At 40.1% G+C, this 234,089-nt stretch overlaps 21 protein-coding genes and 1 long non-coding RNA gene across 33 annotated transcripts; 5 read left to right on the plus strand and 17 right to left on the minus strand.

Annotated features, from left to right (window-relative positions):
* Positions 1–5,857: 5,857 nt before the first annotated feature.
* eefsec (eukaryotic elongation factor, selenocysteine-tRNA specific) lies at positions 5,858–25,387 on the minus strand. The gene is made up of 7 exons (XM_089010947.1): positions 24,564–25,387; positions 23,315–23,522; positions 23,119–23,215; positions 22,065–22,229; positions 17,727–18,341; positions 13,526–13,682; positions 5,858–7,990 (listed from the first exon to the last, which is right to left on the minus strand). Exons 1-7 carry the CDS (start codon positions 24,859–24,861, stop codon positions 7,803–7,805), a joined length of 1,728 nt encoding a protein of 575 aa, XP_088867073.1. The 5' UTR covers positions 24,862–25,387; the 3' UTR covers positions 5,858–7,802.
* Positions 25,388–25,547: 160 nt separating this feature from the next.
* On the plus strand, positions 25,548–32,447 carry ruvbl1 (RuvB-like AAA ATPase 1). Its single transcript, XM_089010941.1, has 11 exons — positions 25,548–25,819; positions 26,293–26,379; positions 26,452–26,584; positions 27,614–27,765; positions 27,896–27,985; positions 29,334–29,483; positions 30,149–30,212; positions 30,294–30,492; positions 31,776–31,878; positions 31,967–32,058; positions 32,133–32,447. The coding sequence occupies exons 1-11, from the start codon at positions 25,679–25,681 to the stop codon at positions 32,290–32,292; spliced, it is 1,371 nt and encodes a 456-aa protein (XP_088867067.1). The 5' UTR covers positions 25,548–25,678; the 3' UTR covers positions 32,293–32,447.
* Positions 31,763–35,001, minus strand: mustn1a (musculoskeletal, embryonic nuclear protein 1a). 3 transcript variants are annotated; one of them, XM_089010945.1, is made up of 4 exons: positions 34,851–34,993; positions 34,666–34,786; positions 33,305–33,432; positions 31,763–31,898 (listed from the first exon to the last, which is right to left on the minus strand). In XM_089010945.1, the coding sequence occupies exons 1-3, from the start codon at positions 34,857–34,859 to the stop codon at positions 33,335–33,337; spliced, it is 228 nt and encodes a 75-aa protein (XP_088867071.1). In that variant the 5' UTR covers positions 34,860–34,993; the 3' UTR covers positions 31,763–31,898; positions 33,305–33,334. The 3 variants fall into 3 exon arrangements, with proteins under 3 accessions (XP_088867071.1, XP_088867070.1, XP_088867072.1); XM_089010944.1 differs by lacking the exon at positions 31,763–31,898 and having other exon boundaries at positions 33,095–33,432; XM_089010946.1 differs by lacking the exon at positions 31,763–31,898 and having other exon boundaries at positions 33,100–33,432; positions 34,666–34,783; positions 34,851–35,001.
* A 280-nt stretch (positions 35,002–35,281) lies between these two features.
* On the minus strand, positions 35,282–41,957 carry rft1 (RFT1 homolog). The gene is made up of 10 exons (XM_089010940.1): positions 41,756–41,957; positions 41,600–41,685; positions 41,152–41,274; positions 40,785–41,076; positions 40,574–40,708; positions 40,150–40,410; positions 39,931–40,075; positions 38,882–38,987; positions 37,330–37,579; positions 35,282–37,250 (listed from the first exon to the last, which is right to left on the minus strand). The coding sequence occupies exons 1-10, from the start codon at positions 41,870–41,872 to the stop codon at positions 37,086–37,088; spliced, it is 1,680 nt and encodes a 559-aa protein (XP_088867066.1). The 5' UTR covers positions 41,873–41,957; the 3' UTR covers positions 35,282–37,085.
* Positions 41,958–42,252: 295 nt separating this feature from the next.
* On the minus strand, positions 42,253–59,743 carry prkcda (protein kinase C, delta a). The gene is made up of 18 exons (XM_089009386.1): positions 59,585–59,743; positions 54,305–54,435; positions 54,001–54,200; positions 53,859–53,925; positions 51,990–52,146; positions 51,731–51,762; positions 51,126–51,211; positions 50,862–50,991; positions 50,680–50,780; positions 49,696–49,795; positions 49,168–49,298; positions 48,890–49,063; positions 48,725–48,816; positions 45,450–45,512; positions 44,294–44,432; positions 43,682–43,870; positions 43,178–43,306; positions 42,253–43,075 (listed from the first exon to the last, which is right to left on the minus strand). The coding sequence occupies exons 2-18, from the start codon at positions 54,411–54,413 to the stop codon at positions 42,917–42,919; spliced, it is 2,058 nt and encodes a 685-aa protein (XP_088865512.1). The 5' UTR covers positions 54,414–54,435; positions 59,585–59,743; the 3' UTR covers positions 42,253–42,916.
* A 5,890-nt stretch (positions 59,744–65,633) lies between these two features.
* On the minus strand, positions 65,634–84,894 carry fgd5b (FYVE, RhoGEF and PH domain containing 5b). Of its 3 annotated transcripts, none has more exons than XM_089010982.1 (21): positions 84,764–84,894; positions 81,928–84,112; positions 78,990–79,143; positions 78,405–78,463; positions 78,310–78,340; positions 77,772–77,923; positions 77,533–77,689; positions 74,912–74,999; positions 74,781–74,831; positions 73,888–73,946; positions 72,653–72,724; positions 72,407–72,475; positions 71,185–71,268; positions 70,647–70,726; positions 70,447–70,543; positions 70,224–70,361; positions 70,018–70,120; positions 69,407–69,543; positions 69,189–69,314; positions 68,925–69,082; positions 65,634–68,193 (listed from the first exon to the last, which is right to left on the minus strand). In XM_089010982.1, the coding sequence occupies exons 1-21, from the start codon at positions 84,771–84,773 to the stop codon at positions 68,157–68,159; spliced, it is 4,047 nt and encodes a 1,348-aa protein (XP_088867108.1). In that variant the 5' UTR covers positions 84,774–84,894; the 3' UTR covers positions 65,634–68,156. The 3 variants fall into 3 exon arrangements, with proteins under 3 accessions (XP_088867108.1, XP_088867109.1, XP_088867107.1); XM_089010983.1 differs by having other exon boundaries at positions 69,216–69,314; positions 74,912–75,002; XM_089010981.1 differs by having other exon boundaries at positions 74,912–75,002.
* A 6,768-nt stretch (positions 84,895–91,662) lies between these two features.
* Positions 91,663–97,619, minus strand: ccdc174 (coiled-coil domain containing 174). Its single transcript, XM_089011058.1, has 11 exons — positions 97,483–97,619; positions 97,204–97,311; positions 97,024–97,124; positions 96,899–96,957; positions 96,641–96,800; positions 96,480–96,575; positions 96,278–96,408; positions 96,096–96,190; positions 94,334–94,478; positions 94,103–94,243; positions 91,663–93,399 (listed from the first exon to the last, which is right to left on the minus strand). The coding sequence occupies exons 1-11, from the start codon at positions 97,522–97,524 to the stop codon at positions 92,783–92,785; spliced, it is 1,695 nt and encodes a 564-aa protein (XP_088867184.1). The 5' UTR covers positions 97,525–97,619; the 3' UTR covers positions 91,663–92,782.
* An 805-nt stretch (positions 97,620–98,424) lies between these two features.
* Positions 98,425–105,959, minus strand: tatdn2 (TatD DNase domain containing 2). Its single transcript, XM_089010515.1, has 7 exons — positions 105,655–105,959; positions 104,735–104,996; positions 104,205–104,561; positions 102,022–102,780; positions 101,817–101,944; positions 100,108–100,291; positions 98,425–99,086 (listed from the first exon to the last, which is right to left on the minus strand). The coding sequence occupies exons 2-7, from the start codon at positions 104,984–104,986 to the stop codon at positions 98,946–98,948; spliced, it is 1,821 nt and encodes a 606-aa protein (XP_088866641.1). The 5' UTR covers positions 104,987–104,996; positions 105,655–105,959; the 3' UTR covers positions 98,425–98,945.
* Positions 105,960–107,547: 1,588 nt separating this feature from the next.
* vhl (von Hippel-Lindau tumor suppressor) lies at positions 107,548–110,738 on the minus strand. The gene is made up of 3 exons (XM_089009799.1): positions 110,347–110,738; positions 110,047–110,169; positions 107,548–109,812 (listed from the first exon to the last, which is right to left on the minus strand). Exons 1-3 carry the CDS (start codon positions 110,531–110,533, stop codon positions 109,619–109,621), a joined length of 504 nt encoding a protein of 167 aa, XP_088865925.1. The 5' UTR covers positions 110,534–110,738; the 3' UTR covers positions 107,548–109,618.
* Positions 110,739–110,867: 129 nt separating this feature from the next.
* avpr2b.1 (arginine vasopressin receptor 2b, tandem duplicate, 1) lies at positions 110,868–115,313 on the plus strand. Its single transcript, XM_089009798.1, has 2 exons — positions 110,868–113,596; positions 115,036–115,313. The coding sequence occupies exons 1-2, from the start codon at positions 112,768–112,770 to the stop codon at positions 115,242–115,244; spliced, it is 1,038 nt and encodes a 345-aa protein (XP_088865924.1). The 5' UTR covers positions 110,868–112,767; the 3' UTR covers positions 115,245–115,313.
* A 722-nt stretch (positions 115,314–116,035) lies between these two features.
* crbn (cereblon) lies at positions 116,036–134,011 on the minus strand. Its single transcript, XM_089009797.1, has 11 exons — positions 133,930–134,011; positions 133,600–133,727; positions 133,323–133,525; positions 131,890–132,039; positions 129,667–129,823; positions 128,299–128,361; positions 128,128–128,212; positions 127,865–127,980; positions 125,982–126,046; positions 122,915–123,046; positions 116,036–118,798 (listed from the first exon to the last, which is right to left on the minus strand). Exons 1-11 carry the CDS (start codon positions 134,000–134,002, stop codon positions 118,615–118,617), a joined length of 1,356 nt encoding a protein of 451 aa, XP_088865923.1. The 5' UTR covers positions 134,003–134,011; the 3' UTR covers positions 116,036–118,614.
* A 1,296-nt stretch (positions 134,012–135,307) lies between these two features.
* On the minus strand, positions 135,308–137,004 carry LOC148890221 (uncharacterized). Its single transcript, XR_016116637.1, has 4 exons — positions 136,949–137,004; positions 136,821–136,847; positions 136,385–136,407; positions 135,308–135,595 (listed from the first exon to the last, which is right to left on the minus strand). It is a non-coding gene; the product is annotated as an uncharacterized LOC148890221 (long non-coding RNA).
* Positions 137,005–137,711: 707 nt separating this feature from the next.
* LOC148890222 (proliferation-associated protein 2G4-like) lies at positions 137,712–148,087 on the minus strand. Its single transcript, XM_089010926.1, has 13 exons — positions 147,873–148,087; positions 146,707–146,835; positions 146,512–146,617; positions 145,575–145,644; positions 145,417–145,509; positions 144,031–144,094; positions 143,852–143,930; positions 143,464–143,542; positions 142,950–143,083; positions 141,605–141,699; positions 141,385–141,512; positions 139,661–139,714; positions 137,712–138,951 (listed from the first exon to the last, which is right to left on the minus strand). Exons 1-13 carry the CDS (start codon positions 147,952–147,954, stop codon positions 138,889–138,891), a joined length of 1,176 nt encoding a protein of 391 aa, XP_088867052.1. The 5' UTR covers positions 147,955–148,087; the 3' UTR covers positions 137,712–138,888.
* A 460-nt stretch (positions 148,088–148,547) lies between these two features.
* On the minus strand, positions 148,548–151,366 carry apof (apolipoprotein F). Its single transcript, XM_089010284.1, has 2 exons — positions 151,225–151,366; positions 148,548–150,547 (listed from the first exon to the last, which is right to left on the minus strand). Exon 2 carries the CDS (start codon positions 150,541–150,543, stop codon positions 149,320–149,322), a length of 1,224 nt encoding a protein of 407 aa, XP_088866410.1. The 5' UTR covers positions 150,544–150,547; positions 151,225–151,366; the 3' UTR covers positions 148,548–149,319.
* Positions 151,367–153,653: 2,287 nt separating this feature from the next.
* c1galt1lb (core 1 synthase, glycoprotein-N-acetylgalactosamine 3-beta-galactosyltransferase 1, like b) lies at positions 153,654–161,465 on the minus strand. The gene is made up of 4 exons (XM_089010861.1): positions 161,077–161,465; positions 160,685–160,960; positions 156,832–157,496; positions 153,654–156,010 (listed from the first exon to the last, which is right to left on the minus strand). Exons 2-4 carry the CDS (start codon positions 160,914–160,916, stop codon positions 155,705–155,707), a joined length of 1,203 nt encoding a protein of 400 aa, XP_088866987.1. The 5' UTR covers positions 160,917–160,960; positions 161,077–161,465; the 3' UTR covers positions 153,654–155,704.
* A 1,895-nt stretch (positions 161,466–163,360) lies between these two features.
* Positions 163,361–174,048, minus strand: os9 (OS9 endoplasmic reticulum lectin). Of its 5 annotated transcripts, none has more exons than XM_089009390.1 (15): positions 173,869–174,048; positions 173,387–173,569; positions 171,805–171,868; positions 171,659–171,735; positions 171,464–171,562; positions 170,380–170,581; positions 170,091–170,246; positions 169,276–169,391; positions 168,849–168,909; positions 168,635–168,714; positions 168,378–168,542; positions 167,430–167,631; positions 165,506–165,673; positions 165,000–165,109; positions 163,361–164,821 (listed from the first exon to the last, which is right to left on the minus strand). In XM_089009390.1, exons 1-15 carry the CDS (start codon positions 174,016–174,018, stop codon positions 164,684–164,686), a joined length of 1,971 nt encoding a protein of 656 aa, XP_088865516.1. In that variant the 5' UTR covers positions 174,019–174,048; the 3' UTR covers positions 163,361–164,683. The 5 variants fall into 5 exon arrangements, with proteins under 5 accessions (XP_088865516.1, XP_088865515.1, XP_088865514.1 ...); XM_089009389.1 differs by having other exon boundaries at positions 168,635–168,717; XM_089009388.1 differs by having other exon boundaries at positions 168,849–168,912.
* Positions 174,049–174,740: 692 nt separating this feature from the next.
* On the plus strand, positions 174,741–188,047 carry b4galnt1b (beta-1,4-N-acetyl-galactosaminyltransferase 1b). Of its 2 annotated transcripts, XM_089010828.1 has the most exons (11): positions 174,745–175,053; positions 177,677–177,899; positions 177,988–178,158; positions 180,471–180,577; positions 180,650–180,687; positions 180,767–180,947; positions 181,902–181,994; positions 182,163–182,350; positions 183,477–183,617; positions 184,256–184,493; positions 185,534–188,047. In XM_089010828.1, the coding sequence occupies exons 2-11, from the start codon at positions 177,685–177,687 to the stop codon at positions 185,752–185,754; spliced, it is 1,593 nt and encodes a 530-aa protein (XP_088866954.1). In that variant the 5' UTR covers positions 174,745–175,053; positions 177,677–177,684; the 3' UTR covers positions 185,755–188,047. The 2 variants fall into 2 exon arrangements, with proteins under 2 accessions (XP_088866953.1, XP_088866954.1); XM_089010827.1 differs by having other exon boundaries at positions 174,741–175,053; positions 180,471–180,687.
* A 1,642-nt stretch (positions 188,048–189,689) lies between these two features.
* arhgef25b (Rho guanine nucleotide exchange factor 25b) lies at positions 189,690–199,889 on the minus strand. The gene is made up of 14 exons (XM_089010825.1): positions 199,145–199,889; positions 195,870–196,162; positions 195,683–195,790; positions 194,389–194,519; positions 193,765–193,831; positions 193,168–193,271; positions 193,012–193,081; positions 191,982–192,071; positions 191,803–191,895; positions 191,669–191,719; positions 191,517–191,594; positions 191,241–191,432; positions 190,174–190,354; positions 189,690–190,090 (listed from the first exon to the last, which is right to left on the minus strand). The coding sequence occupies exons 1-14, from the start codon at positions 199,260–199,262 to the stop codon at positions 189,885–189,887; spliced, it is 1,782 nt and encodes a 593-aa protein (XP_088866951.1). The 5' UTR covers positions 199,263–199,889; the 3' UTR covers positions 189,690–189,884.
* Positions 199,890–203,237: 3,348 nt separating this feature from the next.
* ankrd33ab (ankyrin repeat domain 33Ab) lies at positions 203,238–207,240 on the plus strand. The gene is made up of 4 exons (XM_089010830.1): positions 203,238–203,726; positions 203,870–203,999; positions 204,117–204,257; positions 204,974–207,240. Exons 1-4 carry the CDS (start codon positions 203,472–203,474, stop codon positions 205,597–205,599), a joined length of 1,152 nt encoding a protein of 383 aa, XP_088866956.1. The 5' UTR covers positions 203,238–203,471; the 3' UTR covers positions 205,600–207,240.
* A 347-nt stretch (positions 207,241–207,587) lies between these two features.
* Positions 207,588–216,874, plus strand: LOC148890229 (activin receptor type-1B-like). The gene is made up of 9 exons (XM_089010829.1): positions 207,588–207,666; positions 208,680–208,928; positions 210,675–210,941; positions 211,026–211,256; positions 212,180–212,347; positions 212,424–212,580; positions 213,463–213,587; positions 213,667–213,797; positions 215,064–216,874. The coding sequence occupies exons 1-9, from the start codon at positions 207,603–207,605 to the stop codon at positions 215,187–215,189; spliced, it is 1,518 nt and encodes a 505-aa protein (XP_088866955.1). The 5' UTR covers positions 207,588–207,602; the 3' UTR covers positions 215,190–216,874.
* A 700-nt stretch (positions 216,875–217,574) lies between these two features.
* LOC148890230 (5'-AMP-activated protein kinase subunit gamma-1-like) lies at positions 217,575–226,196 on the minus strand. Of its 2 annotated transcripts, none has more exons than XM_089010832.1 (13): positions 226,040–226,196; positions 224,425–224,476; positions 224,252–224,352; positions 223,992–224,073; positions 223,848–223,906; positions 223,726–223,771; positions 223,577–223,631; positions 223,193–223,319; positions 221,692–221,857; positions 220,935–220,972; positions 219,160–219,306; positions 218,943–219,042; positions 217,575–218,875 (listed from the first exon to the last, which is right to left on the minus strand). In XM_089010832.1, exons 1-13 carry the CDS (start codon positions 226,046–226,048, stop codon positions 218,865–218,867), a joined length of 993 nt encoding a protein of 330 aa, XP_088866958.1. In that variant the 5' UTR covers positions 226,049–226,196; the 3' UTR covers positions 217,575–218,864. The 2 variants fall into 2 exon arrangements, with proteins under 2 accessions (XP_088866958.1, XP_088866957.1); XM_089010831.1 differs by having other exon boundaries at positions 226,028–226,184.
* A 494-nt stretch (positions 226,197–226,690) lies between these two features.
* rhebl1 (Ras homolog, mTORC1 binding like 1) lies at positions 226,691–232,589 on the minus strand. Of its 2 annotated transcripts, XM_089010915.1 has the most exons (8): positions 232,149–232,581; positions 230,791–230,862; positions 230,533–230,600; positions 230,304–230,386; positions 230,083–230,139; positions 229,952–229,999; positions 228,215–228,296; positions 226,691–228,148 (listed from the first exon to the last, which is right to left on the minus strand). In XM_089010915.1, the coding sequence occupies exons 1-8, from the start codon at positions 232,198–232,200 to the stop codon at positions 228,056–228,058; spliced, it is 555 nt and encodes a 184-aa protein (XP_088867041.1). In that variant the 5' UTR covers positions 232,201–232,581; the 3' UTR covers positions 226,691–228,055. The 2 variants fall into 2 exon arrangements, with proteins under 2 accessions (XP_088867041.1, XP_088867040.1); XM_089010914.1 differs by having other exon boundaries at positions 226,691–228,296; positions 232,149–232,589.
* Between the last annotated feature and the right edge of the window lie 1,500 nt (positions 232,590–234,089).

Below are 234,089 nucleotides of genomic sequence, written 5' to 3' on the forward strand. Positions count from 1 at the left end.
TCCCAATCACAAATCACAATAGATTTGCACAGCTGGGCAGGTGGGAGATAACAAGGCCGGAAATGGGGAAAGGTGGACTGAAAGAGGCGGCGGTGCTATTAAATGAAACCACCACCATTTTTTAATCACAACTAATTACATTGGAAGGCGAGAGTGTGATTCTATCACATGCGTGTGTGTGTGTGTGTGTGTGTGTGTGTGTCTGCTCTTTGGCATGTTCTCGACATGCGGCGTCTGTGATGGATTCATCAGCCAGAGATCACAATCGCAATATTGTGTCGTTAAGTGTTGTCACCGAGCTAAAATTTGGACTTTGGCCCCTCTAACAAGTAGCCGGATTTATTTTGCATGCTTGTTCGGGTTTTAGCCGTATAAAAAAAAAATGTTGCCCCCCCCCTACCATCCTCACCAATATTTCAGTTTCCCTTGTCTGGCCTAGATCACAGCCGATTGCTGTTACTTTGTATTCACGCATTCACTGTCACTTCCAAATTTATTTGGGAGTTTAAAAGCATGACATGGAGCGCCATTCTTCGGGTTTTGGTTTTTCATGCAGTAGGTGGCGATAAAGCGCTGGTCAGATTATACAGTACAGTTTATTTCTTTAATTATAATACCGTAGCACATTTATTATCCATAAAATAAGGTATACTTTGTGTAGTTTTAAGGCTTATAAAATTAGAAAGTAGAAAATGATGTTTTATGGGGACGTGGGAACGGATTATTCTCATTTTAATGGTTTCCTATAGGAAATTAATTTTTGAGATACACACTTTTCGCCTTACACACTCTGTCTGGGAACCAATTAAGTTTGTAAGCCAAGATATCACTGTATAAATCATTACGCATGTATTGTATTTTGTACAACCGCCCCCATTTCAAGATGAGATAACTCCAGACCCATATCATTTAGGAATTGACTATTTTTTTCTGATGAAAGAAGATAGTCTAAAGTTTCTTACGTTAAATTTGATATTTATGCTTTCATAAAAGTCAATATTCTGCAAGTCCTGCAATTTGAGTGAAAATGACAAAAACCCTGGCACTGGAGTGGACACATTTTTGCACATCGTCTGGCAATGAATGAGTTAATAATCTAAGTGCTAAAAACTATGGGCATAATCAATTAAATGTTGGAATGACTGAATTAGAAGAGATTTAGATTGTTTTTGCTTAACATGATATAATTTTCAAAGGCATATACGTCAAAATCTGTGGACAATTTTTCGAAAAAAAATTACACAAATACAGATTTTGTTTTTAACTACAACGTAATTGAGATTAGATGCTAAAGTTTACATTTTTTCCTACAAACAGGCTAGAACTGGACTCATCAAATGATCCCTTCTCTTGTTAAACAGATATAAAATTATACAACATTGAATCGGCAAACCCTTTAAAGGACAACCGACGTCACTTTTTTGTTTCCTAACTGACATCAGAAAAACGTTTTATAGCATCTAAAATACCCAAAACACGCAGTATGATATTTTTAGTCAAATGCAAAACACCAATAAAAATGACTTAAAGTGTCCAAAAACGACTTCAAAATGAAACCGGAAATGGCCAGTTTCAGAAAGTCCCGCCCTCAGTTCGTGACGTTACGCCCAGACATCTTGCATTGCTTGTGAATCAAAACAATGGCTTCAGATTCGGAGAATATGCTTTCTTGTTACACATCCAGTTATGAATATGATTCAAATAGTTCTGAAGAGGAAAGCATACATGTTTGCAATCGATTAAAGAATTATATGTGCCATTTTGAGGCAACATTGGGGGAGATGTCTCAACGAAAAAGAGGCACAAAATGGCGACCTCCTGTGGCCACCTCCGTTTCCACAGGCTGATAAATTCCTTATATGGAGCTTGGATGCCCTCTTCTGGTAGCTTTTGGGTGCAACACGGTTCTCAGACCAAACATGTACAGCAAAATACATTGATGCGATGGAAGGACTGTTACAATGTGTCTTTTTTCGGTCAGGGGGCGGTCCTTTCGTGACGTCACGTACGGACTTGTCACCAACTCAAAAACAAGACTTCCTGAATATTCAGAGCGAGTCTTAAAACGTAAAATATAGCTATTTGCAAGACATTAATACAAGGAGGGTTGTTCGGAGGCTCCCCGGTGGTTAAATTGTTAATTAATGTTGCAGCCATTTATCAGTCAAACGGCGGCTAATTAGTCTTTTCAATCTCATCTGCCTTGAGACACATTTGAAACCAGTTCTGTCGCCTTCCTACTCTGCTTTGACAATTACGGGACCCCCCCCCGAACCCCCTTCCTCCACGGTGCTCCTTTGTCTCGGGAGAAGTCGGCCCCGTTATCTGTGCACATCGACGCTGGTTTCCCATCTGTAAACATTGGGCCGCTCAGAGGTTGACCCGTAGCTACTGTTGTGAACTCGAGGTTACCCGCTTCAAGGCGGTATGGATGGAAAATCATCACGTCTGGGTGTTATCACAAAGGGCAGCTGTAAAAGCCGTGTTGGATGGGAACCTGTAGTGAGGGAACGGCACGAATCTGGATTTGGATTTACACCCGGGGGTGGAAAGAGCAGAATAACGCGTGACGACGATCAATGAAGTTATTTGTAATCTTGGGACAAAAGATGTTTTGATGTGAAAACTTGCCTAGACAGGTTTCGTGAGCATAAAACACATGTGAACCTTATTTTTTATTTTTACCATTCCACTTTCAAGCATATTAACCCTTTTATGCACCCTATAATTTACAGGTGTCAAAGTTAAGGCGCGGGGGCCAAACCTAGCCCGCCAAAGTATTTTATTCGGCCCATGAAAGCAAATCAAACTTGAAATTCCATTATCTTTTCTAAAGTCTGAACTAAAATTTCAAATTGTCCATGTAAACCACAATAACAGTCATTATTTTCACTTCAAATTTGAAAACTAGTTAATCATTAATTTGTTGTGCGCTCGACATGTAATATCTTGGGGGATGAAACATTCTAATGGCATCCCCATATCCCCATATTCATAACGGCCCCCGAGAAGGAAACCGCAAGTACAATGTGGCCCGCGGCAAAAAAAAAAAAATGTTTGACACCCTTGCTATAACCTGAAAACACGATAAGCTGTCCACTACTGTAAGGGTTAATTATTTTTCCAGTAGTAGCAATTTAACTCATTCACTGCCGGACAATGTGCAAAAATGTGTCCACACTCGAATTCCAGGACCTAAAGAATATTGAGTTTTAGGACTACATGAAACCTTAGAACAGGGGTGTCAAACTCATTTCACATGGTGGGCCACATATGGCCTCGGTAGATGTCAAGTGGGCCGGTAGATGTCAAATTATACCATATATGCTATAAATTTCTATGAATAACCAAAATACCGAAACTTGTCGAAAACACACCAAGCACAAAGTTTTGCCACGCATCTCTGTAAAAAAATATGATGTGGTCCATTTTTCATAGAAAATTCTACCCTCCTTATCTACTTTTTTCCGTTTGAATAATGACATTTTGGCTAATGAGGGTGTTGAAACCGCGGTTGAAAAAGCACAACTCTGCCCCTAGTGGACAATCCATGAATTGAATTTCATGTCGTTCGTGCATTTTTTTTCTACTTTTAAATTATCCTGCGGGCCTGATCAAACCTCTTTGGGGGCCGGTTCCGGCCCGCGGGCCGTATGTTTGACTCAAATGACAGGACACACGGAATATTTGGGTTTTAGGACTACTACATAAACATTCCATGCAACGTAAGAAACCTTAGAATCTCTTCTTTCATCAGTAAAAAAAGTTAATTCTTAAATTATATGGGTCTGCAGTTACATGAGCTTGAAATGAGGGCAGCTGTCCAAAATACAATGCAATACATGCTGTACATATTGGTTTATATAGTGCTTTAACAATAGCTGAAGCTGGAACAAAGTACTACTAACATGGTAAAAAACGGTAAAAACATTGCCAGAGGTCAAGCCAGCGCTTTATCCGCACCCAAGAAAGAAAAAACAAAAAAGACACTGTCTCACATCTTCTGTCCCACGTTAATAATAATATTTCATTTGTAAACGCCTTTCAAAATGCACAAGGTCACTTTACAGTCACAGGATACGTTTTTCTTTCTGTGGGTGAGCAGCGGCAGCCACACGCGCCAGCATTCACTCAACCCAGAGGTAACTCAAATAGATAGCAAGCTAGCTAGCTAGCAAATAGCCAGCTAATAGCTAGCAAATAGATAGCTAATAGTTAGCGAATGGATAGCCAAAATCCGCTTCAATTCCAAGCTGCAACAGTTCCACACACAGCGTTTTTTGACATTTCGGTGAGCTCGCAGCATGATTCAGTCCTATTTAACGTTACTTTATTGATACCTTCATGACTGTGTTGCTATAAATTACATTAAAAGACTTTCAGGTGTATCCGCTGTTGTAGCTGGACCAAATGGATAGTTTCAAAGATGCGTATGTTACTTAAAACGTTTTTCCACATCAAAACTCCAAATAGTCACATTTACCAAACTGGCAATTGAATGGACAGTATGTTTAAAGGACAACCGACGTCCCAGACAAGTTGTGTCCATAATTTGTAAAATGGCTTCAAATGACTTCAACTGAGCGTATTTTAATAAGATTCCACCGCATATAGCTATATTTTACGTTTTAAGACTCACGCTGAATATTCAGGAAGTCTTGTTTTTGAGTTGCTGACGAGTCCGTACGTGACGTCACGAAAGGAACACCCCTGACCGAAAAAAAGACGCATTCTAGCGGTCCTTCCATCACGTCAATGTATTTTGTTGTACTTGTTTGGTCTGGGGACCTCGTGTTGCACCCAAAAGCTGCCAGAAGAGGGCATCCAAGCTCAATATAAGGAATTTATCAGTCTGTGGAAACGGAGGTGGCCACAGGAGGTCGCCATTTTGTGCCTCTTTTTCGTTGAGACATCTACCCTCAATGTTGCCTCATAATGGCACAGAATAAATTCTTTAATCAATTGCAAACATGCTTTCCTCTTCATAACTATTTGAATCATATTCATAACTGGATGTGTAACAAGAAAGCATATTCCCTGAATCTGAGGCCATTGTTTTGATTCTTGAGAAAGGCAAGACGTCTTGGCGTGACGTCACGAACTGGGGGCGGGACTTTCTGAAAATTCACAGCTCAATTTTTTGCAGATTTTGAACACTTTAAGTCATTTTTATTGGTGTTTTGCATTTGACTAAAAATATCATACTGCGTGTTTTGGGTATTTTAGATGCTATAAAACGTTTTTCTGATGTCAGTTGCAAAAACAAAAAAGTGACGTCGGTTGTCCTTTAATTGCAATGTAGGATTGATTTGTCCTGTATAGAAATGTTTTTTAAAAAAGAAGAAAAATCAAAATGGATGGCAAATAAGCGCTGCTAGAAAGCGAAATCGGAGAGACACACAGACGAGTAAAACGAATATTCTGTCCCCTCACCGCCTCCTTTTCTATAAGAGGAACGCGAGGAGATAAGACTAAAAGGACTGTCACTCAGGGGAACAAACCTTCCAGTGTCCCCTCTTACTCTCGCTCCTCCCGCTCTCTCCAATTTCCTCAGATTCCTGCTAAGATAGGAGCACTGTTCACGGCGTCATCTTGAAGTATTTTTCAGCCAGACTGATGTATGTCGCCATTACTGCAGACACTTTATTACAAATTCCGACCAAATCGTACCACAATCTATTTCATTAGGGGGCAGATGGGTGTCAAAGTCATTTTTGTCACGGGCCATTTACAAATGACGTTTTCTATCCAGGAAGGGAAACCGAATTAATGTTTTCTCATCACACATGGAGTATGAGTTTTGAAATCAGTCAACGTTGTTTTTTGACAGTTATTGTTCAACTGAGTGTAAACAGAGTAACAAAATCAAAATGTTATTTATTACCAGTGTTTGAAATAACGTCTGCCCGGAGGCCCGGGGCGTACAACTTTTCCGTCGGGCGTACAACTTTCAAAACGTCTTGGCCTGGGTGGCTGACAACTTTTTCAAGAAAAAAAAAAAAACAATTCAAATCAAATGTTTGTTTTATTCAATAAAGCAAAAGCTACAGGCAAACCGCTACGAACGTTTGTTTGGCAATTTGCATACTCTGCAGATAACTCTGAAGAGTTGCCTGCCCCACATGAATATTCGTTTGGCAATTTGCATACTCTGCACGGCAGCCAATCATAAGCATGTTTTGTGCTTCGGACCATACCGTGACTATAAAGTGTACTTGAGAGTTTTGAAAGCCGCTTAGAAAGAGGAGTCCACGTGGCTTTTAGCAGACAATGCAACGCAAACATTGCATCGTGTACCATGACGACAAACGACAACTGGAGCAAAATCTTCAGCAAGGGATATTTACCATAAATTAAGCAAGGGAGCATTTGTGGTCGGTACTTCCTTAATTTAAAAAAAAATCCTTTATAATTCGCAACAATGCTCTTTTTTGCGATGAGTCGTTTTATTGTGTTTCAAGTTGTGAAAAATGGGGCAGGCAACTTTATGGCCGGATTCGCAACTTTTCAGAGTTGTCTACCCGGGTGTCTGCTAACTTTTTGTCATGAGTTTCAGACACTGTTATTACACATGACGATTTAACATTTAGTACAGTTTTTAGCAAGGATGACAAAATCTGACAGATATGATTTGCTTACATGGGCCACATAAATTGACGCGGCGGGCTGGATCTGGCCCCCAAGCCTTATGTTTGACATAGTTAACCCACCTGCAATGAAGTGCAATACAGTACACGCTGAGTAAAGGTTGATGATCAGATGTCGACAATGCATGAATGTCCAAAAACGAAAGGAAAAAAAAAATGCAAATCACTTTTTCGGAGGTTTGTTTTGACCGTGATTATACAGTAAAGTCTCGTTATATCGATATTCAAGGGAGTCCGAAAAAATATCGATATAACCGGGACTATCGTTATATCCGACCCTGTTTGCATGTAATTTTCTCCGTGCGTGCATAGAAATAGTATCGATATAACCGGGACTATCGATATATCCGATATCGATATAACGAGACTTTACTGTATTTGACATAGTGAAGTTTAGTGTAGTCGCGACAGATGGTATGAGACTGTGTGACATTATAACAATCGATTGACTGTATATTATTACGAGTTCTAATATGCCCTTACAATAATACAATAATAATACAACACAAAATTTATTCTGTAATGTCATTTGACTGCCAACCCAGTGACTGCCAGCTAATTAATTGACCTTACTTGGAGCCCCGCGATTGCATTCATGACACAAAATGATCCATAAAGCACATCAAAAGTGAAAAGGCACAAATAATGACTGGTAAATGAAGTTTGTGATAGGCTTTGTTTTATTTTTGTGACTTTTTTTTTGATGAATCCGATATAATTGCAGGTGAAAAAGCCTTCCGCGGATGTCGTTTCAAGAAATGATGTCAAAAAGAAAATTACAACATGATTAATCATTGACCCCAATGATAGAACAAGAGCTAGATAACAACATGATTGCTTTATAACACCCTTTTTTCCCCAGCCTCAGCTGGTTTAAAAACCCCCCGTTATCAGATGTGTACAGAAAAAAAATCAATGGTTTGCTAATTGTTTTTTAAGACCTATTAAAAACGCACACAAAAAAAACAAAACAAAAGAATGTTGTTGGAAAGGTGAATCGAGATGAAACTTTTCCCAGCAGTTGCAGCTACACCTATTCAGATATCTTAGGTGAAGAAGCCCCCCCTCCCCACCCCAACCTTATAAATTGAAGTCACCACAGCTTTGCTCCAAGGACAAAGAGTCTTGATGAATGATCAAATGGCATCGCAGAGGTCACGATTGAACCATCTTCTTCTGGGGATCGAAGACATAGCGCTTAAAATCCAAGTGAATGCTAACATGCTGAGTGTCCGTTTTGGGATCATCTTCATTTGGGGCGCCAACGTCTTTGGCGACCCCCTTCCCCTTTTTCTTGGAAGTGGTCGAGGACAGCAACTTCTTGGTTTCAGGGCGTAGACCCTCTGAAGAGAAGACCCGCAGACATTTTTTTAATTCTCTATTTATTTTAGAATCCAGTGACCTTCGCGTCTTATGAGGCACTATATTTTGTTTCCAATAGTCATTATATACTTTCTTAGGCACACCTAAACAATATTGGAAAGCTCTGCAGTTATCTACCTTCTGAGACAACGAATAAGTAATTCTATCTATCAATCTATCGATCAACCTGGCTATCTAGCTAGCCAGATTTCTAGCTAGCTAGCTAGATTGCTAGCTCGCTAGATAGATCACTAGCTAGCTATCTAGCGATCTAGCTAGCGATCTAGCTAGCTATCTAGCGATCTAGCTATCTAGCTAGCTAGCAATCTAGCTAGCTATCTAGCGATCTAGCTATCTAGCTAGCTACCGATCTAGCTAGCTATCTAGTGATCTAGCTAGCTATCTGTCCATCTATCTATCGTAACTATCATATTTATCGTATCTATCAATCATATCTATCGTATCGATCTATATATCTATCGATCATAGCTATCTCGTATCTTAGCTATCGTATCGATGAGAATGCAGTTCAAAGTTAAATGACCATTTTTATGGCACACTAAATGTGCCATAAAAAAATTTTCCATTACACAACTCATTTATTGTGCTAGAATCTAATTGTACAATGAATTTTTACATATTTTGATGCATATTTATGCTTTAGAAAGGACATATAACTGAATTTTGGGAAGGCTTGGAACGGATTAGGGCATTTACATGGAAAACACGTCTTGTGCTATGTTCAAGTTAATTTCTTTTTCTCCGAAAACCCAATTCATTTCCTAAGAAGAGGTACCAGTGGAGTTCAAAATCAATGTACTTAATTTCCAGAGCGCTACTCTTGCTTGGAGATGATAACCACAAAATAAATAAGAAGTTGTCTTGTGTCTCCAATTGCACTGGTGAGTGCGCATTTTGGCGGTTAGCACGTGCGCCCGCCTTCACATGACATTTAACAGCTCCAAAAAAAGTGCAGCAAAGCAGGACTTTGTTCCTCAAGGAAACATTGTGGAACATGCCGACGTTAATTCCAACGCTGCGCCTCTCAGTCTGTTGTCTGCCTTGTTCTTAATTTCTTGAGAACTATGAGTGACTGTCACGCTCTTTATGCCGAGTCACATTTCTGCCTTTCTTGTGCTTTTCTATTTGTGCCCTCTATTCAAACTGGCTGCTAATTTGGCCCGCGGGTTTTGGACACGGAAGGTAAGCAATGTTCTAGTTTCATTGCTTAACACGCTGTCTGTCTGGCCTCATCCATAATGGCGCCAGCATTCTTGTTATCATTTTGCCGATGTAAGGGTTGTTATGCTGTGAGATATCGCTGCTTGTTGTGGCTACGAACGCGTGCACAAACTTGTAGAATCATACAATCGAGTCCTCTTCTCGGTGATTTGAATGTCTTGTGGCGCTGGTCAAACTTTTTGTACACAAAGGTCACGTTTGATAGTAAAAACAGACAGATGGGTCATCATTTCTTTAAAATGTCACGGTTATATACGGTGTTCTACGGTGTTTGTTGATAAATACAGACATCATAATTGATGATGTAAAGCACAGGTGTCAAAGTCAAGGCCCGCGGGCCAAATCCGGCCCGCCACATCATTTTTTTCGGCCCGCGAAAGCAAATCAAACTTGTTAAATTCCATGATGATTGCTATAATCTGAGCCAAAATTTCACATTTTTGGATGTCATCCACGATAAAAGTCATTATTCTTGACTTCAGATTTGAAAACGAGTTATTCATTAATTTGCTGTGTGCTCTATATGTAATATTTGAAGGGATTTAAACATTCTAATGGGTTCCTCAAATTCATAACGGCCCTCGAGAGGAAACCATAACTACAATGTGGCCCGCGGCAAAAAAAATGACTTTGACACCCCTGATGTAAAGTATTCGATCATGGAAAAAAACTATGTTTATGTTGTGAATTAACCAACTATTTCATGGACGGTGAATGAATCTCGGTTTTTCATCTGCCTGAGTTTATCTTTCGTTTTTGTACGATCCAGTTTACAGGACTTAATATATATACACGATTGGTGGTCGTGATGAAAAAATAGAGAAGGCCTTGTATGGCTCCCCCTGATCGCATTTTGCTCACGTTCTAGCTGCGCACCAATCATAAAAGGGATAGTAACTATAATAGTTGCATGTTACTACTACATAAATGCTAACAGAGTTGAATGTCATTACTGAGCAAAACAGCAGTACGTACGAGTACACAACAGTGGCTGAACAAGTACTGTAGCGCACACTTACTGCATGTACTGAATGGACACCTTGTGTTTATTTTACATATAGAGGTCTCAGAAATTTTGATTTTGGTGTCCAAGTAGCACAAGTTCAGCATATAAAATACAAACATGTACCATATTTTCCGGTGCATAAGCCGCACCGGAGTATAAGGCGCACCCCCAATGCATGGTGTTTTTTCAAAAAAATTCCATATATAAGGCATACCGGTATATAAGGTGCCCCCTCAATGAATGAAAAGAGTTTTCCGAATATAATATATAAATACGTACATAAAGGTTTCCAAATATAAGTCACACCACATTATAAGCGCTACCATCGAGGCTGGGGTTACGCATTACTTCTTCTGCAGGGAGAAATGGAGTCGGTGGCTGCTGACGGTAGTTGCGAGACCTGTTATGGCTCAATATCAATTCACATATAAGGTGCACCAGCGTATAAGGTGCGGGGTCATCTTTTGAGGAAAATCAAGGCACCTTATACACCGGAAAATACGGTAATTATCACAATCTGATGTCAGAGGAATGATCATCTTGCTGTTTAACTTGCTACGTTCGAAAAGCTCACTTCCTCAATAACCGAGCCAAAAGCAAAAACTTATGACAGGTTCACGCGTTAAATACAGTGAGACCTCAACTTACAAACACCTTATCTTACAAACTTTTCGTCTTACAAACGTCAAATTTATGAAAATCAAACCTTATAATAAGCACTATTTTCATAATACACACCCACCACGGCTGGCGGAGTGATCTTCGGCGGAAGCACACGACCGAACAGCACCAGAGGTTAAGTTACCAACAGTCCTTATGGAAGGTGACTCTCCTTCCATAAGCCATCAACGACCATCAAAAAGGTAAATAAAATTTTATTTTACAGCACAGTTTATTACAGTCCTCATGTAATGCACCTCTCTTTCTAAACAGCAATTCCCTTCGACCTCCAACGCCATTCCATCAAGCCATCAATGACCATCACAAATGTAAATAAAGTGACTTTATGATACAATGCAGTGTATTTATTTCATTACAATACAATAGCACATTTATTATACATAGAATAAGGTATGTTGTGTGTAGTTTTAACGCTTATTTAGTTGAAAAGTATATTTTATGGAAAACCGGGAACGGATTATTCCCATTTTAATGGTTTCCTATGGGAATTTTTTTTTTTGAGATACACACTTTTCGCCTTACACACTCTGTGTGGGAACCAATTAAGTTTGTAAGTTGAGGTCTCACTGTAATATGCCACAAATTAAAGTAATTAAAGTCGAAAGGAGGCATTGTGTGAATAATATGAATAATATTTCATAACTTTGCTAAATTTCTCCACTGCGAGACTAATAAAGGCAAATCCAATCCAATCCAATATAGTGTATGAACTTAAATCATGACGTAGGCTTTTTTTCTTGATGGCAAAAGGAACTGTCTATTTGGGAAGGGGTGTTTATTTATTCAAGTGGACGACACACCCAACCACTAACCGAGACGTCCATTAGAGTAAAGCCGTAATGGTCACTAGTTGAAGAACCACAATACATTCTATTAGTAAATCGTGCTTACATCGTAACACAACAAGGTGGAAACACATTGAACAGAATAAAAGCCGGCTGGACAAATAGTATCATTTCAATGTTCGTTTTTTTTTGTTTGGTTTTGAAATAAGCATAACTGCATTTTCCGAAAGTTATCGAAGCATTTTCCGAAAGTTATCGAAGTCATAAGTTTCTGTGCAGTCATTAAGTGTTTTTCAACAAAATTCTGTAGCGCGTACGCGGCATCACAAGTTACATAATGGACTGAATCTGCAACGAATCGGCATTTTATATTTGTCAGCCATATGAGATTTAACATGGAAAATCCCATCGGGATGCGTCAAATCTCATCGGATCTGGCGCGGTGATGAGAACGCGTGTTACATTTTGATTACCCGGAAGAAGGCGAAATCATCCTCCGTGATCTTCACTCGTTCATCTCCACAAGTGGAAAAGGGTTAGAAACGTTAACTCATTCACTGCCATTCACAAATTTATTCGGGAATTGAAAAGATGACGTAGAGCGCCATTCCCAAATTTGTTCGGGTTTTGTTTTTTCATGTCTGGGTGCCGATAAAGTGCTGGCCATGGCCTCTGGCAATGTTTTTTTTTTCTTTTAGCATTTCCATTTTTTCCATGTTAGCACTTTATTCCAGCTTCAGCTGTGGGTAAAGCACTATATAAACCAATATGTATGCATTAAATTGTATTTTGGACAGCTACCCTCATTCCAAGCTCATATAACTCCAGACCCATAAAATTTAGGAATTAACTCTTTTTTTTTTTGATGAAAGAAGAGAGTCTAAGGTTTCTAACGCTGTAATGAATGTTTAAGTACTCCTTAAACTTAATATTCTGTGAGTCCTGGAATTTGAGTGACAATGACAAAAACCCTAGCACTGGAGTGGCCACATTTTTTGCACATATGGCAGTGAATGAGTTAAGTGAAATCAGCATTATTTTTGCGATTATGATAGCGCTCAAATAACGAGATTTATGTAAGTAAGGGTAAAGATATGAGAAGAAATAAATTTTGGAACACATTCAGCAGTACTGCATTTTCCGATGTTTAAGGCACAACTGCAATGAATGGTGCATTTTCAAATTTACTCCATATATAAAGCGCAGCGGAATATAAGACGTACCTTCAATAAATGAAAAAAGTTAACCAAATATAATATATACATATATAAAAGTTTTCCAAATATAAGGCACATCACATTATAAGGCGCTACAGTAGAGACCGGGATGACGCACCATTTCTTCTACAGGGGGAAATAGTTGCGAGACCTGTTGTGGCTCAATATTACTGCACATATAAGGATCATCTTTTGAAGAAAACAAGGCTTTTGGGTGCACCTTATACACTGGAAAATATGTTACTTTCTATATTGTTTGTCTGTGCGCGTGTGTCTCCAATGAAGAGGATGTTGGCGAGGCTTTCTTTTTGATATGTTTTTGTTTTCTCTCCCCTCCCGGTGTGGCGCAGTGGGTTCGGAGCAACAGAAGGTAAAATAAATATAGAGCAGATTTCCCCCCGGAACACACGGCAATCCTCGTAGGAATCCCGGGAATGCGGCAGTCCTAGCACTCTTACCACATCCTGAAAACAATCTCCCGAGCACCCCCGCTCCCCAAATGAAAACACGTTTGGGGCGTGTCCTGTATAAGAAGAAGATCTCTTGCGTCTGCCAACTAAGTCAAAGTAAGTGTTTGGTCCTTACCTTGTATTCGAATTTTGAACTTCCCGCTTTGTCCGAACCCGCCCTCAATGACGCCGGTTTCCCCCGTTGACAGCGTGACTTTGAGGCCCACAAAGATCTGCAAGTTGGTTTCCTTCTTGAACAGGTTGCGGCCAATCACGGTGTAATCATCCGTCACCTGTAAATGACACAAAAAGTCAAAAAAACGTCGAACGGGATGACCCAACGCGGAAAATTCGGAGGGAATTTATTTGATGCACACAAACTCATCTGAATACAACGGCGAAAATGTCAGTCATGATCGTCGAGGCTGGGCGAGGACAACCCTCCACCCCCCCCCCCAAAAAAAAGTGTCATGTGCCCTCATCAAGCCCACCACTGGCGCATTCTTGCTGTCTCGCCGCCCGACTGTCTCTAGTTGGTCGTTACTACACATTTGATGCCGTTTGTTTGTATTCCTTACTTATCATCCATCACTAATCTGATAACAGGAGGGCACCGCTCTGTCTCTGAGCCTCCTCTAGCACCACCGCTAACTAGCTCATCCTCTTTTTTTTCTGCCTTGCCCTTATTCACTCTTGAACATTTGACCCTTGAGCGTGACTGATGCGTTGATAAAAAGAAGCATAGTGGCTATAGACGTCCGACAGACCGTACGAGGAGTCATAGCTCAACAATGATGGCAATGTGTCCGGCGAAACGCCACGTGACGAGCGCTCTGACCTCCCGCAACGCATCGTTTCACTCGAGAAACGAGGAGTGAGGCAGTCAACACTTTGAGGTGTAAACACAAAGAAACTCTTGCGCGCACTTGACCCCCCCCCACACACACACACACACACTCGACCTGAATTTCACCTCAACACGAGGGGGCAACATGCAAATAGAAGGTGCGTGGCTCTTCTCTAACGTTGCAACAAGATGGCGGTCACATCGTTTACAAAATAAGGTCTATTTAAGTTGCAAGTATTTCAATATTTGATCACCAACAATTTTGAAAGCCTATCTAATTGTGATTTCCCCCCACCCCTAAATATAGTGATTGTGATTTAATAAGCATTTTTTTTTCAAAGTCGTCTACACACAAGCAATAAATTCATCTAGATTTTGAACTTGATTCATTGCTACGGTCAATTAAATACATAATACTTGATTCTAATTTACCATCTAAACCACAGGTGTCAAAGTCAAGGCCCGCGTGCCAAATCTAGCCCTCCACATCATTTTTTTCGGTCCGCGAAAGCAAATCAAACTTGTTAAATTCCATCATGATTGCTAAAATCTGAGCCAAATTTTCATATTTTTGGATGTCAACCACAATAAAAGTCATTATTCTTGACTTTAGATTTGAAAACGAGTTGTTCATTAATTTGCTGTGTGCTCTATATGTAATATTTGAAGGGATTTAAACATTCTAATGGGTTCCCCAAATTCATAACGGCCCTCGAGAGGAAACCGTAACTACAATGTGGCCCGCGGCAAAAAATGACTTTGACACCCCTGATCTAAACAGTCGACCGGCATTTTGAAATGCAACTGCTAGAATATGATAACATCAACAAATAATCATGCGGTGTTCACTATAAATGAAATTATTGAAAATTATTAATAATAATAACGTATACATTGCCATTTATTCGGGAATTGAAAATAGGATGGGGAGCGCTATTCCCAAATTTGTTCGGGTTTTGGTTTTTCTTGTGAGTGGTGTCAATAAAGTGGTGGTCAGACCTCTGGCAATGTTTTTTTTCCTTCCATGAGGGGGAAGCATTTGCCTTTTCTCCATGTTAGCGCTTTGTTGTAGCTTCAGCTGTTGTTGAGGCACGATATCAATACATTTATGTATTGTATTTTGTACAGTCACCCTCATTTCAAGCTCAGATAACTCCAGACCAATACAATTTAGGAATTAACTCTTTTTTTCTGATGAAAGAAGAAAGTTTAAGGTTTCTTACACTGCATTGAATGTTTATGTAGTCCTAAAACTCAATATTCTATGGGTCCTGGAATTTCAGTGACAATGACAAAAACCCTGGCAGTGGAGTGGACACATTTTTGCATGTCTGGCATTGAATGAGTTCAAAACAAATATGTGGTTAAAATTCTTCCATGTTGCTAGTGGATCAACCATTACAGAAAAAAATGTTTTGGTGAGCCGTAGCAATTAATAAATTATAAATCCTTTTTGCCATTATATTGGTCTATGACACAGGTGTCAAAGTCAAGGCTACGGGGCCAAATGTGGCTTATTGGTGGTTTTGCATTTGACTAAAAAAATCAGCCTGCGTGTTTTGGGTATTTTAGATGCTATAAAATGTTTTTCTGATGTCAGTTAGGAAACAAAAAAGTGATGTTGGTTGTCCTTTAACTAAAATGTCAATAAAATTGTCAAAAGTCCTATATGTGCTCGTTTGCAAATCCACATTATTATATATCAGAAGGCTACTCTACTTTTCGGAGGTGATGTCATAATGATGGCGATCCACAATGACTCGTCTCCAACTGAGAAAAGAAATTCCTTGCCCATGAGCTACCTGTTTCTATATTGTTTCAGTTTTTTTCGTCCAATTCTGGTATAATTATGTCCAATTGATGTGTTCAGACATTAAAACGTCCTACTCGGGGTCGTGACATACGATGAAAGAGAGACCGTCGGATAAGAGTCACATGAACAGCAAGCGGCGTGCGTATTTCTGTGCCACTCAGGTGTGTCTAAACAGCGCCAGTCTCCAACAGCGAGACGGGCTGAGTGGCGTCAGTCGGCCACCCGTATGCAAGTCTTGTGTCGCAGGCATGAGCGCCCGCACGGCGCTGGGTGAGACTGCCGACGCACAATTGTTTGCGTGTACGTGTCTGTTTGCAAACACGCAATACGGGCGTTGTCTGCGAGCCATGCTCCAGTGCCACCAGCAATGAGAAGCATTCAAAGCACCGGGAGCGGTATAGGAGAGATGCCGGGTCGGCCAGAGGGCAGAAAGGCAAACAAAGTACAGTCACCTGCATATTTGCAGTTCAAGCGATCTTAATCTATTCAGGAAAAAAATTGCATTAATTTTTGTGCTCTTAATACTAAAGCACTACAGACGCTCCCCTACTTACGAACATTCGAGTTACGAACATACACGAATGGACATACGAACATTTTTGCGGGTATGTCGAAAAATGTTCGGACAGAGATGCAGTAAGTTAGATTTTTTTTATTGCGTGCCTTTTTTTAGTGCTTCTTTCCGCCAATAATAGTGACATGAGGCGCTCTCTCTCTCACGTATGTAGTCTTCTCACCAGTTGTACATGTAATAATAATAATAATAAATTTCATTTATAAGCGCCTTTCAAAACTCTCAAGGACACTTTACGGTCACATCATTTTTTTTTGTGCGGGTGAGCAACGGCAGCCATTCACGCCAGCGTTCACTCCTCCCGATAGAGCATATACAGTAAAGTCTCATTATATCGATATTCTCGGGAGTCCGAAAAAATATCGATATAACCGGGACTATCGATATATCCGACCCTGCGCGCATGTAATTTTCTCCTTGCGTTCATAGAAATAGTATCGTAATAAGCGGTACTATCGATATAACCAATATCGATATAACGAGACTTTATTGTATTTTATTAAATGTTTGTTTTTCAGTACAAAGCACTACTAGAAACCTTAAAGGACAACCGACACCATTTTTTTGTTTCCTAACTGACATCAGAAAAACGTTTTATAGCATCGAAAATACCCAAAACACGCAGGCTAATATTTTTTGTCAAATGCAAAACACCAATAAAAATGACTTAAAGTGTCCCAAAACTACTTCAAAATGACCCCGGAAGTGCTGAGTTTCAGAAGGTCCCGCCCCCTTGTTCGTGACATCACACCAGGACGTTTTGCTCGAGAATCAAAACAATGGCTTCAGATTCGGAGAAGATGCCTTCTTGTTACTCATCCAGTTATGAATACGATTCAAATAGTTCTGAAGAGGAAAGCATAAATGTTTGCAATCAATTAAAGAAGTACTTCCTGTATCAGGCGTCTGGAATCCAATGTAGCCCCCCGAAAATGCACTAGATGGCGCCCAAGCTCCATTGGAAATGGGCTGATTAGTCTGCTGGGAATTTGTCTCAACTAGTATCAAATAGTCGTCTTGGTGCAACACACAATGGCCCCTGAGAGGAAACCGTAACTACATTGTGGCCAGCAGAAAGAAAGAGTCTTAGAATAACCACTCACCCTCTCCACTTGGCCTTCCTTGTGTTTGGTCTTGTAGATGAGCAGGCGAGGGAGGCCCGTCTCAGCGTAGTTTTTATCTTCAAACCCGTGAAGCAGGTGTCCCTGGAAGGCCAAACGGCACGCATTGGCATTGACGTCCGTATCCAGTTTGGAGCCAATCGCCAGGCAGCGTAAGGGGCACGTGACGGGCCGCTCAAATTCCAACAAGGCCCACTGCTCCGGGTCGGGTCCAGCAGTGGACTCTCCTTGGCCTGTGACGTAGTCTTCCTGGAACAGGTACTCTCTGTCGAAGGCAAAGGCCGCTTCTAGCGAGCCGGCCTTCGGATGCGGCGAGCCCGGCGGCAATCCGAAGAAGGTCACCCTCGCCATGACCGTCTCATGTCCCACCGTGATGTGGAACTTGGCCCTGGTGCTGAGCGAGCCTTTGAAGTAGCCGATCTTCTTGGCGGAGATGACGGCGGCGAAGACGGTGCGCAGGGAGCCCGGGGTGCACACCAGTCCCCGCTCCAACAACTTTGGGTCAAACTGTGTCACGCACACACCAACGCGGTCCCCTTGCATGGCCCCCGAAACTGGCTTCCGAAACATCTGTATCGACTTTACCTTCTTAGTCACCTGATGGAAGACATGTGACAGAATAACACATTTTAAGTCCAAACACAGTTCATTGCAAACTAAACAAAACAAATCTCACAGGTTTGTTGGATTCAACTCAACTTTTTTTTGATCGCGCAATCGTTGTTCAAATAAGGTGCAGTACAAACAAAACCAAAAAACATAAAGCAGACATGTGAAAAACAACAATACCCTGATAAAAAAACAATGGATGCATAAATAAATGCAATATTTTAAATACAAATACAGTGAGACCTCAACTTACGAACTTAATTAGTTCCCCGACAGAGTGTGTAAGTGTGTATCTCAAAAAAAAAATGTCCCATAGGAAACCATTAAAATGGGAATAATCCGTTCCCGGGTTTCCATAAAATATACTTTTCAACTAAATAAGCCTTAAAACTATACACAACATACCTTATTCTATGTATAATAAATGTGCTATTGTATTGTAATGAAAGAAATACACTGCATTGTATCATAAAGTCACTTTATTTACATTTGTATGGTCATTTATGGCTTGATGGAATGGCGTTGGAGGTCGAAGGTCAAAGGTAATTGCTGTTTGGAAAGAGAGGCGCATTACATGAGGACTGTAATTAAAGAAATAAACTGTAATAAAATTTCCCCATTGTGGGACGAATAAAGGTATTCTGATTCTGTGCTGTAAAATAAAGTTTTATTTACCTTTTTGATGGTCGTTGATGGCTTATGGAAGGAGAGTCACCTTCCATAAGGACTGCCTCCGCCAGCCATGGTGGGTGTGTATTATGAAAATAGTGCTTATTATAAGGTTTAAGTTTCATAAATTTGACGTTTGTAAGACAAAAAGTTTGTAAGTTGAGGTGTTTGTAAGTTGAGGTCTCACTGTATAACTTTTTCCATTGTATGCAGATTGTAGAATAGCGTCATAGTTTAACCCTCATATTATGTTGAAAAAAAAAGACGTTCATTATGTTGTGGGTCATTTTTACCCATATGTAAAAATCCACACAAAACAGTCAAATAACTGAAATGTTATACACTACTTTACACATACATTTTTTCTGTCCCATTGGTATAATTTAGAACTGTTTTGAAGAAATGAAAAAAGAAAGGATATCAAATGCTTTAGTCAACACAAAAATGGAAATGGGTCAAATTGACCCCTTCACATAAAAAGAGGGTTAAATTGGCGTTACATAAACGGATGACCGTTCCCTTCTTTAAAACCAGTCACACAATTATCAATTGTCCTTATATATAATATTTGTTGCCTGAATTTAGACTTTTTTTTCTTAAAATGGATTGATTATTTTTTTTTTATTCATCATGTGTAATTTATCTATTTTGATAATTATTGTTTGAAATAATGACATTACATATTTAAGATGTATATGTTTTAAAATAATTGATTGTTTTTCCATTAAATCAATTAAAATTGAATCAGAGGCACATTTTATGATTAAAAAGAACCATTTTACATACACATATTTGTATTTAGATTTGTTTTTTTTCATCTCCGATTGACTTTGTCCTTTTCTCTGTGAAGTACACATTGCAGTTGCCATTTTATCTGACTAATAATAATAATAATAATCTCTTCTTCTTTTCCTTTCGGCTTTTCCCTTCAAGGGGTCGCCACAGCGAATCAGTGTCCTCCATCTTGAGAGGTTTGATTCGCATGTTTGTTTTGGCCAAGCTTTTACGTCGGATGCCCTTCCTGATACAACCCTCTGTAAAATATCCGGGCTTGGGACCGGCACAAGAAGACTTATGTCCCATTTATCTGACTAATAATAATAATAATAATAATAATAATAATAATAATACATTTTATTTATACGCACCTTTAAAAGCTCTTAAGGACACTTTACAATCACAAAACAAGCACATAAATAAAACCAGAGATAAAACTACACAGATAATGTGATTTTAAATAGGTGGGTTTTTGAGATGGGATTAGAAGGTGGGAAGAGAATCACTATTACGGATGTTGGGAGGAAATCTAACTAGCACTTCATTTGTAAATTATAATTAATTCATTTGTAAATAAATTCATTGTAAATTTCTCCACTGCGACACTAATAAAGGCTAATCCAATCCAATTTATTTATCAGCCATTACTACACATTGTACCAGTTTAGCGAGCTTGATCACAGTGTATAGCAACAAGAGAAGCTAAAACAGAATAGACTTTACTTGGCCTTCTATTTCAAAACATTTGTCGCCACTATGAGGTAAAAACGAAAACTGCAACATAGACTGCATGTTGTCCTTCGAATAATTGGACTTTTTGATTGATGATGATCCAATGGCATTGATGAATTTACAACTCAGTCTTTAAGTGCAATTTACTCCCGCTAACACAGCGATACTTTAATAATGAAAGAAAATAGTTAAAATAAAAAAAAACACTTTGAGGCCACTGGTATAAAACAACAAAATCAAATGGATACACTAAATACCGTATTTTCCTGTGTATAAGGCGCAACCAAAAACCTTGATTTTCTTCAGCAGATGACTCTGCGCCTTTTACGCAGATGCCCCATATATGTGAAGTAATATTGAGCCACAACAGGTCTCGCAACTACTGTCAGCAGCCACCGACTCCATTTCCCCCTGTAGAAGTAGTGCTTTATAATGTGGTGTGCCTTATATTTTTAAAAATTGTATATATTTATCTATATTATATTAGGATTTTTTTTTTCAGTAAAGTACAACCAACGTCTCCGGACAAGTTGTGTCCATAATTTGTAAAATGTCTTCAAATGACTTCTACTGAGCGTATTTTAATAAGATCCGCATATAGCTATATTTTACGTTTTAAGACTCGCGCTGAATATTCCGGAAGTCTTGTTTTTGAGTTGGTGACGAAAAAAAGGACACATTGTAGCAGTCCTTCCATCACGTCAATGCATTTTGCTCTACTTTGGTCTGAAAACGTCGTGTAGGACCACAAAGAGGCAGAAGAGGGTGTCCAAGCTCCATATAAGGAATTAATCAGCCTGTGGAAACGGGCTGATTAATTCCTTACACGGCTTTGTTGCCATATTCTGCCTTTTTTGGGTGCGACATTTCCCACCCCTGATGCCTCAAAATGGCACTGAATAAATTATTTAATCGATTGCAAACATGTATACTTTCTTCTTCAGAACTATTTGAATCATATTCATAACTGGATGAGTAACGAGAAAGCATATTCTCCGAATCTGAAGCCATTGTTTTGATTCTCGAGCAAGGCAAGACGTCTTGCCGTGACACCGCGGACATGGGAGCGGGACCTTTCTGAAACTGGCCACTTCCGGTTTCAAATTGAAGTACTTTTTAGACACTTTAAGTCATTTTTATTGGTGTTTTGCATTTGACTAAAAATATCATACTGCGTGTTTTGGGTATTTTAGATGCTATAAAACGTTTTTCTGATGTCAGTTAGGAAACAAAAAAAGTGACGTCGGTTGTCCTTTAAATGTGCACCTTATAGTGCAGTAGGCTTTATATATGGAAAACTTTGAAAACACACCATTTATTAGGGGGTGCGCCTTATACTCCAGTGTGCCTTATAGACCTGAAAATATGGTACATGAAGATGTTTTTTTATACTCGGCAAACGAGTTTGCAGCGTACCACTTAAAACCCAAGTTGATAACCTTGTAAAGTGATAATCCTCAGCCGTTCAATTCATTGAAGTGACCCTACCAACTATTTCCTCCCTCTGCAAGGCAAGTTTTGAACACAACATACCTTCAGTGCTGGAATTTCCACCGTATCGTTGATAGCCAGCGACCCCTGCAGGATAGTCCCGGTCATGACTGTTCCTTGGCCGCGAATGGAAAAGCAATGGTCCACAGCCATTTGCAGATCACCTCCTGGGTCTCTCCGTGGGATGTAGGTCTGCTTTTTTAATAACTGAAACAGAAGAGAACATAAATACGTTGACATCACGTGATTATCTCCATCTATCACGCTGTGTTTTTTTTAAACCGCATATGCTCAATGGAGTCCCAAGTTAGCTAAATCAAAGACATTTATCTTAAAAAAACAACATGCGAATTAAACCTCTAAAGATGGAGGACACTGATTTGCTGTGGTGACCCCTTGAAGGGAAAAGCCGAAAGGAAAAGAAGATCTTAAAAAAAACAAATACAATTTATTAATTGACCAATTTTAATAAAATAGCTAAATCAATGCAGAAAATATGTATGTATTTTTATTTCATTAATGCTCAGTGGGACTGAATGAAGAAACACAATCTGATCAATTGCAATGCCAATGCGACATAAAAATACTTTGGGTCAGAAATGTGTTTTTTCTATTATACTATTATTAAATCTATTCATTTTGTGGTTGTACACGCCACAGCAAATTACAACCACAGGAATAAAGATAGTTTCTATTTATCAATAAGGCTTTAAAACGTCAATCAAATGGATCCTCGTTGGTAGGGTGTGTGTGTTCTGGCATTTTTGTTTAAAAAAATAAATACAATACAATACATGTTGACTTAGATAGCGCTTTAGCTATATAGCTGAAGATGTAACGAAGCGCTTAACATGGACAACTATCATAAACAGGATATAAAGCAGTCACAAAGATAGTAGAAAGCATCAGGGAGTAAAACTAAGATTAAGTCTGAATCATGCTGAGTCAAATGCCAAATATCTATTAATGAAGCTTTAAAATGTCAATCAAAACGGAGCCTCGTTGGTAGGGTGTATGTTTTCGACCATTTTTGTGACAAAAAAAAAACTAAAGAGCGACAAAGATGAATTCAAGCGATCAGTGTGACCATTTTCACCTCAATTAACTCGGACACCCCTTGTGGTTCCTGTGCGTCGACAGCCTCAGGGCCTCCGGGTTTAGCTGCCACGGCAATCACTGGACAATCTTTAAATCTAGATGAAAATAAGACAAGTTAACATTGTTTTATTGATTGATCAAAGTTTATCAGTTAGGAAATGTACCATTGCGGCTACATGTGTTGTGACGCAGACCTGGTGTTCTCCAGTGTTTTATGAAGTCTCTTGGTCATTTTCTCAATGGCGTTTTGCCTCTTGTTGGCTGGTAGAAGGTCCGTCTTGTTGAGCACAACCACCATGCGAGGGCAGGTCATCTCTCCAATGAGCAGACACTCGGCAGTTTGAGTCTGCACTCCTTTCACCACGTCCACCACCAGCATCATCAGGTCGATGATTTGTGCCCCTTTGAGACACACAAACATGTAAAATACGTGATATGTTTTTTTCAAAGTTACTGGAAAGATAAGATAGGCTTTTGTCTATTTTTTTTGTTTTATTTATGTTTTGGGGGCTGGTGACCGATAAAATTGACGGCAGCAAAACATCCTCAGTTTAAGTTATATTGACCAGCAGGGATACCGGCAAAATTTTAGTTCGCTGACAATGCTTTTCGGATGAGGAGCGAAAAGTCCGGCACCTTCAGAGAAGTACAGATGATGGCTGACGAAACCTTTTCATCGATATTGACCAGCACCGACATTGAACATCCAGTGCAAATTGGAAATGACATGACAACATACAAAGCTAAAATCTAATTGGACAAAACTATTTATATCTAAAATGTACTGGACAGAGGACGATGGAATGAACTCATTCATTGCCATTCCCGACTTTAATCGGGAATTGAAAATATGACATCTAGCGCCATTCCTGAATTTGTTCAGGTTTTGGTATGTTTTGCTGGGGTGCTGGCTGTTTTTTTTCCTTGCACAAAGGGCAGCATTTCCCTTTTTTCCATGTTAGTGCTTTGTTCGAGCTTTACCTGTTGTTAAAGCTCTATATAAACAAATATGTATGTATAACATTGTATTTTGGACAGCCACCCTCATTTCAAGCTCATATAACTCCAGACACATATAATTCAGGAATTAACTATTTTTTCCTGATGAAAGAAGAGAGTTTAAGGTTTCTTACGGTTCATTTAATATTTATGAAGTCCTAAAACTCAATATTCTGTGGGTCCTGGAATTTGAGTGACATAACAAAAACCCTGGCACTAGAGTGGACACAATTTTGCACATCATCTGGCAGTGAATGAGTTAATTCGGTGCTTGTGAAATGAGCCTTGGTACCACGAGTTGAACTCGCCCCACACGTTGTCTGTCAGTGAATGAGATATAAGGATAGCCTGATGGGAATAAAGTAATATGGAATTGATACTGGAATTTACGGGTAAATTGTAAATGTAGGTCAATGCTTCTGAAAGGAGATTTTGGTGTCTCACCTCCAATGATGGTCCGAATGAGAGAAGCATGCCCCGGGCAGTCCACCAGGGTGAACTGCAGTTTTTCATACGGTCTCTGTTGGTCTCCGCTCTCCCGCAATTGCTCGGGAAAGTCCACGGTAAAAGAGGAGAAGCCGAGGTCCAAGGTGATTCCTCTCTCGCGGGACTGAGGGTTCTTGTCAAAGGCAGCCGTGGACGCAGTGCTGCTCAAAGCACGAGCCAGCGACGTTTTGCCGCTGTCCACATGCCCGAGGACCCCGATGTTGAAATTCAAAGTTGAGCTTCGATTGTCTGCCATGTTGAAGTGTTGTCACGTGAAATGCTCTCAGCTCAATTGTATTTAAAAAGCAATTTCAAACAGTGCTGTGCATCGACAACTATCAAATACAAGCAATAAAGCAGTCAAAAAGAAAGTAGAAAGGAGGGAGTAAAACTAAGATCAAGTCTGAATCATGTCGAATCGAATGCTCTGTTGGTATCAATTCGGACCATGGACTCCAGCGACACTACGGGAGGCGATTTGTACTTCCCAAAGATTAAAATTAAAACTGAAAATCACACGAACGCTCTTTGCATGACAGACAATGAAATTAATCTCTCAGCAAGAATTCGGCGTGTGGGAAAGTTGTTGCTTGCGTTTAGCTGCAACCCAAAGAAATGTTTATGGTAGCTAACGAATAAACTTTGTTAGCTTCGTAGTTTAAAAAATGAGCGGACATATATTCTCCTGACGATTAAAAAATGACATTTGCCTCACACTTATTTGACAGTTTCACTCACGAGTAAATTTCTGCTTGTTCCCACTTTGACAACTTCGACTACCACAGGAAATGACAAAGGGCTGGAGTTCCTGTGATGATCGTGATTGACAACACTCTGCGCCAATTGTCGTTTTACATGTACAATTTCTATCCAATGATCTTGCGAAAATTACAAAGAAGGGCAGGACTCTGAGGTAATACTTCCGCTATTTTTCCATAGTAACCCCACATGGAAACCATTCTTCCTGTGTTTTGAGCTTCGGCGGCGCGCGAAGAAGCTAATAGAAGCAAAAGTGACTATTTTATCGCTTTTAAATCGTGTTACTATTCCGAGACATATCTACTAAAGCTACCATGAAGATCGAGGAGGTGAAGAGCACCACAAAAACTCAACGGATCGCCTCGCACAGTCACGTTAAAGGATTGGGCTTGGACGAGGCCGGTAACGCCAAACAAACATCATGCGGCTTGGTCGGCCAGGAAGCCGCCAGAGAGGTAATCTTGATCGTGTAAAATTAGTTGGACGATTCACTCGGATGACTTAACATTCGTGAAAGAAATACATTGCGTGTTTCAATCTCCATTGTGTACTTTAAAGATAAAAGCAAGTTAAGTCACATTACTGCACAAACCACGTTATTTATATTCAGTACATCTGATGATAGTTTCCAACCTTTGTTGAACCAATTTTACATTACAAACGTCTCATGGCACACGACAAAACAAGCAAAGTGTATCGACAAAGAAATGTCTGAATTTTCTCAAAAACTTCCAAAATCTTAGCCTTTGAGCTAAAAGCCGTGATGTGAATGGCAAGGAGTAGATAAACAGGTTAATTGTAATTTTTTTTCCAGTTTGCTTTTATATTACTGTCATGGCCAGATAAGCTAATATAAACAAAGTATGCGTTATAATTTATGTATCAGGAGCAATCACAATCAGACGGTTGCAAAACGTTTACGTTTTAGGCATGTGGCATCATTGTGGAGCTCATCCGCTCCAAGAAGATGGCAGGAAGGGCAGTTTTACTGGCCGGGCCACCCGGGACTGGAAAGGTAATGTCCATATTTTATTAAGTAGAAGTATCAGCCTTTTATTAAATTCACACTTGATATTTCTCCTTGCAGACGGCTCTTGCCTTAGCGATAGCACAGGAGTTGGGAAACAAGGTGCCATTCTGCCCCATGGTGGGCAGTGAGGTCTATTCATCGGAGATTAAAAAGACAGAAGTACTGATGGAGAACTTCAGGAGGGCCATCGGTGAGAGTAGAGCTTCTGTTTTTTGATTTGTTAGTTTTTATTAATTACTACACGAATTGGAATGAACAGCAGGAATCAATAAGCCATGTCAGTGGTGTGTAGTTGCTACCAGAACATGTAGGTACAAGGCTGTTCATGTACCATGAACAGCCTTGTGTTACGTGTGACATTTCAGTGATTCTGTTGGATGCTAACATGTCGTTATTGACAAAAGTTGTCATTGTGAAAATGTTTTTTTTTTTAAAGAAATATGCCACATTTGTTTAGAGTTTGGTTTTGAACAATATTTGAACTAAAATATTTTAATGCCAATTTGCCTAAAGTAATGCCATAATCGCAAGTCTGTAAATTTTGAAACTACACTCACAATTACATGAAAATACACCAAAGAAGCTTGCTGAAGCTAGGCTAGTTTTACTGACATTATTTTTTCTAGATTATTTTTTCTTTTAAAGAAAGATTTGGCAGTAACCCAGCATCACAGAACAGATTATCTGTGATTTGGACATTCCACTGTTTCTAATTGAACAATTTTGGCTAGTTAGCTAGTTGGGATGTAGTAATTGGTAAAAACAACTCAGACCACAGAGTTTTGGTTGTCTATTGACCCCCCAAGAGTCACTTTGAGCAGGGGAAATGGGCTGGAAAGCTTCCGCTGCTGATGTTACCTGTCAGAGGGAAGGAAATAGACCTTTTTGTAGATGGGAGAGCACCGCTGGTCCTCCCATAGAATCCGATCTCCACTCAGAGTTGGAGATTCCTCCAAGCTTGTCACCACTGTGCCAATTACCGCCCTCGTGTTCTCTGATCTGAACGACGGAGCGTCGGCCACCTGTGAACCCCTCCTCGTGCTGCAATCATGCCAAAACAGGGATCACTCAGGAATGACGGCCGGGAATGTTCAAGGGCACGTGCACAAGCAATATCTGGAGGGGATGCCGCAATGTTGTGCTCCATATGAGAATACAAAGACCCGAGTCACTTCATTGCGATCAACGTGTGTGATTGTCTCATCGACTCGCCTTACAGGGTTGCGCATCAAAGAGACCAAGGAGGTGTACGAGGGCGAGGTGACAGAGCTGACCCCCTGTGAGACGGAGAACCCGATGGGGGGCTATGGAAAGACCATCAGCCACGTAATCATTGGTCTGAGGACGGGGAAAGGCACCAAGCAGCTGAAGGTCTAAAGAGAGATTGAAAAGAATTAAACAACAATGCTCATCATTTGATGCACTTTCAGTTCTTGATTTGCGAACAAAAGTTTACAGATGCTTGTTGTCGCTCCAGTAGACTTTTCTTGATGTTTCCTAGTTGGATCCCAGCATTTATGAGAGTCTTCAGAAGGAGCGTGTGGAGGTGGGAGATGTCATCTACATCGAAGCCAACAGCGGAGCTGTCAAGGTATCGCTTACACACGCTCACTTGCAGAGATATATCATTTACGCATTTTTACGGCCACTGGTGCAACGTTAGAACTCCACTGCGCCAGCAAGTCTATTACGATTAGCGCATAATGCTACATGATCCGCGACACATATGACATACAGTGAGACCTCAACTTACAAACTTAATTGGTTCCCAGAGAGAGTGTGTAAGGCGAAAAGTGTGTATCTCAAAAAAAAAAAATTCCCATAGGAAACCATTAAGATGGGAATGATCCGTTCCCGGGTTTCCATAAGATATACTTTTCAACTAAATAAGCCTTAAAACTACACGCAACATACCTTATTCTATGTATAATAAATGTGCTATTGTATTGTAATGAAAGAAATACACTGCATTATATCATAAAGTCACTTTATTTACATTTGTGATGGTCATTTATGGCTTGATGGAATGGCGTTGGAGGTCGAAGGTCAAAGGGAATTGCTGTTTGGTAAGAGAGGCGCATTACATGACGACTGTAATTAAAGAAATAAACTGTGCTGTAAAATAAAGTTTTATTTACCTTTTTGATGGTTGTTGATGGCTTATGGAAGGAGAGTCACCTTCCATAAGGACTGTTGGTTAATTAACCTCTGGTGCTGTTCGGTCGTGTACTTCCGCCGAAGATCACTCCGCCAGCCGTGATGGGTGTGTATTATGAAAATAGTGCTTATTATTAGGTTTAATTTTCATAAATTTGACGTTTGTAAGACAAAAAGTTTGTAAGTTGAGGTCTCACTGTATATTAGAAGAATAGATTTCACTCAGTTTTTTCTTTGCAGTTTAAAAATATGCTTCAATGAATGTATTTTGGTTTATTTCAATCAGTTTTCTATACTTTGGCAATGGAGTTAAATCGGGCCCCATCTATTTTAGAATTCTCCCCCTTTTTTTAATTTCCCAGATGCATCCCTGCACTTGTTCTTTGGTAGGGTCAAATAATATAATACAAGTCATTCATTCGTTTGATTGTTTTTTTTTTCTGGGGGGGGGGGGGGGTATCTTTCATCTCACCTCTCGGCATGACAATCTTTGCTTCCTTTCCAAGTGTTCAGGAAAGCTTTTTCTTCCCGCTATCTCTCCATCTCTCAAAATGTCTCCTCCCCTGTAGTGAGGCTTGCGCCGTCTGTTGACAGATCACAATGACTGTTCCTTTAATCGGTGCAGGTGGCCTTGTGAACGAGAGTTTCAGGGTGCCACACACGTTTCTCGTTGACAGGCATCTCTTGGTGTACTTCATTTGCCTGTCAATCATCCGACCCACCTGCTCTGCCATGGAAATACGGGGAATCCTTACGCTCCTTTTTTTTTTTTTTTTTTGCAGAGACAAGGTCGCTGTGACACCTTCGCCACAGAATTTGACCTTGAGGCTGAGGAGTACGTGCCGCTGCCAAAGGGAGACGTGCACAAAAAGAAGGAGATCGTCCAGGATGTCACACTGCACGACCTTGACGTCGCAAATGCCAGACCACAGGTTTAAAAAAAATGTTATAATAATAATAATAATAATAATAGATTTCATTTATAAGCGCCTTTCAAAACTCTTAAGGTCACTTTACAGTCACAGGATAAGTTATTTCTCTGGGTGCGCAGCGGCAGCCACGCGCGCCAGCGTTCACTCAACCCGGAATAACTCCAATAGATAGAAAGCCACCTAGCTAGATAGATAGATAACTAATAGATAGCTACTGGACAGGGAGTTAGATGGCTAGCCAGCTAGCCGATATAGATGGATGGATAGATATAGATAGCCAGCTAGATGGATGGATAGATATATAGATAGCCAGCTAGATGGATGGATAGATAGATATAGATAGCCAGCTAGATGGATGGATAGATAGATATAGATAGCCAGCTAGATGGATGGATAGATAGATATAGATAGCCAGCTAGCTGGATGGATAGATGGATATAGATAGCCAGCTAGCTCGATGGATGGATATAGATAGCCAGCTAGCTAGATGGATGGATATAGATAGCCAGCTAGCTTGTTGGACAGATGGATAGATAGCCAGCTAGCTAGATGGACAGATTGATAGCCAGCTAGCTAGATGGCCAGCTAATAAACAGCAAATTGATAGCCAGCTAGAACTTCTCAAGTTCGTGCTGTCCTCAAAGAGTTCTTGGTTATTGTCTCAGGGCGGCCAGGACATCCTCTCCATGATGGGACAGCTGATGAAACCCAAAAAGACGGAAATCACAGGTTAGCAAAGTTGCTGTCAAGTCTTGATCTTCTTCTGCTTAAATAGCTAAGTCGTCGTCCTCCTCATGTTTGTTTTTGTAGATAAGCTCAGAGCGGAGATCAACAAGGTGGTTAATCGCTACATCGACCAGGGTGTGGCCGAGCTGGTGCCCGGCGTGCTTTTTGTAGATGAGGTCCACATGCTGGACATTGAGTGCTTTACGTATCTCCATCGGGCGCTGGAGAGCACCATCGCCCCCATCGTTGTGTTTGCCTCTAACAGGGGAAACTGTCTCATCAGGTACGACATGAAATCATGCTGGGCTTGTTTGGTGGAGAGGAGTTTTCAATAGCAAAACAAAGAATTAGTTCTTCAGTCTAGTGCAAGGGTGTCAAAGTCATTTTTTGCCGTGTAGTTATCGGGAGCCGTTGTAAATTTGGGGAAGCAATTAGAATGTTTCATCCCCCCCACATATTCCATATAAAGTGCACAAAAAATTAACGAATAACTAGTTTTCCAATTTGAAGTAAAAAATAATGGCTATTATTGTGGTTTACATGGGACAATTTGAAAATTTGGTTCAGACTTTAGCAAGAAACGTTGCACTCGACATGCTTGATTTGCTTTCGCGGGCCGAATTAACGTGATGTGGCAGGCCAGATTTGGCCCCCGGGCCCTGACTTTGACACCATTCCTGAATTTATTCAGGAATTGAAACTATGATGTAGAGCTCCATTCCCGATTTTTTTTTTAATATTTTTGCTGGGGGTGCCGATAAAGCGCTGGCCAGACCTCTGGCAATGTTTTTTCCCTTCCATGAGGGGGCAGCATTTCCCTTTACTTTCCACGTTAGCGCTTTGTTCCAGCTTCAGCTGTTGTTAAAGCGCTATATAAATCAATGTGTATGTATTGTATTGTATTTTATTTTGGACAGCCGCCCTCATTTCAAGCTCATATAACTCCAGACGCATATAATTTAGGAATTAACTTTTTTTCCTGATAAAAGAAGAGAATGTCAGGTTTCTTAACGCTGCATTGAATGTTTTTGACGTCCTAAAAACTCAATATTCAGTGGGTCCTGGAATTTGAGTGAAAATGACCAAAACCCTGGCACTGGAGTGGACACATTTTTGCATATAGTCTGGCAGTGAATGAGTTAACAATTAACCTCCCTGGCACCGCAGCATTTACTTCTTTCCTACGAGCCAAGACTTTAGCGCAGTTTGGTGGCAAGAATCAAAACTGGACCCTCCGCACCCTGCCCACCACCTTTTCCAGCTACTCCCCTCAGGCAGGCGCTACCGATCCGTGCGCACCAAATCCAGCAGACATTTAAACAGCTTCTTCCCCCAAGCCATTAACTCTTTGAACTCTTCAACAGTAGCCCAAATGGAACTGTATAGTGCCACTTACTAATTTTTTTTTTATGATGATACTAGTGCAGCGTGTTCTACCGGAAACAAATTCCTTGTGTGTTCTACTTGGCAATAAAGATGATTCTGATTCTGATCTTAGGGTAGTACAGAAAGCATTGAAAGAAATGATTTTTTTCCAACCTGGTGTGACGTTTCTTTGCACTTTAGAGGGACCGAGGACATCAGTTCACCACATGGGATTCCCCTGGACCTGCTTGACAGAGTGATGATCATCCGCACCATGCTGTACACGCCGCAGGAGATGAAGCAGGTTAGGGAAGGACAGAAATCCTGAGCACATGTATTCGATTTATTTATTTTTTTACACTCATAACGTGCCCACCTCCTCCCCCTTAAAGATTATTAAGATCCGTGCTCAGACTGAAGGGCTCGGTATCAGCGAGGAAGCACTGGCGCATCTTGCGGATATTGGCGCCAAGACTACTCTCAGGTACGCAAAAAAAAAAAAACAAGATGGGCAAAAGTATTGGGTTGGTTTCACACCATTGGGTGGTTTGTTGGCAGGTACGCCGTTCAGCTCCTGACGCCAGCCAGCCTGCTTGGTCGCGTTCAAGGGAAAGAGACAGTCGAGCGGGAACAAGTGGAGGAGATCAACGAGCTTTTTTATGATGCAAAGTCCTCGGCTAAAATTCTACAGGATCAGCATCACAAATATATGAAATGAAGCGTCACTATACTGCATTCGGATTTTGGTTTATGTCATCATGATTCATTTGTTTCCATTATTGGCGTAGTTTAATGCGTTTGGGCTGATTCTGTTTGACTATGAACTTTTGAATAATAAAAAAATACCTGTTAATACTCTGTAATTTGACTTCTTTTAAATACATAAATCACATTTTTTGGATACACATGGTCATCTATGTCATGATTATACAATTTAATGCATAACAGCAACAATTACCTTGCTGTGTCAGCATTTTTAACTCATATTTTCACAATTCTATTCTAAAAAGACACATTTTTTAACTTAAAAAAATATATTAACTCATTCACTGCCAGACTTGCAAACGTGTGTCCACTCCAGTGCCAGGGTTTTTGTCATTGTCACTAAAAAATACAGGACCCACCGAATATTGAGTTTTACGACTACATAAACATTCAATACAGCGTTAGAAACCTTAGACTCTCAGTAACATATGTAGTCTTCTCTCCAATTGTACATGTACATAGCTTTATATGTTATTAAATGTTTATTTTTCAGAGTTAATTCCTAAGTTATATGGTTCTGGAGTTATCTGAGTTTGAAATGGGGGCGGCTGTACAAAATACAATACATACATATTGATTTATATAGCGCTTTAACAACAGCTGAAGCTGTAACAAAGCGCTAACATGGACAAAGGGCAAATGCAGCCCCCTTGTGGAAAAGAAAAATTGCCAGAGATCAGGGCAGCACTTTATCGACACCCAAGCAAGAAATAACAAACTAGTTCGGGAATGGCGCTCTAAGTCACATTTTCAATTTCCAAATAAATTTGTGAATGGCAGTGAATGTCTGAAAAATCCATACATTAACCCTTCTTTAACACCCAGAACGAAGGTTTTAGAGAAAAATAATCATAAATATTATGGAGCATACACAAATAACACAAATATCCAAATATCGGAACATGATCTTTAATACAGCTCTTTTGACTCATTATAGATTGTATGAAAGGGTGTTAAAAACTTGCCAAACATTTAGCTTTGAAGATGGTGATTGTTTACTTCCTGGGTGGTCGAACTGCACGTGTGTTCAAAGCCGTCTCTCCTCCTGACCTCACGCCACTGAACACGGATGGGGCGGCTTTACCCATTCTCTCTGTGGACAGTTCAACAAACAAGAAGACAACAATCAAGATATTCTAACCGGACCCGTGATAAGGTTTGCAGAACTTTGGAAGTAAAGAATCACTTTAGGAATTTTTGAATCTGGCATTGTACTGAAAGGAAAATGGAATTGTGATTATTGAAATGAAAATGGAGTCATGATTTAAAGGACAACCGACACTTTTTTTTTGTTTCCTAACTGACATGTGAAAAACGTTTTATAGCATCTAAAATACCCAAAACACGCTGGCTGATATTTTTAGTCAAATGCAAAACACCAATAAAAATGAATTAAAGTGTCCAAAATCTGCAAAAAAATTGAGCTGCGAATTGGCCATTTTCAGAAAGTCCCGCCCCCAGTTCGTGACATCACGCCAAGACGTCTTGCATTGCTGGAGAATCAAAACAATGGCTTCAGATTCGAAGAATATGCTTTTTTGTTACACATCCAGTTATGAATATGATTCAAATAGTTCTGAAGAGGAAAGCATACATGTTTGCAATCGATTAAAGAATTATATGTGCCATTTTGAGGCAACATTGGGGGAAAATCTCTCACCCAAAAAAAGAGTCACAAAATGGCGACCTCCAAGTGGCCACCTCCGCTTCCACAGGCTGATAAATTCCTTATATGGAGCTTGGATGCCCTCTTCTGGCGGCTTTTAGGTGCAACACGGTTCTCATACCAAACATGTACAGCAAAATACATTGACGTGATGGAAGGACCGCTACAATGTGTCTTTTTTCGGTCAGGGGGCGGTCCTTTCGTGACATCACGGTAGGTATCGTCACCAACTCAAAAACAAGGCTTCCTGAATATTCAGCGCGAGTCTTAAAACGTAAAATATAGCTATATGCCGTGGAATCTTTGTAAAATACGCTCAGTAGATGTCATTTGAAGTGATTTTACAAATTATGGACACAACTTGTCCGGAGGCGTCGGTTGTCCTTTAACACAAATAACAATCAGCTTGGGTGGTTTGATGGAAAACTAAATCAGAGCGTTCTAATGCTTTTCCCAAAATAAAAAGAACTACCGGTAAATGTGCCCACTTTTATTCCACTGGGAAAACAGTCCATCATAGCATTCCTTCACATCTCCCTACATGGAGTGGAAACTTTCTTTATCATAAACTTCCTGCAAGTGTCAAATACAACCCGCGACTTCATTTTGGCCAACAACACATTGTCGATAATGCACGTGTATATGCATATGTGAACTCACCACACTCTTCCATGACTTCAAATGTTTTGCTCTTTACTGGTCCACCCTCAGCGAGTCTATTCTTTGTCTCAGCCAGCTCCTCCTGGCTGACCGCAAGACGCCGCACTTCTTCTTGAGGCTGCTAAGAACAACAACAATGACCACCAGGAGAGATTTTGCACAGCAGACATTCTAAGTGTTCTTACTTGAGACATATCAGCTCTTTTCTACTTCGTGCAGCCAAGTCGTGTATAGTCAGACCGGCAGGCGAAGGGTGGGTGGTGAGGGGGCGGGGGGGTAAATCTGTTTCTCAACATTAACAAACGATGTCATGAGTGTTAAAACTCCTCCCACAGTTTGTGTCTGCAAATTAATCCCAGTTTCAAACTTAAAAAAAAAACAAGCTGCTTGCAGTGCTTTCCTGCTCATTCCTCATAATGACATCATTATCCAACCCCGACAGATGCTTCCTTTAGTTGTGGGAAGCGTGGAAGAAGAGCAGTTTGTAGTTTAGCAGTTAAAACTGGTGTAAAAAAAACGTTTTTCCTGGTGAAAAGTCAAGGAAGAAAATAAAAAATATTTTAAAAAAATAACACTGAACAAAAACTGATTGAATCCAATGAACATTTTGGGGGGAAAAAAAATCTGATCAAATAAAATGAAAATCCGACATTTCAACAAGGGTGTGTAGACTTTTGAAAACAACGGCACGTCTCGTGCAACGCAAGCTTACCTATGGAGCAAAATTAAAAAAAAATAACAGATGATCAAGGTTATTCCGTAAACATGACGTCAGCCATGTACGTAAAATTACAACCGGGACAATTCATCCCGTAACACATGATCACATAACACAAAAGTGACATCAAAACTGAAGTGCGGCTGATACAGAGATTCTCTTTCACTTCAATTTTTTAAATTACAATTAATTTCTTGGAAATTGGAGGCAATGTGAGGTACAGTGATACCTTGGTTTATGAAGACCTTGGCTTACGAACTTTTCGGTTTACGAACGTTACATTTATAAAAAAATTACCTTGGCATACGAACTTTTTTCGTACATGGAGCTGCCTCAATGAGTGATGCGTCGTTCGTGAACGAGCCCGTTCTAACAACAAAATGGCAGCCGACTGTTTTTGTTCTCTATTTCCCGCCCCCAGTCTTTGGTTAAAGCCACGTGATTGGTCAAGAACGCAGCAGCGAGGGGGGGTGGTTTAAACATTAAAGAGAGATAGTTCAAAGGTAGACTGCAAGGTTAAAATATCCCATCAATCAGGCTCCACAAACAACCCGCACAAGCCATCTGTATACTTGATGCAAAAAGCTAAACAGAACACAATTGATGAGGAACTAGATAAAATTATCACAGAGAAAACACCTACAAGGGATCATTCCTCAAGAAGGTTACGTTCCTCATCAAGTGTTTAATGCTGATGATTCCATCAAGCCATCAACGACTATCACTAAGGTAAATAAAATGACTTTATTATACAGTACAGTTTATTCCGTTAATTATAACACTATAACACATTTATTATACGTAAAACAAGGTATATTTTGTGTAGTTTTAAGGCTTGGAAAATTAGAAAGTAGAAAATTATGTTTTATGGGGACCTGGGAACAGATTATTCTCATTTTAATGGTTTCCTATGGGAAATTAATTTTTGGGATACACATTTTTCGCCGTACACACTCTGTCTGGGAACCAATTAAGTTCGTAAGCCAAGGTATCACTGTAGTTCAAAATGAACACACTATTTAATAAAAAGGATTTAATATGATATAACCATATGGGTTAAAAATACTGTCCCGTGGTTAATTTTGCCAAATACGACAGATACATCCAATGACATTTTACAAGCTCATTATGTTGAATGAATCCGCGTAAAAATCTGACTATAACACAATCAGTTAAGTTTGGTCCAAAATAGTTTACCTGTCAGACACTCAATAGTCACTCATCACGTACATGTGTACAAAATTAAGCAAAAAAAAACATAATAAAGTTGATAGATGTATTGTACAAGAACTGTATTGTTTAGAATACAGCACATATGCAGGTGATTGCAAACACATTACAACATGATATCTGTGTGACTTTTCATTAAAAATAGATCCAGAAGGTGTACCTAATGATGTGTTCAATAAGGGTATTTTTTTCATATGTACAGGGGAATTATCCTGTCACGTTATAAAACATCATAATAAATGTCATTTATATGCGCCTTTCAAAACTCTCAATGTTTGCATGGTCAGCTTTTGAAAAAAATATTTGCTTTTAGGTGCAGAAAATACATTGATTATGCGCACGCACACACACACACACACACACACACACACACACACACACACACACACACACACACACACACAACACACACACACACTGGCTCCTGAGATAAATTGGAAAAAAAAGAAGCAACTTGCCACTGTCCTTCAAGTTATGCGTGTTTTTTCTTGTACTGGGGCAAAAGATGAGTCCTCACAAACACAACAAGTTGAGTTTCTGTGAGCACGACCGTCCCGAGAACAAAAAGAAGACAAGCAGCTCCCACGCCGACATGGACTAACCTGAGGAGCCAACCACCGTCGCAGCAGAAAATCCCCTGCGACAACAAATCCCCTTTCAATAAAAACGCCATTAACACCCCCCCAAGTCAACATTTGTAGCGTTTGAAGATTTACCTCACTGACAACCGTGACGGCTGCGCTGACGGCGAGCGCCAGGCATAGCGGCAGCGAGGGCAGCAGGCCCCGTAAGGGTTTCCACCGACTGGACAGGAAGTAGCGGTGAATGTACAGGATGCTGTGCGTGATGCGCAGGGCCATGTTTAAGCAGTTGGCCAAAATGAAGCCCACGCCACCAGACCACCACGTTAGCATGTAGGACAGGAAGAGGAAGGACGCCGATAGGGCCAGCATCACCAAGTTGTATCTAAAAATGAATAATAAAATGTTATACAGGTAACAACCGAGTTACGACTGGCGCGACTTACGACCACCCATACTTACGACCGCCAGACCCGTTTTTTTAATTCTACGCCTGGCACTGCAACGCGTACTAAAATTTTGGCCAGCCAGTAACTCACTCTCGCACAGCAATCTACTGCGTGACTACACTCAGTACAGTAGTTATACAGTACAGATATCGTCTCCTGTAGTACTGTACACTACTTTTTTTCTTTCGCCGTCCGCCTGAGTACGAGCGTGTGCGTCGGTCGACCTCTTCTGGTGATTTTTCAACAGCGCCCATGCGTGGGAAGCCACGCATATTTGGGTCAGTAGAACGCGTGTGCGCCGACATTAAATGGTAAGTCTAAAATTTATAAATAAACTGTAGAGTAAACAGTTTGGTATATATTACAAGTAGAGGTATATAGTAATAAAAATCGATATTACGAAATATAAAATGATAAAAATGACACTAAAAGGTATAAAATGTATAAATGAACTGTAAACAGTTTTGTCTATAAAATGGTATTCAATCGAAAAAGTTGCTTAAAAACAACAGATTGACATCGTATACTAGCCTGCCATATAAACCTTGCATGGGCCATTTCGACTTACGACCGTTTGACTTACGATCGTTTTGTCAGAACGGAACCCAGTAGTAAGTCGAATGTTACCTGTATTGATGTTTTATTCCTTTAACACAGATTTTCTAAAATGATCTAACAATACAGATACAATAACAACTTACAGATGCTCCTCATCTTACGAAAGAGAAACGTTCCGAGCGGCCGTTCGTAAGGTGAATTTGTTCGTAAGTTGCTTCAGTGCTATATTTTGTATGGAATGTTTGTTTAAGTCAAACACTGAAGAGGGAAGTATAGAACACAGACGCTCTCACAGTCGTAAAATAAATTCACACCAACTGTAGTACGACGAAATATATCCTTGAGTCTTCAGTCAGCCATTACTGAAGCTGCTGTCACGAAATTACTGAATTACATGCCAGCAGCCATTACCTTTTGTTATGCATCGCATCCTCCTGGAGGGTCAACTGGGAAGAGGGATTTCCTCCACACCGACATACTCTACGCAGCCAATCGTTAAGTGAGCATCTCCGTCCTAACATTTTTCGACAGACTGTACCCGCGAAAATGTTCACATATACTGTTATTCGTAACTCAAATTGAGGAACGTCTGTATCTCCGGTTGCTCAAATCTCAAGTCACCACTGTATCCATATTTTACTGTGTTAAAAGTAATGCAGCGAAAGTATATAGGTGCCTACTTGTCAACCTCCCCCTGGCTCATTGCAGCAAACACAAAACACTCGGTCACGCCGTTGACAGCCAGCAGGAGGACGTAGCAGCTGTAACATCGCAGCAGGGATGGACCTTCCACAAAATACAAACAAGAAGCAGTCAAGTGAAAATTCTTGAACAGTTTTTCAAGTTTCTTAAAATATGAAGGACATATTATTCAATCCCTGCGATTGGCTGGCAACCAATTCAGGGTGTCTCCCGCCTCGTGCCCGAAGACAGCTGAGATAGGCTCCAGCAACCCCCGCGACCCTAATGAGGAATAAGCGGTATTGAAAATGAGATGAGATATTATTCAATTAATAACTCAAGGTAATGTTAATCAATCTAATAATTATTGTTGGTTTATTTTTTTGATTAATTTGGTGGGTTTGATGGTGGGTTTTAGTACCGTACTTTACGGTTTATAAGGCGCACCAAAGTATAAGCCGCACCCCCAATGAATGGTGTATTTTCAAACTTGTTCCATATATAATATAATGCACATCGGAGTGCAAGTCCGTTAACTCGTTTTTCTACCCAAAGAAAAGAGTCCAAGGTTTCTTACGCTGCATTGGATGTTTAGGTAGTCCTAAAACTCAATATTCTGTGGGTCCTGGAATTCAAGTGACAATGACAAAAACCCTGCAATCTGGAGTGAACACATTTTTGCACATCGTCTGGCAGTGAACGAGTTAAAATCACTGTTCAATGGCATCAATAAGAAAGCTCATTCGTATAGCATTGGAAGGAAATACCATGTTTCCTTCAGATGGAAGGCAAAGAAAACAGATATAATGAAGAAAAGCAGAGGGCACGGAATTGAACCCTGCGGAACACCACACAACATTTTGGGTACTTCTTGATTCAGACAAACCAAGGCTGATAGAAAAGGTTTTCCCAGCCAAATTGAACTTAAACCAGTACCGTTTATGCCCACCAGGTGCTGCAAACGAGTCACCTGAATACCGTGACCTACTGTATCAAATGCAGCTGTTAAATCCAATACAACCAAATGCAAATCATCTGTCTATATTACCTGCTCCACTGCTCAGCAGAGAACCACCATAAATATCCAGGGCCAGTTCTGAGTAGGCGTACCCAAAGACCGCAATAATGAGTCCAATCACCAGCACCAGTTTGAGCAGGCATTGTAGCACATCTGCTGCGACACCAACGTCTTCCTAAAGACAACAATCATATTGTGAACCCAAAAATCATCAATGTTTATTTACAATAAAAAAATGCCAATGCACACCTGTTTCTGGCTTTTCACATCACGGCCTCGTTCCAACACTTTGGCAAAGAAGATGTAGAAGCTCTCCTCGATTGGCAGGAAGATGAAGCGCGCCACCATGGAACCTAGATTGTTGACGATGTCGTAAACGCCCTGGTCGCCGAAGCTGAGGACGTTCAGGAAGGTCATGACGTAGCGTTCGCCTTCAGTCAGGATCTGCTTGAGGAACGACTGCTTGAAGAAGCTCCAGGTAAGACGGGCCACAGTCCAGTCCACCAGCGGCTAGAAACAGACAGAAGCTCTGAGAGGTTTTTCTAATATTGTCAAAACTGGTAGAACTAGACTAACTTTGCGTTGGGTTAGGTGTATCAATTTGAGCGAGGAAAAACCCCATGCTCATGTGTGTAGTTTGTACCAAAAGAGTGATAAGAAACAGTTATACTACCTCTCCATTAGATTTCTGAGGCATCAGTTCTCTAATATTGCGGAGGGGAAAATTGCTCTCAATTGCCTCATTGGATGGCAAGAAATTAAGAAAGTAAACCGCATAGCACAGCACCAAAACTCCTGTGTACACCATCTAAAAGATGCCAGAAAATTAAAGTTATTCATCTTGAATTAACAAACAGTAACTGAGATTTGGAACAGAATCTTACATGAGCAGCAGAGAAGATATAAAGGCCCCACTCCCGGGCAGACATCACCAGCGCCACAGTCACGCTGCACTTCGCCAGCATGGCTAAGCTCTCCGCGACCACCTTTAGCTTCACAAACATGTGCACTTGGGCCAGTACCCAGAGGGGCTCGACTAAGAGCTCCTGCACCCCCGCTAGACCGAACAGCAGCACGGCGGGTCCGTAAAAAGGAACTGATTGAGGATCTGGCACCTCCAGGAGCCATAGCCACACAGCTGCTAACAGGGCTCCCCATAGAACACCCAGAGGCAACCTGACAGACCAAGAGTGCTTTAAAGAGATCTGCAAATATTGCACAGTGAAGAACATGGTGGTTAGTGAAGCTTACGTCAGCCAAAGCAGGTTGATGAGCTGCCTCCAGTTGCGGTTCCCATCAGTAGATCCACTCAGACAGGCTCTTCGAAAGGCCTCCCGAGACAAAAATACTAATGTGGAGTACAGCAGTGTCAGCCTGAAAATAGTAATATAACACAGATTAGTGTTACAAACAAACTTTTTTGACTGACAGTTGTTCCCAACCACGGTACCTGAAAGACCAAAATCAGGTGTAACACAGAAAACTATTTTCACTCACTTGCTAAGAAAAAAAAAACATTTACACTTGTTAATACATGACGGCGACGTATAAACAGTTAAATGTTGATCTTAATTGTCTTACGTTCCTGCATTTAGTTGTGGTTCTGATTTCAATGTGCTTTGGTAATTTTTTTAGTCAATTTAAAGGAGGGGTAAAGTGCGTGCGTGGCTTGATAAAAGTTGGGAAATCTTGGGCTTACCTTACATTAACAACTCCAATCAGCTCTTTGGACACAAAACGCAGGGTGAACGCGTTCAATAAGAAGGTGAGCACACGGAACATCACCTGATATCAAATGTGAACATTACGAGGAAGCATTTCACATACAAATTAATCGAAGTTAGCCTTTACTCACCTGTAGCAGCACATTGTACGACGCAAGAGTGGACGCGTTTTTAAGTACGTCCTGAGAGCTCATTCTGGAACTTTTTGCCCCCGTTTGAAGTTGTTCTTTATTTGAAGTTTTAGACATTAAAAGCAGAATTCATTTGCCCAACAGTGTTAAATAGGGATTCAGTGTACACATGATATGAACTTAGCGTGGTGATTCCGGTTTCCACTTCCGTACACATTCGTAAAGATGTTACGTAGTGACGTCGGGCGTAGTACGCGCGACGCCATTGGTTGTTATGTAGTTCATTTCCGGGTAATGTCATCTTTGTTTAAAGAAGCAGTAACACAGATATTACGTTAAAATCTAAACAAAAAAATCAATACAGTACATGTAATGCATGTAGAGCATGTGAATAAGTCGATCGAACTATAGAGAGAACGCAGTATTTGTAAATTGTAACTTTTCAGAAACGAATTCTGATAAATTCTAAAGACACAGAAACTGAGACGTGGTTTGAAGGGTTTGATGTTTTTTAATTAGATGTAAAAGATGGAGACAGTAAAAAAATACATACATACAGTACCAATATACACGCTACACTAATATACACAATATCAGCTACTTCCTTCAACTGATGTTGGAAGGTGAGCTACATTCATTTACTTTATGCTCACGTCAATTGGAAGTACCAGGTAAGATTAAATACATGTTTATTATTTTTTATTAGTAACGTTGATGATCAAGTATTTTTTTTAAAACACATCGTTGGTGGTTTGATTTATTTATATTTAGAGAATGGTTTTTCAGACCAGATCAAATGTTCTGTATTATGATGCACAAGCCAAAAGATCGATTTGAGATTTATGTACTGTACATTAAAACAAGAATTGCTGACATAAGGTGGCAGTAGTGACACAAAATGGAATGTTGAGTTTTCAACCTGCCACCGGTATTATTTGTTACAGGCTTTACTGTATTATTTATTTCAGGCTACACAGTAACTAGACGCATGCACACAAACAAAAAGATCTACTGGTACCAAAGGGGAATAATTTGTGCTTAAAATTAGGTGCCGCAAATTCTGGTGGTGGAACAGCTATTTGGCAGGTTTAACCATGTGACTCAAAAAGTGAACTGCATCTAATTACGTGCGTAAACCCAGTCGCGCTGTTCATTCAGGATTTACTTCTCCAAGAGGAGCTCCATCTTGGGGTTCATGAAAGAAAAACCAGCAAATGCCGACTGGTCCATGGAATCAATGAGGTTCTTGTCACTGTGAGACAGACGAGGCTTCTCGCTCAGGAACTCTCGATCAAAGTTGCTGCAGTCATTTGGTGCTTTCTGGAATCAGCATCAAATATTTGGGACGAATAGACAATATTAAAAAACCTGCTGCTGTCAAGAGGGTTTCTTAAATTGTGTACATGTGTCTGTGTGCCTTACCACTTTGGGTTTAAAGGGTGGTTCCGCTTCCCTGTTCTCCAAGGCTTGCCAGTCAATGGTCTTGAAGAATGAGTGTAAACGGATATTACCCAGAAGTGTAAGCCTGCGTGTGGGATCTCTTTCAAATAACTGGAGGGAAATAAAATGAGAACATGCCAATGATTAAAAAAATACATTTCAATAACATACATACCATACTTTCCGGTGTATAAGGCACACCCCTAGGAATTGTGTATTTTCAAACTTTTTACATATATAAGGCACACCTGACTATAAGGCGCACCTTCAATGAATGAAAAATGTTTTCCAAATAACAAATATATCAAAGTTTCCAAATATAAGGCACACCCCCATTATAAGGTGCTACAGTAGAGGCTGGGGTTACGCGCTACTTCTTCTGCAGGGGGAAATGGAATCGGTTGCTGCTGAATATGGTGAATTAAATAAAAATCGACAAAAAAAATCTTTCAATTGGAACTATTGATGTTAAATGAGAGTACAGACCTTCTCCAGCAGCTCCTTGGCCTCCTTGTTGATCCACCGGGGATAGTGAGGGGTGTCCATGCGGATGGACTCAAACAGCTCATCCTCATCATCTCCGTGGAACGGCGATTGTCCCACGAGCATTTCATACAGCAACACGCCGAATGACCACCAGTCCACCGAGAAAGAATATTTCTGGCCCAGCAAGATCTACGAATAACCAAAACATGCTTATGCCACCTCACGTGGAAAATATAGTTTGAAGTTTCAGACATAGCAACTATGTATTTTTTTTATTAAAATATAATACCCATTGCTAGAAATGAAATTCTCAAGTGACAATTCTACCACCAATGCATTTGGTAGACATGATATCGATATCGCTGCGGGACATAATAACAAGTATGTAAAAGCCAAGTCATGCTATCCGCATTTGCCCCACACAGAGATCCTTTTGCAGTGATGTTATATACGTTTTGAAGTCACAAAGGAAATTATCTACATCTATGCAGTTCCTGTATCTGGCTTCCTTCCTTGCCCAATTTGTACAGCAGTAAAACTTCAACTACACACACCAGTTAGATATGCTGCAGTTTGAGCTGAATTCACAGGACAGCATCGAGCGCAAAGTACCTCGGGAGCTATGTAGTCAGGTGTACCGCAGAAAGTCGTGGCCCTGTTCTCTCCAAAAACGTTTTCCTTGCACATTCCAAAGTCTGCAATTTTGATGTGTCCTTCATGAGTCAGCATCACGTTGTCTAGCTTTAGATCTCTGCAAAGAAAAAAAAAAAACAATAAACAAATGAGCATTTTTTTAACATGTAAGCAGATTCTTCTAACATGACCCTGGAACATGCTTGGTAGCTCTTAAAGGACAACCGACGTCACTTTTTTGTTTTTTAACTGACATCAGAAAAACGTTTTATAGCATCTAAAATACCCAAAACACGCAGGCTGATATTTTTATTCAAATGCAAAAGACCAATAAAAATGACTTAAAGTGTCCAAAATCTGCAAAAAAAATGAGCTGCGAATTGGGCATTTTCAGAAAGTCCCGCCCACAGTTCGTGACGTCACACCAAGACGTCTTGCATTGCTTGTGAATCAAAACAATGGCTTCAGATTCGGAGAATATGCTTTCTTGTTACACATCCAGTTATGAATATGATTCAAATAGTTCTGAAGAGGAAAGCATACATGTTTGCAATCGATTAAAGAATTATATGTGCCATTTTTAGGCAACATTGGGGGAAAATCTCTCACCCCAAAAAAAGAGGCACAAAATGGCAACCTCCAGTGGCCACCTCCGCTTCCACAGGCTGATAAATTCCTTATAGGGAGCTTGGAAGCCCTCTTCTGGCGGCTTTTGGGTGCAACACGAGGTCCTCAGACCAAACAAATACAGCAAAATACATTGACGTGATGGAAGGACCGCTACAATGTGTCTTTTTTCGGTCAGGGGGCGGTCCTTTCGTGACGTCACGTACGGACTTGTCACCAACTCAAAAACAAGACTTCCTGAATATTCAGAGCGACTCTTAAAACATAAAATATAGCTATATGCGGTGGAATCTTCTTAAAATCCGCTCAGTAGAAGTCATTTGAAGCCATTTTACAAATTATGGACACAACCTGTCGGGAGACGTCGGTTGTCCTTTAATGATAGTGAACATGCCAGTGAAGCATTGATGGTTTATGACCACGTGTGAAGTTGCACTTTGCAACTTGTTTCTTGTTGGAAAATGATGCAATGTACTTAAAAATGCCACACTTTGGTTAGCTTGCTGACCTGTAAATGATCCCTTTGGAATGCAAGAACTGTAGGCCGCAAATGATCTCAGAAGAGTAAAACCTGTAATGGAAAAGACGGAGGGGACAGACATGTCAGCAATGTGCCAAACGCGGGCGTCTACGGTGGCGAGGGCTCCTTTCAGCGTGGGCGTGAATTATTGAGGAGGGAATTTGTACGGAGTAGTCGACGATCAAATAATGCAGCTTCACGTGAAAGCATGGCGGGGCACTGAGCCGAAAAGAGTCGTGTGTCTCGAGCGATCTGCTTGGTTTGTCATCTGTGTCAGGCTTGATAAGTGACTGTGCAGAGAAGGGGAAAAATATACAAAGGCCACACAGTCGGGCTTAACAATTAATTCAAACAATATCTCAACCTAGAATTTTTTTTCTTAATTTAGGTCTGTTGGTGGGCTTTAACTGTTATTTTATTTCTATAATGTCTGGAAAGATAAGCTCCGTGCTTCAGAAGTGCAGTTCATATACAGTAAAGTCTCGTTATATCGATAGTCCCGGTTATATCGATACTATTTCTATGCACGCACGGAGAAAATTACATGCAAACAGGGTCGGATATATCGATAGTCCCGGTTATATCGCTATTTTTTCGGACTCCCTTGAATATCGATATAACGAGACTTTACTGTATTTACATATTATTTCATGATACTCAAAAAGCTGAATGTATAAAGCTTTGTTTTGCATTGTTGTTTCAGTAAGACTTGTTCACACTCCAATTGTTTCGGAGAAAAAGTTGCAACTCAGTTTAAAAAGTTCCTCAAAACTAATGGAAGTAGATCAATAGACTCTTTTTCATAATTAACTCATTCACTGCCAGACGATGTGAAAAAATGTGTCAATTTTTGAGCTTGAAATGAGGGCGGCTGTCCAAAATACAATGCAATACATAGATATTGGTTTAGATAGCGCTTTAATAACAGCTGAAGCTGGAACAAAGCGCTAACATGGAAAAAAAGGGAAATGCTGCCCACTTGTGGAAAAGAAAAAACATTGTCAGTGGCTAAGGCCAGCGCTTTATCAGCACCCAAGCATGAAAAAAATAACACCCGAATAAATTAGGGAATGGCACTCTACGTCATGCTTTTCAATTCCCAAATAAATTTGAGAATGGCAGTGAATGAGTTAACGGTTCCTTCATCTCCCAAAACATGTTTTTACACTACTTCAACCAAATTTGGCGTACAAAAAAATATGCTTCAGGGATCTTGACATATGAACAAAAGTTGAAAGTATTAAGGTTTGAGTTTATGGCGATGCTACCACAAAAGACGACTCATGACAACAAAAAGGAAATGCTGTATGCTAACCACAGAAGTGGAAGAATTTGGCCGCTCAGGACAACACGAGCAGCACAACAAAATCATAAATTAGATCCTTTGACTTTACCCTATCGACTAAATCAAGTTGTTGAACTTCAAATTCATGTCCACTTGTTTTACAACCGCCTTGAAGTCAAGTCTAACAAGTGTGTATGTGAAGCGACGGTAAATCACTTTCATTTGCGCTGCATGAGGTTGCTTGTCCTCGACGCTAACTGGGTCCTTTGGTTTGAATGGCGCCTTGTGCAGAGTGAGAGGCCACTTGAAACGCAGCGAGCAGTCGAGTCGCGGCCCAAGGAAAAATATTGCATCAGCGAATGGAGACGATGTGTTCCACTTTGCTGTGACAGTTTAAGCACACACAGTCTGATGATTATTTACCTATTTTGAGTGCATATGATTTCATGGAAAGCAGACAAACGTATGCAGGCATCATCCTTGCTTTTCATATAACTTTTTCCATTTGTTGCTTGGAGTTTTTCCTTTTTTTAACCTCATTTTTTTAATGATGCCTCCATTGATATGATAGCTAAATTTTAATCTGTTTAACTTTTGTTGATACCATACTTGCATGACAATTTGAATTGGCAAAAAATGCTGATAAAAACAACCGCTACTGTTCATTCACGTTTTATGACAGCAATAGTTGCGGGTCCAACACAAATAAATTCACTTTACATTAACGCATTTTCCGGTGTATACGGCGCACCCAAAAGCCTTGTTTTTCTTCAAAAGATGACCCTGCGCTTTAAACACAGTTATGCCTTATATGTGAAGTAATATTGAGCCGCGAAAGGGCTCGCAACGACTGTCAGCAACCACCGAATCCATTTCCTGTCGTAGAAGATGTCGTGCGTAACACCTGCCTCTACTGTAGCGCTTTATAATGTGGTGTGCCTTATATTTGGAAAACATGTATCTATTTATTTATATACCTATATTTTTTCATTCATTGAAGGTTCACCTTATACATGGAAAATGTTTGAAAATACACCATTCATTGGGGGTGCACCTTGTATTACGGTGTGCCTTATACAGTATATGGAAACAGTTTGAAAATACACCATTCATTTGGGGTGTGCCTTATACTCCGGTGTGCCTTATACTGTATATGGAAAAAGTTTGAAAATACACCATTCATTTGGGGGGTGCCTTATACACCGAAAAATACGGTATTTTCCGACATGACAGGAGTGTTACATTTTGGAGGACTCAGCTAAGTCAGAACACAAAGACTGCATTCCATCTCCTGTTTGCAAAATATGGCCGGCATTGTAATTCTATGATCTGCTGTTTGTCGTAGATATTTTTATAGTTTTCTTTTGTGCTTATCCTCGCAAAACCTGGGCAAACCTGCTCTGCCAAAATAGATAGATGCCTTTGTTTTTTTTTTTTAATCCTACGTTGTGCAGTTAGTGGAGACGGGGTATCACTTTGTGTGCCACCGTTGTGTGTGTTAAAGATCTACTTCGCTTTAAGTTCTGTCTTTGTCAATGTGAATTTTAAAAAGGTCAATTGGCTGGTTCAGTTTCAGACTTTTTTCCCCCCACTTTGTCACCATTGTGCCGGGGTCATAACTTTGCTGAAAAGAATGCCACAGCGGTGAGGAGATAGGTGGGCGGTGGTAATAGATAGCTCAGACAAATAGTATACAGGCAGTGAGGCGAGCGCAGCCCTTACAAGGTCATTGTGCTCGTCAGCACCAACCGAAGGACGCCAGCCAAGCCTCAGTCCGTCAGGATATAGTCAAGTCAAAGTTTGAAATGAAAGGGGACAAAAAAAGTCCCATAAAGCATGGAAGACAAAGGTAGGTGTACATACAGAATAAACACAGCTCTATTTGACTAGTGTCTGCTTTCCATTCCGCCTTTCATTTTGTGTGTGTGCGCGCACGTGTGCTGACTAATGAAAAAGGAGTTTGGTTTCTTTTTCTTACGTGGCTCTGCCAAGATCAAATCGTCCTTTTTCCTGAATGTGAAACATGAGGTCCCCTCCATTCAAATATTCCATCACAAAGAACAGATGCTCCTGTCGTCAAAATGTATATTTTAGTATTCATCGCTCAGTAATGATGACATGGTTCGAGTGTAGGAAAGCTTACCTTCGTTTGGAAGGTGGAATAAAGGTGTGTGAGGAAAGGGTTATCCCAGGCTAAAGCTAAGACTCTCTTCTCCACCATCGTGCACTCCACGTCGTCATCCATCAGCACCACGTCTTTCTTCAGGGCTTTCACAGCAAAGTACTCCTCCCGACCTTTCAGTTCTGCCAAGAGAACCTGACACAGAGGCAATACTTCATGTCCAATTTTACAAGTTACAATCCACCGTCAAAATTATATGAGGTCTCCAGTCTGCATGGTGTTTTGTGTAACTTGTTTACCTTGCCAAAGCTGCCTTTCCCCAGCACCTTGTGGAAGACAAAGTCGTCCACGTTAATGCGAGTGAGGTGTGTCAGACGAGTCTGAGGCCGCGGTCTCGAGCCATCCCATATTCTGCTAGAATGGGATGAATCTGGGAAAGGAAAAAAACAGCATCCACGCACAAAGACACCACAGTGTATTTATAACTCAAAATAGAATATAGGATAGCAAGTCGTAGTGACATTTTAGGCAGTGACGTGCGGTGAGGTTCATGGCTGGTGAGGCACTGACGTCATCAATGACGTCACCGCTCGTCTCTACTTAGTATTTGAAGGGTAAATTCAGCGATTTTGAAAAAAATCCTAAAACGGTGAAGTTAAATGGACAAGAACTTTAAAGTACAAATCACTAAATACATCTAACTGTTTAATTTATTTTTTCATTTGATATTTCCATGACAGCTTTCCATGATGACAGGTGAGGCACTGCCTCACCTGCCTCCACTGACTGCACGTCACTGATTTTAGGACACGCAAAGGCTCACTGACCATTGATATCCAGTTCGGACAGTTTATTAACTTCATCGTAGATTCCAATATCAGATAGGTTTTGATCAAGGTTCGGATCAGAGCGGCGAGTGAAGGATTTCTGATTGGCAAAAAGAAGAAAGACAATAAAATGAGACATTTTGCAATGCAAACTTACAACAAACACAAAAAACATATATAGCTTATGTTATTATATAAGGCCTGTCAATTTAGTTTAACCCTTTTGACTGACGGTACAAATGAGTACCGCCATACATTTTTACCTCTAGAAAATAAAGGAGAGTAAGTTTCTTCCCAAATTCACTGTCGGTAAGAGTTCGTACCCCATTCTTCCGATATCTAGCGACATGTGGCATTTTTCGGCTGTTAACACAAGATCAGAATTACTCCAGGCGTCCAAGTAAGTGCAAAGTGCTTTCCTCGGCTTTATATCATTTGTTTGTTACTAAATATCCATAAAAATTGTTTCCTGTGTTTGTATTCTGATGTATAAACTCTTCATCTATAGCTTTATCTATAAAACCACTAGAAATACGTGCTGAGATTTTATTTACGATCAATAAATATTGTAAAAAATATATTTCTGAATTTCTTGATTGATATGATTTCTTTATGAGCCAATGAAATGATTCAGCATAAGGTTTCTTCAAAAAAAAAAATATCACATTATGGCATCGTCAAAGGAATGTTTAGAGCGCTGTGAGACTTGAGCTGTGGGGATTACAGTATATTAGGTTTCACTGCTTGTGCAGAATTTTCAGTGAGTCGTCTGTTTGATTTGAAAAGACTGCAAGCAAGTTTGTGTGCTCTAATGTCTCAAGTACTATTGATTTTTGAGAGCCGACTATACATGTAATGTACATGATTATATATGTAGAGTGTCCTGAAATAATGATGCATGCTATCACAGTGCATCATGCTATCTTATTTAGACTTTGCATGCTTATCCGGAGAAGCATGAGACGTAGATTTGCAGGAACTCACCTGGCTGACTTGTGTAAGCGCTTCCGCTAATAGTTTCTGGTTGATGCCACAAAGGTTGGCCACTTTATGCTGACACTTGTGGTGAACGTTCATGGAACAATCTTCAAACACAGAAAGGTGGCTCAGAAAAACAAAATAATAGAAAGAAAAATGTCACGGCGGTGTGTGTGTCTGTGCTCTACCTTCACACTTGAGGCCTTGTTTGACAAGACCCCACAGCATATTCCCACAGTGGTCGCAAAAGGTGGGACTCATGTAGTTGTGGCTCTTGAAGCGATGCGGCATATCGATGTTGAAGCGCTCCTTCTGGAACTGCAGGAACAAATGGGATTTTTTTTGTCACCATTAGTGAGCCGCTCATTCCCTTATATATTATACGTACCCAAAAGATATGGGAAAATGTTGACTCGGCTTTATTATCTACAGCAGAAAGACGCGTTACGTACCACTGTATCCCGACTGTTTGCGGCAGTGCCAGTGCATCTGCCGATGATTTTGTCGATGCATTTCTTGTGGATGGCCGCGTTGCATTCTGTTAAACAGGGAATCATATTTACAATACAATACAGATTGATTCGTATAGCGCTGTAAACACAGCTGAAGCAGTAACAAAGCGCTTAACATGGACAATTATCATATACAGGAAATAAATCAGTCACAAAGATAGTAGAAAGCACCAGGGAATATAACTAAGATCAAGTCTGAATCATGCCGAGTCAATTTGTCATAAAACATTGACACAGTGCATGTTGATGAATAACGTAATGTTCACCTTTTAAATTATTGTTTCTTAAACTGTGTGACAGCCCCCCGCCCCCACGACGAGTGTGGTGGAATTACAAGAATGTAAACGATTATTCGCTGTTTTTTCCCCTTACAAAAGGCATTCCTTGAGACGCATAAGCCCTTATACATACACATTACACATACAAGCCAGTTATCAACTCCACAAGAATCACATCTGTGGGGTGAAAATGTTTTTTCTCTACCAAATGAGGGTACGTTAAAAAAAAAAAGCTTTAAAAAAACTATAACATGACTGTTGACTTACGTCTGCATTTGTAGCCTTGCTTGTTGAGTCCCCTGTGAGAGGCAAAGAAAGACAATTGTAATGTTTTTTTGAGCATTTGTGTAAATGTGTTTCCTTTTTGCCTCTACCTGCTGTTGAGAGAGACCCAAATAAAATGTTTCAAAACAATTTAGTGCCTTGCTCGTGTCATTAGACTGAAAAGCAATGGAGTTGGTTTTAAAGTTTCCCTTTAATTCCCCTGAAGGTTTGTTTATAGCACCAGAAAGTAGGCTGAACTAACCAGACAAAATCTCGGCACACGGAGCAGAATGTGGGCTGCCTGAAGAAGGTGGCGATGAACTCGTGATTCTTGATGAAGTGGATCTTTGCCTGCTTGATTGCACCTCGCCGACGGTTGAGGGTGGGGGCTTCTTCTTCTTTTGCAGCTTGTTTGCTCTCTGTCAGGCACAAAGTTCATTTCTAACTTTCATTTCATAATTCGTTTGACATGTTTGTTGTTATTTTCCTATGAGCAGCACTACAGATAAAAAGTGTTCATTTGATAGTGCTCAAGTTAGCAGTGAATAAAAAAGAAACCTTCACCCACTTTCCTCTGTTGCTCTAAAAACCTAGTTCCTCAGTCAGCCACTTGTAATGTCCAGAGGGGTCTCTCATGTTAGCCTCAATGTATCATTTCAGAGCTTTCTGATTTTTGAAAAACTCCGTCATACATTTATTTGGTGTTGTAACTGTACAAAGTAATGCATGTGGTGTTGAACAAAAAATTAATTTGGATTCATAAGTTGGATTCATTATAAGTGCCTTGCATGCTGGGTCCGAGAGGACAGTAATTTTATCTGTGCTGTATGTCATGCATATTAGCATATTTGACAATAAAGCTGAGTTTACATGAGTTCAGCACTTTGGAATGTTTTTATTAAACTCTAGTTTTAAGATAAATTAAACAAAACTAGACACACAAAAATCAGGGTCAATGGTGATGTAGTGGTATAGTCAGCTGACTTCGGTGAAAACAGTGTGGATTCACTTCTCTTTCCGTGTTGATGTGAACGTGAGAGTCAACGTCTGTCTGTTTGTCTCGATATGTGTTACACGGTGTTCCTGTATGTAACCTTTTTCCCAAAAATCAGCCGGGCTTCAGCTTCCCATGGCCCCGCAACAGGATTAGCGGTATTAAAATGGTATGGATGGATGATATTTTCATTAAATTCAGGTGGAGTTTACGGCGCGAGAGTCACACGATAAGGGATCTGAAATTTTAGTATTGTTTCATGATGCTTATATTTACCGTATTTTCCGGCATATATTAAAACTTGTTTCATTCATGGTACACCTTATAGTCCGGTGCACCATATACACGGAAAATAGATGAAAAAAGTTTTCCAAATATACTATATAAGTAGAAAAAGGTTTCCCAATTATAAGGTACACCACATTATAAGGCGCTACTTTTTCCATATACAGTATAAGGTGCACCGGAGTAAAAATGGATGGTGTATTTTCCATATATAAGGTGCACCTTCAATGAATAAAAAAAAATAATATTTAAATAGATAATAGTTATCCAAATATAATGCCCACCACATTATAAGGCGCTACAGTCGAGGCTGGGGATACGCATGACTTCTTCCATAGGGGGAAATGGAGTCGCGGCTGCTGATAGTAGTTGAGATACCTACTATCGCACAATATGACTTCACATATGTATAAGGCGCACCTGCGTATAAGTAAAATCAAGGCTTTTGGGTGCACCTTATACACCCGAAAATACGGTACTTGGCTTTTAATTTTACTGCTGTAAATTGAGAATTTCTCCATTAGGAGAAAAATAAAACTTGAATGTTATTATTGAAAGCAATGTAAGTGTATACCAATCTAGTAAATAAATCCGTGAAATGAAAGTATGACAGTACACTGAAATGTAGTTGGGCGATGTAATTGCCCTGAGGTGTGAAAATGAGTGTCAATGGTTGTTTGTGCACTGTAATTAGTTTGCAAGCAGTTCAGGGTGTATGAATCCTGACTCTCTGCCAAACTCAACTAGGAGCGGTTGCAGGTCACCTGTTACCCTTGTGATTGTTATATATTTATTTTTAAATGCATGGATATTAAGACTGTCATATATATGTGTATATATACACTTTTTTACCAGATTCCACTCCCTCTAGAAAGTACTGCACTGCCATCATCACTTTCCCAGAAGGCTGAAGATCCACCTGAACACATAAACACGCATGTAAAAAGAAAGCTATGCAGAAGTTTAGCACATGGAAGCAATCAAGGCGTTCTACCCAGAATTCAGCACGCCCGTTAGCTTTCTTGCAGCGTTCAGCAAGCACGGAAACGCCGACCGTGACCTCAGCCAGGGGCTCCTCCGCCGTCTTCATCAGGAGCACTTCAACCACACGGCCCTCGTAGATGTGTGCGTCAAAACTGGCCTTCCACGCTGGATACATGGTGGGTTTCCGCTGAACTAGAGTCTTACCTCGTTCTGGGGGAGAAAAGGAAGGGTGATAAAATAGAGCTTTTGTAGTAAGAGTAAACGGTCATCAAAGTGTAAGGCACTGACATCTTCAAGTGAATGATTTTTCTCACCGGTTGTCAGGGCTTCCTTCATTTTGATTGCACAAAAAGGGGGGTCTGGTGGAGGGGGCAGGGCACCCAGGTCAAACGAGTTGAAGGCAATCCTCAAGAAAGGAGGCATGGTGATAAGTCCTCAAAGTCAGCTGCGGTAAAAAAAACAGACGATCAATGGAGCTTTACCCAAGGGACATATCTAAATGTTTATTACACAAAAGGTCTCGCAACTACTGTCAGCAGCTACCGACTCCATTTCCCCCTGAAGAAGAAGTATTGCGTATCCCAGCCTTTACTGTAGCACCTAATAGTGTGGTATGCCTTATTTGATTTTTATGTACAGATATTGATGTTAAAAATTGGAGAAAATAAGTTTGTTTTTATAGAATTTTACACATGACCTGCTCTATTATTAAGTTTTTATCCGGTTTATACGATGAAATAGTTAAAAAGTTGTTTTCTAGACTTTGAACGGATTAAGATTTTTTTACATTGATTTTAATGGAACGTGCCGTTTCGGTTTTTGAACAAATCGGTTTTCGAACAGGTTACTGAAACAGATTATAGTCGAAAACCGAGGTATCACTGTATTTATAAAACTTTTGTATATTTATATATTATATTTGGAAAACTTTTTTCACTCATTGAAGGTGCGCTATATAGTCCGGTACGCCTTATATATATATTATATATATATATATGGTAAAAGTTTCAAAATACACCATTCATTAGGGGTGCGCCTTACACTCCGGTGCATCTTATACACAGGAAAATACGATAAGTACTACCCATGGGTGAATACCGGTAACTTGAGAATAAATAATTTTTTTCAGTATTCACACTCTGTGACATTTTGTGATTAGATGTCAGCTTTTTTGAATATGAAATGAGTGACTTTTGCCCAATGAAGGTTGGGAAACCAATTCCTAGATATTGGAGCTCATTGACGTTTTGATCAATTATAATAGTTGATATTCAAAATCAACACCTTTAAAAAAAGAATGGCACTCAAATGTATTTTGTATAAAGGGAAGCAATGCCAGCAATGAAAATAATTGTCAGCCAACAAACACTTTGTCAACGTATGCGCATTTTTCAGAACGGATATGCGTGAATACAACACAAGCCTCTTTTGTGTGCACTATGGTGTCAAATGTGCCATCGTTTTTGACTTCTACTTCCCAAACACAAACACACTCCTGTTTTCTGTCAAAGGTTGGAGCTGCAAAGATGGTGGGCATGCCTACTGCGACAAAGCGAGCCTCTACATGTCCCGACTCCAACACAAGCATTCGGCGCGCCACAGGAAGCTCAGTAATTCCTCAACCCGTAACCGCCCACACTTGGACCAGCAGAGTAAAGCAGCAGAAAAGGCGCACCGGGAAGAAAATCAGGAATGAGAAAGGCCAAGTGTGTGGGCTTGTGTGTGTGTTTGGGGGTCAGTGGAATGTCACTCATGAACTGTGGCATGAACAGGTTTTTTTTTGTATATATAATCGATACATACACTGTGCTATGTGACAGAGGGCAGTCCAGATTGATTTGTCCAGCATGCACATTTTGGATTTTTCCCCCCTGGTTTAAATTTAGAAGGTGCGCGCCTTGCTCTGAAAGCAAATGCCCTCATCAGCTTACCACCATTCTGCGCCTCCTTCCAATAATGTCTTCACTGAATGACACAAACGTGTGGTTGCTGGCAAGGACGGTTTCTTCATCATTGCACAGACAATCTTAGCCAACAGGTTTTACGGTAACAACAGCTCTGACTAGTAGAAGAACAGCGCAAATGTTTTCATGGAGCGCGGCGTTTGTTCGGTTTTTGGTTTTTCTTGCGTGGGCGGTGACGATAATAAACCGCTGGTCAGATCTCTGGCAATGTTTTTCCTCCCACGAGGGGGCAGCATTTGCCTTTTATACAGTTGTCCCCATTTCAAGCTCAGATGACTCCAGACCCATATAACTTAGGAATTAACCATTTTTTTCTGATGAAAAACAGAGTCTAAGGTTTCCGACGCTGCATTGCATGTTTATGTAGTCCTAAAACTCAATATTCTGTGGGGCTTGCAATTTGAGTGAAAATGACAAAAACCTTGGCACTGGAGTGGACACATTTATGCACATCGTCTGGCAGTGAATGAATTAAAATATTTTGCACATGTTGGGCTTCTGCAATCTTGAATGAAAATTTGCTATGTTCCGTGGCAACTCAGTGAGTATACCACCTTTGAACATAAGTCAGCGTGAAGAACAAAATCCAATATTGGATGATGGAGGAGCAACAAAAAGACATCTGGTAAGCAGAACATCTTTGAACATACTGTACCTGTGGTGCATTAGCGCTTTGGACTCTTTTTTTGCATATACAGTGAGACCTCAACTTACAAACACCTTATCTTACAAACTTTTCGTCTTACAAACGTGAAATTTATGAAAATTAAACCTTATAATAAGCACTATTTTCATAATACACACCCACCACGGCTGGCCGAGTGATCTTCGGCGGAATCACACAACCGAACAGCACCAGAGGTTATCAACAGTCCTTATGGAAGGTGACTCTCCTTCCATAAGCCATCAACGGCCATCAAAAAGGTAAATAAAACTTTATTTTACAGCACAGTTTATTTCTTTAATTACAGTCCTCATGTAATGCGCCTCTCTTTCCAAACAGCAATTCCCTTTGACCTCCAACGCCATTCCATCAAGCCATAAATGACCATCACAAATGTAAATAAAGTGACTTTATGATACAATGCAGTGTATTTCTTTCATTACAATACAATAGCATATTTATTATACATAGGATAAGGTATGTTGTGTGTAGTTTTAAGGCTTATTTAGTTGAAAAGTATATTTTATGGAAACTCGGGAACAGATTATTCCCATTTTAATGGTTTCCTATGGGATTTTTTTTTTTGAGATACACACTTTTCGCCTTACACACTCTGTCTGGGAACCAATTAAGTTCGTAAATTGAGGTCTCACTGTACATTGAGTACAGTCAAGTGAGCAGCAGTGTCTCAAAGCCGACTGGATTACATCTGCCGATTCTTTCAGAACCGAGCGTATAGATCCTCTGAAAGTGATTGGCTGTCAAACAGAATTCATGCAACATTGTACAGGAGATCTTGAAACGGGGTGGTTTCACTCAAACAGCATATTCAGTCCCATTTTGGGGATGCGGATGAGGGAAAGCTCATCAAAAGGAGGCCAGCAAATCTGCAGGAAATACCACCTCCACATCCAAAGTCCCAGAAGTAAAAAAAAAAAAAAAAATGAAGTTTCGAGGGAGAATGTGTGCTTCAAAGTAATATATATATACATAAATATCCGCAAAAAAACATGTCAATGTCTCAACTCCTCCGTGAGAAAAAAGTAGGCAACCACGACTTTAAGGGAGGGTTTATAGTTTTTAAGCCTCATTTTACTAATCCCACGCATGTCGTATTGTTCATGTGTGGGGCTCCGGAGGCTTAAAAAAAAAAGAATTTAACAATCCACTGCAGTGCAATTCTCCGGATCAGGCCCTTTTGACACAGAAAATCTTTGTATGTTTTACAGGAATGACTAGCACGTCTTTGCTGAATTGAACGACGGGGGAAGGGGGATCGACAATGTTGTTGATTTATATCTGTTGTAAAGTGAAATTATTACTGGACAGAAAGTTGAGTAGGGAACGGAGTGCATCACACTTCAGTCATTTTAAATTTCCTTTAAATGACTGACAGATTGAAATTTGCCTCGAATTACAAACAATTCTTCTTACAATGAGCCATTGTTTTTGCACCTAAGGGACCTTTGTATTCATTTGTTAGATTAGTCTTTTAGGGGTGTGGCCTAATGAGTAATATCACGAAACTGGAGTAGTTTCTTGCAAGTGTGCTCGTCTTGTATTTGCGTGATTCAGAGATGACAGTCACTATACCAGTTAGGCTCAACGTGTGCGCCACTGCATGTTAGTTAGTGTGGTGTGAGGGCACTTAAGGTGTGCGGTTGGTATATTCTCATGTGTGCCTCCATAATCTCAGTTCACTCATCATGGCCGTGTTTCGGAAATACACACTGAGCGCACGACGTCAATAAAACCATTCAGAAACGTTCAAATGTGCAATTTGATTATGCAGAGCCCCCTCCCAAAACAGTATTGCATTCAAGCATACAAAGAAGACAAAAGGTCTACTTGAAAGTTTTTTTTAGATTAAAATTGCTTGACTTGAACAAAATGACATAAAATATAACACTGGTGAGTTAAAACATCTTTAGCCGCAGTAAAACCTTGCCATGGAAACCAAAATATAGTTCCCAGGATTACTGTTCTTCTTCATCTTCTTAATCAAAGACTAAGAGGAAATTCCGCAAGCAGTCCAAGTATTTACTGCACTGGTATTTTTTTCTTGGTTTTGTGTTTTAAATTCATGAAGTACAACAAAACAAATCCTTAGAAGTGTGGAAATTGTGTATCGAGGGGAGGGGGTAATCCCTTATTAGAGATGTGAATGAAACTATATGCTATTTTGCAGAACATGGGGGCTCGTGGAACAAAACACCTGCAAATGGTGAAAAATCATCTGTGACAGTGACAGACTGAACAAAAAAAACTTTTATATAATTGACATGAATACTTTACATTTTTGAATGGTGCCGCTGCCCTCAAAGTCATAGGTATAAAGTCTCACCGTGAAATGAGTTTTACTGTCCAATTTTGAAGCATGTCATCAAGAAGATGCTTCAACGCATTAATCTGGACTGTTACTTCCGTTGAAACCCCCGCGCACCCCGAACATTGGGTGTCAAAAGCATTTCCATTGACTACTTTAAAATAAACTGGAGTGGGCGAAATGCAAAGCAACTCAATTACAACTGACGAAGCAGGTCCAGAAAAACAGTACACCATAATTAAAGAGAACGCGCTTAAGTTTTAAGACGACAAATGGCAAAAGTTGGCGGACGGTTTGTTCGGGAAACTTTTTTGTACCGTACACGACCAGGTCGAATCAAAGACGATGCGACAGCTCACATATTCCACTGCATCCAAGGAGTTTACTATGGCAGTGAATTAAACGAAGGACAGGGCTACGATAACTTTCGTGCATCGATGAACGGCGTCGCTACTCAGGCATCGTATATGTGTGTAGCTAAGCTAACATTTTCACAGATCTTAAATGACTGACAAATGAAGCTATGCCACCAAAGTCTCCATGGGGGACGTTTTCCATACACACACGTTACGCAAGCCCGAAGTCAGCAAAAAAAAAAAAAACAAAGGAGACAAACAAAATATAGTCAAGACTGGCATACCTCGTCCAGTAAACTTTCCGTTGTACCTTCACCGACTCACGGAGCAAAGTTGTTCTCTCTTTTCTTTCGAGTCGCCTTTTTTCTTTCCACTCGGTGATACACTCGATTAAGGAAGTGTGGCGCGACGCGAACGCGCTCCCGACGCCCTCCCCGAACGAGAGTGACGTCCACCTGACACACGCACGTGAGCACGGGGGCGCGCTCCAACGAGTCGGTGCTTGAATGATTGACTTTTTTTTTAATAAGAAATGTATTCCATTGGACTTAACAATGAAAAAAACTCAATGATGTAGAAAATAAGTGAATAATTTATGAACGAATAAATATAACATACAACGACTGAGAGCTTACACAGACATAAACAACATACACTGTATGTAATCTGTGGTTAATCTTTTTCGTCGTTTAATTTGTATTGTGTATGTATTGCATTGTTTTTAATCAGTAAAGTATTGATAAGTCAATTTGTATTAGTACTCGATAAGGTTTATTAAAAGTAGTAGTTGTTGTAGGAACAGTACTATAGTAGTGGCCTTCATACTTTATGCTTTTTATGTTAGTACTTGTCGTAGAAGTTTTATTCCTGACAGTCGAATTTAAATGATTTTTAATTCTAATATTTGAAATAGTATTACAGATAACATTATTAGCATTAGAATTGGTCTTGGTATTCGTTTTAGAATCAGTACTAGCATTAAAATATGTAGGGGAATCAGTGTTATTATTCCCATAAACTATGGCCTCTCTTTAGCTTTAGCATTAGCATAATCATAAATATTCATCCATCCATTTTCCAGACCGCTTTCGCCTCACTGGACTAGCAGGGGGTGCTGGAGCATATCCCAGCCGTCTTCGTGCACTTGGCGGGGGACACCCTGAAATGGTTGCCAGCCAATCGCAGGGCACACAGAGACAAACAACGAGTCACTGTCACACTCACACCTAAGGACAATTTTAGAGTGTTCAATCTGCCTGCCATGCATGTTTTTGGAATGTGGGAGGAAACCGGAGGACCTGGAGAAAACCCACGCGGGTCTGGGGAAAACATGCAAACTCCACACAGGTTCGTGAACTCATGACCTTTGCACTGTGAAGCCAACGTGCTAACCACTCGACTACCGGGCTACCGTAATCATTGATACAACATTAATATTCATGTTAGTATTAGAATTTGAATCAGTATTGGAGTCAATATTAGTGTAAGTTTTACAATTACAATAGGTTATAGTCATGAGTAGTAGTAGTGGCGGTGGTATTGGAATTAAAATTAAAATGAATAAATTCGTAAATGTCTCAGAATATTGCTCAAAGCTTTGCATTGGAACTTATTTGAATTTGTACGATTCCTCACTACATGCTTCAGCAAGCAAGTGCATACTGTTGAAGGAATACATATCATGCCTACGGGGGCGGTGTGATGAGCGTGTGTGTATACACACAAATGCTCATAACACATCACACAGTTTCTTCAACCTAACGAGGAGGAGGTAGAATTGGCTCAGTCGTGAGAAGATCTTTTCTTGTCCATAAATAAAACACTCTCCCACTAGCATCTATTTCTTGCCAAGACATCATAGCCAGCTGCAACACACGAATCAGTGTAAATGAAAACCCCAACAATTAGGACCTAATTCCTTATCATTTCTCAAGCAGCAAACATTTTCTGTGATCTGAATATGTTGGAAGACCAATGAGCCTACCTTTTGGCTTTTTTTCCCACAAAAGCACGGTGAAGGCATTGCTGCATGGTTTTGAAATGGTGGAGTGCACGTCGAACCAAACATATCAAATCTGGTATTCAGATCGGCAAACGTGTTTTTCCTGCAGACCACAAATATTTGCTTTTAATACTATTTAGTAAATGATTTAAAAACAAAAACAGATGGACAATTGAAACAACTGTGTGTATGTTCATAATAAAGCATGAAGTAAAAGTAAAATAGAAGAAATATACGTATGTACAGTGATCCTCGTTTATTACGTTAATGGGGGCCAGAACCCCAGCAATATGTGAAATTATCTCTCTTTCTCTCTCACATTAAACTGAACAAACAATAACTGTCAGAGATGTTCGATTGGACACTGTGGACAAAAACAAGAACCCAGAAAGATTGTCTTTACTGCCGGCAGGAGACGCAGCCATTCATGACAGGCGCCTGAATTCTGTAGCCCTCTGCCAATACATTTATTGAGCGTATATGCAAATTTAAGTGATACAATAGTAAAACAGTTTTCTTGATTAGAATACCACGCCCCTGGGCGTTCTAAGCGCGAACAGCTGCAAGCAATAAAACATTGTCTCTTCCATGAACTGATAAATTTGTAAACTGGCTAATGAGCTCTTCCCGTGAAGGAGTTTCAAGTCGGAAATTGCTTCGGTGATGAAGGAGTTTCCTAAATCATAAATTCGGTCCAAGGCCAGATCTCCTAGCTGAAGATGACAGTTTAACTTGCTGTGACTGTTGACCTCAGATTGACCCCAAGTTGTCTGTGCTTCAATTGTGTATTCGAGTCACACATGTTGACTAAGCATATAACAGCATGAAACCTTTAAATATGATAACTTCTTATTCGGTCTAATCTCTATCATTAACCCACGTGATTAGACAGAGGGGTTGCTGGCGGGTGGGGGCTGAGAAGATGTGAAGTAGCAGGGGATCACTGCACATAAAAATTAAAGAAGTACCGCTTCTTGATCAAAATTCTTCATTTAAAGCAAATAAAAATATTGCTTATAAACTACCCGGGCAATTAATCCAGAGAGTCACTTAAGTAAATGTGACAGAATAAATGCAGATATTCATTTTTATCTAACTGATTCAAGTTATGAAAAACACCAATTCAAGTTGTCAAAACATCCTTGGCGGTGTTTACATTTTTTTATGTACTGTATAGTGTTGCCACATATACTGCTGCTAGTAGATTCATCAAGCACCCTTTCAATTCCGCTAAAATGAGCCATTTCTTAAAATATGTTGATTTGATCTTAACTTCCTGTTTGCTAGCATTGCCCAGTTAGCGGCAGATGACAGAACAGATTGCCACAGAATGAGCAGAAGTCTATGTGAGTTTTCCACTCTGTGTTCTGTGGTTGGAAGGACCGAGAGCTATATTTGAAAATTTCAGGGAAATGGAAAAGGTCTAACATCACCTTTGCAAGTGTGGAACATGAGCTGGGAGCGCCACTGCGTCTCGTCTTGGCCGTTTTGTAGGTGACGTGCTGAAGAAAACAAGAACAGAAATATATAAAAAAAAACATCAAGTGGACACAGTTGTTTCTATAAATCCCCGCCGCCATTACGTTACATAATCTTGCTGATTCTGCCCCGAGGCTGTGCTTCCCACGTACTAAAATTAAAGATCAAAAGAAATGTGGTTTCATGTCAGGCAGGAACAGAAAAAAGTCAGGACCAGGGGTATCAAACGTAACTTATGTCGGGCCCATATCCGGTACTCAAAAAAAAAAATATTCAATTTTTGGAGAAAAAAAAATGCAATCATCCCAATCTTTATAAAAAAAAGTTAACAGCACTGGTTCTGCAAAATATGAATGATTGCGGCCTTTAGCATGCTCAAAAAATAATTAAATAAACAAACATTTGTGTGTATTTATTTTATTTCAGTCATTCACAATGTTACAAAATCTTTTTTTCCAATTACTTCAAAATCCAAAAAAGTTAACTCATTAACTGCCAGACGTGCAAAAATGTGTCTAGTCCAGTGCCAGGGTTTTTGTCATTGTTACTTGAATTTTTGGACTAAATAAACATTCACAACTGCATTAGAAACCTTAGACTCTCTTCTTTCATCAGAAAAAAAAGTTAATTTCTAAGTTATACGAGTCTGGAGTTATCTGAGTTTGAAAAGAGGGTGACTGTCCAAAATTCAATGCAATACATACATATTGGTTTATATAGTGCTTTAACAACAGCTGAAGCTGGAACAAATCGCTAACACAGGAAAAAGGGAAATGCTTCCCACTCGTGGAAGGGGAAGTAAAACATTGCCAGAGGCCATGGTCAGCGCTTTATCGGCAACCAAGCATGAAAGAAAAAAAAAAAAAACGAATAATTTCGGGAATGGCGCTCTGTCATATTTTCAATTCCTGATTATCTTAGCGAATGGCAGTGAATGCATTAATCAACTTACCTGTAGACATGTTGTTCATTTTGTCACTTCAGAATTCACTCAGCTGCGTGAGTTCCCTCCGCTCGGCTTCTGTTTGTTAGTTTTTATAAACATTTTGGGGTAAAAGAGGGATGGACATTTTTTTTTCCTCGAGGTGGAAATTCTGTCATAGTTTCAGCAAAGCTACATAGTAGCTTTGCTGAAACTTCGGAGAATATGCTTTCTTGTTACACATCCAGTTATGAATATGATTCAAATAGTTCTGAAGAGGAAAACATACATGTTTGCAATCGATTAAAGAATTATATGTGCCATTTTGCGGCAAAATTGGGGGAAAATCTCTCACCCCAAAAAAAGAGGCACAAAATGGCGACCTCCAGTGGCCACCTACGCTTCCACAGGCTGATAAATTCCTTATATGGAGCTTGGATGCCCTTTTCTGGCGGCTTTTGGGTGCAACACGGTTCTCAGACCAAACATGTACAGCAAAATACATTGACGTGATGGAAGGACTGCTACAATGTGTCTTTTTTCGGTCAGGGGGCGGTCCTTTCGTGACGTCACATACGGACTCGTCACCAACTCAAAAACAAGACTTCCTGAATATTCAGAGCGAGTCTTAAAACGTAGAATATAGCTATATGCCGTGGAATCTTATTAAAATACGCTCAGTTGAAGTCATTTGAAGCCATTTTACAAATTATGGACACAACTTGTCCGGGGACGTCGGTTGTCCTTTAAGTACTCAGTATTATCAGCATACGTGACACGAGACATCCACTGCCCAAAACTCACAGAAATAACCACAAGAGCTCATCTTTTTTTTGTAGTTGTGTCAGTCAATGATTTCAAAGCTGAGCACATCACAGAGGAATGTGTTCAATGTTATTGAGTAGACAATGTGTGTGTGTGTGTGTGTGTGTGTGTGTGTGTGTGTGTGTGTGTGTGTGTGTGTGTGTGTGTGAGGGGAATTGATTATTTGTTCCTCTCTGCTTTGCTTCTGCCCGCGGCAACGTGAAAGTGGGCTGGAATGATCGCACAGGCTGCCGCCACACTAGGTTTTATACATCTTGACACCCTAAATCATGTTTTAATGTCAACAAAACAAAGTCAATTTCTCACCTAACAAGCCTAAAAGGTGGAAGGTCGATAATGTAAATTGCATTACATTATCTTGAAAGTTGTTTCGAATGCTTTGGTTATCTCATGGAACACCACACTAACACCTAAATACACCAAATATTGTCTTTATAATGACAAGGGAGTCTTCTAATGATTACCAATCCGGTTTGTGTCGCTGCTTTGTGTCCCATGAATGCAGTGACCAAGTGCGACGAGAGATGACAGCAGCAACAAGCACAGTCAACCAGAATGGGGGCTCGAAATGGTGAGTGTTGTGATAAATTATATGTCCTCTATTTAGGACGAGCCTGTCCGCAAATTCTCAGCAGCCATGGAAAGAAAGCCACCCGCTACAATATTCTGGGTCAGTGAGCCTCAAGAGGGGGGAGTGGGGGATGCGGAGAAGCATAACAGACATGTCCTTTTCGCTGTGCGAGACACTGTTTACATCCGGCAGGGCTTCTAAAAGCACCTTATGCGGATGTTTCCATATTGTACAGAACATGCATACTGTATAGCATGCTCGTGTTCTCTCATGAAGTCAATAACAGCCTGCGGGATGTCAATATTAATACCAACAGTCGGCAACATGGCGCAGATGTCAATCTCATTGTTATGCTCATCTTTGCTTTAATATGAATTGGAACTACGCTCAATAAATCAGCAAGTTCACTTCAAAGTGCAGTACGGTGGTTCTGTTCATAAATAGGAAGCTATTTCTCATGCATACCGTTGACAAGACGAGATCAGTGAGCCTCAATCAAGTGCTGCAGGAAATTCTCTAATTTCACATAACAAGTCACAAAAGTATAATTTATTTATCACATAGACGAGGTATACAATGTATCTTTGTTTATCTATCCGGGCCGGCAACATACAGTGATAGGCAGAATAATGATCGTATTATCCGGTGTATAATGCGCACCCAAAATTCTTGATTTTCTTCAAAAGGTGACCCTGCGTCTTATACGCAGGTGTGTCCTATGCAGTATCTGAAGTAAGATTGAGCCACAACAGGTCTCGCAACTACTGTCAGCAGCCTCCGACTACATTTCACTCTGTCTGGCGAAACCCCAACTTCTAATGTAGCGCCTTATAATGTGGTGTACCTTATATTTGGAAAACCTTTATATATTTATATATTATATTTAGAAAACTTTTTTCATTAATTGAAGATGCGCTTTATACTGTATATGGAAAAGGTTTGAAAATACACCGTTCATTTGGGGTGCGCCTTATACTCCGGTGCACCTTATACACCGGAAAATACGGTAATTTCTGTTTTACAAGAATAGAACTTTTCGGTCCACCTGTTGCCATACACGTGGACAAAATGTTGGTAATGTAGAAAAATAAATTTAAAAAATTAAAAAGGAATAATAAATATGAATACAGTAAAGTCTCGTTATATCGATATTGGTTATATCGATAGTACTGCTTATTATGATACTATTTCTATGAACGCAAGGAGAAAATTTACATGCCGCAGGATCGGATATATCGATAGTCCGGTTTCATCGATATTTTTTCCAACTCCCGAGAATATCGATATCACGAGACTTTACTGTAATTGTGAAAAATCACACAGCTATGACTCAGTAGTATTATTTTTAAAATTAAAATGGCCTGGACAAAAATGGGAGCACTCTGAGTTTTGCCTTTTGTTTAACAAAATCATTTGAGGCAATAACCACGCAAAAGAAACCGCACATAATTAATTGCTAGGTGCTTTTAGATCAGTTTACTGGCGTGACACTGCAAGGAGTCCGTTTACGTACATAGCGCACAATCTACGCGGTTTATCATGTGAAAGAAGACCACATTGTTCCTTTACGCAGCCTTGACGTTAAGATACAAGCTCCAGGACTTATCCAAAGTCACTTCAGAAAAATCTGTTGTTTTGACCTTACCCGTTCTTGAACATGTGTTTTCGGGTCATTATGCTGCTGCAAGACCCTTTATGACCCTTTATAACATTTGGATAGTTTGTCTCCCGTGAAATCCACTTTGGATCAATCAATGAAAGATGGTGCGATCCGACACTGAGCTACTTTGATCTAGTTCAATTTACGATTCTTTCAAGGTTGTTCTGGGCTCTTTGCTTACCATTTATATCATCAGTGTCTTCAATTTGTCCTCAATTGTCATGATGGAGCTACATCGCGGGAGGTTGGCAACAGTTTAATGGATTTTACATTTCTAAATATTATGTCCTGCTACAATCACAGGTACTTTAAGCTTCTTGGAGATTTTGTCGAAAATTGCACTTGTAATCTCGTAAAATGTTTTGTGCAGGGTACATGATGTTATCGAAACACCCAGCGGCTAATTGTGACACAGTAAATGGGTCGACTGACTGCTTGCAAGGTTGAAGATGTCAATATGGTAAAATGATTGAAATCTTTTTTGGGGGGTACCATCGCTATTGTCCAGGCCTGTTTTGAGAATATGTCCCTGTTGAAACACAATTCAAAAGAAGTGTAAAATTCATTTGTTAATTTTCATTCTATTTTAAATGATTTTGGGGGCTTTTTCCCCTGTGTTCTTGTTATTTTTCAAAAGGGTACCAACAATTTTGTCTAGGTGTATACAACAGATGAATAATTTTGTTTTCCACCAATCAGGTCCACATATTTGACAATGAGCAGGTACATTTAAGAGAGAAGATGGTCATCATCATATTTCAATACTCTTACAGGAAATATTTTTATACATCATTTTTTTCGATGTGGCGTGCTGTGAGAATTTCTGGGCAAAAATACTGGACTAGACTATGCAGTAAATCAATGACTATGGCTTGTTTGGTGAAGGTATAGCTTTTCTGATGTAGTCCATTTTTTGCAAAAAAAACATAAAATATTTCAATTTGAGACTTTAGTTGTTTCTCTTTATATAAATGAAACCAGTCATTGTTCATCCAGTCATAAAGACTAAAAACATGAAGGTGAAGATTAAATTTTCTAAAAATGTCTGGAAGGAGAGCTGTGCATTCTCAATTTTTTTTACACCCCCCACCCCAGCATAAAAAGTGACAATCACCCACCATGATCCACCATGAGTTACTGTGCCGAGATCGAGGTCACATCACATCAGTGGTGGGTATCGGGGCCAATGCATTATATGTGGTGCACAGCATCACACATTCTGCAAGTTTGCATGAAAAAGCAAAACTGCCCCCGCCCCTTTCGCAAAGATAGTGTCTTTTTCAATACTTTCCTGCAGTATTGGCTGAGGGCGTTCCAGTTTGCTGACAGAATCAAGTTTTCTTTCCCTTTTTTGGGCTTCCACTTTGTTGCTTTTGGAAGAGCAGAATTATCTGGTCCTATAAAACTGTGGCTTCCTCCATAGCGTTGACCCACCTATGCGAGAAACAAGTTGCACGTAAGAAACGCGATAAATCACAACACTCGAAAAAGATCCAATGCTGCCACCTGCTGATCATAGTTTTTTTTAACTTGCCCGAGTAAACGATGAAAACAAACATCCAAAACTTTTCTTGGCCCATTCTCATTTAAAAAAAAAACATTTCAAGTCAACATTACTCACACAATTAAAAAATACATGACAAAAATGTGCTTTTTTTTCCAGGGAGGCTGGACTTGATTCGTGGAAGTGGTTATGTCCTTACGAACGAGATGAGAAGACTTGCTTAGACCACTGTGTATTGTGCCCCATGTTCGTCTACCTGCGGGCGTGTCGTCGCCGCTGCTTTACGACACTGTCGCAATGTTATGTAGCAGTGTGACATTATGCTACAGAAGTTCCGATCATTTCAGTGATTTTTCGAGATACAAGCTAACCACCACCGTATTTAAAAAAAGAAAACATATTTGTGCAAAAAGTGTAAATAGTGAGTACTAATTGCCTGTGCAGAAAGTGCTCAAGATTGAAGACTGTCTTTTGTGTTGTGTCAAATTATTAATTATTTAGTTTTTGTTCACTTCAAAATGGCATCGCGATAGTGGATACCTTTACACTAGCTCCTGTATTTTGTTTTTGCTGCTGTGAAAAGCAAAATTCTCCACGGTGAGACAAATAAAGGCTCATCTAATCTAATCGTTTGTAGCAGGTGATGACCCATTTTCCTCACCTCTGGGCTGTATAATTGTCCTCCGCTTTAAACGTATAGTACAAAGTGTTTTTGTGATAAAGCTGGAAAACATTGGACGCGTCATCATCTCCCTGGTGGTTGTCCGGTAGCTTCACCGTAAAGCCTAACAAAGGCAAACTCTCTGAAGCCACCTTCTCCTGTGGATGCAGCATCATAATATTCATCGCGTAAGGACTCACATTGCATCAAATGCATTTTGAAATGTTCTTTGCAGGTTGAAGGGGAGTGCATGTGTCCCCTCACCTCTTGCCCTCTGTAGGTGTAAAGCACCTTGTCTTTTAGGAGGAACCACAATCTCTTCCAGTTCCTCTTGCTTTTCTTGCTGCGGTGTAGACTGCCGCTAATAGAACCCTCGTCGGATACGGTCACCTGTAGAAGGAGTTATTAGCCTTGGTGGTCTTTATGTTTATAATCACTGTGTCTGTGTCTCATCTGCAGAGTCATTGCAGGCGGAGGTGTACCTGGTTGAATGTGAGCATCCCTTTGCGATGCCGCCAAATATTTGGAGGGTGGATGCTTTGGAACACGGACGAGAGCGGACGAGCGGACCGGCTCACACGAGGGCTGCTCTTTGCCGGTAGGTCGCACGTGTCCTCTCCTGCAAGGTCGCCACTTTTTAAAATAACGTTGGGTCTGAGTGAAATTGATGATTTAAAGTGTGAATAAGAGTAGGGCAGAGATGATGATGATGGTGGTAATGTACATCATCTAAAAAGCTTTGATAATGGAGGGATAGGTGAATGTTTAAAATTGTGAGATGCACACAGTGGCCAAAACAAGAGGGACCTCTTACACATTTTATTTAAAAAAAAAAGATAATTTTGATCAATTTTGACGTTGAGTTTATTGGTCAAAATTCACGTCGTGATTGTAGTGCTACTGCATGTAAGAGATATTTTGAATTTTAAAATGGCAATTAGTTTTGTTATCACAAGCACTGATCAACATTAAATTAGTATACCTGTGCTTTTCTGAGATCACCTTATTATTTACTTCACACAACCAAGTCAAAAAAAAAAAGTAAAAAAAGACTAGGTAGCAATTATAATTGTTATTGTGCAACGTTTCACACCTCCTTTCTTGAGTTCATTGTAGCAGTGGTCACACACTTTGGCCATACGCTCCTTCATGTACTTGAGTGGGTATCTATTCTTGGAACAACTTCTACAAACAATCTGTACCAGAAAGAAGGACAGCGGCGGGGGAGTATAGAAATAAAACAGCAACAAAAAAAAAAAAGACATACGATGCAATATATTCATTTGAATGGCCACTTACCCTTCCACAGCTGTGGCAGTGATGCCTACGGAGAGTCAAGCTGAAGTCTGACGTGCAGTTCATACACATCATTACTTGAGACACTGGAACAAGTGTTGGGGGCTTTTCTCCTAAGGTTACACGGAGATGATCTCTGGTCTAGACACACACAGACGTTTGTCAGTTTATCCCAATGTGTTCCACCTTACATTATGGTGACGGTGAAGGGATAATATTCGCTTACATCTCCCGAGCAGTTGTTGAACGGCACAGATCCTTGATTGTGCTCAGTCACAGCGCGGCTCAACGTGTAAAACCAGTCCTCTCTTTCGATAAAGGAGCTGTCAAATAATATAATGCGGTCTCACGCCACAAAATATTTCAAACAACACAAACTTTTCATTCATCCTCACCACGATCACATAATGATCATCTGCATTTTACCTTGCAGACAAGGTGATTGAGATGTCGTTTCCCTCCATCCTCAGTGCATGTTGGACATTTTCGATGATGGGTTTACTGACCTGGGAAATTGATTTATGATATCATAAATGGAACAAATTGTACTTTTTTTTGCATGGGAATTAATTCATCCATCCTAGCATCCTTTTTCTAATACGCTTATCCTCACAAGGGTTGCAGGCTTTGCTGTCTCTGGACAGCTGACAACTAGTTCTAGTTGTACCTCGCAACTAGAACTAGTTATCAGACAATCGCAGGGCAGATATCGACAAACTACCATTTGTGTTCACACTCACACTTCGGGACTATTTTAAGTGTTCAATCAGCCCTCCATACATGTTTTTATTATCATAATCATGTGAAATGTTAATTAATTTTCATTCGATGTGTTTAGTTTAACCATAATCACCTGCAATTCATTCAATAAATCACTTTTTTTAAGGAAGTTGTCAACCTCAATTACGGATGATGAGTTGTGGTGAGAAATAAAGACAGATGTAAAAAGCATTATATTACATACCTTCAATCCAGTGAGTGACAGTGTGTTCTTCAATCTGTATTTTCCATCCTGTTGCGGATAAGTGTAAAGTAATACATCGTTCATCTGCAAACACAAACGCAGGAAAAGGATACGTCAAATGACAGACAGTGGAGAAAATAAATCAGTGCCAAATAACAAAAATCGGTGTAAGGAATGAAAGAAAATATTGTCCATTTTAAATGTTGTAATGGAAGCTATTTTCCATTAGATGGCAATGTAAGCACTTTATGTTGTATCGAATTGGATCTCAGACTTTACGCCTGTGTAAGCTCTCAGTCGTACAGGAGTGGTCCATCGATGAGAAGGTTTCTTCAGCCGTCATCTGTACAAATTTGAAGGTTTCGGACGCGAGGCTTCGTTCGCTGACGAAGCCTCTTGGATAGGAGGCAAAACGTCCGAAACCTTCAAATTTGTACAGATGACGGCTCTCATCGATCTCAGATCTTTTTGACCCGTATATACAATATACACTGAGCTATAAACCTCTGTATTCCCTCGAGTGGATTTGAAACTGAAGGTCCTGCAGGCATATTTTCGTTTGCCATGAGTAATCAGAGCTGATCAAATTTGATCACCGTCAAGGTGGAAACATCAGCAGAATAGAGGACAGACACAACAAAATATTTTATGAGCATTTTTTTGTTTTGACCGTGTGTTTAGGAGTTCGATAAAAATGTTAAAACAACTCGCGTAGAAGAAAAGCGCTGAATTTTAATGGCTGTATCATTTGTTCCAAATTACAACAAATAGAAGTGACTTGCATACAAAAAGACAGGTCAGTTGAGACGTTTAATCTTCTGCAGGTCATTAAGTCTCACTGTCTAAGGAGGTAGTTTTGATTATCTTTGCCCCGCTGTCAGATTTTTTTTTTCTCTCCTCTTTCCTTTCGGTGTCTCAGGAAGTCAGAATCCAGAAACATCCTGTCAGGAAACTCTGCTCTTAATAGAGCAGTCTGCAATAGGCTAGAGGGAAAAGGTTTGGCTACTACATTGTAGTAAGTCTTTATATTTCCATGACCATGGTTGCATTATACAGAGGTGCCCAGATTTAGAAATTCAATTCGTTTTGTGGCAACACTCATCACTCAAAACACTGGACTGGATTTGGGTTACTCATTTCTCAAAGGTGCCTCTGTACAAGTCAATATAAATGTTTTTGATGCCCAAAGCTAAGCATTTCCGCTTCCAAAAGTAACATTTACCAAAAACAGATGACGAGGCTGTCGGCTCCTCCTGCTGACCTTCATCAGGGTGCCCTCCTTCACAAACACCTGACACAAAGAAACACAATAAAAATCATACACATTTATTAATGGCTTAGAGATTGTTGTGGTTAAAATTGTTTCAAGTCGGGCCGAAAGTTGATTCCCTGTTGAGTTATTGTGTTAAGGCGAAAAGGCGTGTGGCCCAGTGTTGATTGAAACAATGCAGTATTATGAGAGTCATACCCGACCAGGCTGCAGTAGGTCCCGCTGACCATGAACACTATATTCGATGTTGACCAGACGCAGCAAGTTTTCCTAAGATGAATGAATAGAACATAAAGAAATAAGTAGAGCATTGTCATTTGTCAACACAAAAATAGTGAATTATTCTTCTCAAAATGTGATGCGACATTGAATGGTTCAGCATCATTTTTTTGTTCTTTTGTTAACGATCAAAACACAAAGTAAGAAGATTCCAATTAAAAGCACAGATCATAAGGTTATAAAATTGGTTCATCTTTGCTATTTGTCACCCAAATTAAGATAGAGTTATTTTTTACACTTGCTGTGTCATGGAGTAGAAAATCTCATTTAGGACTACTGTAAAGTCTCGTTATATCAATATCGGATATATAGATAGTCCCGGTTATATCGATACTATTTCTATGCACGCACTGAGAAAATTACATGCAAACAGGGTGGGATATATCGATAGTCCCGGTTATATCGATATTTTTTCGGACTCCCTTGAATATCGATATAACGAGACTTTACTGCATTTTAAATTAATTTTTGAAATAAACGTTCCTAAATTTCTCGGTGACAAGTGCAGGATGTGGGTATCTTGTGTATGCAATTAAGATCCACCTAAATGTGTCTCCACAATTTTGTACTTTCAAGGTTCATGGTGTCCTCTTAAAACTTTCTGTAACCAGCCCCATTGGTGGCCATTTTGGTGGTGATATGTCGTGTCATTTCCAAGAATTTAAAACAAGAGCAAAGTTTTTTTTTGTAGCCGTGCTTTTCCAAATGGGAGGCTTGCTCCTTGACTCTGAACAAAGGATGAGCTCATGGTAGAGTCAAGGCAAAAAGAGAGCTCTGCATGTATCCAGCAGTGGAGCATTGTTGGAAGTAACGTTGGGCTCAGCGTCTTGAGCCATGAACACATTCAGTCTTCATTTTGGGGGAAAAAAAAATCTCTCTTTCCTGTTCAGTCTTTTTTTAAATATTTCTTCCTTGAAATAGTCATACAGTCTTGGTGCAGGTCTGCCATTTGATTATTTTTCCAGATGTAAATAAATGGGACTGCCACAATGTGCAATTGCCATAATTGAAAATATCTCCAAAATAAATCAACCGCTTCAAATCAGCAAATCTCTTCGACTCAAATCATTTAGGCGAATACAATGACCTTTAAATTACATAACAGAATAAAGCATATTGTCAGAATCAGAACCTAATATGTGACCGCTACTCACCCCATGTCTTAAACTGTCATTTGCCTGGTCGGCAATGTCTGCCACGATCACGACAGCAGCTGAATGAGGTCAAGCAAAAAGGAGGAGGGGGGAAAAAGAATAAGAATGTGACATGTCATGCCTGCATTAAACATTTTTTTTGCCATTGGGGAATATAGGTTAACTGTGATTGTCTAATGGGAGAAGGGGGGTCGGCTGAGGTTGGTTAGCACATGCCTCATTCTTCTTCTTTGCTCTTTACCAAATTTCACATTTCACTTTGTTGTATGTTGAATGAACGGTGGTGTATCACGATTTAGTCACTGGAGTGTGCCCATATGACATTTGCAATACAATACATATTGATTTATATAGTGCTTTAACAACTGCTGAAGCTGGAACAAAGCGCTTAACATGGACAACTATTATATTTGGTTGATCTGACATTGCAACTTGGTTTTGTATATGTAAAATTCAGGTTCGTGATTCATTTTTAGCAAGTCATCCTGTTTGCATTATTGTCAAGCTTTGTAGTATGAATTAGATTAGTGACGACATCTTATTATCGTGTATGTCGTGTTGATGAACTGCTCACCTCCCAAAAGAAAAAAAAAGGATTAGAAACAGCACAACTGTGTAACTCCCACACATTCTTTTATGCAGGGCCTTGTTTACTTGTTTTCTGCCACAGTGATGATTTCCACTCATTGCAGAAAAAATGACCACTGATGGTTTGCCTTCTTTCTAGTAAAGTCATCTAAATTGGCTCTCTCAAGGCCACCTCTCCATGCCAAATGGAATAAATTCCCCATAAAGTCATGGCCAACAACAAACAAACAAACATAAGCCAGTAAGACTCCCATGTGAGCAACAGCTTGTGTCCATACTGGCTTTATTCAGCATGTTTATCGTACCTTGGGTGTCCTCGTATTCTTGAGAATCAGGGGAAAGGTTATTCAAGTAATCTGAAAGCAAGAGTGACAAATAAGTTTACTTATAGAATGAAAAAAAGTGAAGTTTTTTTTTTAAAGAAAAGTTGAGTCACCTGTGAGGATCATGCGGTACTGAGCCACACGCACGATCACCTGCAGTAGTTGTTGCTTGAGAGAAACTATTTGACCAGATGGATTCTGCTGCTGTGAATACAAAACAAAAATATCACACGACCACTGTGGACAATAAAAATTGTTTGTGAGAGTGCTTGCCCGAATGTGCCAAAAATATGCAAGCAAAAACAAATGTTTCAGACAGACAAAAAAAATACAAATAAAAACCCTGGACTCATATACTGTAAATAGCAGAGCCACCATATGTCGAGTCAATACAGTTCCACATGTCAAATATGCTTTTATACTTTGAAATATGTACAATTCTTTTTTTTGAAACTTTTTTTTGTGCAGTGGTACATTTCAGTCTTCTGACATTTTCTTTTGTGCATAGAATACTTTATTTTATCTCCTGACCCCCGCACCCCCGACCCCTTTCAATTTTGCTGCTGTCGATTGAAAACGTCCCCATTGTGGGACTATTAAAGCCTTTCTGATTCTGATTTACCACAATATTTCTGCTCAAGTCCAAATAACTTTCATCCACCTGCTTGTGAGACCTTACTATCTTTGTGACTGCTTTATTTCCTGTGTATGACAGTTAGTGTAGATAGCGCCATATAAATTAATAGTATTGTATTGCTTGTTCTGAATAGGGTCACAGGTAAACTAAAGCCTATTAAAACTCATTTCGGGTAAGAGGTTGGGTACACCCACTGGTCCCTATGATGTCATTAGATCATACAGACAGAAATCCATTCACACGTACTGTACATTCACACCAATGGGACACTTAAAGGGCAACCGGCGTCACTTTTTTTTTTTTTAACTGACATCAGAAAAACGTTTTATAGCATCTAAAATACCCAAAACACGCAGTATGATATTTTATTCAAATGCAAAACACCAATAAAAATTACTTAAAGGGTCCAAAATCTGCAAAAAATTGAGCTGCGAATTGGGCGTTTTCAGAAAGTCCCGCCCCCAGTTCGTGACGTCACGCCAAGACGTCCTGCATTGCTGGAGAATAAAAACAATGGCTTCAAATTCGGATAATATGCTTTGTTGTTACACATCCAGTTATGAATATTAATCAAATAGTTCTGAAGAGGAAAACATACATGTTTGCAATCGATTAAATAATTTATTCCGTGTCATTTTGAGGCAAACGGGCGTGGGGGGGGGCGGGGGGATGTCGCACCCAAAAATGGCCACCGCTGTTGTGAGGAAGGAATCAGCCGTTTCCACAGGCTGATAAATTCCTCCATAGAGCTTGGACTCCCTCTGCTGGCGGCCTTTGGATGTAACACACAGTTTTCAAAAAAAACAGTACAGCAAAATACATTGAAGCGATGGAAAGACTCTACAATGCGTCTTTTTTACGGTCAGGAGGTGGTCCTTTTCTGACGTCACGTGAAGACTCGTCACCAACGCAAAAACAAGACTTCCTGAATGTTCAGCGCGAGTCTTAAAACGTAAAATATAGCTATATGCGGTGGAATCTTATTAAAATACGCCCAGTAGAAGTCATTTGAAGCCATTTTACAAATTATGGACACAACTTGTCCGGAGACGTCGATTGTCCTTTAAGAGTTGTCACTTAACCTTACATGCAACCTGTATCAGCAAAAAAATGCTCAGTTTTGACTGACACTTGAGTGGTAGAAAGTTCCTCATATAGCTGCAGAGATTTTTTTTCCTGCGCTTCATTGAGACTTGGATGCCTTCTAATCTCATTTGTCGTATCCATTTGCATCTGCCTTTGTGACAAAATAAAAAACTTCAGATAATAACAGATTTCTTGCCGAAGGCAGAGGGGTGCATGGGGCTGAAGAAAGGCAGCAAGGGAGTGACATGCCATTCTTCATGGTTAAAAGACCTTTACAACACAGGAAAGTCAGTATGCACGCGGACGTCGAAATGTCAATGGCGTTAAAAGCAAGGTGTTACTGAACCAAGGAGGGGAAAAAAAACACAGCCGAGTGCTGCCCTTTGACGCTCTGGAGGAAATTCAATTAAGAGTTTTTTTGTGTACCGAGGAAGGGTGAACTTTGTAATGTTGTGTAGGTGCTACTGTAGGGGTGCGCAATATATGTCTTGTAGAGGCGGGCACAAATGACCTTTGTTGTTTTTGCCATTTTGTTTATAATTGGTCAATTAAAATGCATCTTTGTTTTATGTCTGTGTAAGCTCTGCTGAAAGAAGAGAGTCGAAGGTTTCTTATGCTGCGTTGAATGTTTATGTAGTCCTGAAACTCAATTTTGTGTGTGCCTGCAATTTGAGTGAAAATGACAAAAACCCTGGCACTGGAGTGAACACATATTTGCACATTGTATGGCAGTGAATAAGTTAAATGTAGCCTTCTTTTTTGGGAAAGTCGTAGGCTTTCATTTTCGCAGTAACCAATCACGTGACAGAGAAGCGTGCCTTCACACGAGTGACATAGTGTAAACGTATGTAACGGAGAATTATTCAAAATAAAACATCTTTCAGTTTCCGAACTGAATAAAACAGAAGTAATGCAAGTTATGTATCCTTTCCGTGCAGCCCAGTATCAAATGACCCACAGACCGGCACTGGTCTGCGGCTGAGGGACTCGCATGCTCAGTAATGCACTGACCTCAAACTGGTCGACGATGGCCGCAAATGCAGCTGAGGTTTGACAACTCTCCTCCAGTAGGTTCATACTTCGGTCGTAGTGCCCGATGTAGGTGGTAAACAGCAAGAACTCTGCCTTCCTGGACAGGAAGATGTCTGTGATCTTCTGGCTCTCCTCCCTAAGTTGACCGAGGAGGAGGGAGTATATGTCAAACTCTCCGAGGACGGTATGTGCAATGGAGACGTGCAGTTATTTCTCACCACTGCCGAGTTCGATTCTCCAGCTCTGTGAGGATTGTGCGGTGCAGAAGATAAATATCAGGCAGCTCATTGAGAATTTCACAAAGTCTTTTTTCATCCAAAACAGGCTCTCCGTCATCCGTCGCTGCGGTCCCAACTGCTTCCCGAAAGTCCTGCGGCACAAGTGGTGACTTAAAAATATACACTCTCTTCATTTAGAAATGTCCAATCAAGGCGCAATTTTCTTATGCGTATCTTCACTTCCGATGTCTGCTGCACAGTTTGGTTCATTAACCGAAATGGCAGATTTTTTTTTTTAAACGAAGCAAAAATAACCTGACTCGTTAAGACCTCATTAAGAAAATGATGTTAACACTGGCAATGAGTCTTTTCAAATGTCTCTTAATGATAACAAAGTTAAAAAAACAAAGGGGGAAAAAGTAGATTTATATTGGCAATTTCTGACACGGTGCATTCTAAGCAAAGGGCAGGGAAAGAAAAGCTAAAAACGAAAAAGGTTCTTAAATCGAGAAAATAAATGAGTTGATCCATCACTTACTTCCTGAAGAAGCTTGAGCGCTTTCACATGTCTACAAAGAGAAAAATACTAAATGAATTAAGCAGTTGAGGTTGAATGATGATGAGGCAACTTACAATCTCTCAGTGTCGAGTAGATCCATTGCGATGTAAAAAGCGCGGGATCGACCATCGACCTGTAAAGGGTTGCAATATGGATGATAACCTCTACATCACATGTGTCAAAGTCAAGGCCCGCGGGCCAAATCCGGCCCGCCACATCATTTTTTTCGGCCCGCGAAAGCAAATCAAACTTGTTAAATTCCATGATTGCTAAAATCTGAGCCAAAATTTCACATTTTTGGATGTCAACCACAACAAAAGTCATTATTCTTGACTTCAGATTTGAAAACGAGTTATTCATTAATTTGCTGTGTGCTCTATATGTAATATTTGAAGGGATTTAAACATTCTAATGGGTTCCCCAAATTCATAACGGCCCTCGAGAGGAAACCATAACTACAATGTGGCCCGCGGAAAAAAATGACTTTGACACCCCTGCTCTACATGTTATACACACTACAACGAAGTAGCAATTGCATTTTGGCTTTCATAAAATGGAAATACAAGTCAGCAATCTTGTAAAGTCATAATTTTAGGCAAATTCCATACCCCGTATTCATTCCATTTATGGATTTGTGTATTTTTTTTCTCCAAATGTACCTTTTTATCATAGTTGATTTCACCACCTGCATCCTCCTCCTCCGACGTGCGTCCGGCGTCTTCTTCAGCTGTTGAGGGTCCATTGACCGTACTATCCGGGTGGCTTTGTGGACCAGCAGCGAGTGAACATACTTTGTAGGCTTCTGTATAAGCACTGCAAAGACGGAGTGAAGGATATTTTGTTTGTGGTCATGGGTGGACTCGTTTCGCAGTAAAATACTCCACACGCATGACTGCAATTACAGTAAAGTCTCGTTACAGCGATATTCTCAGGAGTCTGAAAAAATATCGATATAACCGGACTATTGATATATCCGATCCTGCGGCATGTAAATTTTCTCCTTGGGTTCATAGAAATAGTATCGTAATAAGCAGTACTATCGATATAACCGATATCGATATAACGAGACTTTACTGTATTTCTTTCAAGTTTGTGAAGGGTATGATTCGACATTCATAACTTTGACTTATTCAATTAAATATACAATGTATTTTTCTAAATTGTTATGAGGTGTGACTGGAAGCATGAATGGTTGGTCGTTTGTGTGTGCTCTGTGATTGATTGGTAACCAGTTTAGGGTGTCCCCGGCATATTGCCCGAAGACATCTGAGACAGGCTCCAGCACGCCCCATGGCCCTCGTGAGGATAAAGCGGGTCAAAAAAATTGATGGATGGATGGCTCATATTGAAATGTTTTCCTCTCCAATTATCATAATCAGACAAGCACATTATTCGAAAGAGCAGTGCCAAAATTACAACCGTGGGAGTATTTGTCAAGCAATGGTAGAATTTTCTATAATTTTGCCATGATGGTGTAGGTGAGCCGAATGGAGTGTCCAGTCGGAGTCGCGACTAACGTCGTAATGTAACAATAAATCACATCGTTTTTATTAGCCCTCCAAATCGTGTGTGATCTCCCCCCATGTTGAAATATCGTCACAATAAAAATTCTGAATCTTCGAAGCGTGTGAGAATAGTTGAAACGTTGCAGCTTTACTGCGACCAATAAAGTGGGCTCAGCAAGGCCTGGAGTGGCAGCCGCACTCAAGTGGAGTCTGTTGGTCCTCCCCTACAGGGAGCCCTCGGTGTATGTGCTGACTGGCTGCAACACGACAGGGAGTGTGCGCCATATGCAAATAAAATGCCTCTTTACATTGCAACGTTGATGCAATTGTGATCACGGTAAGCATCAATGAGTTTCAACCCCACTGAGATGAAAATGGGCGACATATGAACAACATATGCGAGCGCCATTACAGCACCACGGCTCATTACGGACTACCGGATCACATCTTTGGATGAGTTACCAGAGCTAGCGCGAAGCTCAAACGACATGTGGACACGTTCTATATTGGGCTAATGTCGAATGAATCGTCAATTTTGTCACTTGTTAAATACGGACGCAGAGGAAAAACATACTGCCATAAAACGTGCAAGGAGAGAAACTATTCATTCTCCGTCTGTCTTGTGTTCATGAATAAGTGTGTTAAGTCTGAACCAGCTGCTCTTAGTGTACTTTCTAGATCTTGCAATGCTAAACTTAGCTTTGACTTGCAAGAGAAAATGACCTCCGGATGTACGCCGCAAACGGTACCGCAAATTCAAGAGACACCACAGCAAGCAGTAGTTTGCCAGTAATCCTTCCCAAAGTTTGGCTTTAAGCTGTTTCTGTCCACTCAAAGATGAAGTTCGCTGTTAAAACAAGACAACGGCGAGTTGTGTATTTAAAACGAATGCGTAACTGATTTCTGAACGTCCGCTAGCTCAATGCTAACACGCAATGAAAAGTACTGTAGCAGAACACCGTGAATAGCATATAGCAATAGTTTCAAAGTGCTATAGTCCTAAAGTGAACCAACAAACATCTGAACACAAACATTGCAACAAGACATGAAAACAGACAGTATCGAAATAGTCAGACATATATTCATGTTTCAGAATGTGAATTATTGAGGACACGTTTAATAGAAACTGCATGGATTGATGTAAAAAGAACAAGAGATGGTTTCGTCAATCAATTTACTCTCAAATTTATAATCAAATTAAACTACATTTATTCACACTAACATTCTATGGATGTGTCTGCATGACTAAATTGAGAGTGTGTGACTTGTTTTTCGTTACAATAGACAAATCATGCAAGCGACAAGAAGAACACAGCGGAAATGGCTCCGAAACGCTGTGACGATTAATCTTTCCGAGTGGACTGCATACCTATGTGGAAATGACCAATGGGAATTCAAGGCAGACAGGGGTTGGCTGAGTGGGTGTTAATGTCACCATAGCGTCGCTTATCATACCAATAATTTTTTGTCTCACACACATGATTTATGAATGACATTTTCCCAACAACAAACTGTTTCAACTCCAAAAGCTGAGGAGTGTGCATATAACACCCTATGCACCTGTATAAGTGCTGTCACAATATTAAAACATCTGCTCCACATGTAAAAGAGATATACAGTAGCCTGCATGCATCCTCTGCGCACATACAAGCAACGTACATGGAATGTTGTATGTGACTGTAGTAATAGCAATACATGCGTTAAAATTATCCCTGTATGGAAATTATCCCTGCAAAACTTCAATGCATAGATTTATTATATATATATATATATATATTATACATATATTTATTATATATTTAGATTTATTTCTGTGTTTTTCATAATCAAATTTGTTGACCTATTCAGTTCATGAGTAGATCCCTAATTGCAGACAAACATTCATTCTCACATTCACACCTATTAATGATTTCGTCTTCACTCTACCCTGACGAAAACTTCACATAACCTCTGAATGTTCTAACCACTAGTCCATTTTCTTTCAATTAGTTCCTATGGTGAATTTGACTGGAATTGGAACAGGTCCGAGGTTCTCAGAGGTCAACCTATCTCACTAAGTTATGACCATCATTCCACACTCAGCATAACTCACCTCTCTTCTTCCTGTTCAGATGACTTAGCTTTGACGTTAAAGCCAGGGAGGCTGCTCATATCAACGTAACCATCCGTCTCGTTGGCAGACGACAGTATCCGCGTGGGACGCTCAAAGAAATCACCCAAAGGTCTCGGTTGCACGGGCCTCCATTGGGGGACTTGAACATTCTCGTAGTCTGAATTAACAGCGGGAACATTTTCATAGTCTGATGTATCCGCATTGGGGAAGGAGATGGAGCGAGGCTTTATAAGAGGCAGCGGTGTGAAAGGCACACGGGAGCGTTCCTCAAAAGATTCCACTCGCACCACGCTGCGATTGAGGAAGGCTGTCGAGTTTCGTGTTCTTGTGGCGTCCTGGTAGAACAAGAAGGCAGGTGATGGCTGAGGTGATGGTTGGGTTTGGCAAGTTGAGCGATTGAGAAGCCGCGGGGAATTAGTCGCGCTGCGTCCTTCCGGATCCAGCAGCCTGCTCGGTGTCACGTGGCTGGACTCTGATGAAGACTCAGACGAGGAGAGGTTGGAAGGCTTACTCTCTGCTTTCCGTCTAAACTTCAGCATGAGGAAGCGTTTTATCGAGGATTTCTTCTTTCGGTTTTTCTCTGAGGATTCCACGTCAATAAACAGTGATGGTGAACTTTTGGCGATGGGTCTTTTGGTGATGTAAGCCAACTCAAAAGGCGGCGGGATGTCCATTACAGACGTGGGTGTAGACAAGCCGCTGGATGAAAGAGGTGTGACACCAGAGAACCTTCCGCAAGGAGAGCGTTCAGGGTCTCCGTGGGCACAAGCAGGCGTGGACGTGGAGGACGAGGCGTATGCGGGCAGGTAATGAGGTTTGGGGTAGGTCTTCAACATGGGGCTGCTGATCAACACGGGTCCTTTCTGACTGAACCTGGGTCGATGTATGAGGCGCCCTCGTGCCTCGCAGTTTGTGTGATGCGATGAGGACCGAGAACATATTCCTGATATGCTCCTACTCAAAGGAAAAACATTTTCACACTCTGAGCTTTCATCTCCAAGATCCTCGTAAAAGTGGTTATCACTCATGTCGGTATCGCTGACGTCATTGCCCAAAGCGGGCCTGATGAAATCAGGCTTTTTTGGTGCAATCACTTGATTTCCCACAAATGAAGAAGTCAACAAGGTATCAGAGGTGCAGAGCAGACGGAATTTTGGTTGAGAATACAAATGATTCAATAAGGCATCTGCTCTGTGCTCTTCACTTGTAACAGACCTACTTCTCTGGTATCCTACAGTGCCTCTGTGGCCTTTAGTCTTGGGGTACTTCTCCGCCGAGAAACCACCTTGCCTCTGTGATGAAAATGGACTACCTGGTGCACCACAAGTTTTTTGATTTGGGTTCTTATCCATTTTGATAATGTCCGCTGGAGATAGATAATAAGGCTCGTGACTTTGATAGTCTTCTGAGGTGATGTACTTCTTTGATTCTTTACAGAACTGCTTCTGGTCAGCAATTTGAATGGTGGGGTCTTCCTCAATGGCGCTGAGCTCCGGATTTGCACTGTTTTCATGGTCACCCTTGAGACTTTTACAGGAGATTCTATTCTTAGCAGTGGATCCTTCTTGGCTGGGTTCACTAAGGATATCATCATTGAGAGACTCAGCGGTGTAGTCCACCTCTTCCCGCCTCGGCGCTATCTTCTCTATCCTCGCCCCTTTTTCCTCATCCAAGCTGTTTACGGAAATGTCTCCCATGGAGAGGCCATCCGTGTCGGCCAGGGCCTCGCCGGCATCCTCATCCATGTCCTCTGTCATGTCTGTGGTGTCAATCATCTCCACCGCATCCTCAGAGTCAGTGTTGAGTCGATCATCGCTAGTCCAAAGGGTATCAAGGGAATCCACTTCCTCAGTAAGGACACTGTCCGTTAGTCTCCAGTCCTCATCAGTCTTTGGAAGTATCTCTTCTTCCGGATCAAGTTGGTTCTCACTTAAAGTTTGTCTATGTGATGACACTTCATCTTGGTTAAAAGCGGTCCCTCCATTGAGACCCCCGTTAATGTATCCTTCTGGGATACCTGAAAGGAAGGGTTCCTTGCAATGGAGCTTCAGGACAGGTTTGGGTGCAACAGAAGGTTTAGGTCCTCTGGCTGTGGACATTAGCGTCACATGGGTGGGACAAACAAGGGGTAGCTTTGGAGTGACACGGGACTTGTTTGCGCAGTCTGAAGGAACAACAGGAAAAGGAAACAGTAAGATGATGTGCCTTAAAATAGATTGCAGCTCATTCGAGGGGTGTCCCTGAGACGTCAAATTGTAACCCTGCGTATTCAATAAAATTCTGACCAACGTTTTGTGTAACTGCCAAGTTCAAAAGTGTACTGTAGACTTGGTTGTTAAGGTATATTTGGACAATGCTTGTCCACCCTTTGCAGGAACAATAATGGAAGGGATTTCCCTGAGTGGCTTCCTGTGATTCAATGCCCCTTAAAGCAACTGCTCATGCATTTAGAATGCAACCACAGTACTGTATCGTATTATTAAGACAAATGGAGAGCAATGTATATGTGATAAATGTGTTTCATTTGGCAAACATTAACACTCCCACAGGAGGAAGCTAATCATGGCTTTCCTAATTTACATTTGAAAGACAATTCAGCTCATTGTATAAATTCATTTATATTGCTGTGAAGTAAGCAAAGGCACACATGGACTAAAACCAACCAAGTATTAAATATTCCCAAATTCGTGTTTCATCCTAACATATGGAGCTCCAAAAACATGTAATACACCTACTGAACAAGTTAATACTCCAGTTGATGAATGCAAAATTTACAATAGCGTCAGATAAATCGTCAATTAAATCTTTAGCTTACCTGTGTTCATTTTGACGAAGCTAACTTGTCCCACCACATGTCGTCCGTAGAAGTAGCTTTCCCTAAATGTTAAATATCAGTAAAAGAATACAAGCGTCCAAATGACTCCGCTGGTGTTCGCTGCTTCCTCGCCATTCAAGAGACGTCGCAGCTCTTCACGGCCACACTCACACACGCACACAAACTTCGTGTGTGTGCGTGTGTTAAAGTTGAGCTCAACTAAAGTATTAAACGTGCAAAATTTGAGGGAAAAACATTTTACCGAGGGGAAAAGCATTTTACCGAGAGTCAACTCAACTGTTGAAATAGCAATCAACATAAATAACTCAGAAATTTACTCGTGCAAAAATACTAAAATATTGTTTTTTTAGTTGTTATAACACATCACAACACAAAATTTACCTTGGTAAATATAATTATTTTAATAATTATTTGACGATAAGAATTAATATTCAGGTGTAATTTCTAACCTGTGACGGTAACTTTTGTTACCTTACTCACTGATTTGCTAATAGAAATCACGTGGTTGGCAATAACCAAATACGTATGGTTATTTACTATACCGTACATACAGCATCATTTTCTTTATTCACAACATTCAAAAGACAAACAATCCTACACGACAGAAACTTGACACCCTTTGAGAAATTAGAAAACTTTCAACGTGAATGATAAGAGTGCAATGTAAAGAGAACAAAAAATGCATACAACAAAAACGTCACAGTAATAAAAAAAAATGTTCGTTATATTTACTATACCCACTGTCGTGTAATAGCCATACATTTGCAAGCTAAGTGTCAATTAGAGCCTATGAGGGAAAAAATTGGGACATATTCAATTAATTGATGTTACATTTAAAATAAGTACAGTACAGCTCAAATAATGTGCCCTCAAAGACATAACATCAACATACATACAGTCTGCCTATGCCATATGTGTTTGCATAATGTGCTTCTCTAATCCTTTCCTATTTTCCCACAGAAAACGTATACAAACACAAATCTGACAGTCGGATTACCAAACAACCATCTACATAACAGGAAGCTTGCTCTCCCTGTTTCCTGAACAAGCAAACCTCACATCCCTCCCGACAGACGTGATGTTCATGCATAAGCTGCCTGAAATACTGTTGTGGCGAAGTGAAGTAAGGCACATTTTTTTTTATTTATCTATACATTTACCCATCATTATTTTCCTGATGGTAGACTACTGTATGTGTTGTGGTTAAAACAAATGAAATCATTTCAACTTGCCCCCTGACACATTACACACATTTTACGAGTCAGCTAAATCCCTGCAAATGCAATAATCCTTCACTGTGGGCTTTAAACAGCAACGTCAGTGTTGGCCTTATTGACAGTCATAACATGGCTCCACTTTTGACCTCCATTGGCAAGTACAATCCTTTCATACCCAGTCAATAAATCTATCAAAGTCTAATGGCAGCTCATTGCATAAACATAAGGTGTGGGCTGAAAATTGCTATACCCCAAAAAGTTCTAATGGCATATAAGGACCATAACATACTTTTCAACCAAACATCTCTCGGTATTCATTGTTGATCATTTAGACATAACTCATATAAATAGATCTATGCGCTGATTGGGGTACTTTAATTGGCTACATTAAAAGGGTAGCAACGTTCCAGAACAAATGACTCAGCATCCATGCCGACGAAATAAATAATTATAGTGTGAATACTGAGGGAGGGTTAGACTATGTCGCAAATACAAGTTATCTCAAAGACCTGCACACAGCCAACTTGGCTGTGATTCTTTAAACAGTACAGTGAGAACACACCCTCCCCAGGCGGGCTCCAAAGAGGAACAGGAAATAGAGGATGTACTTCCTGAGGCAGCGGAACAAGCGTAAGCCCACCAGTGACGTCATCATCTTTATTGTGCATATTGTATTGACGTGCTTCTCCTTATTCGGCCTGCGTTCTGTGTGAATATTGCGCTGACCCTTCCAATTCGATGATGATGATGATGATGATGATAAAACACTCTTCAGTCATCAATAAGGTCGGAGACCCCCCCTCTTATACTGATAAGACAGATATATCACAATATGGTGGCAACAGTGGAATGGAAAAAAAATGGAATACAATCACATTTAGTGTCATTCCACATGCATGACAATGCATGCCTCCCCAACAAAACAACACAAAAAAGCTTAAAATCTGAGAATAAAATACAGTATGTGTATAAAATACAGTATATGATCTGTCTATATGTGTTGCCCAACCATTTGTGTTCAAATATCCTTTCGATAAGAAGATACAACACTGCGACACTTCAGTGTTTTGCATTGTTCGTTCGCCTTAAGCCATCATCCAACTGCCAAAATTGCTGCAAGTTTTTAAGTGGGTTGAGTCTACTGCTATTTCTGACTTTTTTTTAAGAGGCAGTGTTGAAAATGGACAGGTGTAGGCTTCAATGACACTGTTGCATCACAGCGGCTCAGTCTAATATTCCAGCCATTCTTTTATTGAAATGTGGGAGGAAGTAAGAGTAAGCAGAGAAATCAAGTCTAGTGAGCTGGAACTCCAGAATTGTACCCCTATCCCCCTCCCTTCAGCTCCAAGTGTCCAAAAAAGTGTATGCTTCTAAGACCAGTACTATGTGAGTAATTAGTATATAAAAGAAAAGACCCCCAGAGGTCCGACATGCAGCATCAGGCTTAATGGCAAACAATACTTGGAGGAGTCATCGGCGCATCTGTTCACAGCATGCAGTCAGCACACACAACCCCGGCATAACTTTAATTCTGTTTTTTTTTTTTTTTTACTTTGGTTCCCCTTTGCACCTGAGCACAATTGACGAGGCCGTTGGGAGCATGCACCGTGCCAACAGTGGCCAGCTAAAGTTTTTGAAGAGAAAGGAGGAGGGCTGTGCGCTTTGTACATACACCTGACACATACATTAGCTCCGTATGATGCATTCTGGGGCATTTTGGACACTTTTGCTTTTAAAGGACAACCGACGTCTCCGGACAAGTTGTGTTCATAATTTGTAAAATGGCTTCAAATGACTTCTACTGGGCGTATTTTAATAAGATTCCACCGCATATAGCTATATATTTTACATTTTAAGACTTGCGCTGAATATTCAGGAAGTCTTGTTTTCGAGTTAGTGATGAGGCCGTACGTGACGTGACTAAAGGAACGCCCCTGACCGAAAAAAAGACACATTGTAGCAGTCCTTCCATCACGTCAATGTATTTTGCTATACTTGTTTGGTCTGACAACCTCGTGTTGCACCCAAAAGCCACCAGAAGATGGCGTCCAAGCTCCATATAAGAAATTTATCAGCCTGTGGAAACAGAGGTGGCCACAGGAGGTCGCCATTTTGTGCCTCTTTTTGAGTGAGACATTTTCCCCCAATGTTGCCTCAAAATGGCACGGAATAAATTATTTAATCGATTGCAAACATGTATGCTTTCCTCTTCAGAACTATTTGAATCATATTCATAACTGGATGTGTAACAAGAAAGCATATTCTCCGAATCTGAAGCCATTGTTTTGATTCTCCAGCAATGCAAGCCGTCTTGGCGTGACGTCACGAACTGGGGGCGGGACTTTCTGAAAATGCCCAATATGCAGCTCAATTTTTTTGCAGATTTTAGACACTTTAAGCCATTTTTATTGGTGTTTTGCATTTGACTAAATATATCATACTGCGTGTTTTGGGTATTTTAGATGCTATAAAACGTTTTTCTGATGTCAGTTAAGAAACAAAATAAGTGACGTTGGTTGTCCTTTAATGTATTCTTTGAATCTATTCATTTGGAAACAGCAATCATTTTTATGCATTGAAGCTACCATCAGCCATAAAAGAATGCTCTCATATATTTACATCAACTTCTTTTAGCTACCTAAATCCAATTTTCTGACACAATTTGAGAAATAACTGAAGGTCTTACCCCCAACAACAACAACAAAATCTATACACAAATTATTTAGTAACAAAAGCGTACCATTATGAACAAAAATGCTGGAAAATCAGGAAAAACAAAACATGACCAAAAAGCGCTTCGCAAAGGTAACAACATAATTCCTCTGAGAATAATATTTCACACTGCAAAAACACAAGTCTAAAATCAAAGACAAAACAAGATAAATACTTACAAGGCGGGATGCCAGAGAGCAAAAACAACAATGGTCTGGAAAATAACACTTGAGCATGAAAAGCAAACAAAGTCAATAATCCATCCGAGACTTGGTACTTTGAAAATCCTTCACTCCATATCTTAACTTGATACGTAATTGGCAGCAGGTGTGAACCCCCTCCTCTGCCCCCTATTGGACTTTTAATCCAATCTGCCAGATCCAAAATCCAAATAATGACTCCACCCTGAGAAAGAAATAACCAATCTGCTCATAGTATCCCTTAAGCGGGTGAGGAAAAACACCCTCCATTTTATTTTGGTACACAGTGATACCTCGGTTTTCGACCATAACCCGTTTCAGAAACCTGTTCGAAAACCGATTTGTTCAAAAACCGAAACAGCACTTTCCATTAAAATCAATGTAAAAAAATCATCCGTTCAAAGTCTAGAAAACAACTTTTTAACTATTTCATCGCATAAACCGGATAAAAACCTAATAATATAGCAGGTCATGTGTAAAATTCTATAAAAACAAACATTTATTTTCACCATTTTTTAACATCAACATTAACACATAAAAATCTCTATCTTTCTGCCCCGGGGCGTGTTGGCACCTATCCCAGCTGTCTTTGGGCAAACACAGGCCACACTAACTTTTCAAACCATCCTCTGCCTGCTTTAAAATCATACTATTCAGGAGATCTTAACCAAATATGTCAGCATTTTCGCAAAAATAAAACAACAATATTAATGTGTCGGTCACAATGAGACAATGACGAAGACGTGACATATAGGAAGTGACGTATAAGGAAGCGGAGGGTAGTCGTGTGATGCATTCAGATGCACTCAGTTTGGTTGCGAACCAAATTTCGGTTGTATACTGGGGCATAAAAATATGACATTTTTGGTTGAAAACCGAATGGGATGAGAACCGAGACGTTCGAAAACCGAGGTTTGACTGTACTTGAATAGTTTCATGACATTCATAAGAAAAATTCCACAACAAACCACAGAAAGGAATTCAGGGTTTATATCTGTACCCTTTCTGTTGAAAATTGAACACACGTCTATCGTCGTAGAAGCCCGCGTTCATTTATCTTTCACCCATCTGCTACTCTGGCCACATACGCTAAATGATCTCCGGCAGCTTGCGACAGCGGGCAGCAGGAGTACCATTTTGTGGCAAACGCAAGCTGTCATTGCTAACACACTGACTGCTTACGGCTCACAGTGGAGTGAGGATGAGGAAGATGATGATGACGATAATAATGGCAAAGGAGGTTTATCACATGGGGAGCAAAACATGTCATCAGGACAAACTCAAACTCATTCAATGATAAGATAACTTTTATACATTTCCCGTAAACTCTTTTGAACGGTTGCATTAAACTCATTCACTGCCAGACAAAATGTCTGCACTAAAGTGCCAGGGTTTTTGTCATTGTCACTCGAATCCCAGAAAAATAGCAAACATTAACTTCCACGCCCCCATTATCAAAAATATTCCACTGATTGGCAGGAGAAAATATTCAACTAAAATCCTTCACTAAATCGCCATGGTGGGGTAAGGTTCAATTTGGATCGTTCGTACAACAGACTTCTTAGGCAATATAGGCTTAGTTATGCTGATGAGGCGATACCAGTGCAAATGGGGAAATCAGGCCAGTCGTAGACCTCGTGCTCAGGCAGGACAATAGAAGTAATCAGTCAGGACAATAGAAGTAGCCCCAGGGAGTAGTCTTCTGCTCCCCCCAACCTGAGAGCATGGACCAATCAGAGCAGAGTCAGGCACTGCGACGTCTGGACAGTAGGGATATATATATAGGGCCGAAACTACCAGCAAAAGACTTTACTGCGCTGATGAAGCATCTTGGATAAGAAGCGAAACGTCCGACACCTTCAAAGAAGTACAGATGACGACTGAAGAAACCAGCGCGTTATCGGCATCCAAACAAGAAAAACAAAAAACAAAACCAGAACAAATTCGGGAATGGCGCTCTACGTCATATTTTCAATTTCAGAATAAATTTGTGAATGGCAGTGAATGAGTTAATTGTTTTCATACATAAATTCATTCAATGACCAAATTTGATGAATCCTCTTTCCCTTTGAGCGCCGTTGCCGTTTGACAATTCAGTTGAATAACCCGCAAGGTCTGATCTGTAAACGGTCATAAACTTCTATATTGTAATATACAGCAATCATAAAAAAGATGGTTGTCATTGTAAACATTAAATGTCACACACAGTGGGACAATAACGACCTTGTGATAACTTGTTCAAAGCGTGTTGTTTGACTGATTTTACAGAGACGTTGGTCATGGTTCAAGCTCAAACAAGACTCTACACGGTGAGGGATTTTTAATTAAGGCTGGGAAGGAGGGAGCATTTTTACGATGCTGCACTTTAATGGCCCGACCAAGAAGTGAATTTTTACAAGTTGAAGGTGGAAATCAAAAAGCATAAATCGTTAACCTCGGTAAACTTACCCGAGCAACTCGACAACAACAAGTTTGTCAACCTGAAGAACAAAACACAATTTAACAAGGTAGCCGATTGAAAGACCAAAATACATTCTCGTCTTTTTGGACCAATTTCGGATTCCTTCTTGAATTGCAAGCCATGAACATAAAAACAAGTGGAGGGTAGACAGAAAAGTGCCATTAGGGATAATAGGTCATTAAGACTCAACTGGTTAAATCAAGCATATTGTGGCAACAAACACATTTACAAAAAGCGCTCCGGGATATGAAGAGATGGTCTGTTCAAGAAAGACGATAGTTTTCAACATCAGGTTGGCAATCGTCTTTTATTGAGACAATCACCCAAAAAATGGGCGGAAAACGCGGTGTGATGTGGCTACAGTATCGGCCCACGTTGACCATTACACAAGCTACCGTATTTTCCGGTGTATAAGGGGCCTTTTCTTCCAACGATGACCCTGCGCCTTATATGTGAAGTCATATTGAGGTACAACAGGTCTCTCAACTACTGTCAGGGAGCCCGTTCTCCTGACAAGAAAATGGTGGCCACTGTTTTTGTCCTCTATTCCCCGCCCACAGTCTTCGGTTAAAGCCACGTGATTGGTCAAGAAGGTGGCAGTGAAGGGGTGGGGTTACAGACAGAGAGAGAGTGAGGCCGTTCTCCAAAAAACAAAATGGCGTAATCGATTAAAGCCACATGATTGGTCAAGCCCCAGCAGTAAGGGGGCAGGGCTAAATATTAAAGAGACCGGCAGACGACAGAGAGTGAGTGGGAAAAGACACACACGCACAAAAGGGAGACGACAGTGCTTGAAACAAAACAAAAAACAAGTGACAAAAAACAAAAATGGTGAGAAAATGGATAGAAAACAGTGAAATTTAGACTTTTTTTCAACTTTGATAGTTCAAAAGCAGAATGTAGACCGGAAGGTTAAAATATCCCATCAATCAGGCTCCACAAATAACCCGCATAAGTCATCTCTACACTTGATGCAAAAAGCTATCAACCCAGTTTAACAGAACACAATTGATGAGGAACTAGATACAATTATCACAGAGAAAGCACCTACAAGGGATCATTCCTCAAGATGGTGAAAGAAGCCTATGATCCTTATCAAGTGTTTAATGCTGATGAAACCGGCCACTCCATTCCATCAACGACCATCACAAAGGTAAATAAAACGACTTTATAATACCATAACACATTTATTATACATAACTTAAGGTATGTTTTGTGTAGTTTTAAGGCTTTGAAAATTAGAAAGTAGAAAATTATGTTTAATGGGGACCTGGGAACGTATTATTCTCATTTTAATGGTTTCCTATGGGAAATTAATTTTTGGGATAGACACTTTTTGCCTTACACAGTGTCTGGGAACCAATTAAGTTCGTAAGCCAAGGTCCCGCTGTACACACACAGGTAACAATCAGGTGGCGTTCCTGTAGAAGGAGAGCATGTCGTCCAAACTTTGGGTGGGGGCTTGCGGTGGCTTCTCGGGCTCTGTTGCTTTGGGAGTTGGCTCAGGCTGGCTTGGCTCGCTGGGTTGAGGGGGCACCTGGGGGTGGGGGGGCACAATGGGTTGAGGGTGGGCCTGCGCTTGGAAGTGGCTCGGCATTGGAGGAGGACACTGAGGGTGGTATTGATTTTGGTAGTGGGCTGGGAAGTGAGGAAATGGGTATGGTGGGCATACAAAGTGTGGAGGTGTGAATGGAGGGTAAAAAGGGGGAAGGATGTACTGGAGATTGGCAGGGGGGACGGACGGGCGACATGATGGTGGAGGCTGTGGCTGGACTGGGGGATTTTCTGGTGGGGGAGGGTGTATAGGGGGGGCTGCAGGGGGAGGACGTGATTGGTCATCCTGGTTTTCAGTGTTCCAGGTGGGACTCTGGGGCCTCAAGAAGGACATTTCCGGATTTTTCTTCTCGGGTATTTGAGTCTTTGCGAGTCTAGGGCGCTTCTGGTCGGTGAAGTACGTGGAGGGAGGTGCAAACTCAGAATCTCTTTCCGACTGACGCCGGCTTTTCCACTCACTGAACATGGACTCTGAAATACCCCCCCCCCCAAAAAAAAATGGAAAGATGTGACTGTCAGCAAGAATGCTAATAACTTTTAGTTGAATACGTCTGTGTAAGCTCTCAGTCGTCCATCGATGAAAAGGTTTCTTCAGCCGTCATCTGTATTTCTTTGAAGGTGTCGGACGTTTCGCTTCTTATCCAAGATGCTTCGTCAGCGAACTAAAGTCTTTTGCTGGTCGTTTCGGCTCTCTCTATATATATCCCTACTGTCCAGATGTGGCGTGCCAGACTCTGCTATGATTGGTCCCTGCTCTCAGGTTGGGGGGAGCAGAGGACTACTCCCTGCAGCTGCACTGATAGTTCCTATTTTTCTGACTAACGACTGGCCTGATTGCCCCACTTCAGGGACCTATCATAGCAGAGTCCGGCACCGCCATGTCTGGACAGTAGGGATATATACACTGATTACCTCAATTGTGCTGCCTGAGTAGGAGGTCTACAACTGACCCGATTGCCCCATTTGCACTGGTATCACCTCATCAGCATAACTAAGCCTATGTTGCCTAAGAAGTCTGTTGTACGAACGGCCAGAGCGACCAGCAACATTTTAGGTCGCTGACGAAGCCTCTTGGATGAGAAGCGAAACGTCCGAGTACAGATGACGATTACGAAGTAAACTGACACTGATTCATTTTGGACAAAATATCCTTGAGAGAAATATACCAACATACCTTTGCCTCTGTCCCACTCTCGGACATGAGGGACTCCAGGTTTGGTATCTCTTCGTTCTTGAATCTCCACTTCCACTTTCTTCACTCTGCTGACCTCTGGTGGATCATGCGGTGGAGGCGGGACTGCTGTCACGTCCTCATCTGCAGTCACCGTAACCACACAAGCACATATATTATTACCAAATAAAAAAAATGAAGAAAACAGAACAGGACACTGTAGTGGATTTGAACCTTCATTCTCTTCCTCGAGCTGTTCTTCCTCTTCCACACCCCCTTTTGCCTTCAGTTTCCTCTGCTTTATTTTGGCCAGCCGGGCCTGCAGGATTGCCTTCTTTTTCTCCTTCAGTCGTTCTCTCTTGCTCCGTTGGTCAGTCGTCTGAAAAAGGAAACAGTCATCCATTTTAGAGGATCATGCTGGACTTGTTTATTTACACATTGCCATATTTTCAGGAGGGTTGAGGTTGTCGGGTTTTCCCCCTAAATGACTAAATGCAACTAACTGGAGTGTACTTTAAAGTTACAACTGAATGGTCCTTAAAAATGTACTGTAATGGATTTTTAAAAGATGTTTTAGCCAATCTGATCATTATAAAACATTTAATTTCATAATTCTTCTTCATAATAATAATAAAACATTTGATTTCTAAGCACCTTTCAAAACTCTCAAGGACACTTTTCAGTCACAGGATAAGTTTTTCTGTGGGTGAGTAGCAGCAGCCACACGCGCCAGCGTTCACTCAATCCGGAAGTAACTCAAATAGATAGAAAGATAGCTAGCCAATAGATACCTAATAGATAGCCAGCTAGATAGCTATATAACTAATAAATAACCAGCTAGATAGCTAGCCAGACAGATAGCTAATCAATAGCAAATAGATAGCTGCTAAGTAGCCTGCTAGATAGGCAGCCAGATAGCTAATCGATAGCCAGCTACGTAGCCTTCTAGATAGGCAGCCAGATAGCTAATCGATAGCAAATAGATAGCTAGCTATGTAGCCTGCTAGATAGGCAGCCAGAGATCTCATTGATAGCAAATAGATAGCCAGCTACGTAGCCTGCTAGATAGGCAGCCAGAGAGCTCATTGATAGCAAATAGACAGCCAGCGAAGTAGCCTTCTAGATAGGCAGCCAGATAGCTAATGGATAGCAAATAGATAGCCAGCCAAGTAGCCTTCTAGATAGGCAGCCAGATTGCTAATGGATAGCAAATAGATAGCCAGCTAAGTAGCCTTCTAGATAGGCAGCCAGATAGCTAATCAATAGCAAATAGATAGCCAGCTAAGTAGCCTGCTAGATAGGCAGCAAGATAGCTAATCGATAGCAAATAGATAGCCAGCTAAGTAGCCTTCTAGATAGGCAGCCAGATAGCTAATCGATAGCAAATAGATAGCCAGCTAAGTAGGCTGCTAGATAGGCAGCCAGATAGCTAATGGATAGCAAATAGATAGCCAGTCAAGTAGCCTTCTAGATAGGCAGCCAGATTGCTAATGGATAGCAAATAGATAGCCAGCTAAGTAGCCTTCTAGATAGGCAGCCAGATAGCTAATCAATAGCAAATAGATAGCCAGCTAAGTAGCCTGCTAGATAGGCAGCTAGATAGCTAATCGATAGCAAATAGATAGCCAGCCTGCTAGATAGGCAGCCAGATAATGGATAGCAAATAGATAGCCAGCTAAGTAGCCTTCTAGATAGGCAACCAGATAGCTAATCAATAGCAAATAGATAGCCAGCTAAGTAGCCTGCTAGATAGGCAGCAAGATAGCTAATCGATAGCAAGTAGATAGCCAGCTAAGTAGCCTGCTAGATGGGCAGCTAGATAGCTAATCGATAGCAAATAGATATAGGCTATGTAGGCTGCTAGATAGGCAGCCAGATAGGTAATCGATAGCTTCCGCTTTTGCTGGCGCCAGGCTCAACGTTCATGTACCACAACAGTGAGCCCACCAACAGTACAAGAAAAGAATGAATCTTAAAATAGAAGTTAGCAACTCACCTGGTCCCTGAGCATGTCGAGTGTCTCCCTCTGCTTTCTGCGATCTTCCTCATCATGAGAAAAGGCAAAGTAGCCTACGCCAAGCTCCCGAGCCTCTGCGAGATGACACAAAAGTACAAAAATGACGACGAATTTCCGTTTCCATGATGCATATTCCAGCGGATCCCTAAACGAAAGCTAACCTTGAGCCCTGATGTTCTCATAATGGACGGGTCCAACTGGCTTTTTCATGGCTTCCTCTTCTTCTCGCTCCCACTCTTGCCTTTGCAGTTCTCTCCGCATGTCTTCTGACAGCAGGTCGGCAGAGACTTTTCTGGAAGGAACGAAAATATTCTCAGCACAATATCTATGTACGCACCCCCCTAAAAAAATTGATTTGATTACCCAGTTCCTTTGAAGTCATGGTCCATTTTCATAAAATCTGGCAAGTCTTTCTTCATACACCTTCGAGATCGTCCCAAAGCGTCCACAAAGTCCACCCTACAGCAGAACAAAGAAATACAGTTTCTTTCTTTCTGAGTCAAAATTATAATCCTGAATATTACCATTCTTCATCTGGGTTCTGGGGTGGAGGAACGGGGGACAATCTGGCTCTTTCCTCCGCCTCTTCCTCGCTGTCAGCATCCTTCTGTGTTTGCACTTCTCTTCTTTTGTCAATAATCTTTTGCGCAAAATCCACCAGGTACAACCCCTCCGTTTCTTCATCTGATAACATGGTTAATGCAATGACCATCTTTTTTTTTTGCAATTCAGATCATTCTTAAATCATACATACAATAGGTAGCGTGCCACTCATTTCTGACCTGGAAAATTTCCTTTTGTCATCTGTTCGTAGAGTTTGGCCTTTTCCTCAAGCTTGCTCCTAATAAATAACAAAAAAAGTATTAATGACGGTGTAATTTTGTTTCAGACAACACTCACAACTTACTTTGCAGTATCCAGGGTTCTCTGCTCCTCAGCAAGCTGTTCTGCATCTTTGTCTGCTCTTGCCGATACTCCAGAGTTTTGCTTAACCCATACATTTGGCTTCTACACGGTGAATACAACAGCAACCTGAGTTGACAGCTTGTATTCGGATAGAAAACATCAGAATGAACACTTTACGTACCTTAACTTTGGGTTTTGGTTTATGTCCAGTGCCGGCATTTTCTTGGCCAAGTCTTTGCTGTTTAAATTGCTCCTGCTTTCTGTACAGCTCTGCTTTAAGGTCCACCAGCTACAATAAGCCGTAAAAGATTAGGAATCTACTTTAAACAATTTCTGAAGCTACGTAAATGAATCTTAGTTGATGCTAGCAAACTAGCATGAAAATTAACCTTAGCTGGGTTTCTCGTTGCAATTACCGTCGCGCGATGTCGATAGTTTGCTTTATAAAAGCGCAACTTACCGAAGACGCTGTCACGTCAAACGGTTTTTTCTTTTTGTCCATTATAAAATCTTTTCTTGACCAAATTTGAAGACATTTATCGTGACACCACACAAAACCTCCTCTAACCTTCTTCTAGTTTTGCTCGTTGATAAAATATTGCACTACCGCCGACTCGTGGACATAATTAGCAACTGCACTTTAATTTTTAATCCTATAAACTAAAGCGATATTTTGATTTAATGTATGTACTCAGTTTAATGGCTTCTTCAATGTGTATGTTAAATGTGTGTCTAAAATTGTTGATTTCATTAGGATACTATATTATACTTAATTATTATAACTAATACAAGAAAACAAATTAAACCTATTTCATGTTGATGTTATAACTTTTAGAACATAAAGGTCATTATATTTTTCATTCAATTATGTCACTTTATTTGGAACATTTTATGTTCCATTGTTTAAAATAAATTAATTGACCACAGGAAACAAGGCGCTATCGTTAATTGATCAACTCGAGGATTTAAAAACAATAATAACGCAACAACGATTGCAGGAAATAATGGAATGAGTCATTTATGGTCAGCAGGTTGTTCTTTGCTCACCTCTGCTTTTGACAATTCTAAAACATTTTCAACACACGTTCATTTACCCTAATTTGTTTGTTGCTTTTGATCTTTGGGAAAACATCTTCCATTCTATTGCACTAACACATTTTGAGAACTTTGTATGAAGGAGACATCTTTCAGATTATTTCCTTTCAGTCAGGGGCCGCCACAGGAAATTACTCGCATGATATGTGACGGATAAAACTCTATTATCACACGATGCTTCAAAACAAACAAAAAATGTGAAAAAAATACTTATTACCCCCTGCTGTGAGAGAGTCAGGAAAATAAAAGTGTTGCCGCATGCATCGGGCACATTTGTTGCGTCCGGAACAAAGTGTACTCTGACCCACATCTTGGGATTGTATTTATTGAGAAAATGTCGACCGGCACAGCCCTAACTGTTTTTCATGAGTCAGAGCCGTCAATCACTTTTCAAAACCTTTCCTGTTCAAAAGAAAAAGCACTCAAAATGGAACTTCAAAGTGGACATGCGCTTGTCCTTCAGAGACAGCATTTCATTCTCCCAATCAATAATGTTCCTTAAAAATGCTTTTACACTTCCGCGCCATACTGTCGTGTACTGTAGAGCTCTCTCTTCTTGTGGCCATTGCTGCTTCAAAAACAAAACTGCAATAATTCATAAATTGAATTTACTTGGCAAGCTTTCAACCCAAAGCGGACCACGTGAAACATGTCAATCTGATAAAATCATAACAATATAAGGTTTTAAATAACAGCATGCAATTGCACAAATGTACACTGCACTGCAGATATAAAAGTCAAAAAAACATAATACTAGTAAGGGGCCGCAAATAAACTAACTGCAACAAAGCTGATTTTTCAAATAGCCAAACTCATTAATTCTCACACTCAGATGCCATAAAGCTGTGTGGTATTCTTTCGGATGGTGGCGAGCAAAGATGGCATATCTTCCCCCTTAAGAAGACTCAACTCTTGCAGTGTATGGATGCCCAGTCCAGGATGGGAAAACCTGCAGTCGTCTTTCTTCACCTATCGGAATGGAAGAAACTTTAAAAAAATGGGAACTCTCTTTGTTGAGTGTTACTAAAAGTAAAGGTAACACATCTGGGGGTCTGGAATAAAATACATGTGAATGGATGAAAAAAACAATTACGTACCTGTAATTGAAATTTTCTGAAAGAGTATTTAATGAACGCTCTAACATTTAAAGGACAACAGACACAATTTTTTGTTTCCTAACTGACATCAGCATCTAAAATAGCCAAAACATGCAGGCTGATATTTTTAGTCAAATGCAAAACACCAATAAAAATGACTGAAAGTGTCCCAAAACTACTTCAAAATGACGAATTTCAGAAGGTCCCGCCCCCTTGTTCGTGACATCACGCCAGGAAGTCTGGCCTTGCTCGAGAATCAAAACAATGGCTTCAGATTGGGACAAGATGCTTTCTTGTTACTCTTCCAGTTATGAATATGATTCAAATAGTTCTGATGAGGAAAGCACAAATGTTTGCAATCGATTCAAGAAGTCATGACGCATCAATTCGAGCCGTCAGGACTCCAATGTAGCGTCCAAGAAAATGCACAAGATGGTGCCCAAGCTCCGTTGGAAATGGCCTGATTTTTCTGCTGGGAATTTGTGTCAACTAGTATCAACTAGTAGTCTTGGTGCAACACACAACGATTCACCATCGCGTTATGTGTTTTCCTTCTGATTTCGCCATCAACACGAAGTTTTCAGACCAAACAAAGTACCCAAAATGCATTGTGTGTCGCTTTCTCGATCAGGGGCGTTCCCTCCGTGACGTCACGCCAGGAATCGTCACCAACTCAAAAACAAGACTTCCGAAATATTTAACGTGAGTCTTAAAACGTAAAATATAGCTATATGCGGTGGAATCTTTGTAGAATACGCTCAATAGAAGTCATTTGAAGTGATTTTACAAATTATGGAGACAAATTGTCCGGAGGTGTCGGTTGTCCTTTAAGAGGAATGACACAACACTGTAGTTAATGTTTAGTTTGTCATTAAAACACTGACATTTCCTACCATTCTTGGCAGGAAATACGGTGCGTCTGTTTCCAACACGATGCGGTCTAGAGGAATTTTGCGGACAGCATCTCGGGCCTCAACGGCACTGGAATAGGTGATCACGGCTGTGAAGCCCACATACAAGTTGGGGAACGCTTCCAGGAAGGGTTCGATCACATGATAGCTGTTTGTAAAACAGTGCCTACACAATCCAAAATAATCAAAGCATACAGGAAAGAAAAAAGGTCAGTACATGTATTGTGTTGATGGGTGTCCATGGATTTTTCATTAAGAGCCATCAACAATTTGTTTTTTTTTTTGTTGTTTTGACTTCAAGATGGCGTTGCAAGAGTGGCTGCCTGAATAGCAGGTCCTGTATTTTGTTCCTCTACTTCTTCCTTTTCTTTTACTTTCATCACTTTGCTGCTGTGAAATGTAAATTCCTCCACTGCGAGACTAATAAAGGCTAATCTAATCCACTGACAGGAAAATGGAAGAAGAGAGCATTTTTTGTGTTGGGTGGAAAGCTAAAATTAATTCAATATATTGGAGGTCAACATATTGTAAGCAGTTAAACATTTTTAAAGTGTGTGGGGGAGAAATCTTAAAAAACATGCTTTGTGTAGTATTCGCAGGGATTGACTGTGTTATTCCGTCCGCCATTTTTTTAAATACAACCCTAAATTAATTAAATAACAAAAAATGCAATCACAAAAATTCTAAATTTCACGTTTAACTCATTCACTGCCATTCCCAAATTTATTTGGGAATTGAAAAGCATGACGCGGAAAGCCATTCCCGAATTTGTTCGGGTTTTGGTTTTACTTGTGGAGACAGGGGGGGGGGAGTGCCGATAAAGCGCTCGTCAGACCTCTGGCAATATTTTTCCCTCCCACAAGGGGGCAGCTTTTGCCTTTTGTACAGCCGCCCCCATTTCAGGCTGAGATAACTCCAGACGCATATCATTTAGGAATTAAATATTTCTTACTGATGAAAGATGAGAGTCTAAGGTTTCTTACGCTGCATTGAATGTTTGCTTTATGTATTCCTAGAACTCAATATTTTGTGGGTCCTGCAACTTGAGTGAAAATGACAAAAACCCTGGCACATATTTCCATGTCGTCTGGTAGTTAAGAAACGTGTAGTATTCGCAGGGGCTGACTGTATTATTCTGTCTGCCATTTTTATGAAATGCCCCCCCCCCCCCCCCCAAATTAATTAAATAATAAAAAAATGCAATGACAAAATGTCATGTCTCGTAAAATGAAAGTCCTAACGATTTTCTTTTGGCATTTTTGTGACAAGTTCTAACGGATAAACAAATTCTAACGGATAAACAAATAAAAGAGTGCATTGTTCTCCAAATAGCCCCTTGGACAGTACTGGACTTAGGACATTCCTGTAGAACAGGGGTGTCAAAGTCATTTTTGCCACGGGCCACGTTGTAGTTATGGTTTCCTCTCGAGGGCCGTTATGAATTTGGGGAACCCATTAGAATGTTTAAATCCCTTCAAATATTACATATAGAGCACACAGCAAATTGATGAATAACTCGTTTTTAAATCTGAAGTCAAGAATAATGGAATCATCATGGAATTTAACAAGTTTGATTTGCTTTCGCGGGCCGAAAAAAATGATGTGGCGTGCCGGATTTGGCCCGCGGGCCTTGACTTTGACACCTGTGCTGTAGAAGGTACTCTAGTACACTCTCAACCATGAGTACACACCTGTGAATTTTATAATCACTCGGGACGCGCTTCTTCAGGATGGCTAACAGGTCATCATCTGCATCCCTGCAGTGGATGAGCAGAGGCTTGTTCATGGCCACAGCCAATTGCAGCTGTCGCTCAAACACCTTCACATCAAGACAAAACAATCACGATGACAGCCGAGCTTTCATTTTGGGCTCAGATTAAGTGATTTCGCTCCTACCTCTTTTTGTTTGAGGATACAAGTGGAATTTTTATGGGAGTAGTCCAAACCCATCTCGCCAAAAGCCACGGCTTTTGGATGCCGCATGGCTTTCAGTATGCTGTGTTCATGAACACGGGAGTACTCGTGAGCAAAGTGTGGGTGACACCCAAAAGCACCCCAAACCATCTCCTCATCCAGAAGATCTTCCCACAATGCCTCTTTAGTCATGAGCCGCGGATTGCAGAAGTCCGCAATGCAGCCTTGGAATTCTGCCGGAAAGCTGCAGCGGTAGAGACTTCGGAAACGGCCGAAGGAGCCGCGGAAGCGCAGTTTTCCGTAAAGCATGTCAAGATGGCAGTGTGTGTCGATGAAGCTGCCAGTGCTGTGGGGGTAACTTGACCAAAGGGGTTGCGGTTTATCCATGGACAATCTTGGATTCCTAGCTCTATCATGTTGAAATGAGTAACGGGGGGAATGGATGGAAGAGCCGCCGTATGACCGCCGACGTATGGGTGAGGAGATCATTTCAAGACTATCCCATGGTAACGGCGTAACAAAGGGCTCTGAGAAATCCAGAGTCTCTGTGTTTAGAGTGCCGCTTTCCTCTCGCTGCTGGTTCAAGACAAAAATAGTCCTCTGTAAATCCACACTGCATTCTCCCGGGGACGACAAAGGAGATGTGGCGTAAAAACTGTCATTCCATGGCGGGCTCAGGCATTTCCATCCGTCATTGGAGGCATCCTCAGGAGTCATGCGGGAAGACAAGGATTCTGGGATCTACTCAAGAGCAAACAAGAGGCAATGTTCTGAGCTTTTGTAACTACTTCCAGCACAAAACGCTGATAGACAACATTGAAACTGAAATTGTAAATCTTTGCTGTGTCACCTAATTGTGGTAGAGGGTATTTTATACAGTGATACCTCATCTTACGAAATTAAAAGTGTGTGTAAGGCGAAAAGTGTGTCTTCCAAACATTAATTTCCCATCAGAAAGCATTAAAAATTAGAATAATCCGTTTCCAGGTCCCCATAAAACATAATTTTCTATAAAATAAGACATAAAACTACACAAATATACCTTATTTATGTATAATAAATGTCCTATTGTATCGTAATTAAAGAAATAAACCGTACAGTATAATAAAGTCGTTTTATTTACCTTGGTGATGGTGGTTGATGTCGTTGCCTCTTGAAGATATCCAAGTGATATCCTCGGGGATAGTACCCTCACTCACACGGTCCCCTGATAGCTGCTTTTAATTAATAAAAATTAACAGAAGTTTTTCAACCTCTTCTATTGCGTGACACCGTTGCTTAGACAACACAGAAACACCCTTAGCTACATGTAGCAATGGCCGACTTAGCATATTGGCCTCGGGGACGCTAAGTCACACAAACGCACACCTTGTTCGTGTTTTTCGATGATCTCCTTCTGTTCGACCGTAGTTTTCTTTTGTGTCCTCTTTGGCTTAACACTAGCCTGTGGTGGGGTCTTTCCCAAAAAGCGAAAGTATCCACTCCATAACAAACCACGTCTGCACTGAGTGCACTCAAAGAAAGTGGGTGTGGAAAAGTAGTCTGGCGCTGTTCCGCCATGTGGTTTGGAAACTAGTCCGCCAGCCATTTTGTTTCCAGAAAACTAGTTTGTATGCCAAGATTATATTCTCGCGAATTTAATGTTCGTAAGGCGAAAAGTTCGTTAGCTAAAGCATTCGTAAGCCGAGGCGTCACTGTATTTCCAAAGTAATTATGTTCAACCAATCAAAAGACTCACGGTTTGATCCACCATAGCTTCAGCATATGGCTTTGTGGAATAAATTAGCAATGAGTCGGCGGATTCCCTTACCGCAACGCCGCCCTTGAGCAACAAATTACATAACTGCTTGGAAAGTAGTCAAACGCAGGCCGCTGTACCACTGTGTCGTTAATTGTTTGTTTAAACAGAATCGTTTTACACTGCCAAAAAGGCCACCATTTTCCCCTTTTTGTCATTTAAGAACATCAAACAGTTGTCCCGCAAAGATTTTGTCTGCAGGGGTGGCATCAAAGCTAATGCACAGATGCACTTTTCTATTATCTAATAGATATAAAAGATGACTTGAAATGACATCAAATGTTTTCTAATTAAGCATGTGCTTATTTATAAGCACCTTATCGGAGAATAAAAATAATCATTTTTCTTTTGATTATCTGGGACTTACCCGATTGTCGACTTCAGGCACAACATCATCTTCTTGGCCAACTGAAACCACAACAGCTTGAGTAGTTGGGCACTCATCTTCATTGATCTTTATCTGTGGTGACCAGCAGCCAGGAGTCATGAGTGAAGCCGGACTATGTTCTTCACTCGTCTCAGGGGAGTTTACAGGGGGCACAGAGCAGCCAGTGCTAATTTTTGTAGGTGTGCTCATCAATCCCCTGGTCTCCAAAGCTGCGGATAATGCCCTCTTGTAGATAGCCTTCATGCCTTCTTCTGGTGTCCTGTCCATTTTCTTGATGAAAACTGTTGAAGAAACAGTGGATGAGTTGCTCTGTGGAGACTCGTGCTGATTAGTGTCCTGTGAGATGACCAAAAAATTACATAAAATCTGAGTTTAAATCATGGGATTCTCATGTAACAAAATACACATCACTTCTACACATCTTCCATATTTCATGAATTGTTCTTACAAAATGTATTGCACAATAAATTATTCAACATTTTGACAGACAGCACAATGCATAAAATCACCTGGGATGCGAACGTTTCAAAATACTTCCTGCTGCGCTTCCTCCGCTCAGATTTGCTTTGAGAGACAACAGCATCAAGGGCCAACTCCGCCCTCCTCTTTGGAGTGTTGAGACTGAGCTCGCCAAAGCCAACTTTCGGCACCACGTTGTCAGGCGCAAGTGTTACATCTCTTTGATGGGATAATTGACTTGCGGAGAAGACTGTTTGATGCTTTGATATCTTAAAATCCAACTTTTTCTTGTTCCTGTCCATGTTGAATCATCTGGACGGAAAAAGATAGATAAAGTCGATTAAAAGATGGATCGGTGCCATTGGGGAAAATTACCATAATATGAATTTGTGATCTTTACTGAGAAACAAACAATCAACATAGACAAGCCACAAGCATTAAAAAGGCAGTCGGGAGTTACACAGATCAATCATAAAAGCATTACAAAGTCATGCACTAATTGAGCAAAACAAGTGCGTACTTGCATAGTTTTAGCTTTGTTTCTATTGTTTAGGTTACTTGGTTATAAACAGGCAAAATATGAGAACGAAAACTAGTCATAATTAAACCAAAACGGGCAGGGTCCATCAAGCATGAAAATTCGGAATGGTTTACAATCACTGACAGTGTAACGTAAAAATAACTCGACACGTGATATTCTGTTTTACGTTTTTCTTTCTTTTTTTTTGCACCACGTGGCAATATTAGAGACACCTAAAATTGGAACTTACTAAGAAACACGAGAGAAACTTTTAATATCCAGGTAACGCTCACGAGCCTTGTTTACCACCTAGCTCCGCATTAGCCATATTTTACCGCAACGTGTGCACTACAAAGCTAACACGAACTTTTTTTTAAATAAAAACTCAAATACATTCCGGTTTATATTTGTAAAAGTGTGTTTAGATTTGGAAATGTAGTTGGTACTCACATGAAAATCAACGTGTGTGTCGAAATGTTTTTTTTTTTCTTTAGATGAAAGTGAACTTGTCTCTTGTAGATTTGTGATGACAGTGAACGGGCTCCCGTCTGTTTCAGTGACTCAGCCCCTGCCAGAACGGTTGGAATTTATTTTTTAGATCGATTGGAATTTAGTTTTAGAACGATAAAGTAACTTATGTTTTATTTCCGAATAGAACGTTGTTTGGTCGTAGCATTTTGCAACACTAGATGGAGGCAGTGTTGCGTGTTGGTCTCATCTCGCGAGATTTGGTCAAGAGAACAACAGGTGCGAGCATTTAGTGGAACGTCATTGATGAGTTGTTACTTTTATTACTCTTATTAAAAATACATATTTTGTATTCACAACTAAAACATGTTCATTCTATTATTTACTGGAATTGAAACATTGTAATGTTATGAAAAGCATACAGATCAGCATCAGAATCAGAATCAGAATACCTTTATTCGTCCCGCGATGGGGAAATTTGCAGTCCACAGCAGCAATTGAAGAGGGATGGGGTTGGGGTGGGAGTGAAAGGATAGAAAACAAGATATACTAAGCATAACAAAATAAAAATGTCAACTGTATACTGTGCAAATGTAGATGTGCAAAAACCGTTCTATAAACAAGACTGTACATAGTGCAGAATCAAGAGATGCATTTAGATCTTGGCACAATGAGAAAATCCAGATCTCTTCTGCTCTGCATGAACTTCAAGATAAGAGTTTCTCTTCAGGGGTACTTGATGACCTTCAGGGACGTTCCCAAGATGGGGGGGGGGGGGATGCAAAAGAACACACTGGGGCGCTGTTAATCATTTAAGCGGGAAGAAGAAATAAACGTAACACAACATTGTATAAGATTTGAAACAGATGTTCATGTGAGAGACTGGTAGCAATACGTAGTCAGTGACAGGCCATGCATGTCACTCCAAGGCCTTCAGTAGTGATACGTCTGAATCAATCCACAGCTGCGAATGTGGTGTGATTTACTACACAACTCGGAGTAACTCAAATAGATAGAAGAAATTGCAATTAAATTGTACCGATTTTTAATATGCACGTGTGGATTCATGATAACCTCATAACATTGCAATATTATTTCCTATTTTTGCTAGCTTTGGAGCTGTCCAACCTTTCTTTATGATGTCCATCTATTCTTGAAAAGTCCGTCTTGAAAACGGCTTTAACAGTATATTTGCAAACAAATCCATTTCTTCTCCTTCCGCCATTGTGGGTTGACAAAACCACTATTAAATCGACAAGAAAATATATTTGTTTGCTACAGATTCAATGTGCTAGCTCTGCCCAGTATGTCACTTATCACTAACGGCTGGTGATACTATGATTGGCGAGTGACTAGCCAATCATAGTTGGTGAAAACGTTGACGTTTCCAGGACCTGTAAGCAGGCCTTGGGTTGCCAACTCAAAATCTGATTGGTTAAAGCAACAAGAGTCAGACACCGCATTTAATGAGACAGGGCCTGCATAACTGATTGTGAAGGCGTCCAGGCAGATTTCTGACCCTGGTAACAAATGATGGCTGAAATGTGATTGGCTCAACGCTTAATGATGAAAACATACACCTGGAAGTCGCACAACACGGGAAAAGCAATGAAGCTGAAAGACTATTTGGAATTATTTAATAAGAATTCATGGACAAAATATAATTTACATTAGTCTGTGATTCATATATTTATAGGCCAGCAGAGAAGGCCTTGCGGTCCTGACGACCCACCACTGCCAATAGTACTCATAATAAGGCTAAATTCCTCCCCCCTCAACAAAAAAAAAAAAAATCACAGAATTAAAACTACTGATCACCAAAGGAACGGTGGTGACGGCGTTTTACTTTGGGAACTTGGGACAAAGTGGAAGGAATAAGATTTTTAAAAACTTTATTAGTCACACATTGAACAGACTAACTGAAAGCAAAGGTTTCACCAAATGAACACACATACAGGAGAAAATATTGACTAATATTTCATATAATGTGAGGTTGCATCTGTGAATAAAACTTAACACACACAGTGTCTGCTCACTAAAGGTTGGCCATGTTTGAATAAAAAGAAAAGTTTAAATGACAAAAGAAGTCATACATTTCAACGCTCAGTAGTTACAGACATCAAATACAGTGAAATCTTAAAATTGAAACAGGTCAACCCTGAACCCAAAAATAAAATAGCAAATCTCACACATACAAATTTTATTAGACTTGACGTCAGTGCGCTTTATTTAAGGACACTTGTTTTTTGTCATTTGCTTTTTTTTTAGTTTTGTTCTGATGGCACCACATCTGGGTTCCACTGATAAAAAAAAAGATAAGGATATTGACCTTAAAACAATTAAAATTGTTAAAAATATAAGTAGGATGACTTCTGCCTGCAAATAAACCCCCGAACAGATTTTTTTGCCCCCCTCAATCTTCGCATTTGATATTTTTAAACCCAAATTTTCATGGAAAATGCTTATTGATGGTATTTCCCCGCGGTTTTCAAGAACTATGAAGGTTTTAAAAAGGTTTTACGGATCCCCCTCGAACAGCGGTGTTTCATTCTTTAACCCTTTGTCTCTCTTCTGGTTTACAGAGGGCAGCATTGGTGTATTTGTGTGCTGAAAACTCACATTCCACCTTGATGTCCCTGATCCACTGGTGAAAAGATGCTTTGATCCTCTCCTCTTTCATCTAGAACTGCTTTATGTAACAAAGAGGGTACAGAAAGTGCTAAAGAATAAATGACTCTCTGTGTCTTTGTGTTGACATTTTGTTTTGTTCTTTTGACTTCAAGACGGCGCCGCGAGAGTGGCTGCCTTTCCAGCAGCTCCTGTATTTTGTTTTTCTACTTTCATTCCTTTTATCACTTTGCTGCTGTGAAATGTAAATTTCTCCACTGCGAGACTAATAAAGCCAAGTCCAATCCAATCATCTTGCAACTGAGGGTTGATTGTCTGGAGCTGGGTGAACACGAATGGCACTTTTCCACCACCTTTTGTGCTAAATGCTAATTCCGGTCCAGTGTCCGGTGAGCAACCGGTTCTTTGTTTTTCCACCAGTGAAATTGGCTTTCGCTCTAGCGCTTGAAACTGGTGCTGAAGCTAACCCCAATTATTTGTTAGATCAGCCTCTGGCACCCAATACGTTAGGGGGTGCCTTTATCACGACCATCGCAGATGGAGAGAAATGACTCCCTGGACACGTGGACATTTTGCACAAACTATTGAGCTGTGAACTTTGGCACAATTGTGTCCCAATCAGAAGCGCCATTGCGGATCGTAGCCAGCCTCGTGATCATCTACAATGATGAAAAAAAGACCTGACCGTTATATACTTTATACAAGTATAATCTATGCTATGGTAAATTGGCGAGCAGATGCTTACGGTGCTTTATTCTTCTTCTTATTATTATTATTATTATTTTTTATAATAATATCTAAGTCAGTCTTGAGTAAACGTCGACGTAAGCAGTGACATTCGGATGCTTTATAATGATGTATTGACCTCGCTCATACTTGGCTCATTGCCAGTGGAATACCAAATACGCTCTTAGTAAGACATTGTTAAGCACCAAATAAGCCTAGCAGTGGCGCCAAACAAGCGCCATTTTATTTTGGCTAGAAAAGGAGTAGAAGAGAATCTCTGAGGATCAAGACTTGCATAATCATCTTTCTGACAATCCTCATGGGAGAACGCTTCATTTTTTTTCATGATGGTTGCCCGTGTTTAAGGGCCAATAAAAACACAGCTTCACAGAAGTCATTTTTTTTTTCTCATACAGCCCACATTCCTCTTACGGAGAGGAAATGAAGCTGAACAGAAGCGACAGATTAGTTCCGTAGAATCTTTTGCTGTAATGAAAGGCGGCAGTTTCTGTCAAATAAGCCAAAAATAAAAAGTATTTATCTGCTTGCCTTGTTGTTGAGCTACAGTTCTAGAGTCCCCGAGTGGTCTTAATCACTCTTCCTGGCCTTGGATTCTGTCCAGTAGATGGCGCTCTAAACGTTGATTCAACTGACGGAGACTTTTCAACATACTGGGTGGGTCTTCCAGTTCCTCGATGAGGCAGCGCGCTATTTCTAAACTTCTATAGTCCTCTGGTCGTACTAGCCGTCGGATCACCTGAAGGGCCCGCTCCTTGAGGCTGTAAACTGTGTAAATATGCCAGTTACATAGTGAAACTGATCACTTTCAAAATTTAAAACAATACTTTAAAATCTGTGTTCTAATTTCAATCCTTCCAAGTATCGCGTTAGCTGATGACATTATTCCAGGGATGCAAAATAACTATCTGACCAATAATTAGGGGCCCAACAACAGTTTTAAAACGACGTCACCTTTGCAGGTAAATATCAGCAACATTTAGACTGTGTGTGTAAATTTACCTGGCAGGGTAATATTTACAAATGCAGCACTTCCACGATCTGCCAGAGCAGGCAGAAAGAGCTCTTTGCCATTCACCCTCAACAGGTCATCACTCTCTACATCTTTGAACATCCAAGGGTGGCCTAAGTGGGTGAGAGAGGGTCACAATGATAAATACACGTCATTAATATTAATAAATTGCACCCATGATTTCTAATTCCTATTCCACAACACTCATTAGCTCTGTTGCGCGATGATCTTAAAATACCTACGTCACAGTCAGTCACTTCACATTGACTTTGCGCAAAGGGTTATCTTACCGACGTAGGTGTTCATTATTCGTCCCGTTCTGGGCTGCAAGTCGTTGTATGGCCGTGGTACCCCACGGAAATCAATCCACATTGGCTGGACCACTCGGGGACTGCGGTTGCAGAACACAAGACTCATGGGAACGAGAGCCTGTAAAGAGCGAAGCGGAGGCAGAGACGCATCTCCATCTTGCGACATCTGAGCTCTTCGCCAATTAGCCGTAATGCTAACTTGTTTTCGGACTTCGGGCAGCCACGTCGAGCAAACACTAACAAGACTCGTAAATTTATCAGGAACAAAAATTATATGTCAGTTACTTAACTGCATCCACTAATTTGTATCCTTTAAAACGAAAACATGTACACGGCAAAACGGGGAAACGAGCTACGGACTTCCGCTTCTATTCGTATGTTTACACGCTTCACATTTCCGGCTTGAAGTCACGTGACACATGTCTTGTTCTTCAATGTGATTGGACAATTTGATGATGATAAATTCAATGACGTCCCCAAGTTGGAGACCGACAATCTGAACGTAAAGCCATTGACTTCCCTACATTTGATGTTACATCCTTGCTATATATATTTTTTTTCTTGGTCATTAATTAAATATATAAAAATATAAAATTATTATAAATGTATTCTTTTGCAGCACGCTCAGTATGCTGTTGCATGCTGCTTGGACGTTGTTGCTTCAGGTACTTCCGTTGTCTAAGTCAACTCAAAGTGTCTAAATGTGTGAATGTGAATACCAGAACATGATAAGGTGCTGCACGAACCATTGAACTAAATGATATGCTATAGACGAAACAACCTGCACAACCTAACTTAACTTCTCACACTTAAAAGAAAGAGGTGTGATGTGTTTGAGGGCGTTGGGAACCCACTTATCCAATGTTGAAAATGATATAGCCTTACCTTAACTCAGTTGACCGTACGGCGTGACATTTTAAACCCAGGCCTGAGTTAATGATCACACCACCGGCATAACCATACCAAATTAGTGGCTGCATGATTCACGGCCTGCAGCTGGGACCAATGATAGTTTAATCAAAATACGCGTGAACCAACATACACGCAGCTCAATCAACATCCTCCACAGACCATAAATATATCCACAAGTACAACTTCGACTGTATATTTTTTTCTAACTGGGCATTTTGTGAATGTATGTATGCAATTGACTGTATATGCAAGATATACATAAAACATGTCTACACACCCTTTGTTCAATGCCTAATCTTTTGTATGGCCTCAGTAGCTGTCTCTATATTATTATACACATCTGTTGTGTCTGTCTTAATAACTCCGCAACACCTAAACCGGTTCGAATTGACATATTAAACGTGTCACGTTTCAGTTTGCGACCAATGGGTGGCACTGTAGAATGCTGGTTGTTTTAACAGACATGTCCACTCCCGTGCCAGGGTTTTTCCTCATAGTCACTTGAATTCCAGGACCTACAGAATATTGAGTTTTAGGACTACATAAATATTTAACACAACGTTACAGACCTTAGAGTCTCTTCTTTCATCAGAAAAATAATATTTCCAAAATTAATACGGGTCTGGGGTTATATGAGGTTAAAATAAGGGTGGTTGTCCAAAATACAAAGCACCAACATGGAAAAAAGGCAAACGCTGCCCCTTGTGGAAAAGAAAAAAAAACATTGCCAGAAGCCATGGCCAGCGCTTTATCACCATGAAAAAAAAAACCCAACAAAGTCGGGAATGGCACTGTACGTCTTACTTTCAATTCCTGAATAAATCTGTAAATGGCATTAAATGAGTTCATATGTGGCAGTTAAAAGGACTCCCGGCACAACCATTCAGTGTCGGGTCATTGGTTTTTTTACCCTGTCAGGTTTTGTTTCGTCTTGTCACGTTTTATTCATGTTTTGTTTTCTACTTTTGACCTTTTTTTATTCTGATGACTTTGTTGTTTGAGATTTTGTTCCTGCTGACTTTATTTTGTATAAATTGTCAAATACACCCTGCTCCTCCTTCCTGCCTGCATTTTTTCGGGTACACCACCAAATTATGAAAAAAATGCATTTTTTAGATGTTTAAATGCACTGCATATATAAATATTTCAATCCCCACTTTATGGCATCAGCTATAAGGTAAATATATCAACAGAGCGAACTGCACGGTTGGTTTAAAAAAATACAAACATAATTTTGAATTTGTCAGCCTCACAAAAATCAGCAGAGCACTTACGCCATAAACACACGCATCCTCAACCGAACCCACGGACGCAGACACACACGCACTTGATGATTCCACCCTGAGAGCACACCCACTCTGCACCTCTGACTTAAGAAGTGCTGCAAAAGCAGCCGCACAAATTCTACTCGTGCAGCATACCGCTGCTTTTGAATATTTGCGTGCGAGCTGCGCTTTTGGTCACATACCTGCACGTCGCACAGGGAGGATGTCACTGACAATCAACGACAGCGAGCAAGCGGATCCGAGAGACGAGACCCTTGCCAGAGTGGAGATCACCCTATTGGCCATTATCTTCTCCAGCGCAGCCGTCCTGAATGGAATCCTGTTGCTGGTCCTGTGGCGACAACGCAAACACACGAGCCGGATGCGCGTATTCGTCTTCCACCTGGCCTTGGCCGACCTGGTGGTCACTTTCTTTCAGGTGTGCCCGCAACTCATGTGGGACATCACGGACAGGTTCATCGGTCCCGACCTGGTGTGCCGCCTAGTGAAGTACTTGCAAGTTTTGGGCATGTTCTCGTCCACTTATATGATCGTGGCTATGACGGTGGATCGGTACCAGGCGGTGTGCAACCCCATGGTTAAGTTCCAGCGGACGCACCGGCGCTTGAGTGCGACTGTGTGCGCGGCGTGGGGGGTATCACTTGTGGGAAGCCTGCCCCAAGTGTTCATCTTTTCCCGCGTGGAGGTGGCACCCGGCGTGTTTGACTGCTGGGCGAAATTCGTCCAGCCGTGGGGGCTCAAGACCTACATTACGTGGACCACAGCGGTGATCTTCGTGGTGCCCGTTATTACCCTCGTCTTCTGCCAAGTGCGCATCTGCAGGGCCATCCAACACAGCCTGCGCCGCAAGCCGTTGCGCGGCCTGGCCGGACCTCTACCCCCGAGGTCCAGTGGCGTAGCCGGCATGTCCAAAGCCAGGGTGAAGACCCTCAAAATGACCGTGGTCATTGTAGTGGCCTACGTGGTGTGTTGGTCCCCTTTCTTCACTGTCCAGCTGTGGTCCGCATGGGATCCCAATGCACCTAAAGAAAGTAAGTGCCACTCCATCCAAAGTATTCAATTAAATCAACTCTAGCTAGCAAAATATCAATAAATGCACAAAACATGCACGTTCAGGCCCCGAACTCCTCATTTGAGGTACGGATTTCTTAACATAAACATAATGCATTTTTATGCAATTTGTTTTATCAGAGTAGGTAACTGAGTGTTGTCAACGATCAATATTGAGTTTTCGGTCATTGGATGTTTGGGTTCAAGCACGTTGTCATCTGGTATTTGACAGAACGGCAAGTGGGAAGGGACATATTAAATTTGCGTCAGTAACTCAAGAGTCGTTTGAGGTGATTTCATCAAAACATGTGTCACAAACCCTGGTAGTTTGGAGAGGTTTCTCTCTTCTTTTAAAAATATTACTATTACATTTGTTTTTTCTGCCAAAGAAACCTCCTTGAGCCGAGTGGCCTGTTTCCGCTCGCCGGGTGGCCTGTTTCCGAGCGATATCTCTGGACGTCCGCCATATTGGAAGTGGTCGTCGTATTCGCCATAAAATTATACGTTTTCCCCGTATTTTATACAATTTTATCATTTCAAATGATGCACGGCGTACGCAATTATTAATTGCGTGTTGTCGACAAACAATATTGAGTTTTTGGTCAATGGGTGCTTCGGTTTCAACACGTTGCCACCTGGAATTTGACAGTACGGCAGGTGGGGTGGGACATACGAAATTGCGTCAGTAATGAAAAGGGCGTTTGAATTATTATATGAACAAATACACAGATAATTTGTTGGTCAGACTTGTCTGTCTCTTTTAAAAAAAAAATATAAATTTAAAATGTGTTTTTCTGCCAAAGAATCCGCCTTGAGCTAGGTGGCCTGTTTCCGGAACGATATCTCTGGACGTCCTCCATATTGGAAGTGGTCGTCGCATAAGCCATAAAATAATCAAATTAGAGGCATAAATGAGTTCATTTCTCCCAGCTCCTACATTAGCAATAAACAACCCGAAGACTCAATTTTCTTTCAAATACAGTAAAGTCTCGTTATATCGATATTCAAGGGAGTCCGAAAAAATATCGATATAACCGGGACTTTCGATATATCCGACCCTGTTTGCATGTAATTTTCTCCATGTGTGCATAGAAATAGTATCGATATAACCGGGACTATCGATATATCCGATATCGATATAACGAGACTTTACTGTAATATATCGCTTGCATTTCAAGTTTTTGCAGCTAAACCAATGAATACATTGGTAATTACTTGGGCCGCACAAAAATTGTCTCATTTCTGAACCCATTACTGGATTTGAGCTCAAGTCAAATGAGGCGATGCCACTGCCACCTATGTGTCAAGCAAAAAATAATAATTAAAAAATTAATCAATAACTTTGGACAGTTTTTGACACAGCTCCAATCCAGTGAAATTGTACAGATGTACCTAATGTTGTAACCCATTGTCACTGCAGCTGCCACGTTCACCATCCTGATGTTGCTGGCCAGTCTCAACAGTTGCGCCAACCCCATCATCTACCTCCTCTTCAGTGGTCCCTTTCCTCGCAGGCTCCTCGTGCCGGTGTGCCAGGGGCAATCCTTTGCTAAGGACTCCACACATGATGAAGCCACGCTGGTCAGCACCTTCTACACCAGTTTTAAAACCCTTGCCAATGACAAGTGAAGAAAGTCTGTCAAGGGGTCGGGCGGCGGTGTGAAACCGTGTTGACGCCTGCTTCTCGCCATTCGGGGTGTCTTTGGACTGGAAAGATATCATTTATCAATGACACACGATATTTTAAATATAGCATCTCTTTGCTAAGCACAAGTGGGTGGCCTGCAAGGGGAAGTGTATTCCAGATGCAGGATGTTGAACAAACATAAGAAGAAGGCAACTATGCCTGAGCGAAGTGACAGAAAAAAAAGTGTGTATTAACAATCACGTTCCATTCCTCTGTTATGGTGAACTCAAGTTCATTCAACAGACATCTGCACAACAAAGAACAAATACAGTAGTGCCCTTAGATACGAGTTTAGTATTTTCCAGCGGCCATGCGCTTTATTCAAATCAACCCGATCGAAAATAATCCCTCTCCTTTGAAGTTAACTGAAATGCTGTTACAAGAATGCAAGGAAATGGTGACATTCCAGATCCCAGCGTTACGTGAATTATATCGATATCGATAGAAATATCTTATTTATTTACTCTCTGGGTGCATTTTGACAGTATTTTCAACACTTGTTTTTCAAAGGCATTTAAAGGACAACCGACGTCACTTTTTTGTTTTTTAACTGACATCAGAAAAACGTTTTATAGTATGATATTTTTATTGAAAGCAAAACACCAATAAAAATGACTTAAAGTGTCCAAAATCTGCAAAAAATTGAGCTGCGAATTGGGCATTTTCAGAAAGTCCCGCCCCCAATTCGTGACGTCACGTCAATATGTCTTGCATTGCTGGAGAAACAAAACAATAGCTTCAGATTCGGAGAATATGCTTTCTTGTTACACATCCAGTTATGAATATGATTGAAATAGTTCTGAAGAGGAAAGCATACATGTTTGCAATCGATTAAATAATTTATTCTGTGCCATTTTGAGGCAACATTGGGGGGGAAATGTGTCACCCAAAAAAAGAGGCACACAATGGCGATCTCCTGTGGCCACCTCCATTTCCACAGGCTGATAAATTCCTTATATGGAGCTTGGACGCCCTCTTCTGGCGGCTTTTGGGTGCTACACGGTTTTCAGACCAAAGAAGTACAGCAAAATACATTGACGTGATGGAAGGACTGGTACAATGTGTCTTTTTCGGTCAGGGGCGTTTCTTTAGTGACGTCACGTACGGACTCATCACCAACTCAAAAACAAGACTTCCTGAATATTCAGCGCGAGTCTTAAAACGTATAACTATATGCGGTGGAATATTTGTAAAATACGCTCAGTAGAAGTCATTTTACAAATTATGGACATAACTTGTCCGGAGACGTCGGTTGTCCTTTAAAGACATTTATAAAATGATACAAACTCATTTAAACACACAAGACTGAGCAAAGAACAATGGATAAAGAACCCTCGTATCTTAAGGCACCACTGGCCTGTACATTTGTCAAGACACAATGAATCATGTATGGGCACTATTCACAAAAAAAGCGGCATTTTTGACGACTTTTATTTTATAATGACCACTATTTGACTATAGTACATGTCATGTCTCATGAGAGTAGGCCATGGTAGCACTATGCATGATTTGTGAATATGAAATTCACATGTACCAAACAAACTTATCTCATATTGTGATTGAATCTTTTTTTTGTATTACTGTCATCAGAGTTTGAGAGATTCCAAAGTGTATTTATTTATTTACTTTTGGTCAGAATTACCTTATTGTAAATGTTGATCATCTAGTTTCAGATGTGGAGCAAGAGTGGATATAAAATCTACACACTCCCCCAGTCTTAATGCCATGTTTTTAAATGTTGAAAATGAGACCAAAATAAACCATTTGAAAAGATAGAACCACTAATCATTTTGGATTTTAATAATGTCGCCGCTTGGAATTGAAGCGTATTTACATGGGGCAGGAGATGTGAGATAAGCTCTTTTCGTCAATGGATGCTGTTTGCTTTCAACATTAAGCTTGTAGCAGACGTGGACATTCCACCATGACATCCCTGATTCACTGGTGAAAAGGATGCTTTGATCCTCTCCTTTTTCATCTATAACAGCTTCATACAACAAAGAGGGTGCAGAAAGTGCTGAAGATTGAATGACCGACTATCTTTTGTGTTATGTCACATTACTTGTTATTTTGTTTTTTTGACTTAAACATGGCGCCACGAGAGTGGCTGCCTTTACAGCAGCTCCCATATTTTGTTTTTCTACTTCTTTCTTTCCTTTTGTCTGACTTTCATTACTTTACTGCTGTGAAATGTAAATGTCTCCACTGCGAGACTAATAAAGGCTAATCCAATCCCATCCAATAATTTTTGCAGAATGCAGTAGTGTCGGAGTATCTGTCTGGTGCTTTCTACTATCTTTGTGACTGCTCTATTTCCTGGATATGATATTTGTCAATGTTAAGCTCTTTGTTACAGCTTCAGCTGTTGTTAAAGCGCTATATAAATCAATATGTATTGTATTGTATTGTTCAAAGCTTGACAAATGTTAATCAAATCTCTTTTTAAACAAAAAAATCCAAAGAAGGTCTTTGGATGCCAATACAATATTCACATTTTAAGCGATGGTATATATTGAACTTGGTGCAATTTTAATTGATATCATGTAAGAAACGTGAACCAGCATCTAGCAGCACATTTTGATAAAGAAAACAACGTTATCTCATGGACTTCGTAAGGACATCATTTCACCATTCAAGACTTGGCTGTACATTTCTTTTTAGACGTTCAGAAAATGTTTCAACAGCCAGATGATTTTAAAAGACGGCTGAATGCTCCTTTGCTACTTTTTGTCAACATTTAGACATGACATTTAAAAGCGGTCATGGCTGCCATTAGAACATAAGTCATTTCTAACTTACTGGCATCGAAAAATACATCCGCTTGACTTTTGAAATTCAAAAATGTCAATAGCGTCAGCTTGCGCAGAGTCGATGAGACATTGCCAATTATGACGGGCATCAATAAAGCAAAAAAAAACTCTCAAAGGGAATTCTGAGAGACTATTTGCTCAAGCTCCAAAAGCTTTCACCATGTAAAGGACAACAGCCGCAGCGCCCAGACACGACACCCATTTTGACATTCCGTCAGTGTGCATACGAACAGCTGGACAGACGTGCGCGCACAGACGGAGCGACATGCTCAAAGGATCACGAACGGGAAGCGTGTCGCTTTTTACCATCACCACCTAAAAAAAAAAACAACGCGCATTCCTCCGATAGCGTATGCTACTCACGTGCCATGTCAGGGTTGGATGACCTTTCCGCTAATATGATGGATTTACTGCCACGGCTAACAACCGTGTGATGGAGTGATTACTTGGGAGTCAACACAACCAGGCAGTTATTAACACGACGAGGACAGGAGGTCATAGGTCACAGGCAGAAGAGTCGAGAGCCGTCCCGCCCGTCCTCGCCTTCGTCGGGGGGGATGCGGGGGAGCAAGGCAGAGCGAGTCAGACCCCAAAAACGAGGCGGAGACAAGTCCTTCTTGGTGGCTGTGAACTTCCAACCCATGTGAGAGCCGCAGCAACGGCATTGGGCGATTGTCCAAGCGTACCTGAGTGGAAGAGGGAAGCCATATTGTAATTACGGTTTCCTCTCGGGGGCTGTTGTGAATTTGGGGAAGCCACTACATTGTTTAATACCCTCCCGCATATTAAATAGAGAGCGCACAACAAATTAATGAATAACTAGTTTTCAAATTTGAAGTAAAACAAAAATTGATATATATACAGTAAAGTCTCGTTATATCGATATTCAAGGGAGTCCGAAAAAATATCGATATAACCGGGACTATCGATATATCCGACCGACCCTGTTTCCATGTAATGTTCTCTGTGCGTGCATAGAAATAGTATCGATATAACCGGGACTATCGATATATCCGATATCGATATAACGAGACTTTACTGTATATTAATTCTTATTATATCAATTCTTATTAATCTAATATATTGATATTGTAGTTTACATAGGACAATTTGAAATTTCGGTTCGGATTATGGAGTTGCACAAGTTTGGTTAGCTTTCGCGGGCCGAATAAAATAATGTGGCGGGCCAGATCTGGCCCGCGGGCCATGACTTTGACACCTGTGCTCTATATCATATTTATCTCATAAATGGCCAATTTTTTCTCTATTCACTGTTTATGAGTCTTTTACATCTCTTTGGAGCTATTTTGTTGAATTCGATTGCTGTAAATTAGCAGCACCGAAGGTTTTGGAGCATTCCAATTGGATTGATGATATTCGCAAACTTTGTTGTTTTTAACTTATTCACTGCCATTATCAAATTTATTCGGAATTGAAAATATGATGTGGAGCGCCATTCCCGAATTTGTTTGTGTTTTGGTTTTTCTGTTCTGTTTTGGTGCGATAAAGCGCTGTTCAGACCTTTGGCAATGTTTTATTCCCTTCCACAAGGGGACAGCATTTGCCTTTTGTACAGCAGCCCCCATTTCAAGCTCAGATAACTACACACCCATATAACTTGAGAATTAACTCTTTTTTTCTGATAAAAGTAGAGAGTAAGGTTTCTTACGCTGCATTGAATGTTTATGTAGTCCTAAAACTCAATATTCTGTGGGTCCTGGAATTTGAGTGACAATGACAAAAACCCTGGCACTGGAGTGGACACATATATGGCAGTGAATGAGTTAAGACATTCAGAATTTAATTAGCGGTACCAACACAGTAGTCCTGTCATAAAAACTACTATATCAACATATCATTCGAAAAAAAAAAAAAACCAGACAATAGCCACACAGACACGCATACATTTCCGTTTATATGTGTGTTTCTTCACGCATCATCAACATTCAGTTGTGCTGCTGCGTTCCTTCCCAATGAGTCAACGTGCCCATCCATCGATGTGATGTGGGAGACGGGACTCGCGCACCCACAACGACAGATGGCGTGAGGAGGGTTGATGGAAAGGGAGTGCGAGTATCAGGAAAAGTTTTCTGACAGCTGTAGTTGTGCAATCACACACATACACCAACACACACAGTTCATTCAGTTTGTTAAACAGAAACTGTTCCAAACCCTAATGCTGCAGCCATGGGGGGGACATTTAGGATTCAATCCAGGTAAAACGCGGAATGTCTGACAAAAAAAAGTCGCAAACACAACAAAGGCCAAACTCCATTTAAAAAGCGCCATTCATTCCAATTTCTTCACTGGGAACTAAAGACACGGCGGGACATGGGGGTCATCCATTTGCTGACAGCTTGTAATTATAACGCCTCACTGATTGTGTTACCCGCTTTATGGCGAATGAGATGTAGACATTGAATGGTGTTGAGGAAGCAGCCTTTGCACAGTATGAATTTAAATAAAAGTAATAACTTTTTATTTCCCAAACAGCCATATCAGCCCTGTGCAATCAAGTGAAAGCCTACATTCTGAAGGAAATGAAAGACAGCTATTTTTATTCAGTCTGTCCAGTGATTGTATATCTATCAAATAGCTAATCTGTCAAGTAGCTAGCTAATCTGTCAAGTAACAAGCTAATCTATAATGTATCTAGCTAATCTATCAGATAGATAGCTAATCTGTCAAGTAGCTAATCTATCAAGTAGCTAGCTAATCTATGATGTATCTAGCTAATCTATCAGATAGATAGCTAATCTGTCAGGTAGCTAGCTAATCTGTCAAATAGCTAGCTAATCTATCAAATAGTTAGCTAATCTATCTATGGTAACTATCCACAGTATCTAATTCTATCCATGTATTTATTTACTTATTATTTAGAAACAGAAACTGAGTCTGTTCAGTTAAATGTGTGTTTATTAATTGCTATATTATTGTAGTTATTATCATTGTTATTATTATCATTATGACTATTATGATTATGATGAATATTATTATGATTATTATTATGCTTCGATATTGTTCCATCAGAGGCATTTAAAAAAACATGAATACCATTGTAGATAAATTTCAGAAAATGTAAATAATCCAATTTTTCAATACATTTTTTTCATCATGGCAGGCCTAGTGGACAGTTTAAAGGACAACCGACGTCTCCGGACAAGTTGTGTCCATAATTTGTAAAATGACTTCTACTGGGCGTATTTTAATAAGATTCCATCGCATATAGCTATATTTTACGTTTTAAGACTCGCGTTGAATATTCCGGAAGTCTTGTTTTTGAGTTGGTGACGAGTCCGTACGTGACGTCATGAAAGGACCGCACCTGACCGAAAAAAGACTCATTGTAGCAGTCCTTCAATCACGTCAATGTATTTTGCTGTACTGTTTTTTTTTTGAAAACTGTGTGTTACATCCAAAAGCCGCCAGCAGAGGGAGTCCAAGCTCCATGGAAATCATTTATCAGCCTGTGGAAACGGGCTGATTCATTCCTCACAGATCGGTGGCCATTTTGTTGCCTCTTTTTGGGTGAGACATTCCCCCCCGCCCGTTTGCCTCAAAATGACACGGAATACATTCTTTAATCGATTGCAAACATGTATGCTTTCCTCTTCAGAACTATTTGAATCATATTCATAACTGGATGTGTAACAAGAAAGCATATTCAAAGAATTTGAAGACATTGTTTTGATTCACCCGCAATGTAAGACGTCTTGGCGTGACGTCACGAACTGGGGGCGGGACTTTCTGAAAATGCCCAATTCGCAGCTCAATTTTTTTGCAGATTTCGGACACTTGAAGTCATTTTTATTGGTGTTTTGCATTTGAATAAAAATATCATACTGCGTGTTTTGGGTATTTTAGATGCGATAAAACGTTTTTCTGATGTCAGTTAAAAAACAAAAAAGTGACGTCGATTGCCCTTTAAATGTAATGACAACGTGATAAATTAGCGAGTGAACATGGTGTTGGCACAATGGCATAATTGCACACCTATAATTATAATTACTGCGACTCGTCACTTGAAAACGGTGCAACGATTATTTGCAGCAACTGCAGAGCCGTGACGGTGTTGTATCGCGCCATTAATCACGTTATCGCTGCTCAATGACCCGGCGCATAGTCGCACAGCTGTCATCGAGTGGTGCAACCTGACATTACAGAAAGGCATTTTATACTGTCATATTTCATATATTTCATGACTTAGTTAATAGTAGTTTGTTGTTATTGCAATACTATGGTAACGCATGTTATCGACGAGAAATTCTGAGTGTGTTTGGACATACTTGGCCCCTAAAGTTGATACTGATAGTAAGATCATTTATCATGTCAAGTAACCAACTTGCACAATGTGATGATGATGGCTTTCTACTTAACTCATTCATTGCCATTCCCGAATTTATTTGGGAATTGAAAATCATGACGTGGAGCGCCATTACCGAATTTGTTCGGGTTTTGTTTTTTCTTACGGGGGAGGTGCGTTTCAAGCATTTACCTTTTTTTACACCTGCCCCACTTTGCAGATAACTCTACAACCAAGTAAGTTTGAGATAAACTGATGGAAGAAGAAAGTCTTACGGTTTTTTTATACTGCATTGAATGTTTATGTAGTCCTAAAACTCAATATTCTGTGGGAAACCCAGGCACTGGAGTGGACACATTTTTGCACATCGTCTGCTAGTGAATTAGTTAATCATGCCATGTGGTACTAAGCTGGATGACACTTTTGCGTCAGACCGTTTTTTTTCTTCTTCGTATTAACTTGTCACAGCGGGGTGCAAGAACTGCAAAGAGCGAGTTACCCTGGAAACCAGCTATGCAGCGTAGACGGCCTGCCGACCAGGTTGAGGTTGTTTGCCTTGTAGACGGTCAGAGTCTCGTGGACGTAACCGTGGGGATTGACATAGGCAGCCATGGGGCCATACAGAGACAAGCTGAAGGACAACAATCGGGTGGGGAAGGGGCAGAAGGACAGCATGGGTTATATGAAAGTGCAAATGACATTTCGTACAGACCTCGGACCCCTAAAATGTTTCCTTTCAATGTTCCAGTGATAAAGCGACAGCTTCCCTTCCTTAGTTACACACTTGAAAAGAACAGCATCCATTTGATAGGTTTGTCACATGTTTCTGTCAGAACTGCCACCCCCATACCCCCCCCCTTTTTTTTTTAAATTGGCCACATTTTTTTTCCCCAGCCAAGACTGTTTTCTAAAAACACTTCCATCGATCATCTGCTATACCACTTGTCCTCCCGAGGGTTACGTGTGGGTGTGTGTATTAATATTCAAATGCAGAGGGGCATTAATATGCAATTTTAACAGTGGAAGACATTCTGTAACTACTTCACAGGATGGCAACAAACAGACATAAACAAACGGGTCCCCATAAGTAATGAAAACAAGAAAACACATATGTGTGTGTGTGTGTGTGTGTTCGCGCGTGGGTGTATTATGTAATATGTAATTTTAACAGTGTTAAACATATTCTGTAACAACCTTAACGGGTTGGTCAAAAACTTAGAACCAAAAACAAACTGGTCCCCGTAAGTGATGATCCGAAAAGCAGTCCCCAGAAAGCATGAAAATGTGTGTGTGTGTGTGTGTGTGTGTGTGTGTGTGTGTGTGTGTGTGTGTGTGTGTGTGTGTGTGTGTGTGTGTGTATTAATAATCAAATGCAGAGGGGCATTAATATGTAATTTTAACAGTGTTAAACATATTCTGTAACAACCTTAACGGGTTGGTCAAAAACTTAGAACCAAAAACAAACTGGCCCCCGTAAGTGATGATCCGAAAAGCGGTCCCCAGAAAGCATGAAAATGTGTGTGTGTGTATTAATAATCAAATGCACAGGGGTATTAATGTGTAATTTTAACAGTGGAAGACATATTATGTAGCTACCTCACAGGCTGGCCATAAACTTAGAACAGAAACAAACTGGTCCCCGCAAGTCACAGGTGTCAAAGTCAAGGCCCGCGGGCCAAATCCGGCGCGCCACATCATTTTTTTCGGCCCGCGAAAGCAAATCAAACTTGTTAAATTCCATGATGATTGCTAAAATCTGAGCCAAAATTTCATATTTTTGGATGTCAACCACAATAAAAGTCATTATTCTTGACTTCAGATTTGAAAACGAGTTATTCATTCATTTGCTGTGTGCTCTATATGTAATATTTGAAGGGATTTAAACATTCTAATGGGTTCCCCAAATTCATAACGGCCCTCGAGAGGAAACCATAACTACAACGTGGCCCGCGGCAAAAAATGACTTTGACACCCCTGCCGTAAGTGAACACATGAAAACGGAAATGTGTGTGTGTGTGTGTGTGTGTGTGCGCGTGTGTGTTTTCATGTGTTAATAATCAAATGCAGAGGGGCATGAATATGTAATTATAACAGTGGAAGACATATTCTGTAAAGACCTCACAGGCGGGCCACAAATTTAGAACAGAATCAAACTAGTCCCCAGAAGTGACGATCCGAAAAGAGGTCCCCAGAAAACATGAAAATGTGTGTGTGTGTGTGTGTGTGTTTGCGCGTGTGTTTGTCTGTTAATAATCAAATGCAGAGAGGCATTAATATGTCATTTTAACAGTGGAAAGACATATTCTGTCACTACCTCAAAGGCTGGTCACACACTTAGAACGGAAACAAACATCACAGCTCAGTTTCTGGCTAGCAGACGTCACGGCTTGCGCTTTGCTTTTTGGCAGAACGTCATTCTTTGAAATAGCTCGGACTTGAATAGCCGCACAGCATTGAAAAAAAAGCGATAGGGTACTTATAATTTACAGGAAAATTTAAATAAGCTCACCTCGGCTCTGCAGTTGGAGCTAAAGAAATAACAAAGGCCATTTTTAGTATTTTGTTTTTACTGGAGAAATGTTTGACACCCATCGTTGAAGAAGGAGCTCCACTTTAAAAAGTCAACACCGAATGAAAAAAACGTTTTTCCAAACGTGTTACCACTCATTGAATGTAATTATTCAAGGTGGTTTCAAGGTCATGAAGTTTGGCTCCGGTGCGTGTCTGGACAGTTTCAAGACTTTGACACAAATAAAGTGTCATGTCGCTGTTACATAAGCTTGAGTCTTATTATGATGAAACTTCAGTTTCTAATCACCTCTGATGTCGCTGTAATTTGGCTAATTGTAGCCATATAGTTTGGTGACCCAATAGAGACCGAGAATTAAACTTGAGATGGGTTCAAGCTGACCAAAAATAGGTCATTAGGAGAAATGACTTTGTCTGCAAAGCGCAGTCGCATTGTCGCAACAGCGAGGTCTTTATCGCATAATGACACCTTAGTTATGAACCCATTCAAGGACAGCACGATTGGACAGTTTATCATGTTATCAGGTTGAAAACTGTCATGAAAGGATTGATATTTCCATTTAGTAAGCGCCGAATTAATTTCTATATTTTCCAACAGATGGAAAAGTGACACTCCATTCAAAAGAAGTCCAAGTTGGCGCCGCAGATGACAGCCGTCAGCATTTTGTTGTTGTTTGTTTTACTTGAAGATGGCACCGCGAGAGTGGCTGTCTAACCAGCAGCTTCTGTATTTTGTTTTTCTACTTCTTTCTTTCCTTTCCTCTTCCTTTCATAACTTTGCTGCTGTGACATGTAAATTTCTTCACATGACTAATAAAGGCGATCCAATCCAAATCTGCCAAACAGTATTAAGACTTTCAAAAAGTTGATATGGCGAAATGAATAAAATTGACTTAGTCACAGAGGAAGGTCTGCGTTTCTATAACTATTTGTCTAATTTATGGCCTTGGATGATGAATTACTTCTGATAAAACATTTTCTGTTGTTAAAACACAACTGAGGGCCTTCAACTTCCCGTCAAGCACGCGCCGCCTCACCTGAAGATCTCATTTTTGGTGGTGATTTCTGCGTCTTGGCACTGCTTGCAGCAGAGTGATGTGCACTGAGAAGGCAAGAGAATCAGTCGTTAAAAAGAATAACAGTACAAAAATAATAAAAAGAAAAAAAAGCCATCTTCCACTGTATTGTCATCAGGTCAATAGATTCGATCGTCTATGAAGCTGACGCAGATCACTTGTCAAAATATGGAATTCTATGGAATGTTATTAGGTTTACAAAACCTGGGAAGCCCCACTTCAAAAATGAGCAGTAGCCAAGTAAAATGCAATCTATATTCAGATTTAAGCAGATATGGATTATATTAAGTTACATAATGAATATGCATAAGAAATCCCTGATCCACTGTTGAAAAGGAAACATTGATTCATATAAGGCAAACAGCTTCATACAACAAAGACGATGCAGAAAGTGCTTAAGATTGAATGACTGTCTGTGTCTTTTGTGTCTTGATGGATGGATGTTTTTTTTTTCTTGTTTTGACATCAAGATGGCACCACGAGAGTGGCTGCATTGATAACAACTACTCCATTTTTTTTTCTACTTCTTCCTGTCCTTTCCTCTTATTTTCATCACTTTGCTGCTGTGAAATGTAAATGTCTCCACTGTGAGACTAATAAAGGCCAATCCAATCCAATCGATCTAAAATGAATTGATGAAGACCACAGGGAGCTGTTTGAAATTGTGAAGAAACCATTCCATTGTCTTTTTCAAAACGGAATAAACCTAAATCTGTACTGGGTTCGAATCTTTTTCTTATCGACATTAAATCTTTGTCAAAATGTATATTGGATGTTTATGACACGACTACACTATGCGCCAACTCAGATTACAACGAACTGATGAACAAATTTTCTCTTCATACCATGTAAAGAAACGAGATTACATTTAATCAAAAGCAAACAAAGAATCATTTGTCAGTTGGTCTACCTGTAAATATAACAGGAGAAGAGTTACGGGTACATTTTCTGGACTGCTTCTTGGCGTGCCAAGACTTCCTCATGGAAAAAAAAATTAATAATACTGATATTAAAAATGCATTAAAATGACTATTTGATGAAATATTGATTCTGTCAGAAATATCATTTGATTGTATTCCACTTATTCTAATCCTTCAAGAGATTCTTCAAACCACACCATCAAGATGTGAATACGAGCATGAAAGCTGGAAATGTGACGAAGCTGGTGCCTTGCTAAAGGGTAACATGACAGTAGGCAGTCACCAGACCAATAACTAGTTGTCATTTTATGCATCAAGACTCAAACCTCTACTGTTTCCAAACCAAAAGTATGGAGTGAGGATGTGGGGTGATGTTATTCATTTATTTATGCGCTTATTTATTCATTTTATATATTTATTTATTCATTAATTTATGTATTCATTCATTTATTTATTCATTCAATAATTTATTTATTCATTCATTTATTGATTCATTTATTCATTGATTTATTTATTCATTGATTTATTTATTCAATGACTTTTTTATTTATTTATTCATTCATTTATTTATTCATTCATGTATTTATTCATTCATTTATTTATTCGTTCATTCATTTATTTATTTATTGATTGATTGGTTCGTTCATTCATTCATTCATTCATTTATGTATTCATTTATGTATTCATGTATTTATTCATTTATGTATTCATTTATTTATTCATTTATTTATTCATTCATTTAAGTATTCATTTATTTATTCATTCTTGTATTCATTCATGTATTCATTCATGTATTGATGTATTCATTCATTCATTCGTTCATTCATTCATTCATTCATTCATTCATTCATTCATTCATTCATTCATTCATTCATTCATGTGTGTATTAATGTATTTGTTTATATATTCATTCATTCATTTTACCCGATCCATTATGTCCAACTCGCATCGAAGCCTCTGAATGGCACTGCCGATTTTTAGGAGTTGCAGCCGGAGCGAGTCGTCTATGGGTAAACAGGCCGCCACTCTGTAGGAGAAGTCTGAGAGTAACCAGACAGGAGGGGGGGGGGTAAGGTGGGGGAGGAAGGAAGGAGAACACAAACAAAGAGAGCAGTTGCGCGCAAGGGTACATTGTGGTGCAATAAATAGAGCCCGGGGTGGAGGGGTGGGGGATGGGGGTATCTGACCTATGACATTTGTCGGGAGAGAGTCATCCTTCAGATTCTCATCCCACTCGTGAAGTTGCTTCTTCACTCGGTTCATGAGGGACTCCTGCGGGGAGGGACGACAACACGTGGTTTGACATTCACATTCAAATTGTTCATGTTGGGGTGATAAAAACACTGGTCTTTGCTTACGGATTCATAGAGGGCGTAGACCCACGGTGGCCAGCGGGTCAGAATGGCACAGCGAAATTTCCTCTGAGATAAACAACAAGATGGCCATTAAGTGGTGAAATAGAAGACCAAATGTATGCTTGCATTACCACGACTGAACGTGGGCAAAAAAATGAGAGAGCAAACGCAAACAATGTCAAATAGATGCTGGCACTCCATTGAAAACCAGAAGTCCATCCTAAATTCAATTTGTTTGATCAATGTGCACATTGCGATTTTTTTGCATCCATCCTGAGGTCAAACACAAACTGGAATGTATGTTATTTCCTTTTTTAACACATCAATTATTTTTGAAATCCTTAAATTTTTTGTTGGTTTTTAAGTTTGACCTAGAAAGGTTGTGCAACATGGATTTTGCATTGCAATTTAGAGTGATGACATTTCAGACAAAGAATTTGCCCTGTTGCTGAACCTGACATTTAATTCTGATCTATTAGTCAATAAATCACTGTATTGCACATGGGTATTATCATTATGAAAAACTGTTGTGCTACAGAAAAAAAACAAGAGTACATTTGAAATCACAGCAAAAAAAAATTAAAATAGGAAAACATTTGCAGACAACTAGTATTTGAATTGAAGCTCATATTCATGAGCATTAAAAAGCAAAATATTGGTCACGTCATCTGAACTTGGATTGAATGCTTTAAGAATGTTTATAGAACAGCAGACTTTTCATTTGTGTTGAAATAAACAGCCCCATCATTTTTAAATTCAACCAAAAATAGGAGGGATGCTCCGGAACTTAAATAAATCCCTCAACAAATTCACATCTCTCCAAAGTTTTCTGAAGTAAAGGGTTTCCCGAATTTGTTTGGCTTTTTGTTTTTCCTGCTGGGGGGGGGGGGGGGGTGTCAATCTCCGATCAAAGAGGGACAGACGCCACTACTTCAATCTCAGATAACTCCAGACCCATTTAATTTATTAACCCTTTTTATAATGAAAGAAGATAGTCTAAGGTTTCTTATGCTGCATTTAATATTTATGTAGTCCGAAAACTCAATATTCTGTGGGCCCTGCAATTTGGGTAAAAATGACAAAAACCCTGGCACTGGAGTGGACACATTTGCACATCGTCTGGCAGTGAATTACTTAAGTACAGTACTTTCTACCAAAAATAAAAATGCGCTCCAAACTTACTTACTTAATTGATCTGACATCATACAAGAAGGCCGATGCTTCCATATCTGGGATTTTTTTTTTGGTGTTGAGAAATTTGTCCCCAGAAATTTTGACTCATAAAAGTGTTTGAAGTTCATGGTTCCACTGGAGTTCATTCTGAAGATTTCCCAACTGGGTGATGAAAGTATATTAAAATCTAGATTTTACCTGTTGGTAGTTATTCCACCAGCAATCAGCCTTCTTGCAGCTTTGAGTTGGGGGCTTTGAGGAAGGGTGCACGACAAGCCTGGGCTTTAGCAGAAGAGTAGACAGGGGATCAGGAAGGATTCGTTCTGGAAGGATCTGGACTTTGGCCTGTCGAATTCTGAACAAAAAAAAAACAGGAAAAAATGGATTCTTCCACTTTTAGATAGTAACACAGAAAACGTGGGAAGAATTCAATGGATCATTTTGGGGTTTAAAAAAAAGATCGATTTAGGAAATTTATAGTAGAAATGTTGGAAACTTGCGCCAAAACTCCACACTTATTTTACAAATATTTTTTCAATTCGCCTCCTGGCAGTCAACATCACAAACGAGGCCACCCGAGAGGCGCCTCGAAAGTCTGACTTCGGAAAGCGAAACGTAACTTTGCCACCACACTGAGCCCACTTACAGGTATACTTATCAACCCTTTAAAAACGATTACAATTCCCATATAAAAGTTGTAGTATGCCGTACATTATTTGAAATGATAAAAAAACGCTAACAAGCAAAAATACAGACATCGTACCGCGCATGCGCATATCATGCTTTTATTAATCCGACTGTAAACAGCGATTAAAAAAAATATAGAGTGTACGATTGATGATTACTTTTGCTGCTTTGCCGTGACAATAGTAGCGATTATTAGTAGCGGCATTATTGTCGTTTGCTACCAGCAGTTGACACGAACTGGATTTGAGCCAAAATGGTCTTTGTGAGGTCGGTTCACAATTGCATTGTTTTCTCCTGTATAAAAGTTGTATTACGCCGCACTTTATTTGAAATGATAAAAAAGTATACAACGGGGAAATTTATAAATTGACAGGTACTGAATAATTATTATTCAGTATGGCAAAAGTTCAACGGGGTAACTTGGTACAAAGTCATTTATGAGTAATATAGGCGCTACTCGCAATGAACGGAAATGCATCCGGAGGAGCAGTGAGCCTCACTGGCTTCTTAAAAACGTTTATATTCAGGACAGACATCAAGGCGACGACATCCAATCTGGTTATTTTTTCTCATCGATGCCACTGGGGCAGACGGTACAGGAAGCACGTAAGATAATTAACACTAACGAACTCGTTACAAATATTCAAATAGACACACAAAGCGCTACTGATATTTGTAGAATCTTTTCCAGCGATTTTACCTCCTCTGTGTTCTTACAAAATGTAAAACAGGAGCGAATTAAGGTGTCGGGTTAAATCAGTTCAAACCAACTCTTAGCTAAATTTTAGATTAGCACATGTCTGCCCTCTAGCTGTCGCTTGTAATGCCAGAACTTTTCATTTACAGGCTGTCTCCAGTCATGATAATTGCATGCACAAATCAGAATTTAACGGCCCATTTAGACTTGCGGGCTAGACTTCAAATGTCAATTCCACAGAGTACTGTACAGGGGATGAGTCCTGCAATTAATTATTAAGCTATACTCATTATTAATTATACAAACTGAGGGTGTGGATTATTTTTTATGTTATTTTGTTTGTTAAAAATAAATCCTACGGATCATATCGTAATTTCAAATAAAAATTCCTCGTCGCAAAGTAGTGTGTGTTTGTTCCAAACTCAAACTGTAATTATCATAAAACGTTAAAGCCGAAATTAAATTGTAAAAATTTTAGGGCCAATTTTAAAGCAGTGTAAAATAAAATTAAAAACAAGTGAAACTGGTTGACATTCGAAGACGCTGGCTGACACGCCTGAACGGGCATATGTTTATGTTTATACAGTTATACTGCCACATAGTGGTAATGATTATATTGAAGTTGAACCTAATTTTAAACCAAAATCAAAGGAAACGTGAAATCAACGAGTGCGATATACCTGAAAGACTTGGTCCTTCAGGAACATTTTACTTAACAATTTCAGGCACAGTAGTTACAGCACTGGGCAACTTAGCGTGTGATCTGGTTCCAGGTTGCATGAAAGGGTTAATGTTCAAATGTGCTTTGTAATTTTATATAAAATTAGTTGCATTGCTTATAGTGTGTTGAGCGGCCAAAACCGGGCCTATTTTATTCCTGTTAGTTCAAACTTCTTCCGTTGATCTGGTATTTTTCTATTTCAGCTGTCGTGGTTCACTTTTGATGATTAGTTTTGATCGAAAAATGACTGAGATCCTTTTGTACATTTAACACATGCAATGTTTGGTTCGTGATTTATGAGACGATTCACACATACCCATCCGCTTGTGTTCTTATCTCATGGACTTTGAATCTCTGCCTGCCCACAGCTTTCACTTTGACCGTCTCAATGCCATACTCCTGTTCCACCCGATATGCGTAGATCTCTGCTGTCGTTCCGAATTCTGCCTCTGGTTCACCTGGATCACTGGAAAATGGAATGTACAGTTGTGTACTCGACCACAGTGAATGGGGCTTTGTTCTGATTGAAGAGTGATGTGCAATCCTAAAAAGATTGGGACAATTAAACTGACTAATGAAGGTGCATACCAGTAATTAACTGTACAGTCACGTCAATGCCATAGCAACTTCCCTTTTGTTAAGTTTTTATTTTTCAAATGTGCAAAATATTTTTTATGGGCCATAAATCCATTACACGGTGATACCTCTTCTTGTGAAATTAATTGGGTCTGGAATATGTTCCGTAACTAAAAAAAAACTTGGGAAAGTAGAGACGTGTTTTACGTGTTGATCTATCCAGACGTACATACACAAAGGTAGATGTCCCTTTTAGCCAATGGGATGCTAGTATGATGCTCGTAAGAACCAATGGCACAGCGGCGTTAAGCATGTTGCGTTCAGTAAACTCGGACCTGCGAGAAGCAACCCATATTGTATTTTTTTTTTTTTACTTTCCGCATCTTGAAATTTCTTGCGTAACGCAATATTTCCTGTTGAGACGTTTCATAACGTGGACATTTCTGATGAAGAGACGTTCATTAATGCTACCACTGTAATGTGTAATGGATTTGTGCTGCATTCGCGAGAGGGATTTCATTGTCATGAATGTGCATTGAAATTCTTACCGGTCTGGAGGACATAATGTTACAAAACAGATTCATCAATTCAAATGAGTGTTTCCTGTCCGTCTTCCAATATCTAAATTTTCTCATTTTGCGTGCCTTTGAATGTGAAAAGTTTTTTACAAATATTATTTTCATAATTTGATGATGCCAAATTTGTCTGAATAATTATTATTTCTGTAATCAATCTTCCATCTCCATTTAGGCTTCATTTACCTTTATTTTTGCATGAATGATATCTTATTTTAGAGGTGCCAAAATTAATCAGTTAATTCCATTAACTGAAAAGTAAGTAATTATCAAACGAATCAACAACTGGTGTCGTAACTGAGGAACTAGCCACAATCTGTGGCTAGTTCCATTCAAAACGCAAGTCATTATAGTAAAGTAAGGACAGAATGGCTACAATAGTCATGATGTGAACTATGGGTTGATACCATTATACCAGTTATATCCTACTATAAGAAGCATGCATGCTGAAAAAGTGTGGGCACCCCAATATAAGGTTTCGCATCATCTACTGTCCTAGTTTTAACACCCCCGCTACTCAATATTTCAAAATTATATGATTGCTTGAGTTGGGTGTAGAGACTGCAGGGAGCAGCATATGAGTGCGCTGGCCATGTACCTGTTTGCCAGCACAGCAAAGGTTCGATCCTTCTGTATGACACTCCTCATCATGCTGACCTCCTGGGGTCTAAAGAGCTGCAGAGGCAGGGTCTGTCCAGGCACCAGCATGACAGCAGTGTGAGGCAGCACAGGAATAGTTTGACAGCTGTCGTCGTCATGGACGGTCCGGCCGTGAAATTCCTCCATGTCCGAGCCCAAGTACTGTGAACACACGAAGGTGTTGAGACCAAGAAAGAGTAGTAAAAACAACAGTATGAAGGCGTGTAGTCACTCACAGCGTGTGAGGTAGGAAGACTAGGATCGAAGGTGATAATGCTTGGCTTCGTTGTCTCCTCGTTGTCTCTGTCTTCGCTCTCCATGTCGTCTTCTTCCTGGTCGTGGTCCTCTTCCTCATCCCCGTTGCCTGTCATGGCACAGCAAGAAATACAAGTCACCTAGGAGGAAAACTACTGCGAGCTCAGATGAAAGCAGGTGAAAATGGTGTGTTGTGAACGAATGTTAGCCTTTATTGCCATAAAACGAGCCAAACTGTTATCTGGAAAACAAATGCGCTCCCAGAAGATGACGAACAGATAATCCTTTCAACCAGCGAGTTGACTGCTTACCTGGAAAGAGCTGTAGCTGGTTACCCATGTTGTCGTTAACGTTGTCTTCGCCTCCACCCCTGTCGTCAGCCATAGCCTTGTGTTTACAATGCGAACTCTACTTCGACGCTGTGCGACACGGCAGTGCACTAACTCAGGAGCGCCCCCATTCGAGATGGCGGACTTCTTAAAAGATGCAAACGGTATGTCCAAACGTTTCACCTCTGATAGCCATATACAATGGAGAAAAAAAGTTTATTTAGGAAATGGGCTCAAAACAATTTTTAACGTGTCTCCTCATTGATGGTGAATAGACGTAACAATTATCATGTTTAAAAGTTGCTTTTGAGTACATACATGTACAGTATTTGATTCACCTCGATTACATGTTTAAACATCGTCTATATAATGGAGCCACAGTCACTGTGTCAATTTGAGGTGAATTGGGCCAAGGTGCTTGTTAACTGATAACACAGGAAAAAAGATTAAACTTTGAGCGGCGAAGGAGGAAGGGTGCGTTTCATCAAAATAGGACGTCTTTGAGCTAAGTTACAGATGTCAATTCATGGGAAGGCCTCCTGGTGTCCACTGAGGGGCACAAGCCGAGTCGGGGCGTTTATATGAAATGTGGAGTGTTATTCTGATAGGTTACTTCTAATTTGCATACGGGATTAAATTTATTTATTTAATGCTTGTTCTGTAGCCACAAGGGGACATAAGTCTTCTTGTGCCGGTCCCAAGCCCGGATAAATAGAGGGTTGTGTCAGGAAGGGCATCCGACGTAAAAGCTTGGTCAAAACAAACATGCGAATCAAACCTCTGAAGATGGAGGACACTGATTCGCTGAGGCGACCCCTTGAAGGGAAAAGCCGAAAGGAAAAGATAAATGACAGCCGCTGTCCCCAAATGTCAATTGGAGCAGCGAACTTGTGGCTTCATAGTAGAGTGCGCCATTTGCTGGCAGTAAAATATAATTAATTCCTGAGTTATGTTCAACTTGTTGGAGCCAAATCTCTGACCGTTAGCAATATTGGATTTGCATTAATTAGTCTCACAGTGGAGAAATTGACATTTCATAGCATAAAAGTGATGCAAGTATTGATAATTGCAGAACGATAAAAGGTCGGAGAGTAAAGGATTATTTTCGTAAGTTGTCCATGCTAAGCGGTTATAGCTTCAGCTGTTAAAGCACTATTTAAATCAACATGTATTGTAAAGTGTAGTCCAAATGAATAGGTATGGGTTTCACTTAACCACCACTACTGATTTGAGTGATTTATTTTAGGCACCTTCACATCTACACAATCTAATATAGTCAAACTTATGTTCAGAACCTAATTTTGACTACCTTAAAGATGGTATGTTGATTTTATCAATCAAGAGGTGACTTGGAGCAAAGTTTGGAACAGTGTACATTTATTGTTCACTACACAAATGACAGTTGCCAGATAAAAGATGTTTCATGGTCCATGAACCAAAACGGCTGCATCTCTGATATCAATTGCCAGGTTGGTGTCATCTTGTAGACCGTCAAGGGTGCGTGGATGAGGCGCATGGTGGTAAGGAGCCAAGATTGGAAGTGGCCGTGCATCCGATTCAGTCATTCAAGGAAGTCCAACAGGCTGCAACCGGCACGATGAGGGCTTACTTGGACCTCTGCCTCATCTTTCTCCTTTTACGCTTCAGCCTGAGAATAGCAAAACATAATGAAGCAAATTTAGGACACCTTAGTTTGGTTGTTCAAGCCGGAAGGACCTCTGGCAATAAAAGCAGAGCCATGTGGAGGGAAGATAACCTGATCAACATTGAAGTCACAATAATGCTTACTTCTCTCCCACCCTAAGCCATTAACTCTTTAAACAGTAACTCAAATAGAACTGCATCGTGCCTCTTTGCAATTTTTTTGACGATGATAGTGCAGCGTGTTGGATTGGATATGCCTTTATTAGTCTCACAGTGGAGAAATTTACATTCTTACATTGTTCTACCGGAAACAAATTCCTTGTGTGTTCTACATACTTGGCAATAATGATGATTCTGATTACAGTGATTAGAGAACTAAATTATTACCAATCCTTAAGAGTGTCAAGCAAGTGTATAAAATAAATACCCAACTAATATTTCAAAATTGCAGTAATTAAGACATACCAAATGAAAAAAAATACACATTTTAACTAAGAAATTAAATGAAATTCCGAACAAAAAATTATTTCACTAGAAAATCTAATTCCGAACCAATGATATCATCGCCACTGTTAAACACTACTTTTGGACTTTAGTCTGTAAACTTGCAATGCAAAAGAAAGCCGAATTACTCACTACATGTTCTGTACACGCAATATATTTTTTCCTTTCGGTCACCCCCCACCACCCCTTTCAATTTTGCGACTGTAGATTGCAAGCTTTACCATTGTGGGAATAGTAAAGGCTTTGATTCAAACACATCACTGGTAAACAAAAAAAGTTTTGTGCTCACCTGCGCATGCGCTTCTTCCTCCACTGCAAGAAAATTCAGGGTTAATGTAAACCAACACGTGCATTATATGTGCTGCAAAATACATGTCATAGACCAGACGCAAATCGCAATACGCACGTAATTTAGCAAATATTCCGATGTATGTCTTTAAGAAGCGGGGCTGAAGGCCCATGTTGGACGCAAGTCATTATTCACGTTCTCCATTGCTAGCATATGACACAGTAGCATTAGCATCTCCGGTATTATTGTTTGGTTTACTTCGCTCTATTAGTTTACTAGCTAACTAACTAACAAGTATTCCAGGGTGACAAGGACAAAATGCGAGACATTTATGTAATTTGTTTTTTTTTGTCTTCACTGAAACGCAACAATTAGCTGAACAATCGCTACTTGATAGGGGTTCGCGGTGAGGGGTACAAAAAAAAAACGATTTTACCTTCGCTCTCATCGTGTGGAGAAAAGTCTGTTAAAGGAGAGAATAAAACAATATTAGTTGCTGTGGATGATGATGATAAACGTAATGGATTCGATTGGATTGCACTGATAGTAAACAAGGCTCAATACCTCACAGCGAGGAGGGCAATGGAAAGAGGATGTGACGAAAGACGACGGCTGTACTTATACAAAGAGTGACGTAGTGGCGCCATTTCAGGTTTACTGTGGCATGCTGGGAGTTGCAGTTTTATAGGTGAAGCGAATACAGTACTGTACAAGGATTTACGAAATTATAATAAAATAAATTTCATTTATAATTATCTTACATTTTTAGAAAAACACTTAAGTGATCCAAATGTATAAAATATCCTGTACTACAACTGAGAATCACGTGACAGTGATAATTGTCAAATAACAAAATCGATTGCGTTTGGGAGATTTGCATTAAGAATACAAATGTGTTGATCGCTAAAACAAAAAAAAAAAAACATTATTATTATAACATACACTGTATTTTACTCATTGTACTGGTGATCTAGTTAATAATACATTTAATTTATAAGTGCCTTTCAAAACGCTCGGTCACTTTACAGTCACATGATAAGTTTTTCTGTGGGTGAGCAGCGGTAGCCACACGCACCAGCATTCACTCGTCCCGCAAGTAACTCATATAGTCAGATAGATAGAAAGCTAGCTCGCAAGCCAATAGCCAGCCAGCCAGATAGCTATTGTACGGTATTAAGAATTGTCAGACAAATAGATAGAAAGCTAGCAGATAGCCAGCCGCCAGCCAGATAGCTATTGTTCTGTATTACAGAAGACACGTTTATGGATTTATGGCTACTGTACATGATTTGGGTATAATGCACATCACAAGAAATGGTCATACACATTAGGCATACATGTACCTTTATTGAAAACAAATATGAAACACTTTATTGTAGTCATTTGAAAAGTCCTTTGTCCACTCACCAAGCTACACTGCAGGATTGCGTATTCAAATCTGAAGCCATGTCTCAAATCTGAGATTCTCTTTTCAGAAGGACAAAACCCGAAACACTACCCCTCATGCTTTAAAGGCAGTACATTTAGTATTTGTTCCCCAGCACCCGTTTGCACTCTAACTTCTAAATGTGGCAGTGAGAGTATTCTTCGAAAAATCTGTCCGTCATGAAACATGTTGTCTATGACACTACAAGCAATAAAAATACTGTCATTCTATACTTATGGAACTATCCTAACATTGTCAAATTTCATGAGTAACAAGCACCAAATGAAACCCCTTGTTGTATGTCCATCAAAGAAATATCAGGTGACCCACAGGATGATAAAACTGAGATAACTTAAATTGTTCACAAATGTTGCTTCATCATCAAGACAAATATGGCCTCAGAAACATGATTTCTTACAATTGGAAATGTGTCGAAAGCAACGGCTTCAATAATTCTTTAATCACATTTGGACATCAAAAAACAAGTTGTTAGTCCCATTAGGGGTGTTCACACGGCACACATTGGTATTGGCGCAGCATTCACACGACAGTTCTGCGGACGTGCAACACGATAGAAATAAAATGGAAATAAAACATCAACTCTTTTAGCTAGCTAGCTAACCCATGCAGCTAGCGGGTCTACTTCCCTAACGTTCACACATCCCATTTTATATCAAAGCAAATTTTAAAATCATATCCTGAGTTGGTTTAATATGCTCCGGTTCAAGAAGTTTTCTACACCAGAGTAAAAGTTGTGTCAGCCGGAGTAAAAGTTGCCGTGTGAACACCAATTTTGTGATGTTTTAGAGGGGACAGTTGCAGCTGTAACTACTAAGGTGAGGAGTTGTTTTCTTCTTAGTAACAAGCACGCTCACTCGTGTCATTTCTGTCCTTATCTGTAATGCAGTAAAGGGTTAGGCATCCAAAAGTTCAAGAAACAACATCGCTTATGAAATCTGCACTTCCAGCTCCAGTGTTGCTTTTGTAAATTGGACATATTGTGAAATCAACTCTTCAGAGTGACCGTCGGGACAGCAGGGTCGTTTTCTTCTTGAAAGGGTTGTGTCATGGTAGCTTGTTATTCTGCCGCTTCTGTTTCCTCACTTGGCTGTCCTGCTGCATTTTCTGCTGTCTTTGAGGCCTGACGGAAGTGATAGTCAAGAAGTAGATGAGCACATTATAGGACAAAGATGGTCTTTCTATTTGTTATTACCGTATTTTTCAGATTATAAATCGCGGTTTTTTTCATAGTTTGGTCGGGGGTGCGATTTATAAATCGGAGCGACTTATATATGCTTTTTTTATTACTGTATATCATTTCACGTTATTTTCACATTAAACCGCAAGAGCGCAGAGAAGAGGAAGTGGCGCCTTGTCTATCTGCCGAGTTGGGGGAGTTATTTAAAAGCGACACCGAGGATGAAGATTTCCTTGGATTTGGTGACTTGGAGTAAAACCTGATATTTTGGTAAACTTGTTAGCATGTTCTTTGTGCTAGAGTTATCTGAATAACTCTTGTAAAAGACTGTTCTGGGTTACCAAAAAGGAGGTGTGTCCATCTGAGTTGCGTAGTGAGAGCTGCCGTGTTATGTTGGAAAAAAAAGACGTGAAACGGAGCCTGATATTCTCTATTTAATTTTAATTAATTTATTTTAAATTGCTTTTCAAGATGACATATGTTGTTTGGTGTTGGATTTTATCAAATAAATTTTCCCCAAAAACGCAACTTATCCTCCAGTGTGACCTATATATGTTTTCTTCTTCTTAATTATGCATTTTTTGGCTGGTGCGACCTATAATCCGGAGCGACGTATAATGCAAAAAATATGGTAATTGCGTTTGGGAAATACCTTCTTTTTCTTTTTCTTCTGTGTTTTCCTACTCGCAGAGCTCTGTAGTAAAGTCTGGAAAGAATGACGAGCGTTAGAATAAAATAAACACTTCATTCACATGTACCCGCTTGCGTCGCATTAGTGTATGTTGGTAATGCGGGAGGTGTTTTTTTTCCGCAGAGGATAAATAATATGTGCGATATCTGTGAGTGTCTACCTAAAATGTATTTGGAACATTTGTGAATTCATTGCTTAAAGGACAACGGACGTCACTTTTTTGTTTCTTAACTGACATCAGAAAAAAGTTTTATAGCATCTAAAATACCCAAAACACGCAGTATGATACATTTAGTCAAATGCAAAACACCAATAAAAATGGCTTAAAGTGTCCAAAATCTGCAAAAAATTGAGCTGCAAATTGGGCATTTTCAGAAAGTCCCGCCCCCATTTCGTGACGTCACGCCAAGACGTCTTGCATTGCTGGAGAATCAAAACAATGGCTTCAGATTCGGAGAATATGCTTTCTTGTTACACATCCTGTTATGAATATGATTCAAATAGTTCTGAAGATGAAAGCATACATGTTTGCAATCGATTAAAGGTTTTCTGGGTCGTTTTAATGGCTCAAGACTGACGTGTGGTGTCACAGAAAATGCAGAAGATGGCCGCAGAGCTCCGTGTAAGGAATGAATCAGCCCGTTTCCACAGGCTGATAAATTCCTTCCATGGAGCTTGGACGCCCTCTTCTGGCGGCTTTTGGGTGCAACACGTGGTATTCAGACCAAACAAGTACAGCAAAATACATAGACGTCATGGAAGGACTGCTACAATGTGTCTTTTTTTTTCGGTCAGGGGCGTTCCTTCAGTGACGTCACGTACGGACTCGTCACCAACTCAAAAACAAGACTTCCTGAATATTCAGAGCGAGTCTTAAAACGTAAAATATAGCTATATGCGGTGGAATCTTATTAAAATACGCTCAGTAGAAGTCATTTGAAGCCATTTTACAAATTATGAACACAACTTGTCTGGAGACGTTGGTTGTCCTTTAAAGCATGCTAACATTGCTAATCAACATGGTAAATTCATTCAAGCCTGTTGATGGCATTTAGCGAGTGGGATTTCAAAGTCGTGTGGCAAAACAACTTAACTCATTCACTGCCATTCCCGAATTTGTTAGGGTTTTGTTTTTTTCTTGCGGAGAGGGCCGATAAAGTGCTGGTCAAACCTCAGGCAATGTTTATTCCCTTCCACAAGGGGGCAGCATTTGCCTTTTGTCCATGTTAGCGCTTTGTCACAGCTTCAGCTGTTGTTAAAGAGCTATATAAACCAATATGTATGTATTGCATTGTATTTTGGACAGCCTCCCTCATTTCAAGCTCATATAAGTCCAGACCCATATAATTTAGGAATGAATTCTGATGAAAGAAGAGAGTCTAAGGTTTCTTACGCTGCATTGAATGTTTATGTAGTCCTAAAACTCAATATTCTGTGGGTCCTGCAATTTGAGTGAAAATGACAAAAACCCTGGCACTGAAGTGGACACATTTGTGCACATTGTCTGGCAGTGAATGAGTTAAAATCTATTTTTTTTGAAGATTTCATGTGCCAAAGTGCTGGTACTGGAGGTCACCTTCACCATCTAGCGCACATATCTCAAATTATTTTCTTTCCAAGATGCTTTCCTAAAAAGCAAACTAAACTGTGACCCTTTATCAACACCCAATTTTCTTTAAGCGTACCCTAAGCTCTGCATCCTGGACTTCATGCTCTGACTTGTACAACTCTGGCTCGAAGGGTCCGTTGGTAATCCTGTGAGACCCGTTGGCCATCAGCAGCACTGTGAACTTGAACTGAGCTACAAACTCTCCTATGACAACGAGAAGTGGGAGATCGGTGAAAAAAAAATCACATTCATTGCTGAGGGAGGGGTAAAAATGCATGTGTGTGGGGAAGCCTTACCCTCTTTCTCATGTAGGACGCTGAAAGGCTGCAACAACTCATGCTTGGCACATTCAACTACTCCTAGCCGGGCTTTGGCCTCATCCTCGAATGCTCTGAGTTAAACATGACAAAAGCATTGAGTATTAAAGGACAACCGACACCTCCGGACAATTTGTGTCCATAATTTGTAAAAATCACTTCAAATGACTTCTACTGAGTGCATTTTACAAAGATTCCAACGCATATAACTATAGTTTACGTTTTAAGACTTGCGCTGAATATTCAGGAAGTCTTGTTTTCGAGTTGATGACGACGCCTGACGTGACATCACGCCAGGAACGCCCCTGACCGAGAACGACACACAATGCATTTTGGGTACTTTGTTTGGTCTGAAAACATCGTGTTGATGGCAAAATTAGAAGGAAAAACACATAAATAACGCGATGGCGAATCGTGTGTCGTACCAACACTACCAATTGCGGTAACACTATAAAAGTGGACTCAAATTCTCTGCAGACAAATCAGCCCATTTCAAACGAAGCTTGTGCGCCATCTTGTGCATTTTCTGGGAGCTACATTGGAGTCTCGCCACCTCAAAATGAGATGGAAGAACTTCTTCAATCGATTGCAAACATTTATGCTTTCCTCTTCAGAACTACAGTAAAGTCTTGTTATATCGATATCGGTTATATCGATAGTACTGCTTATTACGATACTACAGTAAAGTCTCGTTATATCGATATCGGATATATCGATAGTCCCGGTTATATCGATACTATTTCTATGCACGCACGGAGAAAATTACATGCAAACAGGGTCGGATATATCGATAGTCCCGGTTATATCAATATTTTTTCAGACTCCCTTGAATATCGATATAACGAGACTTTACTGTATTTCTATGAACGCAAGTAGAAAATTGACATGCCGCAGGATCGGATATATTGATAGTCCGGTTATATCGATATTTTTTCCGACTCCCGAGAATATCAATATAACGAGACTTTACTGTATTTGAATCATATTCAGAACTGGATGAGTAACAAGAAAGCATCTTCTCCGAATCTGAACTCTGTGAAGCCATTGTTTTGTGTCTGGAGTATTTGTCAGGTGTGTGTTGTCACGAACAAGGAGGTGGGACCTTCTGAAACTCGCCATTTCCGAGGTCATTTTGAAGCAGTTTTGGGACACTAAGTCATTTTTATTGGTGTTTTGCATTTAACTAAAAATATCAGCCTGCGTGTTTTAGATGCTATAAAACGTTTTTCTGATGTCAGTTAGGAAACAAAAAAAAAATGGTGTCGGTTGTCCTTTAAAGCTAGTTTCTATTTTGGGGAATTTAAGCAGGTAATATTTTCCTTACCTAAGGGTGAAGGGCATGGCATCGAAGCGGCGTTCAACCTCACTGAAGAAAGTACGAGAAGTCTTCATCTTCAGACCATATTGTTTACTAGGGTCCCTCTTATATATGGTAGTCCTCAGACCTCCATCTCGAGCCTGACAGGAGACACAATTAACATTTGTGTTTTATTTTATGAGTGTTAATGTTCCAAGGAAATTGAGGATAGTATATTCTATATAGGAATGAGGTAAAAAAACAGTATCCTCATTTACTATGTGATAGAGAATAGCTTAGTTGGCCGAACACAAGGCCCACAATGGTAGCACAAAAAAATCTAGGGTCAATTTGACACAGCCTGTTAAACTGTCATCTTCAGGTAGGAGATCTGGCATTGGACGGAGGGGCTTGATAAACTCCTTCACAGGAAGAGCTCATTAGCCAGGTTAAAATCAGTTCATGGAAAGACAACCCAATAAAATGTCTATGTTCCGTTGGTTTATGTAACCGGTGTGAGCATAAACATAACATCACTGACCTTCCCTTCTCCTGTGCTGACCAGGACGTCCACAGCGTAAACTTCGTGCACCTCAAACTCTGCCTTCTCATGGTCCTTCCTGTGTTGAGAGAAAACAGTTCAAAGGTGAATGCAATGACAACCCAACTCCTGGGCTGCTTCTCGAAAGTCCGCCCATTCGTCAAATGTTCTTTTAAATTGACGGTTCTCAAACTTCTGACAGTGATTTTTTACCCCCTTCCACAACCAAAGATTCCTCGCATGATTGCAATGCTAACTCAACATAATTCAGAATGTTTAGTCTCATTTACTATGAATTATTGTGGACACTCGTCGACGTCTGGTGGAGCCATGGCGGTCCGTGCACCCCAGTTTGAGAACCTCAACTTTAAAATGGTAAAAAAAAAACCTTTGTTGGTCTGTTGGATTCTGGATGATGGTCTTCTCTCCATCGATGACATGCTGCTTTAACTGATGAGACAACATGCCTTCAAAATAAAAGATAGTTGACTCATTAGTTCAGAAAAATGTCCAAATGTACATCTTTCAAAATCCGTGATACCAAAAGTGATATTGAGCGGTTCTCACCCTCGATAGGTGAGCATTTGAATGACTGGGCGATCTTTCCCCAGGCCTCTGTCACTTGGCTATTCTGTTTTGAGTAAAAATAATACACATATGATATGATTATCATCTACAAACTTCAACCCATCCAGAATTCTTCAGCCCGGATCATCACCAGAACTTCATCCTTTCACCACATCACCCCCTGTCCTCCAAAAGCTCCACTGGCTCCCGGTCAAATATAGAATCAACTTTGAAATTCTTCTTCCTTCAAATTTATATTCCCTCCTCCACCTCTTTATGCCCTCTCCCCCTTACCCATCTCAACACGATGGGTACAGGGCTTTCAGCTGCTCTGTCCCCAAACTCTGGAACTCACTTCCTCCCAACATTTGTAACATTGATTCTCTTCCCACCTTCAAATCCCATCTCAAAACCCACCTATTTAAAATTGCTTTTTCTGTGTAGCTCTTACTCTTGTTTCTATGTATAACTGTATTTTATTTATTGTATTCTATTTTATTTATTATAGTACCTATGCTTGTCTGTGACGGTAAAGTATCCTTGAGAGCTTTGAAAGGCGCTTAAAATGAAATGTATTATTACAGTAAAGTCTCGTTATATCGATATCGGTTATAACGATAGTACCGCTTATTACGATATTATTTTCATTTCCCTTGCACATTTCTAGTCTTTTTATGTATAATTAGTACCGTTTAGTACGATACCCGGTTGTTACGATAATCCGGTTATTACGGTGCTCCTTTTCATCCCCCGCCGGCCATTTTTGTTGTTTACATCGATATATCCGTCGCGCCATTGGTCAACTTGGTCACGTGTCTTGTTACGTGAGCAGCTCTCCCGAGCAGACGCCATTTTCAGACGGCAGCTCGTGTGTATCAGACGTATTCAGCCACTCTCGAACGTCATGTAAGTTATGTAAACGTTGCAGTTTTGGTTTTTCATCCATGTACAGTATTTAATTGTGTTGCATCCAGATATCTTTATTGTTTGCAACAATCACTGTTTTTCATATGATTGTACATGCTGGCGTTCGTGGCTTCGTGTGAATAGAACTTGACGATTTAGCATTGGTTGGTTGCATTTTTGAAAGGAAATAGTCATTAAAAAGTGTAAAGACGTTTTTATTTTATGCACAACTTGATTTTTCACTTCACTACTGTACAAAAAACATGTTAGATACGCAATCCATGAACCTAATGATGAAATTACATGCCATAACAAAGATGCCGCATTTACGCACCCCCCCCACAGGATCGGATATATCGATAGTCCCGGTTATATCGATATTTTTTCGGATTCCCTTGCGTATCGATATAACGAGACTTTACTGTATTATTATTATTTCTTTTTTTTCAGTGGATTCAAAACGTGTAAATGCAGGCGTACCTGGTTACCAGGTTTGACAAGACGAAGAGCAGCTTCAGCGCAAAGATGGGCCGCTTTAATGACATCAGCTTTGCGTCCCGTGACGGGGTTCTCCTGCAAAGAAGTCAAAAAGTCAACTTAAATGCTACACTGTGCGTTTGAAATCCTGATGCGCTCACCTTTGTGGCTCCCATGACAAAGCTGTGAGCAACGTTGGCAATGAAGCCGTCAACGTGAACGCCAAGGTCACTTAGAAAAGCACATAAAAATATCAGGTTTATTTAAATGCACAAAAAGTCCAAGGAGTCACTTTACGTTCGCATAGACAGAAAGCCAAGTTGGAAGAAGCCACATACAGTGATACCTTGGCTTACGAATGCGTTAGCTAACGAACTTTTCTGCTTACGAACATCGAATGCGCGAGAATATAACCTTGGCACACGAACTAGTTTTTGGGAAAAACACGGAGCACCGCGGTGGCTGCCAGACTAGTTGTCGGCGGAAAATATCAAGGCTAGCTACGATGGTTTGAGAACTTTAAGTGTCGTACAGGGATTCATAGTGTCATTCGTCATGGTGAGGCAGCCAGTTCTGACGATAAAGCTGCCGAAGCTTATAAGGAATTATTCCTCAAGATGGTGGAAGAAGAAGGTTATGTTCCTCATCAAGTGTTTAATGCTGATGAAACAGGCCTTTTTTGGAAAAAGATGCCTACTGTTACTCCCTCCCACCTCCTCCCACTCCATCAAGCCATCAACAACCATCACAAAGGTAAATAAATCTACATTATTATACAGTACAGTTTATTTCTTTAATTAAAATACAATAGCACATTTATTATACATACAATATGGTATATTTTGTGTAATTGTAAGGCTTATTTAGTAGAAAATGATGTTTTATGGGGACCCGGGAACTGATTATTCTCATTTTAATGGTTTCCTATGGGAAATTAATGTTTGGAAGAGACACTTTTCGCCTTACACTTTCTGGGAACTAATTAAGTTTGTAAGATGAGGTATCACGGTACATCTATAAATATTCATGAAACAGAGAGGAAAACTAAAATGCTCCAGACAGAGAACCAATGGAAAGTATAAAGGATACGGTGCCTACATTTTGACCAGATCTCCATCCTTAAGTGTGTAATCAGGGTCACTCTTCAAAGGGGAGAAGTGGCAAACACAATTATTAACCGAGACGCTAGTTGGGAAAGCAATGCCTAGAGAAAGAAAGAAATGTTTTTTTAATATTTGGGAATTATCCACAGGATCACTCAACTGACATTGTGAAACCTATGTTGCCTCTTACCTTTCTTCATGTCCTTCTCCTTCTTGAAGACCTTTCCCGTTTCAGCCATGATGTAGGCGTCGCCTTTGTCACAGAGGCTGAGCACAGAGATGCCAGGCTTGGCTGCTTCCACAACCAGACGTAGAGCCTCTGCGGGTGATAAAATAAGAAACATTGAAAGCATTAGGATAACGAATAGAAAAGTACACTGTCTGTAAGTAAGGAATCTGCTTAACATTAAGAATAGAAAAGTATATTAAGATCTGCAGTGTCGGTAGAGGAGAACAAATGTCTCAAATGGAGCTGAATGACAATGTCAACCACTTGCGACTTAATTTGAGTAGGCCGTTACAAATAAGTTCTATTCGCGATACCTTCAATCAACTCACGGGGGAGTCAAAACCTTTTAGACTAGAACTAGAATAAAACGTGTTTCGCCGCTATTGCATATCATTAGCACGTATAGGCGAATCAAATATCAAATACTGCAGTTGCTAAATGTCTACACACTCTCTGAAACATCTTTTTACAAGAAGTAATGCAATCAACATATATAATGGAGAATTTTAAAATATGCTCTCCATCGATATTGCTGATGTACAATTCAGCCATTATTGCTGATGTTTATGTGATATTATGTAGCATTGTCATTTGATGGTGTGTAATTAGATGTTCCCAATGTCAAATGTGTGCTTCTCCACACTGAAGTTGGAAAACACTGATTTCATCCACAAAATGAACAAATTACACGCAATCTGCTGCAAAACTGCAAATTCGGGCAACTACGGCGCAATTAGTTTGATTGTCCTTCACCATTAATTAAAATTCCACGTTATGTAGAAGAAAAAGTAGACAAAAAAAATCTGAGTACATGGTTGTAGTTCTGGACAAGAGCGTATGAGTTATGCTATTTAGGATGGCACGAGTTGCAAGAGGCTATCTATGCATTTGCACCGGTTCGGGTTATGTTATTTGCAGTGTGCAGTCAAAATCAACAAAAGGACGAACATGAGGCAAGGTTGGAAGAAGAACTTTGCCTGCACCTGCTCGCTAGACCTTCAGCCAGCCAGTTAGCATGCTAGGAGCTAGCTCGCGTAGCATACGTGCGCCTTGCATGTGAACCACATGGCTGCACTTGATAAGGCCAACATAAGCAGAGCGCAGTAGTTCCAGAGAGGAATACTTACGGTTGGCGATGTCGCCGCCCATCTTGTACTTGGTGACCACGAGGTCGTCGGCAATCGTCTGTTCCTGCTCCTCGTCGGACATATCGACAGACTGGGAGTCGCGTATCGAGCGGAAAGTGACACAAATCCCAGCGCCTCCGCTCCGTCTCCTGTCGACTAGCTTGATCTCACTCAAGCCCGGTTGCCGCCACACCGGACACCATCCGGCCCCTAAGCCCCTCCCACCAATGAATGAGGGACTCACGTCACGGTGATGACAAAACCCGCCAAAATGTGGGTGTCCCTCTCTCCCAACCAGAGTTACAATACGATTACATTAAGTTTTTACGTCCCATACGTCAGTAGAACTGCCATGTTAGATGTGGCAATATCCGTTCATGTTTGAATACTGGCCTAAAACAATTCAGAACCAATATTTACTACCTCAATTATGTTTCTTTTATATTATTTGTATAGTTCATCTTGCCTGCACTGGACAACTTTATGTGGTCAAGGGTCCTGTAATATTATGAATTCACCGCAAAACCCCAAAATGCATTTCTTTTCCATTTATTGGTACTCAGTCGATACCTAAAACAATTTTTAAGGACTCCGATGGCGGACAGGAGGGGGAGCTGTAAAACAGGATGGTACCACATCCATCCCCTTGCGCTTGGAGATATTTTAGCCCTCTCCGAATACTATATTGTGATCCCTATAATGTTATATCTGCAATGGTTTCAAAGTTTTATGAAAAAAAAAATCTAATGAGATTTCAAATCTGTCTTTTTATCCGTGTTAAATCACTCGCTCTATCAAAAACCCAGGCCCCAACCAGGCCCCCTCACAGTGAAATTGATCTAGAAACACCATCGGACACAAGGGGAAAAAAAACAAAACAAAATAAAAATATGGAATTTTATTTATTTTGCTTAACCTTAGTTTTCAGTCTAGCATTTCTACATAATTGTTGAACAATTCAATAGAAAAGGTTAATGTAGTCGGATTCCTAACAGCAGTCACAATGTTCTCTCCAAATTATGTGATGATCTGCTATATTTCAACATTTGTGCATTAGGAAATTCAAATGAGTAAAGCTTTTTTTATGTAAAACATAATGTGACATAAATCATTTCACAGACAAAAAAGGATACTTCCAGCCGAATGGCAAAAAAAAGTGATTACCTCTAACTAACCTCTACTTTTTTAATGCAGTTTAATGAGTCATTTAGTCTGCCTTGTTGAAATGAAATGGAAGGGGTTGATTATCAGTGTAACCATTGGAGAATGCTTCATTCTTTTGCCGTACGTGCGACATCATAGTGCCACATCATAGAGTACCTCTTAACATAGAATGAAAAGCAAGCTAATGTCCTATAAAGAGTACTAAAACTTTGTACAGTAGAAAGACGGTTAAGAGTACATGTAATAATGAGGACATCACGATGATTGACGTGGTTCATTCAGATTATTCTACAGTAAAGACACCCTCCTCCCATCTGGTCTGGTTGACCAACACATCGTCTTCACGCTTCAAGGAGCTGATCAGGTACTTAACCCCAGCTTTGACGCCGGTCTTGATCCCGGCACCAAATGCATACCCAGCCACACCGGCGGTGCCACCCGTAGCGACCATGAGGGCGTCTGTCCCGAGATCCACGGCGGTTAGTACAGCTCTCTCTTTGGCTGTTTCGGAGCAGTTGACCGATGCGTAATAAACCGCCGTGCCTAAGTTGTAGAGGGTGCTGACCGCAGGGATCCATTCCATCACTCTGAAAACACGTTCCTCATTTTGGTCGATGCACGTCCCCTGGAGGCCGCGTCGTAGTCGTCGAGCAGTAGACGAAGGCTCAGCGGAACACTGACGGATCCAACAGTCGTTGACTTGAGATGGGAGGATGCGACTGCCTTTCTTGAATACCGCCTGATATCGTCCAGGGAGCCCACCGCTTGTGACCCCAGCGCACATGACCCCCATCCTTTCACAGATCTCCAAAGCCTTCTCCAGACCGTTGTTATCCTGGACAACAATTCCAAGCAGCATGGTTCCATTAACCCTAGTCCAACCGTCACAATGTTGCATTGGCTTCACTCGTCCCAAACGCTTTCCCACTGTGGCCAGCTGATGAATGTTAAACATGACGGCATCTAGGTGGCGCTCTGCTTCGTCACTCTCTGATGATATGGCTTCTGATGGTGATTTTCGTCTCTGGATCAAGTCTTCTATTTCAAGGAGGAGTTCATTGGTATCGGCCACCCCCAGCAAGCTGTACAGCTTGACCACAAGCGTGTGCGCCTCTTGGGGGCATCCAGACACCACCAGAACTGGAACTAAGGACAGACCCAGAAGCTCCTGTGGGAACTTGGAGGAGAAAGGGTCATCAAGACCGCTGGCTGACAGTAGCTCTCCACAGCTTATATTCCTCACACTGGAGAGATGCGGAATCAGGCCTTGGAGCTTCGTCTTGAGGAGAGATACTAGACGTTTGGCTGAATTTAGGCGGGTCTCTAGAGGTCTAAGAGTTGATTCAGAATCAGGCTCTTCTGGAATGAGACCAAATTGCAGCTGTGTTGGTGGATGCATTTGGCTTATCCCATTTGCTCCACGTGGAGAAAGCTGCACCTTACACAGTGCTTGTTCATTTAGGAGAAGCAGGACGAGAATCAGACACTTTGACTTGGAGGTCATCATTCTGCTGTTGTACCATAGTACAGAAACAAAACATATGCAGTCAACTTTTAGTGAAATACTTCTCAGCAGATCTAGGACTAAGTTATTTGGACTATTGGGCAATTAACTCATTCACTGCTAAACCTGCAAAAATATGTCCACTCCAGTGCCAGAGTTTTTGGCATTTGGCAACTCCAGAACTCAAATAATATTGAGTTTTAGGACTACATAAAGATTCAATACAGTGTTACAAACCTTAGACTCTATTCTTTCATTAGAAAAAAAGTTAATTCCTAAATTATATGGGTCTGGAGTTATATGAGCTTGAAATGGAGGCGGCTGTCCAAAATAAAATGCAATATATACATATTGGTTCATATAGCGCTTTAACAACAGCTGAAGCTAAAACAAAGCGCTAACATGGAAAAATATGGAAATGATGCCCTCTTGTGGAGGGGAAAAAAACATTGCTAAAGGCCATGGCCAGCGCTTTATCGGCATCCAAGCATGAAAAAACAAAATCTGAGCAAATTCTGGAATGGTGCTCAACGTCGCATTTTCAATTCCCGAATACATTGAATGGCAGTGAATGAGTTAAGAAAATTACATTTAAAAATGAGCGCAAATAGAATTGTAGGAAAATAGTGCAATTACCACTCGTCCTACAAAGTTCAAGTATGATCTGTTTTCAAGTTTACCTACCTCGGTTAATAGAAGAAGAGTCCGCACGGTGACTGGACGAAGACTGACAAGACTGCTGATTGTAGGATTCGTCTGTGCTCCCCTCCACAGATTTGCCTCAAATTCCAAGCAATCTCTTCCCAAACCGCCAATGAGAATCCGATTCTTTACAGGACATCCCACAGCCCTCCTCCTTGGAACTCATCTGTCTTTTCAGCACGCTCTTCTCTTTGCTCACAAAGGAGATAAGGTCTGGAATATTGATTCGCGTGGGGAAAAGTCCATGTGTTGCAAAGACAGTTTTGTTCATTTGCCTCGCTTGCCTCTCATCCCTTCATTCAGGTTTTGTTTTTGACCCAAATACTTAAAAGCACTCTCCCCTGGTGCCGCCAGCTCATTTATCTACTGCAGAATAAAAGGGAAGCGTGGCAAATGTGTGTGCATGAAAAACCTTCAATTGGTACAGTAAAGTCTCGTTATATCGATATCGGATATATCGATAGTCCCGGTTATATCGATACTATTTCTATGCACGCATGAAAATTACATGCATGAATATCGATACGGTTATATCTTCTTGAATATCGATATAACGAGACTTTACTGTAATTGCAATAATAAGAAAACAGTCACATAGAATCTGTCTATCAAATACACTTTATTTATAATGATTAAAGTACCATTCGCCGCAAATAGCTTGACCACACACTAAACTTAAAAAAAAAAAAAAAAAACATCAATACTGTCCATAATTACACAGCAAAAATAATTACAGTACTGTACACCGTTCCCTTATAGAGTTAGTTGAATGTCATCGGGAGGAGATTGTCATGAAAACAAAATTAATTTTGATGGCGACAACATTTTTAATGCTTGTTTCTGTATAGAAGTGGTTCGGGAAGGTGCAGGTACTCAAGAAATACGATTTGGGAAATGATAGAGAAATGATATAGATTATATAGATCATATATATTCGTGATGACCAGCTGCATATTTGCATTTTCAGTCCGACATGTAAATAAATACCCCGAACCGCTTCCTCTAATTCACAGGTGTCAAAGTCAAGGCCCGCGGGCCAAATCCGGCCCGTCACATCAATTTTTTCGGCCCGCGAAAGCAAATCAAACGTATGAAATTCCATGATGCTTGCTAAATTCTTAACCAAAATGTCATATTTTTGGATATAAACCACAATAACAGTCATTATTCTTGACTTCAGATTTGAAAACTAGTTATTCATTCATTTTTTGTGTGCTCTATATGTAATATGTGGATCGGATTAAACATTCTAATGGCTTCCCCAAATTCATAACGGCCCTCGGGAGGAAACCATACCTATAAAGGCAAAAATTACTTTGACACCCCTGCTCTAATTGCTCAAAAGGACTGGCTGTTCACATTCTTATTTATCTTTAATTTGTTTGAGAGAAAAATCACCTTGCCAAATGACATCAACAAATGTCGCTTTCTCACAAAAGAAACACAGACCACAGCTGCCTACGACCCTTGAAAAGCAAACATGTACAAAAAAAAGAAACTGTACACAGAAATGTAAGTAAAAGCTTGTGTGCTTTGGGATAAAATGAAGCGATGTGGGTACGGTTACTAAAGGCATTTAAATAAGTACCCACGCATGTTCAATTTCAATGAGAAAAATAGCTAAGTTAGCGGCTCGGGTGTTTTTTTTTTGTATTAAAAAAAAAACAAAATAAATGACATGTATTTTTCATTTGAAAGAAAAACAGTTTCTGCCACATCACGAAGTTAAAGAATGAGTATCTTCGGTTTGACAGTTGACGTTGCGCAAGTTACAAAGGAAAATAAAAATGTGTGGACCACATTATTTTAAAAGATTAATAACACTGTAGGAAGAAAAAAAAACACGTGAAATCAACTATCGGTAGGGGCTCATCATTGGAAGTATTGATTGGATGTAAATTCACGTGTGCGGACGACACGTGCTGAGTGCAAGCTCCATAAATAGTGCAAGTCAAAAGTATTTGGCATGGCTGGTTTCATATAGGCCTCTCTTGCCTTTCTTTGCAAGAATAAGATGGTGGAAAGATTTCTTTTAACCTCCAGAGGTGGATCAACATCCTGAAAGTGTGCGAGAACGTTGCGTTTTTTTTTTCATCTGATCAGACAAACAGACGTTCGGATGGTGTCCACTAACGTGTGGTGGTGGACGGAAGCATGAGATTTTGTCAAAGTGCAACTTGGGGTTGCTATATATGGGGCCGATGCAATACAGCTTCATATATCAATATGCCTTTCTTGATACTTGCACTATGTACAGTTTTTTTTATGAAACGGTTTTGCACATTTACAGTATAATTATTTAAGTACAGTAAAGTCTCGTTATATCGATATCGGATATATCGATAGTCCCGGTTATATCGATATTTTTTCGGACTCCCTTGAATATCGATATAACGAGACTTTACTGTATATAGAATTGACATTTTTATTTTACTATGCTTAGAATATCTTGTTTTTATATCCAACAGGCCTCTCTCACTCTCGGGGGCGACCAACACGTCGCTGACGCCTGGTATAAACCTACACCGCAATGCGGTGGAAAGTGCTTGGAAACTGGGAACGCTTCCATTTTCTGCTGGTGGTGTGCTAAGATTTTAAATTCAGTCAAAAATCAGTCATTCGTTTAATGTATTTTTTTAAATCAGTCCTCTGTTTCTTTTTTTTTAAACTTCCGGTGTGTGCACTTCAAGGTGAAATTTGAGTTTTGCTTTATTTTGTTTCTATTTCAGTCTCAGATTTTGTCTACTTGGACGCACTGCCGTCATCTAACAAGCGACATCAATCATTATGCATTTAACTCATTCACCACCATTCCCGAATTCATTCGGGAATTAAAGGACAACCGACACCATTTTTTTGTTTCCTAACTGACAGCAGCAAAACGTTTTATAGCATCTAAAATACCCAAAACACGCAGGCTTATATTTTTAGTCACATGCAAAACACCAATAAAAATGACTTAGTGTCCAAAATCTGCCACAAATCAGCTCGAAACTGGCGATTTTCAGAAAGTCCCGCCCCCAGTTCGTGACGTCACGCCAAGTCATCTTGCCCTGCTCAAGACACAAAACAATGGACTTGATGCTTTCTTGTTACTCATCCAGTTATGAATATGACTCAAATAGTTCTGAAGAGGAAAGCATAAATGTTAGCAATCGATTAAAGGAGTCTTCCAATATCAATTTGAGCCGTCAATGACAGCAATGCAGTGTCCCAGAAAATGCAAAACATGGCGCCCATGGGCTGATTTGTCTGCTTGGAATTTGTGTCAACTAGAATCAAATAGTAGTCTTGGTGCAACACACAACGATTCACCATCATGCTATTTATGTTTTCCTTCTAATTTCGCCATCAACACGGATCAACACGAAGTTTTCAGACCAAACAAAATGCCGCAAAATGCATTGTGTGTCACTTTCTCGGTCAGGGGCGTTCCTTCAGGGACGTCACGTAGGAGATCGTCATCAACTCGAAAACAAGACTTCCTGAATATTCAGTGCGAGTCTTAAAATGTAAAATATAGCTATATGCGGTGGGATCTTTTAAAAATATGCTCAGTAGAAGTCTTTTGAAGTGACTTTACAAATTATGGACACAACTTCTCCGGAGGCGTCGGTTGTCCTTTAAAAAGCATGATGTGGAGCGCCACTCCCAAGAATTTGTTTGGGTTTAATTTTTTCATGCAGGCGGTGCGAATAAAGTGCTGGTCAGACCTCTGGCAATGTTTTTCCCTCCCACGAGGAGGCAGCATTTGCCTTTTGTACAGCCGCCCCCATTTCAAGCGTAGATAACTCCCATATAATTTAGGAATTAACTTTTTTTTCTGGTGAAAGAAGAGAGTCTAAGGTTTCTTACGCTGCATTGAATGTTTATGTAGTCCTAAAACTCAATACTCTGTGGGTCCTGCAATTTGAGTGAAAATGACAAAAACCTGGCACTAGAGTGGACACATTTTTGTGGCAGTGAATGAGTTAAGGGTGGTAAAATTGTGTCCAGATTCTTTTGTTTAGGAACGTATATTGAAAGGCCCAGCCCTCAAGCGAAACTATTTCTGAGCCTCGTGGACTAAGGGTCATGATGATCTGTGCGAACAATAGCTTTTTATGTGACACTTGCTGCGGTGAAGGCAAACGTTTTTGTTTGCTTAGTTGAAGGCGTTGGAGCAGTGACGCAAACAAATGTCAGCATAACCGGGGGTTTGTTATCCTAAGAAAAGTTTGGAACAATGGCACAATTCAAGCTGGTTTACATACGGATCGAAAAGGTGCTTTTTACATTTCAAAATGAATGCAGGCGATTTAGTCCGCGCTGACATGACTTGACAAAAACAAAAAAGTTGACAATGGTGCTGATGTTTGACGAGTTTCACAGTTGAGGTTATTTACGAGGACGTGTGCCTTGAAAACGTGAGCCAAACAGATTCTTCATTGGTGATCCGATTGTTTCCCACACCCAATTGGTCCTACCGCTGTTTAGCCGCTGAAGGTGGGTCATCCGGACTGTGGTCACCATCAACATCTTCTTTTTGTTCCTCTTCGTGAGAATCAGATTTGTTCTCTTTGTTAGCAACAAGATCAGGAGGAGCAGCACCAGCTTCATCATCCTTGGAGTTTGAGCGTACTGAGGTGTAGCCGAGAGGGGTAGGGGGCTGGTAACGGTATCTGTAGCCAAAGGCACGTAGGTGATAGGCGTAGTACTCCAACAAATACATGTTGCTCTCGTGAACATAGTGGAAGGACACAGACAGGTCTGAACAGCAGTTTGGACCCTGGGGAGGAAAAATGACAATCGTGTGGTTATGCGTCTGATAGTGGAAAAATTATGGGTGGTGGAGCCTTGACACTTAAAGGACAACCGACGTCTCCGGGCAAGTTGTGTCCATAATTTGTAAAATGGCTTCAAATGACTTCTACTGAGCGTATTTTAATAAGATTCCACCGCATATAGCTATATTTTACGTTTTAAGGCTCGCGCGGAATATTCAGGAAGTCTTGTTTTCGAGTTGATGACGATCCCCACATTTGGAACGTCCCTAACCGAAAAAGACACATTGTAGCAGTCCTTCCATCACGTCAATGTATTTTGCTGTACATGTTTGGTCTGAGAACCGTGTTGCACCCAAAAGCCGCCAGATGAGGGCATCCAAGCTCCATATAAGGAATTTATCAGCCTGTGGAAGCGGAAGTAGCCACTGGAGTTCGCCATTTTCTGCCTCTTTTTAAACATTAAAGAGACAGGCAGATGACAGTGAGAGTTTCAACTTTGATAGTTGAGTGTAGACTGCAAGGTTAAAATATCCCATCAATCAGGGTCCCCAAACAACCCGCACAAGCCATCTGTATACTAGATGCAAAAAGCTATCAACCCAGCTAAACAGAACACAATTGATGAGGAACTAGATAAAAGTATCACAGAGAAAGCACCTATAAGGGATCATTTCATAAAAAGTTTTTAAAGCACTTTTGAACTATTTTACCTTTAATGGTACCCTTGGACATAAAACCTTTTTATACTTGTGTGTCATGTCCTAAAAATAATTTTGAATTGGACACGGGTGACTCGTGTCAAGAAATTCTATAGGTTACTTGCCATTGAGATGGGGTAGTAGCAGTAGTTCCAAAACCAGAAGCTCTTGGAGAACTCGACAGTGAGGTGTTGCTCGGGGACGAAGGGATGAAACGTCTCACGTTGGGAAGTGTCTCGGGAGTCTCCTGCCAGCACCCCGACCTTCTCCAGGCACTGGCCCAACGCAACGTCCTCCACTGAGCTGGTGTGAGTGCACACTTTGTTCTGATGTCCTTGAACAAAACGTCGCAGGGCCTCCCTGCTCAGCACGTAACCCGCACCGCCGCTCATGTAGCCTTGCTTGACGTAGGGCTTGAATCTTCGACCAAAATAAACGGGCTCATCGCTAGTGTGGTTAGAAAGTACCCATCGAAGGTTGTCCACGATGACGTATGTATCGTCATCTGCTTTGAGGAACCAGTCAGCTTCGCTGCTGTAATGCTCGTGGACGTAATGTAAGGCCCGGATGGTTTTCCAGTAAAGCTGGTCACGGCCTTCTTTTGTATCCATACCCACAGCTGGAAAGTCGGGATTGCTCACGGAGCTCACAAAGACGATCACATTGCAGTGCCGACTCCACGTGTCCTTCACATGGCGAGCCTTCGTCTGCAGGTTGGTAGGTGAAGTCATCACCCAGCAAAGGATGCGTACTTTTTTGTACAGTTCATCTGCCATTCGGCTATCCTCATCTGAAAAGGAAAAAAAAACAATACAAATTCACATTTGTCACTTATGTAATGCAACAAAGCCAAATAAGAGTTGAAATCAAAACCTTACAAGATGTTCGGTTTAAAAAAGTCACAGATCTGTCTTGACAAAAAAAAAAAAAAAAAAAAAAAAAACAATAATGTGACTAACTCTTGCTGTTTTACAAAAAAGATAATAGCAAAAAGTTAATGCTAGTTGCTAAATGCCAGCATGAGACGAGCACAAAAACATCCATTTCCAAAGTCCAAGATGGCGCCCGAGTAGGCAGCCGTCAGCAAGTGCTCTCATGAGCCTTGCTTTTTTTGTTGTTTTTGTCTTGTTTTGTGTTTTCTTTTGTCACTTTGTGTTGTTGGGCGTCGTGTGGAATTGATACGGATTGATACGGACCACCTCCTGTGGCCACCTCCGTTTCCACAGGCTGATAAATTCCTTATATGGAGCTTGGACACCCTCTTCTGGCAGCTTTTGGGTGCAACACAAGGTTTTCAGACCAAACAATACAGCAAAATACATTGACGTGATGGAAGGACTGCTACAATGTGTCTTTTTCGGTCAGGGGGCGTTCCTTTGTGACGTCACGTACGGACTTGTCCCCAACTCAAAAACAAGACGCCCTGAATATTCAGCGCAAGTCTTAAAACGTAAAATATAGCTATATGCGATGGAATCTTTTTAAAATACGCTCAGTAGAAGTCTTTTGAAGCCATTTTACAAATTATGGACACAACTTGTTTGGAGACGTCGGTTGTCTTTTATAATGAGGCTAAAACACCATACAAATGTTGATCGATATAAAGATATACTTGTGTAAAATTACCTATATTTCAACTTGTCAATCATGAAAATAGGATGTTTGCTACTATTTTAAGACAACAAAACAGAAATATTTGACAATCAACTAAATATTTAATAATAATCTTGTTTGAAAAGTACAATAACTTGTAAGACATTGTTAGTAACTTCAAATATGCACATCTAGCCTACATTCTTATGGGTTGAAAAAAATAGCTATCAACAAACTGAAATTACAAACTTGCGTAATTTTCACCTGTTCTTGGCCGAAGTATAACTCCTAGAAATGCTTGGGAGTATTCCTCACGAAACAACTGTAATTTTCTTTGACATTTCACACTTGTTGCTTTTTCTCTAGCAGATGCCATTATATGACAATGATAAAAACAATGTTAATTCTTGACTCTCGATTCCAGGAATGACCCTTGGATGCGCATGCACAATTCATGGAAGCTAACAGCTAGCACTGTGCCGATCGCCTGTTCTAAATTTAGATATGTATAATACTTAGCGATCACATGTTTTGAATGAATATTGGGTATTTACTATTTTGACTTCTTGTTTTTATTGGAAACCATAACTTTCATTAATAAACCGTAACCCAGAATGGGATAATGAAAAACATACTCATTACAGCAAAACGGGAGTAGTTGGCAGGTATGCATTTCTATTTAATGGCGTGACTCTGCATTGGCATACAGAGCATATTGATGTTCAAAAAAAGCAAGAAGAAATGTATTGCAGTGTCCAGATTTCTCCTTGTATTTTTTTAAAGACTGTTTGGGCCTGTCCAAGTCTGCGGAAGACAGGTTGGGCACATAAGCCCTAACCGTGAGAATGTACACACTTAAATAGTCCCAACAACGTTAGTGCAGTGCTGCTATCAAGCAGGGATGACTCTGAGTATACAAAGATTAGTGAATCTAAATTGCCCGAGTTCATGTGAGAGCCAGTTGATTTGTACCACTCAAATATTATTCAACCATATCAGTTGGATCAAACAATGAATAAGGAATTGGATTTGCCTTTATTAGTCTCGCAGTGGAGAAATTTACATGTCACAGCAGCAAAGTTATGAAAGAAATGAAAGTAGAAAAGCTAAACACAGGAGCTGCTGGAAAGGCAGCGACTCTCGCGGCGCCGTCTTGAAGTCAAAAGAACAACCAAAAAAAAGACAAATAACATGACATCACAAAGACACAGAGAGACATTCATTCTTAAGCACTTTCTGCACCCGCTTTGTTACATAAAGCAGTTCCAGATGAAAGAGGAGAGGATGAAAGCATCTCTTCACCAGTAGATCAGGGACATCATGGTGGAAGATGCACGTCGACTACAAGCTAAATGTTGAAAGCAAACACGCAGCTGTAGCATCCATTGACGAAAAGAGGTTGTCTCACATCTCCTGTCCCCCATAAATCAGCTTCAATTCCATCCCGCGACAGTTCCATATACAAATCGGCGCTCTGCGCTGACGCTCCTTCCTTCTTATCGAAGGCTCCTCAAGCCATTTATCCATCCAGCCGCAGACTGTCCAACAGCACCGACCTTCCACTGAACAAAGCGGGGCTGTGAAGATGCTGCCCATTACAGGCGCAAAAAAAGCACAATGGCACCTTTGGTGTCCAGCGATGACAGTCGAATGGCCGACAAAATACCTCTGTTAGGATACCCGCCTTGGTTAAATAAAAACCCTGAGCAGGTTTTGCAGGTTGCAAACAAAAACTGTTTGCAGGTTGCATACAAAAACATATACAACCCTCAGGGTTGTATATGTGACAAATGCTATGGAAGTGAGTGATGGGAAATTGGCAATGTGCTATTTTGAATTATTCCACATATGCATCCTAAGATTATTCTTAGAGATGAGTAGGAATAAAGTAAATTTAATTCCATTACAATGGCTTCAGTAACGTTTGGGAGAAAGTGGATTTGTTTTAATCCAACATAATGTTTGATTTGAGTGTCCTGTTATGGAATGCTATGTTCACACCATTCCATTGAGCGATATCCTGCTCACTACCTTTTATTTTTGTTTCAAGACAACCATTATATTTTAATCAATGTTTTCATCCAATGTTTTAAAACAATGAAATAATGTTTTCGGCAAAACGATGTGATTTGGTGTTGATAACAGTGAAAGGTTCCGGATTGCTTGGCTTCACCTTGGCAACTGTTCTCATTATTTTCACAGTCGTTTTTTTTTTTAAGTTTTAAGCGGCACCATCTTGAAAACAAAAAAACTCAATAAACATATATATCACAAGCTAAATGTTCAAAGCACACACGAAGCTGTAGCATCCATTGACGAAAAGATAGTTTGGGGTTTTAACCAAATTTTGAATTAAAGTAACTGCACTCTTGTTGAGGCACTTACCAGAATGATGAGGGTGTTTGAGATTGAAGAGAGCAGACCTCTCTTTCTTCCATCTCTTTTCATCTTCCTCTTCTTCTTCATGCTGCTGGTGGTCATTGTGTTCAACCAGTTTTTGGATCGGTTTCACAACGAAATTCTGACTAATGCTCACTTGCCGTAGAAACAGGTAGAACATGAGGAATCCCACCACGAAACCCATCCAAAATGAATTTCTGCACACAGGGGACTTCATGCTGAGGCAGTTGTGTCGCCGTCAGCCAAGAACCGAGCCAAGAACTTGTGGGGAAACGAGAGAAGTCAGCAGAAGGTCACAAAAAAACGTATAAGCCGACGTCAGAGGGTGAGGGGGTTGTCACCTCCCAGTTCTGAAAGGAGTGGTTTATTGTACTTACAAGGTACACGGAACGTAGACACCATAGCAACCGTTTCCTTCATGGCCAAGAAATAGCTCCACGACTCGGATAAGAGAAAGATCATTACACCGCAGCTTGCAGGAATGGTTCTTTCTTCGCTTTGCTAGCCATCTTAAAAAATGTCACTCCACAGTAACTGTACAAGCAAAGGCTACAAGCAAATTGTCGCTCAAAAAATACACACGGTGACTTATCAGGACAACGAGTAACAACAAGCAGGCTAGCATTTAAAGCGCCAGAAGTTCACCCAAACGTGGCAGTCTGGTAGAGTAGATGTTAGTCAAGCAACCCAGCTCGGTGTCAAGCACCGCCAATGTCCGGCTGTGAAAATAATCCGGAGAGAAACACGAAAAAAAAACACTGAGCTGCTGAAAACACGAAGCGGTCAGGGAAAATATTACCGCTTGGTACGTGACGTCACGTGAATACACTTCCTTCGAATCTTGTTCGGACTTTTCTCCCACTTAATGTCACAAAATAAATTTTCAAAGAAAAAAAAAAAAATATTTAAATATTATGGGCTGAGAGACATTAAAAACAACGTCTTTATTTCAGCCCTAATTTGTAGCTATTGACGCGCATGAGTTCCGTTATTTTCATTCCCTAAACTCCACTCCCGTATGTGCATTTCACATTCTCAAACACTGTGACAAGAAGATAAAGCACTTAAAAGTTCTGTTTGTGATGTAATAAAAGGATAGATATGCCCATTTAAGATCAGAGCATTGTCATCAAATGGTGAGTATAGTTTTTGCTTTTGGAATGTTGCTGTGCCGATGACCATTTTGTGTTTGGGAGCCTTTTACTGAGCGAGTTGCTTGTTCTGTAGCCACAAAGGGACATAGGTCTTCTTGTGCCGGTCCCAAGCCCGGATAAATACAGAGGGTTGTGTCATGAAGGGCATCTGACGTAAAAGCTTGGCCAAAACAAACATGCGGATCAAACTTCTAAAGATGGAGGACACTGATTTGCTGCGGCGACCCCTTGAAGGGAAAAGCCGAAAGGAAAAGAAGAAGAAACTAGTATAGTGTACAGTCAATTACCAGCCATGATGTTTGGACTGGAGACAGTGCCACTGAAGAAAAAAAAAAACAGGAAGCAGAGCTGGAGGTAGCAGAGCTGAAGATGTTGAGGTTTTCTTTGGGAGTGACCAGGTTGGATAGGATCAGGAATGAGTACATAAGAGGGACAACTCATATTAGAGGCTTTGGAGAAAAAGTCAGAGAGACCAGACTGAGATGGTTTGGACATGCCCAGAGGAGAGAAAGTGACTATATCGGGAGAAGGATGCTGAGCCTTGAACTGCCAGGCAGGAGACCGAGAGGAAGACCGAAGAGGATGTTTATGGATGTGGTCAAAGAGGACATGAAGGTAGCTAGTGTGAGAGAGGAGGATGTACAAAACCGGGATAGATGGAGGACATTGATTCGCTGTGGCGACCACTAAAGGGAAAAGCCGAAAGGAAAAGAAGAAGAAACTAGTGTAGTGTATAACAAAATTATATTTAACACATGGAAAAACGCAATTAACATTTTTAAATACACTAAGAACGATCAAATATGCCCTTCAAAAACCAAAAAATATATTTTATAAAAACAACAAATACAACTGTATTCCAGCCTACGCTGGAATCGGACCCTGCACTTTTGCACTGTGAGGCGATGTGCGAACCAATTACCGTGCTATCAACTGTGGACTAACTAGCACTCAATGTGTACGGACTGTACGCGTTTTGTGGCAGATTGTTTAAAAAACAACGATTGGCTGAGCAGCTTAAATCTATGTGTCAATTTTGTGATTTCCTATTTTTCCACAAAAGGAAACAAATGAATGACAAAAAATAAAAAACATCGCGTCACATTTACCAACAGCAAAATGGTAGTTGAGCACCATTAAGGGTATATTACTGCAAAGGACCCCCCCTGCCTTGTAATAGTGTATTCGCAAAGTGATAATAATAATAATAATAATAATACATTTCATTTATAAGCGACTTTCAAAACTCTCAAGGACATTTACAGTCACAGGATATTTTTAAACAGTAGTATGCGTTACATCCGGGTTGAGTAAACGCTGACGCATCTGGCTGCCGCTGCTCATATGCAGAAAAATCTATCCCGTGACTGTAAAGTGTCCTTGAGAGTTTTGAAAGGAGCTTATAAATGAAATGTAATATTAAATAATAATATAATAGATGTTTGTGTTCCATCCGTCAAGTTAGCTGTCAACAACACAGACAAAAACAATACAACATTAAAAGTTGCGTGAAGTCAACCGAAATTCCGTGGTGCTTTTATTTTGAAGACATCCAAACCTTATTTAGTATTGACTTCTTGTGGCACCTAAAACCAAAAGATGCAATACAGATCCACAAATGCTATCAAAATATTTTCCGGTCTTCTCTCTCAGGGAACAGGAAGGCAGTCTATTATTTACTCCTGTTGTAAGACAATGATTCGCATTAAGATTGCACTCATGATTCAACTTGAAGCTACTATTAGGGGTTTGTGCTCACCCACAACATAAAGAGAAAACAAACAACAAAATTAACCAAAAACTAACAAAACAAACAACAAAACAAAAACCATTCATACAGATCGAGCCACAAATCCAGCCCTTAAAATACACCTCAAAATGGGTTAAAAACATTTTTCTTTTGGTAATCTGTTAATGTTGATTTTAAGGCGACTGGAGACTGTTCTTCCTTGTTTACTTTTAACCAAAAGGACTTCTTCAGTTTTAGATCTTTAGACAAATAGTTTTTCATTTATTTAGCCAAGAGTAGCTGCAGAATGGCATCCAGTGCACCAGTTGTCAGAAACAAAGAAACCTTTTCGATTAAATGTGAAACATCTCCAACTACCAAGACTCTTAATGCAATTCAACTTTTGTAGATTACCAAAACCTGGATGACGTAGCATCGACACAAATATTTGTTTTTGGTACATTGTATTTCATGGGCATTGTAGCGTTACTTAGTTTCAGTTGCTAAAGAAAAATCTAATTTAAATAAATTACTGGCAGAACAAAAATTAAATCACTTACATACCCTAACCCAAAGGATTCCCCTTGGTGGCATTTATCCCCCCAAAAAAATCCTAAAGTGCCACAGCAAGAGTAATGTAGACATGTTTTCACAGACAGTTTCATCCCTCATGTAATATTATCCAGTAGAAGATAAATGACCTGTGCAAACACTAAGGTGCGGTGTATGACACCACTGGGAACCTTGGTGAATGGCAACACGAGTGACAACTGCCGACCAAGCAAAATAGGCAGCACCGCTGACTTAAATATTCATAAAAAGGTTTTCATTGTCCATTTCCTTTTTTTTTTGTAGCCATTCACGTAAAGAAGGGAAAATGCCTAACTCATTCAAGTACAGCTGACAGTGATTCTGTCAAATAACATCAACCTAAGTACCCGTGATGTACGGGTGACCCCCTGATGATCTTGAGATCACGTGAGATCACGCCACCCCGCTGGCTTTAATATCAAGAATTGAAACCTTGTGACAATTGGGGGCTGCGTTTGAGAGTCTCCCCGCATTCCTAATGACCACCAAAGTACACGCTGCCGATCGGTCTCACAAATCCACATCGTCCGAGTCCGAGTTGCTGGAAGACTGGGATTCTTCTTGGCCTTCGCCCCAGACAAACATATAGTTGTTCTCCAATTCCTGCTGTCGCTTTTGCTCTTTATGAACTTCCTCTGTGCCTCCCGTCTTGTAAAACAAAAAAAAAAAACAACAACAACTCAGTGTTACTGCTTTTATGTGGAATTAATGTCTCAGCCTGAGGGCTAACGTTTTTAGGGTTGAAAAGGTACACAAGCAAATATGCATCCATTCAAGGTCATGTCAGGGGTAAATTCAACACAGTGAAGCCTATAAAATATTTTACCAGCAGGTTTATGAGAAGTTCTCGAAATGATTTTGTGTCTTCCTCGCTCAGCCACTCATCACCTGCCTCGTCTGTATTCTTTCGTGTCAAGATCTTCACCTCAATTTTACCTAGAGAAGAAAACAAGATAGGCGCGGTGGTTGTATCCAATTCAATTCAAGCACTCAAGCACAAAAAGTACCCGGCATGCAAACAAACAGGCCGTGAATAAAACTACAATGAATGATGGATGATTGCCAGGTCACACACATACGGATCAACTTTCATTTCAAGCCAGTGGAGGACGAGAAAGATTCCTGGTTTAAAGCCCAACTAATGCAACGATTGCTCGGTCTGATATCCAATCGCCTATTTCACCAACTATCAACCCACGATATACTTTAAAGGGGGAAAAAAAAGTCAAATGACCGATTCACTTTTATGAAGTAGATTAAAGAATCATAAAAGATTAGAGACAGCTATCAAGGGGAAATGTTTCGGAGTATGTTAACACTCCCCATTCATACCTTCGGCCTTCAGTCCTGCTTTCTCTAGCTGTTCTTTAACCACGTCCTTTATGTGCTGCCATTGGGGATCTCCTTTGCCCAACTCTTGTACTTTGAACTCCCCGTCAGAGCTGCTGCCTGTCCTATACTTAGTTATTTTGATCTTAACATGGTCATCAGCGTCTTGGTCTGGGGTGACGAGACAAAAGAGGGACAAACAACTGGCTGTCAGAGACAAATATCCTCAATTTAAAGGACAACCGACACCATTTTTTTTGGTTTCCTAACTGACATCAGAAAAATGTTTTATAGCATCTAAAGTAGCCAAAACACGCAGGTTGATATTTTTAGTCAAGTGAAAAACATCAATAAAAATGACTTAAAGTGATCAAAAACTACTTCAAAATGGCCAGTTTCAGAAGGTCCCGCCCCCTTGTTCGTGACATCACGCCAATACGTCTTGCCTTGCTCGAGAATCAAAACAATGGCTTCAGGTTCGGAGAAGATGCTTTCTTGTTACTCATCCAGTTATGAATATGATTCAAATAGTTCTGAAGAGGAAAGCATCAATGTTTGCAATCGATGAAAGGAGTCCTCCCATATCCATTCGAGCCGTCAATGACAGCAATGTAGTGTCCCAGAAAATGCAAAAGATGGCGCCCAAGCTCCATTGGAAATGGGCTGATTTGTCTGCAGGGAATTTGTGTCATCTAGTATCAAATAGTAGTCTTGGTGCAACACCATCACGTAATGTATGTGCTTTCCTTCTAATTTTGCCATCAACAGGGATCAACACAAAGTTTTCAAACCAAACAAAGTACCCAAAATGCATTGTGTGTCGCTTTCTCGGTCAGGGGCGTTCCAGACGTGGCGTGACGTCTGGCATCGTCATCAACTCAAAATCAAGACTTCCTGAATACTCAGCGCCAGTCTTAAAACGTAAAATATAACTATATGCGGTGGAATCTGTGTAAAATACGCTCAGTAGAAGTCATTTGAAGTGATTTTTTTAATTATGGACACAACTTGTCCAGAGGCGTCGGTTGTCCTTTAACTCATTCACTGCCATTCCCGAATTTATTCGGGAATTGAAAAGCATGACGTGGAGCGCCATTCCCGAATTTGTTCTGGCCTGTTTCTCGCCTTGGGTTGTGAATCAAGGTCTAGTCAGACCTCTGGCAATATTTTTCCCTCCCACGAGGAGGCAGCATTTGACTTTTGTACAGCTTCCCCCATTTCAAGTTCAGCGAACTCCAGACCCATATAACTTTGGAATTAACTCTAATGTCTCAGGTCTAGACTAAGTCTAAGGTTTCTTACGCTGCATTGAATGTTTATGTAGTCCTAAAAAAATATTCTGTGGGGCCTGCACTTTGAGTGAAAATAATGTCAAAAACCCTGGCACAAAAATGATTGAAGCAAAATCTGTGCCTGGAGTTCTTTCCTACTATAAAAGATTGCTATAAAAATGACTGCAGATTGCAACAATTGTTGCAGCTTCTATTTTTTGGCGGAGGGGTTTCCCATTGCCCGTTTCTCTTGTGGCGCTGTGCTGCTAGCCCGCAGGTCAGTCTTCAGACAGAGGTTTCGGGGAAGGGATTCAATATTGTAAGTTGTCAAAATAGCAACTGCACTATCATGGTGAAAATTGCATTTCTTTACCCAAAAAAGGCACTTTTTAAACACACCCACTAACTAATTTTTGTATCATTAAATTTGGAGCATTTCCCATCTTCAAAATTGGTTAAGATGTCAAAGATCAGCGTGTGTGTGGGTGAGACCCACTTAACACGAGTTTTTTTTGTTGTTGTTCCTGCATCAAATCCATGTGTGTGCCTATTCTGGGATGGAATGTTACAAACACATCTGACGGACACATGGAAGGACAGCGACAAAGATGGAGGACGTGGAAACAAGAGCGACATTGTACACCAGGTCAGATTACCGGGTTGCTTCGTCGCTAAACTGGGGCTTCCCCGGGTGGGGTCGTTGGCTTTTTGAACTCCTGAACTTGGCTGCTGGTGGTGTTGCTCGTCTTTCTCCTCCAAATGATCGAAAAGCTTATCGAGCGTGGTCTCCAGTGCCTGTGTCGCTTGAGTGCGATCAAACTCCCCTTTCAGCCCTTCTGTCTCCAATTCTTGCTGTGCCTACAAAAACGAAGACGTCAAAGTCAGTGGTGTGCTTTAAGAATTTAAGTTAAACTGGAATTACAGTGAGACCTCAACTTACAAACACCTTATCTTACAAACGTCAAATTTATGAAAATTAAACCTTATAATAAGCACTATTTTCATAATACACACCCACCACGGCTGGCGGAGTAATCTTCGGCGGAAGCACACGACCGAACAGCACCAGAGGTTAAGTTACCAACAGTCCTTATGGAAGGTGACTCTCCCTCCATAAGCCATCAACGACCATCAAAAAGGTAAATAAAACTTTATTTTACAGCACAGTTTATTTCTTTAATTACAGTCCTCATGTAATGCGCCTCTCTTTCCAAACAGCAATTCCCTTTGACATTCGACCTCCAACGCCATTCCATCAAGCCATAAATGACCATCACAAATGTAAATAAAGTGACTTTATGATACAATGCAGTGTATTTCTTTCATTACAATACAATAGCACATTTATTATACACAGAATAAGCTATGTTGTGTGTAGTTTTTTAGGCTTATTTAGTTGAAAAGTATATTTTATGGAAACCCGAGAACGGATTATTCCCATTTTAATGGTTTCCTATGGGAATTTGTTTTTTGAGATACATACTTTTCACCTTACACACTCTGTCTGGGAACCAATTAAGTTCGTAAATTGAGGTCTCACTGTACGTGAAAATCCCGTAGTTTCCTGTGAAATTAGGTATTCATTTTCATTTGGATTTTGTTACCTCATTAATGATGTCATCAAACTCTTTTCGCATGGTTTCCTGTATCTCATCGGCCTTATCAGCCGGCACTGAAATGTCTGCCATTTCATCCTTAAACTCCTGCAGCAACCGTTCATCTTCATCCTCCTCCTCCTCCGCTTGCTCCTTTGCTCGGTTTTGCGCTTTCTACACAGAAATAAATGGTGTGCAGAAAAAAGGAGGAATGTACAGATGCGGCAAAGGCAGATGCTGTGCAGTTGTGTACGAAAGCCACCAACCTTTTGGTTACTCTCCTTGAGATGCTGGACAAATTTCATCAGGTCTGAAGGATCAGTGATGATTTGAAAGTTGAAATTTTCTGCTGAAACAGATTCCACAAATATGGAAAAATTGTTATGCTTTGGTAATCAGCACAGCTTCTCCAATGTTTTCAATACAAACATTAAATCAATGGTGGCAATATTGCGCAAGGCAGGGAGATATAAAATGTACCTTCATTCCCATCATCTAGGACTTCATTGTCTGTAATTGAATTCAAGCCATCATCAGCTTCCTGCTAAGAGAACACAGGAATATGGTCAATTTACGCCCTCCAGTGGTAAATCCCGTGACTGTAAAGTGTCCTTGAGTTTTGAAAGGCGCTTAGAAATTACATGCATAATAATAATAATAATAATAATAATAATAATAATAATAATAATAATATTCAACATCATCATCAACATCATCCTTCTTCTTCTTCTTCTTATTATTATTATTCCTGCATTTGTTCGGGTTTTGCTTTTCATGCTTGGGTGCTGATAAAGCGCTGGCCATGGCCTCTGGCAATGTTTTTTCCATGTTAGCGCTTTGTTCCGGCTTCAGACGTTGTTAAAGTTTTTCTTCCCATCATGTAAAATTGTACAAACAAAATGTGTACCTCACTCTCCTCATGAGAGGAGCTTGTTTTGGAACTTGTTGGTTTTGCAATTCCTTCCCAGAACTGAGTATCTTCCGGGTCTTCTGATCCTTCATTGTCAGACGTGTCAGCGATATCTGTTCACGGATAAACACATTTAAAGAGATTTAAGTGAGTGAGTGAGTGAGTGAGTGAGTGAGTGAGTGAGTGAGTGAGTAAATAAATAAATAAATACATAGACAAATAAACAGACAAATAAATACACAAATAAATAAATACATAGACAAATAAACAGACAAATAAATAAACAGACAAATAAATACACAAATAAATACATAGACAAATAAATAAATACATAGACAAATAAATAAATACATAGACAAATAAACAGACAAATAAATACATAAATAAACAGACAAATAAATACACAAATACACACACAAATAAATACACACACAAATAAAAATAAATACATAGACAAATAAACAGACAAATAAATAAAGAGACAAATAAATAAACAGACAAATAAATACATAAACAAATACACAAATAAATACATAGACAAATAAATAAATACATAGACAAATAAATAAATACATAGACAAATAAACAGACAAATAAATACATAAATAAACAGACAAATAAATACACAAATAAATAAATACACATATACACACACAAATAAATACACACACAAATAAAAATAAATACACAAATAAATAAATACATGAATGAATACAAAGATAAACAACTAAAAAAATAAATAAACAAATAAATAAATAAGCAAGCAAGCAACGATCATGCGAAAGGTCATTTGCTCAAGGATAGATTGAGACCTTTTTGGTCTGACTGGTGCTGGCCATCGCTGGGATCTGGTGATGTTTCTTCCACAGTTCCTTCCACTGGCACCTTGGCCTCCTCGTTACCAGCCAACATCTCATCAAGACTCTTCAGCTCCTCTGAGATTTGTTCCACTTTACGCTTTGTGTCCGCTAGAGGTAAGTAACATGGTTTGGGGAAAGAGTAGCACAAAACATGGCCTCTTGAAAAAAAAAATCATTCCATAGAACATCCCACACAGATATGTACAAATAAAACAATCGGACAATCGGACTGGCAACTCACACATTTGGGCCTTGACATAGTCCATATACTGTTGTGCGCTGAGTGCTGGCTGGCATACGATCCCCTGGGGCTTGGCGGTGGACGGAGGTCGCAGTAAAGGATGCTGGCAGGTGCGACTCGTATGAATGGTCAGCACATAGCGGCATGACTGCGGCTCATCCACTCGCGCGATGTAATCACCCGAACCGTCTTCGCATACAAACTGAGGATGGGAGAAATCAAGAGGAGGTAAGTGAAAAAAAAAAACCTCACAAAAGCACAAGGAGAACACGCAAAGGCCATGTTACACTACATTAAACACTAAAAGTTCAAATCCGGGAACTTTCAGCTTTATGACAGAGCGCCATTCTCAAATGTGTTTTGGCTTTGTTTTTTTCTTGCAGAGTGTGTCGATAAAGTGCTGGTCAGACCTCTGGCAATATTTTTCGCTCCCTTGAGTAGGCAGCATTTGCCTTTTATACAGTCGTCCCTATTTGCAGCTCAGATAACTCCAGACCCATATAACTTAGGAATTAACTTCTTTTTCCCTGATGATTCACCGAATTTGTTCGGGTTTAGTTTTTTTCTTGCTGGGGGGGTGCAGATAAAGCGCTGGTCAGACCTCTGGTAATTATTTTCCCTCCAACGAGTGGGCAGCATTTGCCTTTTGTCCATTTTAGCGCTTTGTTACAGCTTTAGCTGTTGTTAAAGTGCTGTATAAATCATTATGTATGTATTTTATTTTGTACAGACGGTCCCATTTCAAGCTCAGATAACTCCAGACCCATATAACTTAGGAATTAACTCTTTTTTTCTGGTGAAAGAAGAGAGGCTATGGTTTCTTACATAGCATTGAATGTTTATGTAGTCCTGAAACTCAATATTCTGTGAGTGCTGTAATTCGAGTAAAAATGACAAAAACCTTGGCACTGGAGTGGACACATTTTTGCACATTGTCTGGCAGTAAATGAGTTAAAATGAAATTGAGTCAATAAGAAAAAAAACTTACAAAACAATAATAAAATATGGCATGTTAACTTTTGTTTAAAAAAAAAAAAAACATACCGGTGTCTGAGTTTGGAGTACAAAAATAAAGAAGTCTCACCCGGACTTCAGCCTCCCTGGGATTGCCATTGATGTCACACTTGGAGCCGTTTACATAAGTCTGACTGTGGAAACGTTTCAGTTTGTGCTGCTTGGAGGCCTGTAATCACAATATATTCCAAACACATGTTTTTACAACTAAAAATGCTGTGGATTTTTCATCAGTCAGGAAGTCACATTTACAGATGAATATTACCTTTGCCGTTTCATTGTTCCAATCAAATTCAGACTCATAGTAGCCCAGGAAGAGAATGTCCCCTTTAATTTCTGAATCTGAAACGTAATAAACATTTCAGGAACAAGCCCTGAGAAAACAATACAATGCGTGAAGCTTTCTCTTACCTTCGAGGTGGTACTGTTTGATATGCTGACCATGGCAGAACTCATATGTCCACCAATCTTTTGTCTGAGGGGAAAAATAAAAAAAGTAAATATTTCATAAATGAGAAAGAAATCGACGAACAAAATGATACATTTACTGTTGCATTTAATTTGGGCCTGCCTCGATGTTTTGATGTGTTTTTAGCGCCCCCAAGTGTCTGTGTGTAAGTAAACGGCCATTATTTTGAAGTCCACATTACAGCAAGGGTGCGAAAAGATTGAAGGGTGTAGACACAGTTTGAGTCAGAGTAAACCGTTTAGAAATGAAGTGTTTTAGAACACTAAAAGAAATTTGGGGAAGTGATTATAAGCGTTGCGACCCAAGTGAACATTTGTCATCTGCAGGGTCTGCAACTTGTTTATTTGTGGGAAACCGGACGGACATGAAGGTGTTAAGAGTAACTATGGTTCAAAGTTAATCGAAACGAAAAACGAAACGAAAGTTAATCAAATGTCTGACCGATGGGCCGGACTGGGTCAGTGGTATGCAAATATTGGGGACGTTTTTTGTTCTTGTATTTTGCATATGTAAATAAAGAAAGTTTCATGGGGAACTCGGAGTGTGATTTGTAGCGCAACTGCCATTAGCGGCTCTGAGAAATTGTGCTTCCTTTGACAATCTTCTCGAAGTCAACTTCTTTGTTTAAACTTGGTGGGGTAAAAACTCTGATAACCTAACAGCTATTTTATCATTATTTAGTTAAAATAGGAATTAATTATATATCAATAAGTGTCAAACTATAAGACATTGTATTTCATTGCTGCAATGAGCAGTAATAAATTGAAAGTGAACGAAACAAAATCGTTGATTGAAGAAGCTATGATAGCGATCATTAGTATTTTTTTTTTTATGATTACATGATAGCACATAGTCCAAAGGAACCGAAATAGACCACCGCTCTAGTTTTTTTGACATCCACATAACTAGAGATGAAGACCTGCAAGATAATGACTTGTTGTAAAATAGCTGCAAAATATGTAAGTTGTAAAAACATAATTCCAAACAGAAAAACGCAATCAGACATTTTACTTGCGAGTGAGCAGTAGTGCAACATGGTAGATGATAGGATGAAAGAGTTAATATAAAGTATGAAAACTGAATGCATGATAGTTTATTTTGGACATTTTCTATTGTCCAAGGTTCACTTTTGAGATTTGCTATAATAATGACCTTTAGCAATTCCTTTTCTCAAATGGTGGCACATGGGCCAAGCAAGTGTCCATTTCACAATGACTCATAATAGTAGTTATTCAACCACCAATCACAAATAATTAAAATGGTGCCTCCCAACTGCTCATTAGCCTACAAATATCAAGAAGTAGTCTGCCACGACAACAAAAAAGCCGCAGATACAAACAATAGTTTTGTTAACACTTCAGGCTTGGTGGACGTCCACGCCCCAACGAGTGACATTTATAGTCGTAACATATGGCCAAGAAAAGTACTTTAATGTTGGAGTTGAACTCCTGTAGTCTTTCAAATCACACATCTATCAGCACTTTAAGATATATTTCTGAGCATTATATGATAATGTGCACTAACCAACACGAGACAAGGAGGCTCTCGCATGGGGCTGAGGAGATCAGAGACGTCCGGCCCGGTGTACCCTTGTGAGTCTGGATCTGACACAGGGTCCTGGTGAAAGCGGACCGCCTGTGCTGGAAGTCGACACTCATACAGTTGTTTGTATTTGCTGGACACCATCATGACCTCCTCTGTGATTGTCTAAGGGGAAGAAGTGACACAACTTTAAATTGCTCCGTGTGGCATTTGGTTTAAAGGTTAATTTGGTTGTTGGTTGGAAGTTCTGTCGTGACAGCTGTCAAATTGCGTCTGTGTTTTGAAGCAGATTATCTAAAAACAGGTACTGACAAAACACAACAATACAAGCACGACAAATGAAATAAACATAATTATTTGATTGTTAATGTTCTGTTTCCTACAGGCCAGTTCAGCTAAAACACAATTGTTATCGAAACCTCGCTTTAGCTAACTATTAGCTTTGTGTAAATCGCCTCACTTACCTGTCCCATTATGACAGGATCGGGAAGAATCTGAATCTCATATTTCATCTCATTCAGTTCTTCTAAATTTAGGAAAGCCGAGACATAAATTGGCCACAGTAATAAGAAAACGTTTAGCCTATTTTGCCACCGTACTGGGTGAGCAGCCATGATTAACACGCAGCCCCACCCACTTCTTCCTTTTCCTCCTCTTCTTCTCCCTCGATTTGCTGTTCTTCTTCTACGACTCAGTGCCTGATTGGTTCACTTAGAGATTTAATAGGCTTTCGGTAAACCCCTCGCAGTTGAAGTCAGAGGATAGCCATCTTGCGTTGCCTCAGTGGCAACTGATAATTTCAATTTCTTTCTCAATAAAAACAGGGTTCTTGATGAGTGTTTGATATCCAGATATTTTGAGATGACAGCCTCTCAAAAGACTAATTCCACTGCTTGCATGGATCGTTCCGAGTATACCATCGTGATTTACATAGATTGTTTTTACATTTCGCAGCACTTTTCCCTCCTCGAATGGTCTTTGCTTCAATTTCATAGTTCATGATTACAACGAATCCTAATGTGGTATAATTAATTAGAACAAAGTGTATCTAATGTTACGCCTTTTAGAAAGACAGCGTAACCTCGGCGGGAGGTGGGCAATGCAAATTACTGGCAGTGGATTGATCAGAAAGGAGGGTGGTCTTGTGTGATTGGCTGACTTGTATGTCAGCCAACAAAATGGTTGTTTTTCATTGTACACGTTTTGTGGTAGATTTGTGTCAATGGCAACAAATACATGTAACATGAATGCTGTTAGGTGTTTGTGCTTATATTAAAAGCACTTCAATGTGGTGTTTTTTCCTTCAAAATAACGTCTTTTAAACAAGACGCATTCCTTTAAAAATCACATACCAGAATTTGGTTAATTCAACGCTCATGGCAACAATAATAAGCTGCATTGGACTCATTCTTTCGGAAGAAAGTTACGCATACATTCTTTCTGACAGTTTTCTGAAGGGAAATGCTTGGTTTGCGCGCTTTTGGAGATGCGCCATCCACAATTTGAGTGCACGCACCGCTCCTCGGCGTCCGCCTCTTACGACAGGAGCGCTGAGGAGGAGGAGAAGGGAGGAGGATCTCCATTAAGAGGAGCAACCTCCTTGCAGACAGCCTACAGGGCAATCGACTGCGATGGACCTTTGAATTGAGGTGAGCCTTTTTTATACATACGCGTAATTTGTAATTCTTTATCTTGGCCGCATGTTTTTGAATCGTGTGTGTGTGTGCTATTAAAGAAAGGTGACTGCGGTTTCTTTAGCCCCTGCTGCCGTGTTGTCCATGACAGTAAGTAGGCCTGCTGCGGTCGTCCTTAATGTTGATCACGGCGCGTGAAATGAAACCTACCAGATTTATCTTCTAGAACGTAGCGGTGTACATCTCCAAGCAAATATATTGTGTCCTTATATGGACAGCATGTCCACTGTCTTTTTTCCCCTCCACGTTTGCCTGTTTAATCCAAATGGCCACCGTTCTTCACGCTGTCATTGTTATGATTTGCTATTGTTTAGCGACTCTATTAGCCTCATATAACATGATCATGTGCACATTAGAGCAGCCTATTTTTATGATTAACGTGCATACATTTATGACAAGGGAAATGTGAGGTACACCTGCAGTCCAATGTAGATAATCATGTTTTGGGTTTTTGAAGACACGAAATGTTATTCTCACACTGGACAGCTTCAGAAAATCGGCCTGCATCTACATGGCTGATCAACCTTATGTCCCATGATCAATCCTGAAAACTGCCAATTTGTTCAAATGGATGGTCTTGCCCATAACCATGAGATGATATGACCACAAGTTGAATATTGGTTAGATTTTTGTCGATTTTGTAGCGCCATGCAGTTTGATCTTTTAATGTGATGCAGAAGCTTTTATCAGTGCAAGAAGAGTGCATTCTTAAGACCTCCAATTATGCTTTTCTCCAGAAGTGGAAGAGGCTGGCTCCACATTTTCTTGGTGATTCAGATTTCGACAGAGAAAGCTCTTTTTCTAACCGACTAGATGGATTGTCAATATGCACGCTTGCAAGCAGAATGAAGATGTTGTCACAAAGGGTAGTTCACTTTTAAGCCATTATGATGAGGCAGCTGTCATATTGGTCACTGAGGTTATAATTTACTACAATGGTTGCATTGTGGAGCGTGTAGCACAGCTATTTCTGATAGCGGAAATACGTTCTGGGGGGTTTCACTGCTGGAAAATGGGATTAAATGTTTTTCTTGCATGGAAATGATCTGATATGAACCTTCTCGAAAGCAACCCAGTCGTGATTTATGCCTTGGTTACAGGAAGAGTTGTTTGTCGGTTAAATCGATCTGGTGAAAGCCACACACTTACCACTGTTGCACATTGTTTCCGCTTTCTGTTCCAATGTTTCGCTCTGAGCCTTGTAACATTGCACGAGGTTCAGATTTAATCACTTTTGGATTGGTTTATTTCAAATCCATTCATTCATATCCGCCCGTGAAGGCAAAATTAATCCAAACTGTAATTCGCCCAAGTGCTTCTGGATTTAAAGGATGACACATCACCTATATGGAGTTACTCAATTCCTTTTGATTTTATTGCATTGATGAAGCTTTTTTAACTGTGATTATTGGATTGGATTTGCCTTTATTAGTCTTGCAGTGGAGAATTTTACATTTCACAGCTGCAAAGGAATGAAAGAAGTAGAAAAACTAAATACATGAGCTGCTGGAAAGGCAGCCTCTCTCGCAGCGCCATCTTGAAGTCAAAAGAACAAAAAAAAAACGAAATAAATAATATGACAACACAAAGACACAGAGAGTCATTCATCCTTAAGCCCTTTCTGTATCCTCTTTGTTACATGAAGCAGTTCTAGATGAAAGAGGGATGCAGAAAAAAAACAAACTCACCGTGTTTAACATCAATGGGAAGGCATTTATATAAATGAATTCAGGCTGTTTTCAATTATTTGGTCAAATTATTCCATTTGAGTACAGCAGAACAGAAAAATGCTGCTTCACCCTGTTTGCTATGAAACCTGGACTTCACTTTCATCACTTTGCTGCTGTGAAATATAAATTTCTCCACTGCGAGACTAATAAAGGCAAATCCATCCATTCATTTTCCGATCTGCTTTATTCTAATAAGGGGCGCCGGGGGTGGAGGGGACCCTGAGCTGGTTGCCAGCCAATAGTTTTTAAATCCATTCACTGGCAGACGATGCCAGGGTTTTTGTCATTTTCACAGAAATTGCAAGATCCAAAGAAAATTGATTTTTAAGACTACATAAACATTCAATACAGCGTAAGAATCCGTAGACTCTTCTTTCATCGGAAAACAGTTAATTCCTAAGTTATATGGGTGTGGAGTTATCTGAGCTTGAAATGGGGCGACTGTACAAAATACACTACATATTGATTTATATAGCGCTTTAAAAACGGCTAAAGCTGTAACAAATCGCTAATATGGACAAAAAGAAAATGCTTCCCCTTGTGGAAGGGAAAAAACATTGCCAGAGGTCTGACCAGCGCTTTATCACCCCCTCCCCCCCAATAAAAAGCAAAACCCGAACAAATTCGTCAATGGCAGCGAATGAGTTAAGTGTTCAATCAGCCTGCCATGCATGTTTTTTGGAATGCGGGAGGAAACCGGAGTACCCAGAGAAAACCTACCCAGGCCCCAATTCATTTATTTCTTTGTGTATTTATTATTGAATTAGCATTTCTATCAAGTATTCCGCATGGATTCATAGACAGAGATTCAAGATCAAGCGGGAATTGTCCTTCCTTGTGCTCGTCAGGTTTCAGGATGCGCTCCCTGAGGAAAACAGTGGTATTTGGCATCCTGGTGTCAGTGATTCTGGTACTGGCTCTCATCCACACGTGGCCCACTCGGGCCTATACAACTATTGAGGTCTGGCAGCAACCAGGCCGACTGGTCGAGAGGCATCTAGAGGACCGTCTCCCGGAACCTCATCCCGAGTTGAGTGCCATTCCGTTTCGTGTGCGTGATAGTGTGGCAGGGTAAGTGGAAATGGAGATGTTTTGAGTTTTTTTCTTCATCCTAGTTAGTTAGCTCATCTCGTCAATCTGTCTGTGTTGACTTTGGCAGATTGTTAGGACGCAACGGTTGCGTATGTGAGAGCGAAGGAGTGACGCTCCCATTCTTCCAAATCTTATCGTCACGGGTGTCCGCTCACCAACTGCATACGGCCTTCCAGGCCGACGAGCTGGAGGATGTCAAGAAAAGACGGAATAAGGAGTTCAAAAGCCTCCAGAAAAGGTTAGAGCAGGGGTGTCAAAGTCATTTTTTTGCCGCGGGCCACATTGCAGTTATGGTTTCCTCTCGAGGGCCGTTATGAATTTGGGGAACCCATTAGAATGTTTAAATCCCTTCAAATATTACATATAGAGCACACAGCAAATTAATGAATAACTCATTTTCAAATCTGAAGTCAAGAATAATGACTTTTATTGTGGTTGACATCCAAAAATATGAAAATTTGGCTCAGATTTTAGCAATCATCATGGAATTTAACAAGTTTGATTTGCTTTCGCGGGTCGAAAAAAATGATGTGGCGGGTCGGATTTGGCCCGCGGGCCTTGACTTTGACACCTGTGGGTTAGAGGAAATAAAATGGAATCCGATCGGGTCAAATTGGGTTTTGAAAAGACAAAAAAAAAACGGATTTATTTAAAAAAATGTCACAATTTATTGCGAAAAAAATACAAAAAATTCAGTACATTATGTCCACAACTATAGCTATTTTCCAGTAATGTTATCATTTCTACTTGATGACTGATGTAGCAGCAACTTATGTTCCTAATGTTAAGCAGATTCTTTACTTCCAGACAGTGTAGGTGTTCAAATACCTGACATGTTTCGGCGACTACTTCCACCTTCGTCTTTAAGAATCTGCTTAACATTAGATATCAAGTAGACAGGATGAACTTAGTACAACGAACTTATGTTCCCCTTGTCGCATTCCTTTCCTTTATCATTAATGACAACAAAAAGACAAGGCTGTCATCGTTGACCCCAAAAAAATGTTCGCTTTATTTTCTTGAACAAAAACCAAGGCTCATCAAAAACGTGCTTAGCGTAGAGAGTAAAAGTAAAAAAAGTGAGAATGAGCATAACTTCGACACAGGCCTTTTATACTAACACGAAACGTATGTTAAAATGCTCTTAACACGTTCTGATCGCGTTCATAACAAGATCTCAGGCGATCTGTCAGTCTGATCAGGTGAATTGAAACGATCCGATCAGGTGAATTCAGATGATTTGATCAGGTGAATTCAGACGATCTGATTATTCAGACGTGGTCAGAAAAGTTGTTGCTCCATGCTTTACTGTCTTGCGCATGCTGCTTACGTCAAGATGTCATGTCAGGATGACTAATGGAGCCCAGATACCTCAATATCGCAAATACATTTACCTTAAAGGACAACCGACGCCTCGGGACAAGTTGTGTCCATGATTTGTAAAATGGCTTCAAATGACTTCTACTGGGCGTATTTAATAAGATTCCACCGCATATAGCTATATTTTACGTTTTAAGACTCGCGCTGAATATTTAGGAAGTCTTGTTTTTGAGTTGGTGACGATGCCTGACGATACGTCACGTATGGAATGCCCCTGACAGAGAAAGCGACACACAATGCATTTTGGTTGGTCTGAAAACTTCGTGTTGATCCGTGTTGATGGCGAAATCTGAAGTACTACTATTTGATACTAGTTGACACAAATTCCCAGCAGACAAAATAGCCCATTTCCAACAGAGCTTGGGCGCCATCTTGTGCATTTTCTGGGCGCTACATTGGAGTCCAGACGCCTCAAAATGAGACGGATGGACTTCTTTAATTGATTGCAAACATTTATACTTTCCTTTTCAGAACTATTTGAATCATATTCATAACGGGATGAGTAACAAGAAAGCATATTCTCCGAATCTGAAGCCGATGTTTTGATTCTCGAGCAAGGCAAGACGTCCTGGCGTGAGGTCACAAACAAGGGGGCGGCACCTTCTGAAACTCGCCATTTCCGGGGTCATTTTGAAGTAGTTTTGGGACACTTTAACTCATTTTTATTGGTGTTTTGTATTTGACTAAAAATATCAACCTGCGCATTTTGGGTATTTTAGATGCTATAAAACGTTTTTCTGATGTCAGGTAGGAAACAAAATATGGTGTCAGTTGTCCTTTAAGTCAAACAGCAATAAAATGAAACTTATTGCACATTTTTTAAATATAATTATACAACTGTGAACAATAACAAAAATCTTTAATTTAACTGAAATTTCCTTCTGGCTCTAATAATAATAATAATAATAATAATAATAATAATAATAATAAAAATACATTTCATTCATAAGCGCCTTTCAAAACTCTCAAGGTCACTTTACAGTCACATGATAAGTTTTTCTGTGGGTGAGCAGCGGCAGCCACACGTGCCAGCATTAACTCAACCAGGAAGTCTAACAACTCATTTCACAAAAATGTTGAGCTGCCCCCCCCCAAAAAAGCGGACATGTTCCATCACAAATCCAAATCATTACAGTTGTATATATATTGTGTGTCGGCGATGTCCCACAGGTTACAGACATCTGCAGATACGCTCATTATCGCAGAGGCAAACAATCCGTTACAGTATCCAACGCAGGGCGTGGAAGTTCGACCTCTAAAAACAATCATCATCCCAGGTAGGGATCAGCACAAATCCAATGTGTTGACTGTGACCATAAAATCATCTCTTTGTTCAACTATGATTTCAGGATTGGCTTTACAGGACCTTCCCAAAGATTATTACTCGGTGAGTATTAACCTTTTTTTAAATAAAACATTGACAAATCTGAATGGGTGACATTTTGTCATGATTGCGTTTGCTGCAGATAAATCTCACTGCCACGTTGGGAACGCTCAATGTTGCCGCAGAAGTGAACGAGGTTCAAATTCAAGGTGATGGCGAGATGCACATGACACTGTCAAGCAGACTTCTCACCAAACTCAACCGGCAGCTGCAGTTTGTCACGTATACCAACACGCTATTCCATCCCAACACGGCGGACACAGGTGAGGCTTTGGCTAGCAGTGAACTTTGGCGTTCATTGTCATGAACGTATTCACTGCCAGACGATGTGCAAAAATGTCTCCACTCCAGTGCCAGGGTTTTTGTCATTTTTACTCAAATTGCAGGACCCACAGAATATGGAGTTTTAGGACTACATAAACATTCAATGCAGTGTAAGAAACATTAGACTCTTGTTTCATGAGAAAATAAAGTTAATTTCTAAGTAATGTGGGTCTGGAGTTATCTGAACTTGAAATGGGGGCGGCTGTGCAAAAGGCAATACAACACATGCATATTGATTTATATAGCGCTTTAAAAACAGCTAAAGGTGTAACAAAACGCTAACATGGACAAAAGGCAAATGCTGCCCCCTTGTGGAATAGAAAAAACATTGCCAGAGGGCTAACCAGCGCTCTACCCTCCCCCCCAAGAAAAACAAAACCCGAACAAATTCGTGAATGGCAGCGAATGAGTTAAGTGTTCAATCAGCCTGCCGGGCATGTTTTTGGAATGCGGGAGGAAACCGGAGTTTCCAGAGAAAACCTATCCAGGCCCCAATTCATATACAGTAAAGTCTCGTTATATCGATATCGGATATATCGATAGTCCCGGTTATATCGATACTATTTCTATGCACGCACGGAGAAAATTACATGCAAACAGGGTCGGATATATCGATAGTCCCGGTTATATCGATATTTTTTCGGACTCCCTTGAATATCGATATAACGAGACTTTACTGTATTTCCTTGTGTATTTATTATTAAATTACTGAAGCTGTAACAAAGCGCTAACATGGAAAAAAACGACATGTTGGCCCCTTGCGGAAGGGAAAAAACATTGCCAGAGGTCTGGCCAGTGCTTTATGGCAGTGAATGAGTTAAATGTCAATGTGATATTTGTTCAGGGGACATAATTTTCAATTCAAATTCACTTTGTGGTGTTGTGTTTATCAGTACATTTTGAGACAGAAAACCATCAAGCTAACTTCATCATCAAGATCCGTCACGGTGTCACGCCGAAACTATACAACACAGGGAATGAAGGAGGTATGCTATTCTTTTCTTTGTAAAGTTATCATGAATGTTCTGAAATACACCTCTAAATTACAAAAATTATTATTATTATTATTGCTGTTATATTTATGGCACAGAATAATCTTTTTCCCCCCATTAAGTAAACATATTTCACTTTCCGGCATTCTCCCCTGTCACCAGAGTACAACATCAGCGCTCTGGTTACCATAGCAACCAAGACTTTCCTGCGCTACGATAAGCTTCAGAATCTCATCGACAGCGTGAGGAAATTCTACCCGACGGTCACCATTGTCATTGCCGATGACAGTCAAAACCCCCAAAGCATCTCGGGGCCATACATCGAACATTACATCATGCCATTTGGAAAGGTGATCACACAACACAAACAGTGATGCAGTGGGAAATGAGTTAATTCAAATATATTATTATGATTATTAAATATACGTACAGTGATACCTCGGTTTACGAAACCCCTTGGCTTACAAACTTTTCGGTTTACGAACGTTAAATTTATGAAAATTTTACCTTGGCATACGAACTATTTTCGGAACACACAGAGCTGCCACAATGAGTGATGTGTCATTAGCGAACGAGCCCATTCTCCTAACAAGAAAATGGCACCCGGCTTGTTTTGGTCCTCTATTCCCCGCCCCCAGTTGTTTGTTAAAGCCACATGATTGGTCAAGAACACAGCAGTGAGGGGGGGGGGGTTACAGACAGAGAGAGTGTGAAGCCATTTTCCAAAAAAGAAAATGGCAGCAGACATTTTTTGTCCTCTATTCCCCGCCCCCAGTCTTCGGTTAAAGCCACGTGATTGGTCAAGAACGCAGCAGTGAGGGGAGGTGGTTTAAACATTAAAGTGACATGCAGACGACAGAGAGTGACAAAATGGATAGAAAACAGTGACATTTGGTCTCGTTTCAACTTTGATAGTTCAAAGGCAGAGTGTAGACTGCAAGGTTAAAATTCCCATCAATCAGGCTCTACAAATAGCCCGCACAAGCCATCTTTCCACTTGATGCAAAAAGCTATCAACCCAGCTAAACAGACCACAATTGATGAGGAACAAGGTAAAATTAGAAAGAAAGAAGAAGGCTGCGTTCCTCATCAAGTGTTTAATGCTGATGAAACCGGTAAATAAAACAACTTTATTGGACAGTACAGTTTATTTCTTTAATTATAATACCATAGCACATTTCTTATACATAAAATAAGGTATATTTTGTGTAGTTTTAAGGCTTAGAAAATTAGGAAATTATGTTTTTATGGGGACCTCGGAACGGATTATTGTCATTTTAATGGTTTCCTATGGGAAATTAATTTTGGGGATACACACTTTTCGCCTTATACACTCTGTGAACCAATTAAGTTCGTAAGCCAAGGTATCACTGTATATTTTTAAAATTCCTTAAGTTGGATCACACGTTTCTAAAGACACAACTTTGCCTCATGTTTGATTTCTGGGTGTCAGACTCAGTGTGGTGTGTTCTCTAGGGCTGGTTTGCCGGTCGGAACCTGGCCATTTCCCAAGTGACTACCAAGTATGTCCTGTGGGTGGATGATGACTTCATCTTCACCAGCAAGACCAAAGTGGAGACATTTGTGGATGTTTTAGAGAGGACCACTTTGGACTTGGTGAGGCATTACAAATCATTGCAAACCATTAACTCATTCACTGCCAGACGATGTGGAAAAATGTGTCCACTCCAGTTCCCGGGTTTCTGTCATTTTCACTCAAATTGCAGGCCCTATGTAATATTGAGTTTTAGGACTACAGAAACATTTAATCCAGCGTAAGAAACCTTAGACTCTCTTCTTTCATCAGAAAAAAAGAGTTGTGGGTGTGGAGTTATCTGAGCTTGAAATGGGGGCGGCTATCCAAAATACAATAATAATAATACATTTAATTTATAAGCGCCGTTCAATACATATGTATTTGTTTCTATAGCGCTTTAACAACAGCTGAAGCTGTAACAAAGCGCTAACATGGATAAAAGACAAATGCTGCCTCCTCGTGAAAGGGAAAAACATTGCCAGAGGTCTGACCAGCGCTTTTTCAACACCCCCTGTAAGAAAAATCATAACCTGAGCAAATTCGGGAATGGCGCTCCAAGTCATGCTTGATAAATTCAGGAATGGCCGTGAATGAGTTCACTGAACCTCAAGGAACCTCATCTATGTGCTACGTTATCTCATTCTGTACAAACAAGTACTTTACTGACCTTTGGACAGAGATACTAGCGGTTCATCTGATTGTTTGTTCGTGTGTCCAGGTGGGCGGCGCAGTTCGTGAGGCCACCGGGTACACCACCACCTACAGGCAGACCATATCCATCGAGCCCGGAGAGGATGATGGGGACTGCTTGCACTTGAGGAGAGGATTCCATCACGTGATCCAAGGCTTCCCCAACTGCGTGGTGACTGATGGGGTGGTTAACTTCTTCCTGGCTCGGACCGACAAAGTCCAGCAGGTCGGCTTTGACCCGCGCCTCAACAGGGTCGCCCACCTGGGTTAGTACAAAAAAGGCACTTTTTGTTCATGAATTCATTCACAAATGTGTTCACTGCAGTGCCAGGGTCTTTGTCATTGTCACTTGAATTCCAGGACCCACACATATTGAGTTTTAGGACTACATAAGCATTCGTTACGGCGTTAGAAACCTTAGACCAGTGGCGTCAAATCTACGGCGCGCGGGCCGGAACCGGCCCCCAAGGAGGTTTGATCAGGCCCGCAGGATAATTTTAAAATTGGGAAAAAATGCAAAAACGATATGGAATTGATATTTTTAATGATATGCAATTCAACGATTGTCCACTAGAGGGCAGAGTGGTACTGTTTCGATCAATGTAGAAGTCTTTTTTTCCAAACGCGGTTTCAACACCCTCATTAGCCAAAATGTCATTATATAGAGAAAAGTAGATGAGTGTAGAATTTTCAATGCAAGATGAACCATGTCATATTTTTTACAGAGATGCGTGGGAAACATTTGTGCTTGGTGTCTTTTCAACAAGTTTCAGTATTGAGGGAATGCTATTTGGTTATTTATAGCATTTATGGTCTAATTTTAATGGTCCGACCCACTTGACATCTAACGAGGCCATATGTGGCCCGCGATGTGAAATGAGTTTGACACCACTGCCTTAGACTGTCTTCTTTCATCAGAAAAAAAGAGTTAAGTCCTAAATTATATGGGTCTGGAGTTATATGAACTTGAAATGAGGGCGGCTGTCTAAAAATACATTGCAATCCATACATATTGATTTATATAGCGCATTAACAACAGCTGAAGCTGGAAAACAGCGCTAACATGGAAAAAGGGGAAATGCCGCCCCCTTGTGGAAAAGAAGAAACATGGCCAGAGGCCATGGCCAGCGCTTTATCGGCACCCAAGCATGAAAAAACAACACCTGAAAAATTCAGGAATGGCGCTCTATGTTGTATATATGTCAATTCCGGAATAAATTTGGGAATGTTAGTGAATGAGTTAAAAAAAAATCTAATGGCTTCAATCAGGGATTCAAATTTTTGTGTGTGTATGTTTGTTTTGCAGAATTTTTCATCGACGGCCTGGGCTCTCTCCATGTAGGCTCTTGCGACAACGTTATTGTCAATCATGCAAGCAAAATCAAGTTCCCCTGGACCAGCCAATCGGAAAGCGACAAAGCTTACGCCAAGTTTCGTTACCCGCCGGCTTCCTCCAATGCCTCGCAAAGTAAACTTGGCCTCCTGTTCTTCAAGAACAGATTTCAGTGTCTGACTCGCGGTGATTAATTACTTTTTTTTTTTACCCCGCACATCCGATCTTGCCAAAGAGGACACAAGGATGCTTTTGCTGACATTTCATTTATTTATTTTTTTATGTGCCATGGAAAGGATTCAACAAGTATTTATTTCCAGTCTGTATAAACCAAACAGTGTAAACACAAGTCTGTATGTTTACAAATAACAATGTGAGTCTTGGCCATATGAGAATTTCATCTCTAAATCCAGACACTCCACTTTTATTGTTGTGCCTGGTCAAATGGGGACACCACCCATAAAGTGACAATCTTGTAAATACGCAGCGCAGAGGGAGGGTCCCTGTTTCGATGGCCACACAAAGGTCAACTTGCAAATATGTGGTACCTAATATTGTGGCCATTTTAGCTCTTGTTATTCTACTCATAACACTGTATACCCACTCATGAAATGTCTTGAGCACCCTGAGAAGCTGTTGCTCATCATCACTTCTGCCTGAAAGCATGTGGCAACTCATCTGGGAACTGTGTGTGTGTGTGTGTGTGTGTGTGTGTGTGTGTGTGTGTGTGTGTGTGTGTGTGTGTGTGTGTGTGTGTGTGTGTGTGTGTGTGTGTGTGTGTGCGCGCGTATGTGTTTCGAACTCATTTGAATTGGAACGAACTTCACCGAACTGAATCCACATCTACGACTATCCTCTAAAATTGTGACATTAGCATTAGCAAAAGATGCTACATCAACTAGCCATGTCATCGCAATTACAGCCTGCAAAAAATTGTCCTAAAATCCAATTTATTTATTTTTTTTTGGGGGGGGGGGAGTTTATATTTTTTTCATCTTTGAAATTGGGTTCCCACGGGGCATATCTTTCACACCCCTAGTCCCCACCATGTGACAAAAACGTGTAGGTGTGTGTGTGTGTGTTGTAATTACACTGGTCAACAGCAAATTTTAATCAAGGAGCTTTATGTCTCCCAAAACATATTTTTGACTGTAATTTGAAATGTATTTATTTATTTATTCCTGGTGTATTATTTTTTTAGATGTATTTATTGTTGCGATATACAGACTTTACTATTACTTATAATTTACAGCTAATGATGTTTCAGGGGGGGGAAATCCATCTGGTGCTCAACCTTACACTTAATAATATACGGAACAGTAATTTTATATAATTTATGAATTATTTTATTTTTATTATTATATAACATAAGGGCAGATTCAGAATGAATGCAAAAAAAATTACTTTGATCTGTGATTTAAAAAAATGTGTTGCCCAGTGTTATGGGAAGCCATTATGGATATACAAACGGTCACAATGTTCTCATACATAAATTACTTTTTTTTCAACGCAGAAAAATAAACATTTAGTTCTTTTATATTGTAAATCTTTCTCATATACATCACTAAAAAAATTCAGCTGCAATTGTGTTTATTTATTTATTTATCTAATCTAAATTTCAAGTGAAAAAAAATCTGTTTTGTGTATGAGAAAATGTCAACAATGTGTGTTAGAAATAACCCAAAATGGTGTCCGTGATGGTCCCTCATCTTAAATTAAATGCTGCCTCAGACATGTTGGACCAAAGTGCATATTTCAAGACACAGGGAAACTGTTTTAAGGATCATATCATATTTGAAATGCAGCATTTTTTTCTTAATTCAAATGACTTCTACTGTATTTCTAGTGCGTTTCTGATCTTGAAGTTGTCCTTGTGTACTTTTTAGAGACTTTATTTTAGAGAGTTTTCAAGCTCGTGATGAGGTGCCATTGATTTTTTTTATGTCATGTTTTTTTCCGGCTCGAGACACTGACTCACTGGAATTTTGTTTTCATGTGTAAAGAAAATACTTTGTTTTTTTTAATGGCTCATGAAGCAGAACTCAGCTAACCTCAAGCCTATTTATTTAATTATCGAAGTATCAGTTTCATATGAAAAACATTAATTTGAGCAGGTTTGGAACCAACAACAGAGTATTAGAGACACAGTTATATTATTAAGATTTCATTCATAAAGACAAAGAATAAAATTTACATTTCAATTCAGAGATGAACAAAGTCGGAGTGGTTTCAGTAGTCGGTAGTTTGCCAGATCAGAATTATTTGCTATACTGTATTTTCAGTTGTAAGATCTGAATTAACAGTATGTTGCTTATATAACTATACTGCGCTTTATTTTCATAACTTGATGACTTTATTCTTGTCATTTTTTTCCCACTGGATTCATACTCTTTCGTACCATAGAAACTGTGTCATTAACTGTGTGACATGTTACAATGTATCTGTCCATGGGGGGGATATCAATATTAAAACATGAGTGTTGAGGAATATCTAAAGTTTGATTAACTTTTTTTATCAAATATGTTTCCCAGTTATAATGTTAAATTAAAACCCTTTCATATTGATGGTTTGAAAAGTGTCCCATATTTTCAACACTTTTCTAACGTTCTTCCCACTAGAGGGCAATGTATACTTAGAGTGAGAGTGCTAGTATTATGTATATTAAACAATGCATCCAAGGGGAAATGAAATTAATCCCTTGCAGGCGGTTGTCATCTTAAATCTTATGTAACTGTACAGTAAACATTAAGACAATTCATTTTTGTCACGAAGCCTAAATATAATCACAGATATTAGTAGGAAGAAGATCATTATTTTTTAAATGCATGTTGTACATGTTAATGACAGAATATAAATAATTTAACTCAATCAAATTAGTCACCATTAGCTGGACAGACATTTTGTTAGAGGGGCTGCTAAACAGGAATAAATACCGCTTGAGTTCCTTCACATGAAAACTAAATACAGGTGACTGTTGAGGACATTGCGTTCTTTAATTCTTATTAAAGTCAATTTATTGCAGGTAGGACAGACAGAGGTGTCCGTTGTCCACTTTGCAAAGCAGGATCATTAGAAGCAATGTTTTCTTTGGGCTTGAAGCCAAGCACAAAAAGCAATGACCAACCGCATTTATCACATTCAGGCGAACACTCCCTTTCTTTTCTTTCTGCACAGTGACACAAACAGAAATGTGTTGGGCTCCGATAACAAGCTAACAATGGTTGCGTTTAAACCGCGCACCAAAATGTCAACATGGGTATAATGCTAAATTGATAGATACAATTAAACAGGTATCACATGGAGGAATAATGGAGAATCCCCATGGGAAAAATGATAGTTCTCATTGAAACATGCCGCCATGTGTGTGCAGGAAATATAAATTTCATTGAATGGCATTGAAAAGGTATAAAGTGTGATAGAGATGGATTTTTGATAGGCTCCTTATCCAGTTCTAATCATATGCTGCTGTTTTTTGGCTGATGCGCTAAAGGCTGCCTGGGAAGTGGCAGTCACGGCCTTTAAAAAAATAAAAAAAAATACATAAATTAAGAAACAAATGGATAATAACTAAATAAATAAATAAAAACAACTAGAGAAAATTTAAAAAATACAATAAAAGGGAGATTTTCCACCATTTATGTTGCTTGTAAAATTAAACTGAAAATAAATGCATAAAAAATGGGGGATTAAAAATAAACAACTGAGATAATGTGCAATGCATAAGCAGTGCACAACCTCACAAAAGTGTATACGTGGATTGAATTCTGCTTCTATGTAGTGTAGTGACATTTCAGTTGTTCTTGTAGGCTTTTCATGATTTTTTTTTTTTTTGCTCACAGGCCCATAACTTATTTTCCCACATGCGCTTGTGAAATTTTTATTTTGTTACATGACGCTAGAGGTAACCATCATGCATTGGCGTTGTTTAGAATTATAATCAGTTGTAAAGAGCAATTGGGGTTGAAAACAAAATATTAAAAAATCATTTTGGCTTCTTTTGGAAAGCGAAAACTAAATATGCTATAAAAATACAACTTTAACGGATTGATTGTAAAACTGAGCTGATGCTGAACAGAGTAAAGAGTAAAAAAAGAAACTGCAATAAAGCACGGGTAATGTACCTGCAAGTTGTGCTGGCTGCGAGGTGGCAGAGAAATTTCCGTGCTGTGTTTTCCTGTCATTTCAGGACATAAAGTGAGATGTGGCTGTGATGAGAGCTTAATGTGGGCTGATTGACGCGTCATGGCACAAGGGTTTGAGACCTGACAGTGACAAAACATAAATTACAATAGTCTGTTTGTGGTCAGGGTGGAAAAAAATTTCATTATACGCCTACTGCTTTTGCAGCCGGGCTGTGGTGGGTAGGATGCAGCGACGGAAGGGACGTATTATAAGACAGCAGGCCCAGCTGCTGATGGCGGTCCATCGATGCCGACAAATATGTCTGTAAGCCACTTGGAGACTTCTTGTTCCTGCCGAGGCTGTTTGATTTGCTCTCCCTTCGTTGATACTCAATCGGGGACTGCAGGGCTGGAGTGAAGACAGGAAATTATAAAGAAATTTAAACATCAGTCTTCTGATAGTTTTATTGTCAAAACATGAATCCCGGGTACCATTGAGGAAGTTCCTTTGAGTCTCTAAAATCTGCATAACTTCACAGAGCCAAGCTTGTTGTATTTCCGAAGAGTACGCCTGCATGACGAAGCGAGTCACGCTGCCGTTTGTCCCGCGCGACGTCAGGACAAGAGAGCACGGACCCTCGCCGGAATTCTGCTCCACGCCCAAGCAGCTTACCTGTGGCACACAACAAATCCATTAGTGCAATGTACATGAAAAACCAGGACATTAGTTTTTACATTTACTTTTAACAAAAATTTAAGGGACTTTAGGTGAAGTTCAGGAAGAACCTAATTAGCGTGATCAACTTTTTATATGTGAATGTGATTAAATTATTTTGATTGTGTGTCACTTAATAATAATACATTTCATTTGTAAGCGCCTTTCAAAACTCTCAAGCTCACTTTAAAGTCACAGGATAAGATTTTCTGTGGGAGAGCAGCGTCCAGCGTTCACTCAACCCGGAATAACTCTAATAGATAGAAAGTTAGGTAGCTAGCTAATAGATGGCTAATAGCTAGCTAGCTGGATAGCTAGCAAGCTCGCTAGATAGCTAGCTGGAGAGCTAGCGAGCTGGCTAGATAGCTAATATATAGCAAATAGAAAGCAAATAACGTGATAGCTAGGCAGCCATCTATCTATCTAGCTAGCTAGCTAGATAGCCAGCGAGATAGATAGATAGCTGAATAGCAAGATAAATCAAAAGGGGAGAGAGGAAACTTTTCACACACGCACCACTGTGACTTCAGTGCAATGACCAGGGTGGGTGGGGGAAAAGGAAAAAAATACAGGGGATATTCAAAGGAAAAAAATATATACTATCGATATATCCGACCCTGTTTGCATGTAATTTTCTCCGTGCGTGCATAGAAATAGTATCGATATAACCGGGACTATCGATATATCCGATATCGATATAACGAGACTTTACTGTATATACATATACATATACATATACACATACACATAGACACACACATAAATATATGCATATATATACATTTTTTCCTTTTTTTTTCGAAAAGGTGAAGCTTATATACAACAATACCTGAACAACACTTACCTTGATGCAGTTTTTAAAAGTATAGCTGGGTAAAGAGAATCCCCTTTTCTTATCGATTGGCTCACTGAAGATGACCAGCTGTTCAAAGAGGAAGACCCTCCTCTCCTTGGGTCTGGAAAATAAGCATCCTTCCTGTTCGCTCACAGAGAAAGTATCTTGCTGGAGTAGCTTCCCCTGTGCTGTGATTTTCCCCTAAAAATAAAAGTAGATTTATCACACTCATCGCCATGTTATTGAGGCCTCGATCCCGCGCGGGTGTGTGCATGTTTATTTTACCACAAATCCTTTCAGCCTGCCCAAGTTCATCATGTCGTTGCATCGTTTCGGCACAAAACATGTGACCTCTACTGCCCTCTGGAAGGAAAAAAAACCCAGAAACTGTTAAACAAAGAAATATGAAGAAAAACGTCTCAATGTTTACAATAGACCTGGAGTTCCTCGACATTACGTCCTGCTTTTCTGTAATACTTCAGGAAGTCCTGCGGAGGGGCAAACAAGTTTGTTTTCAGATCATTTGGACTCTTGTACGGATCCCAGAGTGAATGTAGAAAGAATTGCAGACCTTGAGCAGAAGCTGATACTTCATGATCCGTTGGACGGGTTTAATCAGCAGATCGTTGAGTTGCAGCCTGTGACCCAACTGCTGCCTGAGATCCTGTCAAAGTGACATGCGACAATGGTGACGAGGCGACGGCGCGAGATCTGCGTTGTGATGTGTTCACGGTAAAGTGAAGTTCTCACCTCAAAGAAGGTGTCGATGTATTCGGAGACAACGTGCTCTGATTTGGGTTTGTTCTGGCAGTAGACCACATACATGTGAAGACGACGCTCCTGAGAGTAGACGGACAAAAGTGAGCGTGAACTCATGCAAATGTGCCTGTAGCATTAGCAAAGAGAGAAAAAATAATTAACATACATTTTGTTGGGACAAAAATCCCATGTGAATTAAACAGGCGTGCCACGGTTATTAGCGCTTCAAATATGAATATTTTGGACAACTTCGTTTTGACAACAAATCTCATCTAATGCACTGTTCCAAAAGATGGAAGAATCCAGACAAAGTGACCTTTGATAATTCCCTTTGACACAATTTGTCTCCATCATCTGTCTACCTGAATCCTCTCCTCAGTACTGTCCTGATGTTTTTTTTCTAAATGGGGTTGAGGTCTGGGAACATAGATGGGTGGTCGGGTGGATGCATGGATATAGAAAAAAAGGACGAAGGATGTTGGTTTGAGGGATGACCGGTTGGATGGATGGTGTGATCAGTTGGAAGTATTTTTGGTTGTCTGACTGGATGCTTGCATTGGTAACTTCATGGATGGATGGAACACAACACAACACAATACAACACAACACAACACAACACAATACAATACAATACAACACAACACAACACAACACAATACAATACAATACAATACATTCTGATTTATACAGTATAGCCGCTATACTAGAGCGCTGTCACAACAGCTGCAACTGGATGTATGGATGGATGTATGGAAGCATGGTTGGATGGATGGATGGATGGGATTGGATTCACCTTTATTAGTGTTGCAGTGGAGGAATTTACATTTCACAATAGCAAAGTTATGTAAGGAAGACAAAAGAAAGAAGTAGAAAATGGATGGAATGGATGGATGGATGGATGGATGGATGGATGGAAGGATGGATGGATGGATGGATGGATGGATTGAAGGATGGATATCAAGTATGTGAGACGCTCTAGACAAACTTAAAATAGAAAAAAGGTGAGAAAACATAGACTCACATGCTTGATGAACAGCTGGGCCAAAGTGTCCGGTTCAACCACACATTTCTCCAACTCACCCAGGAAGTAACTAAGGAAAACAACATTGGAAAATGTCAGCCAAGGCAACTATGAGACAACGATGTGTGAAGCAAGTGAATGATGGAAAATAGGCACCTCTTATGCCAGTCGTAGATCTGATGGATGTTTCCAAAAACAATCCTGTCTTTCCCTTTAAGGTCTTCTGGAACGCTTTGATTGGTCATGGTTGCCATATAGCCCTACATGCATGCACAAAGGATGATATATGCACACTGTCATCTTATGACGGAACAACAATTTCCAAGTAGTTGCTGTGTGGAACTAAGGGTTGAATAGCTAAAGATATTTTTGTGGAAATTTGAGTGTTACGTTGGTGCATGTTTTGATTGTGATATTAATATTCCCGCTATCCGTTAGTTGCTGCCCTTGCATCACATTTTATGGCTTTAGCTCACTGCCAGTCCCAATTCACGCTGTGTACAATGTTCAAAGACTGGTAGCACTGGTAGCACAGTAAGCAACTTATTTTTGTACACTCAGACCAGCAAAGATGCGTGAAAATTGTGTTAATCGTGAGGCGGACATTTAACGGAACATTATCATTTGAAAGTGCACTTTTACAGTAAATTCGGAGATGAAAATTCAAAAACTTGTTTTGTGATTCACTTTCAACGTCACAAAATCGACTCCTCGACTAATCATTTCACCCCCTATATGGAAGTTATACTATACCTCTACAACGAGTCCAAGGTCTTCAACATATAACCTTTCTGTCTCTATCAGCTCTCTCAGCACATACCTAAAAAAAAAGATATTTGCGGTTACAAAAATGTGTCAAATGTACACATGTTCAGAAGAAATCCTGACAATCATTTGTAAAGATCGGGAAGGTAAACACAAGCACTTGAATCCATGTGGAGCATTAAAACTTCACATTCAAAATCACCAGCATCCTCAAAATAGTAAAGATACTGCAAATACAGAAATAAATGCATTATTAATAATAATAATAATAATAATAATAATAATAATAATAATAATAATAATAATAATAATAATAATAATAATATAAATCATAATCATACGACTACTAATACTACTACTACTACTACTACTACTACTACTACTACTACTACTACTACTAATAATAATAATAATAATAATAATAATAATAATAATAATAATAATAATGAAATAAATCAAATAAATGAGGGATGAGTTCTAATCAAATTTTCCACTTCCTTGTTATAGTGTAAAAGGTCTATTTTTGGGGGGGGGTTATGAAGACAGAGTGTGTGGCACATCCCTTGCAGTAAAAAATAAAAGAGAAAGAAAAAATATCCCATAGTTTCTTACAAGCTCTTCTCAAAGGCAATGTTTCTTTGTTCCTCGCTGTCCACAACCACCGACAACTGACTGCCAGCATCTCCAGTCACATTGCAGCTGGTGTCCTCATCTGGGAGAGTGTTGACACTAGATTTATGGCTCTAAAATGTACATGTATACATTTTGGTCAGGAAAAGTGTAATTGATACACAGACACAAACATACACACACAAAAAGTTGGGCATATTCAACTCTCGGGTGGAATTTCAGGAGGAACCTGAAATGCCCCGCAACATTTAAACTGGAAATTCTATTGAATGGAGTCTCAGACTGAGCAGATCTTTCATTAGTGATATAATGCTGACTGACCACATGTGGAACTATTGGGAGATTCTGCAAATGTGTCGTAAACCACCATCAATGTGACCCTTTTGCTGATCCCCTTTTGGAAATTCATGAGCAAATCCCGAGAAAACGGAGAGTATGAACCACTTTTTGATGGCTATTGCGGCTGTTGGGGGAGATTTGGTAAGAAATGTAGAAAGGTATCCTGTGATCTGATTGATGGTGGTGATTTATTAAGGAGGATCGGGTGTCGCGGGTGGGTGGGGGTAATGGCAGCGAGAGCTGTTATATAACAAATGCCCCTCTTCACCTAAAAGCGGTCTAATCTAATGTGAATTTGACTGTAATCCGCTTGACATAGTGCAGCCTCGCTACATTCTGTTCTCTATGTCTGAACACGGCTCCGTAATTCCTCTGTCAAGTGATGATGCAGGTCAAATTTGCACTTTGCTGTTTGGTCGCTTGTCTGATTGTCCTTACCCAAACGAAATCATCTTTCCAAATGCAATTATCCTAGCAGTGATGATACAATATGATAGGCTGCCTTTATTTTCATATTTTTCATCTTTACCGCATGTGTGTTTGAAATCACCAGGTGGTAGCGTCTGGTAGCAAAATGTCCGGACAACCGGATTCTTGTGTTTGATAATTTCTGACTGTCTACGAGGCAATCAAAGCATTTGAACGTGAAATGAATATAATTGACTCAATGAGTTGGGGGCGAGGCCTGTCCAACAAAGACAACAGAGGAGTGAATGTGTGGACTTGTGATTGGGGCGACGCAACTGAGAAAAATGTCAATGATCTCATCAATGAATCAAAGTGGCCTTGACTATCATCACCTTGTACTAAAGACATCATATTTGGTTAAGCCCAATAATCAAACCTCTGAAAATGGAGGACACTGATTCGCTGTGGCGACCCCTTGAAGGAAAAAGCCGAAAAGAAAGATGATTGATATGAATGAGAAATACATTACAAGAATTGGTGTGTCTTTGTCAGGCAGGAGGCCCAATAAGTCACCCTCATGGGAAGGCTGCAGAGAAGACGATGAAGATTCACGACTCAACAGACTATCTTGATATGCCTGTACAAGAAAGCACAAAGCATGTTCTTCAAAAGTATCATTTGAATAAATACACATATTGATGGCATCATCGCCTCACCGCATCTGTCGAGGGAATGATCATGAAGTCGTTATCATGCAAGTCCGAAGGCCTCAGCTGACATCTACCGTGGGAAAGGAGTGACGGCTGCTGACTCCTGTCTGACCTGCACATCTGCTGGTCGGCGTCTGAGTTTAGCTTCCGAACTGGGCTGATGAGCCACTTCTTCAAGGCGCTAATGGGGTGCCGTAATCTCCCAGAGCTCGGGCTGGAGCTGCTTGAGGCCAGGTGGGGCGCCGAGCCCAGGGCGAGGTTTATGGTACTGTCGATGGTCGCCACGGAGTACGACTCTGCTGTGGGGAGCAGAGTGGTGAAATCTGGGAGTTTTGGCATTCGAGTCAGACTTCTGCACAAAAATGTTCAATTTCCTGTTCTGAGCCCTCAATGAAACTTAAGTCGCTGCAACTGAAACTAAAATGAAACTATGCTTCTGGACTGGTTGCAAAATGGACTGCCAGTAAAAGTAAAAACCTCAATACAGTCACGTCTCAGATCATAATTTTCATTCACTCAGACATCAATATGTGATCCTGTCATGCCCCAGCTGGATTTTTCCCCCCAACTTTCAGCTTTAATGTTGAGTCATCTATTCTTCACACAGTGTTTCGAACCCTGACATTAATGTCACCCATTTGTATTAGTTCTCCAGGACTATAATGCCATATGCCAGTAGTCCCTGTCAGCACATTTCTGGAAGCTTTAATCACAATGACAAGTCTGTAGGAAGACGGTGAAAATGTGGGGCCGGGCGTTTGTCCAAACTGCAATGAAGCCATTGAACAAGATACCATACAAAGGTGAAAGTACAAATGCAGATGGGCATACATTAGCCAGCGACATCCCAAGACATAAATATTCAATTGGCTGGTAAAAACATTATAGGAAAAACATCACGTTATGGTCCGGCGTCCCGATGGACAATTGGTTAGCATATTGGCCTCACAGTGCAGAGGTGCAGGGTTCGATTTCAGCTTCCTGTGTGAAGTTTGCATGTTCTTCCCATGCCTGGGTTGGTTTTCTCCGGGTATTCCGGTTTCCTCCCGCAGTCCAAAAACATGCATGTCGGGTCATTATAACACTCGAAATTGTCCCCAGTTCCGAGTCTAAGTGTGGATTGTTGTTCCAATATGAGTACCATACAATTGGCTGGCAACCAATTTTGGAACGTGGAGATGTGATTGTGGTATCGCTCAATAGAGTGGCTGAATTATTATAGTGGAATACAGGTCACGTGAGGATCCAGAAAAATCCTTGACTCTACCAGCTTGCATATCTTTACCAACAGACATGGGTTGATTTGAGCTTGTTAAATAATTTAAAGTCCAACGCATGTCAAAGTGGCTTTTCCATCTTTCAATTTTTCTGTATGCGGCCCTTGGAAGAAAAACGTTGGGTCACCCTTGTCCTAAATTTTGAGTGATGGTCACTGTGATGTTCAAAATTGCTGCTGAGGTGCATGTTGGCGTTTGTTTGAGGAGCTTATGTAATGGGCCATTTTCCCACAGCGCAACAGCTGGATGTCCATCCGGACCCGAGGATGTCGGCAGTGCATGTAGACACCAACGCTGGGATTTCAACCTTGCATGTTGGCTCTACGGGCAGCGGCAGGAAAATGATGGCTGAATCACAGCAAACTCAAGCTGTTTTGTGAGAGTTGTCAGCGCCTCTAGTCAGCCGTGCTGTGTTGGCAGGTGGATTAAAGGCGGATGAGGATGATTGATAGAGACAAAACGTTAGCAAGGACAGAAAATCACATGCACTGGATTCCTACTCTAAGCAACTATTTGTGTTGAAGCATTGTAAGGAATTCAGCATATATATATTTTATGGTACTGTAGCTTGGAATAATTTGCAATGTTTATGCGATTCAAAGTCGGACCCCTTCAAGACTAAAAATGATCATCATCATGTGTTTTTTTATGCTTCTTAACACCTCACTGAGTCTTAATACGATGAAAGTGGTGCATATGTGACACACGTCATTTGTGAGTCACGTGTGCCAGGCAGCTCAAGATTGACTTCATATTTTTTGCTCCGACTAACAGATGAAATGCTCATTAAAACTAAATCCTGCCACAGTCTTCCTGTTGAGTATTTGCAGGGGGTCAAATGCATGGTCAAATATAACACAGACTGAGTGGAATTTCACTCAGGGAAGCTGATGAAATTTAATTTGTTGTAATGTGTTGTAGTTTCTGCAGCTAGCTTTGTTTTGCAAGGTTGTGGGATGAATCCCCAGATGAGAGCATGGAAAAAATTTCAGCCGCTTTGAAAATTTTCATCCTCTGTTTCGTGTTTAAATACAATGTGTCACACATGTTTACTTGTCTGAATGTTCCACAAATAAACAATCTGCACAAAAAATGAAGTTCAAGTGCGCATTGGACAGATGCTGCAGATCACTTGTAATTTTCGATTAAAGTAGACTGCTTCGATAATAGTTTTGAGTTTGTTTACCACAAACACACCCACACACACACACACACACACACACACACAAAATTACTCACATTATACAGCAAAACAAAACGCAGAATAATGTACTTATCCTCCGCCCAAATGTCAATGCAGCACTCATACGGTAATTGAAGGTATTTGCATATATATAAGTGTAACTCGTTGATGTAAATTAAATCTTTCATAAAGAAATACGTATTTAAAACTTTTTTTGTTCAGCTTTTCTATAACAGTGTTTCTTGTGCCAATGCACATTTTATACACTGAAAAAAATCGAATAAAACAAGCTGTTACAGCTTCAGCTTTTGTTAAAGTGCTATATAAATCAATATGTATTGTATTGTATTGTATTGTATTGTATTGTAAACAAAATTAAAATTAAGTCAATTGTCATGGTGTGAAGAGCATTTTATTTTTTATGCCTGTCACAATATGTCACAAGCACACTATATGTAGATAAATAAAGACACTAATTGAAGGAAATAAAATACATTTTTGACCAATTTAATGAAATTGGACAGTTTTCAGAGCGCACATAGTTGAGAATCACCTTCATTTACAGAATATATTACTGTGTCAGATTTTTTTCCCTAATTATCATGAAGCCTAGAAGCTATGAATATTATTTTAACCCATACAGCACATTTCACAGCCGCTATGTAAGAAACAAATGTGCAGGGTAATTCTGCAATACGTGGAAAATTCAACATGACAGAAAAATCTGAGAGGAACGTAGGAAAAGGTAAGGAAGCAGATGCTAGAAAACGGGTAAAGAGTTAAACAGTAATTTTTGTTAGGCAAGCATCCACATATTGTACCTCTCGCTTGGACAAAGCAGCATCCACATTTACGGAGCAGTTTTCTCAACAGGTGCTGGCACCCGCATCCCCGTTGCCGGTGACCCCCCTTCATGACCATCCTTTGCCACTGGTACATTCAGTAATTACATCCAGTGCAAGCATAGTGGTGGATAAACAAGGGCACACTTTTCCGTGATAATCCTCAGAGGAAAGGACATAAAGATTGTCCTCTAGTTCATTTTCAAAGAGAAAATGCACCCAAAATTGTAAAAAAAAAAAAAATTCTACCTCATTGTGGGCAGATCGGAAGAGAAGAGAGTAAGAGAGGGACCATAAGTACTTGAGGGGCTGAGAAAGAAGGAAGGGGAGGTGTCTGGATGTGCGATGAGGGTGGGATATCACGCACACATGGCCGAGCTCGCATCAAAATCTAAGCCCTGCCTCCTCTCACCCTGTTGCCACCCCTTGAACACCCCCTTTTGCTTCCACAATATGCTTTTACACTCTCCTTCTGTTTTGGTAAGCTGCTTGCTTAATAACAGAAACTAAATCCACTCAGAACTTGAGGCGCTGAAATAGGGACGACAATCCAATTTTGGCATCTCCAAGTTAGTGAATCCGAATGTACGACCTGTGCAGCGATACACGTAGACAGACAGATCTAACACCAGTCACAGGTGGATTTTCTTTATCCTGTGAAAAAACAACTAATACTTTTGCAGTTTACTGCGTCATAATAAAGTGAAAGTGTCTTTTGTTTGTCTTTCTTGATTGTTTGTACTGACCCCCGATGGCCGAATTGCACAGACCAGAAAGAGTCGTGAAAAATTATCAACCAGTCGCATAAAATGCTTAATTTTTTAGCATTTTATGTAATTATTTTATGATTATATATTTTATAAAGTACCCATGTGCATGTCCACAAATAGGATCCAGACCTGAACTTGCTTTTGTGACTACAGGTAGCAAAGAATCGATCGTGGGGAAAAAAAGCAACAGGTGGAAATAGCAGTGATATGAGCTGGCAGGACACTGACGGTCAGATTTAATCTCAAAGACAAGATTAAGTATTCATGACTAGATGATCTCCTGAGTACAGCTGTCCGGTCATGTGGCAGCTTGTTGTGTGATTCAAATGCACATATACTCGCACGGACCAGGGAAATAGTGAAGAATAATATTTCGATTATTTTTCCCCACTATGAATGCAAAATTTCTATTACGAAAGTGCATGATCAGCACAACATGAGCATTATACAAATGGAGATTATTGGATTCGCTTCCATGAGATATGAGATACACGATGAATCACGTGCCTTGTATTTAACAAAACACCCCATCACTTTGTCTGATGAAAGTGAGCAAGGAAGCTTCATGCAAAAAAAAAGCAAAACACATAGACAAACTCATGAAATTAGCACTGATGCCGCAGTGTAATAACCCTGTCTTTTCTTTTTACACAAACAGTCAATGTTGACTTTAATAAGCACAACTTAACTCATACACTGCCGTTCCTGAAATTATCTGATAAAGCGCTGGTCAGACCTCCCATGAGGGGGCAGCATTTGCCTTTTGGACAGCCATCCCCATTTCAAGCTGAGCTAACTCCAGACCCATATAGATTTGGAATTAACTATTGTTTTCTGACAAAAGTAGAGAGTCTAAGGTTTCTTACGATGCATTGATTGTTTATGTAGTCCTAAAACGCAATATTCTGTGGTTCCTGAAATTTGAGTGAAAATGCCAGAAACCCTGGCACTGGAGTTGACACATTTTTGCACATTGTCTGGCAGTGAATGAGTTAAATATGAACAAAGTTGGTATAAGGGTGGGATTTGCAAAAGCAAAATTCTAAAGCAAAAACTAACTCCAAAAAAAATTAACGCAAAAACAGAAGTTAGATTTAGAAAAAGAAGGATTTAGAAACAAAATACTCACTTTTGAACCTCGTGTCCCGTCAATTGTTCCGTCCTGCCTTGTACTTTCTCCAAAGTCTTAAGTCTTCATCTCTTGCTCTTGGTCTCCTGATGAATTAATGTTGCCTCTTCATCACCCGATCTTCCTCGTTCCTTGTCTCCTCTGGAAATAAACAGGGGAAGTGTTATACAAACAACTCAGTCAGTATGTTTGGCGTTCACTCCAGGAGAACAAAAGAACAGAAGCTTTCTTCTTCTGGACACATGAGGACACCTGGTCAGATGCAGAGAGATCACTCACCACTCCAGTTAGAAGAGGAAGGGGGGGGTTGATGTGTCCAGACAGGCCCACTGACGAGTCCCATGGGCTCATTCCCACAGGAGGCCTTTGAACTGCATTCATTAAAAACATATTTACAATTACGGTTAAGCCAGTTTACAGCTTTACAGTGATTTTACACGTTTGCTGATATTTGTTTTCTACAAACATTCACAGACGATGAATAACATCATGAAAACACACTAAACGTCAGAAAAAGAAACTTCTGGGTTTAATCAATTTGGAAAATTAACATTTGAGTAGCATGTGTTGTAAAGGTTCTGATGAGGGCTGCAGTCTGTGTGTGGCAAAGTTTGCCATCTTGTGGTGGATCCCACACACGACGTCACCCAACGGTCCTATCTGTTAAGAACTTGTTGGTTCTCACTGACGGGATTAAAACTGGACTGTGCGTGACAGTCAATTTGTGAGATTCCTTTGGCCTTGCTTGACCAATTTAACGCTTTATAAGAAACATGTAACTCCGAACTGTTGACTCATTCACGTGCGTATTACAAAAAAAGTATTGTACTATGGGGGTGACATTTTTTACAATGATTTTCAATCAGAAATCACAAGTTGGACAATTCAATTTCTAAAACATGGAAAAAAAGGAAAGTCATTGGTTATGCTGCAATGATTAATGAAAATGATCCAAATTCATCAATTTGCTCTGAAAAAGGGGGGAATTTATATAAAGTACTGCAAAAAAAAAATATGTATTTGACCCGCCTTCTTCAAATCACCATTTAGAACCCAGCTAAACTGGTCTACTAAAACTCCTGGCTTGGGCAGTTCAACTTTGGCAAGAAGTTGCTGCAGCCAAATTACTCATGCCAGGTTATTTTTAACCCAACTGTTTAAATCAATTTTTCACAAGATGAAATAACTTTGTTCTCTGGTCAGTCTTTTGAACTTCTCTCTCATCTCATCTCATTTTCCGTACCGCTTATTCCTCATTAGGGTCGCGGGGGTTGCTGGAGCCGATCTCAGCTGTCTTCGGGCACGAGGCGGGGGACACCCTGAATTGGTTGCCAGCCAATCGCAGGGCACACAAAGACATACAACAGTCACTCTCACACTCACACCTAGGGACAATTTGGAGTGGTCAATCTGCCTGCCATGCATGTTTTTGGAGTGTGGGAGGAAACCGGAGTACCTGGAGAAAACCCACGCGGGTCCGGGGAGAACATGCAAACTCCACACAGGGAGGCCGAACCGGGACACGAACCGGCGACCTCTGCACTGTGAAGCCGGTGTGCTAACCACTCGACTACCGGGCCGCCCTCTTTTGAACTTCTGAATACTAAATACTCAATAGTTTACCATTTATATAAGCAGTACTATTTTCGGTAGGCTTTCTATAGACTCTGACTGGTTGTTGTCCTGTACATGGTAAGAAAAGTATAGAACAGAATCACAAATTAGGTCAGTGTTTAAAATTTGAATAAACAGTCTACTGAATTAGACAAAAAATAATATTAACCTAAAATTACAAAACGTGTACAAGTAGTACCACATGAAGCAGTCTGAAAAAGTAAACATTTTAACATTAAAATCTACCAATGGCTTGTTTTTAGCAGTGTTGTCCTTGGTACAGTCCATGAAACATAGAAGACTGTCAGAAATATCAAAACAAACAAGGACATAATTGTCACAGAACGTAGTTGAGTCAAACGCTTCATTAGATGGCTAGCTAGTTAGCTAGCTATCTAGCTATATAGAAGATTGATAGATTGATAGAGAGATGCAGTTGACCAACGGCCCACGTGACTGAGGTTATTCTCAGGTGCAGGGTTATTCCTTATTTAGCAGGCGTGTGTGCTCAAGCAAGGCATTTAATTCCTGATCCAGTTACTTAACTGTGAGGGCCCTCACATGGCGACACCCACTCCATGACCACCAGGCAATACAGCCATAATCTCTGACTGGGGTATTCTTGCTGCCACTTTCTTCAAAAAACAAACCCTTTCGTGAGTGTTTTCGACCTCAAGATCGGATTCCAATGGTTATCTTTCACCTGGGCTACGTTATTCCACCTTGTCTGCGATAAACCAGTTAGATGTAGCCAGAGGATAGACGTCATTTCACCTGACTCTGCTGTTGGAAAATGGCCACCGCAGCAGATGACCCTCACTTGGGTGCAGGCCCCGATGATGAGGACGGGTCTCCATCGGATTGGGACTCAGACAGCATCCTGTCCGATGACTCTGTGCTACCAGACTACACTCCGGAGAGATCTGACGGGTCAACGGCGTGTACGCTGTACCAAGCGTGCGCCCGCAATGACCCATCCAGTCTGCGGAGGGTTCTGGAAAGAGGGGTGACAAGGGAAGAGGTCATGGACTTGGACATCAATAACTGGGTAAGGATCGGGTTCGGGTGTGATTGAGAAGACATGCGACTGATTTTTACTACTGAAATTCTGTTCCGTTCAGTTGTTGACTTTAAATTCATATTTCTGAGAGATAATAAAATAAGATTTTTCCTGTGAACTCCGTTCAACAGAATGGCTTGATGGTGGCTTGCTGCAAAGGATTCATAGATATTATATATGGCTTGAATACCTGCCCCTACGTAGACATCAACCATCAAGATAACGAAGGCAACACAGCACTGATGATTGCATCCCAAGCGGGTAGGTCACAACTAAACCCGACAATAATTTGTCATCACAACAAAATTCTATATATTATAATATCTATATGTCTAAATATTATTTACATACTTCTGACTGATGATTTTTGATCTTCAGGTCACGTCAACACGGTCACGTACCTTCTAAACTATTACCCTGGAATAGACACCGAAATAAAAGATTGCCGTGGCTTCACGGCCCTCATCAAAGCCGCAATGACGGGTCGCGATGACGTGGTTGCTGCGCTCGTGATGGCCGGTATGTGAGATAATTTCATAATGAAGACAAGGGTTGAATGCATGTTTTCTGATCTTCATATCTAGTCAACATTTCCAACAACACTTTGGCACAGGAGCTTTTCTACAATGATGACACAGATCTTTTTTGAAACCTGGCCATTATCCTATTAACCTCCAAACGTTCAGTTCTAGAATAGCCAACCAGGCCGTTGAGCTGTTCATATTTTAAGCCAGCTAACTTTGTCCGCCAGAGTATGACGACAGACAGGTTTAAGGGATCATTCTGAACATATTATTACCCCACCCGAAAAAAAAATAATAATAATAAATAAAAAAATCATCTGTAACCGGTGATTTTCAAATCCGGAGCTTGGCCTCTTCCGCAAGTGGAGATCTTGCAGTTTCTTATAAATGTACTTTGCACTGACCCCATGTATCTATATGGCACATAGACCGAGCGCCAATGTGATTTTTGGGGTTTGGACTGCTTTTCAGGGGTGCAAGTTGTATGACAAACATCGGTGAACTGATATTGACACTATTTTACAAATATGATGTGCATTGATAATTTTACAGCCTTGCATTTACATTATATGTTCTTGATAAATGGTTGCAAAACAGGATAAAAATACTCAATATTAGACTTGTGGTTGTATGGCTACTCTCACTTGAAACAAGCCTCAGAGTGCTAAGTATGAATGGCATCCATTTTTCTCTGTACTTTTTTTTGCGCAGGGGCTGACATCCATGTGACAGACACCACGAGAGGAAAGTGCGCTCAGGACTGGGCGCTAAAAACAGGTCGTTATGAGACACTTTATCGCCTGCGCCGCCTCAAATTGAGGCCAAAAGCTGAGCAGTTTTGTGAAAGCTACATCCCGGAGTGGCCTGAGCTAAAGGAGAGGGTCGCAAAAGCAATGGCGGAAAAAAGCACCCGGGAAAAAATCACCCATCACATTAAAAACACGTTTGGATTCCGTTTTCCTCACGACCCAGAGGATAACGGAGTTTTGGACCATATGGTGCGGATGACCACCAGTATCCACAGCCCCCTTATTTCCACCGGGTGTCGTCCATTGTGCCCCACCAGTCCACCTGAAGTAGGCAAGAGGCGCCTCGCCGTACCAGAGCTGATGAAAAAACACTCCGAGAAGGAACTGGAGGAAAATTCCGTGTGCCACAGCAACGGCTCTGTGTCACATATCATTCCCTCCATCCACTCGGCCGACTCCATCGCGACAACCTGTTGCGCCGACGCAGAGAGGAGGGGCAGCATCCTCTCACTGGCCTCCACCAAAGTCGCCTCCAAATTCATCCCGCGAAGTATGGCCAGGAGAAACAGCGTTTTCCCTTCGGGATGAATCCCGCAGATCAATATCAACAGACCGACGGAGGCTACGCCAAAGAAAGAAAAGAAGAAGAAGACTGAGAAAGGCTACCTGGAACCACCAAAGTGGAAATATAAGGAGATCAAGGAGGAAAAGAAGAAGGAGAAAAAAGAGAAAGAAAAAAATGAGAAAAAAAGAGAACACAACCGCACAAAGACCAAAAAATAATTCATAAAGATTGATTATTTCAGAACCAAAGTTTTTTTTTTAATAATAAATACTCAGGGCTTCAATACAGTAAAGGCTGATTCATGAAAACAAACAATCTGAAAATACAGTTTGGAATTATAGCAGTGGAACCTCGATTTCTTTCAGTTCTTGTCTTTTTTTGCCAAAATTGTCACAGTTTTACTACATATTCAATATTCATGAAGGTGAAAATGGATGGCCGATATTCTCATCCTTTCAGGTCATTTGAGGGCATAGAATTGATGGCAAAATGCATTAGTTTAAAGTTAATCTGTCGTTTTAATTACCATATTTTCTGCACTATAAAGCGTACCTAAAAGAAAATATTTTTTCAAAAGCTGATCATGCACCTCATCATCCGCTGCGCCTTATGTATGGAAAACTTTTTAAAATGTCATTCATTGTGCACCTTATATATGGAAAAGGCTTTTAAATACAGGTACTTCATTGGTTGAAGGTGCGTTTTATATTCCAGAAAATACGGTAATTAATTACACATTGATTTTGGTGAATCAAACTGCCGTTTTTTGGGGGGCTAAAATGTATCAGTATTAATATTTTTTGTTGCCTAGGACAGATAAATTGGATTTGCTTTTTTTTCGATCGGAAATATTTTTTCAGTTCATTAAAGAACAGGATAATTTTTAGTTTTCTTTTTTTTTACCAGCTTTTTTTATGTAAAACCCATGGCGACTGATTCAGTTTCTATGGTGCCAATTTATGCACCGAGGCATCTATTGCACTACCTCAAAAGTTCGAAAGGCACAGAAATGTGACTAGACTAGGGCCAGGTGTTGTATGGTCTGCTGTATTTAGTTTTTATCTTCATTACTCTATGAATCATGGTACCGGTAATACTGTATATTGTACATATAGGGGTGTATATAAGTAGTGCACCAGCGCATTTATTTTTGTAAATTGTGGTCCAGTTCAAGTGTTTCACATTTGCGCACCAAGCATTTGGGATGACAAATCACAATTTTCTCTTCTTAAGACTGCCAAATCATTTCCAGGAAAATTCCACTGTTCCCTCCACCATGGAGAAATTGGAAAGTTGCTCACAAAATGACCACATCTGGTGTTGGCAAGAAATACAGTGCTAATCGATTGTCTGGAAGCATTGAAGATAAATTGTTATTCCTGTTCACTTATACTAGTTGCGGAAGACCTAAATAATAGCGATACATGCTGAATCTATTGACCTTATTTTTCTCACGGTTCTTTAGTAAACCGGTGAGTTTGATGGGTCGGGGTAAAATGTGAACTAAGCAAAAACATATAGTGCTCATTTGTAAAACACATCGAAATTGTACATATATTGAAACATAACATGCATTAATCTTGATCATTATCATCATGTGCATTTATTTTATCAACTGTTTCACAAATATAAAAGTTCATGAAGAATAGAAAACAAGTAAGTGTCATTTTGTAGCAAACCTGCATTAAAACTCAGGATGCCTGACAGTAATCCTCAAAGGTGTGGAATTTAATTGATTACGTGTTTTCAGATGGATAGATGGATAGAGGGATAGATTCTAATAGATATTGATAGGAACTGATAGATATTGATTGATACTGATAGATACTAAGACACTGATAGATACGGTAGAGCATTGCAGTAGTTATTGTTATGCTTAGAAACAATTTGTGTCTTACAACTTGGACTGCCTTAAGGAGGAGGATTTCATGTCATGTGTCGCATCATCCCACTTTAGCTGGCGAACTCAGTAAAAAAAACGTGATACGATGTAGTGCAACGCTGCGCAGTTTTTATTTCATTCGTTATGGCGAATTTACGCATTGCGCTCGTATTCGTCAATTGTCTTGCCGTGTACAGAGGCTGTGAAGGTGAGTCACATTTTTTCGTTCATCTCCGAACAAACAAGGCGAACCATTGTGGTGTTCGTTGCCAGTAGCAGCTTTTTGCTAGTAGTTAGCCTTGTCACAAGATTGGCTCGCTCATTTTTGTATTCTAACACTGGCATAAACTCATGACTGAGACTCACTTGAATTGTGTTATATTTCGGTTGCAGTGGAGTTGTTTTTTTAACCAATTGGTTTGTTACGTTTCGTTCGTTAAATGACATTTTACATTGAGGCAACAACAAGTTTGTTTTTTGGTGAATATATTTTCTTACCGTTCATCCTCGCATTCACTCCTGAAGTTTTAGCACGTGTCCTGTTGAAGTCATGATATAAAAATAAATCATAGGTGACGCAAAACTGTGCTGAATACTTGGGGAAACCGTAAACGATTAACTGTAAACAGCATTGCATGAATAGTCATATTGACAATGTTTACTTTCAAACAGAATCCGAATCATCTAGAACATACAAGGAATGTGTTTCCGGTAGAACACGCTGCACTAGTATCATCATCAAAAAATTACAAAGAGGCACTATACAAGTCTCAAGCAAGTTCCAAATCAATTTAATCGAGGCAAACTCGCTCTTTTTTCTTCAGGCATGTTGTTAGTGAAAGCTACTGGACATTAAGCGGTGATGGATGAATATTGAATAACATTAAAGAGAATTTGTTTAGAGTTCTGTCCACTAAACATTTAGTGGACAGAGACGTTCAAAGAAATACATAATTTCCAAATCATTTATGGGCAGCACGTGTTGTGTGGAGGATTGTCAATCATCCAAATATTATATATATATATATAATATTATTATATATATATATTATATTATGTAGCTGCAACGAGCCAGTCACATGACTCACTACCCACTCATGTGTCGTCACGCATGATGATAACCTCAACTCCCATGTTTTGTTGGTGATTATTTTTTTTAAAGCACATCTTATGACTTGCTTGGACGCTTGCCTTCAATCGTGCCTGCATCTAACTTCACAGCTCTTCTCTGTAACTGCACCATTGCGGAATGTGAGAGAACGACGGGCTTGTGGTGTGAGACGGACGGAGCCTGCATGATCTCCACATCGCTCATCGATGGTGAAGAGCAGCACGTTCGTACTTGCATCACTAGAGACAAACTTGAACCACCCGGGCAGCCCTTCTACTGTCTCAGCACCGAGGGCCTGGTCAACATCCACTGCTGTTACACAGACTATTGCAACAGCATTGACCTCAAAGTACCATTTGGTGAGGACAAAATTTAACTTTCCGTGTTTAGTGCACTCTCACAAAATAAAAACGCAGTGTCCACAACTACCTTAGCCCACTCAATATTCACGACTGAATTATGTAATTACTTCTGCCAGGGATGTGATGATTTCATCAGCGCCTGTTTGTGTGTGTGTGTGTTTCACTACAACCTGAGCTCTACAGATTTGGATATAGCAGAATTACAAAAAAAAAATATTCAAGCGAAAGGTCAGCCTACACATTAAGGAAGAAATATGGCTTAAAATTCAAACACAAGTTGACGATTTTCAAAGTGTCCATTTCATCGTTCCATTTTTCTAAATGCGGCCCTAAAAAGTTTGGACAGCCCTGTTCTAAATTGTCCGTAGCAATAAATGCGTGAATGATGCGTATGTGGAACTGTCGCGGCTTGGAATTGAAGCGGATTTACGTGGGACAGGAGACAATCTCTTTTTGTCAATGGATGCTACAGCTTCGTGTTTGCCTTCAACGTGTAGCTTGTAGTTTACATGCACTTGTGAAAAGGACGCTTTGATCCTCTCCTCCTTCTAAAACTGCTTTATGCAACAAAGAGGGTGCAGAAAGGATTTAAAGGGCAACCGACGCCTCCGGACAAGTTGTGTCCATAATTTGCAAAATCACTTCAAATGACTTCTACTGAGCGTATTTTACAAAGATTCCATCGCATATAGCTATATTTTACGTTTTAAGACTCGCGCTGAATATTCAGGAAGTCTTGTTTTTGAGTTGGTGACGATTCCGTACGTGACGTCAGTCTGGAACGCCGCTGACCGAGAAAGCGACACACAATGCATTTTGGGTACTTTGTTTGGTCTGGAAACTTCGTGTTGAATCGTGTGTTGCACCAAGACTACTATTTGATACTACTAGCTGACACAAATTCCCAGTAGACAAATCAGCCCATTTCTAATGGAGCTCGGGCGCCATATTGTGCATTTTCTGGGACGCTAAATTGCAGTCCAGACGCCTCAAAATGAGACGGAAGGACTTCTTCAATCGATGGCAAACATTTATGCTTTCCTCTTCAAAACTATTTGAATCATATTCCTAACTGGATGAGTAACAAGAAAGCATCTTCTCCCAATCTGAAGCCATTGTTTTGATTCTCGAGCAAGGCAAGATGTCTTGGTGTGAGGGTCATTTTGAAGTACAGTAGTTTTGGGACATTTTAACTTGGGACACTTTAAGTCATTTTCATTGGTGTTTTTCATTTGACTAAAAATATCAGCCTGCGTGTTTTGGATATTTTACATCACATGTGTCAAAGTCAAGGCCCGCGGGCCAAATCCGGCCCACCACATCATTTTTTTCGGCCCGCGAAAGCAAATCAAACTTGTTAAATTCCATGATGATTGCTAAAATCTGAGCCAAAATTTCATATTTTTGGATGTCAACCGCAATAAAAGTCATTATTCTTGACTTCAGATTTGAAAACGAGTTATTCCTTAATTTGCTGTGTGCTCTATATGTAATATTTGAAGGGATTTAAACATTCTAATGGGTTCCCCAAATTCATAACGGCCCTCGAGAGGAAACCATAACTCCAATGTGGCCCGCGGCAAAAAAATGACTTTGACACCCCTGTTTTACATGCTATAAAACGTTTTTCTGATGTCAGTTAGGAAACAAAAAAATGCTGTTGGTTGTCCTTTAAGATTGAATGATTGTCTGTGTTAGTTGTGTTATTGCATTCCATAGTCATTCCAGATTCATTTTCTTCAGTGACGACGCAGTCAAGCCCCGATGAAGGACTATGGCCAGGTGGCAAGTGGGGGTTGCTGGAACTGGTCGCCGTGATAGCGGGGCCGCTGCTCCTGCTGTGTCTGCTCCTGCTGCTCGGCCTGCTTGTGTGTCAGTACCAGCGGGGGGCCTGCAGCCGTCGACAGAGGCTAGAAGTGGAAGACCCCTCATGCGACCACCTTTATATGCCAAATGACAGGAGCCTGCAGGATTTCATTTACGATCTGTCAACATCCGGTTCTGGCTCAGGTGGGCGGGTGTAATTATTGAGCCGCAATCCGACTTTCATGTGCTTTGTTCACTTTTTTTTTGCGTGGGCTTTGTGCCGTTCAGGCCTGCCTCTGTTTGTTCAAAGGACTGTGGCCAGGACAATTGTTCTCCAAGAGGTCATCGGAAAGGGGCGCTTTGGTGAGGTATGGCGAGGACGTTGGCGGGGCGGCGACGTGGCGGTGAAAATTTTCTCCTCCAGAGAAGAACGCTCCTGGTTCCGTGAGGCTGAAATCTATCAAACCATCATGATACGCCACGAGAATATTCTGGGCTTCATCGCAGCTGACAACAAAGGTGCCTTCGTCGCTAATGTCTGAATTGCTGTCTATCTCATAACGTGGAACCCTTAAAGACTGTCTGATTTAGAAACCAAATTCAGTCACAAACGTCGCTTCCGTTCATCCAAAAAAAAAAACAGTTTTGCTTCTTATTTAGCGTTTTGTGATTTATTTTATTGGTTTTATGTTTGAGGCCTGACTATTTTTTACCCTACTCATTTGTTCTGAATATTGACATTAAAAAAGTTCTTAAGATTCTTCACAACAACAATAACCTCAAAACCCATCTGTTTAAAATTGCATTCACGGTTTAGTTTAATCAGCTATTTTATTATTTATCATTTATTTATTGTGTTATTGTTAGATGTATTGTTCTTTTAATTGTAGAGTGCCCTTAGGTGTTCTGAAAAGCGCTTGTAAATTAAATGTATTATTCTTATTCTTCTTCTTCTCATTCTTCTCATTCCTCTTCTTATTCTTCTTCTTCTCATTCTTCTTCTTCTCATTCTTCTTCTTCTCATTCTTCTTCTTCTTCTTCTTCTCATTCTTCTTCTTCTCATTCTTCTTCTTCTCATTCTTCTTCTTCTCATTCTTCTTTTTCTTCTTCTTCTTCTTCTTCTTCTTCTTCTTCTTCTTATTATTATTATTATTATTATTATTATTATTATTATTATTATTATTATTATTATTTGGACACTTAAACAAATGCAAATGAAAAGTGACATTCCGTTTGGTTTGGGGCCGCCACAAAAATGGACAAAATCTGGCTTCAACAGACAGGACAGCGGGGAAAAAAATAATTGGCACCACCCGAGTAACTCTCTAGCGCGGAAAATCCCACTGGACCCTCCGCACCCTGCCCATCACCTTTTCCACATACTACATACTTGGCCAATAAAGATGATTCTGATTCTGATAAAACTACCTGTTTTGGTATAGACAACGGAACATGGACTCAACTGTGGTTAGTGTCAGACTACCACGAATACGGCTCCCTGTTCGACTACCTGAACCGCTACTCCGTCACGGCTGAAGGGATGATCAAACTAGCGCTAACTGCTGCTAGCGGCCTGGCACATCTGCACATGGAGATACTCGGAACGCAAGGTGAACCCCCCCGAATAGAAAATATGCATTTTTGCACAATATTTGCATTGGACGACTTTATGTACAAACTTTACAGGCAAGCCGGGTATTGCCCACCGTGACCTGAAGTCCAAGAACATCCTTGTGAAGAAAAATGGCACATGTGCAATTGCTGATCTGGGTTTAGCTGTCCGTCACGATTCTGTCACAGATACCATCGACATCGCTCCCAACCAAAGAGTAGGAACGAAGAGGTTGGTCAGCCAGAGAAAAATGATTTCTTGCTATTGATAAAAAAAAATATACAGTGATGCTTGAGCTTACGAACGCTTTAGCTCACAAACTTTTCGCCATACGAACATTAAATTTGCGAGCATATAATCTTGGCAGACGAACTAGTTTTCGGCAGACGAACCAAACCACACAGTGGCTGGCGAACTAGTTTTTGTCTATGCGTGCAGACATGTTTGTTATCGAGCGGAATACTTTTGCTATTATGGGACCGAAAAAGACCCCTCCACAGGCTAGTGTTAAGCCAAAGAGGACACAAAAGAAAATTGTGGCCGAGCAGGAGAAGGAGGTCATCGAAAAACACAAACGGAGTGTGCGTTTGTGTGACTTAGCGTCCCAGTACCAGTACGCTAAGTCGACCATTGCTACGTGTGGCTAAGGGTGTTTCTGTTTTGTCTAAGCAACGGTCTCAGGCAATAGAGGAGGTTGAAAAACGTCTGTTGATTTGGATTAACGAAAAGCAGCTAGCAGGGGACATTGTGAGTGAGGGTATTATCGCCGAGAAAGCACGGCAACTTCACTCGGATATCAGCAAGAGGAAACTGCATTAACGATCATCACAAAGGTAAATAAAACGACTTTATTATACTGTACAGTTTATTTCTTTAATTACAATACAAAAGCACATTTATTGTACATAAAATAAGGTATATTTTGTGTAGTTTTAAGGCTTATTTAGTAGAAATTTGTTTTTTGGGGACCTGGAAACGGATTATTCTCATTTTTCATGGTTTCTTATGGGAAATAAATGTTTGGCAGACAAACTTTTCGCCTTACATGCACTTTCTGGGAACCAATTAAGTTCGTAAACTGAGGTATCACTACTGTATTTTTTTTTCTCTCAGGTACATGGCTCCAGAAGTACTGAACGGGACGATCAACATGAGGCACTTTGACTCGTTCAAATGTGCTGACATCTACGCTTTGGGGCTGGTCTACTGGGAGATTGTGCGTCGCTGTAATAGTGGAGGTCAAACCAGATGTGATTTTCACTCAAGTTCTGCGCTCACATTGCCTCTTCTAACTTTTGTGTTCTACTGTGCTTGCAGGTATCCATGAAGAATATCAATTGCCCTACTATGACCTGGTGCCCTCTGACCCTTCACTGGAAGACATGAAAAAAGTGGTGTGTGACCAAAAAACACGACCCGTCATCTCAAACTGGTGGCAGAGTCATGAGGTAATGATACGATACGTTTCTTCCGGAATGTTTGTCTTCTGAAATTTGCTAACAGCTTTCTTATATCCATATTTGGAGTTTGTGGCAGGTTAATTAAAAATTGATCATGAATTCAAATTCTGTCATCCAACTGATTTTCATTTTCATGCTAAGCAGGTCTGATAATTAATTTTCAGGTTAACTTATGCACTGCCAGATGACGTGCAAACATGTCCACTCCCGTGCCAGGGTTTTTGTCATTTTCACTGAAATTACAGGATGCATTTTTGGACTACATAAACATTTAATGCAGCGTAAGAAATCTTAGACGCACTTCTTTCATACAGCAAAAAAAGAGTTAATTCCTAAATTATATGGTTCTGGAGTTATCTGGGGTGCAAGTGAGATCGGCTGGACAAAAGGCAAATGTTGGCTCCTTGTGGGAGGGAAAAAAATTGCCAGAGGTCTGACTAGCGCTTGATCAACACCCCCCTGCTAGAAAAAAAGACCCGTACAAATTAGGGAATGTTGCTCCACGTCATCCTTTTAAATTCCGGAATAAATTCGGGAATGGCAGTGAATGAGTTAAATAATCGATTAAGAAACTTGTGATTTAAAAATCAAGAAATCAGTAAAGTAACTGAATTACTTTTTAAAGTACATGTGGCAATATTGTTTCCCCATATACTAGTGTCAATGATGGTCAATTGACAGTTTTCCTTAACTCATTCACTGCCATTCACGAATTTATTCGGGAATTGAAAATATGACGAATTTGTTTGGGTTTTGTTTTTTTCTTGTTTGGGTGCCGATAAAGCGCTGGCCATGGCCTCTGGCAATGTTTTTTTTTTCATTTCCACAGTGGGGCTTCAGCTGTTGTTAAAGCGCTATATAAGCCAATATGTATGTATTGCATTGTATTTTGGACGGCCACCCTCATTTCAAGCTAGTATAACTCCAGACCCATATAATTTAGGGATTAACTCTTTTTTTTCTGATGAAAGAAGAGAGTGTAAGGTGTCTTAATGCTGGATTGAATGTTTATGTAGTGTTAAAACTCAATATTCTGTTGGTCCTGGAATTTGAGTGACAATGACAAAAACCCTGGTACTGGAGTGGACACATTTTTGCACGTCCGGCAGTGAATGAGTTAATTTATTTATTGATTGCTGACTGTAAATTCCCGCTTTCACATTTTGGTGGAATTTGAACACATACTGGAGTATACCATAAGAGGCAAAGTTTTTTTCCAAACTCACTTAAATCTGCTTTTCCTTGTGTTTCCAGGCTTTGCGGGTTATGGGCAAAATAATGAGAGAATGTTGGTACGCCAACGGTGCTGCCCGTTTGACCGCCCTGCGCATCAAAAAGAGCTTGTCTCAACTTTCTGTTCAAGAGGACATTAAAGTTTGATCTGAAAGTAACCAAACACTTGGAAAGAGCTCTGGGATCTGTCTCACCCTTTAAAGTGAGCCTTCCTCAAAAGCACTACTGAGAATATGTGACACTTTAACGATGACTGCAAAGTCATCGTAAAAGCTTTGCAAGTTGTTTTTAAGGCACTGATGAACCCTACCTCACCTTTCCAGAAACCTGTCTGGTTCCTCTTTTATACACCATGACAAGTATCCCTGGACTTTCCCTGTACACTTAAAGGACAACCGACGTCTCCGGACAAGTTGTGTCCATAATTTGTAAAATGGCTTCAAATGACTTCTACTAAGCGTATTTTACAAAGATTCCACCGCATATAGCTATATTTTACGTTTTAAGACTCACGCTGAATATTCAGGAAGTCTTGTTTTTGAGTTGGTGACGAGTCCGTACGTGACGTCACTAAATGACCGCCCTTGCCCGTAAAAAAGACGCTTTGTAGCGGTCCTTCCATCACGTCAATGTATTTTGCTGTACTTGTTGGGTCAGGGGACCTCGTGTTGCACCCAAAAGCCGCCAGAAGAGGGCGTCCAAGCTCAATATAAGGAATTTATCAGCCTGTGGAAACGGAGGTGGCCACAGGAGGTCGTCATTTTCTGCCTCTTTTTCGGTGAGACATTTCCCCTCAATGTTGCCTCAGAATGGCAGAAATAAATTATTTAATCGATTGCAACGATGTATTCTTTCCTCTTCAGAACTATTTGAATCATATTCATAAGTGGATGTGTAACAAGGAAGCATATTCTCCGAATCTGAAGCCATTGTTTTGATTCTCCAGCAATGCAAGACGTCTTGGCGTGACGTTACGAACTGGGGGCGGGACTTTCTGAAAATGCCCAATTCGCAGCTCAATTTTTTGAGTTTCATAGCATTCCTCTCAAGCAAAGCACTTAACAACGATGGTCCTAATGCAAGCAAACGACTTTCTTCAGGACAATAAACTGTTATGTCGACACTGCTCACAGCATCACACGGCGTTGTGTTGCCATTGTGGTTCATGTTTCGATACAGTCGACAAGATGAACACAAATTCAAGGATTGTTTGTTTTAAATGTAATCTCCTCTTTTATGAAGATACTACTGGTTCTCTTATGTTGACACTATCGTATCAAATTTTCCTATCACGGGTGACTTTTATTTTTGGTACACAATCCCCCAAGCCAAATATTTTATGAAAGACACAAACACACACACACAAATTAGCTGCACATATTTTTTACAGTTCCGTCTTTGATTTTTGAATTGTAGAGGCTTGGCTTGATTAAATGCCATCGCAGCCACTAAAATGGCCCAGAGGACCCCCAACCCGGTACAGCCTCTAGACCAGGGGTGTCAAACTCATTTCACATCGTGGGCCACATATGGCCTCGGTAAATGTCAAGTGGGCCGAATACCGAAACCTTTTGAAAATTCCACACTCCTTATCTATTTTTCTCCGTTTGGATAATGACATTTTGTCTAATGAGGGTGTTGAAACCGGCGTTGAAAAAAAACACCACTCTGCCTCTAGTGGACAATCCTTGAATTGCACCACATTAAAAATATGAATTGCATGTTGTTCGTGCATTTTCTCCACTTCTAAATTATCCCGCGGGCCGGATCTAACCTACTTGGGAGCCGGTTCTGGCCCGCGGGCCATATGTTTGACATCATGCTCTATACTGTACTTTTTTTTTTTGGGGGGGGGGTGAACACATCATGTGGAATGCTATTTGAAGACTACAATTCTCAGAAATGTGTTTTTTTTTTGTTTCAGGAACAAATGCACTTTTACTGTAATGATTTTTTTAAAATGTATATTTGCATAGTTTTTGACCAACTCCAAAAACCGGCCTTGTGAGTTACTACTGACTTCGCTGCATGGCTCACAAATTATAAGTTGACATGATATAACATACAGTAAAGTCTCGTTATATCGATATTCAAGGGAGTCCGAAAAAATATCGATATAACCGGGACTATCAATATATCCGACCCTGTTTGCATGTAATTTTCTCCGTGCGTGCATAGAAATAGTATCGATATAACCGGGACTATCGATATATCCGATATCGATATAACGAGACTTTACTGTAACATGTAACTTCTTGAACATGACAGCGCTCTTTACGGTCACGCGTGTGAGGAAAAAAATGCTGAAAGTGATCCATGTATACAAACTGACAATGTATTTGTTTTTGTCGTATGCACTGCAAAGCCTGTCAAGTTATGCATTTAGACTTTAAAGGCAATAATGAAAATCAAAGGTATTTTGTCCAGTTGTACTTGCCTTATAATAAATGTAAATACAGAGAAAATATGATGTAGTTGTTATGCATGTGTTTCCTCTCCCCAAAGAACCTCATGACATGAACATAAAACACATAATGTCTCAAAGAACATTTATTGCTCTCCACGATTGACTGCAGTTTGATACAAAAACTGCATTTCCATACAAATTTACAACAGACAGCATTCCTTGCTTATTCCCAGAAGGAAGAGAAAAGCTATACATCATATGCAACATAAATAAAAGCAGAAACGTAGAATAGTTTTTTTTTTGTTTCAAATGACAAATCCCGAAGATATAATGGGAAACTTGACCATCTAAATCACAGGTGTCAAAGTCAAGGCCCGCGGGCCACATCCGGCCCGCCACCTCATTTTTTTCGGCCCGTGAAAGCAAATCAAACTTGTTAAATTCCATGATGATTGCTAAAATCTGAGCCAAAATTTCATATTTTTGGATGTCAACCACAATAAAAGTCATTATTCATGACTTCAGATTTGAAAACGAGTTATTCATTAATTTGCTCTGTGCTCTATATGTAATATTTGAAGGGATTTAAACATTCTAATGGGTTCCCCAAATTCATAACGGCCCTCAAGAGGAAACCATAACTACAATGTGGCCCGCGGCAAAAAATGACTTTGACACCCCTGATCTAAATGTTGGACCCCTTTCCAAAAAGCCATTTCACAGCGGCGTCAATGGTAATACAAATCCCTTTTATTATAGTATGTAAAACAAAACAAGTCAGAGTTATAGTCTTGGAATCTAGATTTTAAATCTCTTAAAAACTGTGATACGCAACACCACCAAACAGTCATAATTGTCTTTTGTGAGTCTATAGGATGTACAGTTAAATTAAGCTGGTATGTTCTTAATTTGCAACAAAACAATTTAATTCATACTTGCTTCATATAACTCCAACGATAGGGTGGTGATGCAATCATTTCAACAGGATGTCTTGAGTCTATTTTTATGATAAAAGTGGGCATCAAGCTAATGACAAATAAAATAGCAGTGTATAACTTACACATCAACAAATAGTTTGATGTCCCTGGATGAAGTTGACTGCATCACCACAATGGAGAAAAAAAGCTTAATCACACACAAATATGTTTTCCTTTATCTGGTAGAGATATTTTTATTCCATATTAAAAATGCTCATTCCACCGCTGTCATTGCTCCCTTGGTGTTGTAAAATTTGGCTCGGGTGACTGGAACGGTGTCGCTCGCTGTGCTACCGACAATGTTGTACTGTTCACCTCGTAAAAACTTAGTGAACTGCAAAGTATTTATGCACAGATGAAGGAACCTCCCAACTCCTATCCTACATTCCTTCACGTCACTTCTTTCTCCCTTTGCTGCGACCCCTCTTCTCTTTCGTCTCATACGGTGCCTAAGGGCAGAAGAAAAACCCCAAAACATTACTTTGAGTCACGGTGCAGTGAAACATTTTTGCTTACCCTCTTCTCTATCAGTGAGAACAAGCGCCTGAAGGATATCCGAGAGTGAGACGATACCCTTCACCACATCCCGCTCGTCCACAACCACCAACCTGTGCACCTGGTTGATACACAAATACAGTATCATCAGCACACACACACACACAAAATCTGATAGTATTCTGCTGCGACAACACAGATTTTTTTTTATTTTTTTTTTTTTGCAAAATGACTTCACCTCAGCCTCCACCAGTCTGTTGATGATGGCTTCAAGCGTCTCGTGGCGATTGCAGGTCAGCACCCCTTCAAAGTACTGAGAACGGTGCTGCAGGGCTTTGGTCACGGTTAAGTCGAGGTTGTTGTAAGTCTTCTCTGCCGCCAGGTTCTGAAAGGGAGCGCAATTTCATCATCGTTACTTGAAGTAGAACGCTGATGTCTCATGAACGGGAAGTTAGTTAAATATAATGTTATAGTATGATGGAGCATAATGGACAAGTGCATGTAGTAAACTTGGTCATATCCATCAACGTCACCTAATACAGGTGGGGCCTTGGCTTACGAACTTAATTGGTTCCCAGACGGAGTGTGTAAGGCGTAAATTGTGTATCCCAAAAATTAATTTCCCATTGGAAACCATTAAAATGAGAATAATCCGTTCCCAGGTCTCCATAAAATATAATTTTCAACTACATAAGCCTTTATACTACAAACAATATACCTTATTCTATGTATAATAAATGTGCTGTTGTATTGTAATAAAAGAAATACACCGCATTGTATAATAACGTCATTTTATTTACCTTTGTGATGGTTGTTGATGGCTTGATGTAATGGGGTTCAGACTTCTCTTCCTGTGTCATGAAAGTCCGGTTAGGCATCTTTTTCCAAAAAAGGCCAGTCTCATCTGCATTAAATACTTGCTGAGGTACGTAGCATTCTTCTTTCACCATTTCAAGGAATGATCCCTTGTAGGCTTCGGCAGCTTTACTGTCAGAACTGGCTGTCTCAGCATGACGAGTAATGATCCGTTGCTCGCTTTAAAATCATCAATAAACGGCGAACTTCCAGGTTGCCGCATGACAATATCAGAGTGAATTTGCCGTGCAACACACGCACCTTTAATAGCTTCTCTGTTGCGAAGGATGGTAGCAATGGTGGACTTAGCATATCCGTACTGGGCCGCTAAATCAGACAAACGCACACCTCGTTCATATTTTTCAATGATCTCCTTCTTCTCCTCGACTGTAATTTTGTTTTGTGTCTTCTTCGGCTGAACACGAGCCTGTGGTGGGGTCTTTTTCGGTCCCATAACAGCAAAAGTATCTGTAAAAAAATCCTTGGAGACGATCGACGTGTGCACTTCGGTCGTGTGCTTTGGTGTTCTTCCGCCGAAGATTACTCCGCGAGCCGTGGTGGGGCGGCGCTCCGTGTGTATCCCGAAAAGTAGTGCTTAATCCAAGGTTTAATTTTCATAAATTTAACTTTCGTAAACCGAAAATTTCGTAAGGCAAGGTGTTTGTAAACCGAGGCCCCACTGTATACAGAGTGACCCAAAAAGATGTGTACCATTGTGGCCTTGATTAAAAAGCTATTTCCATAAATTGACTAAAAATGAACAGAAATAGCTGAAACTCTGGTGAATGGTCTTCCATAAACTGAATAATGTGTGGTTGTAATTTGAAATAAATAGCTTTTTAATCAAAGCCACAATTGAAATGTTCATGGGTATGCATCTTTTTGGGGTCACCCTGTACTTTAAATGTTTACAGAATAACAAATCGTTAATCCCTCAATTTCCCTTATAAGTGAAGAAATCTCAACAATGTTGCGTAATTCTTAAAAGTATTAAAAGCATTTTGCATCTGCTGTACAAAAGTAGAGCTAAATGCTGATTAATTTGGGGCGGATTAACATTGTTTGGGTGAACGCAATATTACGAAATGCATGAAAAATAAAATATCTTGGGTATTATATTAAAAAAAAATAAACAAGATTGCATTCTTGTAAACTTACAATGACATCAAATTTGGAGTAAATGTCCACCACTCGACCTGCACAAGAGAGAGATTGATTTGAAAAGGTGCACCTGCCGAAAATGTTTGTTGAGGATTATATATGAACACATTGTGCTTTAAGGTTAAATATAACTGAACAGTACTTAATTCATTCACTGCCATTCGCGATTTTTTTCAGGAATTGAAAATGGTGCTGATAAAGTGCTGGTCAGACCTCTGGCAGTGTTTTTCCCTTCCACAAGAGGGCAGCATTTCCCCTTTTTTCCATGTTAGTGCTTTGTTCCAGCTTCAGCTCTTGCTTAAGTGCTATATAAACCAATATGAATGTATTGCATTGTATTTTGGACAGTTGCCCTCATCTCAAGCTCATATAACTCCAGACACATATAACTTGGGAATTAACTTTTTTTTCCTGATAAAGTAAGAGAGTCTAAGGTTTCTTACGCTGCATTGAATGTTTATGTAGTCCTAAAACTCAATAGTCTGTAGGTCTTGCAATTTGAGTGAAAATGACAAAAACCCTGGCACTGGACTGGACACATTTTTCCACATTGTCTGGCAGTGAAGGAGTTAAGAGACGTATACAACTGGATTTTTTTTTTTTTTTAAAGTCTTAAGACACATTGATTATGCCACAGTGAAACGTTTGGGAGTGGAGTTGTCTATATTTTGCCCACTCTTGATTTATAGTACAGACTGTCAATGTTAATGCGATCTAAATACAGTTGCGTTTTTATATCAAGCAGCCTACCAACCTTTGTCATCCACCACGGGGAGCGCAGACACACGCTGCTCTACAAAAATACCCAGCGCCGTGTACAGAGGTGTATCTGTGCGCACCACAGCAATGTTCTGGAATGTCCCAATATTCAGCTCCTCCAAAGTTTGACTGAGGAACGTTGGTTTTGGCATCTCCGATATCTGCAAACAATAACAATTTACCATACGCACGTAGGCACGACTGCACAAACATGAAGAATAGAAGAGTCAACAGCAGATCATTTCAAAGCTGAACCTCCAAAGTCGAACAGGAACTGTTTGGTGACTTTCAAATGCTAAGATTTGTTTGACTTTTGAGGCAAATTGCTCCAGAAAACGTTAGCATTATACAATGCATGTGGCGTTCCACATTGGAGGTTCTCTATTTAACTCATTCACTGCCAGACGATGTGCAAAAATGTGTCCACTTCAGTGCCAGGGTTTTTGTCATTTTCACTCAAATGGCAGGACCCACACAATATTGAGTTTGAAGACTACATAAACATTAAATTCAGCGGAAGAAACCTTAGACTATCTTCTTTCATCAGAAAAAAAAGAGTTAATTCCTAAATTATATGGGATTAGAGTTATCTGATCTTAAAATGTCCAAAATACAATACAATACACACCTAATAATAATAAAAATAATAATACATTTAATTTATAATTGCCATTCAAAACTTTCAAGCTCACCTTACAGCCACAGGATAAGTTTTTCTGTGGGTGAGCAGCGGCAGGCACATGCGCCAGCGTTCACTCAACCCGGAAGTAACTCAAATAGATAGAAAGCTAGCCAGCCAGCTATTAGCTAGCCAGCTACAATGCTATATATCTACAAAGCAAGCTAGCTAGATAGCTAGCAAGCCAGCTAAATAGCAAATAGCTAACTAGCTAGCTATCTAGCTAGATAGCAAGTTAAATGCAGCACAAAGTGTCTTCCATCTATCTGGGCAGCAATGACATTTTACGATTATTGATGCGCTCTTATAATGTGGCTAAATCTATATACAGTAAAGTCTCGTTATATCGATATCGGATATATCGATAGTCCCGGTTATATCGATACTATTTCTATGCACGCACGGGGAAAATTACATGCAAACAGGGTCGGATATATCGATAGTCCGGTTATATCGATATTTTTTCGGACTCCCTTGAATATCGATATAACGAGACTTTACTGTATTATATTTGGAAAACCTTTTTTTCATTCATTGAAGGTGCGCCTTATACTGTAGTCACTAATTTATATAGCGCTTTAACAACAGCTGAACCTGTAACAAAACATGGACAAAAGGCAAATGCTGCCCCCTCGTGGAAGGGGAAAAAAATTGCCAGAGGTCTGACCAGTACTTTATCGGCACCCCACGATAGACAAACCAAATCCCGAACAAATTTGGGAATAACGCTCCTCCTCACACATTTAAATTTCCGAATAAATTCGGAAATTGCAGCAAATTAGTTAATATGGCAGAGGGAAATGTCAAATGGACGTACAAAGAGCTTCAAGAACTTGAGAATCCGCTTGTGTGTGAGGATGTACAGAGTGTTTCCTGTCAGCGGATCGATGACCGGCAGTCTGTGGATCTTGTTCTTGAGCAACGAAGATACGGCATCATACAAGCTGTAATAAAATATGAACGTTAGGTGTCTTGTTTGGAACTCGTTTAAAATAGATACCCGTAAGTCCCCCGTAAAGTGATAATGAATCTACAAAAAATGTCTGCTACTTTGCGGTCAAATGTACCCGTCACTATTCCAAGCCTATGCGTATTCACACCTAAACATCCATCCATGCAGTCTTTGGGTTTAGAAACGTTTAACACACTTGATGGGGTCATTCTGAGGCTAGATTCCATTTTTTTTATGTTTAAAACAAACCTGGCATTGGGGGATATGCTAACCAAGGGCTTGAAAGAATCTTGAAGATACAGCTCTGTTAAAATAAAAGCGGAAATAAAACAGAGACAATTAACTGACTGAAATGACAAATAATTAAAATACTGTAAGACCTTAGTCAAAATTCACACCTCTCCATGTTTCGATTTTGTGCTCTTCCAACTCATAAATCTGCACCTGAAAATCAACATCACAAACACAAAATTATGAAATCTCCCACAAAAACACCACATCTGGATATCTGTGATCTTACCAAAGGAGATTTATAGTAGCGATGAAGGATGTTAATGAAATCTGTGATGGTTAGCATGCCTGTAGATAGCATCAGCATTTCACTTATTTGTTAAACAAACTGAAAGTACGTACAGTAAGGTAGTTACATGGGATATAATCTTACCAACAAAGCACTGTTTGTTACTGTCCCATAAGGGAGCTGCCCTCACTCCATTGGAAACAAGGGCGAAAAATGCCTTCTTGACCTGTGCGGAATTAAAAAGATTTTTTTTTACCCCACAAAGTTAATTTTTCATTGTTAAGCTGCTTTTTCATAATAGGCGGAGGATCAGAAACAACAGCAACATTCCCAAAATATGCATTTTAGGTGAACGTGTGCATTATGGGAACGAACTTGAGAAGAATAAAGAGATGATATCCGACCTGGAGGGATGTGTCGAAAACCACCAATTTGGAGCTTGTGGGTACGAGATCATAACAGCGATGGGACTTCATGAACCTCGTGTACACATTATGTTCAGGGTCTGTAGGGAAGAGCGAGACGTGGAGTGAGAAGCTTTTCAAAAATGTCATCATTATGTCATTTAGTCGCCTACCCTCAATCGGTGGATCCTTTTTGCTGTCAAGATCTTCAAGAGTTGCCGGAATCTGAAAGAAGCAAACAAGCTTTAGCCATTAGACGAATCAGAAATAAGCTTAATAAACAGATTGTATAAAAATGTCACATTTGACTTAGTAACATATCATTCCAATGAAGTGTACGGACGGTCTATTAAATGTCAATTTGTTACATATTGCGTGTTTGTTGTGTTGAGACTGTACTCATTCACCGGGAATCCAGCTCCAATTTCCCCAAAATAGCTCTTAATCATGTGCACCCAAACATCTCCTTTGCAGTCAAACTTCAGCATTGCCAGATTAAAACATATCCCCAACTTGTTCATTAAGGTATTTGAGCACTTTAAAAAATCTTTGAGTACTTTCACAAAGCTACTTTTCATTTCTTCTCTGAGCTTTTAAATATTCTTTTGATTTTTGGAGGCTACAAATATGCTTCAAAGTTATCAATGTGTGTTTTGTTTTTTGTAATTTTAATAAGATACTTTGATTTATGCTGTGCATGAAATGTTCTCTATAAATATTGTTACCATACGGGCCAGACATTTCAACTATGCTAAATCAGGTATTCATAACTTGGTTTTAAGTTCTCTGATCACACAGAGCTTAGGGTACAAGCAAAACAGAAAACAAACGGCTTGTCTTGTGTAAACGGCAACAGAGTAATTGACATTTGAATACAGCTTCAATCTGATTGGTGGGAAACTGAAACGTCTCACTTCACTTCTTTTTAGGAAAAGAACACATTTGTATTAGTTTTGACAGTGTGGATTTATTATGTTGTAAAAACACAAATTATTGCATTTGGTTCAGTTTTTCTAAAGCCCAGGAGAGGCTGTGCAAGGTTTTATGGAAGCCATTAACTGAGCTGGATTTGGGGCTAAATTGACAGTTGTGCATTTGCCCTTTAAATGCACAGAAAGCCTAATAATTAAATCATGTTACACAATTTCCTTCAGCATTGGAAATTAAGAAATAACAATAACCCGTATATCCCCCTGTTCCTAGCCATATTCATACGCAGTAATCATTGAGTAAAATGAAACGAGATCGTATTTATTTCAGTAGCCTTCTAGTTTTTCCAATTTAGAAAATGCACCTGGGATCGATAAAGATAGGGGAAACTCAGGTTTAATAAAAAAAAATTGATGCAGTACTGAAAATTAATTTAGGCTTGATAAAATGAGCCGTATTGTGACTTTAGAGAGGCATCACTTTAAAATAACAACATTGACCGACTGGGGGAATGCCACTCGTTGCTTTCCGGAGTCCTACTTCGAACTCCAAGCTAATGACGTTAGCATTGACCAGTCAAAGCTTACAGAGAATACATCATCATCGAAAGGAGAGATGGCTTCTTTCACCCAACAAAACTAAACGGACATGTGAACCACTCACTAAACTCAACCATTTCACCAACAATAGGTAACAGGCACGTGACAATTATGTCACATATATATATATCGATCTAGCTACTTCACAATATAATTCTAAATAGTTAGCATGTTTGCTACTTGTTAGCATGTGTCAGATGAGGTTAGACAGTGTTTAATAGTAAAAGAGGAAAATATAAAACTTTACCGGGGGACTTACACACTCCATATTCCATTCGCAATGTCACGTCTTCGCCTTAGCCTGCCAGATCGTGTGACAAACAGCCAAGTGGTCACAAATTCGGCGCATCAGCTAAAAGTCCAACCAGAGCATCCTGAATGGCTGACTTGACTGGTCGTTATCGTAATACTAGTAGACTCAGCGCAGTGAAAACATCTCCTCGAAAGGAATTGAGCCAGAGGGAATAACACTGGGCTTTACAGATAGGATTGGCCCAACACCAATAAAATAAAACGTTCCAAAATATTTTTATGCCAACTTGTTCCACAGAAGTGTATTGCACAAGATGAACATTGACGTAAAAAAACAAACGACAGTAAGCAGGCTCAAAGTATCCGTAGCTAATTAAGTGGAAAATTGTACTGTGTGTGCCGCGTGTACTTTCTCCTTGCTTTTTTGTGACACCACCTCAAAGGGCCATTGTGTTATAAATGGTTAACTTCAGTGTCTGTCCATGTTTTATGATAATTTCTAAATGGAAATACTTATTCATTTTAGCTTGGAGGCATAACACAAATGATGGTATACATTTTATTTTTTAGGTTTATCTTGAGAATAATATGCTTTTTTCCTCATTGCTTGTGGCCAACTCAATAAAATATGAGATCCCCCCAAAAAAACACACAATCATGAATGAGTAACAGATTTTATATACAAACTGTTTACAGCAAGATTTTTATATGAACGCTGACCATTGTGGGCATATTGGCGTCCATGTTGTGCACAACATCACCAACACAATCAACACCCATGAGATCAAGTTAACAGACGGAAGAAGAAACCCTATAAGAGCACCTTTGGTCATGAAGGAAACCAGATGTGGGAGTTTCAAAGATGAATAAGGCACAAGACACAGCATGACCAGCCTCTGTCCATCATAAAACTACTTACTCTGCAAAACACTTGATTTAAAAAAAAGCTTACAAACTACTGTATATGAGGGAAAAAGATGAATATGTGATGCAATTATACTTACAGACAAGTGTACTTTAAGGCAACAAGAGCCCAGAAAAACTACATGCAAAATTGCATCTCAAGTGTTTTTAGAGTGATAGTAAAATCCGGAGTTTAGATTAAATCACATGCATGAGATTGCGACTTCATTCACATTGAAATCATACCAAATTCCAAATGCCAAAATTGTCAAGACAACAAATGGCAACTGACCCCATTTTATCATTGTATTTTACAAAAACGTCAAAAGGTGATAAATTACTGCTATGGACTGCTCTAAAGGGGCGGAGGCCATAAAGCTGACATCACCCCCACACCCCAAACAAAAGCACAACATCTCTTTTTGATTGATTAAAAGCCATATGCGGCAAAAATCAAAACGATTTTCCCAACCTATACCAAGTCGATCTGAAGGTTCCATAACACCTTAGGGGTGATAGAAAAGTTAAAACTATAGAAATGAGGGCAGTGGACTAATCTGCTCAGCAGAGGAGCTCACGAGTGAGTGGCTGGTATGTATAAATATGTTGAACGGAAACCGATAAACATTACAATGGAAAGAAGCGTGGAAAAAGTGTTTTGTGAAAGCTCATAATAGAGTAGTTTACAACTCTGATGTAGTCAACCACCACATTTACAGCAATGTGAACTGAGGCTGCACCGCTGTCAAGCGCTCACCACCACAATACACCAACCACTCGAATATTACACATAACCAATGTTGTCTCAACATCAGGCACTCACAAATAATTACTATTATTAATATATATCAATATCAAGTGAATTTTGGACGCAGTTCATGAGGATCTGCGTTTTCTGAGATAAAATTATATCCAAGAATTAAAGTATTTCAAGCAAAAGTCCAATGAAGGTGCTTTCCCTGTCTGAGCTTCTTTTGGTGAAATTGTTTAATATGACGTGAAACTGGCGGCAGTCTTGTTGTCGGTCTTGTTGTTGGCGAGGTCGTCAGTGGTACGCTGGTGGAGCTGTGCCTCTCTCCTGTCTTCAGCAAGTGACTTTTACCATGTCCTCCATCCACTCTTACATCATGGCACACTTTTTCTCCTCTGGTGGGGCGTTCCCGTCGGCTTTCTCCATCTCAATTATGATTCGTTTGAAAACCTCCACGGCGGTCTGTAAGGTATGAAGTAGTATGAAAATGGCGCCAAGAGACCTACAAAAAATAATGTTTGGAATGACCTCATTTTCCTTGGCTGAAGACTCCATGAAAGCAGCACCCCAGGAATCAGCAAGCTTCTTTCCCTCCTCTGGCTTTATGACCCTGAGAATCAAGGCAGTGGAAATACAGGTTATGAAAATACAATGGCACATAGTTGAGAGCACCAGAATTCCACTCAGGCTGAATTTTAAAAAAAGAAGCCATTGAGTATGCATCAAATAGATCTCCCAAGTCGTCTGTTTAGATTGTGGAATTGTGGAAAGTTGTTTTTTTTTTTACTCTGAGACACGTCACTATTAGCTGAGAGGAAGAAAACAACTCACAAAAAGTCAGTTTGTCCTATTGGGCTATCATTGCCAGGACGCTAAAGTCTATGATTTTAGTGTTTTCTTCAGAGAGTAACACTAAGACTAAATATTTCTGATATAAACATCTAAGTCAGGGCTCGGGAACCTATGGCTCGCGAGCCATTTTTGGCTCTTTTGATGATTGCATATGGCTCACCGATAAATCTAAATACAGTAAAGTCTCGTTATATCGATATTGGTTATATCGATAGTACTGCTTATTATGATACTATTTCTATATATTTTCAAGGAGAAAATTTACATGCCGCAGGATCGGATATATCGATAGTCCGGTTATATCGATATTTTTTACGACTCCCGAGAATATCGATATAACGAGACTTTACTGTACATATTCTCACTTTTTTCTGTTCATTTTCTGTTGGGGCTGCAGTTGGCAGAAAGCGCCATTTTGATTGGATGACGCTGACCTAGGTTGGCGGAAAGCGCAATTTTGATTGGATGATACTGGCCGTCAGTTGAAACAGGTAAACGGCCCTTTAAATGAGCCCGAGAAGTAAAAACAAAGTACACTTCAGCTAAATGCACCGGGGGATTCGCCTTTGTGGAGAGAAAAGGTTCTGATTCTTATTTGCAATGAAACAATACTTCTTCTTCCCCCAAGCCATTAACTCTTTGAACTCTTCAACAGTAGCCAAAATGGAACTGTATAGTGCCACTTAGCAGTTTTTTTGACGACGATACTAGTGCAGCGTGTTCTACCGGAAACACATTCCTTGTGTGTCCTACATACTTGGCAATAAAGATGATTCTGATTCTGATTCTGAAACAATACCATCGATGAAACAGTCGAAGGTCAGTGACATTTTCACAAGCCCCATGTTAACGTTCGCATCAATATACTTCTGTGAGAAGTATGTTGCATAGCAAGTGTGGAAGCTAGTGAGCCGTGTGCAGGCTAGCTAGCAGTAATTTCGCGTATGGAGCCGGCAAGTTGACTTTCATTCCGATCGTTTTCCTGGATTTTTACCAATCATGAGGAAGAGAAAACCATTCATGTTAAGGGTGAGTACAATCACAAAGTTATTTTAAATAATACATTCTGACATTTTGTTGAAAAGTGGCCGCACGTGCGTGTGCGTGCGCTCGCGTGTTGTGGCTCTCACTGAAAAACATTTCTAAATATTTTACTTTTATGGCTCTCTTAGTCAAAAAGGTTCCCTAGCCCTGATCTAAGTGAAACAATTTGGCTGAATTTGATCTGCACATTTCCCGTGTACATATATTTACTTCTCTAGAGATCAGAAAAGGCGCTTGTATCCAGACAAAGGATACATTTTTTAAATTACAGAAATTCATCCAGCTGTATTAATTGTAGTAGGTGACTGAACTGGACCTACTGTACTGATTATTACATGATAAAAGTAGAAAGAAATATTGTTGACTTACCTTTCCATGTGGAGATCTTTTTTGTTTCCAACAAGCACAGTTGGAACTCTAAATAGAAAACATTCATGTTGGAACATGAATAGAAACGATATGGTGGAAAAATATTGATGGTATTAAATTATTGAACTTACTGAATTTTTCCAACCATATCCAGCAGCTTGTCGTGTAGAACCTGAACGACCTCAAAACTGATAACAGAATAGAAATGGCTTATTAATCATATCAGGATTGGCTCAAATATACACAACTTGATTTTAATGTCATGCCTTTGTTTTTTTTAATTTGATGATAACCATGCCCCAAACGACACGTTTTTCTTGATATATTCGAAATTTACAATTCTCCAACATACCTTTTCATGGATGTCACAGAATAAACAAGGACGTAGCCATGGATGTCCATAGTGTGGGAGTGTAGAAAAATTGAGTATTCATCCTACAAATGATAAGATGCCATATAACATAATTCATCTCGAGTACAAACAAGGTCACAGTTTAGGCAAGTCGTCACTTTACAATCATCAAAACCCAAATATTGCGGCAGTACAAATGTAAGCGTCAAGGTGGCACAAAATAACTCACTTGTCCAGCTGTGTCAACCAGCTGAAGATGGAAGTCTTGACAATTGATGCTGAACATTTTATTGAAGGCTGGGAAAGGAAAGAAACAGTTATATGTATATGTACTTCTAAATAAACACAAAATGTCTTCATACCGTGGCCTCCACGTGAATTGATGCTATGCCTTAATTATATTTTTGGGAACCCCCTCTCCACTCAATGAGGAAATTTGCTCATTTTTAGCTTATCTATCAGTTCGCTACTGTATGGTCAAACTTACTGTTTTCAATTGTTGGGTCATAGGAGTCGACAAATTGTCCCTCCACAAACTGTATTGTGAGAGATGACTTTCCTGCAGAAATAAAATGGAAAAGTGAATTGTCATTTGAGCTTTAATAATCACAATGTTTCACTTATTATTGACTCATTTACATATAATTCAAGCAATACAGTTAAATACATTTTTTTAAAGTGTATTCATTTTACAGGCATTAATATTTGAATTTTTGGCAGTTTTATAATTCAGACAGTATTGTTTCTAAGAGAAACAAACAGTCTACGTTGATGTTTTAAAACTTTTATTCTTTATTCAAAACATTTTGTCTTGAGTGTTATGGCCCAAATGATTTTTCATGAATTTCAACATGTTTTGTGAAAATGCCAATTACATTTTTTTTGATACTTCGAATGTATTTCTTATTCTTTAATATCCATTTTCTACAGAAAGTAACACAAATGCATGTTACTGTGACAATGTATTTAAGAAATTGTATCATCATTTTCAAGTTGACAGCAAGTGGCGAAATAGTGGCCCTCTGAACTGGATAAAAATGGGTAGATTTTCCATGTGTGCCTATAGCCATTCTGACCATCACCAAACATTTAGCCATACCGCCGACTAAGTGGCACTTGAGGCAAAACGGGTGAAGCGGCTTGCCCAAGGGCACAGAAACACATGACTTGGAGACAGCAAGGAATTTAACACTTGACCCACAAATTGCTGGATGACCTGCTGTACCTCTGAGGCATGGCCATATATACAGTATTGATAGTACAGTTTTTGAAAGGCACCGCGTAAAAAAAAATGCTTGATGAAACTCAGAAGCTGTTTTGCATTTTTATCTTTAGTGTTAACAAAGAAGTCTATTTCAGAGGGGCACCATTAGCTTGGTCAATGTGTGTGAACAACGATGTGGCAAAATGCATCTTAATGAAAATATGAAATAATCAACGTAAAAAGGCCACCTCTAACTCGGAAGAGGAGATATTTACATATATAATACCGAGACAGCATTAAAAATGCACTATTAGAAAAAAACATGTTTTTACATGGTTATTAATCACATGAAGTGAAAATAACCCATTTACTTTGAGACAAAAAGTTACGTTTAGAAAATGTGTTCCACGTAGCCTAACAGGAATGCCACGGAACTTTGACCGCATTCGGGACGAGGACAAGTGGGACGGCTACAGCCGAAAGTGCACTTATTCGTAGGAAAAGCACAAGTGTCATGAAAGCAAAGGAGAGCGCGCGTTGCTGGGGTCAGCCTGACACAAGGAAAACAAAGCCAGGACTTTAGCCAGCTAGCTGTGCTAGCCAGCTAGCAAGCACAGCACGAGCTCGCGAGGTTTACTCACCAACAGATCTGTAACCGATCACAGCAATCTTCCGGTACTTCGGCTGCGGCATGGCGGCGGAGACGATGTCGATTACCTTTCAAATGTGTCCTAGGCAAAGCTATTTTGACGCTCTCAGCGAACTTTTATCGCCACATTCGGTTCACGTCACGTGACAACAACAAACTTTGGGAGCTCTCCGTTGCTGGGCCTTGACCAGCTCGAAGCAGTTTCACCACAGGAAGTACGCCTTGTACTTTTGGAGGAAAGAAACGCTTGCGCTCGATCCAAAACAGTTTGCGATGTCGATCGAGAAATCGAAACCTCAAAATAATCTCCCGAACTTGAACAGTTTACGGAATAAATGATCTACAACACGGTTAGAACACACAGGGATAGTAACGGAAAGTGTTATTGTGTAAGCACACCGTCGTAAAAGCCGACTCTTACGTCACACGTTCTGCAAAGCTACTATACGGCAGCGGGGGTCGCTCTGTGTCCTGCAACCCAGTGACACCGATGTTGTTTGGACTGCTTTTGGCTCGACTTTTCCAGACAAAGACAAATACGGACTAGAACAAAGTGTCAAAGGTGACAAAAGTAGACACACGTTTTCACACCCACCTTTTTCCATGCATACAATGTATGTTCTGGGTTAATTTTGACAAGACACCATCTCAATCGTAGTGCGTATATAAAATGTAAACACATTTATTTCGATAGCGCTTTCACAAAACCTTTTCACGGAACATTTTACAGGAATTAGCGGTTACAAAAATAGTACGTCACAACATGATATATAACATGGACAATACTACAGTACATTAGTAACAACCATTACTAAATACGCCTTGTTGTTTGAAGCATATAAAAACTGAAAAACAGCTCCTTTCAAATTCTATTAATGGTCCATAAGAGATGGAAGCATTGATTCTAAATCAATGTTTTAGGAAAGAATAACATGTATTTTTATTTACTCCATTGCAGATATAGGTCTTGTTTTTGCATCAGCAAGTCTGTCATCCCTGCGTGACATCTGTTCCGTATATATTTACGATGTCATGCTGATGCTGACTCTTACACTATTTTGAGATTTCCCATGGAAATTCCAACGCCAACAGGTGCCCATTTTCGTGGGAACTTGTGCAAATGTCACAAGCAGGTCTGTGACTGTTTCATAGTACCCACGCAAACGCCGCCCCCGTGTCCTATAAAACATTGGCTACTGCATTGAATCGTTTCACACAACAATTCATGATTTTGGGAACTGTTTCGAACTTCACATTAAGATTTGCCTTGCAACTTGCCTGAAGATTTTTGCCCCCAATCATGTGGTTTTTATTATGTTTCACCATTGCCACCTGCTTACAATTTTCTCGATTTTACACAAACTGAAGCACCTGAATTGAGATGTTTTTTTCATATGCGTACAGTATTTTCTTTTTTTTCGTTTATTTGATGTCCCTTGAGCAAAAGTATTCAATTGAAAAAATGAAATTTAGGGAATTTACATTACTGTTAACTGTTAAAATAGATGAACATTGAGATAAATAGTCAAGTTTCAGAGTTATGGTAGAAAAAAAATAAAGCTAGCTTCAACAATGAAAATGTATCATTTGTCACCAAATGTGGTGTTTTGTATGACGAAGCAGACACACGCGTTTTCCTTAGTACTATATTTGACAGTGACTCGTGGTCAATACACCACACCAGAATTAAAATATATTACATAGTTGATGAAAAACAAGAAGAGTTTTAGTCCCAATACACATTGTACAATATAATGTATTATTTTAGAGACACTAACATTATGCTTATGGACAGTTTGAACAGAACTGCGCTTGAGTCCTGGGATTAAATAAAACACGTTGCCCAAAAGTTAAATGAAATGTGTTTAAAAACACTCACTTCTTTAAGTTTTAATACTAATGCAAGGTAGTATATTGTACCTGCAACGCTAAG

Source organism: Hippocampus bargibanti, linkage group LG12 (assembly GCF_051943395.1).
Source record: "Hippocampus bargibanti isolate YZ-2025 linkage group LG12, ASM5194339v1, whole genome shotgun sequence".
Taxonomy (NCBI): Eukaryota; Metazoa; Chordata; class Actinopteri; order Syngnathiformes; family Syngnathidae; genus Hippocampus; species Hippocampus bargibanti.

Bases quoted from the DNA above. Each gene is read 5' to 3' on its own strand.
- ruvbl1 (XM_089010941.1), top strand. From the start codon at position 25,679: ATGAAGATCGAGGAGGTGAAGAGCACCACAAAAACTCAACGGATCGCC. The intron at 30,493-31,775 runs GTACGACATGAA...TTTGCACTTTAG, and splicing joins AGGGGAAACTGTCTCATCAG to AGGGACCGAGGACATCAGTT. The intron at 32,059-32,132 runs GTACGCAAAAAA...GTTTGTTGGCAG, and splicing joins GGCGCCAAGACTACTCTCAG to GTACGCCGTTCAGCTCCTGA.
- eefsec (XM_089010947.1), bottom strand. From the start codon at position 24,861: ATGGCAGACAATCGAAGCTCAACTTTGAATTTCAACATCGGGGTCCTC. The intron at 18,342-22,064 runs GTATGTTGTGTT...GTCTTCCATCAG, and splicing joins TGGAAATTCCAGCACTGAAG to GTGACTAAGAAGGTAAAGTC. The intron at 13,683-17,726 runs GTGAGTGGTTAT...TGTCATTTACAG, and splicing joins AGGAAGGCCAAGTGGAGAGG to GTGACGGATGATTACACCGT.
- ccdc174 (XM_089011058.1), bottom strand. From the start codon at position 97,524: ATGGACAAAAAGAAAAAACCGTTTGACGTGACAGCGTCTTCG. The intron at 96,576-96,640 runs GTAATATTCAGG...GTTCTGCTGTAG, and splicing joins CAGAACCCAGATGAAGAATG to GGTGGACTTTGTGGACGCTT. The intron at 94,244-94,333 runs GTTCAAATCCAC...CGGTGACTGCAG, and splicing joins GCTCGAGGAAGAGAATGAAG to ATGAGGACGTGACAGCAGTC.
- rhebl1 (XM_089010914.1), bottom strand. From the start codon at position 232,200: ATGCCGCAGCCGAAGTACCGGAAGATTGCTGTGATCGGTTACAGATCT. The intron at 230,863-232,148 runs GTGAGTAAACCT...TTATTTCTGCAG, and splicing joins GATCGGTTACAGATCTGTTG to GAAAGTCATCTCTCACAATA. The intron at 230,140-230,303 runs GTATGTTGGAGA...TTCTGTTATCAG, and splicing joins TCTGTGACATCCATGAAAAG to TTTTGAGGTCGTTCAGGTTC.
- avpr2b.1 (XM_089009798.1), top strand. From the start codon at position 112,768: ATGTCACTGACAATCAACGACAGCGAGCAAGCGGATCCGAGAGACGAG. The intron at 113,597-115,035 runs GTAAGTGCCACT...TTGTCACTGCAG, and splicing joins TCCCAATGCACCTAAAGAAA to CTGCCACGTTCACCATCCTG.
- c1galt1lb (XM_089010861.1), bottom strand. From the start codon at position 160,916: ATGAAGTCCCCTGTGTGCAGAAATTCATTTTGGATGGGTTTCGTGGTG. The intron at 157,497-160,684 runs GTAAGTGCCTCA...TTTCCTTTTCAG, and splicing joins CAAACACCCTCATCATTCTG to ATGAGGATAGCCGAATGGCA. The intron at 156,011-156,831 runs GCAAGTAACCTA...TTTCCTCCCCAG, and splicing joins GCTACTACCCCATCTCAATG to GGTCCAAACTGCTGTTCAGA.
- LOC148890229 (XM_089010829.1), top strand. From the start codon at position 207,603: ATGGCGAATTTACGCATTGCGCTCGTATTCGTCAATTGTCTTGCCGTG. The intron at 213,588-213,666 runs GTCAAACCAGAT...CTGTGCTTGCAG, and splicing joins GCGTCGCTGTAATAGTGGAG to GTATCCATGAAGAATATCAA. The intron at 213,798-215,063 runs GTAATGATACGA...TTGTGTTTCCAG, and splicing joins ACTGGTGGCAGAGTCATGAG to GCTTTGCGGGTTATGGGCAA.
- prkcda (XM_089009386.1), bottom strand. From the start codon at position 54,413: ATGCCTCCTTTCTTGAGGATTGCCTTCAACTCGTTTGACCTGGGTGCC. The intron at 51,763-51,989 runs GTTAGTTCAGCC...TGCCTCTCACAG, and splicing joins GTGTGCCGAGATTTTGTCTG to GGGACTCAACAAGCAAGGCT. The intron at 49,064-49,167 runs GTAAACAAGTTA...CCTCTGTGTCAG, and splicing joins GGAAAGGCAGCTTTGGCAAG to GTTCTCTTGGCAGAACTGAA.
- b4galnt1b (XM_089010827.1), top strand. From the start codon at position 177,685: ATGCGCTCCCTGAGGAAAACAGTGGTATTTGGCATCCTGGTGTCAGTG. The intron at 178,159-180,470 runs GTTAGAGCAGGG...GATGTCCCACAG, and splicing joins TTCAAAAGCCTCCAGAAAAG to GTTACAGACATCTGCAGATA. The intron at 184,494-185,533 runs GTTAGTACAAAA...TTTGTTTTGCAG, and splicing joins CAACAGGGTCGCCCACCTGG to AATTTTTCATCGACGGCCTG.
- tatdn2 (XM_089010515.1), bottom strand. From the start codon at position 104,986: ATGGACAGGAACAAGAAAAAGTTGGATTTTAAGATATCAAAGCATCAA. The intron at 101,945-102,021 runs GTAGGAGCGAAA...CTTGATGTGAAG, and splicing joins GTATCCTCAAACAAAAAGAG to GTGTTTGAGCGACAGCTGCA. The intron at 99,087-100,107 runs GTAGGAAATGTC...CCATTCCGATAG, and splicing joins CGTATTTCCTGCCAAGAATG to GTGAAGAAAGACGACTGCAG.
- ankrd33ab (XM_089010830.1), top strand. From the start codon at position 203,472: ATGGCCACCGCAGCAGATGACCCTCACTTGGGTGCAGGCCCCGATGAT. The intron at 203,727-203,869 runs GTAAGGATCGGG...TCCGTTCAACAG, and splicing joins ACTTGGACATCAATAACTGG to AATGGCTTGATGGTGGCTTG. The intron at 204,000-204,116 runs GTAGGTCACAAC...TTTGATCTTCAG, and splicing joins GATGATTGCATCCCAAGCGG to GTCACGTCAACACGGTCACG.
- fgd5b (XM_089010981.1), bottom strand. The intron at 71,269-72,406 runs GTAAATGTTACT...TTGTGTTTGCAG, and splicing joins AGCCTCGTCATCTGTTTTTG to ATGAACGATGTATTACTTTA. The intron at 69,083-69,188 runs GTGAGGGGACAC...CTGCATCCACAG, and splicing joins ACACCTACAGAGGGCAAGAG to GAGAAGGTGGCTTCAGAGAG.
- crbn (XM_089009797.1), bottom strand. From the start codon at position 134,002: ATGGCTGACGACAGGGGTGGAGGCGAAGACAACGTTAACGACAACATG. The intron at 133,728-133,929 runs GTAAGCAGTCAA...GTGCCATGACAG, and splicing joins CCAGCTACAGCTCTTTCCAG to GCAACGGGGATGAGGAAGAG. The intron at 132,040-133,322 runs GTACATGGCCAG...TCCATTTTCCAG, and splicing joins TTTGCTGTGCTGGCAAACAG to TGATCCAGGTGAACCAGAGG.
- arhgef25b (XM_089010825.1), bottom strand. From the start codon at position 199,262: ATGTACCAGTGGCAAAGGATGGTCATGAAGGGGGGTCACCGGCAACGG. The intron at 193,082-193,167 runs GTGCCTATTTTC...TGTTTTCCTTAG, and splicing joins ATCTACGACTGGCATAAGAG to TTACTTCCTGGGTGAGTTGG. The intron at 191,595-191,668 runs GTCTATTGTAAA...TTTTCCTTCCAG, and splicing joins GTAATGTCGAGGAACTCCAG to AGGGCAGTAGAGGTCACATG.
- rft1 (XM_089010940.1), bottom strand. From the start codon at position 41,872: ATGTCTAAAACTTCAAATAAAGAACAACTTCAAACGGGGGCAAAAAGT. The intron at 41,077-41,151 runs GTAAGCTTCACT...TTGGTCTGTCAG, and splicing joins ATCAACCTGCTTTGGCTGAC to GTTGCCTCTGGGTGTTCTAT. The intron at 40,411-40,573 runs GTAGTATAACTG...GTCTGTTTCTAG, and splicing joins CTCAGAAATCTAATGGAGAG to CCGCTGGTGGACTGGACTGT.
- vhl (XM_089009799.1), bottom strand. From the start codon at position 110,533: ATGTCGCAAGATGGAGATGCGTCTCTGCCTCCGCTTCGCTCTTTACAG. The intron at 110,170-110,346 runs GTAAGATAACCC...TCACCCACTTAG, and splicing joins AATAATGAACACCTACGTCG to GCCACCCTTGGATGTTCAAA. The intron at 109,813-110,046 runs GTAAATTTACAC...ATATTTACACAG, and splicing joins TGTAAATATTACCCTGCCAG to TTTACAGCCTCAAGGAGCGG.
- mustn1a (XM_089010945.1), bottom strand. The intron at 33,433-34,665 runs GTGAGTTCACAT...AACTGTCCACAG, and splicing joins TGAAGTCATGGAAGAGTGTG to AGAGAATGGGTAAAGCCGCC.
- apof (XM_089010284.1), bottom strand. From the start codon at position 150,543: ATGATGACCTCCAAGTCAAAGTGTCTGATTCTCGTCCTGCTTCTCCTA.
- LOC148890222 (XM_089010926.1), bottom strand. From the start codon at position 147,954: ATGTCCGACGAGGAGCAGGAACAGACGATTGCCGACGACCTCGTGGTC. The intron at 143,543-143,851 runs GTTTTTTTTTTA...CTCTCAACACAG, and splicing joins AATCCAACAGACCAACAAAG to GAAGGACCATGAGAAGGCAG. The intron at 138,952-139,660 runs GTATTTCCCAAA...CACTTCCGTCAG, and splicing joins AGAAGAAAAAGAAAAAGAAG to GCCTCAAAGACAGCAGAAAA.
- os9 (XM_089009387.1), bottom strand. From the start codon at position 174,018: ATGGCTGCTCACCCAGTACGGTGGCAAAATAGGCTAAACGTTTTCTTA. The intron at 165,674-167,429 runs GTAATCTGACCT...TCGTCACCCCAG, and splicing joins TTTAGCGACGAAGCAACCCG to ACCAAGACGCTGATGACCAT. The intron at 164,822-164,999 runs GTAAAATATTTT...TTGTTTTACAAG, and splicing joins AACTTCTCATAAACCTGCTG to ACGGGAGGCACAGAGGAAGT.
- LOC148890230 (XM_089010831.1), bottom strand. From the start codon at position 226,048: ATGGAGTGTGTAAGTCCCCCG. The intron at 224,353-224,424 runs GTAGGCGACTAA...TCTTCCCTACAG, and splicing joins AAAGGATCCACCGATTGAGG to ACCCTGAACATAATGTGTAC. The intron at 223,632-223,725 runs GTGTGAATTTTG...TTATTTTAACAG, and splicing joins CAAAATCGAAACATGGAGAG to AGCTGTATCTTCAAGATTCT.